General features: G+C 40.2%; 8 protein-coding genes and 1 long non-coding RNA gene across 13 annotated transcripts; 5 read left to right on the plus strand and 4 right to left on the minus strand.

Moving 5' to 3' along the window:
* The first annotated feature begins 9,567 nt into the window (after positions 1-9,567).
* Positions 9,568-59,926, plus strand: ache (acetylcholinesterase). Of its 2 annotated transcripts, none has more exons than XM_044183505.1 (9): positions 9,568-9,828; positions 31,385-31,906; positions 32,838-33,061; positions 33,152-33,412; positions 35,663-35,885; positions 36,433-36,663; positions 40,208-40,400; positions 53,948-54,126; positions 55,274-59,926. In XM_044183505.1, exons 2-9 carry the CDS (start codon positions 31,474-31,476, stop codon positions 55,414-55,416), a joined length of 1,887 nt encoding a protein of 628 aa, XP_044039440.1. In that variant the 5' UTR covers positions 9,568-9,828; positions 31,385-31,473; the 3' UTR covers positions 55,417-59,926. The 2 variants fall into 2 exon arrangements, with proteins under 2 accessions (XP_044039440.1, XP_044039441.1); XM_044183506.1 differs by having other exon boundaries at positions 9,570-9,828; positions 55,295-59,926.
* A 7,698-nt stretch (positions 59,927-67,624) lies between these two features.
* On the plus strand, positions 67,625-89,307 carry si:dkey-6n21.12 (schwannomin-interacting protein 1). Of its 2 annotated transcripts, none has more exons than XM_044183524.1 (7): positions 67,625-67,739; positions 69,709-69,959; positions 81,417-81,541; positions 84,321-84,435; positions 84,661-84,786; positions 85,017-85,134; positions 85,306-89,307. In XM_044183524.1, exons 2-7 carry the CDS (start codon positions 69,711-69,713, stop codon positions 85,404-85,406), a joined length of 834 nt encoding a protein of 277 aa, XP_044039459.1. In that variant the 5' UTR covers positions 67,625-67,739; positions 69,709-69,710; the 3' UTR covers positions 85,407-89,307. The 2 variants fall into 2 exon arrangements, with proteins under 2 accessions (XP_044039459.1, XP_044039457.1); XM_044183522.1 differs by having other exon boundaries at positions 67,660-68,022.
* Positions 87,743-144,519, minus strand: zgc:92664 (uncharacterized protein LOC436695 homolog). 2 transcript variants are annotated; one of them, XM_044183530.1, is made up of 6 exons: positions 144,176-144,513; positions 143,346-143,440; positions 141,813-142,039; positions 140,731-140,838; positions 112,472-112,541; positions 87,743-90,989 (listed from the first exon to the last, which is right to left on the minus strand). In XM_044183530.1, the coding sequence occupies exons 1-5, from the start codon at positions 144,308-144,310 to the stop codon at positions 112,510-112,512; spliced, it is 597 nt and encodes a 198-aa protein (XP_044039465.1). In that variant the 5' UTR covers positions 144,311-144,513; the 3' UTR covers positions 87,743-90,989; positions 112,472-112,509. The 2 variants fall into 2 exon arrangements, with proteins under 2 accessions (XP_044039465.1, XP_044039464.1); XM_044183529.1 differs by lacking the exons at positions 87,743-90,989; positions 112,472-112,541 and adding an exon at positions 128,738-134,491 and having other exon boundaries at positions 144,176-144,519.
* si:dkey-6n21.13 (P2Y purinoceptor 4) lies at positions 99,678-110,227 on the plus strand. The gene is made up of 2 exons (XM_044183517.1): positions 99,678-101,661; positions 107,274-110,227. Exon 2 carries the CDS (start codon positions 107,468-107,470, stop codon positions 108,866-108,868), a length of 1,401 nt encoding a protein of 466 aa, XP_044039452.1. The 5' UTR covers positions 99,678-101,661; positions 107,274-107,467; the 3' UTR covers positions 108,869-110,227.
* On the plus strand, positions 114,200-140,724 carry LOC122869995. Its single transcript, XR_006376464.1, has 3 exons — positions 114,200-116,820; positions 123,700-123,731; positions 140,055-140,724. It is a non-coding gene; the product is annotated as an uncharacterized LOC122869995 (long non-coding RNA).
* Positions 144,520-159,494: 14,975 nt separating the features above from the next.
* alox12 (arachidonate 12-lipoxygenase) lies at positions 159,495-196,165 on the minus strand. The gene is made up of 15 exons (XM_044183504.1): positions 195,881-196,165; positions 189,627-189,773; positions 183,743-183,944; positions 182,905-182,986; positions 182,679-182,801; positions 180,880-180,986; positions 175,728-175,900; positions 175,410-175,553; positions 174,727-174,930; positions 173,398-173,484; positions 172,570-172,739; positions 171,145-171,266; positions 170,288-170,388; positions 163,659-163,829; positions 159,495-160,441 (listed from the first exon to the last, which is right to left on the minus strand). Exons 2-15 carry the CDS (start codon positions 189,771-189,773, stop codon positions 160,262-160,264), a joined length of 2,013 nt encoding a protein of 670 aa, XP_044039439.1. The 5' UTR covers positions 195,881-196,165; the 3' UTR covers positions 159,495-160,261.
* Positions 196,166-208,013: 11,848 nt separating this feature from the next.
* Positions 208,014-230,667, minus strand: pelp1 (proline, glutamate and leucine rich protein 1). The gene is made up of 19 exons (XM_044183503.1): positions 230,524-230,667; positions 230,249-230,313; positions 229,324-229,429; positions 229,060-229,209; positions 228,283-228,354; positions 228,049-228,108; positions 226,784-226,940; positions 222,339-222,471; positions 221,976-222,063; positions 221,573-221,661; positions 221,271-221,384; positions 220,723-220,873; positions 220,366-220,519; positions 220,198-220,253; positions 219,669-219,802; positions 219,203-219,305; positions 216,649-218,295; positions 210,411-210,707; positions 208,014-208,884 (listed from the first exon to the last, which is right to left on the minus strand). The coding sequence occupies exons 1-19, from the start codon at positions 230,662-230,664 to the stop codon at positions 208,795-208,797; spliced, it is 3,807 nt and encodes a 1,268-aa protein (XP_044039438.1). The 5' UTR covers positions 230,665-230,667; the 3' UTR covers positions 208,014-208,794.
* Positions 230,668-230,702: 35 nt separating this feature from the next.
* On the plus strand, positions 230,703-234,334 carry med11 (mediator complex subunit 11). Its single transcript, XM_044183531.1, has 3 exons — positions 230,703-230,980; positions 231,669-231,799; positions 232,276-234,334. Exons 1-3 carry the CDS (start codon positions 230,911-230,913, stop codon positions 232,420-232,422), a joined length of 348 nt encoding a protein of 115 aa, XP_044039466.1. The 5' UTR covers positions 230,703-230,910; the 3' UTR covers positions 232,423-234,334.
* A 1,243-nt stretch (positions 234,335-235,577) lies between these two features.
* LOC122869985 (arrestin red cell-like) lies at positions 235,578-258,667 on the minus strand. 2 transcript variants are annotated; one of them, XM_044183510.1, is made up of 14 exons: positions 258,526-258,667; positions 245,364-245,394; positions 245,197-245,257; positions 243,991-244,035; positions 243,701-243,897; positions 242,152-242,279; positions 241,731-241,866; positions 241,570-241,654; positions 241,292-241,364; positions 239,718-239,855; positions 239,486-239,569; positions 237,078-237,154; positions 236,911-236,965; positions 235,578-236,117 (listed from the first exon to the last, which is right to left on the minus strand). In XM_044183510.1, exons 1-14 carry the CDS (start codon positions 258,648-258,650, stop codon positions 236,018-236,020), a joined length of 1,335 nt encoding a protein of 444 aa, XP_044039445.1. In that variant the 5' UTR covers positions 258,651-258,667; the 3' UTR covers positions 235,578-236,017. The 2 variants fall into 2 exon arrangements, with proteins under 2 accessions (XP_044039445.1, XP_044039446.1); XM_044183511.1 differs by lacking the exon at positions 239,718-239,855.
* Between the last annotated feature and the right edge of the window lie 8,369 nt (positions 258,668-267,036).

The following is a 267,036-nucleotide window of genomic DNA, read 5'->3' on the forward strand; positions in this document are numbered from 1 at the left end:
GGCGGGGTTAAGAATGGGGACGTCATCTTTCTACATAGCTAGGTCCAATACAGTTGAAGAAATATGTTGAAAAATAGCGACAGAAAGATTGCCACAAAAATGATGTAGCCGTACAGTGTGTTGTCAACTTACAAAAATATTAAGTTATAGTAACTGCTCCTAGAAACCGCTACCACATCATCCATGTCGCTACTGATTGGTTAGGGCAAACAAGACAAAATGACCCCGGTTACAGAGAAACCCCCATTTCTGTGCATTGCCTTGTAACTTCTGTTTCATGTATTTCATATTTCAGTCTCAACATTGCCAGGTTAAGGGTTTACAGTATGTTTTTAATCAAAATCAAAAGGAATAAAATACATAGATCAAGTTTCTATTCCACAATCAACAGATAGACAAATGTATGGTTAGGCCATTTAGCAGATGGATGGATTGTTGTGTGCAGTAGTGTCAATGACAGTGAACAGTTTCTGCACTTTTAGGGCAGACCATATTGATTATGTAATTTACAACCAATGGTGCTGCAATGACTCCTTCTTAATTCTCTGAGAGCTGTTTGCCATTATGCTGAGACAGACACTGTAATGGAGAGAGACGGGGGAGAGAGGGATGGGGATAAAGAAGAGGACAGAATGAGATTAATTCAACAAGGCAGGGGGAACTGGTTGCAAATTCGTGTGTGTGTGTGTGTGTGTGTTCACAATATAAAATCTTCCTCCTCTTGGCTCCAGTTTTAACACAGGCTTAATCAGAAAATAGCAGCTCAGTGAAATCACTGGGTGCATATGTCCAATGGGTAAAAGCCAATTGGACTAGTGCACTTTTTGATGGTTTTGATGCATTTCAGTGCCTACTGATGCACACTTGTCATTGGCAACTTCTCATATTTTACTCTATGTGGCAGCAATGCAGTTTGTCAAGGGTATTAACTCAGTCATTGGTAGATGTTATGTCCAAATCACTGGGCTGCAGGTAGTCAGATTGCATTTTTGCGATTCTAAAAAAAGATTTTCTGCAAAATTAATACAGAATAAGTGTTGCATTGTATTATAGTGGGAAGTGCTTCTAATGTTTTATGATATTTGTAGACTATAACTGGGCAACTGTAAAACTGGATGGATTAATGATTGGATGGATGGAAGGATGGATGGATGGGTGGTTGGATGGATGATCACTTCATGGAGTTCTTATGACAACTATCAATCATGAGCTGTCATATCACCAGCTGCATATTTTTATAGACTTTTTAATATGGTGCTTCCGATTTTATTGCTTACTTTTTCCATTGTGGTATGTATGAAAATGTAAAAATATTGTTAATGTAAATGTCTCCTTGTTTTTGAATGCGATAACTTAATTTAATAAAATAATTTACTCAGCACTTTCATGCTCCCAAGGGGATTTGATTTTAATGACCTTGCAGCCCTCTGATAGCAAAATTGTCAGTATTAAGTTTGTTCTGTCAAACACTTTCACATGGAGGGAATTGACAATCATTGCAGCCTCCAGGGGACACCAGTATGGCATTAGACTTAGTCCTGTGCCTTTGTGTATTTGGACAAATCAATATATTTACATGTGGCATACCAATTAATAACAAATCTGAAAGGAAACACTGAAATTGAGAAAGAGAAAATGAAGAGAAGGAGAGTGAGACATGTTTGACAGAATAAAGCAGTTATGTGGAAGAGCAGTCATCTGTTGGAATCAACTGCTGGCAGTGCTGATATTTATAACTGTCTGTACCTGGCTGATGATGTCATCAACTTCAGAAAAAGAAAAAGTAGATGATTAATATAGGACTATCTCCACATTTGATTGTGTATGTGACAGTGAAGGATGTAGATCAAAGACAGGATTATTTAAAAGGGAGCTGCAGGAAATTATTATACAAAGTTAAACATAGCGTGATATGTGTCATGCCCAGAGAAGCAGCACTGTTTTGAACAGACTTTATTGGCACTTTGTACTTTGTTTTGATAAGTGCTCTATAAATAAAGTTTATTATTATTATTGGCACTGACACTCATAACAGATGTCACCTGATTTTATACCTCATGAAGATGAGACAAAATATGTGTCCTGTTCTGCTCCTGTAACAGATTCCTTACAACTGCATGACAGCATGATGTGTGTGTATGTGTGTGTTTTGTACCCTGAGGAGAGGAGAGAGGTGGGACAGGTCAGATTCAAGGCACTTAAGTTGATTAAAATCTCTCTCTGCTGCAGTACCTCATCTCCTACATGCCTTCTTTCTTCTCTTCTCCTCATCTACCCTTTCCTGTCCTCTTCTTCTTTCCCCTCCTCTCTCCTCTCCTTTTCAGAGAATGCTGCAATACACCAACCTTGTTAACCAAAGGCAAGAGGAGAATAGCCAGACTCCTTCAAGCTCACAGGGAAGGCCACATGTGAAGGTTTATTGTAATGTTATGCTGGAGACAGTAACCATTCTACTTTCCTCATCACAGTGGGTCTCTGCCTGTCAATTATTAGGCTACCCAAAGAACTGATTTCTATTTGCTGGTTTCAGTTAGCAAGCTTTTCTGTCAAACGATGATCAAATTTACTGAAGAATATTCTAAGGGTAATTCCAGTTTACACTTTAAAGCTGAACTAATAATGTTTTAGATTAACAATGGGTCAGATGACTGTGTAACATGAAAAGTGTCACTCATAGTGATGAACTCGCAGAGAATGAACCAACTCTGCAGTTCTCCTTACCTTAAGGCCTGGTCACACCAGAAAGTGGTACTGCAAAATGAATCTGCATGTCTGCGCGAAATATTCAGTTCGAGAAGCTTAGTGACGTAATGACTATACTCGTGGGGCTAGTAGGTGAACTGCTGGTGAGCTAACTGCTCACTCGCTAGAAGGCCAGGCTTGTACTAGTCAGTTACAATGGCTCCCGGAGATTCTCTCTATTTTCTACCATTCTGTTTTTACTTTCCCCTATAATTTTGTTCACCATTCAACACCATTTTGTTTTTAAAAGTGTTTGTTGTAAATAATAAAGCTCTCCAAGCTAACACTTTGCTAACTGACTGTTAGTAAGCTCATTAGCTCAGCTCAGTTGCTAACAGAACAATAAGTTCACACAGTTTATTTAAAAGACATATTTGTACCATCGACTCCTGTCCCATAACTGTGTGTAAACCAGAGGAGGTTAAATAAAAGTGACAAGACAGATAAAAAGTTAAGATAGCTTTCTCCATTTTGGATTCTCCAGCTCTCCATCCCCTTAAAGGTCAGCTCTGTTAAGACAGCTTCCTATCAGTGAATGTATGACCAGGCCTTTGGGGAGCTTTTTAGCCTCTTTCAGCTCATTGTTTTGGTTTTCCGGCCCACAACATCAGCAGTGAACCAAAACAGGGTTCACTGCTCTCATTAAGATGGTTTCCAACAGCAACAGGCAGCTGTTTTCTGGGAGCCCTAAAAACCCACTGTACACTACCTGCCCTGCACCAAACAGCAGACAGACACAGTTAGAAACTAGCTAGTGAACATAGTGAAGCATTTATTTTAAGGAGCGAGATATTTTCTCAAGGGTAGATGGAGACCAAACCAGAGCTAAAAGGAGAATAACTAGTGGACACAAACACGCAGGAGCGTCATGCAAGCCAAAATTCTAGGGGTGCACAATTAGAGCGGGGCCACGGGGGTCCTTCCCCAGAAAAACACAGTACATAGGAAGCAGCATGACATGAGACTGTGCTGACATCACATAGCAGTGTCTGCTCCATTGCTAATAAGAGCTCAGACTGAGCAGTAGTAACGCATTTTCCAACTGCTCAGTGTCCTTGAAAGATCCATCATCGCTAGCCTAAGTAGCCTACATACAACCTGTAACCACACCTAAAGTTACACACACTGATATAACTAAAGAATTGGGATTTTCATGCCTTTCGGGTCCAGTGTATAACATTTAGGAGGAGCTATTGGCAGAAATATAATATAATATTTATACATATGTTTTCATTAGTGTATTTTTATCCCATTAATGTTACTAACGCGACATCTTCTCTGTCCCATAGTTTTGTGCTTTCTCGTCTCTCTCCTCTCTCCTTTTGTCGCTTATAGCAGGTATTTCTGCATTTATGTTTGCGGGCCTCCTACTGCTCCCATGTTCCTGCTCCTGAATTGAATTGTATAATCACCTGAAAATAAGAACTGCTGTGTTTTCATTACCTTAGAATAAGCTGTTTTTATCTACAGAGGGAGCAGGTCCCCTTCCACGGACCTCGCCATGTTGCACCACCATGTTTCTACAGTAGCCCAGAACGGACAAACCAAACACTGGCTCTAGATAGGGCCGTTCATGTTTTTACAAGTGTCGCAGTCACCATAGTTTCTCCTACACACTTGGAAGGGAAGGGTGATGCGAGCGATATACAAATGGTTGCAAACTGCAATTCCATCGCTAGATGCCACTAAATCCTACACTGCCTTTAATGTCTTTTTGAAAGACTCCAAAAGGATTCCCTAACTCTCTCCAAGTTCACTTAATTACATTTCATTTTCACACGTTTGGATTGATGCTCTACTAACCACTTCAGCAGCACACCATTAAGCACAACAGAGTGCTGTATGTGCGCATACCTGCTGTTGCGAACTGATTTCATCCTGCGAGTTTTGGAAGAAACCAATACCATAGGGATTGACATAATTAGAAGAATATGTTTGACTCATAATATAAAATGATAATAACTACATATTATCAAAAATATTAGTAAAATATAAAAAAGATATTAAAAATCTGGTTGGGCACATGCTTGAATTGAAATCACACCACTGCAAACATGACTCAATGAATGCTAATGTGTCACCTGAAAGTATAAATAGGCAACTGTTTGCAACAACAACTTTAAGGTGATAATCTGTCAATGTTATGTTGTTGTTGCTTGTTCTGATGGCCTCAAGTGGCCAAAAAAATCAATTAATGCTGCTTTAAATATTGGTACCACATTGCTACAAAGAAGTCCAACAGGGCAACAAACACAAGCGGTCATACGGTCAGACAAGTTGATAATCTAAACCATTTGATTTGCAGGTCAAATTGAAAGTGAGCACCTGAAATTACCCTAATTATTCCTAATTGTCAGGGTTGTGTTAGTGTTGCTAAATGTAGTGACGTACAGTTTACCTGCATTTCCCAATAATGTGTGGTTAGCTTTTTCAAAGTCATGTAATGTTTCCAGTGGTTAGCTATTTTATTCAGCAGGGAGATGCAACCCAAGGCTACATTTCTATATTTTATTTTTCTTACTTTGTATTGCCATCATAGAGCCTACAGTATGAGCTAAAAATCATTGGGTTAAAAAATGACCTAGTGTGGGAGCACCGATGCAATGGGTTAACTTTATCTTGTACCAATTGTGGATTGTTTAAACCGAGTGTTGGGGTTAATTGTTATATTACTGTTGGGTTATTGGATAAAAACAACCCCTTGTCTTGGGTGAGTTTCTACGCATGGGTACTGGGTAAAGTTAAAGGTGCTATTGATAACATTGATAACATCCAGCCACTAGATGACGCGCTCCCCCTCCGCCCTTCCATTCCATTCCAGTGGTTGCCAGTTTGTTGCACAACCTGCATATTTCATGGTTGAGTGGAGTGAGACTCAGACTCAGTCATATCAAGTGATAAATCTTTTGTGATAGAGTAATGAATTCATTTAGCAACATATAACTATACATTAGCTATAGATTTAGGTTACTTTGTGCGGTGGTGTTTCATGTGACGTTATCTATGGTAATCTTAGGATATGGCTAGCTAGCTTTAGGTAACCCTTTTCTCCCCATCATTTAATAATTATAGGGACCCTATATTGCAACACTTACTGTAAAAGGACATTTCAATCATCCTTACACTATAAGACATTAGGTAAATATTTACATTTTAATTCAATTAAACAGTACAGTACAGTACATTGTAGGGTTGCTATTAAAACCCATAGCGCTCCACATTAGACAGACAGCTACAGTAAAAGTTGACCTTAGCTAACATTAGTGTTAGCATAGTGTTGTCCTTACATTAGTGTTTTCTTGCTGAAAACAAATCTCATAGTGGCTTATAAAAAAAACTGCCACACATCAACAATGGCTACAGGGAGAAAGGACGACTGTACATGAGTATTTTCAGAATAAAAATCTAAATATACTCATCTTAATTAATGTGAGTACCATAGCTGTTGAGCTCAATGCAGCTGGCTACATGGCTAGCTAGCCACAAGTACCTCAGTTTAGTGTCTCATAATAGGGCTAATGTTAGACTGCTATATGAGATGACACCCTCATTAACAATCGCGTTTTTGGTTTAAACACTATAATGAGCAGATTTACAGTACTTCATTTACCTTCAACATGATACATTAGTAATATATTGGGAGCCCACGTCCATTATATTCTTAAAGAAGAGCGATCATCTTTTCATAAGCAGACCAGTCCACCACTGGCCTGGACGGACCAGTGACTGGTCAGTCAACTTGCCCTACATAAACTTATGCACAATCTTGACCATTCTTTTTTATAAAATCTTTTGGGATGTCTCCCAACTGTATGGAAGTGCAATACTATATTCACCCTTTAAGCCACGCTATGGTCAAAAAAGCCTGTAGGGCGATGTGGTGTTTGCCATAGACACAAAAATTAACAGACAAGCTTCCTTTTGTTGCAACTCAAGGGAAAGTCTGTTGAAACATGATTATTATATGATTAAGCTTTCATAAAAAATGTTTTCATTTCCATATTGAAGGGGGAAGGATTGTTCACCGTGTGGATCCAAAGTTGGGGATACAAGGATGCTATTTTTAGGCAAGTGTACAGCTAAGCAGGGAAGTAAAGGGATTACATGCATCTAATTCCCTAATTGCAACGTCCCTGCAAAGCATCGAGGGGAGATTGTATGCATTAATGTCACTTTTTCCATCCAAAAACCATAAGGGCCCTGCTGCGATTAGTGCAAGGCTCTGCGAATGGCAGACTCTGCGTTGCGCTTTCTGGTACTTTTTCTGTTTTTGTTTATTTGTTTGGTTTTCAGCTCTCCCTTTCCTATTACATTCACCATGGAGGAACTTTTGAATATTTGACAATTCACTTGTCAAACTCTTTCACCGTGTTTCACACAACTGGAAACTTTTGCAGAGATCTTAGTTGGAGGAGCAGCAGCTCCCTATGGAACTTGCCGTCGATGCCAGCGGGGGGAAGTGCGCTGGAGTGCTGGTTAAACTGCGACAGCGAGTATTACAAACTGCACTCCCGTCAATACATCTGGTGAATGTCTGCTCTCTGGCCAACAATGGATGAACAGAACAAACACTTCCAGATAACTGCTGCCCTGTGCTTCACCAAAACCTGGCTTGGTGAGCCCATCCCAGATAGTACACTACATCTGCCGGGATTCCAACTCCTCCGAGTGGACCCTGCAACTGTTTCTACATAAACAAAGTAACACCGGGGTGACCAGATAACTTCCACGGAGCACAACCATCCAGACTCCCTGCTTATTGTTCTTGGGGACTGGAACTACCAAAATAAGACAGCACAGTAAGTGTCCCACCAGGAATAAAAACACACTGGACACCTATCACTCAGTCCTCCGTGCAGCTTTGGGACTCTCTGATCACTGTGTGGTTCATCTTCTCCCAACTTACAGGCAATAACTAAAATCTGCTAAGCCTGTGGTCAAGACTGTGAGGAGATGGACCAACGAGGCAAAGCTGGAATTACAGGCCAACTTTGACTACACTAATTGCGCAACGGACATCACTCATCCAAAAGAAACACTCACATCACAGGACTCAGTGAGTACAGGCCTATCACTACTGGGCAAACAGGTCAGTGGATAATGCAGTCAACACCTTGACTCCCCAGAGCCATATGCAAAGGTCAAACAGGATACATACAGATGGGAGGCTTAACACCTGGTCTGGTGTGGTCATAACAACCTGCAGCTGAACAGACTCAAAACTGTGGAGATGACAGTGGACTTTAGGAGGAGCCCCCCAACACTGCCTTCCATCACCATACTCAACAGCACTATGTCTGCTGTGGAAACTTTCAGAGATCCACAATCTCCCAAGACCTAAAGTGGGCATCCAACATTGACTCCATAATCAAAAAGGCTACTTCCTGCACCAGCTCAAGAAGTTCAACCTGCCTCAGGAGCTGTTGATCCAGTTTTACAATGCAATCATCCAGTCTGTTCTCTGTACATTCATCCCTGTCTGGTTTGGATTGGCCACAAAACAGGACAGGAAGAGACTACAAAGGACAGTCAGGACTGCAGAAAAAAATCACTGGTGCGAATCTGCCCTCCATTTAGAACTTATGCATATCCACTGTCAGGAAACGGGCAGGAAACATCACTGCAGACCCATCACACCCAGGACACAACCTGTTCCAACTTCTCCCCTCTGGTGTTACAGAACACTGTATGCCAAAATAACTAGACACAAGAACAGTTTCTTTCCACGTGCTATCACTCTGATGAACAGTTTTATCTGTCATATAGTGTCAGAAAACACAGTAACACTAAAACCTCCACTGTTCCTACAAATGATAAATTAGACCTATATATTTTATTATATTTTAAAGTTTAAATGCACACTGTTTTTTAACATGTACTTACCATCATCATCATTGTCAAATATAAATCTAGGCCTATATAAAGTAACATATTACATTAATCATTCAATATTTATTCCAGCGCTTTATTTATTTGCACTCTGCAAAAAATAAACAAAATTCTTGAAAAAGGAAAGATCATCTCAATTGACATTGACCTGGCCAATGTACCAGGCAGTCAATGGTCTGTGGACTGTGAAATGTAGCAAGATATTGAGTTTCCGAACAATATAGTGAACCTCAAGGCATAGACGATTCTATAGTGCTAACATCAAATACTAGTACATACTCTGTGTTCACATATTAACATTACGGATTGAGTTGTGTTGTTTGATAATCTGCTTACACATAATAATTGTAATATTTAAGTGAATTAATTAATAAAAAGCTGTTTTGTCTTTTGTTTTTGACATTTTGTGAGATATTCATTGATTATATGTTTGCTATTTAGAATTGTATATGAAATATTACAGCATGTTTGCATGTTGGTGAGTTGTCTTTTTTCCTTACTTTTGTTTTATTCACCAGGCTGCTTTAAGAGCTTTATTAGTTGGCCCTTTAAGCTGTTTTGTGCTCTATCTTGTATTGTTTTATTAGTTCAGTGTGCCTTGGCTGACTTTATTTCCTTCACTCTTTCTTCTGTTGGCTTAACTGTTAGAACTGTACAATGATTTTTACCACTGAGTGTTTGTATCCAGTAGTCAGTATTTAATTAAAGCCTTAACATTCATTTATAACAACTAAACTGGTGACATACTGCACTGTAGTTTTTATTTTCGACTTTTTTTCACAATCAGTGAATTGCTACAGTAGCCTATTAGCACTGGTTGTCAAACTGCGAATTTGGCACCACAGGCATTTCCATACTGTTTGACAGGAGAATCAAACATAGGCTAGGTGTTCTCGCGAGAGGAACTGTCTGTGCCATGTTTACAACCAGTATTTATTAGCACCGGTCTCCCCCTACCGTCACTGCTTTACGTTCTGGCCGAGCGAATGTTTAGTAAACGCACCACTGCTGGGAGGAGGCATTACCGACATTCATTCGTCTTTCACAGCCGGCAGAAGACACATCTCCTTCGGGAAACATTTTCACTCGCTCATAAACCCCAGTCCGGTGTCGTTTTTTTCTATTCAAGCAGAGCGAGGAAGGGAAGAAATAAGCTAACAAGTCGTCAGCTCGGGATTGCTCCGCAGGGGTAGCCAGGTAAGACAGAAACACTGGTGCCGACCGTGTATTGGCAGCTAATGTTACTCGATAACCCTTTTGACAGCTGATATAAAATTACATTGTTATTACACGATAAAATCATAGCCCAATGAATTTTAGCAGTCGGTCTGCATTTGCTTTCATTCAATTTCCATTCTTTACACCGCGAGAACTGCAAACCCATGTAGCTCGGGCAGTTTTAACAATATTTATCCCGTGCATTAACTGATGTGATGCCCTTTAATCTTTGCTAACGTTACATCAACGGTAGCCATGGTTACTAGCCATTTCTCCGGCTCCACAGAACCAATACTAAGTCAAACTGTGCCACTGTACGTGCGGTTCCCCAACATGGGCAGACCGTTACGCCAAATTCCATTTAATATACTGCCAATTTAAGGTTCCCTTGTTGCAAATCTACATAGATCGTGGAATATGGCTGGATATCAACTCTGAATCGACAGGGGTGGTGTGTTTTTTCGGCATAAATATAACCTCTGAAAAATAATTAGTTTTAGTGAAATTGTATTGTAACTTGATTGACGCTGCTCTCTATGCTATACTGCCCACAAGTTTGTAGGAATAGCAAGTGGACGTCTTGTAAAATCGCAATTAGTTATACGCGCAGGTAGGCCAATATAGCCTATGTTTTCCGACAAAGGGACATTAAATTGTCAAAATAGTTCATTTAATTGTGCGACATAGTGAAATGTTTTGTTTTTCTTTTTTCTCTGAGGTGAGTGATTGAACACTGCATGATATACAGTGAGGAAAATAAGTATTTGAACACCCTGCTATTTTGCAAGTTCTCCCACTTAGAGATTATGGAGGGGTCTGAAATTGTCATTGTAGGTGCATGTCCACTGTGAGAGACATAATCTAAAAAAAAAAATCCAGAAATCACAATGTATGATTTTTTTAACAATTTATGTGTATGATACAGCTGCAAATAAGTATTTGAACACCTGAGAAAATCAATGTTAATATTTGGTACAGTAGCCTTTGTTTGCAATTACAGAGGTCAAACGTTTCCTGTAGTTTTTCCACCAGGTTTGCACACACTGCAGGAGGGATTTTGGCCCACTCCTCCACACAGATCTTCTTTAGATCAGTCAGGTTTCTGGCCTGTCGCTGAGAAACGGAGTTTGAGCTCCCTCCAAAGATTCTCTATTGGGTTTAGGTGTGGAGACTGGCTAGGCCACGCCAGAACCTTGATATGCTTCTTATAGAGGCACTCCTTGGTTATCCTGGCTGTGTGCTTTGGGTCATTGTCATGTTGGAAGACCCAGCCTCGACCCATCTTCAGTGCTCTAACTGAGGGAAGGAGGTTGTTCCCCAAAATCTCGCAATACATGGCCCGGTCATCCTCTCCTTAAAACAGTGCAGTCGCCCTGTCCCATGTGCAGAAAAACACCCCCAAAGCATGATGCTACCACCCCCATGCTTTACAGTAGGGATGGTGTTCTTGGGATAGTACTCATCATTCTTCTTCCTCCAAACACGTTTAGTGGAATTATGACCAAAAAGTTCTATTTTGGTCTCATCTGACCACATGACTTTCTCCCATGACTCCTCTGGATCATCCAAATGGTCATTGGCAAACTTAAGACGGGCCTGGACATGTGCTGGTTTAAGCAGGGGAACCTTCCGTGCCATGCATGATTTCAAACCATGACGTCTTAGTGTATTACCAACAGTAACCTTGGAAATGGTGGTCCCAGCTCTTTTCGGGTCATTGACCAGCTCCTCCCGTGTAGTTCTGGGCTGATTTCTCACCTTTCTTAGGATCATTGAGACCCCACGAGGTGAGATCTTGCATGGAGCCCCAGTCCGAGGGAGATTGAGAATCCTGTTTAGCTTCTTCCATTTTCTAATGATTGCTCCAACAGTGGACCTATTTTCACCAAGTTGCTTGGCAATTTCCCCGTAGCCCTTTCCAGCCTTGTGGAGGTGTACAATTTTGTCTCTAGTGTCTTTGGACAGCTCTTTGGTCTTGGCCATGTTAGTAGTTGGATTCTTACTGATTATATGGGGTGGACAGGTGTCTTTATGCAGCTAACGACCTCAAACAGGTGCATAATTTAGGATAATAAATGGAGTGGAGGTGGACATTTTAAAAGCAGACTAACAGGTCTTTGAGGGTCAGAATTCTAGCTGATAGACTGGTGTTCAAATACTTATTTGCAGCTGTATCATACAAATAAATAGTTAAAAAATCATACATTGTGATTTCTGGATATTTTTTTTTTAGATTATGTCTCTCACAGTGGACATGCACCTATGATGATAATTTCAGACCCCTCCATGATTTCTAAGTGGGAGAACTTGCAAAATAGCAGGGTGTTCAAATACTTATTTTCCTCACTGTAGGTTATAACTGGAGGAGACAGTTCGGGGAAATCGATGTGTGACGCGCCTCAATGTCGAGACGCATGTGGCTGCTGTGTGTTGTTGGTGTCTTCTTTCCTCTCTATGTCTGTCTCACACACAAACATACACACAGTATTAGATGTGCATACGTTTTGGTTTAGGGGGGATCAGATTGAACCTTTCCTGTAAAAAATCTGCGTGCTATTTATAATAATGAGACCTTTCTAATACATTTCTAACAATATTATTTATTTCTAAATAGTTTATATTGTCTAACTCAACACCATTACCCAGTATTTGGCATTATTGAATGCACATTACTATAATTACATGGTATTTGATCCAATAATATTGTTGCTTGATAATGTCATTACTTTCTGGCAGAGGCATTTGTATATATGGTCAGCCTGTTTCAGCATACTGTATATTGTGACAACAATTATCTCATTACAGATGCTGTTCTGCTGATATTCTGTTTAATCTCTCAGACAGTCAAACAGCTCTGTGTGTGGTGGCAGATCAGATCTCCACCTGTGTTGCATGTTGCATAACAGTCAGTACTTTCAGGGATGTTGCATGTTGGCTGAAGTCAGTGGATACATAGCCTAAGAGAAGCTAGTTGATGATATGTTAGTGTTTTAAAACATCGTGATCCTTCTCTCTTCCTTCTCTGCTGCTGCAGTTCACTGTAGCCTGAATTATTTGCTTCTGTAAGTCATAACAGTAAATGCAGTTTTGGCAGCTGGCAGTGCACATTGCTTATCTGCATTCTCAATGGAGTAACTGCCAAAGTGTAATCAATGCTGCAGGTTTTACTTATTTATTAAATTTGCATGCAATTTCTGTACAAGGGATAATATCTGTAAGTGAATTCTGACTGCATTTTTGATCTCTGGGGAATAGTTCCACATCGTTGTTCTGTGGTACGCTGCTTTGCTAGTTTGACATGTTTAGAGGATTAAAGGATAAGGCTGGTGTGATTCTATATTTTTCTTATTGTCAACAAATCCTTCAAAAAGACCAAAACCAACAATGTATTAGTCCGTCTCTCAACACTCTCTGACTTCCCTACCCTGTCTGTGACACTCAGCCCCAAGCCCATTGGTTCTTACTGAAGATGTAATTCTTTAAGAATGGTTCAGTATATAGTTTCATTTTTAAAAAGTCTCAGTAATTTCTTAAAATAGCTGGTGACTCTAGTTTTTAGCAAACGTTGCTCAAACAGGAGGACATAGCGCATTTGTTGAGGACTATTTTCAGTGGCGGATTAGTCCACATTTGGTGCTCTAGTAAGTATTTCTGGCAGCAATATGGTGTATATAGGATTGAGTCAAAATAGACTAGGCTACGGTGTGTGTGTTCTTGTTATTGCTTAATAGCCTTTTTTTCTTTTGTAACAGTGTGGCTCATTGATGTGCTCTGTGGTAAATGTCTTCATAAGTACACTCAGTTCCTATTCTTATAGGTTCATAATTTTTCAAGTCAGGACAAAAGTCAGGTGCCCATGTGAACATTGAAACAGGTTTTACTTGCTGTAATCATTCCTCCCGTTCATACTGGGCATTAAAAGATCCCCCACTTCCCTTCCTAATGCACTTTCATGCATTAGTGTGGGCACACAATCCACAGTCCTTGTTCCATGCAAAAATTCATTCCATTAAGTCCAAATTTTATCTGAAGGTTAAAACAGGCTTTAGCAGTCTGAGTTAGTCAAATCAAGTAGATATCTTCCAAAGGTACAGTCTTTTTAGTACAACATTCCCTCTTTGTGTTTAAACAGACAGTGTTTCACTGTTGGGCTTCAGTGGAAGGATAGTTGAAACTTAACTTAAGTGAAGAAAAAATGGCATGTATCTTTTCCTCTGTTGCTGCTTTTATTAGTGAAGCATCAAGCTGCTGCCTGTGTTGCTGTTCTCTCTTTGTTAGAATCTTTTCACATCTGCTGCGTTTTGCATCAGATCAGGTCTCTTTTTTTTGGAAAATGTATTCATGTACATAGGGTAGGTTTCCCACAAGTCTTAGTCAAGTTTTGGAATGGGTCTAAAAAGACCTGTGGAGACTCGAACCTGTGTAGACTCGAGAAAGACGTATGGAGACTCAACAGAATCAGAATCAGAAATACTTTCCCAGAGGGGAAACTCTTTTGTTACAGCTGCTCACTGTCACGTCAATGCTCACAGGAATAGAAGTACTAAGCAACTCAAAATATAATACAGCTAAAATAAATTAAGAATAAAGTGGATATAAGTATAATAGCTAAAATAAGCTAAAATAAGTGTAAGTACAAAAAGTGGATTTACAGTCAAGTTAAGTGTAGCAGATTAACCAGATTATTAGAGGTGGATATTGCACAGCAGTAATATAAGTATGAATAAATATTAATAAATATGGAATATTAAACTGAAAATAGAGTATATTGCACAGGAGTATTAAACAGAGTATGTTGCACAAAATGTCAGTGATGCAGTGATGTTAGAGAGAGGAGTTAAAGATGGCCACAGTGTGGTAGTTTTGGTGTTATCACTTCCTGTTTTATTTTGGTAGTATTCTTCTTCCCTTGCGTGTCTTGTGTTTTTACTTCCTGTCTGTATTTTCCCTCCAGTTTTGATTGTTGGTCCTCCCTTGATTGTTTGCACCTGTGTCTCGTTGTCTCACCTCCCCTAGGGTATTTAGTCTTGGTCTTTTCTTTGTTCTGGGTTGGATCATTGTTGTACATATGGTGTTGTTCCTGCCGAGCCTTGTCGCTAAGTGGTGTTGGATTCTTTGTTCTCCTGTGAACCTTGTTTGGATTTTGGATTTTTGGATTTTGGCTTTTGTCTGCTCATTACCTGTCTGCTCACCTCTGCCTGTTCTTGCCTGCATTCCACCCAACAATAAACACGGTAGTCATCTGGCTACTTCACCCTGAGACCGCTTCCTTGTCATCTGCTTTTGGGTCCACATACTTCTCTATTTAGCACCTCGCCCTAGACACACAGGCAGGAATGACTTCCTGTGGTGCATTTTGGGGGGATGAGTCTTTCGCTGAAGCTACCAAGCTGTCCGACACACAGTGCTGCAGATGCACATGCTGTGGTCTGCCATTCAGGTAGTCAACAATCCAGGACACAAGGGGGGCATTCACCTGCATCGCTGCCAAATCACAAATCACAGGGCTCTGTTCGTAATTATGTTCTGAACGATATGACATGTACAGAGTCATATATCTATATCAAGCTATACAAGGCTTTGGCTACACAGACAATACTTGTTAGAAGAATCAATTTGTTGTTGTTAATTCTGGTGTTCAGGGGATTTGTTGGCAATAAGAAAAATGAAGAATATAACCAGACTTATCCTGGCCATGTCCATTGGAATGAATGAATATGCTTAAATGCAGCACCAACCAACCCTAATCCTCTTTTATGTTTGTTGTGATTTATTTAATCTCAACTTTTTAAACTTTACAAAAAACTTAAACTCATCTACACACCTGGAGAGAGGATTACCTACATTTCAGTAACCTAGTAGTTTTCTTTACATGCAATACATTTTCTCATTTATTGTATATCATCATGTATCTGATATAACATATTGAATTCTGCTGCCTCTTCTACAGAGTGAGAGTGCCGTACATTTAGGATAAAAAAATTAACAAGTTGTCAAAGTGAAGTTGTGGCTGTCATTTAGTCAATATTGAGCTCACTGTTGAGCCCAATCATGGTAAGTAAGTGTGATTGCTGATTTATTGAAGAGAAAGATTGGGCTATAGCGATAGACTCGCTGGCCTAAGCTGATACCATGTAAAAACTTAGTATTTAGCATTTTATAGTTTTCACTATACTACTGCAGGGGCAGTGTTTGATGTGCAGTTTGACTTGTAACCTGTGGGTGGGTTAAGTGTTAGGACAGAAAACAGTTAACAGTTTCATATGGGAGGGGAATGAAAAAGACTCTGAAAGACACTGTTTATACTATATATGGGCTGATTCTCCACATTAACATTCTGTCATCATTTAGAACTGGAAGGCCTTTAAATCATAAAAGGATGTTAGATTTACGCTGTCAACCAGCACTGTCTGGGGTGGAACCATCGTGTGACATCAAAACCATGATGCGACACGTCAGTAAGAGTAATGATTTGGAACATCATTAGAACTCTGCATGGTACTGTATATCAGACTAGTTATTAGCAGTGAAAAGACAGTATCTGTGGTTAGTATTGGGATATCTGTTGTTCATAAACTGCAATAAAGGTCAGGAGTATTTTGCTGCTATACAAATTGAACACTGATGACTCATTGCTCAACATCTACAGCATAAAGTACGAATTACAGAAATATCGTGAGTTTACTAAAGGAATATTTTAAAATATTTCAGTGATGTTGAAAATTAGACAAAATAATTTAAGATATGTTGAGGTCACTATCTGTGAAGTCACTAAACCATACCAGATATTTGTTAAATCTTTATAGGAATGCAATATGTTGAACTGTGATACGGTTAATGACATCAGTAGTTTACATGTCAAATCCATGTAGCTCAGACATTTAGAGGTTTGCTCTCATATTCTAGTCTATTCTAGTCTATCCCATTCTAAGCCCTACTCAGTATCTTCCTATCACGGTATGTTTGTGTGTGTGTGTGTGTGTGTGTGAATGTTTATGTCCTGTAATTTTCAGTGTTGTGTGAAACATTAGATGCCAAACTGCAAAATGGAAAATTCTAGTAATTCCCCTGATGTGTTAGACTCTGTGTTAGAGCAGGTTTTGACTGTTCCACCTTTTTTGCACATGTCAGTTAGAATGAGCTTAAGTGACTTGTAGTAAGAATATTTGTATTCATGGCAGGAATGCAAATAATTGCAAATAATCATAGCACTTAAGGTTGGGCAGTTTGAATAATGAAATCTTAAATCTTCTATCATGGTATATGTAATGTTATATTACAATATTGATATAGTACATTTTCTGGAAATTCAATGTATGACAGTTTATAGATAAATGGGAATGTATGGAAGCGTATACAGGACTATATTCAAATGATAATGTAAACTTGAAAATAAAAATGTAATTCCATAATAGCATTATAATTTTACACATGTATGTGTTATTTGAGTAAAAATGAAAATGCAATAATCCAGTTTTCATTTTCACACACTTGTATGGGTGTTCTATGACTATATTAAAATGAAAATGGAAAAGCTGTTTGACATTTAATTTTCAAAGTTGGATTACTGTACAAAAACACAACTTTATAACTGTATGTCACAAATGACACAAGAGAATGTTTCATAGTTTTGCTTGACTTCAATGATGATTAAAATAGTTGCTGATTAATTTTCTGTTGATCAATTAATCAACCAATAATTTCTGCTCTAATTTTATTATTGCTCCTCTAATGGTCTCATTAAAATGTCACTTTGTTTTTGTATGTTGTTTTGTGTGTAATATTATCTCTGTCCCTAAGGTAACCTTAATTACTAATTGTTGTATTTACCATCAGCTGCTGTTATCCTGCACGTTGGAGGATTCCATCTGTGCACTGCATAATGACCACCAGGATGGTCAAAACCATTTGATTCTTACCATTGTTCTTGTTTTTGCCTGTTCTCCTACACAATCCAGTCTTTCCTCCATCTCTGTAAGAGTGCCACAGTTAGCAGTGTCCGAATTAAATTTTTGACTCACCGGCCAAGGGGACTGGTAGATGAAAAAATCCACCTGCCAAGCATGGTTTTTACCCGTCAAAATTTATTAATTGCCTTTTTGTGTCACATATACATTGGTTTCAGTACATTTCAGTGAGATAATAAGGTACTGTGTTGAATACAAACTTATAGAAGAGGCCAGAGCAAAATTTGAAGCAAAATAATTGATCAATTCAAGTTCAATGCAATTCAATAAGTCTTGATCTAAAATTTCTACCTACTGAAGTATTTGCTATTAAATGTACTTAAGGATCAAACATAAAAGTAATGGGTCAAACATAGGACTTTCACACAGAAGACCGGGGTTCATTCCCGTGTGAAAACAATATAATCAACGTTGATTTTTTTTACGGAAGTAGTTATGCTAAAGTCACCTGAAATATTTCTCACCAAGCTTTATTTTGAAAGTCTAACTGTTGCATATTTATTATTGCTGCCTTGTCCACGGAATGAACGTGTTGAAAATGTGACTCTACCGTGCCTAGACGAGGCAAAACGTGACACTGCCATGTGGACCGTGTGTGTGTGTGTGTGTGTGTATGTATGTGTGTCAAACTCCATCACAGACAGCAGAGGACAGAAGCGGTGTGACCGTAAGTGACACTAAAACAGGGTAGAGACTCTCAGCATAGTTTGTTATTACATGACTATTTTGGTGCAAATATTTACCCGCATTTGGCGCTTGGTGGGTGTTAATTTCGGACCCTGACAGTCAGTAATAATTTGATCACCTGGACCTTTTAACTCTCACATTTTGCTGTTAAGTTTTGCCTTGGAGCTTATTTTATATTTCCCATGTGATTTGAACATTGTTTCTATATACAGATATTATTTGACCACATGCACGTCTTCAGTGGCTCTCTAACAAAGCTACATCTGGCTGATCAAAGATCTGTATTTACATGTTTTTTCTGAAATCCATACATTTAACACATTTTCAGTATACTATTTCTAGAAAAGGTTTTCAAATTCATTGATACATATATAGCAGTATAGTGTCTTCCACGCACTGATATTGACTTCTCTGTCCACTGTTTTATCCTGAGAGACATATGACTTGTACCCGCCCCCAGTGAAACCAATCCTCCTGTGAACTTCATACACAAATTCCTCAGTCTAATTTGAGAAGTGACACACTTTCTCCCGCCCAGTCCCAGGCCCCTCCACTCAGTGTCCTCACCCACTGGAGCGCCTCCTCTTCCCACCCCCTCTCTGTCTATTTTGTATTATTCTATTCCTTTTTCCCTTGTTGAATAACAGTCGGTTGCAGTGACTGTATGCAGCTTCCTGAAGTCTTGTCATCACAGTGAGGTTGCTTGTACAGAGACCAAAAATAAACAAACTGTTGTTTTTACATTTCTGTTTGTGTAAAGATGAAATTGTATTTAGTGTTTGTGTACAGATGGATGTAACAGCTGACATGGGGTAGGTCACCAGTCAGTCACAGGGACAACAAGGCATATTGCTTGTAAATATGACAAGCGATGGACTATTTTAAATTGGATGAGACCGTGTCTACGGCATGGGGATGATTTATGCACTTCTTTTAGTATTGTTTCCCTTATATCCTCAGAAAAAGGGATGTCAGAGTCTTGACAATTTTATATTCTTAACTTAAGCTTGTTATGGTGGGTATTCCAAGACTGTGGAACTGTTTACTGTTAGATATCAACATATGTATCCTCCTACTTTAAAACTTCTCACTATTTGGCACAAATTACCTTCTCACTCCAGGCAAACCACACTGCAATTTTTTGGGAAGAGGACTGAGCATCTGTCGGTAGTTATTTAATACCATCTGAGTTCTGCTTTTCAATCTGTCAAACTCAGGTATAGCATGAAGGTGTTCTAAATAACATGTTTTTAAAATTCTGTACATATATAATGAACAAGCCTTCAGACTGCTCATCACCAATTTCATCCTTCCCTCTCCTCACCACTCCTTTTCCAGCATTCTTAAGGCATTCAGACCAAACGCGAATAATTTGTGTGAATAAATCGCACATCATTAACGTCATAACGTATTTTACGTTGATTGATGGTGCCAGTGTGTGTGGAGTTGCCAGTTTAAACCTACAGTTTTGCACTTTAATATGTTAACCTTTGTTTACATTTTGTTTTGTGCTATATTATACAATGACATATAGTTTGTCAAAATAAAATGAACTCAACTTAAATGGTCAGTTTGATTTTTGGGGAAATTAATTGTTTAGATTAACCGATTAATCGGTAAAATAGTCGATAGATTAATTGATAGAAAAATAGTCAGAGGCAGCCCTAGTTTCTTTTGAGCCATTTAGAGGTGGATTTGCTCCTGAGTGTTGTATTGCTGCATGACCCAATTTCTCTTGAGCTTCAGATCACGGACTGAAGACCTGACATTCTCCCTGAGGATTTTCTGGTAGAGATCAGAATTTGTGGTTCTATCAATTATGGCAAGTGTCCCATGTCTAGAAGCAGCAAAGCATCCCCACACCATTACACTATCATCATAAGGTTTACTGTTTTTGCCCAGTCTTTTTTCTTATGGTGGAATCATGAACCTTGGCCTTTTCTGAGGCAAGTAATACAATGTCCTAACTGTCCGACTATCGCGTGGCATCTTTGTTCACACTGAATCCATTAAATATGCACGTCTATACCTATCAGCTGTGTGCTTGTGGTCAGCCTGGAGATGTTAACCACTCAAGTAAAAGATGGGTGGGTACTTGCTAACTAGTTACATTAGTTAAATTAGGACATTCCGATAGAAAACAATACAATTTAACTGATTTTGTCGATAACGTTCGCTCGCGCCGCGTTCAGTTCGGACACGGTGTGAAGCCTGCAGCTCCTTTAGAGGCTTTTGTGACTTCCCTGATGAGTTGTCCATGAGCTTGTTACAGGTTTTCTCCATCTGGAGATAATGGCTCTCACTGTGGTTCGCTGGACTAACAAGCGATTCTGCTATTCTGCTCTTTTTTTATTTTCACACGTAGAGCTGATCTGTATAATAACCTCATGCATTTAGAACTTTTTGTGTTTCTGCCATGGATGTATAAAGAGAACTGGATACAGCGTTGGAGGCGGTGCCCCATTCATTTCTATGAAAGCTGCTCAGTGGCGCATGAAGCCAAAAAACTTCGGCTTCCCGGTATGAAATTACCCAGATCTTCCACATCTTGCGGCACACAGAGCAAGTGTACTAGAGACTCTGCCGGGCAAGCCAGCTAACTTCCGGTTTAGCCCTCTGCTAACTTGAATAGGGATAAAATGGTTTAATCGTGCAGCTTTTCTAGACTTTCCAAATGTAAATGTTGTAAATTTCAGGGTATGTTTCAGGTACTTATGTGGACATATCCTGGAAGTTTTGTGACGATTGGACAAACATTGCCTGATTTATAGTCTAATTTGTGTTATGCCACGCCCAGTTTTTTGCATTTGTAACACCCCCTAGTGGCCAATTTGAATGACACTTTCAGGGTATGTTTCAGGAACTTATGTGGACATATCCTGTTGCCGGTAGGTGGCGCAATCACTACAACCCCTAGTTGGCATGTAGATGTCCTCAGGCCGGGACTCGTATCAAACGTGAAATTTTGGGCATTTTGCTCTGCAAAAATTTGAAGTCATTTGATCAGTTCTCTAGGAGGAGTTTGTTAATGTACGGAGCCTGTAAATTTTCAATATTTCATCAGGCTGGTACACTTATGAAATGTAAAGTTTGGGGTAGATTTGAACATGTACATGTACATGAACTTATGTGGACGTATCCTGGAAGTTTTGTGATGACTGGCCCAACAGTTGTTGACTTTTGTCTATTTATCTATATTTACACCCCTTTTGAAGTTCATTGGTCAATATCTTGAAAACTAAATAAGATATTAACAAGCAACTTTATGCAACTTTTGATCAGCTTGATAAGGTCCGATAGTGATCCACCGAAAATTTGCTAGCAATCAGACCCATGGTCATTCCAGCTCACGGGAATTTGATCCGAAGCAGCTGACAACTAATAAAAACAATAATAATAATAATTATTATAAGAAGAATTAACTGGCACAAACATAAAAGTTTTTCAGCCCGTTCGGAGCTTGAACCCCCAATTAAAGCTACAAGCAGCGATGATCGGACCCTCTCCCCTTCACACACATCACGGTGTGCTGCAGCAGCAGCATCCTTGCCGGATGTCGGCTGTTTGACCCTGCTCTGAATTGTGATGTATTTGGTCACTGCACGTAGGAGTTAAATATCACTTCCTGTGTCCACTATGTGGCGCTAGACTTGTGTCACGTTGAAGGATATCATGCGTAGACCACACCACGAAGAGTTTGTACAAATTGGATCATCTTTGCCATGGAAGGCTTACTTCCTGTTGCCACTAGGTGGCGCTATGACTTTACGTCTTTATTGGCCTGTAGATGTGATCAGGGTGGGACTCTTATGAAACGTGAAATTAGAGGCAGATTGGACAGTGTAAAGTGAAGTTACAGCAACTTCCTGTTTAAGTATTACTTTCACACTAATAACGCTTGCTGGATATCGTGTAAACCACACCATGTTAATTTGATGTAAATCTGATGATGTTTGTCACAGAAGACTGACTTCCTGTTGCCAGTAGGTGGCGCTATGAAAATATAACTAAATATTGTCATATACATGGTGTGAAAAAGTGTTTGCCCCCTTCCTGATTTCAAACTAATTTAAATATTAGTCAAAGATAACACAAGTAAACACAAAATGCAGTTTTTAAATGAAGGTTGTTATTATTAAGTGAAAACAAAATCCAAACCTACATGGCCCTGTGTGAAAAAGTGATTGCCCTCCCTGTTAAAACATAACTTAACTGTGGTTTATCACACTTGAGTTCAATTTCTCTAGCCACACCCAGGCCTGATTACTGCCACACCTGTTCTCAATCAAGAAATCACTTAAATAGGACCTGCCAAAGTGAAGTAGACCAAAAGGTCTTTAAAAGCTGACTAATATTTAAATTAGTTTGATGATCTGAAACATTTAAGTATGCCAAACATGCAAAAAACATAAAAAATCAGGAAGGGGGCAAATACTTTTTCACACCAATGTAGATTCAGGGCGGGACTCTTATCAAGTTTGGTTCAGATGGGACCATATACAGTTACAACCAGTTCCTGTTTCATGGCGAAACATCGAAATGCGCTGCCCCTTAACAGCCACATCGTTCGACAAAAACTCAAGCTTTTGATAACTTTTCATCTGCAACCTGTTTTATGTATGCTGACTAAGTTTGAAGTTGATCAGATTAACGGTCTAGGACGAGTTTGTTAAAGTATAACCCCTATAAATCGCAAAAAGAATATGAAAATGAATAAAAAATGGCCGACTTCCTGTTGGTATCACAGCCTGTCATGTCAGCCGGTAACCACATACACATCGCACTCCCTCATCTGAGTAATAATCCAAAACACCTGTCACCTATCACACACCTGCATCTAATCAGCACTCCACTCCCCTATAAAACACCATCCATTTCCTCAGTCTGTGTCCGGTCTCGTTCAGAAAAGGACAGATATCAGTACCCAGCCTAAACGGCAGTATGGACTCATACCTCGCTTCATCAAGACGCCTTCTTGGCTCCTGAACTCCCAATCCCATCTCTGTGTATGTTCAGTCTCTCGTGTACATCTCCACCGCCACAGATCTCCAGTCTTCTGTGGATGTCTCGGCAGTCCCTACGCTCCAGTTCGGCTAACCAAGGGACGGTATTGTTAGCATTCCCTCGTTGTTAACCTTGTGTTCTAATAAAGCATCCTGTCTTATTCTGGTGTCTCCGGCCTGCTCTGTCCGTAACAGTTGGGTTTAGACCATGGTACTGAGGCTTTTTTGTTTGTCTTGGTATCTTACATCTGCCTCCCAAATTTCAAACATGTACATCAAACTGCAAGGAGGGGCTTAATTTTTGAAGGCTGACTTCCTGTTGTCAGTAGGTGGCGCTATGACTATAACTCAGTTTGGGGATGAAGATGTGTTCAGGCCTGGACTCTTATCCAGCATGTGAAATTAAGGGCAGCTGGGACAATGTAAAGTGAAGTTAAAACAGCTTTCTGTGTCATGGCGAAGAATCAAAATTAGCTGCGCCTCCACGCCTAGGCTATTTGCTGAAAAATTGCAAAAAATTACCACTAAATTCAAAATTGTCGACTTCCTGTTGGGTTTACAGTATGGGTCCAAGAGCCTTTTTTATGTCTGGACATGATACATGTGAACTGCTAGCGATTCATTTTGTCACACCCATGCGCAAGACCTATATCACGTGTACATTTTCACCACTCCTGAATTTGTTTGAGTTTTCAAGCACCTTTAGCCCCTCAAAAATGCGATTATGTGGAGGAATAATAATGATAATTCTTTGCATCCCAATAGGGTCCTCGCAGTGGTCGCTGCTCGGGTGGATTTAATTGTCACTTTCTGTGTCCGCTCTGTGGTGCTCTAGAACATACACTGATTATATGTTATGTTCCAGTGTCAAGTGTACACCACACCCTGAAAATATGTAAATCAAATGATTGTCACGCATGGCTTACTTCCTGTTGCCGGTAGGTGGCGCAATCACTACAACCCCTAGTTGGCATGTTGATGCCCTCTTATCAAACGTGAAATTTTGGGCATTTTGCTCTGCAAAAATTTGAAGTCATTTGATCAGTTCTCTAGGAGGAGTTTGTTAATGTACAGAGCCTGTACATTTTCAATATTGGCCTGTAGATTTCTTCAGGCTGGTCACTTATCAAATGTAAAGTTTGGGGTAGATTTGAACATGTACACTCAAGTTACAACAACTTCCTGTGTCATGGCGAAACGTCAACATTCAACGCCAAACGCACAAGCTTCATAATATAGCACTGTCAATACCTTAAGGCCTTTCTGCCCAAAATTGATGTGGATGAAGTCAACCTGCTAGGAGGAGTACATCCAAGTATAAAACATGTAATTCCCCGTTGTCAGTAAGTGGTGCTATAACTATAACTATTTTGACATGTAGATGTCGTCAGGGTGGGACTGTTATCAAATGTGAAGTTTGGAGAAGATTTGACCATGTACAGTTAAGTTACAGCAACTTCCTGTTTCTTTGCGAAACATCAAAATTCGATGCCACACGAACTTTTCATCCCAAAGGTCTTTAGATGGCACTGCCACAAAGTTGATCCGACGAATTCTCTAGGAGTTTGTTAAAGTACAGAGCCTATAAATGGCGAAAATGGCCTAAAAGTGCAGATTCAATTAAAAATGGCTGACTTCTTGTTGGGTTTAGGGTATGGCTCTAAGAGACCTTTTTGTGTGTCTTGGGATGATACATCTGCAACCCAAATTTCATACAAGTCCCAAGTCACTGCAGTCCCAGTCACAGGTGGAGATCAGCACAAAGATTGGAAAACATTCCATTCAAAGACAATAGTGTGGAATTTTTTTTTAGCACATTTTAGGATTTTGCAACAAAAGCATCACCTAGTGGCCGATTGGCAGTACATTTTGCACAAAGTCTTGGTGGGGGAGGGGAAACTTCTGGTTTTGTGTTAATCTGACGGAGCTATGTGGCGATATGACATCACTTCCTCATTTGACTGCAACCCACAGGAAGTTTTTGCTTCATAACTAGTGCATTTTTGGAGTATCACAATTATTTTAATAACTTTTCATCATGAGCATCCATATATTATATGTGCACAGTTTCGTGCAGATCTGACTTACGGCCTAGGAGGAGTTTGAAAAAGGTTGCCTGATTTTGCAACAACACCACCACCTGCCCTGTTAAGGTAAAGTTACTTTCTTGAAATAAGGTGTCACCCTATAAGTAAACAGTTCCAGGTGGTCAACATTACCAGTAGAAATATGCAAAAATTGAGACAGTATATTATGAGTTTATGATGAGTTTGTAACTAAGGACAATCTACATTGTCCAGCCTCCCTGGATGAAATAATGTTCTTCTTAACATAGGCCATAGCCTCGTCCGGATCAGTAAACTCCATGTCTTCCCCTTTGTACGTGACTCGAAGTTGAGCTGGAAACAATATTCCATACTGAACACCCTGTCGGCTGCAGAGAAGCTTCCTGACATCAGTGAATGCAGCCGGGGCTTTGGCCACACTTGCAGTGTAGTCCGCAAAGATGGTGACTGGTTCTGCTGCTTCTTAAAACGAAGTAGACCCTGAGTGTGGGTGCAGTGCAATACCTCGACACAGTCTTGGTCGTGGTGTAGTTTAGCAATGATGGCAGAAGGTTTTCTGTCCAGCTTTTTTGGACCTAGACTTCGATGTGAGGAGTCGACCAGCGGCTCTTGGTCCAGCTGTAGCACCTCAGTTAGCAGTTTTAAAACTGAGGTTGTGGAGCTGGACCCGGGTGTTTCGGAAACACAGAGTATTCTTATGTTACATCTCATTCTTCCTTCCATATCCTCGCACTTCTCTTTTAGTTCCGCCTTTTCTGCCTTCAGATTGCTCACTGTGTTTTGTAGATTAGCCACTTCATCTGACCATGTTGATAGCCCCCCCCTCCAATTGTTTGATCACTTGTTCGATCTCTGAGTTGAGCGCTGCTGTGTTGTTTAGTATTTCGGTTTTCATCACTTGCAGTTCACTCCTGAGAACTGAGGTCCGGTGGGGGTGGGGTCATTTGACCTGGGCTCTTGGCAGTACTCTGGTCCAAGGAGACGTTGGGCCTTGTATTAGAGGGTCCAGTGTATTTATATTTCCGCAAATTCGTTGCCATCTGCGCACTTCAACTGACCTATTTCACTTTTAGATTATGTTCGAAAATGGTTCACTGTTGTATAAGATGGGATGCACTATACAAATCTCAAATTAAAATAGAAGCTAAGCAGGAGCTCACATTAAAAACACCCTACTCCATTGCGGACAAGCCACACACCCCCAACATTAAGCATTTTCTACAGATCTTTTTCATGTAAGATTAATTCATAAGACCCTTATTGGCATGGGAAACAGACGTTAACATTGCCAAAGCAAGTGTGAAATAAAAACATATACATAAACAGAAGAAATGTGCTATTAAAATATATACAGTTAAGTAAGATAAGATAATAATACTAATAAAAATGAGAGATTTGCAGTTAAAAAATACAAATACAAATAAGTGAAAACTATGTGTGTATGTATGAGTGTGTGTGTGTGTGTGTGTCTAAGTCATTTACTATCCCTCAGGTTGTGGCATGTTGATACATATTGGGCAGCAAGATATGCCCTGTCTCTGTCTCCTAGGTGTATTTTTAATTTTGAGAGGTCATTTAGCTCTTTGAAGTCTGAGATTACAGAGTTGTAAATGTTCCTTATTTCATTTAATGTTTTACATTGTAGGAGGAAGTGCATCTGTGCATTCTGCTTTCTTTTGGTTGTCATGATTTTTTTGTATCTTTCTTTTTCAATTGGCAGTGTATGGTCACGCTCATGAACACTTAATCCGTGTCAGTTTTTTAATCTGTCCACCATACATGACCTTACTGCAATGAACTCTCACAAACACAGTTTTGTACCTCATTTTGTGTTTGCTTATTAATGTGCAACAATGCCTGGAGACAGTTGTCTCCCACCTGTCAGTTTGGAGGTTGCTGTTTATGTTTTGCAATGCATGGTTGTCATAGTGACAGGATTAGCTTGGCGTGCTGTAAGGGATAGGGAGCAGCTGTGTGTGTGTGTGTGTGTGTGTGTGTGTGTATCAATACTATTTCTGAACGCACTCCCTCTTAGTTGTATAGAGAATCTACTTTGGTGATACCTACCTTTCTCTGTCCCTCACACACACATACAAACAAACATACTATGATACTATCATCGATAGACTCTTGACAGTGAAAAGCTAAAGAGGAAATTAATTCTCTTTCTCCTTTTTGCTGACAGTTACACAGAGACCTCTCAAATGCTTATGTAAAACAATCAACCCTGGCCACGTGATCATATTGTCTTATCTAAACAAATGGCTCACAATATTAACATTACTGTACATCCACAGCAAACATTATCCAGCTGATATATTCACTCCAACGAGGAATATGTATTAGTCACAAATGCCAAGTCAAATCTTTGAAGTTGAATCTGATTCAACTGTGAAGTCTTCATAATGGGTCAGACTTGGCAACAATAATTTCACAGCCCACGGCTGTTTCTTTAATTTACTTTTTATTACAAGAACAGCAGAGTGCTGCACTTTCCTGCTGGGCTCAGCAACACACAGACTGACATCTACATTGATTTGTCCTTCTCTTGAGAGTAGTACTGAAACAATCGGTTGATTGATCATAATGTCATTTATCAAATAAATACACCAGCCATTCTGTTTGCAGCTTCCCCAGTGTGAGGATTTGCTGCTTTTCTTTGTTTTATTTCATTGTAAACTGAATATCCTTGGGTTTTGGAAACTGAGATGAGTTTTTTTTCCTGACATTTTACTGACTAAATGAATTATGGATCATTTGAAGAAATAATCAAATGAGTACCAGTCCAAAGGGCCAACCTTGTGGACCACATGCTGTCCCTGTGTTCCTGCTCGACAACTGCTACTACAGTTGTTATTATTAGTCTTATTACTATTATTATCATTATGGCTGCTCACCCTGAGTCTGGTTCTGCCCGAGGTTTCTGCCTCTTAAAGGAAGTTTTTCCTTGCCACTGTTGCCAAGTGCTTGCTCATGGTGGGATTTGTTGGGTCTCTGTAAATAATAAGAAGACTATGGTCTAGACCTACTCTTTAGGGAAAGTGCAATGAGATAACATCTGTTATGAATTGGCGCTAAATAAATAAAATTGAATTGAAAGGCTAAAGCATAATGCTGAATGATTACTGCGCCATCAATCCCACAATCAGAAATCACAATATTTTAAAACTGTTTATTTCATTCTACTGCAAAATGTTGAAATCCAAATATAGAAGATGTATTTTGGAGCACATTCTGAGCCAACAAAAGGCAGGACGCAAAATATTAGACCTATTGTGTATGGTAATAATTTGCAACACTGAACTGGAGAAAAGAATTATGTTTTCTTTTTGGTTTTCTTGCTTAACTTTTTGCACATTAAACGTTCTTTTTCCACCTTCTGTTCGAGACACAGCTGTTGACTCTCACCCAATGTGAGTCACTGTTTTACCATCTTCCTCTGGCTAGTCACCTATCAACAAAAAGAAAATAATAAAAATAGAAATGAAAAAGTTGGTTATAAAAATCCCTTCCCCCATTCTTCCCCAAGCACCCCAAAACTATAATTTTAATGCAGTTGTCGTATGGGGTCCAGTATGTGGACCATACAGCCATTTCTATTTGTTATAGTGTACCATGCTCCTGGTACACTATAACAAATAGAAATGGCTGTCGTGTTTTCCAGATTTGGTGTGAAAGACTAAGAACAAGGCTTTTGAATGAGTTATATTTTAGTTTATGCTTAGGGTTGATTAATAGGCTTGAGTCGAAGATGGCTGCAACTCCACCTCCTCGGCCGGTGCCTCGAGGAATGTGAGTATTAATATGACTGGGCGGAGTGGATTCATTTAGGCTAACATATTCTGTTATTCAATATGAAACTCATCAAAATTATATTAAATCGTTCACTAGTACAGCTTTAGATGACAGAGATCTGATGCTTAAGAGTCCACATTTAATTCTCCTCATGGTCTGAACTCTGGTTTTGGTCCACTAATAAACTCCACCAGATTTCTAGAGATGAGAACTGCTCCATCCAAAGTGGGATGAATGCTGTGTCTCCTAATCAGACCAGGTCTTCCCCAGAAAGTCTGCCGTTATCTAATACCTGCTTGATATTTTGTCATTATGTATGACAACAAGAACTTTATGAGAGTTAGTTGGTGAACCAAATACAATTTCCTTCATTTTCTTTGTGTTAAAAGAGTAATATCAGGACTCCAGACTAACTTTTTTCACTAGTAGCACTGGTGCTCCAAACTGAAAATTTTAGGTGCACCAGGAAAAAATTTATGAGCACCACTTAAATTGACATGCAACTCCCTGGGACGCTAAGCAAAATTCTGCAAAGGGGTCCTCCTACCTGACCCATGAGCCGTGTAAAACATTTGTCTTGTTGTAAAATTATGTGCGCCTAGAGTACCATCACGCCCATTTATTAGCTGGATTGGTCACTACAGAGGTTGCTGCTGGAAAGTTTCGTTTCGTGCACGCGCATATCAACGGGTATCTTTTGTGAGCTGCAGTTTATATACACTGTTTCCCGTTGGCATTTATCAAACATAATAAATAGTATATTGTATGTATTTCACTCTCGCTTTTGTCAGGTACAAAGTCACAGAACACAGCCCTGGAAGTGGCTGGCAAGCAAACAAGACACAGACAGACCAATACATGCACTGCCCAGCTAACATTAGCAAGACAGACAGACTAGAGAGAGATGCACTGCAAGCTAGCACATCAACTTAAAGTTACTGTTATTTGCTGACATCAAACTTGGAGAGGAGAGAACACAAGTTTACCCGATTGCTGTTCCTACAATTCACTCTCATTGTTTTTTTTTTTTCTCTTTTCGTGACCAGAAGGATAGTTTTGCTTCTTCCTCTCATCGAAGTTGTAAACACTGACACCTGCTTTGACATGATTACTCAACTTGCGTAGTGAGCGTGTAGGGCCATATACACACACACACCGATTCTCGCTCCCTCCTGGTTTTTCACATTACATACAATGATGATTTTAAAAAGCAGAACAAAACAAAAAAAACGGGGGGCATATTTGCAAGTTGCGCTTTTGCTCCTAGTTATAAAATTTTGTAGCACTGTCTCCAAAAATGGTCGCAAAATGCGACTAAATGGTCGCGGTCTGGTGCCCTGATTATTATCACTCCCCTCGACCACACCATGTTGGTGCAGCCCAGGGTTGACTGAGTTACTTAACAGAGATATTACAGCTGTATCATTTAGGGATGCGCTGTTATATCAGCTAAACATCGATATCAGCCGATATTCACCTTGTTGACTGCTATCAGCCTATCGGCAAACCCTGACTAATGGCTAGATAGAGATGAAATTTGCTACAGATTTTCATGGACTCCAGAGAATGATTTTGTTGATCCTCTTGAATTTTTTTTAGCACCACTGTCCAGCCAATTTCCACTTGCACAGAAGAAATACATTATCCAAAACTAATTGGCAGATTTACATTCAAATTTTCTGATTGATTCATGCATCTAAGAGGACGGACCCCTTTGAATGACCCCAAGACAAAGTCTAAAGATGTGGTTTGAATCTAAATGAAAAAGATTTGACGTGGGGTTTAAGGTATGTGACTAATATTACACATGAAAAAAATAATAATTTGGATTTGAGTTGTCTGCCTGCCTGAACAGATCTTTGAATCTAACTTGATGACAATTCCAGACTTCCTACTTCTTCTGTCATCCTTTCTCATTCCTCATCTGATTTCTCCCTCCCTCTTTCAGTCTGTTCTCCATCACTCTCCTTTATTGTAATCACATTACTCTCTCTCTCTCTCTCTCTCTCTCGTAAAGGTGAGGGGAAGCAGAGCAGACCCTGCCCTCCCTGATTGGAGAGGGAATCACGACCACAGCTCCAGCCACATACCCTCGTTGCCTCCGTCATGCAGACCTCCGTCCTTCTCCTCCTTTTCCCAGTCCTCCTCCTGTCTCTCCTCATCACCACCTGCTCCTCCCAGAGTGAGGCAGACCTCATCGTTCAGACACGTACTGGTCGAGTCCGCGGCATCCGCCTGCCGTTGCTGGACCGAGGCTACGTCACCGCTTTCCTGGGCATCCCCTTTGCTGAGCCGCCAGTAGGGAAGCGGCGTTTCCGTCATGCTGAGCCCAAGCGTCCATGGACAGGGGTGTATGAGGCCAACGCATACCCCAACGCCTGCTACCAGTTTGTTGACACGTCGTTCCCTGGCTTCCAGGGCAGCGAGATGTGGAACCCCAACAGAGAGATGAGTGAGGACTGCCTGTACCTCAATATCTGGGTACCCTCCTCACCCAGACCACACAATCTCACCGTCATGATGTGGATCTACGGCGGAGGTACTTGGCCACGACTTATTCAGAATGACTCAAAATATAAATAGGTTAGACATGACTTTTCAGTGAGAACATTGGGTCAGCAGTGGATAGCAAACAACAGAAACAAAGCTCCTTTTAGTAGAAATTAAAACTACCGTTTGAACGTGAATAAGTATATGATCGTTAATCATCTGTTTGAATTCAAAATTCACACTGTATAAGCGCACCAGGTTGTGCCTTGTTTTTCAGCAGGGGGCATAAAAGATTGCCAATTTTGACATCTGTTAAATATATGTCCACTATGCCCACTTCTCCACTCTTTGTAAGTAGACAATTTGGAAGTAGTCATTTTCACTCTATACAGAGAAGGCATTGGATTGAGTGGAGTCACAGTACCTGTTTAGATTGCTTGAACTCTTTGGATTTTGACCCAAAATCATTTCACAACAGTCTCATTTGCATTGCAGTGCTAGACAAGGCTGCCTTCTCTAGCCACTATTATTTGTCAGTGCGATCGAGCCAGTGGCCATGGTAATTAGCAGTAAGCTAATTTTAAAAAAGAAACAATAAATAGAGGTGTTACAGAGCACAAGGTTTTATTTTATGCAGATGACATGCTTCCTTATAGTGTATATTAGAACCTGCATCATCTTGGCCAACGATTTTGCAACTACTGGAGAGATTTGGCCAAATTTCAGGTTATAAAGATAACATACAGGAAAGTGAGCTAATGCAACCTAGACTATGACAGTGTTTCTTAGTCTGATACCTTTTCAACCATTTCTTTATAAATTTAAAAATATTGGAGTATGGATAACGCTACACATTAAACATCTCAAACTGTATATGTATCCTAATCACCCCAGTGTTTTTAGACAGCAAAGCTTCAGTCTATTGTGGGACATTATGATACAATGGGTTAATACTATACTGTGATATTTAACATTTCCAGGGTTCTACAGTGGTTCTTCTTCTCTGGACGTGTATGATGGCCGTTACCTAGCTCATAGTGAGATGGTCATTGTGGTTTCCATGAATTACCGGATCGGTGCCTTCGGCTTCCTCGCCCTACATGGCTCCTCTGAGGCTCCTGGCAATATGGGTCTGCTGGACCAGAGGATGGCGCTGCAGTGGGTACAAGACAATATCCATTTCTTTGGTGGAAACCCCAAACAGGTTAGTTTCTCACTGTCTACACAAAGCATCAAGCGCAAGCAAATTTTTATCCTGATCTTTCTATTTGCTCTCTTTTTACCCAATAAACAGGTGACTATCTTTGGTGAGAGTGCTGGTGGTGCCTCAGTAGGATTCCACCTCTTGTCTCCAGACAGCCGGCCTACCTTCACCAGGGCCATCCTCCAGAGCGGGGTCCCCAACTGTCCCTGGGCCTCGGTCAGCCCCGCTGAGGCCCGCAGACGTGCCATGCTGCTGGGCAAACTGGTTGGCTGCAACGGAGGCAACGACACTGAGCTGGTTGACTGTCTGCGCAGTAAAACTCCACAGGAGCTCATCGACCAGGAGTGGCAGGTAATGCAGACTCAGTCAGTAAACAGTCAGTGAAGTTTACTTCATTCTCTTTTAGGCCGTGACACACAGACGCAGTTTCAGAAGGGAATGCAGTTGGGGATGAGTTCCCCAAAGAATTTTCTGTTTTTAACAATCTCTTTCACACATCCCATTACAAGATCCATAGTCAGTAGTTTTATATTTTTTACCCATCTAGATCCCTGCAGATGGTAGTTTTACCCAAGTTGCTTTAGTTTGACCAGTTGTGGGCTAAAATAAAATTTAGTATAGTAGTAATCTATGTAGTAGTTTTGTGAAGCTATACATTAAAAACTGTTAGGGCACGGTCACACAAGAAGGTCTGGTTCCTGAATCGAACCAATGCGAGGATAATACATTGTTTACATTTTTTAACTGGTCCAGTTTGCGTTCACAAAGGCAAAACTCAAATGGTCCAGAATTTACAAACAAAAGCCATGTGGTGGAAATGTCTTTTGATTATTGGTCATACACAGTGCGAGTAAAAAGACAACGAACCCCTCCAAATGTCTACCTGCATATCGTACATCATGGAGTACCGTCAGGTTCTGTTGATGTTGATCTGGAGCCCATATCAGCAGACTTTAGAGGACCGCTCACATGAACGTCTCCTAAGACAGCGGGTATTAAATAATTTAATAATGCAGGCATTTGAAATGTCTTATCACAGAGGATGGCTGGTTCTGATGAGATCCTACCACAACTTGTTTGCATTTGCCATGCAAAGTAGACCAGTGAAGTAAGTGGGCCACAATTGCAAACATGCAAAAATCACAAGTTTTGTCATTTTGGTAGCAAATGTGCTACTAGTTCACCGGTCACCAAAACAGGGATAGAAAACGTTTTTTAACCAATAAAATGACGCATACAATGGTAAGCTTCCTGTGATTGGTTCGAATGGTGTTCACACCAGAAATGAATCGCTCCAGAGTTTACTTGACAGCAGTCCAAGACCACCCCTTTGAAGCGGACCGGAGAGCAATTGTTTGGTCTGCACCAATTCAATTCAATTTTCAATTCAGTTTTATTTATATAGTACCAATTCATAACAGAAGTTATCTCATTGCACTTTTCCTATAGATCAGGTCTAGACCATACTCTTTATAATATTATTTACAGAGACCCAAATCCCACCAGAGTTTGAGTCTGGCGTTCACACCGACCCAAGCGAACCGCACCAAGGTGGTAAACACTCCAGGGTTCGGTTCAACCGGACTAGACTGGTGTGAACCTGCCCTTAAAAACACATCAATGAGCCACACCGTTGCACTAGGTGACGTGTTCCTTCATAACCATCATTACACACTGAGTCAAAATATACTAGAGCACCAAATGTGGATTAATCTGCCTTTGGAAATAGTCCCCATCAATAATTTCCTTTTGTTTGAGTAATGTAAGTAAAAACTACAGTGTCCAGCTGCTTTAGGAAATTACTTAGCCTTTCTTAAAAATGAAAGTATACATTTGTGAGCCATTCTGAAAGATTTACGTCTTAAGTAGGAACGAATGGGCTTTGGGCTGAGTGCCATAGACAGGGTAGGGAAGTCATAAAGAGTAGTAGAGACGGAATAACACATTCTTGGTTTGGGTCTTTTTAGAAAAATATAGAATAAAACCAGACTAATTGTTTAAATTCTACATCACTCTAACCTGTGGTTCATGAGATTGGACTTTCAAAAAATACAAAACAGCAGAAAAATATTTAGGTTCAATGCCATGTCAACTTTTTATTTTCTCATGGTATATGTTGTCTTATCACCCACCCCTAGACCTAGATAAAATGGACAATTACATCACAAGGAAACAATGAATTGTGGAAATCTGATCTGATAGAACTTGAATCTAGTTCTGTTGACTTCTAAATCACGTTTGTTGCAGTGTGGAAAATTCAATAATATGGCAGCATTCAAATGCATTCCTGCTTTTTCACGAAGCATTGTATCATGACATGATTTAAGACCCATGGCACGTAGCAGATGTGCTGTGGTGTAGCACGTCTACCAGACCACACAGCATAGAATATGAGATAAGTGAATTGGAGTGCTGGCCTGGATGCAGGGGTCTTATTCACTAGGTTTCTTATGCTAAGTTTAAGTGGATTCAGTTACATTGACATTTAATTTTCCATTTTTAGTCACGTAACATCTGGTCTGTTATGTGTTTGCATGTAATTTCACAGCCACTCAGATCAATTCAGTTGTACATTTGAACTTGTCATCCTGTTCTGATCAGGTCCTACCGTGGTCAGCCCTCTTCCGGTTTTCATTTGTCCCTGTTGTGGATGGTGAGGTTCTGCCTGACACTCCCGAGGCCATGCTCAACTCAGGCAACTTGAAAGACACTCAGATCCTGCTTGGGGTCAACCAGGACGAAGGCTCCTACTTCTTGCTGTATGGAGCACCGGGCTTCAGCAAGGACAACGAGAGCCTCATCTCCAGAGAGGACTTCTTGGAAGGTGAAGCTCCCTCAGCTGGAGAAAACGGATACAGAAACAAAGAATACCACAAAATTCTGTTCATGAAAAGGCTCTACTAAAATTTGACTCTAAAGGTTGAAGTAGAATTTGTGGTGGTGTTTTCCATGTGTGAGTTATTGATCCATATAATAAGTATGTGTGCAGTTGCAGTTCTGACTTGTTCAGTTATATAGTAAAATTAGTCTTGTGGAAAAAAAATATTGCGTGCATGTTTTTACCTAAGTACTGTAATTAATATGGTTAGATTTAAATATAAATAGGCTAGCTTTATATGAAACAATAACATTCACCACAAAACAGAAAGTGAAGCAATAGTTTTTAAACTGTTTATATAATTGCAGAAACTGACTGATTCTTCATAATCATTCTGTTAATGTGACTAATCAGAGTGATTTGTAGAAATCAGCACTATCAAATTAAACCAAAACAATTACAGCCATGATTCTACTTTACCACATCACAGCCACAGTTATACCTCTAAAACAATTAAAAATGCACCTAAAAACTTTAAACTTCACTCTGCCAGGTGTCAAGCTGAGTGTACCACATGCTAACGATATTGGCCTGGAGGCAGTGGTGCTGCAGTATACTGACTGGATGGATGAGAATAATGGGGTGAAGAACCGTGACGCCATGGACGACATCGTGGGCGACCACAACGTCATCTGCCCGCTGGCCCACTTTGCTCGCTCATACGCCCAGCACAATGCCGTCAAGGCTAACATGGGAGGAGCCAGTTCCGGGGGAAACTCACAAGGTAAGATATGCGAGTTGTAGTACACAGTTGTCACCAGTAGAGGAGTGTGGTTTTACTGTACAGCCTTATGGTGGAGAAATTGTGAAACCTGCAAACTACTTCTGGTACAGTTTAATTAAATTAAATTCAATTCAATTCAGTTTTATTTATATAGCACCAATTCATAAAAGAAGTTATCTCATTGCACTTTTCTATAGAGCAGGTCTAGACTGTACTCTTTATAACCCAACAAATCCCACCATAAGCAAGCACTTGGCGACAGTGACAAGAAAAAACTTTTAACAGGCAGAAACCTTGGGCAAAACCAGACTCAATGGTGAGAAGGGGGGGGATGCAAATTCCACCTAGAATTTTAAAATAGTAACAATGTAATGGTAATGTTAATATTAATAAAATAATAATAATAGGAATGATAGTCATATGAATAATAATGACAATAATAGTAACAAAGCTAATAACCACAACTGTAGTAGTAGTTGTCGAGCAGGAACACCAGGGCAGCAGGTGGCCCACAACCACAGAACCAGTCTCTGCAGCTCTTAGGTAGAAACACCTGCTGAAAGCGACAGAAGAAGAGTGGAGAGAGACCAGAAAGCACAAAACTACAGGAGAGGGAAGATGTAGAGTTAGTAACATGCAGGAATGGGATAAAAATGCATACAGATGGAGATGGAGAGGAGGAGAGAGGAAAGAGGTGCATCATGGGATGTCTCCTGACCCCAAAACTATAATTTTAATGCAGTTGTCATATGGGGTCCAGTATGTGGACCCAAATGCAGACGACCAGGAAGCGGTATGAGGATGAGGTAGCCGGATGACTACAGTGTTTATTGTGGTGATGTAGCGTACAGGCAGACAGACCGGTAGGCAGACAGGCTAAGTGGTAGTGGTACTGGTAGTTGCTTCCGTAGTTACATGTCTTAACCAACACAAATTTTCTAAGTTGTGACGTAAAAATGATAAATGAAAGTTGTGGGAGTTTGAGCAAGGTTAAGAGAAATTTTTAAGAAGATTTTACAACTCTTCTCCACTCTGCGTGTCACCCATTCTGACTCTGAACATTCCGTCCCACACACACCCATAAATCTGAAACACTTTTTAAAAAGCATAAAACGTGAACTGAGATTTTGTGAAAATCATGCTAGCTATCAAAAAGCCCATGTATCCCAATAAACTGGCAAGTCTTGTGACCAGTTTAAACTTTTAAACGTTTTTCTGCGTAAGTATGGTGAAGTTATATGGCCCCAAAGAGGGGTGGGTTTGAGCTCAGTTCACGCAGATTTCCTACTGTTTTCTATCAGGAAATTTTGCACCGGCTAGTTTCTAGGCAAAAACATGTTAGGGAGCTCTGTGATTGGTAGTTCCTGTATAATTATGTAGATGGCCTTGCTTATACGACTAAACATTGCAGAATGATGTTAAAACTAACCTGTCACATTTGACCTGTAAGAGGGAGGGTTCTTTTATCAATACAATATTGGATATTGAGATTGGATGATAGTGTACATGTCATATTTGGTTTTGTCCATGTATGCATCTTTGCTTGCAGAAGCTGATTAAACAACCAAAACAAACTTGTCAGTCTCAGCATTTTAAGCATCAGATTGCTTGCTTATGCTTTCAAATGTGATAAATGTGGAGTGGACACAGTATAGTGTGGGTGGTTTTGTTTGTGATTTTTGCTTGCACTGGAGGGAAGATTGAAGGCCTCAGTCCAATGGTCACAGTTCACCACTGGTTATATGCAGAGGTGGAACTAACGAATTACAAGTACTCATGTTACTGTAATTGAGTAGCTTATTCGTGTACTTGTACTTTTTTGAGTATCTTTCAAAGTCAGTAATTTTACTTTTACTTAAGTACGTTTTAAATGAAGTAAAGTAGTTCACTACATTTGTACATCCATCTGTTACTGAGTCATTTTTTTATTTTTGCTTTAAAATGATCAACAGGAAAAAAATGACTTGGATCAGACACCAATCAAATGCATTGCATCAAAAAATGGCCAATCAGATCAAAATGTCATGCATCGCACCAAAACAGCAGTGCCTGTTGATTTTTCAAGGAGTCTGATCCAAAGAAGGAAAGCTCCAGTTACACATCAAAATAAGTTGTTGTATACAACTTACTAAATATCTCTGGGACATTGCATGTTAGAGACTTACTTTTTTTTTGCCCAGAAGCTAACTGTTGTGCCTTCCCAAGGAGGGCTCCGGTGCGATCATATCCCTTTCAGAAGCTTTGTAATCCAGCCTTGAACTGCAGTGTCTTTTTGGGGACTTTGTAAAATAGATCCACAATGATAAATCCGACAGTGAATGTCTTCTGTGATTATTTATCAATGTTTCCGTGTTGAAAACAGTTATTATTGTTGTTAGCTGTCTACTGGCAGCCACAATGCCTTGGGTTGAGTCTGTCGACCAATCAGAGGCTGTGTTACTGACTTGTCGACCAATCAGAGGCTGTGTCTCTGACTGGCCTTGTGTGGATGCTCTGATCTCCTTTTAATTCTAACTGGGAGCTGAGGGCTACAGATTACACAATAAGCATGAAATGCATGTCTAAGGTAACATTGGCAAAATGTGTTTATTAGAAAAATCAATGGGGGAAAGTAACTAACTTTTCCTTTGAGTACTTTTTAAGTTAGCTACTTTTTGTTTTTACTTGAGTAATTTTTTACACAAATACTTTTACTTGAGTACAGTTTCAGTCACGTAGCAGTAATTCTACTTGAGTAGGATATTTCAGTACTCTTTACACTTCTGGTTATGTGTTTATGTTTCTGTTGAATTGAATAATGGAACTACACTAATTTTAACAGGAACGCTCTACTGCAGGTTATATTTTCTTAATGGTAAGAGCTATTCAGCTAGGAATTATATTTAAAGATTCCTCCAGACATTTTAAGACATATAAGACATATTTACTTTGAATAATAATTTGTGATATGATTTCTTTCCACAAAAAACGTTCAGTGACCTCGTTAAAAATTCTTAAAATTACATATCCTCCTTCTCCCTCATTGAAAAATCCAGAATCTATGAATATGCAGATATTTTTCATTTCAATAGTTAAACTGCTGTACACATGATGTATCCTACTTAACTGAAAAGTCCATTCTCAGTTTATGTGCACTGGAGGCTTCAAGTTTCCACATCACACTTGTGTAAGTTGCATATTGAACGACTGAACCATCACTGGCTTTCAAACTAGTTGTGATGTTACAAAATCCTGCTTGTACATACTTTACACGTCTTAAACTCAGATTTAAGGTAAATGTGAAAACAAACTTCAATTATGTTATATATCTTATTATAAAGGCCCACTTTACACTAATTGTACACTGTGCAGATGTAATATTAAGAAGAATAAACAAAAATATAATTGAAATATATCTGATTGGACTCAATATTTGGCAGATACTCAACATCAATTTATATAAGTTATCAAGAAGTGACTCTCTGCATGTAGAGACTGATTTATCCACCAAACAAAACATTTTACCAAAATAACCACTAATCCTTTTCTCCTCCTGCTCCTCAAGGAGGGGTCTACCTCTACCTGTTTGACCACCGAGCCTCCAACCTGGCCTGGCCGGAGTGGATGGGTGTGATCCACGGCTACGAGATTGAGTTTGTCTTCGGCCTGCCACTGGAGAAGAGACTCAACTACACCTTAGAAGAGGAGAAACTGAGCCGACGCATGATGAGATACTGGGCCAACTTTGCACGAACTGGGTGAGACATCACAGACTAGAAAGAATTAATCTGCTATGTACTTACATACTATACTGAGCAGCAAAGAGTACACCAGAGAGGACAGAACAGTCCATCTTCATTAGGTTGCTTAGCTACAGCGTAGATGAGGTGGTCAGGTACAGACCAGACCTGAAGTTACATAGTCTGTTTACTGCAAAGCAAACCTCCATGCATACAAACAAATTTACCACCACTCCTTCTGAGTTTTGGAAGTAGCAATCCAAGTTAAGAAGTCCAAAGGATTTTTTCCTCAGTAAAATCATCCACTTACTTCTGGGGAATCCTATGGTATTCCCAGCCTGATGGGAAAGTGATAGGACAACAATGATGAACTGACTCAATATTTTGTACAGAAATTGATCATGTCCAGATGATGTATACTAATATACAGTAGTATACATATACTAGTATACTAACAAATTTTAATTTGTCCAATACTTTGGTTTATGACTAAATACCTGCAAAACTATTGACATTTCCTCTCAGCCTCAGCTGTACTTTGGGTTTTTTGGGCTAATTACCAAACTAAGATGATGAACACATATGTCTGCTAAACATCAGCATGTTAACGTTGCCATTGTGGACATGTTAATAATAATAATCTTTATTTATAGAACACTTCAAAATCCATGTTACAAAGTGCTTCACAAAGGCAGATATATACTAATAACTTAAGTGGTCCTCTTAAGTAAAACAAATTTAAATTTGTCAAATACTTAGGTTTATGACTAAATACCTGCAAAACTAATGACATTCCCCTCAGCCTCAGCTGTACTTTGGGTTTTTTGGGCTAATTACCATCAGCATGTTAACATTGCCATTGTGGACATGTTATAATAATAATCTTTATTTATAGAATAGAATAAAATCCATGTTAGTGCTTCACAAAGGCAGCAAAATATAACACTCAAGTCATAAAAACTTCTGGTACAAAGAGGTCAGAGATATAGCAGGGAGAGAGGCCATGAAGTGCCTTAAAAGTAATCAGTAAAATCTTAAAATCTATTCTAAAACATACTGGGAGTCATTGTAAAGATGCTAAAACAGGAGTTATGTGATCACATCTCTTGGTTCTGGTAAAAAGTCTGGCAGCTGAGTTCTGTACAATCTGGAGCCAATTAATAGATTTTTGGTTAAGGCAAGTAAAAAGGCTGCAGTAATCCAGGCGTGATGAGATGAAGGCATGTAAAATGGTCTCTGTGTCTTTAAAAGTTAAGATAGAAATATTTCAAAAATACGATCTAAGATGATAAAAACACGATTGCACAAGCTTTGTGGTGTGCTGCTCAAAAGTAAACTTATTATCAAACCAGACGCCAATATTCATTGCAACAGGCTTAATGTGATCCAATAGAGAACCAGCAGATGGCAGAATTTGTTTTGCCATGTGTTCAGATCTGATGACAGTCATCTCAGTTTTGTTTGAGTTCAGCTGAAGGAAATTTTTTGACATCACAGAGGCAGTTAAGTGTACTCAGCATTCCAGGGTCTGTGGATTTAACGGGCAGGTACATCTGTGTATCATCAGCATAAGAATGAAGAGACACCATGTCTATGAATAATGTGCCTAAGGGGAAGCATGTATAAAGAAAAGGAAATTGGTCTCAAAACCAATCCCTGAGGCACACCATATGTAAAATGAAGAGACATAGAACCTCCTATTTGACAGGTAAGATGAAAACCATTCTAAAGCTGTACCAGATATCCCCACCCAGTGCCTCAGTCTGTCTAACAGGATGCTGTGGTCGATGTCAAAGGCTGCACTTAGGTTCAGGAGTACAAGGACTGAGCACATGCCGTCATCAACAGCCATTCTTAGTGCTGTGATACTTCCAGAAACCAGTCTGAAAGTTTTTGAAAATGTTATTATTTTCCAGTGCATAGAGCAATTGTTTTGACACTATTTTTTCAAAAAAAACTTCAATATAATAATAGGTAACTTGGAAATTGGTCTATAGTTTTGAGGGAGCGAGCGATCCAGCCCAGGTTTTTTAGCAGTAGGTTCACACAAGCAGAAATACAAACAGACAAGGAACTGTTAAAAACAGAAAGCAAACAGGGCCCAACAGATTGCATTACTTTTAGTTAAAACTTTGTTGGTATTACATCAAGAGGGCTGGAAGACACTCTCATATGCGATACTGTTTCTAAAAGATTAGACAAGGTAACGGGATAAAACTGTCATAAGGCGAGGTACTATATGGAGGTATGTGGACCCAAAAGCAGATGACAAGGAAGCAGTCTCAGGGTGAAGTAGCCGGATGACTATAGAGTTTATTATGGGGTGGAATGCAGGCATGTACAGGTAGAGGTGAAAGCAGGGGAGTGAGTCCAAGGTGGAAAACACAGTTCACAAAGGAGCAGCCAAAATCCAAAATCACAAATCCAAAATCACAAACAGGGTCCATGGGAGAACAAAGAATCCAATACAAACTTACAGTCAAGGCTTAGCAGGAACAACACCATGTGTACAACGATGATCCGACACAGAACAAAGAACAGACCAAGACTAAATACCCTAGGGGAGGTGAGACAACGAGACACAGGTGCAAACAATAAAGGGAGGGCCAACAATCAAAACTGGAGGGAAAACACAGACAGGAAGTAAAAACACAAGACACACAAGGGAAGAAGAATACTACCAAAATAAAACAGGAAGTGATACACCAAAACTACCACAAAAACTGGTTAAAACTATCTTGTTGCGCGTGAAGGACATCAGAGTAAGTGGCATTTGGGGTAATAGAGGCTCTAATTGACTCCACTTTATCAGTAAAATGAGATAAAAACAATTCACAATCAGCATCACTTTCAGCTGGGGCACAAGGAGGGGCTTGATTTACCAGCTGATCGACAGTCTTAAATAAAAATCTAGGGTTATGTTGATGGGTAGAAATAAGTTCTGAAAAATAGTGTGTTCTCGCATCCTTAACAATATTATTATAGTGTAACAACTCGTTCATAATATTGTAGTGTACTTGGAGACCGTATATTTTCCTCTGCTTTCCTACATTCCCTTTTACAGCTGCGAATATTGTTGTTTATCCAAGGCTACTTTCTTGCTGAGGACTTAAGAGGTGCAATTAGATTTAGTGAAGACAGGCAGATGGAATTGATATGGTCGGCCATATATAATATCATATATTGGTGTGGGAATAATCAGACAGGCTTTGACTATCAAACAAGGTGCAGAACTTTGAGACGCTTTGCTCATTAAAAATGTGAGTGCACGATAGCAGGTTAAGACGGTATGAATAACTGGTGATTCACAGTTAAAAACTATACATTTGTGCTCAGATAAAGTCATAGTGATTCTACAGAGGATATTTTTACACCCAGGGTAAATAGCAGGTCCAATGTATGACCATGGGTATGGTTTGTCTGCACACATACTGTTTAAAGTTAAAAGAAGTAGCAATGTTTAAAAAATCAGTCACATAAACATTAGTGGAGTCATCAACATGGATATTAAAATTGCCACAAAGAACAACTCATAATGTCATAATGTAAAACAAGAGTGGATAAAAAATCAGGGAGTTCTGCTAAAAAATGTTGGTTTGGGGTGGCGAAAAAAGACTGTACTTCTATAGTGCCTTTCTAGTCTTCCAACCACTCAAAGCACTTCACACACTACATATCACATTCACACACTGATGGCAGATGCTAACTGCTCATCAGTCCAAAGAAATTTACTAATCATTGACACACATTCACACATCGAAGGCACAGCCCAAAGTGTCTAGCCCAAAGACACTTCGACACGAATACAGGAATATCAAAACTATGTATAACAGCGCTAGGAGGAGACGGCTTTGTATGCCAGTGGGTGGAGCTGGTGCTAGTGCTCCACCCACTGGCGTACAAAGCCGTCTGCTATATCTCTGACCTCTTTGTACCGAGCGAGATGGAGAATGTCAGAGGCAATGAGAAAGAGTTCATTTCAATGACCGGTGGTGTGTCCGTGTCCAGGTGTGCTGTAGTTAGCAATAGCATTATAAGTATAGTCTCACAAATCCGCTAGCATGACTATAGACTCTCAGTCTGCCCTGGGGTCTCCTCCCAGCTGGAGATCCCTAAATACTTTAAAACGTACCTTTAAAAGAGGCAAAGTGAACCTAGGAAGGGAAAACTTCAGCATTTAATCAGTCATCTGCTGAGTCCAGTCAGACAGATCCTGACAGCCAACAGCTCATCTTTTGTGAATAAATTATTTAGATCAGATACATTTCGCAAACACGTTTCAGTACTTAAAACAGCTAGTTTTTCCACATATTTTGTGCATATCAAAATGTTAGTTCCGTTCTGCAAATTTAAGCATTTCTGTAAATACATTAGTTCAGTCTCTCCACAACTTGGAGAGAATAATTTACGTTTTTTAATCTAATTATGTCTAGACAGTGGTAGTGTTGTCTGTCTTACAGGGCTCCAGACTAACTTTTTCCACTAGTAGAACAGGTGTTCCAAACTGAAAATTTTAGGAGCACCACTTAAATCGATAAGCAACTCCCTAGGGCCCTAAGCAAAATTCTGCAATAGGGCCCTCCTACCTGACCTGTGAGCCATGTAAACCATTTGCCATTGCCACACAGTCACACCTGACACCCCAGTGCTCCCACTTCAATCCTCCCTCCTTTAAAACAGTTTGCTTTATCTGTCGATCTAAGAATAAGTAGACCTATACAATACAGAATGAGGTATAAACAAACAATATTTATTGAATAGAACATGTTCTATATAATCTTAAGATAAGTGAATATTAACATTTACATAAATAAGAAATTGTCGAAAATATAAAATGTAGAAAATAATAAAATATAACACTGTGCTTTGGCTCTGCTGCCTGGTAATTATTCCAGTCAATCAATTAATTTTAAATTCAATAGTTAATCAATAGTCAGTGTCAATCCATTGCTTTCCATCTTGTATTAGTCCAGAGTTGTAACTAAACCATGACTGAGAGACTAGATAATCATTGTCTTGTTTTAAAATTGTGTGCGCCTAGAGTAAACACTGACATTCGCTTTGACATGAGGAGAAGGCAGGGCCCTATGCAACTTGCGTAGTGAGAATATAAGGCCATCCACACACACACACCAATTTTTTGCTCCCTCCTGGTGTTTCACATTATATATCGATGATGATTTTAAAAAGCAAAACAAAACACAACAAAAAAACAGGGGGCATATTTGCAAGTCGCACTGGTGCTCTTAGTTAATTATTATTTTAAAATTCTAGGTGGAATTTGCATTGTGCTCCCCCCCCCAACTCTGTTTAGATTAAAGGTCTTGAAGAAAGTAGATGTTCCTTATTTCATTGAATGTTGTACATTGTAGGAGGAAGTGCATCTCTGTCTCAACCTCACCTGTCGAACAGTGACCACATCACACACCACCCTTCTCTCTCTCCTCCTCTCTCTCTCTCTCTCTCGCTCTCCCTCTCAACCCAACCGGCAGTGGCGGATTGCGCTTTGAGTCTGGTTCTGCTCGAGGTATCTGCCTCTTAAAGGAAGTTTTTCCTTGCCACTGTCGCCAAGTAAAAAGAGAACGGTCCAGACCTGCTCTATTGGAAAAGTGCAACGAGATAACTTATGTTATGAACTGGCGCTATATAAATAAAATTGAATTGAATAGGCTAAACCACATATTTTTTCTGTGATAAAGAGTTGGTGTCGAATAAAATATATGAATTCCCATTTAGATAAGTAAAATTAGTGTGGTTCCTTTAATACCAATTAAATGTTCCAGTCTCTATAATAGGATGTGATGGTCAAGGGTGTCGAATGCAGCACTAAGCTCTAACAAGAAAAAGACAGAGATAAGCCCTTTGTTTGATGCAGTTAGAAGGTCATTTGTAATTTTCTCCAGTGCTGTCTCTGTGCTATGATGCACTCTAAATCCTGACTGAAACTCCTCAAATAAACTGCTAACATGCTAACTAAGGGTAAAACGTCTTTAAGCAGCCTAGTTGGGATGGGGTCCAAGAGACAGGTTGATGGCTTAGATGAAGAAATCGTTGCAGTTAGTTGGTGAAGATCAATGGGAGAAAAGCAGCCTAAATATATATCAGGTTTTACTGCTGTTTCTAAGGTTCCTGTATTTAAGATGAATCGGTACCGGCTGAGGGCAGGAGGTTTGTCTCTAATAATTAGAATTTTATCATTAAAGAAGCTCATGAAGTCGTTACTACTGAGGACTATAGAAATTCATGGCTCAATAGAGCTGTGACGCTCTGTCAGCCTGGCTATAGTGCTGAAAAGAAACCTGGGGTTGTTCTTATTTTCCTCTATTAATGATGAGTAATAGGCTGCTCTGGCATTTCGAAGGGCCTTCCTATATGTTTTAAGACTATCTTGCCAGACTAAACGAGATTCTTCCAGTTTTCATTTCAAGTTGATGTTTGCTTTAATTTGTGAGTTATACCATGGAGCTGACATTCCTTGTTTTATTATCTTCTTTTTTAGAAGTGCAATAGAGCATCATTCTTAGTGAGCCTACAGCACTATCAACAAGATGATAAATTTGGGAGGGACTTAAGTTAGCATAGGAGTTCTCTGTTATATTGAGACATGGTATTAAAGTCCAGTAATAGGAATTCAAAAGTTATTAAATAATGGTCCAATCAAAAAGGATTCTGTAGAAAGACTATTAAAAAGAACAAGGTCATGGGTTTGGTTAAAACAGTGAGTGGGTTTATTTACACTGACAGAAGCCAATCTCTAAAATTGAGATAAACGCAGTACTAAGGCTACTTATTATTATCGATGTCCACATGAATATTAAAATACCTACAATAATTACTTTATCTGTTTTAAGGACTAAACTTGATAAAATCTCTATGAGCTATGAGTGCTCAAGCAGAGCTAGTGTACATATTACATGTACCATTATCACTAAAGGAGGCAGAGTAATAGCTCAACATTTGACACACCGAGCAAGAGAGAGCAGGAGCGAGCAGGAGAGTGAGAGGTAGAGAGTGAGCTAGCTGCTAATCTAAAGTATGGTAGCTTGCAAAACTGAATAGCGTGTAAACAACTGTGGGATTAGCAAGAAAGTTGCTAAAAGAAGGAGAGAGCTATGAGTGCTCAAGCAGAACTAGTGTACATTTAAATGTATAGCAGATAGTTAGTCACTGTAATGAAGAATCTAACAAAATTAACTGGGTTGAACAAGAGCAGCAAAAATACGCTACCAGCACATCAGCACGTCACACTTACTGATTTGAAGCGCTGACAGGGGCAAGATGTTCCCAAAGGCTTTAGGTTGTGTGCAGGATTGAGACCGCTGTGCAGCGGAAGATGCAGGCCTGTCTGCCTGTGATTTAGGCTCTGTCGCTTAGGAACCCAGGTCACGCTCCTAGGTGATTCCTTGAAGGGAAAGTCCCAGTGAAGCTCTTTTTGTCAGAAGTTTTGGGCGTTTCGCGCTGAAACTTCTATTCCTTTGTCCTAAGGGACATGGTGTGGTGTGGAACTAAAATGGCATCTTCTCTCATTTTCTGACTCTAGTGATTTTAATTTAAGTTGTATGCACAAAATTCACATACTCTCAAACCATCACTATGGCCAAAAAATAGTAATTCAAGACATAAAATAGTATAGTGTTCATATAAACATTCAGAAAAGCAGAGTTTAACTGACACTTGTTTTAGCAGATCATTCAACCAGTTTCTAGAGATTCTTGACTACTTTAACTGTCAAACATACATCTGTACAACACTACTAAGTGGCATAAGGTTAAACAACATAGTTTGCTTTACATAATACAGTATAATAGCTACAATATTACCCAGATTTACCATCAGAATCAGAAATACTTTATTGATCCCGAGGGGAAACTCATTTGTTACAGCAGCTCGCCTTTACGTCAGTGCACACAGGAATAGAAGTACTAGCAAAAAATATAATACACTATAATACAGGTCAGAAAATAAATAAGTAATAAAAAAGTACCAAGTGGGTATAAGTATAAAATAAAATAAAATAAGTGTGAAGTACCAAGTGGGTTTACCGGTTGATGATAATAATACGGTATAAGGTAATAGTGCATGAACTGTCAAGTTAAGTGTAGCTTATTAAGGTTATAAAGAGACGAAGGAAATTGCACAGCAGTAACAGAGGTATGAGTAATATCAATATCAATAAATAGGGAATTTTAAACTAAAATATTGCACAGGAGAATTACACAGAATATTGCACAATTATGTCAAGTATTGCAGAGATGTAATGATCAATGTCCAGTTTAATGACTTAGGGTCATACAGACTACACTTAGAGGGAGGAGTTGAAGAGTTTGATGGCCACAAGCAAGAATGACTTCCTGTGGCGCTCTATGGTACTTTTTGGGGGGATGAGGTACTGAAGGTACTCCTTTGCTTGACCAGCACGTCATGGAGTGGGTGGAAAACACTGTCCAAGATGGCATGTAGTTTGGCCAGCATCCTCCTCTCTGACACCACCGCCAGAGAGTCCAGCTCCACCCCCACAATGTCACTGGCCTTACGGATCAGTTTGTTGAGTCTGTTAGTGTCCCCTACCCTCAGCCTGCTGCCCCAGCATGCAACAGAATACAGGATAGCACTGGCCACCACAGACTCGTAAAACATCTTCAGCATTGTCCGGCAGATGTTGAAGGACCTCAGCCTCCTCAGAAAATAGAGCCGGCTCTGGCCCTTCCTGTACAGAGCTTGAGTATTCTTAGCCCAGTCCAGTTTATTGTCCACACTGACTCCCAGGTACTTGTATTCCTCTACCATATCCACACTGACCACCTGGATGGAAACCGGGGTCACTGGTGCCTTGGCCCTTCGTAGATCCACAACCAGCTCTTTAGACTTTGTCGCATTGAGCTGCAGATGGTTCTGCTCACACCACGAGACAAATCTGTCTGGATCTGACCATAGACCACAGCTGTTCCAGCACCAGTCTCTCCAGGGTCTTCATTATGTGGGAGGTCAGTGCCACCGGTCTGTAGTCCTTGAGCCACTGGGACGCGGTGTCTTCGGCACAGGAACGAGGCAAGATGTCTTCCACAGAACAGGGACCCTTTGAAGACTCAGGCTCAGGTTGAAGACATGTTGAAGGACTCCACATAGCTGGGGGGCACAGGCTTTTAGCACCCCGGGGCTAACTCCATCGGGGCCTGCAGCCTTGTTTGAGTGGCGTTTCATCAGCTGTTCTCTCACCTGGTCAGCAGTCAGGCACACAGCAGAGGTTACAGTCGGGGGAGGGGGGGAGTCATTAGTAGTGTGAAGAGGGCCGTTTGCCCGATAGCCACTTGAGGGGGGAGTAGGAATCTCCCAGGAAGATTGGGGAGGGGGGAGCAGTGGACACAGAGGAGACTTAGGGCCGACAGCAGCTAAGTTATAGGGGGGATGAGCAGGGCCGACAGCAGCTGAGTTAGAGGGGGAATGAGCAGGGCCGACAGCAGCTGAGTTAGAGGGGGGATGAGCAGGAGCCGGTGTGTTGAATCTGTTAAAGAACAGATTAAGTTCGTTGGCCCTGTCCATGCTGCCTTCAACTCCTCTGCTGCCAGTTGGTCTGAAGCCAGTGATGCTCTTCATGCCGCTCCAGCTTCCTCCTGTACTTCTCCTTGGCCTACCTGATCTTCACCTTCAGGTCGGCCTGGATAGCCCTCACCTCCTCCATATTACCATCAGTAAAGGACCTCCTCTTGGCATTCAGGATGTCTTTGATGTCCTTTGTTACCCACGGTTTGTTATTTGGATAACAATGGACCATCTTAGTTGGGATATTGCAGTCCACACAGAAGCTAATGTAGCCAGTGATGCACTCAGTGAGCCCATCAATGTCCCGCCCCGTCACTTTCGCTCCAGATCATTCCAAGGTAAACTACATTGTGGGACTGTTAAGGGACAGAGCATTAGCCTGGGCAGAAGCCACACATGCTCGGGCAACCCCTATCATCGTTTTCCTTGGCCAAGTTTTTGGAGAGAATGAGAAAAGTGTTTGATCATCATCAGATGGCAGTGGAAACGCGGGGAAGCAGCTTTTGCGGATCCGACAGGGGGATCGCAGTGTGGCAGACTATTTTGTGGAGTTTTACACCCTGGCCGCGGATTTGGGCTGGAATGAGGACGCGCTCGGGAGGAGCCCATCAGTTTAGACGCGTTGGTGTCGCTGTGTATTCGAATGGACAATCGCATACGCGAGCGGCGCCAGGAGCGCACCAACCGTCCAAACACCCATCCTTCACGCAACGTGGCTACCACAACGCGCCTCAGAACAGGATCGCCTAGTCTGACCGCAGCTCCAGATCCGCAGACCCCAACCACCTCTGAGGGGGAACCGATGCAACTAGGCCGGACCCATCTGACGTCAGCCGAGTGACGCTGCAGACGCGCTGCGGGGGAGCGTTTGTACTGCGGTGACAAGGGCCACTTCCTGGCAAAGTGTTCCCGGGAGACCAAAAGATTAGGCTTACCAGTCGCAATGGGGGTTCTGCTGAGCCACGACAACCCCCGTAACCAGGGCCCGCCTAGACTACAGATCCCGGCAACACTCTACAACCAAAGCGGGTCTCTCCCCTTATTGGCTCTCATCGATTCCGGAGCAGAGGGGAATTTTCTGGACACCGAGTTGGCTCGACAGGCGGGCCTCCTCACGGAGGCTCTGGACGTTCCACGCAACGCGGAGGCATTGGATGGCAGTATTCTGGCTCAAGTCACCCACTGTACGGTTCCGGTATCCCTGGTGCTTTCAGGAAACCACAGAGAAAAGATCCAATTCCAACTCATCTCGTCCCACAACACACGACTAGCCCTATGCTTCCCCTGGTTACATCGCCACAATTCACACATTGATTGGGCCAAGGGAAGTATCATGGGTTGGAGTCCATTCTGTCTCTCCACCTGTCACTCGATCACCTCCAGAGGTCAGCACTCCACCACTCAGCTCGGACCCCCCGGACCTGTCTCTGATTCCTAAGGAGTATCATGACCTCAGCGAAGTGTTCAGCAAGGATCTAGCTCTGTCCTTACCACCGCATCGCCCTTATGACTGCACCATCAACCTCTCCCCAGGAGCCCCGCTCCCATCTACCCGATTATACAACCTTTCACAACCTTTCTTTTTCGTAACTAAGAAGGACAAGTCACTACGTTCCTGCATTGACTACCGAGGCCTCAATCAGATCACCATTAAAAATAAATACCCGTTGCCACTGATTAACTCCACTTTTGAACCTCTTCAGGAGGCTACAGTCTTCACTAAGCTGGATCTCCGGAACGCATATCACTTGGTGCGTATTAGAGAGGGGGACGAGTGGAAGACAGCTTGGGTGGAACACCCCCTTGGGTCACTTTGAATATTTGGTGATGCCTTTCGGACTAACGAACGCCCCGGCTGTCTTCCAGGCACTTGTAAACGACGTGCTAAGGGATTTTCTGAAACGTTTTGTCTTCGTTTACCTAGACAACATCCTCATCTTTTCTCCGGACCAAACCAGCCATGTTCTCCATGTCCGACAGGTACTACAAAGGCTGCTGGAGAAGTGGCTATTCGTCAAAGCGGAGAAGTGCGAGTTTCATGTCAGCTCGGTGAGTTTCCTTGGCTACATCATTGAGATTGGGCAGATGAGGACCAATCCAGCCAAGACTCAAGCGGTAGCGGAGTGGCCTACACCCACTACCCGGAAGCAGCTACAGCGGTTCTTGGGATTTGCTAATTTTTATCGGAGGTTCATTCGGGATTACAGTCGGGTGGCAGCTCCCCTTACGAAACTCACCATTCTCAACTCTGCATTTGGGTTCAGAAATCGGGCTTACGACATTAACTTACTTTTACTAAGCACGTTTCATTATAACAAATGTTCATTCAGCTCAGCAAATACAAATAAAGGCCTTTTCATTTATTTAAATACACAGGTGTGATACCTTAATACATATTTGCTTGATTTTTGGTATAGCCCCCCCTGGAGAAAAATGCACCATCCGCCACTGGTCAGTGCACTGATAAGATCTCTTACGTTGTTCGCACAAGATTAAAATACATCTTTTTGGACTTCCAAAAGATTGTGACTGGACTCATCTCATAGAGGTCATGTCTGGGGTAGAATTTTTATTTTGTTAAACTATTTATAAATTCATTACTAAGTTTGAACGTAAAGTCCTTCCTAAGTTCTTAGTAACTGTTGATTTACTTATTCAGGTTACAGCATTAAAACTTCAGAAATGTCTTAGCTAGTAAAGACTTTAGCAGTGTGTAAATTGGTTGCCAGGAAACATCTATAGCGCTGTCCAATCGAGAGCAATCAGCTATGTGTCACAGGAAGTCACTGTAGCATCACAAGCTAGCATAACTTCCAAAAATTACAGTTTTAGAAGCACAAAAGATATATCTTTTGTAAATGTAGGTATTTGCTTTATTTATGTCTGCATACATGAAGATATGTGTTTCAGAGTAAGTAGTACTCAAAAGTTTAGAATGAGTGGTTATGCTAATCTAACTGGCATCATTTACATATTAGTCAAATGTTATCGGCATAAGTTTTTGTAATTTGTGGCATGTTGAGTTATTTTTGTGAAATGTAATTTAAAATCTTGAAGATTAACATCATTACTAACCAGCATTTGTCAAATTTCAGGTTAGATATGTTGACCGTATTCCATATTACTCTTCACTTTAAACAGGTCATATATTAGCAAGCTAATGTTAGTTTTGTTGATTTGTTCAGTTAGCTACACAACATTTAAATCTGACAATTACTGGGTGTAAATATTTAGTAACAACTAATCTCTATGTAAGAAGTGCGGTTTTAATTTAGTCATGTCTAAGTTATGAACAACTGGTGCAGCAAGCGTCACATTTTCGATTGAACTGTATGGGTTTGCTCTGCGCCATGCCATGCTTGTACATTTGTTGTGATAGCCCGGTTAATGATTCAGGTTAGATTACGTAATTCAATTCAATTCAATTTTATTTATATAGTGCTAATTCATAACAGAAGTTATCTCATTGCACTTTCCTTTTTTCTTTCCTATAGAGCAGGCCTAGACTGTACTCTTTATAATATTAATTAGAGACTCAACAAATCCCACCATGAACAAGCATTTGGCGACAGTCGCAGGAAAAAACTTCCTTTAAGAGGCAGAAACCTTGGACTGAACCAGACTCAATGGTGGGCGGCCATCTGCCGCTGCTTAGAGACAGGGGGGGGGCACAATTCACCACCTAGAATTTTTTTTTTTTTTAAATAGTAGAATAGTAATTGTAGTGTTAATATTAATAAATTAGTAATGATAGCAAGGACAGCTATAGGAAAAATAATGTCAGTATTAGTAACAGAGCCAATAACAATAACTGTAGTAGCAGTTGTCAAGCAGGAACACGGGGGAAGCAGGTTGCCCACAACCACAGATCCAGTCTCTGCAGCTCCGGAGGCAGAAATACCTGCTGAAAGCGACAGAAGGAGAGAGGAGAGAAGCGAGAAAGCACAAAACTACGGGAGAGAGAAGATGTTGAGTTACTAACTTCTGTGTCTGTTTTACCTCCCTGTCATCCTCCTCCCTTACAGAAATCCCAATGTGAACCATGACGGGCTGGTGGACAGCAAGAAGCGCTGGCCTCTGTTCACTGTCAGTGAGCAGAAACATGTTGGACTCAACACTGAACCACTGAAGGTCCACAAAGGTCTAAGGAACCAGATGTGTGCTTTCTGGAACCGCTTCCTGCCACGCCTCCTCAACATCACTGGTAAACACTACCTCTAAACACTGCTTCTACTCAACACATGACATCTGTAGTGAATACAGGTCTTCACTAGTCATTGTCCTCCCAATTAAACTTATGGCACAGTTATACCAGAAAGCAACACAACATTGAAGTCTAAAATAAATAGCACAAACAAAGGCCAGATAAAAAATAATTAGATGGGGTCAAATTACTTTTACTATAACGTATAGCTTTTTTTTAACTTTGAAAACACACATACAGCAAAGTGCAGACACAACTGTTGCACAACTCCTCTCCAGTACACCATACTTTATTCACCAAACATTTTTGACTATTTGCCTTCATCAGGGTGGTGTCTGAAGTTGTTTCCAGTTTCCTAATATACACTCTGTATCCACTTTTAGTGGTTCTCCTTTATCCTCATTCCTCTTCAGGAAGCGTGTGTGTGTGTGTGAGTGATTGAGTTTATGTTTGTGTGTGTTGAACACACCATTTTTTGAAGTATAAGGATAAAGGTGGATAAAGTGCAACATTTAATTAAAAGCCTAGGAGGAAAGGGAGAGATTATGATATATAATATAAAACTGGGGAAATTAGGAATGAAGGTCTGTCTCTAATATAATCCTGGTTCAAATAAAGGTAATACTGTAAGGTAGTACTGGTAAACTGATTTGTTGTCTAGATGATTTAATTACCACTGAGCCTTCTGGCTGTACCAGCTAGTAATGGGCCACCACATACCGAATACCTTTATTTGCCAACAAAAAGAAAAGGATGAAGGCCTTACCTGAAACCCTGGCACTCAACAGGACGGTCCTCTTGGTTCTTGGGTCGCCAACTGTGCAGTTCAGTGTTGGTTTCAGTTCATTTAAGCTAACAAAGAGATGCAGACAGAAACTAAACCACAATACTTAAGGGATGAGGGTTATCATTCATTGCCTGTAACGGTCAAAAAGTTGCTCTTTGCTATCCTTTGTACTCTCAGGTGTTTATATCTCTTCTCTCCTTCCTGGTGTCTGCCCTCAGACTAGCTCATATTACATAAGATCAAAACACAAAGGACAACCTGTGACCATGACATAAGGACAACAGGACAGCATTAATGTAAAGCCCTACAACAACTTGAATATGGCGTAAAGCTCAATTGTTAACCACTCTTTCTGCTCAGTCTCTGTGTTTCTTCTCTCAGACAACATAGACGAGGCAGAGCGTCAATGGAAGGTGGAGTTCCATCGCTGGTCCTCCTACATGATGCACTGGAAGAGCCAGTTTGACCACTACAGCAAGCAAGAGCGCTGCACTGACCTCTGAGAGCTTCGGCAGAGAGATGAGAGAATGACGGGGAGGGGGGAGGCAGAGAGAACAAGCTATGGCCATTTTCCTCCATAGCCCCTCAGTGAAGTCTAACTTCATTCAACTTTTTTTATGTTATGTTTTCTGTTTCACTACACACACAAACACAGTCACTGTTGATCTTTATTTATATTATTTATACTATTTATTTATGTGTTATTTTTCTGAATTTGTGTGTGTGTGTCTGTGGAAATTAAGGGCTATGGAGGGAACTTGTCATTAATATGGAGGAATATTAGAAATGTCAAAGATGTCTCATTACCTCGGGTGTGTGTGTGTGTGCGTGCGTGCGTGTGTGTGTGTGTGCGTGTGTATGTGTGTGTGGCCTGAAAGCCCCCAGTTTAACTCAAATCTTGACAGGCCCATGACACTGCATCACTGCTCGTTTACTGTTGACTCACTCACTTGATCTCATAAACTCATCTTTTGTTTTCTGAGGATTCCTTCTTTCTAACATATCAGGGTTTTGTTTTTTGGACTCAACAATACTGTTTATTTCTGTCTAACATTTCTGTTGAAGGCATTTAGTCTTGTTCTTGTTCATTACTACTGTTATGACCACTATTCCCATTACCTGTCATGTTCTGCTTCACTTTGTCTTGTGTATTTCTCATGTGGTAAAGCCATAAGCTGGGTTACATTCAAGTGTTTACATTACTTTTCAAAAGTTCATTTTAAATCAGCTTGATAGTTGGAACAGCAAATGTCTACTGATAATATAAAAACTAATAAAATAAAATAAAAACAAACAATCCCTGCAAATGCATCACAAATCCAAAGGGAAAGTGACTGAATGACTTTAAAAGATTGTAAAATACTGGAAAGGACAGTACAGAGCACTATCTGAGCATCATACATGGAGATAAAATTAAGTCAGAAACAGCTCCACCCCCGAGTTAAAGTGACGCTGTGTAACTTGCTGCCACAAGTGATAATTGGTGAATGTTAAAATGTAGTTTAACAGTAGTACAACTGAGATGTGTCATAAAGTCAGTGAACTGACTCAGTGATGTCAATTATATGAAGGCAATACATCTTTTAAGTAGGGCTGAAAATTATTTGGTCAATAAAACACCAGAAAACAGTGAAAAATACCCATCACAATATCCAAGAATACAAGGTGACGTCAGAAGATGTCTTGTTTCGTCTGATTACCAGTCTAAAACCCCCAAATATTCTATTTACTTTAAGAAACGCCATTTGAGAACATTGAACTATCAAGTTTTGGAATTTTTGCTTGAAAATTGACTTCAACAATTAATTGATTATCAAAATAGTTGCCAGTTAATTTTCATTTAATCGACTAATTGATTAATCAACTAATCATTGCAGCTGTAATCTTAGATCTGCTAACATTAGCTACCGTAAGCTAGTTGTCATACCAGACCAAGTAAGACTGCAGCTGCAAAAACACCTGAATGTGTTGAAATACTAAATTATATTGGAATACACCAAATATAATACAATATCCACCTGTAATACTATTTCTTTGTTACATTATCAGTAAGTAAATTATTACAGGTTTAGTATATATTTGTATTATATTTTGACAAATTCATACATTGCAGTGAGAGTGAATAAGTTGCTAACGGGAAAGATAATGGTCGTCGGACTAAAGGGATACCTTGAATTCTTGCAACTTTCTCTACAGACTTCAAAAAAACCATCTTGGCTTTTCTAGTACAACAGAAAATGTCAACATAATCAAGGTAACCCTTTATATTTAAAGGGATACCTTAATTATATATAGTATAATGTCTGTACATTCTTGTGTGTTTGTGTGTACGTCTTTCAATCTGAACCTTTTGGTGAGATCTAAGAAGCAGAAGCAGGGTCACAGCTAAAATTGGGGGGGAGGGGAACCTCATTTCACAGCTGAGATGTATTTCATTGTGTGTGTGTGTGTGTGTGTGCGTGCGTGCGTGCGTGCGTGCGTGCGTGCGTGCGTGCGTGCGTGCGTGCGTGCGTGCGTGCGCACCTCCCTCTCTGTTCATTCCAGTCCTCACTGCTTTATCTCTCTGTCCTGTTGTATATCTTTTCAGTGCTTTTTTTCCTCTTCCATCTCTATCTCCTCTCTCCCTGTTTCTCTTCCCTGCTTTCCATGTCTCTGCCTTCCTCTTCTTAAGCTTCCTCTCCACTCCGGCTGTCATCTTCATCTTCATATCTAATCAACCTCCACCCACCCTCCTGTCTTTTTGTCTGTCTTTTCTACTCTCTTCCTTTCATCCTTCACTCCCTCCTCTTCCTTCCTCTTCTCACTCATGCATCAGACATCCTTTTCTCCACTCTTATATCCTTTCTGTATCCCCCTCTCGTATATCTCTTTCTCCTTCCACCTCCACTCCTTCTAACTTTTCTCTTCTTCTTCATCTCTCTCATTTCTTTTTCCTTCCTCATCAATCTCTCAGTTGCATCACTCTTCCCCTTCCTCCCCCTCATGCTCTCTGTCCCTGCCCCCTCTCCCATCTCTCTCTGTCCTCCTGCTTTCTCGTTAGTCTAATGGAGGCAGAGTAATTCACTCAGCAGCAGGATAATGTGACAGAGCGCTGGCTCAGCCTCTGGCTGCGAACAGGAAACAAAGGATGAACGGATGGATAGAAAATGGAGGTGGAAAGGTAGAAGGATGAGGCAAGGAGAAAGGGACAGGGGAGGAGGAGAGAGATGAGATAGACGAGGCAGAAGGAGAGGTGGAGATGTGATGGAAATATGAAAAGACAGTCAGAGAAATACATCATTATGTAACTCTTGCCACTAGAAAAACTGTGGGTATGTGAGTTGCAGCTTACTCATGTGGCACTGATAACGTAAAGAATTCTTAAAATGTAATAATAACTATAATATCCTGCTCAGATCTGGGTTTCAGGGTAGAACCAGGCTTTTACGGGGCACCACCCAGGATTTGATTGCCTCCACTCCACCCCAAAATATAGCTGCACAGGATTACATAACAATTATATTTTTTACCCCAAAAAACATTGGCTTAAGGTTACATCTTTTACACATAGACTTGACTTGTATTTATATAGACAGGCTTTTTGTCAACATATTTGTAACAGAATTCACTCATACTTGCAAAGAGAAATTGAAGAAAAATGCTAAGAAAAATTCTTTATTATTTAGATTATATTTTATGTGCATATCTTATGTGCACTAGGTAAGACCCATATGTTGTAAGCATAAGTTAATATGTTGTGAGAACAAGATATTAAGATAGATATTAGTGTATTTCATAAGATATTATATATTACACATATGGATCTTGTGCGCACAAGATAATAACTCGTGAAATAAATTACGTTGATTCCACACGATAATAACTGTGCAAAAGTTCAACAAGATACAAGATAATTCACTTCACAATTTCTTATGTTGTAGGAAAATTCATGTACTGTGTGCAAAGTTATTTTCTTGTGAGAGCAAGATCCATATGTTGTATGGTCTAAAAAAGTAATTAATAATAGTAATTAATTAATAATACTTGTCTGCTCAAGATATCATCTAGTGTGTTAAAGATAAAAATATATATATATGAATTATAGGACTTTCTTGTACTTGTGTTCGTCATTTGTCTGTCTATGTGTGTCTACCACCCTTAATATCACTGTGTGTGTGTGTGTGTGTGTGTGTGTGTGTGTGTGTGTGTGTGTGTGTGTGTGTGTGTGTGTGTAATGCATCACTGTACCTGTCTGTCAACTTCTTTGCCATTTTTATTTGAACACTGGAAGGGAACTGATTCAGCGCTCTGATTGACTGATGGCAGTCCCAGCCAAGCATCTCTGTTGGCATGTAAAGCTCCTATTTATGGATCAGAGTAGTGTAGTCTAGCTTGAAAAAGAACTAAATATGAATAAAGGATTGTACCTGATGTCTAAAATACCAGTGAAGAATGCATGTATGACTGGCTATGTGAGTGACAGCTCTCCCAGCCCCTCTCATCCAATGGGAGACCCCACTTAAGCCCCACCTCCTTCCCTTGCCCTCCTATCAAATCCTTGTGCATGTCCTGAAGTCGACCCTGTCCCCAGTATATTCTACCAATCTTGGACTATTATTTTCTGTAAAATTTGTACTTTTGAACAAAACTATTATTAATATAAGTAATATATCTCTCATGTTAGGTACATTTAATGTTAGCAATAACATGAATACATCAGTAAAGGAATATATTTGATATTTAAATGCAGTGAAAATATAAGGTGATAAAATAACATTGATGATGGATAGAGGTTGTATTTTAAAAGCAATATTATAAACTAAAAACGAATGCCATAAATATTTTTCTTGTCCTATTTTTCTGTTTGATTAAATTTGTTTCAGTTCTCTGCCTCATCATTGTTTGCTCCAGTCACTAGTAGCCTACTGTAAGTGTTAAAGGCTTCTGTAGCTTCCCAGTATGTCTCTGTGTATCATGAATGCTGACTTGGTTAAGCTATAGCAACAGAAATAAAGACACCCTGCTGCTTCTGTCCACCTCCAGCTTTTATTGAGTCTCAGCATGCACCATCAGCTGTTTGATCCAGACCAGCATACAAACACTCAGAGGTTCATGATTTTACATCCCATAGACACACTGCTTTGGATACATTTCTATATATTCTCGAATTTTGGGCTCAAACTGTCATGTAGCATGCAAAATAAAAATATCTCTCTCAAATTAGGTGATACACCATTATTATGTGTTCATCATTGAATTGTACTCATTGATTGAATTGTGGTCATTTTATCAAGATAAAAACAATTAGCAAATGCCAGCTTACTTAATTCAGTTTAAAAAGAAGAAGTGAGACCAATCACACAGTTGTTCCATCATCATAAACCGCAGAGTTTCAATAATTGAGCACTCAAAGTTCCACCATTCACCCCCCCTTTATCGGATTTGAACAAAACTCTGTATGTATATTCATGAGATAGCATGGGATGTCTACAGTAAGTCTAATCAGGATTTCTCAAAGGCATCTTGAGTTATGGGCAAATATGTAATAGGCCATGTCCACTCTCACCAATCAATATGAAACTTCAGATTTTGGTTAATACTTGCCCCCAGAGCATGCGCACCAAATTTGGTGAAATTCTGTCCACCGGGTTTTGAGGTACAGTTTTTTGGCATTTGTGGTGCCCTCTATGGGTTGAACTCAGAATGCTTTGGCACGCCTATTCCCAAACACAGTCTGAAGATATCTCCCGAGATTTATGATGATTGGACAAATCGTTAATGAGTTATGGTCAATTTCATGCTGTTTTTTGACCGATCTTACTCATTTATAATAGAAACATGTATATTACTCCTGCAATGCTGTAAAACAAAAATATTTGGTGTTGATAGAAGTCAACACTTCAAAAAGTTCTATTCACTTTACTGTTTTTCACATTATGCAAATAATGTGGTGGACTACAATGGACGGACTACAATAATGGTCCCAGAGGCTTTCTTGTAGAGCACATTGAGCTTGACTTGTGTGAGAAATTTCAAGTCAATTGGAGTCACTGTGTGAGGGGCATGGCCTTTCCAAAATTCTTCTAGCTCGTTCCATCTCACAGCAATTTAGCTGCGGCATAAGATAAATAATAATAATAATAATAAACAGGCACAAACTCAGTAGGGTTCTACCGCTTTGCTGTTTGAACCCTAATGATATCAAATGCAACAGTCAGTACTTGAAATGATGGGGAGTTAGAACGACTTGACTTGAAAACTTTTCAACTAGGGCACATGAAAGGAAAATGAGAAAAAAGCTCACATTTTCAGAGTTAATGTAAGAAGTGTTGTCCTTCACTCACTAACAGTGGTTTCATGTTGCCACCCAATGTCCTTTTTATGTACCTAGAGCAAGTTAAAATTGTCATACTGAATGTAATTCTATGTCACAGATCATTTTGCTCTCTGCCATCTAGTTTACTCACAGTCACTGTCATAATACCAAATATCAACTGCTTTGGGCCTACAAATCCAATTTTTAGGTACATAGCACAGAATGGCTCAAAAATAATATATGACTTATCAGTCTGACGGTGTAGTCCCTCATTCGCCCAGGAGTGTTCTATCGTTGAAAGGGTTTCAGTCGTAGTCATCAGTCAAAACAGTGTCCAGATGACTACGACTGAAACTTATCAGTCTGTGTTACCACCCTAAACTACCTTCCCCAGTCAATAATGTGGTTATAAATTCTCCTGTTCGATCATTAAATAACTGCATCGAAGATCTGATATTGAGTCTCTTTCTCTCCCATCCTGTCCCATCTGGTGTAATCCTGTTCTCACAGCAAGAGAAATAACACTGTATAATGAACTTTGTGGCATTCAGACAGTCGGACAGATTTTTGATGAAAATAGGTTTTCTTTCCAATTACTTCAAAATCAGACTGTTGTTTCATAGTATATAGATATGCAAGGACAGTGCTAGCCCTGCCTCCTGTTGAATGGGATGACACTTTAAAGAGAGTTCATACTCTTCTGAACAGCAAGCATGGGAACTTATAAGCACATCCTTATCTGCCTCTAAAGACAACAATTTGGAAGTCAGGCTAACAGCTCATATAAATGTGTTAGATACAGACATACAGTTTTTATTCAAGGTGTATGTTACCCCAGTCATACTACTAAAATAAATAACGAGACTGGTGGTAAGAGAGGAACATTGTTTTATCTACTATGTGAATCCAGTCCTGCTGTTAAAATATTTTGGTCAGAGATTTTACAGATCTTTTTGTCTCTTCCTGTCTGTCCCATAGTGTGCCTGCTCTGTCATTAGGTGGATGGCAATTATGATGTGACTGATAAACTCTGGACACTGGGTTGTTTATCAACTAAAAGAACCATTCCTCTAAGTTGGAAAGAACGTAAACCAGCCTGTTTTTCAGAAGACACATGATTAAGAACAATGTGTAGACCTGCTAAAAGAGGGACCATAACAATAGTGTTATGTATGTAGTGATTAATGGCCAAGTGTTATTCAGCATGGTGAACACGAGCCTACGCTCTAAGCCTTGGTATGACAGTCTGTACCATTGAACTGTTTTTTTCCTCCAAGTAAATCATAGTTGAGAAGAATCCAGGTGTCCTCTCGGTGTGCGTGTCGAAATTGTTTGCACATAGACATATAAGGGAGCAGCATAATATAAACATTAAATCTGAGATTGTAAACATGAAAACGTGTATTTGTAGGAATGTCTAACTTAAAAGACACTATATCATTATAAAGCTCATAACGCCTTTTCTTTTTTTTCCCATAACTTTAGCTGGCCAAATTATGGCCAAATGTCACATTCACAAATGTAAATTTCAGTTTTCTTATTTCTCTAAAAGTTAGGAGTTTTATTTATTTTAAGGAAAATTAATATTGCTACAATCTCACCCTCATTTAAATAAATCTGAGGCCATTCTTTTTAAATCTCAAATAAAGCTGGGAAAAGATCCTGAATTTGTAGTAAATGTGGGTCATAAGTAACTGCAGCAAATCTACTGTCAATTATTTAGGTTGTATTTTGGTTAATCATTTGTCAGCGGAGGCCATGGCACTGAAAGCACATGGAAAATTTTGTCTTGTGGTTAAGTTCAACGCCTCTTTGACTCTGCTGCCACCTGCTGGTACATCAGATCTCAACTCATCAAAAACAAGCCTCAGATTGATTCTAATGTGTTATTAAATGTTGAATCTAAATGACCTCTTTGCACACATTTATTTATACATTTGTTACTGTAGAAAGACAAACTCTTCAAATTAAATTAGTTTCAAAATTAGATTAAAAGGAATTTGTCTAATTAAGACAGAACCAGACTCAATGGTGGGTGGCAATCCGCAGCTGCCGAGTTAGGTTTTGAGAGATAGAGCAAGAGAGAGAGCGAGAGGGAGAGAGGTTTTTGAGAGCGAGACAGAGAAAGAGGTTTTAAGACAGAGGTTTAGAGGGGGTGGGGGAGAGGGAAGCACAATGCAAATACCACCTAGAATATTAAAATAGTAATAATGTAATGGTAGTGGTAATATTAATATTAATAAACTAGTAATAATAGGAATGACAGTCATAAGAATAATAATAATAGTAACAGAGCCAATAACAACAACTGTAGTAGCAGTTGTCGAGCAGGAACATGGGAGCAGCAGGTGGCCCACAACCACAGATCCAGTCTCTGCAGCTCCGGAGGTAGAAATACCTGCTGAAAGCAACAGAAGGAGAGAGGAGAGAGACGAGAAAGCACAAAACTACGGGAGAGAGAAGATGTTGTGTTAATAACATGCAGTAATGAGATAAAAATGCATACAGATGGAGAGGGAGAGAAGGAGAGAGGTAAGAGGTGCATCATGGGAAGTCTCCCGGCAGTCTAGGCCTATAGCAGCATAACTAAGGGATGGTTCAGGACTGAGATCTAACAAGACAAGTACAGAGACAAGTCCATTGTCTGATACAATTAAAAGGTCATTAGTAATTTTCACCAGTGCTGTCTCTGTGTTATGATGCACTCTAAACCGTGACTGAAAATCCTCAAATAAACTATTGTTATTTAGAAAGTCACACAACTGATTGGCGACTGCTTTCTCAAGGATCTTAGAAAGATCCGAGAGGATCTGAGAGAGAAAAGAAAGGTTAGACATAGGTCTATAGTTGGCTAAAACCCCAGGATCAAGAGTGGGCTTTTTGAGAAGCAGTTTAATTAAAGCTACTTTAAAGGATTGTGGTACATAGTGTCAGCGTGTTCGTTTATTTACAAAAGAAAAGTCTGGAGAGAAGCTATTCCTTATTTTGGCATTTATTAAAGCATTGGAGGATCAAAAGCATCTTGTACAAGGATCTTTTCTATTCAGAAAACCACAGTCAGCAAGCTGTTAATCTGTAGCCATCATCCTAAAAAAGAATGCTATTCTTAACATTACACAGAGTTTTAAATGAGAATGTACAGCTATCTGATAGGTTTCTACAGAGGTGGGGAGGAGCTGTGGTTTAGACTTAGCTCTCCCTTCGGTGGTGCACAGGCTGGTCCCAGCCTCTTGGTACACGATTCCACCCTTCGTGTGGAGACAGCGCCCTAGTGGAGGAATCCTACACTTCCTCTGTTTGTAAGTTGCTAAAGTCTCTGCTTCCTTCCCCAGAACTGATACTTTTCCTCTCATGGTCATTACAATACATACTGTCTTCATTACATGATGTTCTTTCTGATATGCCTGTTTCTTTGTATAAATGTAAGCCTGTTTGCAACAGCTAATCAACTTTTCCCTGCAGTCAGCAAGTCTGCAGGACAACACTTTGAATTGTTAAGCCTCATGCCCTCTGTGTGTGTATGTGTGTACAAAAGTTTCAACATGGTATTAATATAATAGGCAAGCAACCTTCATTTAAATTATTAATTCTCACAATTATCCACCCGCGTATCCTCACGTAAACCTCCATGGATCAAAAATTCATAAAAGAAAGAGTCATAATTGACCTTGTTTGCAGTTTGAGGTGTTCTGTCAACAGTTTTACAGAAGTCTCTTTTCGCGGCTAATGGTGGCCTATGGGAAAAATGCTTTTTGGGCAGCAGGGGAATTTTTCAATGCAATACCAAGAGTGGCCACTGGACAAAAACAATCACTGGCTCTAGATAGGGCCTTTCAAGTTTTTCACGAGTTTTGTGGTCACCGTAGTTTCTCCTACACACTTGGAACGCAAGTGGTATTCAGTTGGTTGCAATTTGCAACTTCACCACTAGATGCCACTAAATACTACACACTGGTCCTTTAAAATATGTTATGAACTACCATATTTCATTTGTGTTCCTCATGACCAGTAGCTTGAGGAAAGAAGCTGCTTTGGTGTTTGGTGCAACTTTCCCCTAAGATAAAGGTATGTAATCAAAATATGATTAGATATTGCATGCTAAGGCAAGCTTACTGAACGACACTAAAATACAACAGAAGAAAAGAGCAATTAGCAAACACATGTGCTCTGACTCAAAGTGAACTGACTCCATTCCTGGATAATACTTGAATAACACATACTGTAAATGACTGTGTATTAATGACTATTATGTGAGTTGTTAATGTTTTTTGAATGCTGTTGGTTTCAAGTTGCAACTAGAAGGGCTAATCAGTTTAATGGTATCTTTATACATTTTTCTTTAGGTAGAAGACAAGTCATCTCAGGATGAGCGGCAATGAAGTGTCACAGCCTGGCCAGGCTAGCCCATCATCTGCCACATCTGCAGAAGAAGAAGCCACACCAGTGCTCAAATGTGCATTGCTGGATGGGAAAAACTTCCAAATAGTGAAGCAGATCCCAAACAGAAAGGTAATTCTGACAAAATAAAGTAATTTGAAGACCACAAAAAGGAATTTCCCAGTGGGGAAAGAAAAAAAAAAACTAGGACCACATACAAACAAACTAATCTCTTTGAATGCGTTCCAGTGACACAAAATACAATTGACTCACTCGTCACATCCTTTGTCACTAAAGGCATATATCTGTTCGCCACTGTTGAGCAAAAAGAATTTATAGACTTGGTACACTTTGCCAAGGTACTTAAGTTATGTCCAGGAGGACACTTAGAATCGATAAAGACTTTAATAATAAAGCAGCAAATTGAAAGGAGAGTCTTAAGTGCATACAACATGTTTGCGCCACTGCAAGAAAACCAAACAAATTAAATAGGAGTCACTGTACATTGGATACAAACAGATACGCTAGAATGTAAATCAGTTGCTCTTGCTTGCAGACAGTCTCCTGTGTGAAAGTCATGTGTTTGTTTGGCCCATCCATCACCCCACCAACTCAACAGGCGGACTTTCTCGCTCTTTATGTCGCTTGTTATACTACTTCCCCTGACTTCCCTTAAGGCTTTCTAGCAGTCCTGTGCGTCCCATACAAATGCTAAAGGGTACCTTGTGCATCTGTATACAATGCCCATTGCCCAGAAGTATTTTCTTCACTCCTCAATTCCCATGTTAAGGTATTCTTTCAATGATATCCTCAACATTTCTCAAAACTAAAAACACAAAAGTGTCCTTGATAATTCAACAATAAGGTTAATGTTAAGGTTATCAGGGTTTTTTTTTGTCAGTATTGGATAGTGGAAGGCTGGGCTACATTACCCGTGATAGTTAGCCACCGCTGCAAGAGGTATTCAGCTCACCGCTAAACCTGAAGTCTGGTGGAAAATGTTTAAATTAATTAATAAAGTACTTATTATGAATTTACTGTCATAATCAGCCAGACATAGTGTGCCACTTAGGTTTTTACATAAGCGTTTTTGGCATGAAACGCTTCCTGACCCAGGGGAAAACTTTTTTCTCTTCCCATTCACTGTTTTTAACCTCGTGGGTTATCCTTAATCTTATGTGCGAGATTTGATGGTTGACTGTCTTCCTCCTAAATTAGGCTGCTAAATCTACACTTAAATTATGCCCCAACAGTTTTTATCTGATCTCAAATGTAAACACAAATTTAAAAACACACAACATGGCATCAGTGGGTGGTTAGGGGTGTGGAGGGTGTGGTTAGGGGTGTGGAGGACACAGGGGAATGCCCCCCTTGGGGCATTCCTTATTTGCATCACTTTAGCACTTTAGTTTAGCAAATCTTACTGTAAATAATTAGAAGTCTTTTACTTTCCATGGTTTTGTAGCCTATATCATTAATTCAACCGTAAGCATCAAATATGACCAGTTTGTATTTGGTCTCCATTTTCCAAACAGAATATAGGCTACCAATGTGCATGAATAAGTAAATAATACATATTTTTCTTTACTTGGGGTAGGTTCATTATTATATCACATGCAGTAGAAAAATTATAAAATTGGAAACAAGTATTTAGTACCGAAAAATCACATTGGGGTATTTTGCAGTGAAAATCTGATCCTGATAGCTGGAGCCTCTACTCATACTCCATGTTACATTGAATTCAACTTTGTTAATTGCAACAGTATGTTACATTGTATTCAACATTGTAATATAGTAATTGGGGTAGTTAGCTATCGGAAGAGTCTTTTTCATCGTTACCCCCGTCTAAAAACTAAACAAAGAAATGCCTCTGTGTCTGTCTGGTAGAATAGCTAGTACTGGCAAATAGGTCACGGACTCAAATATCATTAAATGTTAAAGCTACCTTGTACTAAGCAGGTTTATAAACAAGGATCAGGGTCAGTTAGTTGAAAACACCTTTCTAGCATTCAAGCAGCGTTACCTAGCTGTTAAGAAGGCATTTATTTTGAAGGCAGCGACAGGAAGTTCCAGAGTTGAATTGCCAACTTGTTTGTGTGGCGTGAAATTCCTCAAGTTGGAGACTTTTGTTCGTAGCCTATGTTTGGACCAAAAGTGAGTGGATATCTGGCATCATAATAGCCAAAAAGATAAAGCCGCCAAGACACAATTTAAGAGTGCAGTGCAGGCTTAGACGAATGATAGTTTAACGGCTCTTGTGGACATATTTTCCGCTTTTTTTGGCTGGTTGAGTAAGAAGGTAGAAGTAAGTAGGAAGGGAAGGGAAAAGATAACTAGGAGGAGCTGAGGAAGGAGCTGAGCTAACTATGTGGCAAACGTTCAACTATTTCTCTGACAGCGAGAGCCTTAGAGCTGTGTTTATATTTCGAAGAAAGTGGTAAGTCACTTTTTTTTAACCACTAATGCCAGTTTGGTGTGATACATTGTATATGTGGTTAGACATTTTCGCCAAAAATGTCCAGGTCCAAAGCTGTGAAATACACGCTGGCTGGTCTAACTTTGAGTTTAGGCAGGGCGGTATCCAGGACTTAAAAAATACTGAGGGAATGAGTCCAAGTATATAAGATATTTCATGAATTTTCATATTTAGGGCTGGATATTGTTTGAATTAAATGTTATTGTTTGAATTCAATGTATCGGATATTGTTTTTGATATAGTAGCTTCTAGTGCAATACAATACATACCTTTTAGTACCGATACCAAAACAATACTTTTATTGATACCGCACCATAATAATATGTTTCTTTTAAGCTGTGTTTTTTATTTAGCGGAAGTTCTTGAATGTTAAACGTTGTCTAAACACAAGCAGTTGTACAGGAACTTTATCTAAATGAAATAGGCTATTGTATAAAACTGGCAAAATTTTGATTTAAATCAGGAACTCTGATAGGAATATGCAAACAACATTATAAATCTGACCAGACATTCAGCTTTCTGTTGATCGAATTTTCAATGTATTTGGTGTTGCAGACAACTTTCAGTCAGTAGGCTACATAAAAAGTATTGAGGTTTGATACCCAGCCTTAATTATATTTTCTCTAAGTTTTATATCAGTACATGAAGGTCTAGATGCAGTTTTAAAGCTAGCCCCAGTGTGTGTCTATGTTTTACCAATATATTCAAGTCACAGACCTCAGCATTGGTACTTTTGAAAAAATAAATATGCAAGGAAATCTTTGAAAAATAAAGAAGGTGGTTTAACAAAATTTACTGCCACTCTGACGGTATTTCCAGACATTAAGAACCATCTGGATTTGAAAAAAAAAAATCCTGTCTTCTGTGTTAAAATATATTGTTAACCTGTTTCCCAAGATGAGTTTCCCACTCTTTCCTAATCCAAACAAAAATGGCAGCCAAAAATGACATGCATGTACAATGTGAACCAAAATTAGAGCGTTATTATCAGTTATATTTGTCTATATTGATGTTACTTTCTGTCATACAACAAGGAAATACAGTATGACATTTCCAGCAACCTGGATTAGAAATAGTCACAACTTGGGAAACAGGTTAGAAATATTTTTTTTTTATTGTGCAGCAGACAGAATATCTTTTCATCCTGATGGTTAGAGGGTCAGAACAGCACTAAGTGTTGTTATGGATATATATTTTCAGCAAAACAAATGGTTAGCTTTGTGAATGTAATAGTAATACATGAAAGGCACATTCAAAGCCTTCATCACATTGGCAGAAATAAAACTCGAGTGGTGAAATACTGAATCCTTTCATATATTTTTTTCACTATCCTAAAAGTAATCACATTTAAATGTGTTCAGTCTGAAAATACGGGGATCAGTCCATAAAATGTAGAATGTAAACTCCCCCCAGGTTGCTAAAAACACCAAATTTCCAGAAAAAATACCTAGGTCATGACCTCATTGTCTTTAACTGTGGCTACAGTCCTGATTTTAGGCAACCAGCTAACATCTAGTTCTCTTTTAATTCCTATTTTGACATCATTACAACATTTTACAGTCCAAGCATTGGACATCATGTTATGGTCTCTGTCCCAGACACTTGTTGAAGATTTTAACCTTTATCCTGCTGCTTCCACCCTTGTAGAGATGGAGGGAGCGAAGGAGAGACAGAGGCAGCAGCGAGAGGAGAAGGAAAGTAATGAGGCAGAAGACGACAGGAGGAGTGATGACGATGCTGACAATGAAGAGGAGGAGCATGAAGGTTCGGAGAGTGCGGCGCTGGTGTGGCAGGAAGGCTATGGCGAGGACAATCTGGGTCTTCCTATCATGCACTGGGAGGCACTGAGCCTGCGCATTGCTGAGCTGGAGAAGCAAGAAAAAGAGAAGAAAGCAAAGGTCAGAGGTCATAGACTAGGATATATATATATATATATATATATATATATATATACACACGTTCGTGATCACAAGCTGAAGTGAACTTGGGTTCTGCAGCAGAACAATGATCCAAAACGCACAGCAAGTCCACCTCTTTGTTTATCTTCAATCTCTATTTACTACACCACCAACAGTACACAATACCAGTATTCAAACAAACTTTGAAGTTCATTTTCAGTCTCTGCAAGGAGGACTATATCATCTGTGTATAGAAGAGTGCCAAGCGTAAAGTCACCCAATCTGACACCAATAGCTGCTTGGTTAATTTCTAGTACTAGATTGTTAATATGATAGATGGATAGAGATAGATAGATGGCAAACAGTGTGGGAGAGACCACATTCCCCTGTTTAACACCAAATGGGGGTGGAAACCAACCTGTTCTATAGTCATTGACCTTCACACATGCAACCGGAGTTTGGTAAAGAACTTTTAAGGCATTATAAAATTTACCATCTATACCAGATTTGAGTAATTTTTTAGTAATTTTAGTAGAAACTGAGGCCTCCCTTCATGTATTCTAGTATGAACTAGAGTAGATAAAGAAAATATGTGGTCAAAACAGGCTCTGTTCTTTTGAAAGCCCTTTTGTTCATCTACCAACATACCAAATATTTGCAAATAACAATACAGTCATTAAGAATACCAGAATAGAGTTTATAAACACAACTGAGATGATTTATCACCTTATAATTCAACTCTAGGATCATCATTTTGAGACTTATGGATTGGTTTTATTATAAATGTATGCCAAACAGAGGGACCCAAGCTGTACTCAAAGCAAATAGAGAGAAGATAAAACTGGAAATAAACAGGGTAGTTTCAACAGTTCATTGGACACGTTATCAATTATGGACATTTTTTGGCCTCTTTATTCAAGTGGAAATGCATTTTGCATTTGACAATTCAGTGTGCAATTTGAAAATGCATTTTGCAATTGGCAGTTCAATATGCGAAGTGCAATGCAATCCTCAATTCAGTTTCAAATCTTATTATTAAAAATTAAAATGAAAGCTCAATGAACTGCATTTCATATTGCAATGGTTTTCAATTGCCATGGCAATTCATTTTGCAATTGGCAATTCAATGTGCCAGCGAAACAGCTCCCCCAGTCTATTGCATTTACATTTACTAGTCACCATGAGTTTTTGGTGTCAAAATTCAAATGAAAATGCAATCTGTCAGTCCTCTCATCAAGGTGGGTCTTCAGTTAGGACGTCACTTCCTCATTCAGTGATTTGGTAACAGCCAGCACTTCACTTCGACCATGCCAACACTGTTCTTCTTGATGGGTAAGTTGCTTTCTACCTCAGACTAGATATACAAGTACAGTCCATTTACCATATATTCAACCTAGAGTTCAAACATTAGTTTATTACAGCAGGGCTGTTGTTGGCATTTTGTGTTTATCTACATCCTCATGCTGAGGTATTACAAGCTAATGCTAACTAGGCCTGGGTAAAGTTATTAGCTTGCTAAGCTAATGCTAGCAAAGTAAGCTAGCTTTAGCTAAGTTTACTGCTAGTTGCTCACTAATTTACAATGCTAGCGACAACAGCCATGGTTCTGTGGTAAACACACAAGCATTTCAATCCCTAATCAACCTAACTTTCATAAACAGCATAAGCCTTTTCCAAGTTTGTATCTCTGCAGAACGGAGACTTTGAGAGGGCGTGGTAACTGTCAGTCATTTTTTAATTTGGCCAATTTGTTTCTGGCTTCCAGCATTACCTAAAAAGCCTTAATTTTCCCAGCATCATGTCATAGTTCTGTGAGACAATGGGGTTTGAGCATGCATAGTAGGGTTCCGTCGTATGAAATTGTATGAAGAGATACCCTACTCTCCTTTTCAGGGCTATACGCCACTCAGGGGAGCCTGTAGCCTAACGTTACTGTAATATAGCCTGTCAAAAACCATAGGTGATACACTTTCGTGATGTTGATGCATTTTTATTCCTCACCACATAAACAAGTTCCATAAGTAAGTAAGTCCACAGAGCGTAAAAAAAAACTAATGGTATTCGACAATGTAAACAGCACATTAATTATGCTACACTACAATACCACAGCTGGCACGTGTTCTTTGGAGAAAGGTTAGGCCATGGCGCTGCCTCCTCCCTTAGTCCTGCATAGCTAATGCTACTAGTCACTAACATGCTTATTATATTTTCACAATGATAATGGCTTAGGGATGATCCAACTGACCAACCGGCCTCCACACCCAGTAAGCGGAAAAAGAAGGCCACTTGATTCCAGTCCCTGGGATGTCCAGTGTTGTTGGTTCACTTTCACCACACTGGTGAGTATTATATACAATATTCCAACTAGCTTTCTGCATTAACATAACACAAAGATTCTCAACAAGTAAAAGAAGTGAAGAAGTGTCAAAGGAAGCTTGTAGATTCATATTTTTTTGCACGTTTACTGATATACATTTACAGTGGTGTGAAAAAGTGTTTGCCCCCTTCCTGGTTTCTTATTTTTTTTTGCATGTTTGTCACACTCAGATCATCAAACAAATTTAAATATTAGTCAACGATAACACAAGTAAACACAAAATGCAGTTTTTAAATGAAGGTTATTATTATTAAGGGAAAACAAAAGCCAAACCTACATGACCCTGTGTGAAATAGTGATTGCTCCCTAAACCTAGTAACTGGTTGGGCCACCCTTAGCAGCAACAACTGCAATCAAGCGTTTGCAATAACTTGCAATGAGTCTTTTACAGCACTGTGGAGGAATTTTGGCCCACTCATCTTTGCAGAATTGTTGTAATTCAGCCACATTGGAGGGTTTTTGAGCATGAACTGCCTTTTTAAGGTCATGCCACAGCATCTCAATCGGATTCAGGTGAGGACTTTGACTAGGCCACTCCAAAGTCTTCATTTTGTTCTTCTTCAGCCATTCAGAGGTGGACTTGCTGGTGTGTTTTGGATCATTGTCCTGCTGCAGAACCCAAGTTCGTTTTAGCTTGAGGTCACGAACAGATGGCCGGACATTCTCCTTCAGGAGTTTTTGGTAGACAGCAGAAGTCATGGTTCCATTTATCACAGCAAGTCTTCCAGGTCCTGAAGCAGCAAAACAGCCCCAGACCATCACACTACCACCACCATATTTTACTGTTGGTATGATGTTCTTTTTCTGAAATGCGGTGTTACTTTTACGCCAGATGTAATGGGACACACACCTTCCAAAAAGATTATTTTCCCAAAAGTCTTGGCGATCATCAAGATGTTTTCTGGCAAAAATGAGACAAGCCTTAATGTTCTTTTTGCTCAGCAGTGATTTTCGTCTTGGAACTCTGCCCAGTCTCTTTCTTATGGTGGAGTCATGAACACTGACCTTAACTGAGGCAAGTGAGGGCTGCAGTTCTTTGGATGCTGTGGGATCTTTTGTGACCTCTTAGATGAGTCGTCGCTGCGCTCTTGGGGTAATTCTTGTCGGCCGGCCACTCCTGGGAAGGTTCACCACTGTTCCATGTTTTCGCCATTTGTGGATAATGGTCAGTCCACAGAGTATTTTCCCAAAAGTCTTGCGAACTTGGGTTCTGCAGCAGGACAATGATCCAAAACACACCAGTATGTCCACCTCTGAATGGCTGAAGAAGAACAAAATGAAGACTTTGGAGTGGCCTAGTCAAAGTCCTGACCTGAATCCTATTGAGATGCTGTGGCATGACCTTAAAAAAAGCAGTTCATGCTCAAAAACCCTCCAATGTGGCTGAATTACAACAATTCTGCAAAGATGAGCGGGCCAAAATTCCTCCACAGCACTGTAAAAGACTCATTGCAAGTTATCACATGGGACACACACCTTCCAAAAAGATTATTTTCCCAAAAGTCTTGGGGATCATCAAGATGTTTTCTGGCAAAAATGAGACGAGCCTTAATGTTCTTTTTGCTCAGCAGTGGTTTTCGTCTTGGAACTCATTTTTGCCCAGTCTCTTTCTTATGGTGGAGTCATGAACACTGACTTTCACTGAGGCAAGTGCTCTTGGGGTAATTTTGGTCGGCTGGCGACTCCTGGGAAGGTTCACCACTGTTCCATGTTTTCGCCATTTGTGGATAATGGATCTCACTGTGGTTCGCTGGAGTCCCAAAGCTTTAGAAATGGCTTTATTTTTCCAGACTGATAGATCTCAATTACTTTCTTTCTCATTTGTTCCTGAATTTCATTAGGTCTCGGCATGATGTCTAGCTTTTGAAGATCTTTTTGTCTACTTCACTTTGTCAGGCAGTTCCTATTTAAGTGATTTCTTGATTGAGAACAGGTGTGGCAGTAATCAGGCCTGGGTGTGGCTAGAGAAGTTGAACTCAGGTGTGATAAACCACAGTTAAGTTATATTTTAACAGGTGGGGCAATCACTTTTTCACACAGGTCCATGTAGGTTTGGATTTTGTTTTCCCTTAATAATAACAACCTTCATTTAAAAACTGCATTTTGTGTTTACTTGTGTTATCGTTGACTAATATTTAAATGTGTTTGATGATCTGAAACATTTAAGTGTAAAAAAAAATGAGAAATCAGGAAGGGGGCAAACACTTTTTCACACCACTGTAGTTGGTTAATCCAATCAGTTCAGTATCATTCATTGTGCATATGAAGGAAAATGGAGTGAGATGAAACTTGGGAGATGTCTCTATAAAAGGCATTTAGCAATATATGTTGATTGCAATCAGAAATAATGCAATGGTGTTGAAAATTGTTTCTGTGAATTCACACTATTCACGGTGGGTAACTTAATATTAACTTGGTGCATTAACCTTTAACAGTGACAGTGAAATACAAAATTGGGTTTCATTTACCATAATGAAAAGCTACAACTATTGTGTTAGTGTGTTATCTTAACATGTTCATTCCAGGAACAGCAGATGGAAATTAATGTGAGCCTTTTGTCTAAATCTGTCAAGTTTACACCATATTACACTGGTACTGATTGATAGCGTCGCGATCATCAGAGATTTATTGGAATGATTAAATGTTGATTCTTTTCCCTCCCAGAGAAATGTATTCTTCTGACAGCTGGGATCATGCTGCACCCACACAATACCACACAAGTGAGTACTATTTTTTTCCCTCTGATTATCATAAGGCACTATAGCAGATATTTTGGACGATATAATTCTATTCAGTATTTCTGAAACAGGAGAATACTGCAGTCATTAACATATGGTAGCTAGCTAGTCAGGGTTTTCCATCTTTTACTTTTTGTTACTATCCTATATCAGTCACTATTGCAATGTATTTTCCATCCACAGCCTAAGTCTGGATCACTCGTCCAGCTTGGGGCTTAAGACAGCTGTGGAGACCATGAGGACCAACCTTGGTGTGGTTGTTCTGAGGTGAAGAACCTTCTCTGACCAGTCCCTACCAGTAAGAGTAGTACCAGATGTCCTCCTCATCCAGTGCAGTTGAATGACCTGAGGAGGTCACCAGCATCCATCTTGGACCTGCATCACCTGCATGTCATCACTGCCCTCCTCACTGCATTACCTGCTTCACCCAGCGATGCAGGTGGAACAGTTGCTGCCAGTCAAGGGGAAGATACAGTAGACAAGGCCCGCAGGTTTGTGAACAGTGTTATTGTTTACTTCATTGTTTAAGTGGCAGCTTTGTACATCACCATCACCATAAGGTTTGGCACTCCTGGGCAATTTTTGTGTGATCCCTACAGTAAACACTATTTTTACACAGTATTGCTAAGTGCCTTAAAGCCCAACTCTAAGAACGATGAAGTGTCAATGCCTGACATTTTCTCCATTGTTGAAGTCGACATTTACAGGATATCTTTGTTTTGTTAAGCCCATCACCTGGCCAAGACTATCATCATTTATGTGATGGCTGATAGATTTAATATATGTTTTTATTGAAAATAACACTTGTAGCCATATCAGTGTTCAGCTTTACCATCAGTGCTCTTCCTCATATCTTCTCTCTTTGCATCCCAGTATCCAGTACTTACATGGACTGCAGCACTGGCTTTTTAAACTACGCATTACATATATAAGTAATGTTACTATTTCTATACTATGTGTACTATTTATTGATGCTTATTGCTATTTGTGATGTAGCACTGAAAGTCTACTACCTCATTTCAGTATGTACATTTATCTTAGGATAATTAAGCTCACGTTGACCTTGGTCCACCTCTGTGTATAGATAGATCCTAAAATATTTTTACTGCTATTTTTAATGTGCAATAAAGTAATTTATTAAATTGTTGCTCTAAGTCAGTTGATTTCTCTTATGGTACAATTCCAGAACTAAGTTTAATATCAATATGTACAATAATGAAATTACAGGAAGACATTAATGGCATTTGTCAGAATGTAGATTATTCATTAAATGTATTCAATGTCATTTTATACTTCTTGCATACATAATAACTTATACACAAATATTATTTATACACAAATGTTAATATTATAAGTTGTCCCTTAACATTAACAACCAATGGTCAGAAGAGAAATATAAAGTTTGGTTTTCTGACTTGTGATATACATATCAAATATACTGAACCACAAAACAGTTCACCAAAGTCCAGTGATGTTGAGAGGTTTTCAATGTAGTGAGTCCCCGCAACCCACTCAAAAAAAATGTGTGTTTTTTGACAAATTGTAGTGTTAAACTCCTGTTTAGGGATGGGTATCATTAGGATTTTAGCGATACTACTCTTATCAATACTCATTCATTATTAAATAATTGCTTTTAAAAAAAGATATTTAAAAAAAGAATAAATTCAGAACAGGATTAGAATTTAATATTTTAAATATAACTAAATGGGTTAGGTTTATAATGGGTTATATCAACTCCATAATATCTCACTGGAAACAAATCAAAAATGTTAATACAGCAATTCATATTCCTGACATCAAAATACTAAGTGAAGTTTAGAATGAATGAAGAACTATCAATCCCTCCTCCTGTCCTGTCCTTCATCTGCTGCTGCTGTCATTCACTGCCGGTAAGTTACCGCTGGTAGAAGGAGGAGGGGCTGGTTTGTCTCAGCCAGCAGCTAAGTTTCTTAAATTTTAAGATACGTGACAAACAAAGATAAACATACAAACAGCTTTCATTTAAGCTTGTTTGTAACAATTCGGTATTAGCCGAGCTAGCGCGCTGTACTTGTATTAACATAGCGACGATGTATTAACATAGTGACGATGAACGAGCATAGCAGTTGTCAGCTTGTGTAATCTCCACCGCCTCTCTGCTCTGCTGTTCGCTGACTCCGTGTGTGTGTGTGTCGGGGGGGTGTCACAGAAGTTATCTCATTGCACTTTTCCTATAGAGCAGGTCTAGACTGTACTCTTTATAATATTAAGAGGGCAGAAACCTTGAACAGAACCAGGCTCAATGGTGGGCGGCCATCCGCCAATGTTGTGTTAGGTTTTGAGAGAGAGAGAATGTAAATGTATTATTATTTTTTTTAAAATAGTAGAATGGTAATTGTAGTGTTGATATTAATAAATTAGTAATAATAGGAATGACAGCTATAGGAAAAATAATCAGCAATAGTCAGCATCAGTAACAGAGCCAATAACAACAACTGTAGTAGCAGTTGTCGAGCAGGAACACGGGGGCAGCAGGTGGACCACAACCACAGATCCAGTCTCTGCAGCTCCGGAGGCAGAAATACCTGCTGAAAGCGACAGAGAGAGAGAGGAGAGAAACGTCTTAAGCCTACTCTTAAATGTGGAGATGCTGTCTGCCTCCCGAACCCAAACTGGGATCTGATTCCACAGGAGAGGAGCTTGATAACTGAAGTCTCTGGCTCCCATTTTACTTTTGAAGGCTCTAGGAACTGCAAGTAACCCTGCATCCTGGGAGCGTGGTGTTCTAGTCAGGTAATAAGGTATTATGAGATATTTAAGATACGATGGTGCCTGACCATTAAGAGCTTTGTAGAATTTTAAATTCTATTCTGGATTTTATAGGGAACCAGTGCAGAGAAGCTAATATTAGAGAGATATGATCTCTTTTCCTAGTTTTTGTCAGTACACGTGCCACAGCATTCTGGATCAACTAGAGAGTCTTAAGGGACTTATTCGGGCAGCCGGATAATAAGGAATTGCAGTAGTCCAGCCTAGAAGTTACAAATGCATGCACTAAATTTTCGGCATCATTTTGAAACAGGATGTGCCTGATTTTTGCAATATTTCGTAGGTGAAAAAAGGCAGTCCTTGAAGTTTGTTTCATGTGGGAGTTAAAGGATAAATCCTGATCAAAGATAACTCTGAGGTTCCTTACGGTGGTGCTGGAGGCCAGGGCAATGCCATCTAGAGTAACTTTAACTTTAGATAATGTGTCTTGGAGGTGTTTGGGACCAAGTACAATAACTTCAGTTTTGTCAGAGTTTAACATCAGAAAGTTGCAGCTCATCCAGGTCTTTATGTCCTTAAGGCATGCTTGAAGTTTAGTTAACTGGTTAGTTTCATCTAGGTTGATAAATAGATATAATTGGGTATCATCTGCATAGGAATGAAAGTTTATAGAGTGCTTCCTAATAATACTGAATAAAATTGGTCCAAGCACAGAACCTTGTGGAACTCCGTGACTAACTTTGGCGTGCACGGAGGACTCACCATTAACATGTACAAACTGAGATCGATCTGATAAATAAGATTTAAACCAGCTTAGTGCGGTTCCTTTAATGCCAATTACATGTTCCAGTCTCTGTAATAGGATGTGATGGTCAATGGTGTCAGAGTACAGAGACAAGTCCATTGTCTGATGCAATTAAAAGGTCATTTGTAATTTTCACCAGTGCTGTCTCTGTGCTATGATTCACTCTAAACCCTGACTGAAAATCCTCAAATAAACTATTGTTATTTAGAAAGTCACACAACTGATTGGCGACTGCTTTCTCAAGGATCTTAGAAAGAAATGGAAGGTTAGATATAGGTCTATAGTTGGCTAAAACTCCAGGATCAAGAGTGGGCTTTTTAAGAAGCGGTTTAATTACAGCTACTTTAAAGGATTGTGGTACATAGCCTGTTAATTTTACTGCGTCCTTTCGGATTTTAATGCGACAGAGACGTGGGACGTGTACCTAGCAACGTCACTGGAAGTCTCCTGTTACATTTAACAAGGTATGTGGCAAAACCAGGTAAGAGTAGTCCGCTTATAGAAAATGTACTAATTTCTGCTTAATCTCACTGTTTATTCCTAAATTAGTCAACCTGATGACATTCCCAATGGCTCATATTTGTTACATTATTCAACTAAATATAATTTCTATGTAGTTATTAATAAAACTTTTAAAGTTAAATATACTGACAAAGGATATTTACACAGGATGTTATCATTTAAAGAGTAAAGATTTGGATGGAAACAACAGTACACATCTATTACAGGAGATATTCCCAGGTGAACATCTAGTTCGCTAGTTCCAGATGTTTCCTAATCTATGTAAAAATATGCAATGACTTTCTCGCATCAGTTATAGCACAAAAAGAAGATCCTATACAGGAAAGAAATTGAACCTATAACTACATTGGATAGACATTTTAATGTTTCACATAAGATGCTACTGTAAACAGTGGATCTGTCTTTACATCAGTGTTTCTACAGTAGCCCAGAATGGACAAACCATTCACTGGCTCTATATTGGGCCCTCATCACTGTAAGTACCTGATAGTGATGAGGGAGGTGCAGCCAGAAAACAATATGCCTTAATACTGATTACTGGGCCATCATGGAAAAAGAAGGACAGTTTTAGGTGAAACTAGGCAGGATAAACAGCAGAAACTCAGGAAGACTCCTTCCTGAGGGCAGGGCTTAATTAACACAGATTAGCTTAAATTTCTGAGTTCTCAGACCATTTTTCACAATTGAGAATGACTTCTGGATGGGAGCCAAAACGTCTTGATTCTGAAAACAGTGTCCAGATGACTACGATTGAAACCTTTTCTACAATCAATGGCAAAGACAGAGGATCCATTTTCCAATACCGTATCCGCTGGGATGTTTTTAACTCTTTTTTGGGGTGGGGCCCAAATTGTGTTCCAAAATAAACTGAAACTGAAATTCACTCCTACATAAGTTATGCGGATACATCTTGGCTGTATCTATATTCCTCTATATACCAGCTGTATTCTTGAACTACTTGTTAGTAGAGCTAGACTGAGAAATTATCCAGGTCAATATATCGGCCGATATCAGCTTACTGCAGATCTGTATATGTGGGCCGATAATCAACAAGAAATTGCAGTATATTCATATTGCACATGCAGTGCGTCCATGTCCAAATTTCACGTTTACTACATGTACATCACATGTATCACTTGTATAACAAAATAACCCAAAGTTCTTAAACCATCAGTGTAATATACAGTCTTAATTTAGCAACATCGTGTTCAAAGAATAAATAAACAAGACTAGAGCATTCAATGCCAACTGTTGGTCCTTGACAGTTTTCGATTCTCAATTTACGTCAAAAAGTACTGAGGTTTAATACCCAGCATTGCATCAAACTCCTAAATGTTTCTTTCTAAAGTCATGTATTTGTCAGTGTATCATTGTCAACTGTTTTAGAATTTACTGAGTAGAGCCCGACCAAAAATCAGCACGATTTTAGCTTATCACAGATATCCTTTAGCATGTATGTTCTAAGTAACAAGAAATTGTTTGTTTATTAATTATTATTATTGTTTAAATTTGATTAATTATAAATTAAATTAAATTTAAAAAAATATATAAAAAATATATACAAATTAAAGATTACATAGAATTTGTAATTTAAGTCAATCACAATTAGATAGGTAGATTGATTTTATTAACAAATGTTTAGATATTTTATAAATTGTCTCACAAATTTCATATATGCAGCAAAGTAAAATACTGACATGTTTTTTGACTGAACAAGTCTTCATCCTTTTGATGGGGTTATTCTTGATTCTTATTAAGTAAACCGTCATCAAAACATGCATTGTTCATTGTTGTATTTTTACAAAACACTGACACAATGAAGGACATCACCTGCAGCACATTACTGACTGTGAGCAGTTCTTAATGACTTAGGAGTTCTCTGGACCTCTAACTTCTCTCAGACTACGAGTTATTTTGGCACTAAAATATGCTTTGTGAATTAGCAGAAATAATTGATCAAACTAAATACATCCATTATCCATCAGTAGATAGAAATCGTCTCTGAACATGACGAGTCTTGGGTGTTGATGTTCTATCTTATACCACATTCAGACCAACACAGTGACGTGGGTCAAACCCTTATCATGACCCAGTTTATCAGTTAAAATATGACCCACTGTCTTCTTAGAATAAAGCTATACTAACCTCAGCTGACCAGTCAACAGGCTATTACAGTACAGTCATTCTAAAGAAATTACAGAAGCAAATAGCAATCCCACCAATGAAAAAAAATACATACTATAACACACGTTTGGTGTGGTTTTCAGAGTGGAGTTTCTCTGGAGCAAGGCAGAGCTCCAGTCAGCTGGACAGAGGAGAAAGGGAGGACAGCAGAGAGCTGGGAGGATGGCGACGACGCCTGCAACAGCCACATGCTGGCACTCACCTCCCGGTACGTACACATGCACACACGTCTCTCACTTCTTATGAGACTGCTATTACTAATGAACATGGTGTCATGTGTGTGATGTCATTTGGATTTGGTGTGTTTCATCTCTTAGCCCAACATATCCATATCTGATTGTAGAGGTTTTGTCAGTGTATTAGAGGAAGAATACCAAGAAAATCTAAATCTAGATTTGAATGGTAACTCTAGAACAAGAGGACTAACAGTATCTTGATAGTCCTGTTGTTTTAGATTGCTTGGAGCCCCTACAAGCTGCAGTTTACATAAAGCCCCATAGTATGAAAGTGTTGGATTGATATACAGTTTATGGGTGGAATGCAATGCTTCGTTGGCCATGTATTTTAGTTTCAGGAGTCTTAATTTACCCAAATACATAGCAAATTAGTCCTACTGAACATAGCTTGCACAATGTTTGAACCCTCAACCCTCTTGATAGGTCAAAGCCAGTGGTGGAAAGTAACTAAGTATGTGTTCCATTTCCTGCTACTTTATACTTCTACTGCACTACATTTCAGAAGGAAGTATTGTACTTCTTGCTCCACATTTATCTGACATCTACTGTATAGTTACTAGTTGTCTTGCAGATTAATATTTTACATACAAAACATAAACCCACTTTGTAATATATAATGTATTGTTGTAGATCAAACTACCCAGCTGTATATAAAGTAGCCTAGGTAAAATGCGCTCTACCTCGAACACATACATAATAATATGTATGCATGGTGCTGGTTAGCAGTTTCGTCTCACAGCAAGAAGGTTCAGAACTGGCTTCCTGGGTCCTCTCTCGCTGTTTGAATGTTATTCATGTGTCTGCCCCGGTTTTACTCAAGTTAAGGATCTGCAGCCTGTTGCAGCAGCTGTGTGTAAGTTCAAACGTAGCCTGGTTTGAACATAGTGGGGGAGTTACGCTATAACTGTTACTTGCATAGATTATTACAGTGTATGAAATATTTATGAGTTACACTAAGTTGTGAAGAATTAGGAAGCAATGAAATATCTTTTTAAAGAGGAATATGAGAAATTATTTGCAATTAAATGACATTAACGTCAAAATTAACATTAGTTCATCACCACTTACCATTGTATGCCAATTGCCATTGTGTAGCCTTAGGCTACTACCCCGTACACGCTATACATTTTTAAATTACAAATTTTTGTTAAGCAGTAGGCTACTTACCAATTTGTAGACTTTTGCTGATTGTCAAAAAACCCAATGTTAAAGTGAGGTCTCGTCCGTTATTTGAATATACGAGGGCAGAACATTGATTTTTATGATGCGTTCACTTGAAATGGGAATTGGCCCAAGCAATTAGTAAAATTGTCTTTGAATCATTAAGTAATGAGGTGTTATTTGACTTTCAAAAAAGTGTTGTATGTTAACTCATTCACACTTGATAACATACAACAGTTTATGAAGCAATGTTGACTTCACGCTCAAACTTACAATCAGCAGGTACAACAAACTTCTGAATACTTACTCCACCTTTGGTCAAAGCCAGTCAGATTCTGTCTTGCAACCAGCTGTGATTCTTTCAACAGATGAAATTCTCACCAGGATAAACTGCACATTCATATGAAAGCCCAGCATTGTAGGCCATCTAGTGTTTGTTGTGAGAGACCAAACATTGAACAAAATCAAAGGAAAGTAATTTCCCTACAGTTTTTAGGGATAAATAAATAATTAGAGATAGGCGGATGATACTGAATCTCTGAAGCTTGTTTCATACCTGTCAAACTCACTTTTTGACATTCAACACAGTGGACACTGGGCCTAAACTACACCATAAGATACATTCATATTTCGTGTCGACAAAAATATTTTATATCTAGGCTTTTTGGACAATGCCCTTCATTATTAACATATTGCCATACATAGTAGTCGCGCACATCCAAATATCGTGTCAGGCAGGTGCTCAACCAATATAAGACAGGAATGAAAACATGAAAAAGGGTTTGCACACTGTAGCTCCCTTAAGTGCAATTTATTGGCACATCCACTAGTGACATTTCGAGCTAATGCTCTTCTTCAGACTGTAACATATTGCACAATAACATCTATATTTAATGCAGCAAGTTTGAACAAAAGTATTTAAGAAATAATGCGCAGGCTTCTTGGACTTTGATTGCACACATATGAAATTAAAACAATTAAAATCAGTGAGGTGTTGTAGTTCTTTGGCCCCACTCTTGAAGGGCTGCTATAAGTTTTGCAAGCCTTCAGATATCACTGTGCTGCGTTTGAAGGCCCAAAGCTTCGAAACTTTTTTGGGCACAAATAGAAAGACAGCGTCAAAGCTTTGTAAAACTTCATCCACCCATCACTGCAAATACGTCCTATATATTATCAAATAATGTCTTGGTCTAAGGCTGGCAGTTCACTACAATCAAAACTGGTTTCTTGTCACAGGAAAAATGGCAGCTGTGACCAAAAACATACTAGGCTTTAATCCTCACATTGTGCGCAGGCCTCCAGTCAGAACTTCGGCTGTCTGGTTCATGTCCCCAATGTACTGTCACCTGCAACTGTTTAACAAAGTCATATGATTAGTTGCACTTCTTTCGTGTGGGCTTGGGGCACATCTAACCAGAGCCTTTTTTTTTACACTTTTTCCCCTGTGAGCTAATGTTTGGTAATTGTGACTGGATAGCTGTGAATGTCATTTTCCCACCACACACCATTCAATCAGTCAGACACGTCCCTAAATGACCATCAGTATAAATCCACCACATGAAGTCTGTTTGACTGTTCTGTATCCTCCAGTCTGCAGACACAAATGAATCTTCAGCTCTGCTTCATCAACAACAGTGAAAGTGAGGAGGAGGAGGAAGAGGAGAAGGAGGGAGAGACCAGCAAGAAGCAAAGCAGAAACACACAGGTAAACTACCCCTAACACAAGTTCCTGACAACAGAATACAACAGTATAGATTAGATAAGATGAAACTGAGAAAATCTGTGGTGTAACTGGATGATTGCAGCAGAAATTAGTAAAAGGAAGTAAATAAGAGTAAGAAGTATCAACAGAGTCACACCCTCCTCTTGTTATTTCATTTATATCTTCTCCATGTTCTTCCCACACTGTTGCTCATCCCTGCTGATGAAGAGAGGGACTGTTCAGGTCCATAAGAATCCTCAGCTTCCTGCCAAGCCGGAGAAACCAAAATCCAGAGGCATTAGGAATACTCTGAGAAATCTTCGAGACAGGCTGAGAACAGACCACAAAATACTAGTGAGACCTACATATCTCATCTTAGTGATGCAGCACTTTTTTTGTCTTTTACTCCCAAATAGTTTATCACAGCACTCCCCCTCTCTTCTCCTCTCCTCTCTTCTTTTCTCCTATCATCTCTTCTCCTCTCATGCTCCTTTCATCATCTCACTCTTATCCTCCTCTCGTCCTCTCCTCATCTTCCTCTGTCCTCTCCTCTCCACCTCTTTTCTCCTATCCTCTCCTCTCAGACTGCAGCTCATAGTGATACTGTTGTCCAGAGAAGACATTTGGAGCGCAGTGATTTACAAAACTTGAGTATTAAGGACTTGAATGCTCTTTGTACATCTCTCAGCCAGGCCATACAAGGTACTCACCTACACACAGTAATTAAACTGCATCTAGTTGCATTCTTAACTGCAGCCCTAATCATTATGTTAAAAAAGCATTGTCTTTATTTCTCAGATGCACCACACCTCTAAAGTGCTACTTTTGATTTAAAATTGCATTTTGAACTTATTTGTCATCTGTTCACGTCAGACCTGAGTTCACAGCTGGTGAGTCGCCTCCAGGTCCGAGACCAGCTGAGGACAGAGCAGGACGCCATGCTGCTGGAGGTTCAGGATCTGACATCACTGTGAACCTGCCGATCACTCCCAGCTGAAGTTCACCTGTCGACCAGTCACACAAACATTTGAACAAGTGACCTCTATAACCATCTCAGTCAGTCCCTCCTGTTGTTGGTCTGACCAGCCAATCACTGTGAAGAGTGTCACTTCCTGAAAGGACCTGAACATTCAGTCGCATAGCATTTTTTAATGTTGTTGTCTGTGTTGTATATTTATAATGCAAACTTTGTCTCACTAAAGGACAGTGTCCACCAGCAGTGGTTTTGAACTTGCATGTGACAGAACCAGCTTTGTCCAGCAGGCATGGTCATAGTGTCAGAGGCATATGGTACGGTCAGCAACTGAAAATGAGCTGGACACAACATCCAGGTAGTGGATGGTGGCCTTAAATGAACACGCTGACATTTGTATGGAAATATGCTCTTTTGCCTTCTTGCTGGGAATCAGATTAGATGATAAAGTTTCATCTCCCCTGTGTCCACAGCAGATAAAGGTCTGGGTCATAAAATACAGCTTAGCACCAACACTGGAAGCAAGGGAAAATTTACAGTGTATAGTTCCCACCTTAATACACCATCCTAAAAGCTGTTCCATGCTGGGTCCAAACCAAAACTCAGATGCAATAAAGCTAAAAATTTGTGAATACATTTTGCACACTAAAAATGCACATCAAGGGATGCCCCGGTAGCTCACCTGGTAGAGTGCGTACCACATATCAAGACTGAGTTCTTAATGCAGCGCCCTGGGTTCGATTCTGCCCCGGGCCCTTTGCTGCCTGTCATTCCTCTCTCTCCCCTGCCTTTCCTGTCTCTCTCTACTGTAATGTCAAAATATAGCAAAAAGCCTAAAAAAAAAAAAAAAAAAAAATGCACATGGAGTCTGATCAAAATTGAAATTTTTTTGAGTGTTCTATCTAATTTCTTCTCATGTATCTGGTCAGCAACAGAGTCTCTATGTTTCAGCAGTAAAGATGATATTTTGCTTTTCATGTTTCTTAAAAGAAAAATAATGTTTTGGGTTCAGCCAATCTTGATGAGGTGACAAGAGGATGGCAAGTTTGAGGTTGGATCATAACGTTTTTGCTGTTTACGGAGCCACTCAATCTTTATTGCATATGATTTGTAAGAAAGAATAGAAACAGAAGATTTTAACTACCTGCTTGTTTTCACACAAACATGTCACATGTAAATTCAGATTTTGTGTGTAATTATCCTTACTTGGTGAGTAGCTTGCTGGTTGAAAGATACAATTTGAGTTGTTGGAAGCTGCATATTTTTACTTTTGACAGAACTAGAATAGCAGTTTGCCCTTGCTTCCAGTTGATGGTAAGGCAGGATAAAAAGTGATCAGACCAATCAAATCTTTGGATTATTTTGGGCACATAGAAATGACACTGATACTGATCTCATTTGAGGGTTTGATGGCAAACCAACATGTTTCCCAGAATGAACATTGAATGTTTTCATCCAGTGTTGATGAAAGTTAGCTTCATTTTCCAGATCGGCCTCTCTCCCTTAAAGGTACCCTGTGGAGTTTTTGAGCACTAATAGCGCTGTGGAGCCATGATGATCAGCAGGTTCCTGTTTTGTCTGTACCTGTACCCACAAGCATATGGGCAGCGTGATAAATATTCCTGCTGATAGTTTCACACTACTCCCCTGAGTGACAGTTTGTGGCAGTGACAAGAATCCTAGCAATGAGCCAACAAAAGCAAAAAAGAGAAGACTGATAGCTAGTAAGCTTAAATATGGATGTAAACTATACAATTTTATTTTTTAAAGCTGGTATTGCACATGTTTCATGTAAAATAAAGTGTGTTCAATATATTTGTTAGACCTTAAGGTGTGTTTTGGATTGTAGCACTGAATGAAAACAGAAACGCAGTTTGTTTACAAGAAAACTCTACAGGGTACCTTGAAGAAATGGATGTGGGTATTCTACAGATGATGGTGAGAAAAGAGTGGCTATTGAAACACAGAAATATATTAGAAATTAAACCAAAATTGTTGTTTTGTGCCAGTTCACGACTCAAATTTTGGGTCCAACATACTATGGTTAATATCTAACATTCCTAACTTCATTAAAATTTAGCAGTTTTTAAAAATCCCTTTTCTAGTTAGTATGTGTCAGTCTTAAACTGGCTGTTATTATTGACACCCCAAAACATCCAATGTCCCTACAGGCTAATGATGAAGTGGAATGGAACATACACACAAATAATATAATTTTTAAATGAAATTTCACCACCAAACTATAACTATGTAAAACTATGTTATTTGTGCTTGGCAGCTTGTTCAGCTGTCTCCCTGAAAATAGTACTAATTTTGCTTGTTCCACAATTTGTGGAGCTTAACACCAAATTTAAAAAATGGCAAAGTAGAAGCAATTTGAAAGATTGAATAATGCTGAATTTACCATGTGAACCATTATAGCACAGTTAATTTCACCCCCCTCAGAGGATTTTTACCTGGCATTTATTAGAGATCGGCAGTTATTTGAATACCAGGTTTCATTTCTGAATTTACAGCATACATTTAGCACATACAGGATACCAATATTGTGGACCAAGTGGCATGTATTTCCAGTTTTCCTAAGGGCCTTGACACATATGGTCAGCTTAGTGTGTCAGGCTCTTGGAGACAGAAATTAATTAACCTAATTCCTGTCTCCTACTAGTATTCAGTGTTGACATTATTATAATTCAACCATTACCACAGTCTATCCCTAACCTTAAAGATTAACTCTTTCATGCTGTTATTGCACCCAATAGTGCCTCCACATCCCAACATTTTCATCCTTTGATTGTGGTTTCTACTTTAGTTCAAAATGAGTATGGGCTGTTATCCAAGATAACTTCATTAAAGATTAAACAAACCTCCATTAGAAGTAACAAGTTAGCTGGATGAGAATTAACAGGATCATTTAATTTGGTTAACATCAACATCATGTTAATATCTATTTGTTAAAATATATGTACAAGAACGGTATCCTGACAAACTCCTTGTTTTATTTACATACTAATGCAAAGAAATCTTTATTAGTAGAAAAACATTAATAATTTTGCAAAAACTTTCAATCAATTTGAGATTGGTCCATACTTTGTGGTGGTGGGTTGACCTTTTTTTTTTTTTTTTTTTTTTTTTTTTTACATTTGGTAACAGATTGTGCCTTTAAATGAATATTAGTCCAGTCAGTGATGTCAGTTTCAGAGATTCAGGCTGATGTGCTGTGTATTGGTCAGTGGATGAATAAATTGTCACCTGCCTGTCACTCAGTCACACTGTATGCATTGCATGGTTGTCCTTGTGTGTGTTTCTGTTTACGGTTAACTTGTATGTTTTCTGTTGTAAAATTAGTAAAATGAGGAAATTTGTAGTTTGTTACAGAGCAAGATATTTTAACAGTTGCGTGCCAGAATTCATGATATTAATATTGAGGATGATACAGAAATATTTTGATGACCCTCTGATCTTTTGTCTGCCGCCACTGTCACAGTCAAGTCAAAATTTTGAAATATCAAAATGTAACAGGCTGTGAAACTTAACAGTGATGCTTGAAAAGGGGTGAACCCTTCTGTTTTAGGCTTATTCTTAAATGCCACTGTCTGGCTTGACAAACTACATTTTCATCAGTACTTCTGGCTCTGCAAGTAGCTAAATTGTTCATTTGTTCTGTGATTCATCATGATTAGAATTTAATTTAGATTTAGGGGACGAGTTGACATCATTTTTTCTGACTTGGGCTACAACTAGGTTTATTTAAATAGCAAGAGCTGTGTAGCCTACCTGTTTATTTTTGGATTAAAGGTACAATTAACAGATTATTGAGATAATGAGAGCTGACATTCAAGATACATAGCCTGTTTTGTTATAAATTCAAATGATAATACAATAAATAACATTTGTGTATGGCACTTGCTTAGGCTACTTGGTGCTTTATTGGATTGAATAAGGGAACACAGTGGGACTACAATTACAACATCCAATAATTAAAGATATTTAAATAAAACTGCCCGTGCACTCTCTCTGCTACTTGGGGGATGGAGAAGGTGGATGCATTTTGGTCATTTTGCAAATGGGGGGGTGGCATCCCCCCTCAAATCGCCTACTGAGTATAGTGGTTTTTTATCTGGACTTGGTGCATTGTGGTCTAGATGTGAAAAAAGCAGTGAGATCTCCCTTTTTTGCATTTTCACAAATAGAATTTGCCTACTTGAGCATTAACGTTAAGCCTATGGGTCTGTTCGAAACTGCAGACTTTTCATACAAAGTATGATGTAAAATTTAGTATAAAGTGCGTTCCAACTGCATAGTATGTGGATTTTGTGTACGCGAGAAATACCGGGATGTATACTAGATTAGCAAGAATTTACAAGAGCAATGTGACGTCAGCATGTGCGCTTACTGGACATACTCAACTGCCCCAAAATTAATTGCGTCTCTTCAGACTGTGCAATGGCGGTAAAATAATTACGAATGATAGAGTGAACATGAAACAGAAGCTACCCAGGACATTACGATAACAGTTAACAACAAGAAAAATGCGGGAGCTCACATATAAGGAACAGGGTAATTTATTTATCATCATACAACACAAGGTTTTACAACGAAATTAAGTTAGTAGTCCCTTCATGCTACACACATACAATATATATATGTATTATATCCTACAGTTATTTACATATATACATACACGTATACGCCCAGGAAATAATCCAGTGCATTTTTTTAATTTGCGTCTGGGGGAATGCAAAGACAGCAGCAATAAGATAGTGAATATAATAATATGGTTATTATCTTCACATAAAATGTTCGACTTCTGGGATGTTGATGTAGCACGTCTCTGCAAAGATGTGGGCACAACAGTCTCAGATTTCCTGTTGCTTGGTCAGCCATTTCGTCCAGACCGGACATTACCCAGGAGCAGCCTTAAGTCCAAACTGGGCCAGCTTGGCTCCTATCCCGGCTCCCCCTTTCCTCCCGGGGCGATCACACAGCATGGTGTCTGGTCCAGTTGAGCTGGCTGGGTGGATCGTCTCAAGGTCTGCTGCTCTTTAATCCAAACCCTGAATTCCTTTTCCGATGAATAGGTATCATGTGTTTCAGCAATAAGCCGGAAAAAAACAAGTTAACAGATAAAAATGTAGCAGAGTTTGAAGCAGCCGGCCTACAGGCCGCAGCATCTACATGCGCAGCCGTTGCCATAGTCAAAATCTCCTCATCTAGTCTGAACAATTTTTGCTTAGCCCTTTAAATCAAATCCAATCAGTGTCACGGACACGCCAGGCTCCACGGTCACCCAATCACAACGCACTCCCTCACCAAAGTACTAACCACTTGCACACACCTGCTCTCTATCACACACACCTGCTTTCCATCAGCATCTCATCACCACTAGTATAAAGGCACACTACTCACGTCAGCCAGTTGTCTGGTCTTGTTAATACTAAGGACTCTTCCCATAGATGAAAGCTGCCTGTTGGATTACTTCCCTTTCCTACACCAGTGTACGCTTCACCTCCAGTGTTCCCTCGTCCAGTCGTGAGTTTCCTTTCTCCAGGGTGTGTGGCTCCGGTTCCCGATCTCCAACCCCATTCTACAAAGGACAGTATAAGTACTCCACTGGTTCTGATATACTGCTCCACCACTCATCATTTACCTGCATACTGTGTGCTCATTGCTGTGACCAATAAAACAAGATCTGCCCCCTTTCTCAGTGTCTCCTGCCCCTTCGGTCCGTAACAATCAGACATCATTCAATGATGTTTCAGCAATAAAGCTGAAAAAAATAATTTAAAACAAAAATGTAGCAAGTTTGAAGGAGCTACCAGCCGCTGCATCTATATTGTATGTGTAGCACATAATGCACTGTAGAAAAAAAACTATTTAACACTAAAATATTTAATAATTTTAATTTGCCTTAAAATTATGCTGGAAAATATTAAATTTAGTGGGACAGGTTACGTTGAATTACATTTGTGATAAATAATTTTCATGCAGTGGTAGCTGGGTAATGTGATCAATACAGTCATGTGATGCAGAGAAGACGTATTGCTTGAGTATGTCAGTGTAAACAGTAATGGCATACTTAATCGTTAATTATGTACAGTTATCTAATCGATCTTGCTCTTCAGTGATGCTTCAATATATGCCTTGTTGTGTTTGCTCACTGTAATGTATTCTGGCTCTGAATGTGTATCATTGATGCCGACAGCCTTTACCTATACATAGCAAATCTCCATATAGCCTACATGTAGTATATACAGTTATCAAATTAAATGCCTATTGCATATTTTATGCCTTTCTAATTATCATGCCTGTTATGTCTATGCTTCTTTTCTTTGACTTATAGACACCTTAGTGTGTTGTCGGAGGGCAGGAGTCGTCAACTTGATCACTGCTCCTTCAGCGCTTATAAGGCTGCACAACATATGGTCGACAACCATGTCAACGGTCATGCTTCAGTGACTCAGAGGTTCTATTTATTTCTTTGTTTAATGAATATATTTGATGAATATACATTTTTTTATTTGCCCTATTTTTTCACAATTAGAGCACAATGTATTTCATTTAATTTTATAGCGGCAACAATAATCAACAGAACACAGTTTCTGAAGCACCTCACATACCATCAGCACCCAGAGGCCCCTCAAGATGGTAAATGGACTGCATTTATATAGTGCCTTTCTAGTCTTCCAACCACTCAAAGTGCTTTACACTACATGTCAATATTCATCCATTCACACATACATTTATACTGTGTATAAAGGTTGCCATGCAAGGTGCCAACTGCTCATCAGAAAGAATAACTAATGCACATTCACATACACTCACACACCAATAGCACAGCCTTTGGGAGCAATTTGGGGTTCAGTATCTTGCCCAAGGACACTTCGACATGCGGGCTGGGGGAGCTGGCCATCAAACCGTCAATCTTCTGATTAGTTGACGACCCGCTCTTCCTCTTAGCCACAGCTGCCCCAAGTCAAGAGCACCCAGTGGCCCCTAAAGAATGAGGAGAGGAGCGCCGGTAGCAAGAAATCAGAGAAATAAAACATTATTTTTTCACAGCTGTTACGTTCTAAAGCACAAATAAATACGCCCACACCCCCACACACCGCTACCCAATCCTGCGGCTAATCGCCGCAATGCCTGAATACGGCCTTATTATTCTGCCCACATGCAGACAACACAACAGTGACTTTGACATAGGAGGCCTTGACAATGGTCGAGAATAAATGGTTTGGTGAGGAGCACAAGGCCAGTCTCATACATACATGTTGGTCGACCATCCACAAAATTTCACATTTCAGTGTACAAGCCCAAGGTGTCTTATTACAGTAGGCTTGGAAGGGTTGTGAGTCAGAATATAATAGCAAGCAAAACAGCTGGCATTGTTCTTGTTCAAAAGCAAGGCAATCTTGCACACATAAAGCAATTGAGAAATGGCACCTCTTTGTTACAAAAAGGCAACTGTTTAGGAGGGTGAAAACAACAGAACTAGAGGGAACCCTTCCACCACAGCACACCACAGAACAGGGAGCAAGTGGAAGAGGAAAATTATCTACTAACTGATTAAGGAGTTGCATGGACGGTGAACTACCTCATTGCAAATAAAAAACTACCTGCTGAATTCCCCCCGTCTGTCATAGAGCAGTCAAGAGATGCAAAGGTATTGAATGGCTTTCTGAAGCACATGAACCCAAAAGAGGCCAAATGCAAGGAGTGTGAATACATACTCAGTGACCCTCTACTGATTACTGCAAAAGGAGGATTCTGATGAACACAGGTTTAGTTGAAGGTCAGTAATATCACAGTTCTTTCATTGATTTTAGCTTCTAACATACTCTAGTACATGATTCCCATACAATGAATAATAGAAAAAAAATGTTCTACTAGTCTCAAAAAGCATGCATACAATATTTACCACCTTTGGTCGAATTTTCTTTTTAGGGATATCAACCTACAGAAGTCATGCCTGAACTGCAGCATGATCTACAGGTGCCAATAGTGCGAGGATGGTGTCCACAACTTTGATGACCACATAATCCTGTCTCTGCGCTTATGCCTAACGATAAGGAATGCATTACAGGTGAGAAAATATAATTTTGAAAATATGTTGTGCTAACTGAAATACTTAGGCTACTATAAAGTTAAAATTAGAGCTCTCAATTAATGTTTTCTTCTTAATACCCTACTCACCCTCTCATGTGTTATTAGGTGACATAGTCACATAGTCACCTAATAACACAGCTGTCCAGGTGCATACAAACTGATTTGTTCAAGCAAGTGCAAACATTTAAAGAAGCACACACAAAAATCAGCCGAGCAGTATAGGTTAAAGAAGAGACTGGCCCAGCTTGTCAACAGTCTGCTCAGCAGCTCAGACCACCCATTATACAATAACGCAATGTTAACCAGCAAACGCCAGACAAGAAACGTGTGAATTTGATGATATACCATTACTGACTTATAAAAAGACAACACAAATAACCCCACCAAATGTCAAAATAAATAGCTAGGTTATTAAATGTCATTCTATCAGATATTTTGAATTTTTGAATTCTTACTAACATTGGATTGCACCTGCTTCTCGTAATTTTTCCAGACATATACTGCTGTCAGTAGAGTGATAGTGACTATTGAGGCAACAGAGAGGGTGTCCTTTCCCAACAAGTAGAGGGTTCTTCAGGCTTATCTCCATTGAGGCCCTTACTGAACATGATTACATGTATGTTTGTTTGTCATGTGGATGCAATCCAACGTTTTCAGAATCAAGACGTTTCGGCTCCCATCCGGAAGTCATTCACAATTGTGAAGACTTCCGAAACGTCTTGATTCTGAAAACAGTGTCCAGATGACTACGACTGAAACCTTTTCTACGATCTTCTCTCTACTAAGAATCTTCACCTCACTGTCTTCAAATGTGCGGTTTGTAGCTTTTAAATGCAAATGCACGGCGCTCTGTAATCCTGAGTTAGCGTGTCGTCTGTGCTGATAAAGTCTTTTGTGAAGTGGCTGTTTGGTTTCGCCTATGTACCGTTCTTTGCAGTTTTCCTCACTGCACTGAATGGAGTAGACAACATTGCTCTGTTTTTGTGTGGGTAACTTGTCCTTAGGGTGAACGAGTTTCTGTCTTAAAGTGTTGCCTGGTTTAAAGAAGACAGGAACATCGTGCTGTCTAAGCATGGGAGCCGAAACGTCTCGGATGGGAGCCGAAACGTCTTGATTCTGAAAACAGCGTCCAGATGACTACGACTGAAACCTTTTCTACGATAGAACACTCCTGGACTACACCGTCTTATGCAATCCAACTGTCGTTGTGACAAAAAAGGTGTATTCAATATACCAGGTGAGTTTGATAAGCTGTTATTTCACATCATTTATATACTTAGTGCTTGCATAGTAGCTCTTCTCTCTGAATTACAGTGAGCTGAACATTTTGCTAACCATGCCTTCGAATAACACAGTAGGTGAAAAAGTTATACTGTGTGTGGTAGCGTTGGCTCACAGAACATCTGATGTTGTATATGCAATGACGCAGGTGGGGTGGAGACTTGTGATTTAACAGTGGGCATATTCTGTCTCAACTTTTATTAGACACATTGGAGCTTTTGATAGTAGCATGCGCTCATGTTTTTTATAACGTAGGTATTTAACCACAAACTGCTGTTTTAAAAGTCAGTGAAATCCAGAGCCCACCCCAAGATTTTGATGGTCATGTGGACATAAACAAATTCTGGGATGCTGTTGTCACAGAAATGATCAGTCGGGGTTTAATTCTATGTAAGTCATGACAAAATACAGATCATACTTTGAGAACAACAATCTTATATAAAATATATTAATATGTAAAATTAAGTGAAAGTGGTTTCATAAACACTACTTATCAAAATTGTTTCCAAAGGTGGTCGGAAGAACCCTTTTGTTGTGATCCAGAACTACCACCACTGGTCACCATGGATTGGCTCACAAACTAGACGGTCAAATGTAGTCCTGAACACTGAATTTGCAAAAATCCAAACACCTGAAATGTCAAATGACAGGTAAAGAGCAGCTATCTGATGAGCTTCTAAACCTGAAGGTGAATTCTGATAGTGAAATTGCATTGCAAAATGCACCTCCATATCCCTACAGTGGACTACATCACAGCCACAGAAACAGCCATTAGGAAGAACAAGATGACAAAAGCAGAGGCGGCAGACCTGAGGCTATGTGTCACAGCAACGCTAAAGAGTGTCAAGCCGCCTCCTTCTAACATTACATCCGAAGAGAGGAGGGCACTCTCAGCACTGCAGAAGGATCACAGCATAAACATTCTACCAGCGGACAAGGGCCGCAGCACTGTGATTCTGAACACAGACGATTTAGGAAACCAAGGTCAACAACCTTCTTGAAGACACAACCACATATCAAAAACTTAAAAGAGATCCAACTAATGGCTACAAGAAGAAGGTTATAGACTGTCTACAGAAGCTTGAGAAGGAGGAGGTGATAGACAGGCCTCTGTACTACAGACTATACCCTGGGGACCCCATTCCTTGTATCTATGGCCTTCCCAAAATTCACAAAGAGAATGTTCCACTCAGACCCATCGTGTGTAGCAGAGATTCCATCACATACAACGTAGCCAAACATTTGACTACAATCTTGGCTCCGTTGGTGGGGAACACAGAATATCATGTGGAAAACACACAGAAATTTGTGGACAAAGTGAAACATCTCCAGTTGGACCCAGATGACGTAATGGTTTCGTATGATGTTGTGTCCTTGTTCACCTGCATCCCAACCTCAGAAGCAGTGACAGTGGTGAGGAGAAGACTGTAGGAGGACTCCACCTTGCAGGAAAGGACCAAGCTTACACCTGAACACATCTGCAAACTATTAGACATCTGTCTTAACACAACCTACTTCCAATTCCGGGGACACTTCTACAGACAGATTCACGGCTGTGCTATGGGCTCTCCGGTCTCTCCCATCGTGGCCAACCTGTACATGGAACAGTTTGAGAAGAAGGCATTGTCCTCGTTCCCGGGCACACCACCAAGTCATTGGTACCACTACGTGGATGACACCTTTGTGAAGATCAAGAAACAAGACTTGGAAGCATTGTCAGAGCATATCAATACTGTGGACCCCAACATCAAGTTCACACGAGAGGATGCCAAAGAGAACCGCCTGGCCTTTCTTGATTGTTCTACTCTCAGAGGAGAGGACGGAAAGCTCCAGATAGAAGTGTACAGGAAACCAACACATACGGATCAATACTTGCTCTTTGACTCACACCATCCATTACAGCACAAGCTGGGTGTAATCCGGACATTACAACATAGAGCCCAAGAAGTGCCCACCGGCTCAGAGGGTAAGAAGAAAGAGGAAATGCATGTTCAGAATGCTCTCTCAGCTTGTGGGTATCCTACTTGGGCTCTCAACTAAGTTAAAAGAGCCAAAAAACAGGACAAAAGGGAAACTGAACCAAGAAGGAATGGTGTCTCCATCCCTTATGTATCTGGACTGTCTGAAAAACTACAAAGGATCTTTAGACAGCACGATGTTCCTGTTTTATTTAAACCAGGCAACACTTTAAGACAGAAACTCGTTCATCCTAAGGACAAGATGCCCACACAAAAACAGAGCAATGTAGTTTACTCTATTCAATGCAGTGAGGAAAACTGCAAAGAACGATATGTAGGTGAGACTAAACAGCCACTTCACAAAAGACTTTATCAGCACAGACGACACGCTAACTCTGGATTGCAGAGCGCCGTGCATTTGCATCTAAAAGCTACAAACCGCACATTTGAAGACAGTGAGGTGAAGATTCTAAGTAGAAAAAAATGAAAAAATGAATGTCTTGTGTGAAGCCATTTATGAGGAGTTGTTAAACCTTGTTTTTGTCTGCTGCGTTGTCTCTGCTTTCTTTACAGGAGCTGGTATAACTTAATGTACAAAGCACATTCAGCTTGTCAGTATGTCTATATGGTATAGTAGGTCTATACCATATAGTTGGTTCTGGTTTAAGTAAAATGTTACACAAGATACAGTACAATAGCATTATAAATCAGGATAGGTGGTAACTGTGTATATATATGCTCAATTAAATCATGTATCATTTATTTTGCATGCAATGTTTATATTCCAAATGTAGCGGTGTAATATGTTTTTATAGGCTGCAGTGTTCATAACTTAGTACTTCAGGCAGTATTGATGTTTGTGAATGTGCTGCACAGCTTCCGCCACCAGGTGGTGCCTTTGAAGTCAGTCTAGCAAGTTTTCAAGCAGAAGTAGTAGAAAAGGAACAATTATTTTTCTGTTGTTGTTCATTGCAACAGTATCAGTAGCTTTTATAAACGCTTGAGATGTATAGCATAAATAACTATCTGAATGCTTTATATAATATTTCTTACAATCTTCACAAATGTAACTACGTTTGTATTCAACGTGTGCTTTTGTTCAGGATTGTCAACCTCAGATGGCCCAACAAAAAAAAAACCCCGAAACAACTACAGTGAGGGGAAATATTACCTCTTAAAGGTGCTATTGATAACATTGATAACATTCAGCCACTAGATGACATACTCCACCTTCCATTCCATTCCAGTGGTTGCCAGTTCGTTGCACAATCTGCTTTCATGGTCGAGTGGTATAAGACTCAGACAGACTCAGTCATGTCGAGTGATGAAATCTTTCGTGGCATACTGTAAAAAATTTAAGGATTAATGAGGCTCCTTTTAGGGTTCCTCAGTTTGCACACATTAGCTAACACTACAGGAATAGTAATGCTACATAGAGACTGTATTTCCTGTGTAAACTCCATATCAGTTATCACACCAATTTAATGTCAATTTAAAACACTTGACCTTTATGTTTTACTGTTAAAGTGTTAGCAGTAGGGAGAGACATATAGCTAATGTTACCTACCTCAAAGGACCAGAGCAGAGTCTTAGTTGGTCCAACGTTGCCAGTTAAATTTGATCGAGGAAGGTCAAGGGACACTCGGAGATTCCAGTGTTGAATACGGAGAACTTAAAGGTGCTATTGATAACATTGATAACATCCAGCCACTAGATGACGCACTCCCCCTCCCCTCTTCCATTACATTCCAGTGGTTGCCAGTTCGTTGCACAACCTGCATATTTCATGGTCGAGTGGAGTGAGACTCAGACTCAGTCATATCAAGTGATGAATCTTTTGTGATGAGTGATGAATTCATTTTGCAACATATAACTATACATTAGCTATAGATTTAGGTTACTTTGTGCGGTGGTGTTTCATGTGACGTTATCTATGGTAATCTTAGGATATGGCTAGCTAGCTTTAGGTAACCCTTTTCTCCCCATTCATTTATTAATTATAGGGGTCCTATATAAGAAATACTTACTGTAAAATGACAGTCATCCTTACACTATAAGACATTAGGTAAATATTAACATTTTAATCCAATCAAAGAGTACAGTACAGTACATTGTAGGGCTGCTATTTAAACCCACAGTGCTCCACATTAGACAGACAGCTAAACATTGCCATTAGCTAGCGTTAGTGTTAGTGTTAGCGTAATGTTGACCTAACATTAGTCAAAGTGTTTTCTTGCTGAAAACAAATCTTATAGCAGATTATAAAAAAACAGCAGAGCGCCACACAACAACAATGGCTACAGGGAGAAAGGGCAACTGTATGATAATGTAAGTATTTTCAGATTTTTATATTAACGTGAGTACCGTAGCTGTTGAGCTCAAGGCAGCTGGCTACATGGCTAGCTAGCCACAAGTACCTCAGCGTGTGTCTTATAATAGGGCTAACATTAGACTACTATATGAGATGACACCCTCAATAACAGTCACGTTTTGGGTCTAAACACATATAATGAGCAGATTTACAGTAGTTCTGAACTTTAATTTACCTTCGACATGCCACATTGGTAATATATTGGGATCCCACGTCCACTCCGTCCGTAAAGAAGAGCGACCGTCTTTTCATCAGAATCAGAATCCGAAATACTTTATTGATCCCCGAGGGGAAACGCTTTCATTACAGCTGCTCACTATCACGTCAATGCACACAGGAATAGAAGTACTAATAGAATAGTAATAGAAATAATAATAAAATAAGTCTGCAACGAGACAATTATTTCTAGTAAGAAATAAGAAATGTGCAAATCAAAATATAATACACTATAATACAGCTAAGATAAATTAAGTACAAAAGTGGATTTACAGGTTCAGAATCAGAATCAGAAATACTTTATTGATCCCCGAGGGGAAACTCTTTTGTTACAGCAGCTCACTGTCACGTCAGTGCACACAGACCCACTCCAGTGGGAGACATTGTCCAAGAGCAACGGCAACAGGCAGCATGCACATTGGCGCATGCGCACTTTGTTGAAAGATTCCGCCACAATCAACTTGCCCTGCATTAACTTATACTGGACCCAGGCCATCAGTTATGTCGGACCCTGGCGCACTTCTAAATCCCCTCTGATACTCATCTTTATTATAACGGTACATTGTTTGAGGGAACTAGTTAGGTAACTGGATGCAACAGTCCATATTGCTAACGTAGCTCCTAACTAACAAAGCAGGAATCAAACGTCAGGCATCTCACACAGAGATAAACAAAACATTAATTTTGGACCCGTCAAATCTTTTTAAATGATTAATTCCCAATCATATTTTTTTTTAGGAAAAGTGATTCCACACCTTTCTAAAAGCTCTGGGGATGTATTCATGTCTACACGAAAATGTTATCAATAAAAGCTTTAATATAGCCTACACTCAGTAGCCTAGCTGCGCCCTACTTAACTTCAAGTCTCCAACAAGCATGGCTATGCGATTCAGGCATAGGCTAATTGGTTTATGACTGACATTTAGATATCTGATACTGTATCAGGCTATAATATCATCTGATCTAATTCATATTTATTTTTGTTATTTTGAATCCAGAGTGAGGCAGCAAAACTTGCAGTGTGTGCCTAGCTATTTCACTTATGCAGTTACAGTGGTACTGTTCATGAGCTGGTCAGCTGGTTACTGGTCAATAGAGTAAGAACACATCATGCACACAACCTTCTGAACTTCAATTTACCAATTTGTTTTCTTTTGGAACAATTGTCTTCAACAGGACTGGACATTTAACTCTGCATGATGTAATTGGTTAATATGACGGACAGTCAGATCTGATTTCATATCAGGTTACAACATCATCTGATCTAATATATTGTTATTTTTAGGTTTTTACTTGTAATTCGGGGTTCAGTGAAAAATATTGCAGAGCCCTTCAGCAGCCACAGAGCCTGTGCCCGGTTCAGTCATTTAGTGGCTGTCATGACTGTTTATTTAGAAGCTACCTGAAGGTTTTTTTGTAATTTTGGAGAGTTTCTGCCTCTGCCAACTTTGTCTTGAAGCTGGAATGTGGGGGGAAAAAAAGCCTGACGTTCAGATGTTGTCGGCCTAGTTAACGATACTGTATGTTTTTCATTAAAGAGTGGCTTTGTGGCTTTGTTTGGGTAGCGAGAGAACGAGAGGCAGAGCTTGAAAGTGGGTGTCTCATGCCAAAAATAATAGGTTATTAACTGGAGAACACAATTTTTTTGTTCTCCATGATACCTCCCAGGCTCCATAAGTTACAGTAGTATTTTTAAAGAATAATCTTTACTCAAGGACAACTTACTAGTTTTCTGCAGAGCTAGAACGATCCTTCACACTCAACAAAGTTTTGGGAGGCAAGTTGGGGATTTGGGGTCACTACTGGGCACCACAACAAAACCAGGGAGTGTGTACTTGAGGATAACTTAGTGTAGATGGACTGAATATCATCAGTGAACTGCCTCAGAAGTACATAAATGTACATGTATTGGTGGTATCCATTCATCTGTGTTCTCAGACTCAGCTCAACAGGTGAGAAGTGAGTCACACGCACAAAGGTGAAGCAGAGAAGAAGAATTGGATGACACACAGTGAGGAACAGAGGGAGGGACTGAATTACCATAGAAACTGGTCAGACTGTTCAGAGAAGAAGCAGAAAAAGGTGAAAGCTGAAGTGGTCCAACTGTCAAGGTCACCGATCACCCAAACTGCTATCACACTGATCTCTGATTATAGCTGATGTTTGCTGAGCTTTTTAAATAACCAGGAAAAGGTGTATTTTGAAGCTGCTGACATAGCTGCTCTGCAGTCAAAGCCTTTTGGATGTTTTCGTATTTCCTTGTGATTATTCTGATGGGCTACAGATAGAACAGGAGCCATATGGAGTAAAAGTCATCGCTGGCACAGGTAAGCTCTTTGTCTAACAGCAGATTGCAGTGATGCAGGTATTTATGAGTTCGATGCTGTTCCCTTTACACAAACAATAAACTCCTAATGCATATTTTAAGACTTCACAGTGGTTATTTTTGGTCCAGAGTGTTTGCTAAAGCAGAAAAACAGTTCAATTTAAAATATGAACTTAATTTCAAGAATTTATTTTGTAACTATATGAATTTGTACTATATGAATTCAGAGTCAGATGAAACATCAGGCTGGAGTTTGAGTATCCTAGGTTTTTTCAGAAGCGATTAGCTGCTCCTGGAGAACAACCTCTTTTGATATGGCCTCCAGAAAAGAAAAATGTGCACTTCTAGTGATAGGATCTTTAACAAAACAGTGACATTGATTTTGTTAAAACAGGGTGTCTGTATGTCCTTAAAAAGGACAAATATTCAATTCAGTTTTACAAATACCAGGCCCTAAAAGTCTAACCTTTATGTTGAATCTAATACACTTCTACACTTGTTCTGAAAGGGCCTTCTGTCTTGATAAACTGACCAACCTACTTTACCTTTAACAAAGTCCCATACAAAATAATTGTCACTATGTCACTACTAACAATGATTGAGCTAAATGTTCAAGAACAAGTATAGTGTCATAAATGTGAGTGTTTGCAAGTTTTAGCTCCTTCATGCTGACAATTTGTGATGTAAAGTCTACATAATTTGTAGTAAATGTGTTGCTAATATTTAAGTATATATTTCATTTAATATTTATTTAATATTTTATTTTTGTATGGTATAAAAATCTATTAGCACTCTCTTGAAACATGCTTGAGTTTTATAATCCATCACATCAAATCTGCATTCATTTTTGTAAATCAGTGCGTTTACATGCACTTAAGTAACTTGGTTAGAGTTGGCTTTTTACAGTAGCAAACCCAGTTTCCCAGCTAGATTTCTCCTGAAGAAAGCTTATACATGTATAGATGTAACCAGGTGTGTAATCTGCTTTTGCATGTGAGCATGTGCATGACAAAGACTTCACACTGGGAAAATATCACTGTGACAGCAGAACGGCAAGGTGAAAGATCATTACACATAGCGATGCATATTTGTATTGAAAATAATTTAATTCAAAGTCAGAAGAAAATTTAAAGTAGTCTCTATCAGTCTAAGAATAAGTAGGTTTCCACAGCTGACTATTTTTAAAATTCAAACATATTCATGGTATAATCGATAATTTTTCACAATATAAGGTAACGCTTTAGATTATAGCCTAAGCAGCATAATTACTCCAGAGTTAATCCTTGTAATCAGTGTAATCTTTTGTACTGACAGTGTACCAGTACCAGTACAGTACGTACCAATACATATAAGTAGGTACTGGGGAACAAGATGTGAAGTTATGGAATTCAGGATCTTACAAAGAACTTATACTGTAGTTTTTAACCAGCTATTCTATTATTACAGGTATGTATGACCTACTGAGCAATAATCTGTACGTTTGGGAGGAACTAGAGAGAATTTATACTGTAGTTATTATTTAACTACTGGATACCTATTCTATTACTATTAGAGGATATAGTATGACCATAAAACTGAGCAAAAATCTGGACGTTTCAGGGAAGATGAAGTGATTACTTCTGCATCACTTCATAAATCTGATGTGATTTTATGTCAAAGTCTACTTAAAATAACTATGGGGTACATCTGTGCGTTTACTTCGGAACAAAGGTCTGTCATAGATACACAAAGGTCTGTCATAGATACAGCTGTCGTTCACCTCACCAGCAAACTTCATTACTGGAGGCTCGTTTATGGCTTCGTGGCTCCACCTGCCATCAGCGGAGAGAATTCACCCACCCTAGATGTCACTCATTTGTGTTTCAGTGTAACCATAATTTAGTTGTTGTTTAGTTGTCATAAGTTGTTAAAATGTTGAAAGTCTTCTCCCTTGCAATTGTGTTCGACCAGCATTACAGCTCCTCAAGGTGCAAGCTTACCTTTTTTCAGCACGGCCTACTTTCATCCCAGGAAATAAATACAAATATAGCAAGATAAAACACAAGGTATGAAACACAAGGCATATACATGATTCATATTCTCTTCTGACAGCAAACTGTGCAGTAAATTTAGATTGTAACTACAGAATACAAAACATGGAAAAACAGAGTAAGTTAAATATGCAGTGGTAGTTCTCCCCTTAGTGCTTTAGATTACAGCCTGCATACCTTGTAGTTACCCTGTAACTAAATGCAACGTCAGTTCCTCCCTTGTTACATATAGTTACAGGGTAACTACAGGGTATGCAGACTGTAATCTGAAGCACTGTTAGTTCTCCTCTTGTTACATTCAGTTACAGGGTAACTACAGGGTAATAAAGCAGGCAATAAAGCACTGTTAGTGCTAACTCACTCACAGGTTTGATGAGTGGCAGGGCTGGGACTTGAAACTGGGTCTTGCAGGAAGGACTGAGGTCTATCCTTAAGCCTTCAAGTCAGATGGAGATTTTGAACATGAACCTAACCCAGACTATATGGCCACAACAACCACCAAACTAATTCCTGAATCAGTATGCCTGTGCACCAAAGGACAAAGGTGACAGATTTTACTGATAATTAGTGTTTTTTTCAGTGCTTGTTAATGAATTCAAATACGGGTCAAATTTGACCTGCAAGCACTAAGGGTGCAACATAATAGGAGGGTTAAGTACTCCAAAATTATAAGTTTGGAGTACTTATAGTTTGTCTGTTTGTTGGTAATAAGGTCATTTTGAAAAACATCACATCATGAAGTGATGCAGAAGTCATCACTCCCTGAAATGTCCAGATTTTTGCTAAGTTTTATGGTCATACTGTACCCTGTAATTGTAATAAAATAAGTACCCAGTAGTTAAATAATAACTACAGAATAAATTATCTCTTAATTCCTCTCAAACGTCCAGGTTATTGCTCAGTATGTCATACATACCCTGTAATAATAGAATAGGTACCCAGTTAGTTAAAAAATAACTACAGTATAAGTTCTTTGTAAGATCCTGAATTGTAACCCCCTTATTCCATAAGTAACATTATTGTTAAAGTAACATTATCGTTAAGAGGTAACGCAGTGCAGACTTTTCAAATCAATCTCCATTTTGACTGCATTATCATATGATAATGTAACACTGACAAAAACGGATGCAGACTTGATGTTCACTGCAACAGGTTACACAACTCAAGCAACATTCACAAGTCTGCTAGTTGATTTTTTCCAAAAATCTAAATGTATGCATGTATGCCATGCATTCAAAAATAGTCAGCTTTTGTTTGTTAAGGAGCTAAAACTTTAAAAGGGTTGTTACACTACCAGATGCAAATGATTGTCTGAATGGTTTAGTATATTAATAGGATATTATTTCATTAACCATTAACAGTTGAATCTGTTACACACCAGAAAGCTGGTCTAAAGTGTTATACTTTGTTCTTGTTTTTAGCTCTGAATCATTAAACTTCAGCATATTGATGAGACTGCTGCAGGTTGTAAGATCATGTTTAGGTTATAGGACATTGACCTTTTACATCTTATTTGTGTTGTCCTGTTAAAATGTCATGTTACTGGTTGACACATTACCCTCATTTACTTGAACTATACTGTATAGTGAAGTGGTGGTATAACCTGCGGATCGCCTACACAAACACACACAGTTGCACCACAGTTGCTGATCCTAATATGCAGGGGTACAGCTGATGGTGAGGCTTTCAACTGAGAGCTGAAATGTCGCCTGATTGAATCCTGTTTATTTGAAAAGTGTTGACTTTAATGATGCTGTAGCCCATCTATATGTGACATAATATTAGATTACATTTTAGGATTATGAAGACAGCACTGAGGAGTTATAGTATATAGAGTGGTCAGTAGAGTGGTAACAAGACCAATGTACAGAGGGGTGCATGGAGACACCTAGGGGAAGTGTGGTTACTTATTGCTGAGTTAATGGGGTGAGAAGAAGAACTGAATCAGCAGCATACCCTTGTACACAGGAAGGCAAACAAGCACTAAGAATCAGCAGCATACAACAGGAGGTCAAACAGATTGTGCAAAGCCTAGTCAACAGTCAAAGAGGAGGGGAAGGTGGGGTGGTGGGAAGTATACCTATTTCCATTCCTCCCCCTCAATATGAGCCAAGACAACAAACATAAAATGTTTTTTCAGGAGGACAGAGGCTATACTTTGATTGGTTCTTTGAGCTAAATACTAACGTCATCATGCTGTCATACTCACAATGTTGACATGCTCATGTTTATGAGGTAATATTTACCATGTTCGCTATCTTAGTTTAGCGTGAGAGCATTAGAACGTTAGCTACATAGTACTGAACACAAAATATAGCTGAAGCTGAAGTACTGGCCAATTTAAATTTTGACCTGATGGTGATGACACTAGAGGGAACGATAAGGGACTACCAGTCTTTAGGATTCATTCATCCCGTTCCCATGTTTCCCATCGCTTAGCAGTAAAACTGGAAAAAAAATTGAGGAATCTCTTTTTAACAGGGTTGTGTTAAAAAGAGAAAGTGTTCTGAGCAGAGTGGTGAGTATGACACGACTCTGTTGTTGATAGAATTAGTTCTGTGGAAATAAATTATACTGAAATGATAGACAACAGGTGAACATGGAGTAAGGGTTGAGTTTGGATTAACAGCAAATTAAAACAGAAGTAGATCAGGGAGACCTCTTACTGAAAAATATTTCAGGGAGCAATGTGAAATAAAGGTCTGTCTCTGATATACGCCCCTGTTTAATAAATGCCTGGTTATCTCCGCATTTGAGGTGAATAAAGGTCCTGACCAAGTCCCAGCAGCCATTCAGGTAACTGAGAACTATCTGGCATTGAGCAGCAGTACTTACAAATCTCCAGTTAGTTAGGCTTTATTTACTCAGGCTGTTTCATTGAGATCAATATCTCTTTTGCAAGACAGACCTGAGAAGAAATTACAGTACAATCACAAATATTAAAAATATCAGAAGGTAGAACATTCTCAGAGGAATAAATGTCTTTAACTTTGTTTTGCAGTTCATTTGAGTAGAAATGTGCATAATATCATAAACCTTTCCCTCTTTCCCAGTTCTGAATTCGCATGCAGAACTTTTAAAGCTAACAGGTGATTCTTAAAATCTTAAAATCCACTCTAAAATCAACCTATGTAGAGATGCTTAACTCCAAAACACAAAATGTTTTTGGAGTTTTGAACAAGCTTTGTGTAACCTGGAGAAGGTCTGGTTGGTTGGTGGTAGACCCAATGGCATACAAAATGGTATCATCAGCATAAAAATGGACATTGGAGTTCTCAGTTGGAAAATAAACATTATTTATGTATAAACTAAATAGCAATATTAGCAAAATAGCGCTAATATTGATCTTTTATCAACCATTTATAGACTTGATTTGAAATCATTGGCTCTACCACAATGATTTGATTTGAACCAGCTGTAAGCAGAATCATCAAAACCAATGGAAAGCAACCACTGATATGGTTATTTTTTACAGCCAGTAAAATATTACTGATTGCACTATTAAGCTGAGATATAGTCTATCAGATGAAGTGAGATCCTAAATGACTAGAGATGGATGACTAATTTATCTCTTTATCTCTAGGTGAACACCCACTCATGGATCTGACCATCTGATATCATCTGAAAATCTACTGTACAGGATCATACAAAATACCAATACCATAAAATGGTACAGAGTACAAGGATGACAGAGAAGAAGCTTGACAGAATCCCAAACGTACAAGCCACAGCCTTGTTCAACTTCTCCCTCACATGAAAATCAATTAATCACTCACAATGTCATCCAGAGATGGAGTTCCTCCTAGCTCCTTCTCGCCTTCTCCCTCCACCACACCTCTATCTCCATCTTGCAGCATTGACGAGTCCTACAAGTATATCTTCCTCCCCATCTGTTACTCTTTCACGTTCATCTTCAGCATTTCCCTTAACTCTGTCATCCTCTACCGTTCCTTCCACCGGACCAAGCGCTGGAATGCTTCACTGATCTACATGGTCAACCTGGCCTCTACAGACTTTATGTACGGCCTGTCACTGCCATTCCTTGTGGCTAGTTACATCATGCGTGACCGCTGGGTCTTCGGGGACTTCATGTGCCGCCTGGTCCGTTTTCTCTTCTACTTTAACCTCTACTGTTCCATCTTCTTCCTCACTTGCATCTCTGTCCACAGGTACCTCGGTATCTGCCACCCAATGAAAGTCATCACACTGGAGACCAAGAAGGCTGTCAAGTGCACTTGTGTGCTGGTTTGGATTGTAGTCTTTGCTTTGACCTGCCCTATCTTCCGGTTTGCTCAGACTGGTCATGTGACAAGATTTGCAGGGCTTGGGGGCAATGTAAGCAGTATTGACAACCCAAGCCATGAGTTTTCACTGATAAAGGGTAATGCCATCTATGGTAACTTGGGAGGGGTCATTGAGGAGTACCAGAACTGTTGGGATGATGCAATAGATAAGGAGTTTCCTGATTACATACCCTATGGCATCATACTCCATTTGCTGGGCTTTTTTGTGCCTTTTTCCATAATTGCTTGGTGTTACTCTCACGTTGTTCTGACCATATTTAAGACTCTGCATTCTCAGCCCTCGTCCCGCAGAGGTCAAAAAGAGGGAGGACATGAAGGAATGGATCGAAGAGAGAGAAGTAGCCCTGCAATAGTTGGAAGAGGAAGAAGAGGAAGCAATGGACTGTCAAGGGCACTGGGAAGAGATGAAGGAATTTCCATTTCTCTTGGTGCACACTCCCCTTATGCCAATCGCAGACGTAAATCTATCAAGACCATCATTACCATCACCCTTCTCTTTGCTCTGTGTTTCTTCCCCTTTCATGTTACTAGAACCATCTTCCTCCTGCTGAAAGTGGCCAAGGGAGTCCCCTGTCACACCATGACCATGGTCTCCATGTGCTATAAGATCACGAGGCCTCTGGCGTCATTCAACGCATGGCTCAACGCCCTCCTTTACTTCCTGACTAAAGACAAGGGGGGAGCTAACTGCTGCCAGGTGGTGAACACCACCACCCAACAACATGGTGGGCTTCTATTACCACTGAGGATGAAGGGAAAAGGAGACGCAGAGGATGGAGGGATGGAAAATGGGATTGACAATGAGGAGAATATAGCATTTCACAACAGTCCGTCATACATGAATAGAGCAAATGTCAGATATATAGTTGAATGAATAATTTCATGAGGAATGAAAGAATGAATTTTAGATGCACTGTAGGTTGTCTTTTTCTGGAAAACAAAATATTATATATTATATAATATAAGCACTGTAGCAAAAGCAACTAAAGTCATACTTTGAAAGTTGCACTAGTGGGTAGATGCAACATGAATGCAAATGTGATAAATGTGTGATAATCTGTTTTGTTTCACAGGGTGTATAAAAGTGCTACACTGGTATCACTGATTTTCTTTTAAGTCCAGATTATGCTTGAAACGAAGTTGTTCATACGACGCGTCATCCAACCATATCTAAAGGCAAAAAATGGTTCTACCTGTTCCAAACAGTTGCACTTGAAAAGCCTGTTGTCATAGAGAGGGGCGAGACACAATGGTCATTCAAATGGGAATACTTTTTTCAGGCAGTCTCTCCATGGGGGCATTAATGGGGTTGCACTCCACTGTATACACAACAAGTGACAAAAGAAGTTGAGAGAGATGTTCAAACCCTGCATACTTTCACACCTTTGCGCACCTTTCCAATTGCTGTTGTAAAGTGGGTGTGTATGTCAGCTTGCCGGTTTCAGAAAATTGCAAATATTGTTGCATTTGGAAAGGCTTCAGACACTGTTAAACAATCAGACAAGCAGTATTGGGCAAATGACTTGGAAACTGTCATCAATTACTCATTCCACATTATCATTCAAAAAGTAATGTCATTACTTTACAGATTACTCAGCAGCAAAAGTAATGCGTTACATTACTCATTAATTTTGTTACTCGGCCCAGCTCCAGACTCAAAGGTGCCTTTGAACAACTCCAAAGTAGTAAGTAGTAAGTAAGAATTGTAGGTTACAGCTTAACAGTGTGTTGCTGAAGTGGATAATAGAGCATCAATCCCCTTTTCAAACATGTGAAAAAGAAATGCAATTAGGAAGTGAACTTGGAAAGAGTTAGGGATTCCTTTTGGAGTCTTGCAGACAGACGGCATGAAAATCCTACACTGGGCTGTTATTGGGTAAAGCAGACAAGATTTTTTTTCAAGAAAAGTGGTCTAAATAAATATACAGTATTTACCCTAATATAAAGTGGGAGATTACTGAACTACAAAAACCAGTGATGTTGATAGGTTTTCAATGTAGTGAGTCCCCAGGACCCACAGGTGGTCATTTGAGTGGGTCCCCAATAAAATTAGTGTTTTTTGACTAATTGTAGTGTTGTGTAGGGATGGGTATCATTAAGATTATATATCGATATTACTACTCTTACTAATCTATACTTATTGGTTCTTTTTCATTACTAAATAATTGTTTTTAAAAAAATATATTCCTTTAAAAGAGAAAGAGAGAATAAATTCAGAAAAGTATTAGAATATAATATTTTGAATCTTACTAAATGTTTCTAGAGCAGAAACCATCCTAGAAAAGGTTTCAGTCGTAGCCATCTGGACACTGTTTTCAGAATCAAGACGTTTCGGCTCCCATCCAGAAGTCATTCTCAATTGTGAAAAAAATTGGACGGGAAGTGCCTGATTAGCATGTGATAGGCGTGACCAAGATGATAATACACTCTGATAGACTTTGGGCAGATTAAATCTCAGACCACCATTTCTGTTCAAAGAGGGGTTCTCTTTTTTCACAAAAATGGCTTCCTTGACGCCCCGTTCAAACCAACTCTTCTCTCTACTTAGAATCTTCACCTCGCTGTCTTCAAATAATTTCCAGTTCCCGTCCAATTTTTTTCATAATTGAGAACGACTTCTGGATGGGAGCCGAAACGTCTTGATTCTGAAAACAGTGTCCAGATGGCTACGACTGAAACCTTTTCTACGGTAGAACACTCCTGGACGAATGAGGGACTACACCGTCCTAGAGCAGAAAGAGTAATGTTTACAACAGCAAAGTCACTATATAAACTCAATAATATTTAACTGAAAACAAATCTAATATGTCAATAAAATAAATCATATTCCTGACATCAAAATACAGAGTGAAGTTTAGGAAGAATGAAAAACTCAGACATGAGTCAGTATCAGTCCTTCCTCCTGTCCTCTGTCCGCCTCCCTCTGCTGTTGATGTGATTCACTGCAGGTAAGTTACCGCCGGTAGATGGAGGAGGGGCTGGTTTGTCTCAGCCAGCACTAAGTTTACAAGAATTTGCCAAATTGTATATATTTTATACATGGCAAACTAAGCCAAACAGTAAGACTACATACAGACAGCTTTGTTTTAGCTTGTAACAATTTGCTATTAGCCGAGCTAGCACACTGCTCGTGTAAAATATATCACTGGTGGATCAGACTGTAAACAGAACAGATTTAATTAAAATATCGCTGTGTACATGACATGTTTATGCTTGTTGAACAGGTGTAAGTATTGCTTTTTACTCTCTGAGGTTTTATTGCATTTACTTACAGTAACAAGTGTAGTTGTCAACTCGAGTAATCTCCACTGCCTCTCTGCTGTTCTGACTGCACTCCGTGTGTGTTTGTGTGCATGTGTGTGTCTGCACACTCGCACAGAAACACGCACTAGCATTGTCAGGGAAAAAATAAGGTGCGTCCCCTGGACACGTCACGTGATGCTGGCAGATCATCGAACAGCGTCTGAAACACCCTCCCCTCACACCTTTCCGACATCAGAATTAGTTGGACTGTGTCAAACAATTCCTGTAACTTCCTGAAACCGACAATCCAACATTCATGTCTACTTTACACAGCGATTGGCCAGGTGTGTGGTTACTTTTCATGTGTACAAACAAGTGCATGAATACCTTCAAAGAGAGACTGTCTGAAAAGTGTTATCCCTGACTTCAAATTTGGCCATTCAGAATAACTACAAACACTTTTGCCTTTAGACATGTTCAGACGAATGAACTAGTGTGTTTGAAGCATGTGGGACCCTTAAGTCTACTGTCAATATTTCACCACCTCTGCAACACAGCCAGTATCCATCTTTTTTAATTTATCAGATAATTTAATTTTGATTCATACATAAATTTCTTCCAGACTTGACTGTTTTTTGTAATTTTCTTTTGCATAGCCTTTCCCAGTTGTCTGTCAAAAGCCTGCAACTTGTTCACAACACTGTTGCTAGAATCCTAACCAGAACATTTGATCCCATTACTCCAACTTTAATCTCTCTCCACTGCCAATGCCAGAGCAGATGTCAAAATACTCACCCTGGCTAACACTTGGCTGCCTCTCAGATATCATTACACCATATAAACCTGTGCATGTCTGGATGACTTTTCAGAATGTATGAAAAGTAATCCTATTTCAGAGCCTTTTCCTTCTACAGTCCTTAACTTTGAAAAAGTTGCCCCACCTACATTAGAATAGCTTCTTTTATGGACTCAAAACCCACATGTTGTCCTTGTCCTTGACCCACAGCATTTTATTTGGCTGGTTCAAGACATGTTTGTAAGTCTCATCCTGCGCTTGGCCATTGTTAATCTATATTGGTTTAATTATTAATTATCTATTAAAGCAGCTTACAGTATAAGTACTTATACTAATATTGTTTTTTTTTTGTAAATATGATACACCTTAGTGTGATAATTCACTCAAATAAATCTTGACTTGACTTAAACTGAAGTGCTGGACAAATGGAAATATTACCTGTTAGTGTCACGAAAAGTCAGGGATCACCAAAGTCTTTAGGATTCAGCCTTTTGAGTACCAGGAATGTCTGTAAAAAGTGAAGAAACAGAAAACAAGACATTGTGATTTTAGGAACTGTTAGGCATCTCAAAATGGTCCTTCTCAGATTGGCTCTTGGATGTTTTGGTGACTAACAGGCAAGCTACAACATTTCAGACAGCTTTGAGATGACTGCCAGTGTGAAGTGAAAATCTGTAGAAAATGTGATCACTGAGTGTTATGTCTTAATGGCCCAGCACTCAGAGGATATTTTGGTTGGTCAGCGCCTACCAACAAGCAGGCTGAAATAGCAGCAAACACCAAGTCTGCAAATTACTTGATCTGGATGTCTGAGGAACACCAGAGTACCCAGTGGAAACCTACATGAACAAGGCAGGTGCAAGGCAGAGGTCTGAATCCAGACCCTAGTGTTACTGTGAGATGACGGTGCTAACCACAGATCCACTGTGGTGCCTTTTGGAAGCTTGTCATTTATTCTTACTCTCACTCTAACTACCCTGTTATATCCCTTTGCAATCACAACAACTGAAAAGAAGAGCATACAAATGTAGTAGATTTGTGTTCAGTTACCAAACTGAACCACCCTTGACCTGATACATCAAACCAATGGTATGGATTGATGATGCTTTTTGGGAGAGTTTCAGAACCCTGAGGAATCGTAGAAAAGGTTTCAGTCGTAGTCATCTGGACACTGTTTTCAGAATCAAGACGTTTCGGCTCCCATCCGGAAGTCATTCTCAATTGTGAAAAAATTGGACGGGAACTGGAAATTTAAGCTAATCTGAGTTACATAAGCCCTGCCCTCAGGAGGGAATCTGCCTGAGTATCTGTTAATAGCTAGTTTCACCTGAAACTGACCTGATAGTTTCAAGATGGCCCAGTGATCAGTAATCAGGCCTGGTTTATCCTACTTGGGCTATCAACAAAGTTAAAAGAGCCAAAAAACAGGACAAAAGTGTAACTGAACCGAGAAGGAACGGTGTCTCCATCCCTTATGTATCTGGACTGTCTGAAAAACTACAAAGGATCTTTAGACAGCACGATGTTCCTGTCTTCTTTAAACCAGGCAACACTTTAAAACAGAAACTCGTTCACCCTAAGGACAAGTTACCCACACAAAAACAGAGCAATGTTGTCTACTCCATTCAGTGCAGTGAGGAAAACTGCAAAGAACGGTACATAGGCGAAACCAAACAGCCACTTCACAAAATACTTTATCAGCACAGACGACACGCTAACTCGGGATTACAGAGCGCCGTGCATTTGCATTTAAAAGCTACAAACCGCACATTTGAAGACAGTGAGGTGAAGATTCTGAGTAGAGAGAAGAGTTGGTTTGAACGGGGCATCAAGGAAGCCATTTTTGTGAAGAAAGAGAACCCCTCTTTGAACAGAAATGGTGGTCTGAGATTTAATCTGCCCAAAGTCTATCAGAGTGTATTATCACCTTGGTCACGCCTATCACATGCTAATCAGGTACTTAACAGTGATGAAGTAGATGCAGCCAGAGAACAATAGGCCTGATTACTGACCACTGGGCCATCTTGAAACTATCAGGTCAGTTTCAGGTGAAACTAGCTATTAACAGATACTCAGGCAGATTCCCTCCTGAGGGCAGGGCTTATGTAACTCAGATTAGCTTAAATTTCCAGTTCCCGTCCAATTTTTTCACAATTGAGAATGACTTCCGGATGGGAGCCGAAACGTCTTGATTCTGAAAACAGTGTCCAGATGACTACGACTGAAACCTTTTCTACGATAGAACACTCCTGGACGAATGAGGGACTACACGGCCTAACCCTGAGGAACATATTATCTAATGCTTAAGAACAAAAAAGTCCCTCAAGAACTTTCTAGCTTGTTCTCTGTGCACACTGCCAGCAACCAGCTGTTACAGGAATGCTCACTATGCATGTACATTCTGCTGAAGCTCATTATTCTCTTACTGGAACCAGTTAGATCATGGGTGAATTCTGAATTAGCCACTGTGTTCTTTTTTGCTTGTTTCTAATCATGTCACCATATGGTGGTAGTATCAAAAGAGTTACTGTGGCAGACTGCATCTGATGACGGCACTGACCAATTCAGAGCGAATCCAGGCATACGTTTTTACAGAGTGCCAAAGATAAACTAGAAGAGCAGCAATGTCAAGATACTTTCCACTGGGCTGTGGAATGCTAACTAACCAAGCACATGGTTTTCTGAATTCATGAAAGAGGATTTCACAAAGTTGTCCACAGACAACCAAAGAACCCTTAAGATTTTGATTGTGAATAGGATCACAAATCCTGCTTTAAAATGTATCATAAACTGTTGACAGAGCAACACATCCTTAAGCCCAAACCTATGAAAGTGCAGGCTTATTTACAGTTAGCTGGATGATGACCAAGATATTAGTAACAGATAATGAAATAGTTCTATCATGTAGTATAGTGTACAAGTGTATGGTGCAGTAATGTGTAAACCATCTGTTCTTTTTTCCTTATATTATGAATTATTATACTTGTACTTTATACATACTATACTATAGTAAACCTTGTATGCTGTGGCAATAGTGTACTTAATTATTGTCATGCAAATATAGCAAATAACTTAACGTCACATACTATACATCACTATGTCTGGCATGCACAGCAAAGGATGAAAATTCAAAATTTATTCTGGGTAAGATTTGCTCCTGAAGATGAATGTTTAGTTCATTCCCTTAGGTCTGAAAGGATTGATTACTTCTCACCTGAGTTGTGAGAGAAATTGAACAGATGATGGCTGCAGGGATTTCCCCAAGGGGAACTTTTAGTATACTACATACTGACTGTTAGTATACTACATACTGACTGTTAGTATACTACATACTGACTGTTAGTATACTACATACTGACTGTTAGTATACTACATACTGACTGTTTGGTCAAAAATTGCCAACACAGGGACTACTGTTTCTAATGGTTTCAGCCATATCTCGAGCCTTCCTCTGTGGATAGGCTTGCACTACCAATGTACAGCATATTACCATTGCTATCATCGTTTATATTTAGACTTAGAGTATAGTTCTAGTTTTTAGTTTAGTCTCTGTTTTAGATTTTAGTCATTTATGATTTTGTTGTTTTTTTGTATTATGTTTACCTCTTCTTATCTGTCATGCACCATCCACCACTTATAATGACTGTTGTTATATCATAATGCATAATGAAGGTTCAGAGCAACTCTTATAATAAATTATGCATGCAGTGCATGCATAGTGCTCGTATCTGTAATACATTGGGTTCCAAATAAAGTGTTAACCAGGGTTTTTCCTGTGTTATGAGGGGTTAAATCTGCTCATATGTGTACGTCTGATTGTGCATTGTGTCTTTACTATCTAAACGCTCTAATGCTGAATAAGAATATCCACCACTTATGACGTGTACTTGTCATAAATGTTTGTTTTGTATAAATCTCCCATTTACCATTATTCATTTTGCACTTGTGTTTTTGGCGCCCTCTGCTGGTGCATAGTTGGTGAAGGGAGGGTTCTGAGTATTTTGGCAGATGTGGGGCATTCAGAAACCTGTGCAAAGTAAAAAAGGAAATTGTGGAAATCAGGTAAATATTTTGCCACTGACTACATTAACTTATAACTTATGAATGCATAATCATGTTTAGGGGTGTGTGGTCATATTTGATTAATAAAATAGAATTAACATTGTACAATATATGTCAGCCTATAAGTCTACTTTCTTTATATCTTTATTGCTTTTAATTTTGTAACATGTACATTAAAAATAAGACGTATAAGGATGAAACAAAACAACAGGAAGGCTGCTGGTTAGTAAAAAAAATCATATCTATAAAAGCCGCGCGCGCTCACGCACACACTCACAGAGTAAAGCGAGACACTGCTCTTTCTCAGACCGGTTAGAAATTCAAAACACAACCGCCTCGCACAATCTCCCGTCCTGCACCGCGTCTAGAAAAGCCTCTGTGGTCATTTTAATTTAACATAAAAAAATAAATAAAAATCACTTGAGCGATATTATTCAAAAGTAACGACAGGGATCGATTGTACTGGTCAACAGGCACATTTTGATACAGGTGAAATATTGCTGCGCGCGTGTTTGAATTTCTATTTATTTTTTCTGTGTGTGACGGCTGTGTGGGGAGCTGAGGAGCAGAGCGGTTGGCGCCACTTTCAAATTTTTCACTGACACAGAATGAGAGTCCGGCTTCAAATACATTTACACACCACTTAATTTCTCATTTTTATAATTACTGTAAGACGAGGAATATACTAACAACAGTTCTCTTTTGGACAGTGTTTTCATCGGAAGGTAAGCAAATCAGTCATTTAATATTTATACTTTTTTTAAAAAAAAATTATAGGTGAGATAGTTATTTATGTTTTTACTATGGTTAAATTAATATACTTGTTGGCTTTTATAGTTCTAGGGAAAGAAAGGGAACTGCTTCTCAGTGAATTTGGTTTCACTGTTGTGTAACCTGCTTAGTAGGCTATAATGAACTGCTGTTTGAAACAAAGGCTGTTTCGCATTGCAAACAAAGCTTTATAGGGCTCCTTTGTCGGACCGCTGCTGCTTTATCCTTTTCTACATTGAGGCAGGTCGGTTAAAAACTTCTAAGCCGTTTCTCTATATAGGCTAATGTTAACATTGGAGGAATTGTTTTATATTTCTCTACAAAAGAGTTTTAAGAAATAACTGAGTAAGTTTAGGAAGCGGACACTCCCCTAGTCACAGCCCCCTCCCCAAAGACCCCAGCCCACTCCGGCCGTTCACTCCGACCAAAGTTAATCATCGAAATTGCACTTATTATTACACCGTATTAAAACGAAACAGCTAGTTCTTCTTGAAACTGAATTTTGAGACAAACCTAGCTTAATCCAGTTTAAATTATGTACAATAAAGAACTCGGGCGAACTCGTCGGTTTACTACGAAAACCCACTGACTCAGCAGTTTACTGAAGGCTCGCCCTGTCTGTCATCCTGCCATTACATTGTTAGCAGACTGGCAGCAGTTCGACATGTTTCCACAGCTCGTTAGAGATAGGCTACAATGTTACAGGTGCAGTTATTAAAATATAAGTTAATGACTTTTATCCTGCTGATAATTTCGCTAATAACCCACTACGCGTCTTTATTAGATAGTTGTACGTTATTAACATTATAAATGGAACTAAACTGTTACAGTTGATTCTCTGTTAAATTTGGCGTTAAACTAGTAAAACCCTTTCATAAATTAGTATAAAAAAGATCCACACTACAAACATGCTAGAATATTAATAAATGCTTTGACTAGTCATATATGTAATGACTAGCCTAACCATATACAGTGCAGGCAGTTCTAAAAGTAATACAGGCACCCAGAATCTTCCCATATGGATTAAATTGGAAAAATAGTGGTCTGTGGAGTAATATGTGCCTGTTTTGAGGGGAGTCTGATATGTGAATGCTCTAGGAAGTCCACATATTCCTCCATCTCCCTCCCACTGCTCAGTAATAATTTAGTTAAGACTGGTTGTTAGCATCTAATATGCAGTCTCACTTTTGGATAAACTGTACAAATGCTACCATCTCAGCCCTACATTTGAGTCGACTCATTGAGTGTAGATAATCATAAAGCCTAATGTCTGCCCATTTTTTGTGAATTATCTAGTGAGATGTAAAGTGTAAGTCAAGTAGTCAACTGAACCTCGACATGTCTTATTATAAGGTACTGTATTTCTGAGAATGTACATGTATTCTGAGATAAATATAGTTTAATATTACTAAAACAGGTGCTCACATAAAAGTAAAGTGAAATGTCTTTTCAAGTGCTGCACCAATTGAGTATCTTCATTGTTGGATAACATGTTGATTACTGTTTAATACAAAGTCAAAACATATTCCAAATGCCCATCACAGTAGCCAATAGTGATGTCTTCAAATAGCTTAATTAGACTGAACAATCCAAAATCCCCAAACACTATCATCATTTCATGTCTACTAACTAAATTATTAATGCTGGCTACAGTGCTACATACTGGTCATCATATACAAAGAGGTGATAAAGAGTAGGCATTAAAATTAATTAACAACAAAAGGACTGATTGAGAGGATTCCTCCAATTCTTTTACTAGATTCAAAAGAACTGTCTGCACTGAATATGAGACTAGAGTGTTGAGAGTGAAATTTAACACTCAAATAGTCCAGAACTTCAGAGTGCTGAAACACTCTGTCCATTCCAAAATATGACATTTCCTATTTTTTTATTTTATGTTACACACAAATATATTAATAAACTTAAATGTGCCATTAGTTTACCCACATATTAGGATGTTAACTGCACGTAACTTTCAGAGACATTTTAAGGAAAAAATCTACTGAGCTGGTTAGGGCTGAAACTACATATATTTTTCATTATCAACTAATTTGTCAATTATTTTTGGATTATTTGGATATTTAGTCTCTAAAATGTCAAAAAAAAAAAAGTGAAAAATTCCCATCCCAGTTTCCCAGAGCTCAGGGTGACGTGTTCAGATTACTTGTTTCGTCCAACCACTCCAAAGATATTCAGTTTACAATGATATAAAACAGGGAAAAGCAGCAAATCTTCACATTTCAACCTGATGATGTTTGACATTTTTTGTTTGATGTATTACTTAAACAATGAATCGATTTAAAAATTGTTAACCAATTAATTTTAAACTTTAAGGACTAGAGCAGTTTAAACTTAAATGCTGCACAAAATGAAAGCTGGGTATTGATATTGAAATTCTTTGATACTAGTGCCAATGCCTGATTTTGATACATATGCCCAAAATTATACCTTTTTCAATGACTTACTTTGTTGAGTAAACACCTGTTTTTCTACCAAAACCTTTTTTTCTTTTTCATTTGACGAAATAGGCGCAACTTATCAACTGTATCAGTCTTTAATATATTATATACAAGAATTTTACCTACATAAAACTACAAAATAAAATTAATGAAGATGAAGTAAACAAGTCTGAGAATTTGACCAGGGTATTCAGTTCAAACTGTTTGTGATTAGAACAAATTTATGGTCAAAATTCAGGTGGTGCTCAAAAAGTTTTGAGATTCCACATAGAAATTTTAAGAAACCATGCATAGTACTAGCCAGTTTTTATGCCATGCCTTACAGTATTATCACCCTGGAAAGATGGGATGGTGTTAGTCTGGAGCCTGGTGGTCATTATTACACCCTGCATAAGTGAGATAATTTCTAGTGAATAGAAGCTTCACTGAGGAAACTAGTGTTAACCTGAGTAATGCTGGAGGATTCAGTCAATTTTGTGTCTGGCTGAGGATTTTTTTCAAGAATTCAACCAACACACTGAGGGCAGAGCCGTGGTACTTTTTAAAAATGTTTTTATGTTTTCTTTTTCTGTGTGTGTGTGTGTGTGTGTGTGTGTGTACGCATGCATGCGTAACACAAAGGTGGTGGGCAGGGCCTCGGCGTCCTGGTAAAGCAGTGTAGTTTGAGAGCAGCACTTTCAGCAGTCTAAGGGCCGGCCTCCTTCCCGCAGACTCCCATCTCATGACCAAATTACATGAGAGATTACAGGAGAGTCAGGCAAACACTGAGCCCAGTCATCAGTGCAATTAACATCATATTTCTGCATTAATGCCAGTCCACCTGTGTCTCTGTTCAGCCCTTTCCATCTGTGTCTCGGTGTATAAAAGTCAGCCTGTTGGAACTCACTTCCCTGATGTCTTTGCTGTGGTTTATGGTTTTTATTTTGCAACTTTACCCATGAAAGCAGACATCTTAAACCGTGTGTATGAAAGCATAGAGCGCTTCCTCTCACAGCCACACTTTCTTCATTTTGTTTCCCTCCCTCTCCACCCTCTCTGTCTCCTCAGCTTTTTCTTTCAGTCTGACAGTCGAGCAGCTTGGCAGGCTTACAGCTCAGCACTCGGCGCAGCGAAGCAGCCCCCTCGCCTCCCACAAATTAAGTTTTTTAATCATGAACGGTAGCCCTGTCAGACCCCTCCTTTCACACCTGTCTTGCACACACCCACGGGTGTGACCTGATTTTTTTTTCCCAGATTTTTTGGCGCCCCCAAAAATGTTGATTTGTATTGTAGAAAGTGATGGCCAGGGAAAAAGGCTGCAGCCCTGTAGGTTTTAACTGAGCCTCCTCACTGTCTCAGTGTGCGTAGCTGGGGCTCCAGCGAGGCAGCAAGCAGCACTGAGGAGGACTGGGACACTCACATAGCTAGGAGGTGAAGATGTGAAGGGCCAGGAAGGAAGGATGGGGGGGGCACTCAGTTTTTGGGGGGCAAATTTTTGGGACTAGGACCAGAAACCCTCCAACCCAATCAATCCCCCCCTCCCCCTCCCCCGACACTCCCCCTCTTACAAGGAACAGAAGCAGGAGCAACCAGAAACCCCTAACAGGCCTTTTTACTGCTCTCTCCCTGTCACTTTAGTAGACTGGGTATATTATCATTGATATGTTTGTTGTAGTGATGTTTTTAGGCCTGCTGTTTATCCTGGTTTCATTTTTATTTTATCATTTATTTGCCATCCTGTACCGTAAATGCAGAACGTGTGGGTCTCTCTCTGTGTGTGAGCATGTCTGTGTTGTTTCTTTTTATTTATTTATTTCTTTTTATTATTATTATTTGAGCACTAGTTATGTGTACTAGTCTGTGGCCTTTTGGTAAGAGCATCCACACAAACTGAGAGGAGAGAAAGTGAGGGGGACTTGTGTGCAGATAACTATCAGTGTTCTTAATTGGTCAGTAGTTAGGGCTAGTTAATCCTTCCATCATTTGGGTTATGATCTCAGCAGCAGACGGTAAGTGAATTTTTTTTCTCTGAAGCATTTAAAATGGCCTCTGTTGCTTGAATGGAGAGAGCAGCAGGCCACAGAGAAGAGCTTTTCTCAGCTTTGCGTTGCTTCTCTCTCTTTCTTACTTTCCCTCCAGCACAATTTTAGTTGCACTCTTTTTTTTCCTTCTTTCCCTCACCCCCTCTGTCTACCTCTCTCTCTCTGTTTCATGTTGTTTTTTTTTTCTTTGAATGAGGCTGGGAGTTAGGATCTGAATCTAATGCTTTTCTGTTGCTGCTCTCCCTGCTGACATGACCTCTTGTTTCAAATCCAATCATCTTCCATCAGCAGAGCTCTTTCTGATTGACTGTGTGGTGGTCGTATGGCTCTAAATTGCTTCATGTGGGATTCTCAGCATGGGTTATACTGCTTTTCCACTTCATCACATTCATATTTGTCTTAAATGTTGACCTCACTTTTTAAATCCTAATCTAATTTTTTTGAAAGTGTATTTGCTTTTCTAATATTTAATTTGTGGCAGAGCATTTGATATATATGAGCATTTTTGCCACTTAAATCAAGCTTTTATGAAAGTAAAAATCTTAAGTACAAAAGTCGGGTGTGGTGCTTACAGGCCATGATTCCCTCCTCTCTCCTACCCTCAAACTTTATTTAAGCTTTACAGATAGAAAGTGACAGCACAACTCTTGGTTTGCAGTTACACCACAAATATATACTGTATACTGTATATATTGTATCTTATCTAAACAATAGTCATTTAACTGATTAGTCAATTGACATTGAAAATTAATCAGAAACAATTGTGATAATTGATTAGTCATTTTTAAGGGGAAAATGGCAAAAATGATCTGGTTCCAGCTTCTCAAATGTGAGAATTTGCTGCTTTTTCACTGCATTGTACACTGAATATGTTTAGATTTTGGACTTCATTATTTTATGACAAAAATCAGCAGATTATCAAGATTTATCATGCAAAAATGTCAAACATTTTTGACTGTTCTGACTCTGAAAATTGTGAATGACAATTTTCGCTATTTTCTGACACTTTGTAGAATAAACGTTTAATCAAAAAAGTTTTTTAAAACTCATTTGTAGTAATGATGTCTGAGACATAAATATGTCAACCGTATAAATATGTAAATAAAACATTTGTTTTATCCCCTTAAATTTTTATTTTTGAGACCAGATTTATGATAATAGTGGCTTTTTAAAGATTTTTTGCATTATTGGAATGAAGTGACTTGATTTGTCAGGTATTTAATTCACTAAATTAGCCAAAAAATGGACTCGGTCCTCTGGGTATTTTATCCATTAACAATTTCTCAATTGATTTTCCAGAATGTGTACCATATCACAATATATGTCAATATTGCAATATAAAATTACAAATAGCCTGACACAGGATTTTACCCATATCTCCAACCCCTAACTGGTAAATTATTCTGAATGTTCTACATTTTAAAGACCACAGTTTTATTACTCTTGTTTACACATCTGTGTACCAGAGCTGAACAGAGTCCACTTTGATGACAATGTAAAACAGCTCAAGCTACTACTCATTTAACTACTAACACTTATTGTAGTCATTGAGTCTGACATTGTTTCTATTAGAACCTTTTTCATGTTGTTTGGTTGGAATCATAGTGGAACACTTTCATTCTGCTCATCTAGCTCAGGTCTGGTTGCTTTGGCTGCTTTCCTTTGGTTATGTGGCATTAATATGGCTGCTCAGTGTGATGGAATCAGTTAGCGTCACAACTAACAACACTTGTAAAATCTGATAAATTTATAGACTTTCTTGTGTTTTCTTGATTTTGATTATTTTATACTGATCCAAAATGGTGTCAATTTGTCCAGTGTGAAATTTTGCTGTTTTTTCTCTGTTTCAAATCCTTGTTAATTGAATTGAATGATCAAAATAATCAAGCAATTTAAAGACCTCACTTTGATGGACACTTGAATTCTTGACATTTTATAGACTAAATTATTAATCAGTTAAAAACAGCAATCAATCGATGTCTGTATAAAATAATAGTTGCGGCTGTAGCTTTCTGTGATGGCATTGTGTTCAGCAATTTTTGCATGTTGTTAAATAAAATATAACGCAAGTAGTTTAGGATAATTCCTTCAATCTGACTTGTTGGATCCTTCTCCAGCAACACTTTGTCTTTTCTTATCCTCTGGTCTGATACATATAATAGACTGAGTTCTATCTAAGTGAAAAAAGTTGTGTGTAGGGATGGAGATCCTCTGAGCTGGACCAATAAACAATAATGTTTAATGTTACTGTATGTGGCATGAGTCTGGATTATTTCCCAAGGGCCACATCAGCAACACATGACCTACCAAAGGCCCCCACCCCCTCCCACTAACTCATCTTTTCCTTTTCCAGTGTTTAATATGTGACCCTCTGCAAGCCTGCAGGTAAGATGCTGTTCAGTTGATCACACATTCCATCTTTATCTTTTTTCCTATAGCTGCAAACTTCATCTGCTCCACTTTTTAATTTAGTCTGTTTCACGTTGCTCATTTTGGGTTATTTAAATAGCAGTAGGCCTATATGTAGATGTTCTTTACCAGGCCGACATGTATTAAGTTTTAACAGCAGAAATCGAAATTTCTTTTCTCTTTAGGGTTCTTGTATGCGCAGTAGAGTTTTGGAAATTAAAACATAGTTTAGCCACATCAGATGTGTCAGATTGAAAAGTAATGTAAGAATATTGTTTTACCCTCCAAATATAAAACAACACATTTAGTAGTGTTTTCTATGCATAGAAGTCTCTATCAAGTCATCTTTTTAAACTGAAGTCCTCAAAAATAGAATTTTCTTGAATTAAAAAAATCTGCCAGTGAGGTATAATTATTTCATTAATGGAGCTGTTTCTAATTTACATCAAATTTTGGGAAATCATCTTCAGTATCTTGAAGGCAGAATGAGGTAGATCATTGCACTAGTGTCAATAAATATAACACTTGATTCTTATAACAAGCTGATCTGTGTTGTTAACTAGTCAAATAAATCATTGGTAGATTTTTTTTTAAACTTGTGCATTTTTGCAGTGTGGACATATAACATATCTTCCTCTATAGACACATCAGCATCAGTAGCAAAGATGTTGAGAAACTGTTTTTGAGCCTTTCAGTTGTTTCTTGACTATTTCTGCTGTTTATTTCTGGTGTTCTTGTATTTCGATCAGCATGGTGATTTTTACTTTTACTTTTTTCCAGTGTTCTAAACAGCTGGCCCTTTAACACAGGCAGAATTTAGTGATATTTCATACTCATAAATGGAGCTAATTTAATATGTGTAGTTTTCTGTGGTACTTCATTTGTTTTGTTTTCAGTATATTTTCAGCGTAAATAAGAGTATCTTCAAAAAAGTAACATAACAGGGATTCTATAATATGTGAAAAAATAAACAAGCAGGTTAATCTACGTTTTTTGTTCACCAAACATTTATACACAGTAAGGAAAAAAAACAAAAGGGAAAAGAAAGTGAGAATAGGATATTCCACGTATATAACAAATTTAGTTTTCGTATAATTCTGAACATAAATGCAGATTTTATTCCATTTTTCTACAGTAATTCTTAAAGCAGATAAGCAGTGTTTCTCATGTACTCTAATTCTAGTCCTTCCTCTTTTTTCTTCCTCTTCCTCCATTTTGTCCTCTTCAACTATTTTGTTTGTGTTAAATTTCCTTTACACATGATACAGAACATCAAGACTATGTATGTCAATATTCTTTTACTCATTTACAACCGATTGTTACTCTTGGCTGAAGTGAACTGCTAAAAGAGAACCCCCTTTTTAAGCAATGTATTATGCATGTATTATACATTTACATTAAGATATTAAGACATGCTCTATGTAAATTAAACAGATTAGTAATTAATAGCTACCTAAATTAACATGGGAAGATTAGTTTAAAAAAACACTCCCCCAGAGTGTGTGCAGTCTGTGGCAGTAAATCTGAATCATGCTCACTGTGTCCAGGGTGCGCTCTAGCAGCACATCATGTTTTGCAGATATGTGCTGAATCACTCCAAATCATTATGTGCTGCCACCGTGAGCCCTGGGATTCCCAACAACACACTGGGAACAGCTCCCGATCAAACTTCAGGTGTTGTACACTTGTGACTGCAGTAACTCCTGTTACTACCTCTTGTCTTTTTAAAGGTCAGAGGTGGCACATGTCCTCTATCCATGTGAATATGTGTGTGTGCATGTGTGGGTTTTCTGCTCTGTGTGAGCAGCTTCATCTGCATCACTGTGGTCCTATTCACACCTGGCATCAACATGCGTTCTGGGCGATCCGATCGCAAGTGGACAGCTCAAAGTACAAGTGCAATGCACCCAAGACGCATTGAGGATGCATTGAGATCCGATTGCTCAGACCACATTCGGAGGTGATCTGGGACACATATGGCTACATTCTTTTAACAGTGTGTACGCAAATGTGTCCTGGGCAACAGTGAAGGACCGCCTACTCAACTGAGGTCCTCTGCATAAGCAGAAGTAAGTACTCATCTGCGCACCAACGTGGCATATTAAAATGCCCAACAAGAATTAGAAGCCACAACAACAGGCAAAATGGATTCTCGTGGATGGAGTACACACGAAACACGCTGTCTCTGCCTCAACTCTCTGTGATTTACATAGTTTCCTGATGCACAGATAGCGCTTACCAGTCTATGGCGGTTACTTTAGCAACAAGTAAAGCTAACTGCTGCTAAGTGCCGTTAGCTCAGTTAGCCGTGCAGCTAGCGGTCCTATTAACACTAGCTGACTCTGCCTGCACTGGGAGCTCAGAGCACCAGGGGAGTGTTGGTGTTTACGCCGCTAGCACAGGAGCTTTGGACTGCTGCGATGAGGAATAAAGCTCATAAAGCCTTTATTTAAGCTTTAAAGTTAATAGAATCACCAGCTGCATGGCTAACTGAGCTAACTAGCTAATAGCAGCTACACTTAGCAGCAGTTAGCTGTTACTTTAGCAACAAGTCCATCAGGAAACTCCGTAAATCACTGAGAGTTGAGGCAGAGCAGCCAGAAAAAAAAAACAGAAAATGTTTTCTCCATAAAATATGATCTAGTTTCACCAAAATCAGTGAATAAAGTTGTGTTTTTGTACAGTAATCAGTGAGGCCTGGCCACCAGAAACACTCCGCTCCTGCGGCGTCAATCATTCTTCCAACCTAATTTTCTCATTTGTGGTCTGATAAACAGTAAATTCATCAAAATCAGGTTAAAAACAACAATGCATTTGGTCTTTGCAAACGGAAATGATGTACGTGTTTATTTGCATATAGAGCAGTGAAGTGAGATCCAATCACAAGTGGTCATTCGAGACGCATGTGGAGAAGCATTTTTGTGTGAACTGACGAATTTGGAACTGTCCACTTGTGATCGGATTACCCAAGACGCATGTTAATGCCACGTATAAACAGGGCCTCTGTCCTTTGACACATCAGTTAAGGCCTGGGTATGGAACATTAGGACTCTTTGAGTATCGTCCAAATTCTCTGACAAGTTTGGTTTATTTTGTTCTGAAGCTTTTGTAGAAAAACATGTTATACCGATCACAAATTCAGATAGTGTTTTAGTGTATGTTTTCAGCCCTGTGTCATCCAGAGTGTGATAACTTTGTGATCCTTTATGCATCACACAGTTCCTGTCACAGTGACAAAGAATGTCCTAACAAGGCATTTAATTTTTTCTGACAACAAACAACACACTCTGCCAAGTGTGCTCAGATCACTCCACCAGTTCCCAGTTACAGGTTTTTTCTATGAGTGTCAGTTTCATAAAAAACAGCTGTCCTGATTATGACTAAACACCACACTGACTCGAAGTGTCTGCAGTCACTGAAGGAGTGTTGGCAGAGCATGTTTAACAACCTTTGCTTCATTTAGTTGTTTTTCAGCAGGTGGATGTGTCAAAGACACCCTGTAAGATGTTGACTCACTGTCACCGTGAGTGGAGATTCTGCAAATGCCAAACGAGGAAATCTGTTCCCTTCAGTCAACCCTAAACGTTTTATAAATGCACCTAAAGTTACAGTTTAACTTCATCCATTCACACATGGCTAGTAACATTTCTTCAGAAACAGCCTGTTTTGGCTAAAATAAATGAAAATGATGATGAATTATCCAGATTAAATACTGAAAAACCGTGCCACCCTACTAAACATTAAAAGTGAAAGTGTACTTTATGTGTCTATGAATTTGTTTACTTTGTTTTTCTGATCATGTGACTTTAGATTAGTGGAGCCATTAGTTGACACTTCAGCTCGTTCACACACAGAATTTTGTTGAAATGAATAGCTACATCTATTTTTGTTGGTTCAAGCATGATGGAGACTTGTACGTGTTACAAATATTATAACACATTTATGTATCACATTTATGGTCACACATTCTACACATGCTATTTACAAAATTATTTTCTTCACTTTATGTATGAATATTTGTGGAACTGTTGACTTGACTTTTTTTTTTAATAAAAGCAAGAATAATCTTGACCTAAACATTAACCTACCCTTAATGAAAATAATTTTGCCTAACCAATCCTAAAAAACAAAACCAAAGCTCAACCAAACCAATCGGCTCTGTGGCTATTTTGTTATTGACAAATAGAAATTCATGCTATTGTTACAGAGAATAGTCTCATCACTTTTCACAGGATATGATTTGTGGAAAGAAATATAGCTGTAGTGGACATTTTACAGACAACACAGTCAACAGACTAGTAGAAGTACATGATTCTGGATATTCTTTGATTTTTCTTTGTGTGTGTTGAGGCTAGCAATCAGTGTGTCTAGCTGTAGCAGCACATCATTACTGGTAGTTCTCCTCTCTGCACTGCCAGTATATGTGCTGCTCCTGTCAGACACACACTCCTCTTCAACACCATCTTCCTCCAACAAATAAGAAAATGGATTTATACCTTTTATACTTTTCTTGTAACCTATGAAAACATATGTACAGTCTCATTTATAGATGTCTGGATGTTGACTGTTACACTGACTAAATAAAAGCCCAATATTTGAAAAAACAAAATTTCTACTCCTTTCATGTTTTATACACTTCTATATACTAAACTAATAAAGATACATGAAACAGAGCCAGTTGTGGCCAATTGCCAAAGCCACTGTCACTTGGAATTTCAGGATAATTTTTCCTAACTTTGGAAAAAGAAAGCATCTAATACTGTTTCCTTAGTTACTATAATGTTACACTCACAAATAACAGACTACAGATTAAATGGAGACTGAAAATCAGCAAAAAGGAAACATCTCAAACTCGACTAAGGAGATGACTTCACTTGATTTCAAAGTAAGGAGGGAATATGATTGTGTTGTTATTTTGGTCTCCAGCAATAAAATGTAGTTTGATAATAAAGTGGAAGCAAGACTAAAGACTAAATCATCAGTACAATCTACAAATCAGTTTTATTAAATAGCATGTTGATCTTTTACACAAACTTCCTCCTTCTATAGCCTCTATTAAACTAGTGATCCACTTCAATGTGGATCTTTTTGTTTTACGGCGGTTGGCATCCACTTTATTGGTGCATTACCGCCACCCAATGTGGATCTGAACATCTTTAAAGGACAACACCAGTGTGTTGGCACTATACATTCCTGCTGAACTTTTTCCAAGGAATAACATAGCATTTTAGATTATTACATGTGATTTTCCTACCTTCTACATGGCCATTGGTTTCATTTAATTTCAGTACACTATCAAATTTAATTCAGACTTGAAATGTGTTTGAGATGGATAGTTTATCACAGTGAGCATGGTATGTGGTGATATAAGAATATTGTCTATAAATTCTCATTTAAACATACTCAGGTTCACAAATCTTATGTCTAAATTAACATTTTACTAAAATCTCAGCAGAGTTTTCTTTTTGAAAAAAAATTAAATCAAGATCTACTTAGAAGCTTTAATAGGGCTTTCAACCACATCTCAAGGTCTTCATCAGTGGATGTAATTTGCTCAATTGTCATTGAGCTCTACAGGATAGTTTTAGCAAAACGTAACGCAAAAAGTATTTGCCAAAATGGGTTAGATATGAGTAACTTTTTACGACTTTTTCCTACATCCAGCTTTCAATGCAATGCAGTCCATTCTAACTGTACTTATGAATCACCATCTCATGATAACTTGACAACAATAAAAGCAGACATGATGATGGATTGGCAAGTGTCTTCATGTTGACTTTCATATTGTACTGACATGAATAAAATCCAGATGCTGCCTCAAAAGTGAAAAATCACATTAGAAAATATAAAACAGCATGCTTTGAAAATTGCTCTGCTGTAATGTCAAATATACAGTGGTGTGAAAAGTATTTGCCCCCTTCCTGATTTCTTTTTTTTTTTTTTTTTTTTTGCATGTTTGTCACACTTAAATGTTTCAGATCACCAAACACATTTAAATATTAGTCAGAGATAACACAAGTAAACACAAAATGCAGTTTTTAAATGAAGGTTGTTATTATTAAGGGAAAGCAAAATCCAAACCTACATGGCCCTGTGTGAAAAAGTGATTGCCCCACCTGTTAAAACATAACTGTGGTTTATCACACCTGAGTTCAATTTCTCTAGCCACACCCACGCCTGATTACTGCCACACCTGTTCTCAATCAAGAAATCACTTAAATAAGACCTGCCTGACCGAGTGAAGTAGACGGAACGCGTTATCCAGTTATGCATCCACGTACAGAGCGACATAACTGCAAGTAGAAGCGGAAATGGAGTCAGAGGAGGAATCAGAGCGCGAAACTAGAAACAAGGATTCGAGAGGATTTGAAAATAAAAAGAAAAGGAAGAAGAGTAACTCAAGTGAAACCGGTCAGAAAGAGGAAAAGTATCTTGTTGGGATGATAGCTGTGACACAAACAGACGGCATTTTCAAGAATCCACATGAGGTCGGAAAGTTTGTAGGAGGAAAGCTCGGAGATGTCAGATCGGTCAGGATAACAAGAAGTGGGATGGTTATCATTGAATGTGTGTCAAAGCGTCAGAGATAAAGCCCTGAAGATTCATGCATTTGGAGATTATAGCAGTGTGGACTGCTTCCCACTCGGACCAGAAGTAAAGAAGAAGGGAGTAGTAAGCGGCGTGCCACTGTCGGTGGAGGCCGAGTCATTTCGGGAGGTTGAAAGTGTGTGTGAGGCAAGAAGGATGACAAGATTCAGAAATGGGGAGGAGGAGGACAGTAACTCAGTGTGTTTGACTTTTGAAGGGGAATTACCAGAGAGAGTGTACCTAGATTATGTGTGCTACAGGGTGAGGCCGTATGAGAGAGCGCCTCTCAGATGTTTCTGCTGTCAGGAATATGGACATGTTGCTGCAGTATGTAAAGGGGGCAGAAGATGCGGGAGATGTGGGAAGGACAATTGGAGAAGTGTAAAGTGGAGAAAAAGCAAGCTAGGTGCCTGCACTGCGAGGGAAACCACCATACGGGATCAGCACAATGTCCAAAAAGAATTAAGGAAATGAAAATGAATAAGATCAGAGCGGAAAAGGGATTGTCATATGCGGAAGCTGTTAAGAGTATGGAGAGAAACGGTGAAAGGGTGGTAGTTCAAAAGGAAAAGGAGAAGAAAGGAAATGGAGATGAGCAAAACATCAGTATGGACAAGAAGCGATTTCTGGCATTTATTGCCATGGTTATAAACTGTGCGGCTGAAATGAAGGGGAAGTCAGAAAGGATTAAGATGGTGCTGGATGCGGCAAGAAGATTCTGAATGTTGTGGACATATCTGGAGAGGATCTGGATGTTACACTGAAGGAAGGAGTTGCACCAACTCAGACAATGGGGTCTGGGTTACAGAATTGACTATGGCATGGGATCACATTGGGTGGACACTGTTAAAAGTTTAAACTGTGCAATTAGGGACGCCAACCGCCATAAAACACAACAGAAGAAGAAGAAGAAGAGTGAAGTAGACCAAAAGATCTTTAAAAGCTAGGCATCATGCCGAGATCCAAAGAAATTCTGGAACAAATGAGAAAGAAAGTAATTGAGATCTATCAGTCTGGAAAAGGTTATAAAGCCATTTCTAAAGCTTTGGGACTCCAGCGAACCACAGTGAGAGCCGTTATCCACAAATGGCGAAAACATGGAACAGTGGTGAACCTTCCCAGGAGTGGCCGGCCGACAAAAATTACCCCAAGAGTGCAGTGATGACTCATCCGAGAGGTCACAAAAGACCCCACAACAACATCCAAAGAACTGCGGGCCTCACTTGCCTCAGTTAAGGTCAGTGTTCACGACTCCACCATAAGAAAAAGACTGGGCAAAAATGGTTTGCATATGGCAGAGTTCCAAGACGAAAACCACTGCTGAGCAAAAAGAACATTAATGCTCGTCTCATTTTTGCCAGAAAACATCTTGATGATCCCCAAGACTTTTGGGAATATACTCTGTGGACTGACGAGACAAAAGTTGAACTTTTTGGAAGGTGTGTGTCCCATTACATCTGGCGTAAAAGTAACACCGCATTTCAGAAAAAGAACATCATACCAACAGTAAAATGTGGTGGTGGTAGTGTGATGGTCTGGGGCTGATTTGCTGCTTCAAGACCTGGAAGACTTGCTGTGATAAATGGAGCCATGAATTCTGCTGTCTACTAAAAACTCCTGAAGGAGAATGTTCGACCATCTGTTCGTGACCTCAAGCTGAAGCGAACTTGGGTTCTGCAGCAGGACAATGATCCAAAACACACCAGCAAGTCCACCTCTGAATGGCTGAAGAAGAACAAAATGAAGACTTTGGAGCGGCCTAGTCAAAGTCCTGATCTGAATCCTATTGAGATGCTGTGGCATGACCTTAAAAAGGCAGTTCATGCTCAAAAACCCTCCAATGTGGCTGAACAATTCTGCAAAGATGAGTGGGCCAAAATTCCTCCACAGCGCTGTAAAAGACTCATTGCAAGTTATCGCAAACGCTTGATTGCAGTTGTTGCTGCTAAGGGTGGCCCAACCAGTTATTAGGTTTAGGGGGCAATCACTTTTTCACACAGGGCCATGTAGGTTTGGATTTAGTTTTTTTGTTTCCCTTAATAATAACAACCTGCATTTTGTGTTTACTTGTGTTATCTTTAAATAATATTTAAATTAGTTTGATGATCTGAAACATTTAAGTGTGACAAACATGCAAAAAAAAAAGAAATCAGGAAAGGGGGAAAACACTTTTTCACACCACTTTACATGATGTTGTTAAATGCTACAATAGTCAAAAACAGAGCCAACAGTTTGTATATACAATATTGACAGAAGAAACAAACACTTCACTTTTTTATGGCATTTCAACTTCCATAATTACGTTTTCTATACAAGTCTGGTATAAATACAAATATAATATGGATTATTGCTATAGGACCTCCACATGGAAATATAGTAGGATAAGAACTAGTCTTAAATTTGACTTTACTTTCAGACAGACAGATTTATATCTTGATACGTAACCAGTGAGTATTTCCCAATAGTATTTATGAACATTATGGTTATTGCATGGTTACGTAGTTATTCCTAAGTACAGAAGCCAAAAGTAGTAGTAATGTTGATAACAGCAAGACTCCTGAAAGTCACTGTAATAGTTTGCCAAGAAATAGTTCCAGCACAAATTTCCCATTGAAACCATTAATTCTAACATTTCTGTTTGTGTAAAAAGAGGAACATATTAGGAACAACATGATAACCAGTGAGCTTCAGAGGTGTTGGTAGGTGTATTTTTGAACTTTGGACAGACCCAGGCTACCCGTTTCCATTCTTTATGCTAAGCTAGGCTAACTGCCTCTGTACTTTAAGCACAGACATGAGCTTGATATTGAGCTCATCTAACTCCCAGAAAGGAAGTGAATAAGCCTATTTTCCAAAACTGTTACAAATATAATGCTTGACAAACCTTTAATTTGAGCATGAGAGAAAAAAAAACTCAAGGTCAAGGTTACTAGCTTTTTCCAAAGCCTTCACCCACATCTCCTAGTCTTTATTAGCAGATGAAGTTTGCTGATGAAATCTTTTATGACAACTGGGCAAACTTAATCCGCTGATGAAGACTTTGGGATGTGGTTGAAAGGTCAGAAAAAAGCTAGTAAGTAACCTTGAATTATGGGTGTTTTTAAGAAACATTTTTTTACTTAAATATATACCTCAAAATGACAGGCTTCCACACTTACTGTCGACTCAAATGTGTTTCTGCCTTTTTGATATCTCAGTCTTAAAAAATGCACTATCACCACAAAAACATATTTTCTGTCATAATTTGAAAAAAATTATCTTTGCCCTTAAACATTATTAGCAACTACTCGTTAGTTATTATTTAGTTTCACCTTAATTGGAACGAAAAGAGCCGAGTGTATGATCTGACCGTGTGTTCTTGTAACCTCTAACACACTTTTACTAGCAAGTTAAGAGGAAAGAAGGAATTTAGACAATTCACATTGAAAATACTGTAACTAACCATACTAACCCTAACCCTACTGGAACCAGTTACTCAGACATGAATTCAAAATGTCTTTGTTGTTCTAAATACTCGAATAACTACTCTAATATGTTTTCCAAAACTGAGGCTTGTGTCAACATCTGCTAACAACAATAATTAGCAAGACAGAATTGAACATGAAATACATTAAAATACTGTACTCCATTACCATTTACATTTTCAGACAAATTTCTGCTTTCTAATCCCTGTCCCTTGCAATACGGGTGCGTCTGGATGGGGAAACAAAAACAGCAATGTCGATGCAGCTGACTTTCTCTGCTGCATTGTGTTTGTATTCCTGGAAACAGAAAGTATGAATCTTAGAATAGCTTCCTCACTGCATAAAGTCTGTCTTTTAAATTTTTAGGAATTTCTTGACATTCCTATGAAGCAAAAGTCAATGAGGAGGAGAAAAAATGCTCTGAAATAAAAATGATGAGATGCGTTGTATTGGATAGGAATCCTGCATGACACACCACAATATTCAATACTACTATATTTACTCTAATGTGGGTGGTCAGCATCATCTGGGTCAAAGGATAAGTCCAGTTTATTACTACTTGGGTCTTATTATCATGGTTTTGTCCATCATTTCTATGAAATCCACAGGAAGTAAAAGGTCAACGGGAGAGCAGAGGAAGGTCACTGGGATTCATGATGAGGCTTGAGTCCAGGTTCAGGTTATCTATGAAGATACAAAAAAACAGCATTTGTACAGCTCCATTAAAGGAGAAGAGTTATTCTATTTTTTTTATTATTGTCAACAAATCCCATTAAAAGAGCAAAACTAACAAATATATAGTTTCTTCTTTTTTTTTTAAAGGCTCAGTAATTTCCTTAAACAGCTAGCCACTGTTGTTTTTAACAAACATTACTCAAACAAGAAGAAATAGTGCATTTGTTGAGGACTATTTTCAGCAGTGGATTAATCCATATTTGGTGCTCTAATGAATACTTGGGGCAGCGGGACAGTGTATGTGGGATTGAGTCAAAATGTGTTGAGTCAGTGTGTGTGTTCATGGTAATGAAGGAACATGTCACCCAGTGAAACAGTGTGGCTCATTGATGTGTTTTTAATAGTTTTTGGGCAACAATGGAGTGGAATGGAATGGCACAGAGGAATAAGATATATCAGGCTTTGGATACACACACAATACTTGTTAGTAGGATACATTCGTTGTTGGTTTGGCTCTGCTCATGTTTTCCTTTAACACGTAGTCATTGGCCTATGTGTAATAAATGAATTATACTGTATGTTATAGAAAACATAAACATGCACAGACCATTAGAATTAAAGCCACTAAGTCTAAAATTTTTATGAGACTATAGCATCTTTCATCAGTGCTGATACAACACCTGTGTTTCAGTACTGATACAAACACCATATTTTATTTCAGAACCTTTGATAACAGGGTCATTCCGTGTCTAATCAGACAGAGTTTTTGTTTACATTTTAGTTTTTGTTAAAACCTTATGTATATGCTATTTGAGACAAAAAAATATTTTGGCTGAATTTTGAGAATTGCAGTTTTTTTGCCACTAGGAATGTTGTCATTTTCCCCCCTAAAAAAAACGTCTTAAGCGGGAAGCCCTAGACATTTCGGGAACCCCAAAGTATTTACTGTACATATGGACGTTTCCATAGCGTTTCCAGCAAGTCTTCACTCCAACGGACTTCCCCCTCTCCATACCTGCTCGCCTGTCTGTTCTGGCTATAATCCTAATAAACCTCCATCTTTCTCCCTATCGGTGTCTCCTGCCTCTCTGTCCGTAACAGAAGGTCGGACCCATACTGAAGGACTACAACTATCACTCCCTTAGTTGCTCTGTCACCTCCAGTTACGCCATGCCCAGGGCCAGACCGGCGCCCTTCTTTAGTTCGGAGGCGGATAGCAACAGCGTCCTGTGGCTTTATCCATTGCCGCTAGATAAGCAGCCCACAGTGCTTCGCCTTCGTCCTCCAGAGGGTCCCTGCCTTCACCTCTGGCCTCCAAAGGGTCCCCGCCTTTGCCACCAGCCTCCAGAGGGGTCCCCGCCTTCGCCTCCGGCCTCCAGAGGGGTTCCGCCTTCGCTGCCAGCCTCCAGAGGCATTCCGCCTTCACCACTGGCCTCCAGAGGATCTCCACATTTGCCACCGGCCTCCAGAGGGTCCCCGCCTTCGCCGAGGCTCCCAGCTCCACACCTGTCCAGTCCCCGGATCGTCCGTCCAAGGCTCCCAGCTCCACACCTGTCCAGGCCTCAGGTTGTCTGTCCGAGGCTCCCAATTCCACACCTGTCCAGGCCCGGGCCATCCACCCAAGGTTCCCAGCTCCGCACATGCCCAACCCCCGGGCAGCCCAGCACTCACCTCAGTCAGTTGTCTGACCTTGTTAATCTAAGGACTCCATATGCTATTCTTTATCACCCCTACATTCTTCTCCAGCGATCTCCCCCTTCAGCAATCTACCACTCCAGCGATCTTCCTCTCCAGCGATCTTCATGCCAGCGAGTCTTCACTCCAACAGACTTCCCCCTCAACTTCTGGCAAATTTGTTAGCAAGCCACATTGGCTTAGCCTGGATGGAAGCCAATTTTTCTCACAAAAAGTTTTCAGTTTGCAGTAATAAATGAATGAGCCTGGCTTCCAAGCTAACGTTGGCTGGGTTAATGTGTTAGCTAAGTTCCTAGCTTCAAAGCTTATGAGTGAAACATGCAGGGCTTGACAATTAACATTATAACTTGTCTGGGACAAGTAAACTGCAAAACCATTTTATTCACCGCATGAGTTTTCCTGCTTTATTCTGGTCGGTGTTTACATCCGTCCCAACACCTGGCTGATCAGATAACTTCCATGGAGCAGAAACATCCAGACTCCCTGCTCATTGTTCTTGGGGACTTTAACCAAACCTCAGCCACAAACTGCCAAAAATACAGACAGCACTTTAAGTGTCCCACCAGAGATAAAAACACACTGGACCATTGCTATACCATTTTAAAAGGACACCTTTAATGCATGCAGCTTTGGGACTCTATAATTACTGTCTGGTTTATCTTCTCCCAACTTAGTAACTAGCAGTAACTAAAATCTGATAAGCCTGTGGTCAAGACTGTGACGACATGGACCGACGAGGTAAAGCTGGAATTACAGGTCTCCTTTGACTGCAGTGATTGGGGTGTTTTTGAGGCTGCGACCTAATCTCTATAAACAGATATCAACGTATGAATGCAGGATCTGAAGGCAAGGGACAAGATTTTTGGAAGCATTCTGGTTTCCATTTGTAGTTCAAGTAGTATTGACCAATCACATTTGAATGGGCTTTGGTTGCATGCAAGGTAAACAGTCCTTGTGGAGAGCATATAGCCGGAACACATTGGCAGAAATGCAATCTCGGAACTCATCAGCTCTTGTAACCCACGTGTCCGCATTATACCAGAGAACGTCTCTCTCTCTCACTGTGTGTTGTCAGTATACCGTATGGGAGGGGTAAAGCGAAGGGAGATTGTCCACAAGTTAATTGATCGCGGATGGCGCCTCTCAGGCGGATAAAACTGGCCCCCATCTTAACAGAGATCTTCAACAGATCATTGGAGCTGTGTGAAGTCCCCTCCAGCTTCACACTCAACAATCATCCCAGTCCCAAGAAACCTTCTATCTCAGGACTCAGTGACTACAGGCCTGTCGCCCTGACATGGGTGGTCATGAAATCCTTCGAGGAACAGGTTGGCTTACCTGAAGAGAATTGCAGGCCCCCTGCTGGACCCCCTGCAGTTTGCCTACCGGGCAAACAAGTCAGTGGATGATGCAGTCAACATGGGACTGCACTACATCCTGAAACACCTCGACTCCCCAGAGACATATGACACAAACCTCCTGACAGACCAGAGGCAGCAGGTGAGGCTGGACAAAATCACATCCAGCACCTAAACAATCAACACTGGCACCCCCAGGGATGTGTGCTCTCCCACTGCTCTTCTCCCTCTACACCAACAACTGCATCTCAGGAGACTTGTCTGTTAAACTTGTGAATTTTGTAGACGACACAATGGTCATCGGCCTCATCTGGGACGGTGATGAGTCTGTACACAGACATGAGGTCGAACAGCTGGCCCTCTTGTGCGGTCATAACAACCTGGAGCTGAACATGCTGTGGAGTCTGTATTTGGTCCTGAAATGGAATAATCTAGCTCTAGAGCTATAGTCATAGTTTACAGTGCCCATTTCTGATGCTGCGTATCAGTCAGGTAAAAGCTGCAATTCAGTCAGGCAAGAACTTTACCAGGCACTAGGAATCTTCATTACTTTCAACCCATTTCCAGGATGAAGGTCATGGCACATCAGTTCTTCTATGCAACAACTCAAATAGAAGAATCAATCACAGTTGAAGACAATATCCTCATCTTTGAAGAAATCAAAGGCTATGTCACAGTTCAATATGCCAGAGACTGGTAGCTTGGTATGGTGGTGTTTGTTGATCTGAAGCAGAATCAGGTAGAAATTAACTTCTACATCATTTACTTCCCCCCAAGACATCCTGATCAAGTCGTGGTGGATCAGTTGAGCCATACACAGCAACAGGTCCAAATGAGATGAGCATCAGCCCTTCAAAATAAAAAGTAAAGATCTTCACACCTTCACATAACTTTGCACTACACATTTTTGCTGACCTGGGCTTCCTTATTATGTAATTTCATTTTAATGTTCTGTTTTTTCAGTCATGTGATGATAAACAAATGGGAAAACTGAAGTAACATTTGAGGTGAAACAGAAAATCATAGGCAACATTAAGGATTCATGTTTTAGACTGACCTACCCACCATATAGTCAGAAGTCTGCTGCCAACTGATGAATTTTTGCAAATTAAGGTTTAAGGACAAAAAAAAATAATCACCTAATATTTACATTTATTTATTTTGTACTAGGGATGTTTATAATTAACTGTTTAACCATTAACCAACAATAAGAATTTTGACCAATTAATATCAGTTAAACCAAAAAAAAATATTAAAATGTTTAATTTTTAAAAAGTTATTTAAAAAAAGTTTGTTGCATGGTAAAAGAAAAATCAGCTATACCTCTATATATCTATTGATGATGAAGATGAGCCTGGTGCTGGCGCAACTGGGGGAGATGATGAGACAATTGCCGCTGGAGCTACGGGAGGAGATGATGAGACAGTGGTGTCTGCTGTCTAGGCTGCAGTCATATGACGCTGTCAGGGCTTCGCCATGATGTTGTTCCTGGGAAGCGACTACAGCATCCCTCAACAAGCTAATGACGCAGAGGCAGAGGTGGACACCTATATGATAGACAATCCCTCCTCATTGGACACTTATCCTCTTGACTGGTGGAAAGGTAATCAGACATGCTTCCCGAGGATCTCCACTATAGCGAGGTGCTATCTCTGTGTTCCTGGGACAGTACCATCTGAGCGAGTATTCTCCGCCGCGGGTCTCACAGTTAACAGACTAATCCCACAGCATGTCGACATGTTGCTATTTCTGAATAAAAAACAGTAAACAAGTTGTCCGCTATGCTGAACACCGAGGTAGGCCTGGCCTGTGTATTTTATTTTAGGCCTATTTGAGATCTGAAAAATGTGACTGCAAGATTGGATTTTGTTAACCTGTTGGCTATTTTTGATTATTAATTAGCCTATTACAAAGTCTGGCTACTATTTGCTATTTATGTTAATAATTTATAAAATATATTCCTACACAGGAGATCTAGGCTATTATGCCTACTAAAGGTTCTATACAGCGGCATCGGCGCTGGAGGATTTAATGTGTGTTTTCGTTTTGTTAATCTGTTTTTGTTCATTAGAAAGTCTGGCTACCATTTGCTATTTACTTAAATATTTATATAAGTTATATATTTTTCGTGTAGGCCTATTGTCTATTTTATTCAGTTCACAGCGCTGCAGGGTATCCTAGCCTATGATGTGTGAATCCTTGTGTTCTGTTGTTGTTTATGCTGCTATTGCACATGTAAAAATAAACCTTAATGAAAAAATAATAATTTTGTATTGGTAATTTATAATGGGTTACAGACATTTGTCTATTCTAAATAGTACATTTTAATCTTGTCTGTTACCGGTTAATGATCGGTTAACAAGGGTCGGCTATCGGTCAGAAAAAAAATTCATAAATTAGTATCCCTATTTTGAACCAAACGTATTGAAATTGTGGATAACCTTGTTTGTAGACTTTCCAATAAGCAGAGAACCACACTGTTATGTTTATTTTTGAAGTCAATATCTGTCTCTTTACAGTAGGTCGGTGTCCAATATGGGTCAACTCTGAGGGCCCCTGTCTCCTGAATGGTTGGTCATTCTGGTTAGTTGAACTGCTTTCTAACACTTTCTCATATAGGTTAACATGTATGAAAAAATGTGTTTGAATCAAAAGGGGTGAGGTCAGAAAGTGATTTCTGATGGAATGCCCCTGGGATCCCCAATCTCCCAGGACCTAAAGTGGGAATCCAACATTGACTTCATAATCACAATGGCCCAGCAGAGGATGTACAAGTTCAACCTGCATCAGGAGCTGCTGATCCAGTTCTAGTCTACAATCATCCAGTCTGTTCTCTGTACATCCATCACTGTCTGGTTTGGATTGGCCACCAATATTTATTTCTTTGCACTATTTGTTTACAATTTATAGAAACACTTGACTTATATAAAGACATTGTATGTTGTTGGTCATTGTTGCTTTTTATTTATATATAAATCTACTTTTTCACCATCTTTGTTCACCTTTGTTGTCCTTGTTTTTAGCTGTATGTCTCTTTCAGTGTCCTGTAAATTGCTCTTGGAACTGTATGCAAGTAAACTGACAGCAACTAAAAAACAGAGTCAGATTCCTTCTATGTGTACACATACTTGGCCAATAAAACTGATTCTGAAATCAACCCCTCTGTGTGTTTTAGTAGTTGTTCGTGAACTTCACCTTGATCAAAGTTGTTGAGTTTTTTGGAGTTGGATCCATCACCCAGTCCCTCGATGTCCACAAGATCACTGTTAACATCTAAGTCATTCAGAGCACTGAGGGTCACATCTACACACACACACAAAATATGTAGATTTGTAGGCATTGTAAAAAAATGTTCATCAAAAACACCAGTTGCTCTAAAATTATTACTGAACAAAACAATTTAAATAATGTATACTAGACAGACTTGATGGCTTCAAAAAATAACAAAAACTGTTATGATGTATGGTTGTAGATTCATACCAAAAGGTTCTATGTAAAAGTTAATATTCTGACATGGTTAATTTGTTACCAAATGTAGGTTACTTAAGCAAGAAAACACAAGTGGCTATAACATGATGTTGGCACTGATATTCTGTTAGTTGATGATTTAAATAATAAAAAAGAAAAAACAGTCCCCTTTTGTGTGTTACTGCTATTTTACAACAGTGTCATTACTGAAACAGCTACTGAGACAAATCATGCAACAAATTGAATGATTTGATTACTGCTAAAAAGAAAAACACAATCCATAAAATCAATTCCACAGATAAATGAAGATGGAGTAAAAAAAAGTATGTGGATTCTATAATGAACAACAGTGAAGTTGTCTAGTGGCAGTAAATGTACAGTGTAGGTCACAGTTTGCCCATGAATAAATGCTGCAGCTCCTCAATACCCAAGCCGTTCCTGTGTCTTACCTCGAATGTGATATGTAGTGTGTGAAGTGCTTTGAGTGGTCAGAAGACTAGAAAAGCGCTATATAAGTACAGTCCATTTACCATATTTCCTTCCAAGTCCAGTACCTGTTGAAGAGTTTTTTTGGATGTGCATACCTCTCTTCTTAGTAATCTTAATAATTAAAATATATAAAAAACTGAGTGGGATATTCAAAGTGATATTCTGTCTCAATATTAGGTTCTCAATATTTTTTTTTAATTATAGGATGGACATGAACAATATTTCAATATGGAATATTCACAACAGAATACCTTTATGTTGTAGAGATGTGTATGACACGTGGTAAAGGCTGCTGGATCCATTTAGTTTTCCTAACTCACCTGCAGTCTTCTGTTTCTTCAGGGGGGGCTGGCTGGAGGGGGAACCCTGTAGTCCTGATGCCACAACAACCTGAGTTGTGGGCACAGAGATGACGGCTGGAGTGCCTTGTGTTGCCATGGCAACAGTAGTGGTGGCTTTCTTGATGACCTTCTTAGACCCATCAGAGGAGGCGGGCAGAGCTCCGTCTTCATACAGCTTCCTCTTCACTGTGCTCTTCATCTGACCACTGGGGGAACATGGGAACTAAAGTGACTTTAGTATTTATATCAGGTTAACAGGAGCATCCACATACACTAAACTAGCCTACACACATTCACAGACCTATTTGTACTGCATACACAGACATGAAACTGATCCCAATTTTTTTATCTGACTCAAAGTAATATGGCCAAAAACTGCATCCCCAGCAATAGTATCACTTCTTCAACTCCTGAAAGTGCATTCTTTCACTGCCATCTGATTGTAACTGTAATACTGTATGGCTGATCCCTGTTCATTATGTGGAATAAAATAAAACCAACTGACTAACTATCTGAGCTCCATTGAGCCATTTGCTTGATGGACGGGAGGGCCTCATCAACCAAGTGCCTCCAAAAAACTTCCACACACTTGTAGTTGTAGTCTTAATAGGCACTTGCAGTGTAACACTTACCAGAAATACACTTCAAGTAGTGACTACTCGCAAGTACCATAAGAGTAGATGTTTGACCAGCACCATTAAGCTTCTGTTTTTGTTTGATCGCAAAGATTTGATGTTATTATTTTCTTTATTTTATACTATGAAGGTTTACATTTTCTGTGGTTGAAGACAACTTTTATCAGCCAAAGAAGCTAAATAAATTAATTCCAAATCTTCCTGATACAATACAGAACATTAGCTTTTAATAACAAGAAGGACGTGAAGATATGTACAGACTGATGTTTGTCTAATAATCTAATGGATCATATAGCTAATGCTGCTATATTGATATTGTTTTTGCTACATGTACCACATGTTCATTTGCACTACCAGACTATTTATTTATACATATACTGCATCATTTGCACTCCTATACTGCATCATTTGCATATTTTCATAATACTGCTCTATCCTGCATTTATGCACACACTTGTTTATTACACTTCTGGTTAGACCTAAACTGCATTTCGTTACCTTGTACTTGTACATGTGTAATGACAATAAAGTTGAATCTAATCTAATCTAATCTGACAGATCAATGAACAAACTTTATGTCTTGTATTCAGAAATTTTGCTTTTCCACTCCTGTGTGTGTGATAGTGTTTGTGATTATATCCTGGTGATGCTGCTGGAAACTGTCTGAGTTGACAGCAGCTTTGTGTCAAACTCCCAGATTGCGGAATTTATTTCAAACAAGCCCACTGCCCTGCAATAAAAAGGGTCTGTCTGAAACATTACACCTGCAAACTTCTCTGTTCAAATGGTTGTTCCCTATTAATGTGTATGAGTGTTTGTGTGTATGTGTGTGTGTGTGTGTGTGTGTGTGTGGTGGTGGTGGTGGTGGGGGGGTTACCCTGCAAGACTGGAGTCTGCCACTGGATGAAGCTGCATGGTGAGCTCTCCTAGTTTGGTGAAGGCAGCACCAGCTGCAGAGAAGATCTCACCAACCTGTGGAACACACACTAACATAAAACTGGACTCTGCAACATTGACGGGTGCCAGTTTCACTTTTGCACACACTGTTTGCAGAGAAATGTACGACTCAAATAATAAGTGAAATTGGAAATGTAGTTCGAGTGAAAGTGGAATGGATCATTCAACCGGCAGTGGACACCATCACATGATCACAGGCAGTGTGTGAGATTCACTACATGACCAAAAGTATGTAGACACTTGAACAATCCAGCCATATGCAACAGTTGATCATGGTTTCAGTCTTTCCACTAGATGATGAACCTGACTGAGGGGGTTTGTTCCCATTCAGCCACAAGGGCATTAAAGAGGTCCAACACTGATGTTGGGTGATGAGCTCAGGCTCACAGTCTGCATTCCAGTTCATCCAAAAAGTGTTGAATGGAGATGAGGTCAAAGCCAGGTGTTTATGGACCATTGTGCATAGAGTGAATGAAGAAGCTTTATGAAAATTATGACATGACAAGACACGACCAATTAGAATATATCAGAGTTGTTCAGTAGAATATGTGATCTAGAAGCGTTTCCATATCTATCTCTTAACACTGAGGTTAATTCACTGATATTCTGCGTTGCTCCCGCGAGCAGCAGCGGGAAGCACACTGAAGGGCTCGTGCGTTTGCGTACAATAGGGTAACGTTACTATTCAGACTAGGCAAAACTTAATTCTGCGGCGGCAAACTACATCTCACTAGTTTATGTGTAACTTACTTTAGTGGAAGCTGAGGTCATTTTGCTGATCTCTGTAGTACCATAGACTGTATTTAGTCTATGAGTAGGACTCGATGATACCTTCAAATGGACGGAAAAAACTGCTAAGATGCTAACAGTGTAGCTAGGTAGCATTTGGTGCTCCTCCTAATGTAGCAGAGCAGCTAGAAATCTGCTCTTCCACCGCTTTTAGTGTCGGTGCCTGGAAAAGTCGAACATTTGAACAGACTGATGCATAGTGCTATCAATGTTTTATCTACAGTGAATTATATTACCACTGGGGACAGACAGGTCAGATCACGCAATGAATGCAACGAGAAGGCTGGTGCTGCCTTCAATGTCTCCTGGTAATCTCTACATTCAGTAATACAATTTATTGTGCCCGTTTGAGAGATTAACGTCCACATAACAATATAATGCGATAGTGGGCGGACGAAGCCTTATAAAGTGTTGGGGTTTCTTTTTTTATATTTATTTAGAATAATTACACACTCAAAATAGAGACAGTAACATTTATACACGTATACAAAAAAGAAGGAATCCTAGTGACAATGAACGAAATTATAACATTACACAAATAAAGCATAAGGATACTGCAAGGAGCTGTTTGTATGTTTCAACCAATAATCTTATAGGTTTTAAAAAGGCTTTGGTTCTTTATTTGAGTTTCTGCACTAAGATTTAAAGTTTAGGGGAAGTGAACTCAGCACAAAGCACAGTGACATCTGGTGGTTTTCAGAAATTCTAGCAGCCATTCAAGTTTCGATCCATATGTGCAATAAAAATTTGAGTATATGTGTTGTTATTTTAGTCTGTTATATTATACTATCTTATACCATGAGATACCTATACCATCATGATGATTTTGATCTTTGACTACATGGTCACACAATAAAACATTAAGACATGGAACATTAGAAACAACATGTAAAACGACCTACAAGCTCTTCACCAATAGTATCAGTTGATATGAGTGGGAGCAAGCAAAAAAGCACTACTCTCTCCTGTTGTGCACCATTTTTGTAGGGCCATGGTATATTCACATAGCAGACTATATGAAATTTTAGTCTGCTTCACTTACCACATCGCTCTTTTGTAAAAGGTCCGCAAAGACCAAATCACCAATGTATTTAAAAAGGCCGTAATCACAAATAAAGGGGAAAAAACAAAGGAAATCAATTTTGGAATTCAACCTTCTCGTAAAGAGCTATCCCAACAGACTTTCATGGTTATAGACCATGTTGAAAATGGTGCTAATATAGCCTTGATTCACATAAGGATGAGGTGCATTTGTCTTTGTCTTTTCCTTCAATTCAATTTATTTATATAGCGCCAATTCATAACAGAAGTTATCTCATTGCACTTTTCCTATAGAGCAGGTCTAGACCGTACTTTTTATAATATTATTTACAGAGACCCAACAAATCCCACCAAGAGCAAACACTTTGGCGACAGTGCAAGGAAAAACTTCCTTTTAATAGGCATAATAATTGTTGAGAGAGAGAGAGAGTGCATACAGTAGCACAATGCAAATTCCACATAAAATTTTAAAATAATAATAATGTAATGGTAGTGGTAATATTAACATTAATAAAATAATAATAGTAATAATTTATTCTAGAGAGTACGGTCTAGACCTGCTCACTTAGGAAAAGTGCAATGAGATAACTTCTGTTATGAATTGGCGCTACATAAATAAAATTGAATTTAATTGAATGATAGGAATAATAATGATAATAATAGTAATAAGACGAATAATAATACATTTAGTAATGAGAGAAACTCTGGGGTTTCTGTTTTAGAGACCGAGATCAGATTAACCCTAAATCAATTACTATGGCAATCAATTAATCCACCATTACTTTCCACCAGTCCCCTCTAAAATTAAAGATGCATTCATTTTTATTTTGACCTTATTTTCTTACACACAAATATGAATCCTTTTTTGTCCTTATGGCCTGTATATAAAAAGACACATTTATTTCAAGTATTCTTTATTACCTTCAAATACACGGACAAATTAATTCATTTTTGTCTTTATTTTCTTCAGATAAGAAGATAAATTCAGTTTTCAATGTTCTTTGTCCTACAAATAAAAAGTGAAAATGCTTTAATATTATAATATTTATGTGTATATTTAAATAATAAACTGACATCATCCACCTTCAGGCACCAATCCACCTTTAATTGGTGTTTGAGTAATTGGATTTCAAGTTGTATTTTTATTATTTGGACTTTAATGTGATCTTTTTGAAGATCACATTTTGCAATTTGCTTTGCCAAATGAACCCTGTACAGCTCCTTGACAGGAAGCTAGGGAGAGACAAAAATGACATACTTGTAAGTTCGAAGTATTTCTATAGTCCAATCATTTCATTTGGACACATGGGCAATGACAACGGCAAACATCTTAATGTGCTCAATTGTGCTGTGGAGGTCAATGGACCCTCCTCCTCACTGTAGTAGCCAGGCTCTGCTCTGTTATAGGACAAGAACATGCAACTTTTCATGTGGGACAAAGCAATCAGAAATGGTCATAAATGACATTCAATAAGTATACCTCTGTAGGCCTAATTGTATCCTCCATAGCAGTGGCAGTAAAGAGAGATGCGTCGTCAGCCCATTTTGATTATGCACTAAGATAGTATTGTGTAGCAATACCATTACCACGTAAGCAAGCTAAAGTTAGCCAGCCTGCTGCAACCAAGCCATGCTGAATTAGCTGATGTTATCCACTTAAGTCAGTATTTTGTTGTTATGTTATGTTAGCTAGCAATTTGTCCACGTTAGCAAGCAATCTAACATACTTCTTCTTTTTCTTTCGGCTGTTCCCTTTCAGGGGTCGCCACAGCGAATCATGTGCCTCCATCTAACCCTGTCCTCTGCATCCTCTTCACTCACACCAATTAACTTCATGTCCTCTCTCACTACATCCATAAATCTCCTCTTTGGTCTTCCTCTAGACCTCCTGCCTGGCAGCTCCACCCTCAGCATCCTTCTACCAATATATTCACAGTCTCTCCTCTGAACATGTCCAAACCACCTCGATCTGGCCTCTCTGACTTTATCTCCGAAACATGTAACATGAGCTGTCCCTCTGATGTCCTCGTTCCTGATCCTGTCCATCCTCGTCACTCCCAAAGAGAACCTCAACATCTTAAGCTCTGTTACCTCCAGCTCTGCCTCTTGTCTTTTCTTCAGTGCCACTGTCTCTAAGCTGTACAACATCACTGGTCTCACCACCGTCTTGAACACCTTTCCTTTCATTCTTGCTGATACTCTTTTATCACACAACACACCTGCTTGCACTCGCCTCTTCACCTCTTTTCCACAGTCTCCATTGCTCTGAACCGTTGACCCTAAGTACTTAAAGTCCTGCACCTTCTTCACCTCTGCTCCCTGTAACTTCACCGTTCCACCTGGGTCCCTCTCATTGACACACATGTATTCTGTCTGCGGCTAAGCTTCATTCCTCTGTTTTCCAGAGCAGACCTCCATCTCTCTAGATTTTCCTCCACCTGCTCCCTGCTCACACTACGAATCACAATGTCATCCGCAAACATCATAGTCCATGGAGATTCCTCTCTAACCTGTCAGCCTGTCCATCACCAGAGCAAACAAGAAGGGGCTCAGAGCCGATCTTTGATGCAGAACCACCTCCACCTTGAACTCCTCTGTCACACCTACAGCACACCACACCACGGTCTTACAGCTCTCATACATGTCCTGCACCACTCTAACATACTTCTCTGCCACTCCAGACTTCCTCATACAATCCCACAGCTCCTCTCTCGGCACCCTGTCATCCTTCCCACCTCTATCTCTTTGTCTGGCCAACCTGTACAAATCCACCTCTAACCACCCTAACCCCTTTTAGTGTCCAACCTAGCATACAAGTCCTCATATGCTCTTTGTTTGGCCTTTGCCACCTCTACCTTCACCTTACGCTGCATCTCCCTGTACGCCTGTACTTCCTCGTTCCACCACCAAGTCTCCTTGTCCGCTTTCCTCTTTCCAGATGACACACCGAGTACCCTCCTACCTGTCTCCCTGATCACATTAGCTGTAGTGGTCCAGTCATCTGGGAGCACTTCCTGACCATCCAGAGTCTGTCTCAGCTCCTCCCTGAAAACTACATGACATTCTTCCTTTTTCAACTTCCACCACTTCGTCCTCTGCTCTGCCTTTGTCCTCTTCATCTTCCTCACCACCAGAGTCATTTTACACACTACCATCCTGTGTTGTCTGGCTACACTCTCCCCTACCACTACTTTACAGTCACTGGTCTCTTTCAGATTACAACGTCTACACAAGATGTAGTCCACCTGAGTGGTTCTACCTCCACTCTTATATGTCACCCTATGTTCCTGCCTCTTCTGGAAGAAAGTGTTCACTACAGCCATTTCCATCCTCTTTGCAAAGTCTACCACCATCTGTCCTTCTGCGTTCCTGTCCTGAAGACCAAACCTGCCCATCACATTCTCATCACCTCTGTTCCCTTCACCTACATGCCCATTGAAATCTGCACCAATCACCACTCTCTCACCTCTGGGGATGCTCTGCATCACTTCATCTAACTCACTCCAGAATTTCTCCTTCTCTTCTAACTCATTTCCTACCTGTGGGGCATAACCACTCACAACATTGAACATCACCCCTTCAATTTCCAGCTTCAGACTCATCAACCTGTCTGATACTCTTTTCACCTCTAGAACATTCCTCACAAACTCCTTGTTCAGGATAACTCCTACTCCGTTTCTCTTCCTATCTGACCCATGGTAGAGCAACTTGAACCCTGCTCCTAAGCTTCTAGCCTTGCTACCTTTCCACCTGGTCTCATGGACACACAGTATGTCCACCTTCCTTCTCTGCATCATGTCAATCAACTCTCTAGCCTTCCCTGTCATAGTCCCAACATTCAAAGTCCCTACTGTCAGTCCTACATTCATAGCTTTCCTCCTCTCTCCTCTGCCTACGAACACACCTTCCTCCTCTCCTTCTTCGTCTTTGAGCAATCTAACATTAGCGAGCCAAAACCACAATATATTTCACTTGCTTTGCAGTAACATTAGCTTTTACTTTGGACTTCGTGTTGGACCACAAGTGTGGTGGGTGCCAGACTCCATTTCTAAGCTAACATTAGCTAGTGTTGGCACTGGAGAGGAGGAGAAGAGAAGGCACTCAGGAATGCACATAAACATCACATCCTTTGGATTTTCCTGGAAAACCCATCACTAGTCCTTTACATAGAAATAAGTCCACAGGCTGTTTCACGTCAGCAACCAAGAAAGTCAGGGAAGGTCTAATTTTTTAAGTTACGTTACAATCCGTTCACACATTGGCAATACAAAGTGATTAATACAGTGGGGCAAAAAAGTATTTAGTCAGCCACCAATTGTGCAAGTTCTCCCACTTAAGATGAGAGAGGCCTATAATTTTCATCATAGGTACACTTCAACTATGAGAGTTAGAATGGGGGGACACATGTGATTTTTAATGAATTTATTTGCAAATCATGGTGGAAAATAAGTATTTTGTCAATAACAAAAGTTCATCTCAATACTTTGTTATATACCAATGAAATGAAAGAATGAAATGAGCAATGAAAGAGCTCAAACGTTTTCTGTAAGTCTTCACAAGGTTTTCACACACTGTTGCTGGTACTTTGGCCCATTCCTCCATGCAGATCTCCTCTAGAGCAGTGATGTTTTGGGGCTGTCGCTGGGTAATGCGGACTTTCAACTCCCTCCAAAGATTTTCTATGGGGTTGAGATCCGGAGACTGGCTAGGCCACTCCAGGACCTTGAAATGCTTCTTACGAAGCCACTCCTTCGTTGCCCGGGCGGTGTGTTTGGGATCATCGTCATGCTGAAAGACCCAGCCACGTATCATCTTCAATGCCCTTGCTGATGGGAGGTTTTTACTCAAAATCTCACGATACATGGCCCCATTCATTCTTTCCTTTACACAGATCAGTCACCCTGGTCCCTTTGCAGAAAAACAGCCCCAAAGCATGATGTTTCCACCCCCATGCTTCACAGTAAGTATGGTGTACTTTGGATGCAACTCAGCATTTTTTCTCCTCCAAACACGACAAGTTGTTGACCAAATAGTTCTATTTTGGTTTCATCTGACATTCTCCCAATCCTCTTCTGGATCATCCAAATGCTCTGTAGCAAACTTCAGACGGGCCTGGACATGTACTGGCTTAAGCAGGGGGACACGTCTGGCGCTGCAGGATTTGAGTCCCTGGCGGCGTAGTGTGTTACTGATGGTAACCTTTGTTACTTTGGTCCCAGCTCTCTGCAGGTCATTCACTAGGTCCCCCCGTGTGGTTCTGGGATTTTTGCTCACCGTTCTTGTGATCATTTTGACCCCACGGGGTGAGATCTTGTGTGGAGCCCCAGATCCAGGGAGATTATCAGTGGTCTTGTATGTCTTCCATTTTCTAATACTTACTCCCAGTTGATTTCTTCACACCAAGCTGCTTACCTATTGCAGATTCAGTCTTCCCAGCCTGGTGCAGGTCTACCATTTTGTTTCTTGTGTCCTTTGACAGCTCTTTGGTCTTGGCCATAGTGGAGTTTGGAGTGTGACGGTTGTGGACAGGTGTCTTTTATACTGATAACGAGTTCAAACAGGTGCCATTAATACAGGTAACGAGTGAAGGACAGAGGAGCCTCTTAAAGAAGAAGTTACAGGTCTGTGAGAGCCAGAAATCTTGCTTGTTTGTAGGTGACCAAATACTTATTTTACCGAGGAATTTACCAATTAATTCATTAAAAATCCTATAATGTGATTTCCTGGATTCTTTCCCCCCATTGTGGACTCTCATAGTTGAAGTGTACCTATGATGAAAATTACAGGCCTCTCTCATCTATTTAAGTGGGAGAACTTGCACAATTGGTGGCTGACTAAATACTTTTTTGCCCCCCTGTACATGTAAATTGCTTCACATTCTTACATATGGTACCTTTAAGTCCTGTTGTTACAGACTCACCAGGTTTCCCCATCAACCAACCTCAGTGCGCCCATCACCAGAATACTGATTACACACACCTGCTCCCCATCAGCACTCAATCACACCTGGACAAAAGCACACCACTCACCCCAGTCAGTTGTGGGATCTCACTCAAGACTAGAAGGACTCCTCTCGACGACAATGTCTACTAACTGTGATTTGATTTCAGCGTGTTCCCTTTTCTTCGTGCCGTCACTCCATCGTGGTTCTACTCCATCTGGCTCCCGTGTGTTCCCACTCCAGCCTGTGTCTCCTTCCATTCCACTTCAGTGTGTATCCTCTTCAACGGGTGCTTCACTCCTGTGTGGTTTCATTACTAACCAACCCACCATCACATACAGATCCGTAAGCAAAAGGACAGTATCTGTGTTCATTCCAACCATCCTCATTACCATCCATTATATGCAACCGTAGTTTACTCTGCTGTTGTTTCAAATAAATCAACATCTGTCTTCATATCGATGTCTCCCGACTATCTGTTCGTAACACCTGTCTAAGCTATGGCCAGCTTTATAATCAATAGTTAGAAGAGTTATAGTCCGCCAATTATCTATTAATAAAGTATCTTTATTCGGTTTTGGGATAAGGGAAATAATACCTTGTTTCATAGTTGTACTCATCTCTCTCTGATCAATACAATCTCTGTACATAATATAAATGTAAATAAAATAAAGGGTTTTGAATAAGGTCCCAAAAATTAACAATAAGATTCAACTGAAAGACCATCAATACCTGGCGGTTTTCCTTTTTCCACTGAGAAAACAGCTGTTGTAATTTCATTTATTGTCAATAGCAGAAATATGTTTTCTTATCTTACTGATAAAACTTTTACAGAAACAGTAATTGGATTCAGACGTATACAAATTACCTTAATTATTAGGACAAAACAAAGTTGGAAATTAATTTTGGGTCTGTGCACTGCGTTCCATTAATGTTAAGCGCAGCTAGTAACTTTCTTTTGCTATTTCTTTTTGCAAGAGCCAAAAAGTAGGTAGAATTTGTTTCCTTGTCCTCTAACCATTTGGCTCTAGATCATTTAGCTCTAGATCATAAATGAATCTTCTCAATAGAAATGTTAGTCTTAGATAAGAGGACATTTATTCTGTTAAATAAGTTAGACTCTGTTTTACTTTTAAGGGCTTTTAACTCTAACTTTTCTTTATAGCAACAAATCTAATCATGTACTTAAAGTACTCCCATTGTTATTTATATTCACAATTTGTATTATCAATAAATATTTCATTAACTAACTCATTAAAGTAGTTGTCCTTCAGCATTATTGAATTTCCAGTAGCCTCTTAATTTTGGAGTGTCCTGTAAGCCACATAACTTGCTAGAATACCTAGAATAATTTGCTTATGATCTGACAAAGGAACAAAAGAATGAAAGACATCTTTACAAGACAAAGAGCAGATGATGGGATCAAAAAAAGGTCAACCCTGGATCTAAAGGATACGTTCCTATTAGACCGAGTAAAATCTTGTATATCAGGATTTTAAAAGCGCCATTTATCAGTCAGAGTTAGTTCAGTCAGAACATAGTTGTAAAATAAGATTATTTCTTTGAATTGAATTTCTGGAGAAAACCTGTCTATCGCATCATCAGCACATTCATTAAAGTCACAACATAAAATTAAATAAGAGTCTGAATATTTCTACAAGAGCTCATTTAGTTAAGAAATTATCTGGCAAAAAAGTACCTTGTTGAGGGCATGACAGTTGTGACCATAAATATTACACATGAAAATCTGTGTTAAATGAAAATTGAATTATCCTGCTTAAGTGTGATTGCAATCCATCTGCCATCATTTGAAGGAACCACCTCTAGAATATCCCCTTTAAATATATGTAGGAAAATTGAGGCAGAGTGGTTTGTACCATGACTACAGTGAATTCCCCACTGCCCCTTTCAAAACTTTATATCCAACTCAGATGAATGTGTTTCCTGAAGAAGTATTAGGTCGGCCTCCCAAAATTACAAACTGTTTTAGTCTCCTTTGAAAGAGGGAGTGACAGACAACCAGTAGGATATGGTGAACAAATACAGTGACTGAAGAGAAATCCAGTATATGGTACCATATAATCGTTTAACTTGGTATTGTTAAAACAACAAAATAACTTAAGGGTAAACCTTAACATAACAGTTTGTATGTAACTGATGCCTTTTTCAATTTAGTTATTTAATCAAAATTATAGGCTATTGTTCAACTTGGAAATAACACCTATGGTTAAGAAAAGTTGCAATACAAGCTATGAACAACGAAAGGATTTAGAGAACATATTATTCATGTTGGTCACTATATTATTGATAAGACCATTCACTTCATTTGTCTTTGGAAAACAAACAAAAAAAGTATTCTGATGTATAGCATCATAAAGACGATATAACATAACTCAGCATTCTTTACTAGGTGTTTGTTGATGCAGTGGACGGCCCATTAAAGGTGAAAAGTCTTCCCTGTGCTTCCATGGTGTGAAAGCTGGAGCAGGAACGGTTAACACTCTGCTTAAGTTACCTCATTAAGTATATCATATGATTATAAAAAATATTTTAAATACTAGTCATAGTGATAAACTACTCTTTTTAGCTTTTTACTGTGAAAGCTTTTTCAATAACAATAGCTTAACATTTGCTGTATGACATGTTGGCTCAGTGCATAGCATGACTGTCTTGCAACTCTAAGGTTGCAGGTTTGATCCCATGTGCTGGCATTACTAGTCTTGGTAGATTTTCACTATTGACCTTCACAGTGGCACTGAAGTAACATTAAAAAATGATATTTTTGAATTATGTTGTCTTTAATAAAATGAAACTTGAAACAAAAGTTCTCCATGAGAATGTGCATGACATATTGAAGCATGACACCAATACCTTCACCTTGTGGCCTTTAGTAGAACACCGCCATACTACCTATTAACTGCCATATCTCTTTAATGTAATATTCCATGGTAACCAAATTCAGCAAAGTTGTTCAAATGGGGATGCTGAAGAAGTCTGGCAGCAGCTTCTTTGACTTTTTGACTTACTTTGTCATTAATTGTCCAGTTAACATCAGCAAAAGCTTCACATCACATTTGGAAATTGAATTAAAATGTGTTGAAACAGGTCATCTGTGGATCCATTCATTTCCATGTTTTAGACAGTTGACTTTATTACTAAAATGTTTTAATTGTATAAAATTAGAAACTTATAATGTCACAAGAAATAATTACAAGCAAATTACCCAGCTAAATCATATGAACTCAATCAGTCAAATTTTATTTATATGGCATCTTTCATATAGGTTATAATTCAAACTGCTTCACATATGACTGACAAGTCAATAATAAGACAGGACAAACAATTGAGACTAATATAATACAGGAATATTGACATTTATGCACATATGGGAAAAAAATAAGGCAGAAATATTCAGTATCTTGCAGTATTTTATGCTGTATGCACATTTTCCTTTTTGCCCAGTGTTGGATCAAAAATCACCAAAATATTTGACAATACTCCTGAAAAGAGCAGAATGATGTGTGATTTGTGACCAGAATTTTTTTCAACGTTTTGATTGTTGTAAGCGTGAAAGTTTAAACAGACAAAAATACCCCGTTCTGGCACACGTGATATCATTGCCTCAACTGGCAAGGTGTGCGTGTGCAACGGCGCAGTCAAGAAGTCACCACTCCTGGGTCCATTGTTCCAATCGTCATGCTTGCCAACAATGTGGCAATTCATGCATTGTGTGTTTTCAAGTGCTCATTATTAAATGTGAGTGTGCGTGCTTTAATATTATTGTTTATTATTTAGATTGAGTTTCAAATTCATCTTTTCCTCTCCAGGCACAGTGTATCTACATAGCCCAGTGGATTAAGATCTTGTTAGTTTTAGGTTAGGGGTTTGAACCCTGTGGCTGGCAATGTGTTGTTAATTAACATATTAACTTACACATTCTCTCTTACTTTAAACACTCATGTTCTGAAAAACCTCCTTCCACTAATAATTCTCATTTTTTTGACATAACAGCTTAAGTTTAGACAAATACATTTTTTAATCAACAAAATGTGAATTTGTGCTCTCCTCTGCTAGCTCTGTGCTTAAGTCCTGATACAGGTCAGCTTTCCATGTCGGATAGCAAAGTTCTGGGTTAGATACTGCCTCTGGGCAGTCTGCCATATATTATTGCAATTAAAGTTGTTTTACACTGTATGTTTATCATATACCATCATTAAATTAAACTCCCTCACTCTTTAATATCAGTATTTAGCATTCAGATTGATATGCTATTTAAAAAATAGTCATGTTATACTGTCAGCTGTCAGTGTATCTCAATAGTACAGTGGTTTAAGATATTGCCACGTGTTCCCCTGTCAGATTCTGAGGTTGTTTGTTTGAATCCTATGAAGGGCATGTTAACCAAATTCAGTAAAGCTGTACAAATGGCAATGCTGAAGAATTTTATATAATCTTACCTGTAGGTGGCACTAAAGGATTTGAAAGATTGCTGCTATAGCAGGTGGACCTAATCGTTTCCAGCTCTCACATGCAATTTCTCCAGAAATTGCCCTTTCTAGTCCTTTATGTGTCTTTTGGATTGCTTCTACTCACACATTTTTGTAGATAGACATTATTCCAGATTTCACATATAAAGCATATGTGTGTTGTGTGCGCTATTACTTTTCTTTTTGATATCTGTTACAGTTAATGGGAGTGCGCATATGTTCATCAAAATCTCAAATACTGTACACACTAAACTCATCATACTTCATGCCCCATGGAGATGTATGTATGCATGTATTCAATAGCGCCACCATGTGGCCGGTTATTAAGTATTTTACTTTTTGGCTAATAACTCATGAACTGTGAGGCATAGCAAAAAAAAAACTTTTCCACAGTGTGTTCCTTGGATAATGCCAATTTGAGTGATATAGGCCACTCCCATTTGCACCTATAAAAATGTTTCCGTCATGTTGGATTTTGTCAAATTTTTTTAAATATCAGATTTGTGTTCCTATATGTCAAACAATGAATCTGCAGTGACATTCATTGTCTTACTGTAATTAGTACTATATGCACAACATTTTCCTTTTTGCTCAGTGTTGGATCAAACGTCACCAAAATATTTGACAATACACCCGAAACCAGCAGAATGATGTGTGATTTTTTTCAGAATTTTCTCACCAACATTTAGACTGTTGTAAGCGTTTTATATTTTAACAGACAAAAATACCCCAGTCTGGCACATGTGATGTCATTGCCTCAGGTTGTAAGGTTTGTGAGCCATATTGCTATAGTGAATAGTGAACAGTCCAGTGGATTAAGCTCCTGCCATTTCTATGCACCTTTTAGATCCAAAGGTGGTGCGTTTGAACCCTGTTAAGGGTTTGTTTTAACTGTTAAGTCACCTCAAACCTTCAGGTTTCATTCACAACCAAATTTGGTACAGAGCATCTCTGGACCAAAGTACAAAGTAAGTACTTTTTCAGATTTTTGATATTCCATACGGTTTTCCTATAACAGTCCCTAAAAGTTTGCTCAAATGCTGTCGGCAGGGCTTATATTACAAAAAAATGTCATATCTCCTGAGCACACACACTGTGCTACTGCAACCAAATTTGGTGGACATGTGTAAACATCATGTCTGAGTGACCACGACAAATTTGGTGCCATTTGGCCAATAGGTGGCGCTGTAGTAGCAGCATAAAATTAAATTGCCATAATGCTCCTGTTTGGCCCCTGCCATTTTGTTCCCTCAAAATGTGAGAAGGCACATGACAAAGCATGTCCTCAATGGCTCACAGTGTAAGTCACCTCACCTGAGGATACAAGGGTCCTGGGTGATCAAGTCCTTGCCTACTTTTCAAGCTTTTCAAGCTCTCTTCTTCTCTAAAATTGTGCATTGTGCTCGGACCCCTTCAATTGCCGCTTGCATCTATATTTTAGAATATTTGTTTGCCTCTGATTGCATTGATTTATTTGATTTCATCCCTTAATTTTTAATATTTATATACAATTTTTTGTTGTTATCAGCTCTCCTGTATTGTGTTGTGTGTTTGTTTGTGCCTGGTGTAATTTGTAATTTTTTGTTGTTGAATATAGTTGAATAAAGCTGAAAAAAATGACATCACTGTCTAGTTCTATTTTAGCTCTCAGAAACATCACTGGAGTTCGAGTTTGGCTCACAATAAAAAAATTACATCACTAATATATCTGCGTTACTTAAAATGTGTTAAATAGTGATCTTTAGAGGTGTTGGTAAGTGTATTCTTGAACTTAGAACAGAGCCAGGCTAGCTGTTTCCCTTTGCTTCCAGTCTTTATGCTAAGCTAGGCATAAATGCTAAGCTAGGCTACCCATGTACTTAACACACAGAGATTGATACTGATCTTCTCATCTCACTGAAAGATTAGATAATCATTGGAACTACTTTCTTCTGCAGGAATAGTCCCTATGTGGGTGTTCAGACTGAAAACAGTCATGCTTTCAAATAAATGTAATGGGCTGCATTGATGTGAATGTGGGTTTTAGGTAGCATTGAGAAATAACAATCCGCAAAGTTAGTTTGAGTAAAAGATCCATGAGTCTGAAGGATTATCTAATGCTAAAACACTGCACAGCCATTTCTAAAATTATGAGGTCTCACATCAGTAATTTTGTCTTTGGTCACAACGATTGCAAGGTAAATAGTAGAAATACAGCGTTCACTTTACAAAATAATTTTTTAAGAATGTGTAATTGCATGTTTTTTGATTGACCAACACAGTGCCTTGTTGGATGATGATGTGTTTTGGTCCAGCAAAAGTTGAGTCAGGTTCAACTTTTATTGCCATACGACCCTGCAACATTCAAATGAATGACACGGCTGTTTTTTCACGCAGTGCTGTTGGTCTGAACACAACCTTAGACTGAATGTAAAGCTCTACTAACTTACCCTACAGGCTTCAGTAAATTACACCACACAGTATGAAAGCTAGTAATCATTTTTCTCAGAGAATTGCCAATAATGGGGCTAAAATGTCAATCCCCTAATAAAACTTTGTTAGTTTGGACATTAAAGCACACACAGTATTATCAGCAGTTAAGAAAAGAGCATGTGTGAAAGTAGTGTAATCATGCTAATTATTTTAATCCATCCTTAATCATTGTAATATTAAATGATTAAAGGATGGACTAACATAATGTTTGCTACAGTCTTTTGATGTGTACTCATATGATGTTGTTGACCTATTGTTCTTTAGGATTACCTGGTGCACTACTAACACTTGCTGGACTGACGAGCTCCGAGCAGAACTCAGCAGGAGGCCGTGTTTGGATGCTCACCTGTTCTCTGATCACTGACTTCTGTCTCAGGGTTTAAAATTCCTAATCAGAAGCTACAGGGAGGAGACTGAACATTGTGTGCGAGCAGATCAATGTTCTGCACCTTCATGTAATTAATGTCTGATCACAAGTGCTGAAATTATTTGATTCTGGTAGTTAAACTACCCACTGGAACTCAAATAGTTGTGTTATAATAGTTGTTAAAACATTAAAAGGTTGTAAATTATTTTGTCTTGACTTTCATACCTACTTTACTGTACAAGATAATGTATTTCCACCTGTGTTAGGAATGTTCAATTTGATTTATTTATATAGCGCCAATTCATGACAGAAGTTATCTCATTGCACTTTTCCTATAAAGCAGGTCTAGACCGTACTCTTTATAATATTATTTAGGCCCTTCCACTGCCAGTTGGGTTGGGTTGGGGGGGGGTCACAATGTCATTAGATGAAGTCTATCCAATATGTCAGTCCATCAGAGTCATGAGCAGAGTGTCTTACACTCAGGTGCTGCTCTTATGTCTGCTTCACTTTTTTTAAGACTGCTGAAACCATCATTAGAACATGACGGAAAGCATCACAGTGACAGTGATCTGTCTGGCATTGTTACCTGATGGTTCACTGAAGCTACATTCTCTAGCTTTCTACCAGTGGGATCCAAGAGTTTGCTGTTGCACTGCAGGCATTTCAAACATTAAAAAGTACATGGATAACCGAGTTAGCTTGATTAGATTGTTTATTTAACACAAGCCTGGATTTTTCACTTATTTTAAGCTGCCTTATAGTTTATCTTAATCATTATTTTATCTTACTTTCAAACCTGCAAAAGTGCAGTTTATTTACAGTTAGCTTGATCATGACCAAGACTTCTTGAGCTTTTCAACACATCAAGATCTGTTGCTGTAATTACCACAATTTAAGTTTCTCAATAAAGTGTTAAATACCTATACATGAAAATATTGGCTATATAATATACTAAAGAGTGCACTGACAAAAAGAACCAGTCCAAGTTTACTCAACATATGTACTAGCTTTCAGCCACATCTCACGGTCTTCACCAGTTGATGGAGGTTGCTCAGTTATAATGCGCCTTCAGTCAAATGATAACCGGTGGTTGCATATGGAGGGAGATAACCACTGTCTCTGTTCAAAGATGGTTTCCAGTGTTAGGTGTGAATGTCCTCCTTGATCTTTCTCCGGCTGTCCAATGACTCCTGGTCGATGACTTTTGACTCCTTCCCAGTTGACCACCTGTTATCATGTTTTCAGAGACTGAAGCAATTCTATGTCTACAGCATTTCACTCAAAGGTATATTTCATACTTCAATTATGCTTGCAATTTGGTAAAAAATGCTGTGATAGACATCTAATGCTTGGCTAACATTGAAAGCATTAAATAAACTTTAAACATATTGGTTCCAATGCACATACACTTTTTCCAACCATATTCAGTGGACACTGGCCATGGTGTTGATGTGGCTGTGACACAACCAAACTGCTTCTGGTGGAAATTCGATTTACACTCCTTTACTCAACACAGACACATTGCCTGTTCTATAAAAACATGTCATACAAATCATAAATTGTCTAATGCATGTCTTGCAGAACATTTTTCATACAAATAAAAAACTGTTTTCCTATACTTAGATTTTCTTGTGTATTATGTCAAAGTGAAAACAAATCTCAGAGGTGTTAGGTATGCACCATACTACCACATACCATACAGAGAGAATCCTGCATGGAGTAGTCTCTCTTTCTTTCTATATAGTGATGCTGTTTTCTATGCGGCTAGGCAGGAGGAAAAGGTACTGAAGCTCCAGTCCTTTATTCTGACTCAGGATGTGGCCCTCAATCTCTTTCAGCTCTGTTCTGAACCTGTCAATCAGCTCCTGGGCCCGCCCCTCAGTGAAGTGCTCTTCTGGGTATTGGCCCAAAGGAATCTAGGAAGAAGAAAACAGGAAGCTGCTGAAGAAAGAGGAACTAATGTGGGTTGTGTAACAAGATCAACTATGGGAAAACTGAAATGTTTTATCAAACATTTTCAATGAAATGGTAAATGGACTGTACTTATATAGCGCCTTTCTAGTCTTTCTGACTACTCAAAGTGCTTCATCCTGAAATGAACAGAATGAAAATACAACACACACAGCTACAGCTACTGTGTTAACAGTTACCATCAGTTTACTGCCTTTAGCAGCCTGTTTCCTGTTGATACAAAAATGAACCAAAGGAGTCAGACACCTCTACTGTTTTCCACTCTTGTGCTATATAGTTTTCTTTTTAAAGTCTTTCTCCACTAAAATGTTTGGCTTATTGTTATTTCACTTAAATGTTTGACCTTCACTGTTTATAATGATATATGGGCAGAGTTTGACACTAGAAGACTGATTTCACATTCATCTGCTGCACTTTAAATCTCTCAATTTATTGAACTTGTGAAAAAATAATTCACAGCAGAGTAATTTTATGTTTTAAAACAGGTCAAGAGATGATCTTTCAAGTGTTCTTAAACCTTTTCTCTTTCAGTACTTTTTGCTGTGTTTCTTATTTCTATTATTGTATGCTTACTTATCTGCTGTGTCCTTTGCTATTTGGTTAATTGCTTGATTTTCCAACAAGTATCAAATTATCCTTAAAAATCTAAATACTACTGCTGTAATTTCTATACCTTAATGCTGTAATCCACACCAAGGATGTCTCTCGCAAATTAATTTTGATCAATGTATGAAAATAACTCCAAACATTAGAAGAAACAATTAAAGACAACCAAAACCCCCTTGATTTCCCAATTACTTTGGAAGAATTGACTACACCGTCAGTCTCTCCAGCCAAGACTAGCATGTGGTCCAGACAGTATTAAAAACAAAATGCAGCACCCCAGAGATGCAGGTTGCAGTGTTGAAGTTGTTCAGTATCATACTACAGTCAGATATTTTCCCGATATCTGGTGCAAAGGGCTCATTTCCCCCGATTCATAACAGTGGGGACGAACCAGATCCTGGTCACTACTGTGGCATCTGGGTCAGTAGTTGTCTAGGTAAACTAGTCTGTAGTATTCTAAATAAAAGAATACTAGATTTCCTTGATGAAAACGCCATCTTGAATAAAAATCAAATTGGCTTCCTCCCAAAACACCGCACCACCGACCATGTATACACCCTTCACACTTTAACAAACATGAATACCTAACAAACAAAAAAAAAGGGTAAGAGATTTTTGCTTGTTTTATTAACTTCAAGAAACCTTGACTCTATTTGGTATGGAGGGCTCTATTACAGACTTTTACATTGTGGGAGTGTATGATCTGGTAAAAGCAATGTATTTGTCCAATTTTTACAGCACATCTATTTTCCAAACAAACTGAATCCTTCACCTAGAGAAGAGGTAGTCATCAGGGTTGAAACTTAAGTCCGGTGTGTAAATAAATTAACTTGCTGTACAGTTGGATCAGTGTGCTGCTCCCGGCCTCTCCCTCCTAGATAGAGAGGTAAAGTCTCTGTTTTATGCTGATGACCTTGTTCTACTGTCTTCTACTGAACAAGGACTACAGCAACAGCTGGACAGTTGAAAAGTATCATCAGAACTGGGCCCTGGCAGTAAATAAGAAAACTAATGTCATGATTTTTTGAAAAATGCCCCAGCTGTCAGGAGAACAAATACCAGTTTACCATAATAATCATAATTGAACTAGTATGAGTTATACCTACCTTGGTATAACCATAACAGCATCAGGGAGTTTCAACATGGCAGTGAATGCACGAAGAAGCTCAAAGAGCTCTAAATGCAATTAAGAGAAAGTTGTATAGTTTTCAAATTCCAATTAAAATTTGTCTTAAAATATTTGATAATGTCATCCAGCCCATTGTGTTATATGGTAGTGAAGTATGGGGTCCACTCAGTCATCATAGCTGTACCCGTTGGGACAAACATCCAACAGAATCTTTACATGCAGAATTCTGCAGATGCATTTTACATGTACACAGAAAAAAAATGCATGTAGAGAATTAGGCAGATACCCACGGATAACATTCAAAAGAGCGCTGAGATTTTTTTAATCACCTAAAATCCCTAGACTCCCTCCATTCCAAAGCCCTTCAAACCCAAGAACTGAGCCCAGAAGAGTCCCCTATGTCAGTGCTTAGACTCCCTGCCCCCCTCAGACACACTTTGACCAGTCTCACAACAGCACTGCTTTCCAAACACCAGAGTAAACCAAATTATAAAGCAATGTAAAGAAACCTACAACAAGACAACATTAGAAAGAAGAAACTAAAAGCAAAAGTAGATTAGAATGTTATCTGGCCCTAAAAAGAGATTATGAATTGGCAGAATCTCTCTCTACTGTCAGAGATAGAAAGCAGAGACAGATCCTAACCAAGTACAGGCTCAATGACCACAAACTGGCAATCGAAAAAAGGAAGACACAAAAAATCATGGCAACCAAGAGAAAACAGAATATGTATAATAATCTCAGATTTCAGAGAGCTAAATGACCTCTCAAAATTAATACTCCTAAGAGAAGGCGACAGGGCTTGCTTGCTGCTCAGTATATAACATGCCACAACCTGAGGGACAGTGAATGACCCACACACACACTTTATATTTAATTTATGTGCATTACCTGTCTACATCCTGTTCTTGCCTACATTACTGCACAACCTGTCTATTGTATTTCTATATTTAAAAGTTCTTATGTCTTAGATTCTCTTTTAGTTATGAGTTATTTTATTCATTTTGTATGTGCATTGCTGGAGGGCGCCTGAGAACAAAGGATTTCATTGTTAATGACTCTTCGCTGTAATTGTGCATATGACAAATAAAGAACTTGAACCAAGGCTGGATCACCAACCAGGCAAAGTGTGCAACTGCCCCAGGGCCCCGGAAGCCTTAGGTTCGTTGTGTCTGGTTTGTGGTAATTTGATTAATTGTACATTTGTTTGTTAATGAAAACTGAATTACAATCAACTGAAATTACAACATTTGGCATTACTAGTTAAACTTAAGACCCAGTCAAAATCTAGATTATTATTTATGATGTTTTTGCACCTCATTTTTGCCCTAGAGCCCCCATTTGGCCACGATCTCACATTAATCTCATTTTTCCCTCCTCGCTCAATGTATAATCTATTACCATATAAACCAGACAGATGGACTCACTGCATCTGATTGTGCTCTCCCCAGATGCCATGTGATAGCCATCTGCACACAGGACTGACTGACATCAGGAAGGGTGGCCATGATCATCTCCATGGTAACAGCATCCTTGTTTGTTGGTGGGGGTTGTCTCATGGTGCAGGGGGTGTTGGGGACCCAGGCACACCAGTCAAACTAGAAAAACATCAGAGAAGGAATAAGTTAAAGCCCCCTTCGACACTTCAAAGGGGTGTACTATAAAGCCAGATTAGGGGCTTAGCCAGCTATGTTGAGCCCAGAGTTTTCAGTGTCACGAAGGTGGCTCTTTAATCTGGCTAGATCACCATAATAATTTATGCTGAACACATAACCTCCTCCAGAGCAAGTTATGTTCAGAGTTTTAAAACTGCTGTAAAAAGCATCGCCCTATCACTAATTCTTTTCCCGACAGATTCTCAGCTGAGGGAATATGTTATATGGCTGAAAAAGTTGTGTGCATAGACTATGACAATAATGCCACCGAACGAAGTCATGCTGTTACAGTCAGCCTATTGCAAACTGTATGCATCGTGTTGTCATGGGAACCTACATGCATTCAGTTGGTGATGCAGAAAATCTGTAATATTAACACACTAACAAATGTTACACAGCAGAACAATACATAAAGAATGATGAAGGCTCATCAACTATAGACCACTTTGGATTATATTTTTTATTTAGTCCTGATCAGCTGCCAGGCCATTTTACACTAATACAGCTAATAGAATACTGGTTAGAAAATGTATTAGTCTATTGGTATTTATCATAGATAAGATTCAGTCAATACAAGTCATTTCACTTTGATTTGGCCAAAACCTAAAGTGATTTCCACGTGTTCTTCATTATGGGGCAGTGTAAGACCTAAATGCACTTCTTGAGTAGCCTATGTTTAAATCTGCTGTATCAAGTTAATAATAATAATTTTAGAGCTCTGCTTGTGCAGCAGCTACATTAGTGCACTCTGAATGCCTCTCATTTATTTCTGTGTGGCAGGGTTGTAGTACTCGAGATCGGTCTTGAGACGGTCTCAAGACCATTTTTTCAGGATCTCGGTCTCATCGACCACATTTCTTTATTCGTTCTTGTCTCGGTCTCAGGAGTTTATTTCAGGACCAGTCAAGACCACAACTGCGGGGATATCACTGAATTGCCTGTGCATTGTCGTATTTGTTAACATTACTGTGATTGGATGTGAAACTTCTTGCTTCAAATGCAATCAATAACTTGACTCATTTATACCTTGAAATTTTTGTTATTGTTAACAGCTGTCACCCCTCCCCTCTTCACACATTATCCAAGAAAGTCAATGCAGGAGACATGGGAAGAAGCTGTGGCTGTCTGGGAGGAGATGTCAGCCATAAAGAAAGGTCAGCTGAGTGTAAGTGATGCCAGCTAGCTAGTTAGCCGGCAAGCAATCTGCCCCAAAACTCTTCAGAAATCTCTTCACCCCTCACCCAAAGAGATTTAGCGAATATTAGTTACCCACCATAAAACTTCAATTAAAAGCTGAGCCCCAGTTAGATGTTGAACCATTTTAGTAACTGGGTGTGGCACCATGTTTTGACAAATAAACACAGGTCTCAAGTAGACGCCAGGTCTGTTTTTTTTATATAAGTTCTTTGGACGTATAAAACCTCTTAAAGCCCACCGGTGTCACGGATGCGCCAGACTCCACCATCTGTTAATCATCCACACCTGCTCCCTATGACACTCCTGCTCCCCATCGTTTGAAACAAGGACTCCCCATGCTACTCTGCATAACCCCTAGCTCCCTTTCTAGCTATCTCCCTCTCCAGCGATCTCCCCCTCCAGCGATCTCCACACCTCCCTCCAACAGACTCCCCCATCTCCATACCTGCACACCTGTCCTCTCTGGCTGAAACCTAATAAACAACTATCCGTCTCCATATCGGTGTCCCCTGCCTGTCTGTCCGTAACAACTGGGTCGCCTGCTAGTTCGAAGCTGCTTAGATTGCGTATACAAATAAGTGTTTAAACTTTTGTCAATATGGACATGCTACACATTGTTAAATCGGTTAGTTTCTTCACAATTCATACAGTTCATTTTATGGAAACCATGAGCACCAAAGTATAATTCAAATTTACCAGTCTACATGGTAAAATAAAACAAAATGCTGACTCCCTACCTTTTGAAGCTGTCAAAATATATATATATATATATATATATATATATATATATATATATATATATATATATATATATATATAGCTTTAGTCCGTAATGGTCCACCTATCAAAAGAATCAAAAATGTTTTTTCGTAAAAAAATAAATCCAAGTTGAAATAACTATGGTAACCTTTGGCTTGCATCCTTTCTTAGGTAGGCTACCCGTATTTTGATATGGGTCTCTCTATGCATCGGAGCTAGATCAAAAGAATGATTCGTAATTGATGTTATTTGATAGCCTAATTTTATATACAAGTAATTTTCATAATGCTTTAAATAAACAATTTTACGGTAGTTCCCATCTTTTCTGAGCAAGAGTTATGTGAAAGGAATTAAAGCAATAGTTCGGGTAGTCTGAAGTGGGGTTGTATGAGGTACTCATCCATAGTGTATTAGCTACAGTAGACGGCAGTCAGCTTGCCCCCAGTTTGGAGATGCAGACAGCAGTATGGTCACAACGGCAGGGAAGCAGAGCAATGCCAAAGCAGTGCCAAAGAAAAAGGCTCACTGACAGCAATGTAAAGCAGTGAAAATATTTTTAATCTAGCCCACAAACTGATGTTTGAGATGGCTAAAATACGTTTTTCTGCTGCTCCGTCCACAGCAGTGCATTGCTCTGCTTCCCTGCCCGGGACTCTTGTCTGCTTTTCCAAACTGGGCGAGCTGACTGCATACACTGACTATGGATAATCAGAATCAGAAATACTTTATTGATCCCCGAGGGGAAACTCGTTTGTTACAGCTGCTCACTATCACATCAATGCACACAGGAACAGAAGTACTAAGCAAATCAAAATATAATACACTATAATACAGGTAAGATAAATTAAGTACAAAGTGGATATAAGTATAAAAGCTAAAATAAGTGTGTAAGTACCAAAATGGATTTAGAGGTTGATAGTTGATAAGTATGCACAGTATAATGATACAATGTAATAATATAAGTAATAAGTATAGTGCAATAATGAGTACTGTCAAGTTAAGTGTAGCTTATTAATATGATTATGAGACGGTGGATACTGCACAGCAGTAATAGAAGTATGAATAAATATCAATAAATAGGGAATTTTAAACTGAAAACAGAGTATATTGCACAGCAGTATTATACAGAGAATATTGCACAATTATTTCAAGTATTGCAGTGATGTTAATGGTCCAATGTCCAGTTTAGTGACTTAAGGTCATATAGACCGACACTTAGAGGGAGGAGTTAAAGAGTTTGATGGCCACAGGCAGGAATGACTTCCTGTGGCGCTCTGTGGTGCATTTTGGGGCGATGAGTCTTTCGCTGAACTCCTTTGTTTGACCAGCACATCATGGAGTGGGTGGCCTTACAGATTAGTTTGTTGAGCCTGTTAGCGTCCGCTACCCTCAACCTGCTGCCCCAGCATGCAACAGCATACAGGATAGCACTGGCCACCACAGACTCATAAAACATCCTCAGCATTGTCCGGCAGATGTAGAGGCGGCTCTGGCCCTTCCTGTAAACAGCTTGAGTGTTCTTAGCACAGTCGAGTTTATTGTCCTTGTGTACATCCAGGTACTCCTCTACAATGTTCACACTGACCCCCTGGATGGAAACAGGGGTCACTGGTGCCTTGGCTCTTCGTAGGTCCAGAACCAGCTCCTTAGACTTTGTCGCATTGAGCTGCAGATGGTTCTGCTCACACCATGAGACAAAGTTACCCACCACAGCCCTGTACTCAGTCTCATCATGACCGCTGATACATCCCACCACTGCAGAGTCATCAGAAAACTTCTGAAGGTGGCAGGACTTGGTAGGACTGTGGTAGCTGAAGTCTGTGGTGTAGATGGTGAAGAGGAAGGGAGAGAGGACAGTCCCCTGAGGGGCCCCAGTGTTGCTGACCATGCTGTTCAACACAGAGTGCTGTAGACGCACATGCTACCTGACTGCCAGTCAGGTAGTCAACAATCCAGGACACGAGAGGGGAATCCACCTGCATCGCTGCCAGCTTCTCCCCAAGCAGGGCTGGCCGGATGGTGTTGAAAGCACTGGAGAAGTCAAAAAACATCATCCTCACCATGCTTGCCAGCTTGTCCGGGTGGGTGTAGATGCGGTTCAGCAGGAAGATAATGGCATCCTCAACTCCCAGCCGGGGCTGGTAGGTGAACTGAAGGGGGTCCAGGAGGGGTCTGACCATAGGCCGCAGCTGTTCCAGCACTAGTCTCTCCTCCAGGGTCTTCATTATGTGGGAGGTCAAGGACTCAAAGGAGTCTGAGGGCCGACAGCAGCTAGGTTAGAGGGGGGATGAGCAGGAGCCGGTGTGTTGAATCTGTTAAAGAACAGATTAGGTTTGTTGGCCCTGTCCAAGCTGCCTTCAACTCCTCTGCTGCCAGTCGGTCTGAAGCCAGTGATGTTCTTCATGCTGCTCCAGACCACTCTCATGTTGTTCTGCTGGAGTTTCCACTGTAAAGGCCCTCCTCTTGGCATTCAGGATGTCCTTGATGTCCTTTGTTACCCACGGTTAACAATTGCAGTCCACACAGAAGTTGTCTGCATCCTTAACGTTAGCATACAGCAGGTCCAGTGTCCTCTCCTCTCTAGTAGGACAACTCACATACTGGATGAAATTAGTCAGTGTTGGTGAAACACTGACATGGTTGAAGTCACCCAAGATTAATATGAGTGTACTCGGGTGTTGAGTCTGTAGTTGTGCTATGGCGGTGTGAATGGCGTTGCACGCCGATGCCGGGTTAGCAGAGGGGGGGGATGTAAACAGTCACAACAATGGCATGTGAGAATTCACGTGGCAGGTAAGATGGCCAGAGTCCCACAGCTAACAGTTCAATGTCCGGGCTACAGATACTCTGCTTGATAGTAACATGACCAGGATTACACCATCTGTTATTGACCAGAACAGCAAGCCCGCTGCCTTTCCGCTTACCACTCACGGTGTGATCCCTGTCGGCCCGAACAGTCTGAAAGCCGTCAATGGAAACGTTATGATATCCTGGTGTAGCCATGTCTCTGAGAAGCACATCAAACTACACTCATGGAACTCCATCTGACTCCAGGCTTACGCCGTTAGCTCATCCATTTTATTCGCCAGTGATCTCACGTTGCCCATGATGAGAGAGGGCAGACACGGCTTAAATCTCTTGTTCTTAAGTCTCTTTTGTCTGGACCCCTCTCTCTTCTCTCGCCGCTTCATTCCACCTCTGCATCCTCGGTGTGTCCTCCTCCAGATCTCAGTGGGGATATCGGTTGTCCTGGGCACCATGGCGATCGGCTTCAGCGCGATCAGCTGTTCCCTGCTGTAAACAATGCGGCCAAACAGCTGTTCTGCAGCGGTGCCCTGACCGAATAGCAGGAGAAACTTCACGGCGAAAAAAAATACCAAAACACTATCTACTCTCATTTTCATAAAGAGCGTAGTTTAAATTATACTTACACACAAGTTACTCAAGTTTTGAAGAAAAAGGAAAGCTAGAAGTTGGAAAAAGTAAGACGACGAGACGGAGCAACGGCAACAGGCAGCATGCACGTTGGCATGCTCCAAAATGTACTTAAAAATACCCAAATTATCCCTAAAGGCCTGTCCCAAATATAGGCAGGTTGAGTTCAGTGATTGGAGCAAATAAAAGCCTGGGCTATTAATTGAAATTTTATGGTTTGTATATACACTATGTTTGGCACTAGTTTCAGTTGTTTGCCAGCTCTTTGGCACCTAGGTAGGTGCACAAGTTACCTAATTTAGTTAACATATTGAGGGATGTAACACTAGCTAATGCAGTGTTAATTTTATGAGAAATTGAGGGGACAGGTGACAAATTGTTGTTCCTAAGTTACATTTTTGCTATATCTTGACTCTGTCTCGCCCTGCCTTAGTCCTGACTTGGTCTCATCTCAAAGTCTGGGTCTTGAGACACTCTGATCTTGGTCATGACTTGGTCTCGGTTTAGGTGGTCTCGACTACAACAGTGCTGTGTGGTAATTTTTTTAAAATCTTAAAATCTTTAAACCAGCATTCCTCTATTGCAACAACAGTTTTTAATAGGCCTATTCCTCATAGCTCTCCATTATAACTACAAGAGGAACACGCTTGACAGAAGTAGGTAGCACGCGATCAGTATAATCCAGGCGGCGATTAATTTTCCCTCAAAACACATTTACTGTTGCTAATGAGTTAGCATATGTTTTTTCTAGGAGACAAAGTTGGTCCATTTTGTGCACAAGAAGAGTCAAATGATGCTCAAATGCCCTCTTTTATGGGAACACACACAGAGCCTCAAGCCGAAAGCCTGGGTTAACAAATTAAGTTGATAACCATCGTTGTGATGCCCGTTCTCTGATTAGGTCTTTAGGGTTTGTTGAGCCAGCTCATGCAAAGAAAGCCTGGCTATGTTGAACTTGCTTCGTAGTACACCCCCCCAGGTCATCTTAGACCTGACAGCATCTTTAACACCTGTCCGTTGTTAGTAGCAGCATGCTGGGCTGTACTGATGAAGATGGCCACTGACAGCAGGGTGGAGAGTTCATCTCGGGTGCTGAGCTTACTGGGCAGACCTGTACATAAAATCAATCAATTATTAGATGCAGATTTCTTATGCCTCTAGCAGTACTTTATGAGTAAATCCTCTAATGTTTGTAAAAATGTGTCATAATTTCCAGACTGGTATCCTTCTTCTAAAATAGCTTCAATTTTCTATTCAGTATTTTTTCCTGCTTAATGGCAGCATCCTAAGAGTGGCAATGTCAGTCAGTCCATGCATCCATCTAGGCAAAACTTTGGTCCAGAGCAAGAGATCAACAATTACCTGGCTACTACTGATTCTGGTGACCCTTAACCATTTTTTAGTGCCTTCAGGCCAAAATTTCAACATATACACAGCAATAGGTTCATATAGTTTTGTATGCAAGTTGGAGCAACATTCACCTTTTTATTGACATTTTGTCGTTTCATTTAAATCTGATCTCAAATGCAAATTTTTGAGTGCCTTAATTTTCTCATGAAATATGGTCCATGAGCCACTGTTTAGTATCAACATTTGATGTTTAAAAAATTAACTTTGTTTTCACTGCTGTGCCAAAAGCATGCTAAACTAACACCAACCCTATGGTATACTGTATATTGACCCATCACATTTGCATACAGTTAAAGCATTTGGTAAAAGAGTCCCAATCCAATATTTAAGTTTTTTCATAATACACAGCTGCATAGTGGGTATACCCCCAGTAGAATAAAGGTCTATGTGCCCTATGTGCCTTTTTAACCTAGATGTTAACTATTAAGGATAAAAATTCAGGATATTAATAACTGACCAAAGTTGGGGAGCTCGGTGAAGCCTTCTTGTGATACATCTCTGATCCAGGCTTGGAGCTCCAGGTCCTCCTGCACATCATGGTCTGACTGGTAGTACAGGCTTACCATACCTGAGACAAAACTGAAGGAAGAGGTATAGTTAAAATTATGACTCATAAGAAGCAGAAATACATCTGGCCTTTAGTGGTGTCCTCAAATTACAGAATTATTCCCTCAAATGAATAGCATTGAGTGAACTTATGTGCTGGATTTGAACTTGACTTTTGAAACACCAAAAATGACAGTGTTGCAGACCGTACAGCACATCACTTTGCCCGACATACAGAAATCCAGAAGCATATTATCCAGACCAACACACCTGGTAATGAGGCTGCAATCTCTCAGTATGTTTACTGATCTGGGATAGAATGCAGAATCTAGATCTTATCATGTTATTATTCCAACATCTCCTTTGATAAAAAAACTTATGTAAACAGTTTTTGAAATCTCAGTCTTCCAACCATCTCACTTGAGTAGGTGAAGGCTCTAAATGCCCTAATTACAAAAGTGGAATCGGGTAAGTGTCTACATTTGGGGGGTTACTGAGCATCTAATGTAATGCTACTTAAGCCAAACAAAGGTTTGGCTATCTGAGATTACAGCCCATTATCACTTCTAAATGACTACCATTCAACAAGTGTGAATGGACTCTCTAGACATCCAAAGGATGTATTAAGATATAAGATCCAGTTATTTCAGTTATTACAGATCATATCTGCTCCACTCAGTTTCCCACATTTCAAAGCACCCATCAGGGTTGCCCCTTTGTACCACTGTTTGATATCACAATTGAACAACTTGCACTGGAGATCCGCTGACACTGATGATAGAACAGTATTTAGCTTACCCTAAGACTTCAATTACACATTGACAAATGAGGCAAAAGTAAATTTTGCTTTTGACATTTGATATTTTAATTTCTTATTCCAGGTATAAATTACCTGGAGTCACCCTGCATTGATGCTTTTAAATACCAACTGATGATTTATTTTTCTTCTCATATCAATGAGCATGCAAACATTTTCAAGGCAGAGTCCTGAAAGGTGATTTTTTTTTATCTTGTGCACCCACACAAAAATTCAGAGCTTCACTCAATTTTTACTTTAATTTATATTTTATTTATTCATTGTTATCTTCCCCTTTTTATGTGTTTTTTAATTATAAAACTTTTTTTCCCTGTAATGTGTGGTTGTGCAGGGGTTGAGTTTTGTTGTTGGGGTTGGGTGGAGGGGGAAATGAGGTGACCTGTAAAATTAGCATTATGTTTGCTTGCTTTTGCTTTTCACCATTAAAACAAATCTCCCAGATCCCTTGGTCTTTCTCAGAGTAAACAGACCTAGCAGCTGTGGTGTCCTGCTAGTATGAGCATGGTATGTGTTATCTACCTGTGTATGGCCTCCCACAGCATCAGACTGTGTTCTCTGTAGAAATAGTTTGGAAGCTGGGAAACTCCTCTGTCAGTGAAGTCGTTGCAGGGCTGGAGGGAGCGATAAGTCAGCACCTTGTATTCCCTCTGAGCCAAAATCAACAGGCCTTCACCACCTGTAGACACAACCTACACGCAAACATAACCATCAACACAATTATTGGCACCATCATTATCAGATTGTTTAACACAGCAAGTTAGTTTGTTTTCTTTTATACACAAGAGATTAAAAATGTGACTAATGAGGTAGAGAGCATGGTAAAATTAAATTTATATAGTGCCAATTATAAGTTCTCATTGGCACCGTTCATATAGAGCAGGTCTAGACCGCACTCTTTATAATATTTACAGAGACCCAACAATTCCCATCATGAGCAAGCACTTGGCAAAAGAAAGAGCAAAAGAAAGAAAATGGTAAATGCTACTACATATCGCATTCACACACTGATGGCAGAACTGCTCATCAGTACAAAGAAACTAATTAATCATTCACACACTGATGGCAGAACTGCTCATCAGTACAAAGAAACTAATTAATCATTCACACACACGCTCACACCAAAGGCACAGCCCTCGGGAGCAATTTGGGGTTCAGTATCTTGCCCAAGGACACTTCAACATGTGGACTGAGAGAAGCCGGGATCGAACCGCCGACCTTCCGATTGGTGGACGACCCGCTCTACCACTAAGCAACAGCTGCCCCCTATCAAAGCAAGCCCACATCAAATAACGTCATAGTTCTACATTTCAAAAATCCAGTCAAATGTACTGTTTCAGAGTGACACACCCGCTTGAAGATGCCATTGGCAGAGATGAGCTGAGTGCGCCCCCTACAGTTGATCTCTAGAGTGTAGCGCAGATGAGGGGCCAGGAGCTGCAGTAGGATGACAGAAAACTGTTCAGGGTACAACTTTATTACCTACAGCTTGTCAATTTACCATCAAACCAAAATACCATAAGTTCTCAAATAAAAGTCAAATCCTCAAATAGCACAAAATTAAACAAATGGATAACATGGTAAATTCCTCACCAATAATTAGTACAAAAGTAGAGTCATGTCGCTATTGCTTTTTAACACAAACACTGTTTCATTCACTTATTTCCAGTTGCCCCCACTGTGCCATTTTTGATTGTTGTTACGCTACCATCAATTATTAACACTTGCTTTAACATGTACATATGATAGATAGCTATTTTTTCATTTTATGTATATAACGTACAATAGTTCTGTTTATTTTTACCTATATCATTCAGCTTAGTACAGTGAACAACTTAAAACCAGAGTCAAATTCTTGGTTTTATGTACACATACCTGGCCAGTAAAGCTGATTCTGATTAGCACTTCCTGCAGATGTTTCAAATTAAAAGCTTGCCAGTAAAGGAAGGGATTATGTCCACTGAGCCACTGTAAGTCTTTTAATATGAAACTGAAAAGAAAATATTTTACTGCTGAGTTTAGGAATAAATTATTTTGTGTACAGGATGAAGGCATCTGTCGGCCTGTGCTACTCCTGTGTATCCATGATTGATGTATCCATTGTGTAGAAGGCACTCTGCCCCTCCCAACCAGGGAAGTTGCCCAAGTTACCGATGCACATAGTGGCAAGATGGCTTCCCCTCTGCTATAATCTTAGTACACGAAAAAATTCACTTTGACTGCAAGAAATGTGTTGTGATTAAACCACACAATGTAATAATGAAACAACTATTTTGTGAAGTATCTACAGCTAAAAAGAATCAAATGAGAATGAATGTGCATAGGATGCCATTTAAAAAAGGGAATTGCAGATATATGCAGCAGTTAAATTTTATTTTTTTTACTGAAGATTATACTGAATTTGAGACAATAGAAGTATTGAGTTTGTCCTAACCACAGAAGAGGGGAAATTAGAAATAAAGGCCTGTCTCTAATAAGCTTGTTTCAAATAAAGGTCTGGTTCTCACTGCATTTGAAGTAAAGCCCCAGCCAGTATTTGAGAATTGGTATGTAATTGTTTCGCATTGACCATATAATGTAAACTTACAATAACTCTGTCCCCAGAATTGTATACAAACATGAATTAAATCTTCTAACTGAAAACTACAGTTCTAAATAATGACTTGTGTGGATGTTTACCTTATATATAGGGTGTACAGCAGGTAGCTGTCTCAGAGTAGCCACACAAAACACCTCTATCACCAGGTGAGTCCTGAGCAGGTGAGACAGCAGCTGGAATACCTGGAACTCAGAGGTACGCACCCACATCTTAGCCAATAGCCAGGCCAGGGGTGGGTCTTTGGGCAGGAATATGGGCGTGTCAAGGCCTGGAGTCTGTTCTAGCTGAGGACAAGGAGGGGAAATTAATACAGGCAATCCTTTTTGTTTTGTTTCCACTGTAGTGTAGTACCTGCAACCTCAGATAAAAAATAAATTTCAACTATGCAGCCTCTTGTCATTCTGTACTTGCAGGTTCTTATTGAATTTCCAAGATTCTCATGACATTTTTCAGGTTTACATTCACACTTATGTTTTCATTAAATATTTTAAGATTTTTATAAAATGTTCTCAGGATTACATTCAGTATTTTAGAAATATTTCTCAAATTTACATTCAGTATTCTTAGGTTTTTACAGATACTTAATTGCTAGACTTTGCTGTTTCCTGTTACTAACTGCTGCTGCAACAATACGGTTTCTTTACAGGTACTAATCAAGTTTTATTAAATATAATCTGTACCTGTGTGATTGTGTGCATGCACATCAGTGACATGTTGAGTTAATTTAGAATTTTAGTACAAGTCTATGGGCATGAATCTATACCTGTATAGCAATAGGTATGAGTCCTTCATCTGGGTGTTGGTACAGGAGACAGAGTGGCGCAGCGACGTATTGAGGTTTACCCCTGATTGTGTTGGTGGGAATCCCATCCATGATGGCATAGTCCAACAAGTAGATATTCCCTGCCTGGATGGGAGAGAAGCAAAATATTAAGAAGAATGTGGACAGAGGAAGCTGGAAGGAGCAACGTCTATGATATGAATGAACAATTTTGAGACATAAATTACACAATTCTACAGTTGTTAAATTTGTGGTCTCACATTAAAGCCTGTATAGACAGATGTTTATACATTACTCCACCTTTAGTTCTTTGTCCAGGTTGGTCCTGGGAACCATGGAGCTCTGCACCATATCTGGTGTGACAGGGAAGTTCTCTGGCAGCTTCTTGCACCTCCGGATCATCCTTGGGTTACAGCCATTCATACACTGGTAGCCAAAGAACCATTCCTCCTTCCAATGCTCCATACAGTACTCTGAGTCAAACACACACATACTGGGTGAATAATCAACTCCATGTTTCTGTCTTTGAAAGATAAGTGTATAAACTACTGTACTTTATAATATTATAAAAAGTACGGTCTAGACCTGCTCTATAGGAAAAGTGCAATGCACTTCTGTTATGAATTGGCGCTATGTAAATAAAAATTGAATTGAATACTTGCTAGTCAAGTGTAAGAAGCCGGTTATATTAACAAAGATAACAGCTATTTTGTTAGCACTGAACAACTACAACTATTCCCATGAAGCTTTGATACGTCTATATCCATGACTCATTACAGCTAATCATTCACACACACTCACACACCAAAGGCACAGCCTTCAGGTTCAGTATCTTGCCCAAGGAAACTTCAACACTCCGGGCTGGGTGAAGCCAAGATCGAACCACCGATCTTCCGATTAGTGGACAATCCACTCTGAGCTCTCAATCTCTAAGCCACAGCCGCCCCATATATACAAATATTTAAAATTAGAATAGAATATAAATAATATATACAGTTACTTATATACATATATTATAGAAACATAGTGGTATGGTAATGTGCAAAACCAGCATAACAGAAAGTTCCATGTCATTTATTTATGATGGAGGATGCTGAGGATGAGGTGGAGTTGAGGAGTCTTACAGCCTGAAGAAAGAAGCTGCACTGTAGTCTGGTGGTATGACAGTGGATACTTCTGTATTGCTTGTTAGACAGCAGCATGATGAACAGGCTGTGGTGGATATTGTCTTTTAATATCCTTTGGGCTCTGCGCAGGCACCTCATTTTTGAGAGCATTAACCATAACGTCCTTATAGCTAAGCTCTCCAGGTTTAACTTCTCCCCTAATGCACTTAACCTTATGAAAGCATACCTGGCAGACAGAGCCCAATGTGTGAGGGTATACCATCAACACTCATAGCACATAGCACAACTACAGACTCAACACCTGAGTGCACTCATATTGATCTCGGGTGACTTCAACCATGTCAGTGTTTCAACAACACTGACTAATTTCACCCAGTATGTGAATTGTCCTACTAGAGAGGAGAGGACACTGGATCTGCTGTATGCTAACGTTAAGGACGCATACAGCTCCCCCACCCCCGGGTAGGTCAGACCACAACCTGGTTCACCTCAAACCCTGCTATGTGCCTATGGTTAAAAGGCAGCCTGCGACCAGAAGGACAATGAGAAGATGGTCGGGGGAGGCCTATGAGACATTGCAGGAATGTTTTGAAGTGACAAACTGGGATGCACTCTGTGAGCTTCATGGAGAGGACATTGATGGGCTCACTTAATCTGTTCTTTAACAGATTCGACACACACCGGCTCCTGCTCATCCCCCCTCTAACCCAGCTACTGTCGGCCCTCAAACTCCTCTGAGTATTCTGCTCCCCCCTCCCCCGCCTGTAACCTCTGCTGTGTGCCTGACTACTGACCAGGTGAGAGGAAAGCTGATGAAACTCCACTCAACCAAGACATCTTGCCTCGTTCCTGTGCCGAAGACGCCGCATCCCAGTGGCTCTAAGGACTACAGACTGGTGGCACTGACCTCCCACATAATGAAGACTCTGGAGAGACTAGTGCTGGAACAGCTGCGGCCTATGGTCTGGACCCCCTTCAGTTCGCCTACCAGCCCCGGCTGGGAATTGAGGTTGCCATTATCTTCCTGCTGAACCGCATCCACACCCACCTGGACAAGCCGGCAAGCATGGTGAGGATCATGTTTTCAACACCATCCGGCCAGCCCTGCTTGGGTGAGAAGCTGGCAGCGGTGCAGGTGGATGCCCCCCTCATGTCCTGGATTGTGGACTACCTGACTGGCAGACCACAGCATGTGCACCTGCAGCACTGTGTGTCGGACAGCGTGGTCAGCAACACTGGGGCCCCTCAGGGGACTGTCCTCTCTCCCTTCCTCTTCACCATCTACACCACGGACTTCAGCTACCACACAGAGTCCTGCCACCTTCAGAAGTTTTCTGATGACTCTGCTGTGGTGGGATGTATCAGCGGTGGTGATGAATCTGAGTACAGGGCTGTGGTAGGTAACTTTGTCTCATGGTGTGAGCAGAACCATTTGCAGCTCAATGCGACAAAGTCTAAGGAGCTGGTTGTGGATCTACGAAGGGCCAAGACATCAGTGACCCCGGTTTCCAACCAGGGGGTCATTGTGGACATTGTAGAGGAGTACAAGTATCTGGAAGTACACATGGACAATAAACTGGACTGTGCTAAGAACACTCAAGCTGTTTAGAGGAAGGGTCAGAGCCGCCTCTATTTTCTGAGGAGGCTGATGTCCTTCAACATCTGCCGGACAATGCTGAAGATGTTTTATGAGTCTGTGGTGGCCGGTGCTATCCTGTATGCTGTTGCATGCTGGGGCAGCAGGTTGAGGGTAGCGGACGCTAACAGACTCAACAAACTAATCCGTAAGGCCAGTGACATTGTGGGGGTGGAGCTGGACTCCCTGGCGGTGGTGTCAGTGAGGAGGATGCTGGCCAAACTACATGCCATCTTGGACAGTGTCTCCCACCCACTCCATGACGTGTTGGTCAAACAAAGGAGTACCTTCAGAGGAAGAGTCATCCCCCCAAAAAGCACCACAGAGCGCCACAGAAAGTCATTTCTGCCTGTGGCCATCAAACTCTTCAACTCCTCCCTCTAAGTGTAGTCTGTATGACCTTAAGTCATTAAACTGGACATTGATCATTACATCTTTGCAATACTTGACATAATTGTGCAATATCCTGTGTTAATACTCCCGTGCAATATACTCTTTTCAGTTTAAAATTCCCTATTTTTTTATATTGATATGTATTCATACCTCTATTACTGTTGTGCAATATCCTCCGTCTCATTATAAATAAGCTACACTTAACTTGGCAGTTCATGCACTACTATTTTATACCATATTATTATCATCAAACAGTAAACCCACTTTGTACTTCACACTTATTTTATTTTATACTTATGCCCACTTGGTACTTAATTTATTTTCTGACCTGTATTATAGTGTATTATATATTTTTTTTTGCTTATTACTTCTATTCCTGCGTGCACTGACGTGATAGTGAGCTGCTGTAGCAAAAGAGTTTCCCCTCGGGGATCAATAAAGTATTTCTGATTCTGATTTAGCAAGTCATTTACAAGTGTCCCACAAGAGTCTATTCTAGGCCCACTCTTGTTATGTCTGTACACAGATGAACTAACATCGGTTTGCTCTGATGTTAATATCCAGATGTACGCTGATGATACGGTTGTCTATGTAAATGGAAAAAACAAAGATGAAGCTGCATCAAAACTGTCTGATGTAATAGTACAAGTTTCCAAGTGTTCTTCACAAAAAGACCAATCTCAACACCGGATCCAGAAATCACAGTCTCTGGAAAAAAAAAACTACAGCTCGTGTCTGAGTTTAAATACCTTGGCATAACTGTTGACTCAAATCTGTCTTTCACGTCACAGGTAAATAAAGTTGCAAGAAATGTTAGACTCAAACTGGGCAATTTCAAATTCACAAGGAACTGCATGTCCACTAATGTAGCCAAAATGTTCATGAACACAATGAACCTCCCACACATCGCTGTTGGGAGACACGTCATTAAAACCGCACTAAAGCAAATAGAATACCTGTACAAACAAACAATAAAAAACCCTAGACAAGAAGCCACTAGGATACCATCATTGCATCATTTGCATATTTTGAAAAAGCACAATTTACTAAGCTGGGAAAACATGATTAAACACACAGTAGACTGTGTCTCAACTTCAAGGTATTACACAATATGGCTCCTCCACCACTCCGTACTTACATCACATTAAAAACCAGCTTAACTACTAGAGCAACAACTAAAGGAGAGTCTTACCCCTAGAAAAAGTAGTTTTGGCCTGAAATCTGAAACTGTGCCAACTACCATTCCTTCTCCATAATATTAAGAGACTGGTTGATTAGAAATCAAACTTGTGAACACTAGAACAGTGATGTGTTTTTCTGTTGTTTGTTGTCTTATTTGTCATTATTATGTTTAGTGTAAGAGCTGCTTCTGCTCATCATAGTCTCTGTACATAATATCCACACTTCACCAAGCCATAATATGATATTTTTTTATTGTACTTTAATGCAATTGTTGATTCTGTGTGTCATAAGAGCTGTCTCTCTTGTCTCTTTCTAGTGCAGGCTCTGTTTGTATCTGTATATTTTTCACTGCTTTTATCGCTGATTGTATTTTCTATGCTTTTATTCTTAACATCTTGCTTTCAACTATTGCCTGCCCGGGGAATACAGATGAAAATTAGCATTTCTGGCTAACTGGCATATTCTCCGCTACTTAATAGCACTTCACCTCTGGCAATGTGTAAACTTGATGAAGGTGGCGGCATCTGGAGGCAACACCTCGAATCTACACATACACACCTTCAAGGGCACCACAAGAGTGACACTGCCAAAATGTGCCCTGCAGCGCTACAGATATTGAGCATCATTGACAAATAACTTTTCTTGTAAAATGTCCGTTGTAATCGGTAACACCAGTGTTGTCACAGGTTAAGCCAGTGGGAAAATTTCCTCACCGTGGCATCCCTACTTGTTACTCGTGTTTTCTATGTTGTGATTTGATTTTAATGTAGCATGGAAAATTCATGTCACAATGAAAAACAATTAATTCAGTTATTAAAGACAAAAAACAAAATAATTGTCCTTTTAACATATGTTTTTCACGTAATTATTACACGGTAAATGCATACATATAAAACAGTTATATCTAACAATAAGTATTGTATTTAACTTTATTTCTTTGATTTGTTTTTATTTACATTTTAAATCTTCCATATAATTCATGTGTACATAAAAGGACTATGTATTAGTGTATATTAAAAATGTTCCTTCTCTTGTGTATTAGAAATGTAAGCGTGAAACTGCCCAGCCAGTCATTTTCCCCATCAGGTTTTGTGTGTAGTGTGTATTTACCCACCAGCAATGGGGCTTCGCAGCTTCCAGAAGATCCGTTTGAAATCATCCAGGTCATTCCAGGACTTCCCAAACCTGATGGCCAGCTTCTTCAGAGACAACTCCAGCAAGCTGATAAGAAGGAAGCATGGATGTGTTGATGTTCATCACCTTGTTGGGCTACAGATATGATTTTACAGTACATTGCAGGGACTTAACTCTGGGGACCAACAAGCCAGCCTCCACAAGTTTATCCATTTTAGTATTAAGACTTCTAAATGTCAGAGCATTTGCTAAAAATGCTGCTTTCCTTTGACTTAGCTCAGCACATTACAGTGCCCACACACATTAAAGGACATACTCTTGATCTGGTGATCTCTTATGGCCTTAATATAGCCATATAGCCATATAGACATAGCCAAGTCAAGTTGCTGAAATTGCCATATCTGATCATAGCTGCCTATTAACACTATTTTACCCACTCTTAAATACAGTACGTGTAAAGGTGTGTGGGTTAGTGAGGAGGAACGAGAAAGAAAAGCACACAGAGCAAGGCACAAGAGATTTCAAATGCTGTGGTAAAGCACAATAGTTTTCCCTTTATCACACAGGAACCCAGCAGCCAACTTTCATTCAACATCCATTTCAAGGGCCAAGCGGAAGATCTCAGGCGGATGGCCCGGGGGCTGGACAGAAGAGCAGAGCAAGTCAGGGGGGCGCCCAAGATGCAGGGCTCAAGGGCTGAGTAGGTCCGAGTGATGACCAGACGTACGGAGCAACTCATGAGGTCCACGACAAAAGCGAAACCCCTCCAGAGGCTGAAACCATCTGGAAGCCGGCGGCGAAGGCGGAACCCACGTGGAGGCCGGCGGTGTGGCTGGAGAACAAGATGACTCCAGTGACGGAGAGACTGGCAGAGGAGTCGGCAGAACCAGTGATGCCAGGGAGCCAGGAGCCTGCCACTCCTGCAGGTGGATCAGGAGAGTGCTGCGGCGATCCAGCAGAAGCAGGACGTGGCACAGAGAGTTTGGTGAAGACGAGCAGCAGTGCGGAACAACATCGGTGGGAGCCATGCTTCCTTCTGGGGGGTTTCCCAGAAGGTGTCAAGACAGGAACGGGCTGAGGTGCAAGCTGGTAAGCAGGCTGAGACGCAGACTGGAGGCTAGCATGCAGGAGATAGGCAGGCCGAGGTGCAGACTGTTCAGTTCCAAGGACTCAAAAAAAACTTGCTGAAGCAGCCTTTAGTGCCTATGCCCCAAAACTATGGAACACATCACTATTGCATATCCAACAATCAGATTCTGTGAGTGACTTTAAGAAACAGGTCAAAACGTACCTTTTTACTCTGGCCTTCTCTTAGATCAAGAACCTTGTCTTAACCAGACTCTTTTACCCAGATTATTTATGCTACTGTTGTATTTGATTCTGACTTGATCTTGATTCATTGGTTATATCCTTTTATTGTCCTTGGTTTTTGCCATGGATCTCGGTCTTCTAATATTTTATTATATCTTTCATCTTATCTTTATGTTTATTTATCATATCTTTTTTTTTACTAAAACAAAAGCATATTGAGGTACATGAAGCAATAAAACATGCAAAGTCATTACTTTGCATGTTTTATTGCTTCATGTACCTCAATATGCTTTTGTTTTTCTTTGTGAAGCACTTTCAGCTGTGTTTTATGTATGTATATAAATAAAATGTATTATTATTATATATTATTATTATTAAATGTATTATAAGACTGGGCTCGGGTATCAAGAAGCAATTCCAAATGTATTTAATTATGTGTGTATGTGTGTGTGTGCATGCACCACCTACGCATAGTGTAAGGAATGTTCAAAGTCGCTCCTCTTCTCATTGTCAAAGCGGACGTCTTGAGGTAAATCTGCCTCTGTTTTAGCGTCGATACATCTGGGAATGCCTGGAGCCCACGTCACCCATCTCAAAGTCAGAAAGTATGATACAAATATTAATATATAAATATCTGTAACACATCCACTCTGTGAAGTGAAACTGCATCTTTGTGTTGTTATGTGTGCTGGACCTGTAAGTTGCCTGTCTCTCCTGCAGCTCTGTCTTCCTGTGTGCCAGCAGCTGAGGTAAGGAGTCATCCCTCGCTGTCTTCGCTACAGAGGCAGGAAAAGAAGAGAGACAGGAAAGTACATCGTTCAGACCTACAGGGGCTCATGCTCACTGCCCCACAGTTTTGGGTGAGAGGGCTCACAGAGAGAAGGGGTGTAGGTGAAGGGCCCTTTCCCACAAATTGAGAATGTTATGGCTGCTTAAAGGAAAATGTGGGTGCAGGTGTAGGTCATGTCACAAAACATAGGTGAGGGTATTAATTTAAAATTATAAATATTTCAGCTTTGTTTTATTTCCTTTGAGCCATAAAGTTAGAATTTTATTTAACACAAGTCTTCCTCTTATAGAGGAAATATCAGGGGAAGCCTAAGTATCTGTAAACAAATTTCATGCAAATAGAAATGGAAAGCAGTCATAGCATCCCCAGCATGTTCCAAGATTAGGATTAGTAACATTTTCATACTAAAATGGATACTAAGTTTGCACTGTGCCTGAATACATCTCAGCACAGACTGGTTCATATCAAGGCTGGTTCATAACAGGTTCAGGTGGACAAAAGATTAGAAAACAGCTGAAAGAATGATTCGTCCACACACCAGGATTTGCATGTCACTGGCTTGATGCTTGGCTATCAAGAGAAATTTAAATGGAACCCTGTGCTCCACTGATGCAATGCAAAAGCTGCTGCTTAGGATAAATAGTCTGCCACTGACCAGCTCTACTGGATCAATTTGGAGTTGGCCTTGCTCAAAGGCACCTCAACACTACTTTTACAGCTGAAGGCCTAGAATATTTCCTACCTGTGCCCTCTCTTATCTCCACCTTTGAGTCTCCTATAAGCCAACGGTAACAAGGGAAAGTCAGCACTTTTTCTCCACCTGGAGGCTCCACTGTGACGTAGCGACAGAACCAGTTATCTTCCACCCAGTACCTCTGTTTCTCCACTCTGACCAGTAGCAGAGAGCCTAAAGGTGAAGGGCTGGTCACCTTGTACTGATCCACCTGACAGAGATGGAGGGATGGAGAAAGAGAAAGAAGAAAGAAAATAAATAATAATCACAAGCTTTAAAAGCAGTCATACATGCAAACATAGAGAAACACTACTGCATTCAGTCTAATACTGAAACATTCAAACAATAAACAAAATGCCTGTGTGTCAAATATACAGTGGTGTTTCAGATCATCAAACAAATTTAAATATTAGTCAAAGATAACACAAGTAAACACAAAATGCAGTTTTTAAATGACGGTTGTTATTATTAAGGGAACACAAAATCCAAACCTACATGGCCCGGTGTGAAAAAGTGATTGCCCCACCTGTTAAAATATAACTTAACTGTGGTTTATCACACCTGAGTTCAATTTCTCTAGCCACACCCAGGCCTGATTACTGCCACACCTGTTCTCAAATCAAGAAATCACTTAAATAGGACCTGCCTGACCGAGTGAAGTAGACCAAAAGATCTTCAAAAGCTAGACATCCTGCCGAGATCCAAAGAAATTCAGGAACAAATGAGAAAGAAAGTAATTGAGATCTATCAGTCTGGAAAAGGTAATAAAGCCATTTCTAAAGCTTTGGGACTCCAGCGAACCACAGTGAGAGCCATTATCCACAAATGACGAAAACATGGAACAGTGGTGAACCTTCCCAGGAGTAGCCGGCCAATCAAAATTACCTCAATTGCACAGCGACGACTCATCCAAGAGGTCACAAAAGACCCCACAACAACATCCAACAACTGCGGGCCTCACTTGACTCAGGTCAACTTAAGGTCAGTGTTCATGACTCCACCACAAGAAAGAGACTGGGCAAAAATGGCCTTGGTGGCAGAGTTCCAAGACAAAAACCACTGCTGAGCAAAAAGAACATTAAGGCTCGTCTTATTTTTGCCAGAAAACATCTTGATGATCCCCAAGACTTTTGGGAAAATATTCTGTGGACTGACGAGACAAAAGTTGAACTTTTTGGAAGGTGTGTGTCTCATTACATCTGGCGTAAAAGTAACACCGCACTGCAGAAAAAGAACATCATACCAACAGTAAAATATGGTGATGGTAGTGTGATGGTCTGGGGCTGTTTTGCTGCTTCAGGACGTGGAAGACTTGCTGTGATAAATGGAATCATGAATTCTGCTGTCTACCAAAAACTCCTGAAGGAGAATGTCCGGCCATCTGTTTGTGACCTCGAGCTGAAGTGAACTTGGGTTCTGCAACAGGACAATGATCCAAAACACACCAGCAAGTCCACCTCTGAATGGCTGAAGAAGAACAAAATGAAGACTTTGGAGTGGCCTAGTCAAAGTCCTGACTTGAATCCTTTTGAGATGCTGTGGCATGACCTTAAAAAGGCAGTTCATGCTCGAAATGCTCCCATGTGGCTGAGTTACAACAATTCTGCAAAGATGAGCAGGCCAAAATTCCTCCACAGCGCTGTAAAAGACTCATTTCAAGTTATCGCAAATGCTTGATTGCAGTTGTTGCTGCTAAGGGTGGCCCAACCAGTTATTAGGTTTAGGGGGCAATCACTATTTCACACAGGGCCATGTAGGTTTGGATTTTGTTTTCCCTTAATAATAACAACCTTCATTTAAAAACTGCATTTTGTGTTTACTTGTGTTATCTTTGACTAATATTTAAATTAGTTTGATGATCTGAAACATTTAAGTGTGACAAACGCAAAATGCAAAAAAATAAGAAATCAGGAAGGGGGCAAACACTTTCACACCACTGTTCCTATAACCACTCTAGTCTTAATAATTGTGTTTTGAGTATGAACATAAAATTAAATAAGTGGGGGGAAAACAGATTATCATCAAAAAGCACTGACAAAACAACTTCTGTCCCTCCTCTATCCTCTGACCATCGTCCATTGGATCTTGTCTTCCTGCTCCTTCTGGAGGATCCCAAGTTGTTCCCAGACCAGATGGGATATTGTATGTAATCCCTCCAGTGTTTTCTGGGTTTGCCCTGGTAGGTCTTCACATTTGGTCATGCCAAGAAAACCCTGGAAAAGGTCTAGGATGCATCCTGATCACATGCCCGAACCACCTCAAATGGCTCCTTTTGACATGAAGGAGCAACGGTTCTACTCTGAGCTCCTTCCCGAAGGACAGCCACCTTGTTTAGGAAACTAATTTTGTATCTCATTTATCATCGTCATTACCCAAAGCTCATGACCAAAGGTGAGGGTTGGCAAATTGACCTGTAAATCAAGAACTTTGCCTTCAGAATGAGCTTATCTTCATTATGACAGTCTGGTTCAATGCCTGCATTACTGCTGCCGCTGTACCAGTCCACCTGTCGATCTCACATTCCATCTTACCCTCACTCAATAAGACCCTGAGACTTTTTTGACAGGAGTGCTAAAGAACAAGAATTCCGGTCCTGAAAAGTAGTTTGATCCATGTCAGGATATACAATATATTGTGGGTGTCATGGAAATAGTGTCTCCACTATAAATACCAACAGTGTACAGTGGGGCAGCCACCAATTGTGCAAGTTCTCCCACTTAAAAAGATGAGAGAGGCCTGTAATTTTCATCATAGGTACACTTCAACTATGAGAGTCAGAATGGGGAATCCAGGAAATCACATTTTCACAGTCTGATTTTTAAAGAATTTATTTGCAAATCATGGTGGAAAATAAGTATTTTATTTCAGCTTTGTTTTATTTCCTTTGAGCCATAAAGTTAGAATTTTATTTAACACAAGTCTTCCTCTTATAGAGGAAATATCAGGGGAAGCCTAAGTATCTGTAAACAAATTTCATGCAAATAGAAATGGAAAGCAGTCATAGCATCCCCAGCATTCCAGCCTTACAGCCCCATTTACACTTAGCATTAACATGTGATCTGTATCTAGATAACGATATCTGATCCACGGGCCTTTGCATATACGGCTGGCATTAATAAGTGTTATTTCTATTCTGCTCACATTGTGATTGGATCTCAATGTGCAAATTAGGTAGGGCTGGCGGACTTGTCAACAAACTGCATGCTCCAGGTTAAGGGAAGCAATGCCATTGACAGGCATCATTAATTCTTGCATCACATTTTGTGAAGGACGACTTACTTGCTCCTTGTAGTTTATTGCTAGGGTTAGGGTTAAGTGTAGCTTGAGATAACAGGAAGAGGCATAGGCATACATGACATTTCAACTTGCTGTGCGGATATTTATCTTAAGAATGTAGTCACGCTGTGCAGATTGCAATTACACCTGGTTGAGAGCCGAAAACAATGTGAGTAAGACCATGCCCAGATGTGGTCTGGCCAATCCCATCACATTCAGATCACAGTGCATTCTGTTGCATTTACACCTGTACTAACATGTGGTTTTACAAATTCAGATAGGACATCCAGATACAGATCACATGTTAATGTCAGGTGTAAATAGGGTAACAGAGCAGGAAATTTCATTTATCATCGTCATTACCCAAAGCTCATGACCAAAGGTGAGGGTTGGCAAATTGACCTGTAAATCAAGAACTTTGCCTTCAGAATGAGCTTATCTTCATTATGACAGTCTGGTTCAATGCCTGCATTACTGCTGCCGCTGTACCAGTCCACCTGTTGATCTCACATTCCATCTTACCCTCACTCAATAAGACCCTGAGACTTTTTTGACAGGAGTGCTAAAGAACAAGAATTCCGGTCCTGAAAAGTAGTTTGATCCATGTCAGGATATACAATATATTGTGGGTGTCATGGAAATAGTGTCTCCACTATAAATACCAACAGTGTACAGTGGGGCAAAAAAGTATTTAGTCAGCCACCAATTGTGCAAGTTCTCCCACTTAAAAAGATGAGAGAGGCCTGTAATTTTCATCATAGGTACACTACAAGTATGAGAGTCAGAATGGGGAGAATCCAGGAAATCACATTTTCACAGTCTGATTTTTAAAGAATTTATTTGCAAATCATGGTGGAAAATAAGTATTTTCTCAATGACAAAAGTTCATCTCAATACTTTGTTATATACCCTCTGTTGGCAATGACAGAGCTCAAACGTTTTCTGTAAGTCTTCACAAGGTTTTCACACACTGTTGCTGGTATTTTGGCCCATTCCTCCATGCAGATCTCCTCTAGAGCAGTGATGTTTTGGGGCTATCGCTGGGCAACGCGGACGTTCAACTCCCTCCAAAGATTTTCTATGGGGTTGAGAGCCGGAGACTGGCTAGGCCACTCCAGGACCTTGAAATGCTTCTTACGAAGCCACTCCTTCGTTGCCCGGGTGGTGTGTTTGGGATTACTGTCATGCTGAAAGACCCAGCCACGTTTCATCTTAATGCCCTTGCTGATGGAAGGAGGTTTTCACTCAATCTCACGATACATGGCCCCATTCATTCTTTCCTTTACACGGATCAGTCACCCTGGTCTCTTTGCAGAAAAACAGCCCCAAAGCATGATGTTTCCACTCCCATGCTTCACAGTAGGTATGGTGTTCTTTGGATGCAACTCAGCATTCTTTCTCCTCCAAACACAACAAGTTGAGTTTTTACCAAATAATTCTATTTTGGTTTCATCTGACCATATGACATTCTCCCAATCCTCTTCTGGATCATCCAAATGCTCTCTAGCAAACTTCAGACGGGCCTGGACATGTACTGGCTTAAGCAGGGGGACACGTCTTGCACTGTAGGATTTGAGTCCCTGGCGGCGCAGTGTGTTACTGATGGTAGCCTTTGTTACTTTGGTCCCAGCTCTCTGAAGGTCATTCACTAGGTCCCCCCATGTGGTTCTGGGATTTTTGCTCACCGTTCTTGTGACCATTTTGACCCCACGGGGTGAGATCTTGTGTGGAGCCCCAGATCAAGGGAGATTATCAGTGGTCTTGTATGTCTTCCATTTTCTAATACTTGCTCCCACAGTTGATTTCTTCACACCAAGCTGCTTACCTATTGCAGATTCAGTCTTCCCAGCCTGGTGCAGGTCTACCATTTTGTTTCGACAGCTCTTTGGTCTTGGCCATAGTGGAGTTTGGAGTGTGACGGTTGTGGACAGGTGTCTTTTATACTGATAACGAGTTCAAACAGGTGCCATTAATACAGGTAACGAGTGGAGGACAGAGGAGCCTCTTCAAGAAGAAGTTACAGTTCTGTGAGAGCCAGAAATCTTGCTTGTTTGTAGGTGACCAAATACTTATTTTACCGAGGAATTTACCAATTAATTCATTAAAAATCAGACAATCTGATTTCCTGGATTCTTTCCCGCCATTGTGACTCTCATAGTTGAACCTATGATGAAAATTACAGGCCTCTCTCATCTTTTTAAGTGGGAGAACTTGCACAATTGGTGGCTGACTAAATACTTTTTTGCCCCACTGTATTTCTTGTAAGAGGGTTTTCTGCCAAGCTTGGCAAGCTACAAAGTGATTACAAGGTGGATGGTGCATGGCCCTGCATGAGGGTGTCAAATAATGCTACAATGACCAAATCAGATCCAGAGGGGAAAGGCTTTGTATTTCATTATTGCATATGTCTTCAGATGGGATATTCAATTTAACAAATAGTGGATGCTCCACTGGTAGACATTAGAGGTGGAAATTTTTAATCAAGTTCCTGATTTTAATTGTTTCATTCTGTCAGGTCAAAGATTCGTTGTCAGACTATGTAGTTCACCTCACTTTTCAAAGGCACATCAGTACACTTATCAGTAAGTGATCACATCTCTTTTCCACACACACTTACTGCTCCTCGACAGAAGTCCAGTCCAGGGTTGTCCAGCAGTGTCCGTTCACTCTCCCCTTTCTCTCCCACTAGGGTCACAAAGATGTAGTTGTTGGTGCCTGAATACTCTGATGTACCAGTTGCTACTGTTACATTGTAGACTTCCATCTATGGAAATTAACACACACACAACATGCTATTAACCAAGGGTTCAATTGACAACTTGTGGTTATTTGAAGGCCACTACAGATGCTCGTGGACTGAAGCTGTCGATGGGTAACATTTTGTTGCGTATTGGTTTACACTGATCAGCACTGATGACACTCCATTTGAAAGCCTATGTTTTATATTCTAAGTAGTGGGTTCACCTGCCTCAACCACACCCATTGCTAAATCAAGCCTAAGACCATGCAATCTCATTTGACAAATGTTTGCAGTACAATAGGTTATACTGAAGACCTCAGTGACTTTCAACATGGCACTGTCATATTTCCAATGAGTCATCCTGCCACCCTGAGTCTGAGGTTTCTGCCTCTTAAAGGAAGTTTTTCCTTGCCACTGTTGCCAAGTGCTTGCTCATGGTGGGATTTGTTGGGTCTCTGTAAATGATATTATATAATATATTAAGAGTACGGTCTAGACATGCTCTCTAGGAAAAGTGCAATGAGATAACTTCTGTTATGAATTGGTGCTATATAAATAAAATTAAATTGAATTGCATACATCCTGCTAGCTGTTCCGTTTGGTGGAGGAGGAATTGTGGTCTGGTTCTGTTTTTCCTGGTTACCATATAATAAAAGACAACAGTGTGCTTTCAGCATTGTGTCAACAGTTTAGGTTTGGTTCTTTCCTGTTTCAACATGACATTCCCCTGTGCACAAAGCTAGCTCCATACAGAAATGTTTTTCCCAGTTTGGTGTGGAGAGATGAGATAAGATAAGATACACTTTATTGTCCCCAAGGGTAAATTTGACTTGGGCAATAGTGCTACACAGTCAACTTAAGTACAATATTTAGCCAACAAAACAGTACAGTGGTACAACAAATAATAAATTACATACAACAAAAAATAAAGAAGATATGTAAAATATTGCACATGCCTTGTGAGGTAAAAGATATAAATACACAGACATTATAAAACTGAGGAATTAATTCATAAAAACCATAAAACCATAACACATAATGCATAGAACAGTGGGTCCTTACTAATGAGACACTACATAAATAAGGATTGAGCTGCTTGTTTGTTGAGAGGTGTTATGGAAGTTGGGAGGAAAGAAAGCTTTAAGCAGTTGTTTTTACATTTACGGCTCTATAACGTCTACCTGAAGGTAATAATTCATATTATATATAGAATGTGTAAAGAGTCCTTCAGAATTCTGTGCGCATGTCTGTCAGTTCTCTCATAGATAGCGTGAAGGGACGACTGTTCGTTCTTCCATGTCACTTTCATTGCCGTTTTCACCATGTTGTCAATTCTCGATTGTAATTGGACTGTAAGGGTGCCATACCATACCCTTCCAGCACAGCATTCTAGATCGATGCCCACACCGAGCCCTGACCTCAACCCCGTCCAACACCTTTGGGATGAACTGGAATACCAACTAAGAGCCAGGCAGCCAGCTGGTTATCAACTGACACTGTGTTCTAACTCTTAGTTTACCAATTCAGCTATGAGCTATGCGCGGGTTCACATGGCTAAGATGTTTTCTGAAACAAGCAACCAATCACAAGATCAGCATGTCAAGAGTGCAGCATCAGTAGTTAGATAATCATGTTAATCTCTGAGGAAGCCCAAATATTTCTACATTGAAAGTTTAGTTTAGATGATACTACTCTTTATTCAGAAATAGCCCCATGAACTTGTACTTTTTACAGTTTAAGCTATTGCATATAAGCTATTACATTGTCCAGCATTTCATAGAAATCAAACTCTTCATCAAAAATGAATAAACTGTAGTTGTCACATATTCTGTGAGGGCACTGACATGCTGATGTGAGTATTATTTCCTGGTAATAATTTGAATATCATTTCAAGAGTAAGCAAATGTGTAAACCACACCAATGCAAATGAGCTGATGAAACACCAGATAAGTGGTCTGAAACAGCAGATGTGAAAGCCCTGTGGCAGGACGTGACCTGCTGTTAGCATCATGAGACATGATGTGGCTGAATGTCATGTCCATGTGTTCACATTACTGTAGCACATATAGTAGCTTTTGTTATGACATATCTTGCTATAGGTATATGGTGTAGTTAGGTATTATTCACAAAGTTAAATATCTTTTTAAATTAGGGCTAGATGGATAAATGTTGCTTTTACCCTTGTATTCATAGAAAGGATATGGTGCACTTTGATAGTTCTTAAGGAATTGTTTAATTCATTCTTCTCCAAGCCCTGATCTCATGAGGACAGAGAAAAATAATACTGATGTGAATTTGTCTGTGAAAGTATTGACAGACCGTGCAAACAGTTAAATAAACCAAGAGCATGGATTCATTGACCAAATTAATAAACTGTAAGGGGGAAAACAATTGGAGGAGCACTCATTTTAGACTTTTAATATGGGCTTTAGAATAAAAGTGGTGCGTTAGATAGTGTTAATGTAATGTCATTGCTTACTTATACCCAGTGAGTGAAAGCACAGATTAAAAAACTGTCACAAAAAAGAATACTATTACATATCTTCTCCTGTATGTTGCATATAATAAAGTGACCATCAGCCAATCAGAGCTGTGTATCAATTAGACACTATGCAAGTCTTATTTGATTGTTGGTGCACAATTTATCTCTGTCTGTGAGGATAAAGTTCAGGCAAGGTGATTTATTTTGAGATATAACTTGTTAGGCACATGTTTGTATTTGGTAAACGTCTTATTTTGTACATATGTGTGTGTGTGTGTGTGTCTGTGTGTGTGTGTATATATATATATATATATATATATATTAATAATGTATTATAGGGGTCTAGAGTGTAATAATATAATGTTATGTTTATATTTGCTATTATTCTTTGTGCTATAATACAGGTCACTCATTATTATCATTTATGACAAGCAATAATGCCGTAGGGCAGTAGATAGTAGTTTGGAGTAGATTTGGAAAAGTTGAAGACTGCAACTTGATTGAAACAGGGTTTTGACCATGTGGTATATAGTGTATTCAATTCAATTTTATTTTTTTTTACATAGCACCAATTCATCAATTATTATATTATTTACAGACCCAACAATTCCTACCATGAGCAAGCACTTGGCGACAGTGGCAGTGAAAAACTCTGTTTTAACAGGCAGAAACCTCAAGCAGAACCCAATGGGTGGGCGGCCATCTGCCTCGACCGGTTGGGTTGGGGGGTGTGTGTGTGTGTGTAACGTTGTGTAAATAGCAGTATTAATTTCGTTAATGAAAACTATGATGAAAAATGTTTGTCAACGACCTTTTTTCCTTGACGAAGACGAAACTATGACGAGCTAAAAATAGATCTTTGATAATAAAAACAATTACAAAATGTATGTTTTCTTTTCGCTGACAAGACAAGACTAAAATGTTAGTGGTGGCCTATTGGACATTTACAAAATGCATGTTTTTTTGCTGAACTGTGCGTCTAGTCTGTCTGTCAAAATATAAACAATGCATCCCTGTCACTGATTGATGTGTGGTGCCGATTGATGTGACGTGTGCAGATGCTGTCCCAAACTGACAGTGAGTTAATGACAACCACATCGGAATAAAAGAATAGCTCTATGGACACGCTTTATTTATAATTCAGCAGAAAGGAAAACACAATGCACTGTAGTAACAGAAGACATTGAGAAGCCCTGCGGCTACAAATTAGGTGGGAAGAATACAACCAACCAGAAGACACTCGCTAACTATAAGTCCTAATGTTAACTAAGCATATAAATTTGCTAACATTAAGTCAGTGTTAGTGGGCAGTCAGCTAAGTCAACTTGTGGCAAATTCGTAGCAAGCCACATTGGCTTAGTCTGGCTGGAAGCAAGTTTTTCTCACAAAATGAACCTGGCTTCCATGCTAACATTGAATGGGTTAATGTGTTAGCTAACATCAGTTTGCTAGCTTCAAAGCTTTGTGAGTGAAACATGCAGGGCTTGTCAATTAACGTTATAACTTGTCCGGGACAAGTACTCAGTTTTAGCAATCCGTTTGCGTGGTTTATTCGTCTGTGAGTACGGTTTATTAATTTGTATGCACGGATTGCCAAACTGAGCACACAGTCAATTTGTATGCACATGTTATTAATCTGTTCAATAAATTTAGAAATCCTTGAGCATGGATTTTCCCACATTCTTTTTTTCCACCATACGACCCCTGATGGGCTCCATTTTTATCTTATTTTTATCTTATTCTACATAAGTATGCATAAACTAATTTATGTTCCACTATTTTAATTACCACTATTTAATATCACTATTTATCAGAATCAGAATCAGAAATACTATTAATACAACTAATTTTGTTACAGTAGCTCACTATCACTTCAGTGGACACAGGAATAGAAGTACTAAGCAAAAAATATAATACACTATAATACAGGTCAGAAAATAAATTAGTGGGTATAAGTATAAAATTAAAATAAGTGTGAAGTACAAAGTGGGTTTACCGGTTGAATAATACAGTATAAAGTACGGTATAAAGTAATAGTGCATAGTAATAGTGAACTGTTAAGTTAAGTGTAGCTTATTAAGATTATAATGAGACAGAGGATTTTGCACAGCAGTAATAGATGTATGTATAAATATCAGTAAATAGGGAATTTTAAACTGAAGAGTATATTGCACAGCAGCATTAATACAGAAAATGGTATCAGTAAAAAAGTTTTAGTGTCCCAGTGTGGAGGAAATGTGGAGGAAATGTCCATTCATAACACCTGCAGAAGGCATTTCCATTCATTACTGTGTCTTGTTTGTCTGTGTACTTTGAACCAACATGTAAGCTCTACACCAACACATTATGTTTAATCAAATAAATGCTGCAAATAACCAGAACATTGTACCCAACTTTGTTGGTTAATAATACAATCAAGTACACACTGTGTCCTAATGTTGACACAAATTTACTTTGGATTTTGGAATTTGTGTTGTTTGCTTTGTGTCAAATTTTGTCAATTGGTGTTAATGTTCCAAAGTAACAGTTTGAGATCTGTCATATTGCTGTGAAATGTTGCTGTGCCGAGTTTGATATGTTTCTGGTCTGCATTGGTTGTAGAAGTAGCACTTTGACATTGAAAGTTCAATCTTAACCTTGTAAACAGTGGCCGACAAAGCACTTTCACCACAATGTTAGTTGTTCAGTTGGAGCTTTCAATCGTGTCGATCGTCCCCAGCAGATGGAGAATGCCCAACAATTTTACAGTTCCATGAGAGAACAGCTACTACAGTAAGTAGACCTTGTGGTGAGATTGTTTTGTCAACTCGTATTTTGAAGTTAAAATTTTCTGTATATTCTTATTACTTTTTAATGCTGAAGAACAACAAGCACAAACGTTTCAGCCTTCCTCAGTTAGTGGATTCAGTGGTCAAGTTTCCATCGAAATGTAGTGCAAATTTTTACTGAATTTTCAGAAAATTGTCAAAAGAAAATTTGAATTAATGCTTGTTTCCATCCACTACTGTTATGAATATCAGGAGATGAGTGCATCGAGATAAACAGTTGGTTGCGCAAATTCTCCAGCTGGTGCCATTAAACTATTGCAGAAGAAGAGGCCACAATGAGATAAGCCAAAGCTCAAAAGATGGAAAACCATGTAGAAAACATGATGGAAATATGACATTTCTGTTTGTTTCATTTATTAATGGCAGGAAGGTTATAGTATCGTCATCGCTCCACACAGATCTAAAGATCTCATCACCTTGAGTGATGTTTAAGTCACATGCTTCATGTACGTCATTATTTCTTTATTTTATAAAAAAAGAAATTTAACAATACACCAACTTTTCCACCTCAGCCAAGCGTCAAAACTATTTTGTAATATTTTGCCTTTTTTTTTCTTTGGATTTCCAGCATTTATTTCTATGTGCAAAGTGACAATGCGCATGAAAATACACACTTTGATTGTCACTGTCAAACTTCTTTTAAAAATATACGCCCACATAAGTTGAGCGTTACTTAACTTTTTAACGTTAAGTTTAAGTGTCGCAGCACATGAGCATTAGAGCTTATCCAAAATAAATAATCAAAGTCAGCTACAGCATACATGATAGTATTTAGCCTCCCTGGGGTGTCAGAAGCCAAGAAATAGCAGAAAAACACTCACCTTAGTCCAGAAATGTGTTCACAACTGATTATCAGTTTCCTCCTCTTCTTTTCCTGTAGATTTCCTTTGGCTCTGTTTGTATTATGACACCCTCTTTTTTTCCTCTCCTCCCGTGTCCTATTTCTTTTCTCTTTCTCTCTTTTAAAAGTCCTCACAGATTTGTACGTTCAACAATTACTTGGTCAGCATGGCAGTTTCTTTAACACGCTGACTCCCCTCACTCTTACTTCACAGCTCTACTTGTGAGAGATAAAGTCTGTCACAATCCCCATCAATCAGTCCTTTGTATAGTCTCATCTTGCTCTTCAGCACACACACACACACACACACACACACACGGAGGGGGGGCAGAGAGGGGAGTTGTAAAAGGGAAGTTGGGTCAATATCAGGGCTGCATTGTGTCAGCTAACAGCAGCAGCTGTAAAAACTTCCCATTCAAAAACAGAATTTAAAGTTTAGAGAAGAGAAGTTTAGTGATACACCAAGTTTAAGGAAGAGTGTCTGATATAGCCACTAATTCAATTCAATTTTATTTATATAGTGCAAATTCATAACAGAAGTTATCTCATTGCACTTTTCCTATAGAACATACATATAATTTTAGAGAGAGAGAGAGAGAGAGAGAGAGTGAGAGAAGGGGGTGGGGGAGAGGGAAGCACAATGCAAATACCAACCAGAATTTTAAAATAGTAATAATGTAATGGTAGTGGTAATATTAATATTAATAAGTTAATACCTGCTGAAAGCGACAGAAGGAGAGAGGAGAGAAACAAGAAAGAACAAAACTATGGGAGAGAAATCCTTCAACCTACTAGCTATTAATGGTCATTTTGGTTATAAATGAATTATTAATCAGAGTTCCAAATTGATAGTTTAGTTTATTTTATGAGACTGAATCAATTAATTAGCTACCCTTTTCCTTTATCCAAGGGTGTTGCCCTGAGGACTTTATTAATTTAAGTTATTATTTATGATTATCTTTGATAATTTTGATTGCCAAATTTAATTGATTGCACCTACACAATTTGGTGTCCCCTTTAACCATTGCTTTCAACTTAACGCTCCAGCCATCATCTCTGCCTGCCTGATTCCCGCCTACATGAACCCCTACCTGCAGGGGTTATATTTTGTTGGAGTTGGAAGCTGATTTGTACATGAATTAAAATACAACTGTTGACCACCTATGTTTTATAAAAATATATATCACAAGCTTGTTACATAATAATAAGCCCATGTTACGTTCAAACTGGACTGATGTTGACAGGCAGCAGTTGTCCACCTACACAGTGCAACACATCACCACTTTCTGTGTAGACAGGAAGTTAAAAGACAACATAACGGAGTCAAAGCTCTCCCTTGTTGAAACGCATAAGGTCAATAGCCTAGCTTAGAACAGAGAATGGAAACATGTGGGAACAGCTAGCCTGGCCCCATAAAAAATATACCCTCCAACATTTCAAAAACTATTCGTATTTCGTAATTTTCTACTTTTTATCATTGTTTATGAAGGGGTGTGAGCATCTTCAAATACTGAACTATAATAAAATATCTCTCTAGCATTCTTAAATAGAAGTTAAGTACACAAGTCATATTTTACTCAAAACAGCATGAACTGTTGATCATACCAATAAAGCAGTTACATTTGGTAATATGGGAAGTCTGGGTATGCATCATCTCATCCTCTGGATGTTGATGATGTAACCAGCCCTGAAACACAGCTGTGTTGTAACCCTAAAGACTGATTTAAGGATGTACATGTCTACGGGAGTGTTATGAATATTTTGTTGACAATGTGAAAGTTTGAACAAAGTGAATGTATATGGGCTTGTTGCTTTGTCTTCCCATCTCTCATAGTGTGTAAAATACCATTACATGAAGACCAGAGATGTATTTTTGTGTTTGGTTGGGCTCATAAAGGGGATTCTCCTTGATGGATGCTGCCAGTGAGGGGAGATAGAAATGGGAATCATGTACTCTCTTTGTCACGGATACGCCAGGCTCCACACTCACCCAGGCATGGCGCACTCCCTCACCTGAGTTCTAATCACACACCTCTTCCCAATCGCACACCTGAGCCCTATCTGCATCACATCACCACCAGTATAAAGACATCCCACTCACCTCAGTCAGTTGTCCGGTCTCATTTATACAAGGACTAACTTTCCTGCAGAACAAGACTTCGTTTGGACTCCAACCTGTACCCGTGTGTGATTCTTCTCCCGGGTTCCTGTCTCCTTACCCGTGTTCCCTTCACTCCAGTGTGTGAGATTCCAGCTCCCAAACTCCAATCACAGCCTCACACGGTATCAGCACTCCTGTGCGCCACATCCTTTCATCCACTGTTTGCCTCATTGCTGTGTCGTGAATAAACTATCTCTGTCTCCACCTCAGTGTCTCCAGCCTGTCTGTCCATAACACTCTTTTCCTAGTATTTTTAAAAAGCCTGGAGGCAGCAATTTGAGTAAGATGGAGAAAGGATTGAGTTTTGGCTGAGACCTGGATGAAAAATGCTTTATTTTAAATGAGAGGAGATCTGTGGATGTTTAAAAGGTCTTATATCAGATGAGTTCTTCAACTGAAAGAAGAATGATTGAATCATCACAGTCCCTTGTTTTTGAGTTAAATATCCTTTATATAAAATGACAGATGGCTATGATGTGACTAGAAAGGGAGGGTGCCTGAATAAAGGTTATCTCAAATTTGGATTGTTAAGTTGTAAAAAGTTCTGTGCCGTATAGCTCTTAATAAAAAGCAGTGTATGGTGTTACCAGGTTTTAGGGGGTAAAACAGCTAGACAGATAAATATCATGTCTATGAATTATGTGCCCTAGCATGTATATGCTATGAACTCATGGTGTTATCTCATTGCACTTTTCCTGTAGAGCAGGTCTAGACCATACTCTTTATTATATTATTTACAGAGACCCAACAAATCCCACCATGAGCAAGCACTTGGCGACAGTGGCAAGAAAAATCTTCCTTTTAAGAGGCAGAAACCTTGAGCAGAACCAGACTCAATGGTGCCGTGTTAGGTTTTGAGAGAGAGAGAGAGAGAGAGAGAGAAAGAAAGAAAGAAAGAGAGAGAGAGAGACAGGGAGAAGGGGAGTGGCAGAGAGGGAAGCACAATGCAAATTCCACCTAGAATTTTAAAATAGTAATGATGTAATTGTAGTGTTAATATTAATATTAATAAAGTAATAATAATAGGACTGATAGTCATATGAATAATAATGACAATAATAGTAACAAAGCCAATGGCAACAACTGTATTAGCAGTTGTCAAGCAGGAACACAGGGGCAGCAGGTGGCCCACAACCAAAGATCCAGACTCTGCAGCTCCGGAGGTAGAAATGCCTGCTGAAAGCAACAGAAGGAGTGAGGAGATATCGAGTTAGTAACATGCAGTAATAGGATAAAAATGCATACAGATGGAGAGGGAGAGGAGGAAAGAGGTGCATTATGGGAAGTCTCCCAGCAATCTAAGCCTATAGCAGCATAACTAAGAGATGGTTCAGGACTCACCCAAGCAAAGCCCTAACTATAAGCTTTGTCAAAGAGGAAAGTCTTAAGCCTACTCTTAAATGTGGAAATGGTGTCTGCCTCCCGAACCCAAACTGGGATCCAATTCCACAGGCGAGGAGCTTGATAACTGAAGTCTCTGGCTCCCATTCTACTTTTGGAGACTCTAGGAACCACAAGTAACCCTGCATTCTGGGAGTGCAGTGTTCTAGTCGGGTAATAAGGTATTACGAGCTCTTTAAGATACGATGGTGCCTAACCATTATTAGCTTTGTAGATGAGGTGAAGGATTTTAAATTCTATTCTGGATTTTACAGGGAGCCAGTGCAGAGAAGCTAATATTGGAGAAATATGATCTCTTTTCCTAGTTCTTGTCAGTACACGTGCCGCAGCATTCTGGATCAACTGGAGAGTCTTAAGGGACTTATTAGGGCAGCCTGATAATAAGGAATTGCAATAATCCAGCCTAGAAGTAACAAATGCATGCACTAGTTTTTCGGCATCATTTTGAGACAGGACGTGCCTGATTTTTGCAATGTTACCTAGGTGAATGAAGGCAGTCCTTGAAGTTTGTTTCATGTGGGAGTGAAAGGGTAAATCCTGATCAAAGGTAACTCCAAGATTCCTTACGGTGGTGCTGGAGGCCAGGGCAATGCCATCTAGAGTAACTATATCTTTAGATAATGTGTCTCGGAGGGGTTTGGGGCGAAGTACAATAACTTCAGTTTTGTCAGAGTTTAACATCAGAAAATTGCAGGTCATACAGGTTTTTAATGTCATTAAGGCATGCTTGAAGTTTATCTTTTCTGGTTAGTTTCATTTGGCTTGACCGATAGATATAATTGGGCATCATCCGCATAACAATGAAAGTTTATGGAGTGTTTCCTAATAATATTGCCTAAAGGAAGCATATATAAGGTGAATAGAATCAGGCCAAGCACAGAACCTTGTGGAACTCTGTGACTTACTTAGGCATGCACGGAGGACTCACCGTTAACATGTACAAACTGAGATCGATCTGATAGATAGGATTTAAATCAGCTTAGTGCGGTTCCTTTAATGTCAATTGAATGTTCACGTCTCTGTAATAGGATGTGATGGTCAATGGTGTCGAGGGCAGCACTAAGATCAGCAGTGTTGTTGAGTGGATATGTAAATGTTTAGTGTTGTCTGGTGTAAAATAAAGATAAGTGCAACTAAACCAATCAAACAAAAGAAAACATGTGGTGCATGGGGGAGAGCCAGCGATGTAGTGAGAAAGGGGAAGAATAGGGACAGCTGATCCTAAATGCATTCTGGATGGAATAGCCAGGAGCACCCAATTGCACTAATACAATTTCCACCTACCAGGACCTGAAGGAAGACAAAATTCAATCTAATTAAATTTACATAGCGCAGTGCAAAGACCACGTAGAATTATTTTTTTTCAAATAGCAGAATAGTAATTGTAGTGTTAATATTAATAAATTAGTAATTAGTAATAATAGGAATGACAGCTATAGGAATAATAATGTCAGCATCAGTAACAGAGCCAATAACAACAACTGTAGTAGCAGTTGTCGAGCAGGAACACGGGGGCAGCAGGTGGCCCACAACCACAGATCCAGTCAGAGAGGAGAGAAACGAGAAAGCACAAAACTACGGGAGAGAGAAGATGCTGAGTTAGTAACATGCAGTAACAAAACACAAGCAGCAGCCCAGGGCAAGACACAAACCTACAGGCCATGGCAGAGCCAGAGGGCCGTCACTACCGTTATTGTTCATATAAGAAATTAACTGGTTGGAAAATGCTTTTTCTAAATAAAAATGGAAGTTTTGAAATATGCCTGGAAGTATTTACAACCAATAGGTCAAAAAAGGGATTTTTCAGCAGAGGTTCAAGTATGCTTAAAACTAGATGGGAATGTACCAGTGGACAAAAAACAGTTGAAGCTGGAAAGAATATGAGGCACAATGGTGTGAAAGATAGATTTTGCATGAGGTTTTTATGACAGCAATGTTTCACTAAAACCTATCGCCAAAGAAGAACATTGAGAATGGACTATTCTGCAAAACCTTGGATTAAGTTCTATTCTGCACATCTGTACATGGCAACCATGGTATGCTTAAGGTTAGGGAAAGATTGTGGTTAGGATTAATAAAGAGGAACATTTTAACTGGTCTGTGACAGGACATGAACAAATCAAATGTGCTACACATCCATCTACAACCCTGACCTCTACACTCTTTTTGCATTACATACGGGACACACTACTTTCCTGCATTGCTACTAAACATTGACATTATACATAAATCATGAATCACACATTTGTTCAGTGTGGACATAATTCCTTGATAGTGGTTTGTTGTTTATTTTCTAATATTGACAATATTTTTTCAAAGGAACTGGCTCAGAGCAGATGTATAGTACTACTGAAGGACATTAGATTTGAAGCTGCTTAGTACTGCTGATGAAATGATTAAGAAACACACCTCATCTGGCTAGGTAGGCTCTAGGGAACTGAGTAAGAGGACTGATCACTAAGCAAATTGTCCAAAATAAAACCCTGACCTAAAGGAGTTGTCACAGACACGCCAGGCTCCACCTCATCTCAACCACACCGTTCCTCCTCATCAGAATACTAATCACCAGCACCTGTCACCCATCACACACCTGCACATAATCAGCCACTCTACTCCCTACATAACCCAGCTCCTCACCTCAGTCAGGGTCCGGTCTCGTTCGCTAGAAGGATAGAGCTACACTTCCTACCTTCAAGTTTACCACGGACTCTACTACGCCGCTAATCATCGTTTCCAGTCTTCCTAGAGCTGCAAAACCTTCACTCGACTCCAGGCTCCTGTGGACAACAGTGTTCACCCGGCTCCGGAGTGTCTTCCGTCACCAGTGTGGTGAATCCTGTTCCCGTCGCCTCGTGGGCAGCTATCCAGCACCTGCGCTTCACAATCATCAGTGATCCAAGGGACGGTATCTACTCTGCTCTCCTCAGATCTCGTATTATCCCTGTTATCAATAAACCTTCGAAATCCCCTTACCTGTGTCTCCGGGTTGGTCTGTTCCGTAACAGGAGTGCAATAATGAATATCTTTGTTTCATGGTGTTACAAAAGGTTTCCATTAGACGTTTGAGAGGAAGAAGTGATTTGTGACGATTGTGATTTGTGAAGTTGTTTCTACCTTCTTTGAGTTTTTCACATTTTATTTTAAATTGCAATTAACTTTTTGAAATATTTTAAAAAGCTAGGTCCTCAAGAGCTGACAAACTCAATCAGGCATCCAGAAAAGCCTGGCAGAACTGTAGAGCTGAGTGGAGATGAGAGCAAATATAGGTAGGATGGGGTGAAAAGGAGTGTTGAAAAATAACAGCTTTGTGACCTGAAGAATGGGGAATCTAGAGAGGTAGTGTTGGCGTTTTAGCTGATCTTAGGTTGTGTGATACTCAGTATGGGGGCATCATTCAGTTTGATGATTCTGAACTGGGCCTTTAGGAATGCTCACTTTGTGTTTTTAAGTTTTTAAATCCTTGTCCTATCAGTGCCTATCATGAGAGCATGTGACAAGCGAGAACATAGCCTTTAGCTCATGTTTTCTGTCTTGGAATGTAATGCCTAGTGGCTCAACACTTGTCCTTACATGCCAGGACACAATGTACTCATCATGTAAGATGCTCACACCATGTTTGTAGTAGGGATGTCCCGAGCCGATCCTAAGGATCAGTATCAGGGCTGATCCAGGCATATTTTAATGCTCGGTATCGGCAAAAAAAAAAAAAAAACCCAAAGTCCAACCCTTTCTTTAGTGAAGTTTAGGTTACTGTGTTTTGTCCACCTCAGCCTGCTAAAGCTGTAGCACTGCTCTTTTTAATGACAGCTGGGCTTAACACTGCGAGGATTTTGCTCCGTATGCAACTGAAAAATAGCATGCGAATGTGAAAATTTATTTGGTGGCACCTGTGATTGCTTCTGTTCTGACACTCGGTTTGGCATAATACATGCTAAGCTCCGATGGTAACAAAGCAGTCATCTCTCCTCTCTTATAAGCAAAGAGCAATGTGCAAAACATTTTTAGCTGGCACTGACCATCACTTTCACTATTTAAAATGACAAACGTTGCCAGTGGCAGGTCATATCAGCTGTCACAATGTTAATTCCATTGATAACTTGATTGCAGGCCAAAATGCTGTTGTCTGGTATGTGTGCTCTCTGCAAGCCTGTGTCTGTACTCTGCTAAACATTGTTTGTGAGGTAAAAGAAGCATCATTCTGTAACACCACTGTACAACTGCGAGTGGACTGAGTGTTTCTGTAGTTCCCACAACACCAGGAGAGTGATACATCTTCTCTCTAGCTACAACGGTGTGTCCAGAAAGTGCTATGATTGATGATGATTGGCTATCTGCCCAGTCAGAGGCAGGAGCTAGTTTGTTTGACGAGTATTTTTGAATGTGCATTCTGCTTTGTATGCAGCCTACCTTTGGAAGAACAATTTTGAGGACTCAAAGAATAAAGTGGTTCGATCCTGGCTTCCCCCAGCCCTTAGTTGAAGTCTTCTTGGGCAAGACACTGAACCTAAATTGCTGTGCCTTCGGTGTGTGAATGATTAGTTACTTTGATAAGCAGTTCTAACGTGGGTGTGTGAATGTGATATGTGGTTTAAGTAGCCAGAAAGACGCTATATAAGTACAGTACCTTTAACCTTATATTACATCTGTATGGTGCCAGGCTGTGTTGTGATTGGTAGGTCGATACAGGAATAAAGAAACTCTAAGATACTGTAATTCTAGTAATTAAATTGGATATGAGAAATGGTAAATTAATGCTATTCTGACGTGTGCATGTGCGTGCGCACATACTTCACGCCACCCCTGCATAAGTCAGTGCCCAACTTGGGCCACCCCAATCAAAAAAGTCTGGGCACGCCACAGTCTAGTTAATTGCATTCTTCCAGTTAAACTTTAAATCATATAATATCAAAAATTGAAGCTTGTCAACTAGTCAAATAGTTTTGAATCAGGACCTTCAGTATATGGATCAAGTAGCTTGTGAAAAATAAAGTGGGCCAAATTTAGATGGCTTTCAGCTGTTATTTCAGTGCGTCCCATAAAAATTTAATCAACACGTAGATAAAGTAGCGGATTGGACTCAGTATTGGCAGATACTCAATATTAAGACAATCTCTAATTGATTGGGACATCCCTAGTTTTTAGACATTTTTACAGACATTGGCAACGATCACAGCTTGAATCCTTCCTGGTATCTTTGCTCATCTGAATTTTAGCTGTTTCTTCCACTCTTTTTTTCAGATCCCATCCAGCTGTGATGTTCAGGCATCTACAGATTTTCAATATAGTAATAGCAAGTTTATTATATAGCACATTTCGTACACATTGACAATTCAGTGTGCTTTACATGAATAAAAGCAAAAAGGAACATCCATGTATAAAACTAAAAGAAAGTACAAAGCACATTAAACAGTATTAAAAAGATAAGTAATATACTAAGTAATACTGTGTGTTTATATCTTTTGGATAACCAAACAAAGAGCCATAGAGCAAAAGCCTGCCAGTAGAGCTCAGCTGTAAGGCCGAGACGTCACTTCCCTACCGGGAGGAACTAGAGGTCTATTTCAGGGTTAAAGTGCGTTAGGAATAAAGTGCAAGTTTTAGAGCTCAATCATAGACACGTGAAAAGAGAAATGTTTTTAACCTGGATTTAAAAATTGCTACATTTGGGGCACATCTAAGATCTTCTGTTTGTTCCAATGCATATAGCATAACAGCTAAATGCTGCTTCACAATGTTTAGTTTGGACTACTTGGTTTCTATTCTTTAAGCATATCAGAGACATATTCTGGCCCTAAGCCATTAACAGTGATTTATAGACTAGTAGCAGCACTTTAAAATCTATTCTGTGTGCAATGTGGTCGGAAGCCTGATTGATTGAAATTTTTCAAAATGACCACTTGAGTTAAAAACAATTGCTGAGTTGATTAAAAACAACATTCTCAATGATCTTAGCTATAAAAGATTTGAGACAGGTCTATAGTTGTATAACACAGAGGTATCCAGAGTCCTCTTTTTTAATAGAGGCTTAATGGCAGCCATTTTTAGTGACTTTGGGAAAGTGCCTTAGAGCAGTGAGCCATCAGTTTTTACAGAGTTAAAAATAGTTTTTAAAAAGTCAGACAGCAGTGTGTCATGCTAATGATTTATGCCGCCAAACTGTTTCCTCTAGGGTTGTTTGGTCAATAGTATTAAATTGTTATATTGTTAGACTGACCATCAACGCCACACAGTCAAATAGTTTAGATTTTTTCACTGAAGCAAGCAAGCATGGAAAGAAGTTCTGTTTGAAGTTTGGTTGGGGGGGGGGTTTAAGCTTATCAACCATGGCAAATAGAGTGTGGGTATTATTGGTAATTTTGATGTTCCTGTTAATCGTCTTTGAAAAATGGAACTGTCTAGCCCTGCATTAAGTAATAGCTAAAACTACAAAGGCTTTGTTTATATAGATCATAGTGGATTTGAAGTTTAGTTTTTCCTCCACTTACGTTCAGCTTTCCTGCATTCTCTTTTCAGGGCTTTTATCATACTGTTTGGTGCAACAATATCCATGACATTCAAATTTTTCAGGTTAAAGTTATCCATCAACTGTCTCTGCATTCATGGTTGGTGACATAGTTATTGTCTCCATAAACTGAGCACTAGTACTCAGATATGTTTAACAGATTAAACCTTCACTGCACAACACGAGACTAATAGCCGACAATTTAGCTTTAAATATTACAATTACACAGAAAATTAGGATTTTCTACAAAATGTGGTTTTTGTGGTCAAAACTAAGAGCCAAACAGCTCTTTGATCAGGCGACAGCCCATCATGCCCTGAGTCTTGCAGTCGTTGGAGAACAGCTGCGGACGCCTCGATCACGTGAGGTTATCGTTGCCCACGTGTGTATGACGTCAGAGCAAGTCGAGATCAAGTCAGACATAAATCTAACCAGCATGCATTGTGCGGCTATCGCCAGTGATAGATTCTAAGCAGGCCTGGCTCATCTCAAACGAATCTATTGAAAGTATACAGTGAGTGTGTCGCGTTGAAGATGATTCACACTGTGTTGTTATGACGATCAGCTACGAATCCCGCCTACAGAGGTGTAGTGCTTGTATTTGTTTAAGCACCAGAGCGCACCTATGACGCGTGTGCATGCGTGCATGGTTAACTATTAACCGCCCAGGACTCTGAGTCTCTGGGGACGACAAAGACGCAGCGGGTTCAGGCGGGGCGTCGAGCAGTAGAGGAACGAGGAGCAAGAGAGAGGTTGGGCATCAGTCAGTGTCCACCTGGTGCCAGGACTAAAACCCAGCAAGAAAAGCACCTTGGTACCCTTACCGTGTCTTGTTTGCGAGTTGCCAAGTTTTGATGGTATCAGCTGTAGAGATGTCTGCATTTTTTCAATATAGTGGGACTATATGGCACTCGGCTTGTGACTCAACAGCAATGTTTCTTTCCAGAAACCATGACCCGGTTACTCAAGATAATCCAAAGATTTGTTGTGAGCAGTTTCATGTAGGAACTATTTTCTTTCTACCGATAGTTCCTACATGAAACTGCTCACAACAAGGTGTTGCACAGATGTTGACTATGTATTTTGTCTATGTCTTTTATGAGTCCTCAAACTTTTCATTAACATATGTATAGGCCTTGTTTTGTACTGAACTGAGTAACAGTTTGAATCAGTAGCAGAACATTCTACTGACCTGAAGACAGTCAGAATCCGCACTAACATCTCGTCATTATTAATGGTGCAATTCAACGATGATCCTTAGCTTAGAGAAAAAAAAATACTTTACCGAACTACATAGTCCGTGACTATGAATGTTTTAGAGCTGACTCAATGAAACAATCAGCAAATTGATTCTTAACTACTACTGACACTCCACAGCGGTATTGGCAAAATGTTTTGTGGACTGATGAAACTAAGATTGAACTATTTGGAAAAAAACACACAGCGCTACATCTGGCGTATCATTATGAAAACATCATCCCAACTGTAAGGTATGGTGGAGGAAACATCAGGATTTGGGCCTGCTTTGCTGCATCAGGGCCTGGCCAGCTTGCAATCATTGAGGGGAAGATGAATTCTGTACGTCAGCTGAAACTGTGTAGAAGGTGGGTGATGCAACAGGACAACGACCCAAAACACCGGAGCAAGTCCACGACAGAATGGCTTCAGAAAAACAATATCCGCCTTTTGGAGTGGCCAAGTCAGAGCCCAGACCTCAACCCAATAGAGATGCTATGGATTGCCTTGAAGAGGGCCATACACATGAGACGTCCAAAGAATATGACAGAGCTAAAGCAGTTCTGCTGGGAAGAATGGGCTAAAATTCCTCCTCAAAGATGTGCAGCTACAAGAAGCGCCTGGCTGAGGTTATTGCTGCCATGGGGGGGGTGTGTCAACCAGTTATTAATTCTAAGGGCTCACTTACTTTTTCCACTGCCATTTTGAATGTTGAATGACTGTTCAATAAAGACGTGAAAGATCAGAATTTTTGTGTAATTATTTTTAGACACATTATGTTTGTCAATACCCTTGACTTAGATGAAGATCAGATCACATTTTATGACCAATTTATTCAGAAAACCATGAAATTCCAAAAGGTTCACATACTTGTCCTTGCCACTGTATGTGTCTCTGAGATTTCTGCCTTCACAATAGTACTATGGAGGGGAATGGAATTTTGTTTGTGCTGGTTACAATGGATAATCGAGAGACGTCACTGGGTGATCTCATATCTCATGTAATGTGGGTGAACCAACTGTTTGGGTGAGAAACCAGAATTATTGTTGTAATGATTAAATCTAAGGGGGGAAAATCTAATGTAGCTCAGTCATGTTTTTTTTTTTTTGTTTTTTTCTTATAACAAAGCATATGACAATGATGACAAAACAAAGAGCATAAAAGATGCATATAAATCCAAGTTAAGCATTTCGTAATACATTTCATAGAGCTTCACCTCCCTGCTGGGCAGCTGTACTTGGGACTATAGAAAATGTACTGCTTCTTTTAGCTCATGTAAAACTAGTTCTTGCGAATTACAAGCTGGGTGATGTGACACAGTAAGAAGTCTGACTTCTCTTCCCCCAAATATTCCCACACCCCATATTGTGTAGCTTGAAGTCTGTAATATTGTTAAAAAAGGAAACTGGACGCCAAATTATATCAGTATGATCTGAACATTGTGAAGAATGACTGGAAGATGTACAGAATGATAAGGGAGTTCTTGTATGAGGTAACTAAACCTTGGAAATGTCACTAATGATACAGTATCCTAGCAGTATCTGCTGTATCCATAGTAACTTCAATCACATCAGTTCAGCTTGGCAAATGTTTATCAGTGGTTTGAACCAGAGGTACCATCTTCATCATCAGGTGGACAGGCGACAAAATCAGCCAACATGGAGGCCATGGCTTCATCATCCAGCTGAGGGACAGACAGAGAAAGACAACTGCTGAAACATGCTGTGTGATCTGCCATTAGAAATGTGTCTGATACTGATGAAGGGAAAATCTATTCAGACTGACAGATGGTTTATGGGAAATGTTTCTACAATGATACTTAAAAGCCACTATGTGCAGAATTTTTATGACTGTAATCATTCATATTATTCTGATGGTTTAAGTTGTATTTTCAGATGATGTGGGTGGGGTAGCCTTTTTTTTTTTTTTTTTTCTTATATAAATTGTACCCCTGGGGGGATGCCAAAGTTAGAAAGTTTCTACAAATAATGGCTTTAAAAGATACCCCAGTCTCAAAATTGTGAATCCATAACCAAATATGTGTTGGTGTGATATACATTGCATCAGTAATTGTTTATCGCTTCCATGTAAGATGGAATTCTGCCTCTTCTGAGTTATACGCAAACATCTTTGCGAACCGATGTAGAAAAGGATGTTATGGGTAACTGTAGGTCACAGAAGCTCACAGAGTAGCCACCTCCCAAATCACAACAACACTGCGCATCCAGCACACTGGTTGATTCAACGTTCTCTTGGGAAGTTTTCTCTATTTTTTCTTTGAGTCTGGCCATACATTTCAGCAGAGTACTGCCACAGTGATCTTCTATAAACTACGGTTTAATACAAGTACAGTAAGTACAGTAGGTCCAAGCTGAAGCAGGTCTATAAATGATGATGAATGATAAAAACGCACAGTTCGAACGATAATTTACCGTTCGCCTTAGTTTTCTCTTCCAAATAAGTTTGACTAACCTTGGGGTTTTTTTCTGCATCAGTGTTTCATCACACAAAAACAAAATTTCAAAACAGCAATTGCTCTTCCCTGGGTGTGACAGTAAATTAATCAAATCTGCTTTAATAGGGAAAATAGAAATTTCCTTTTAAAAAGGACTGCTTCATTTAAATCAAGTAAATATTAATTCATTATTCCTTTATTATTGAACACTGTCTTTATATTCCCTAATATTAATACCAAATTACAGTTTTTATAATGAGTAATTATTAGAAATTATTCTGAAATTATAGACCTGTAAAATAAAGTGTTACCTTGAGGGCTCATCTGGCTAGGACATAGTTTATGGCTGTGAGATTCCTATATCTTACCTTTACACTGAGCGCCATAATTCATGTTGCAACTTAAGATGTGGATTTGTAAGAGTGTGGGGCTGTGATTTTGTTCTTATTTCCACTGTCTTCTTAATTTTATTTGCCTCTAACTAAAACATCTACATTATCCTGGAGTCTATACTAACATGAGAAAAGTCAGAATAACCTGGTGATTTTTAGCAGTTATTTGAGGTTATGTGTAACTTCACATGCTTTGCACAGTATATCAACAGTTTACATACTGTACATATAGATTTCTAAGTCTGCAAAAAGCATGATTCCAAATTAAGTCTCCTGTTCCTTTATTGTTTGTCTTGCATGATAAACCCTATATAAATTTGAGCTAGGAAACAAGTAAATCCAAAATCAGCCATGAATTTTTACCTTTTTCTTCTCAGTGCTTTGCCCCGCCTCTTCCTCCCTGTGTGCCTCCTCTCTCTTCCTCTTCACACCTTTCCCCTCCTCTCCATCACTCTCTTCCCGTCCTCCTCCTTCTGTGTCCTGCTGCTCTGGTTTTCTGTTTTCTGTTTTCTCAGCATCTGTCTCCTCTTGCGCTTTTGTATTGGGGCCTGTTGAGGTTTCAGGATCTGCTGCTGCTGAGTCTGCTAGCTGTTCCTCCTGATGACTGGATGGCTGGTTATCACTCACACTGGCTTCCTGTGCAGGTTGAGCTCCTGACTCCTATTGAGTTGAAGAGAGTCAGCTTTAGGTGGATAGCTCAGTTGTAACAACAATGTAACAATAGCAGCTTCATTTATCTACTATTGGTGGAACAATAACACGGATAATGGAGGAGGGCATAGAAATACGTAGAAGCACCCTGTTGTATAAAGAAATATTCCTGACCTCCAGAGACATTTTGGGACCCCAGAGTCAGGCAAGAAGATCCATATTAAGTTAATCCCTCTCTCTATATTGCTGTCCCAGAATGGTTTCTGAGAGAGCAACCAGAAAATCTGTCTACACACCCTGTGGATTTTTCTTGTAAATATGTTTGAATGTTTACATTCTCTATTTTTCAGCAGAAAACTGTATCTGTTAGTTTGCCTGAGCAGTCAAAGGAGGGAAATAAGGAGAAGCATTAATCCATGGTGACATTCAGCATGAAGCATTTTATTTTATGTAGCACCGTGCACAACAAATGTTCAAACACCTTCCATCCATGACTTACACACACAGACTGACTCCCTTATATAAGGTATCTTCTCAAATTATTGGCTGGCACATACCATTTACCAAGTTACTTCACAGATATTCACACACATAAATATACAATATTTACATAAAACAATTACCAAAATATATACAAACTTTATAAATATTTACACACCAAATATAAACCTAATAAATACCAGGATGAGGAGTACCTCATCTTTATGTCCAGGAGTTGCGGCTCATGAACAGCAGTGGACACCTCTCCCCCTTCGTCTCCTGCAGAAGCACTGCTCCAAAGCAGACACCAGAGGCATCTGACTGCAGCGTAAACGGTCGAGAGAAGTCAGGACTTTGGAGAACAGACTTACTTGTGATGGCGCTCTTGAGATCTTTGAAGGCTCTGTCACGCTCTTCATTCCATCTCACTTTGTTTGGGGCTGAGGCCTTGGTGAGGACAGCTGCCCTCTCAGAAAAGTGGGGGATAAACTTGCTATACCACCCCACCAGGCCCATAAAGGAACGCACCTTCTTCTTGGTGGTGGACACAGGATACAAGTGGATGGCACCCACCTTCCCCACTAGAGGCTTGAAGAGCCCCTGTCCTACATCTTGGTCCAGGTACTTCACCTGTTTCTGTGCAAAAGTAAACTTGCGTAGATTGATGGTAAGTCCAGCTGTCTTGATCAGGTGGAGTACCCGTCGAAGGTGAGCAACATGTTCCTTCCAGGTCTGCCAAATGGCATCACCTTGGACTGAAAAATGCCATAGGTTGTTCTGAACGCTGTCAGCTCCTTGGTCTCAGGTGCCAAGGCCAGCTGCCAGTACCCCTTGCTGAGGTCTAGCCCCACTACATCCATTCTGTCAATTGGTGTGTCAATGACCACGAACGGCTGAAGCTGGGAATGGGCTACTCCCCTAGGTGAAGTTAGCTGACATGTTTCACATGAAGCACAAAAATCCTTTTCCCTCCTTCTCTGAGCTCTGGTTGCTTGATTGGAGCTGCCTCCAACTCAGCCTGGTAAAAAAGGTAACTCATCAAAGGGTATTTCTTGCCTTCTGAGCCCTAGTTGTAACCATGTTACATGCTGTAACTGCAAGTTGGGTGTCTAGCTGCTGCTGCTCAACCCCTGAACTGGTGCCTCAACAATGCCCTCTACATGTCCCTCACTGGTGACCTGGTTATTACCTCTTACTTGCTGTATAAAGTCTAGCAGTGTGGGGATATCATTAACAAGGATAACCGGATATGGTAGTCTGGGCACTAAAGCTATTGGCAGGAGGTAAGTCTGACCACCTAGAGTAAGATAAACCTCAGATGTGGGGTACACTTTTCATCATCATAAACACAACTAATGTTGGAAGTGGTCTCACTCCTATGCTGGACAGAACAACTGACTGAAAACTGCCAGAGTCTAAGAGGGCCTCCTTACACTGACCATTCACTGACACTGCTACAGTGTGTGCTTCTTCCTGAACAGGGACTTGGTGAGTGGGTCTGGGAACTGAACACAAGAGAAGGCTTACTCTGTCTGGTTGCAGGGCATGTGTACTGAGTGTGACCTATCTCATTACACTGATACTAGTACTGGAATGAGGTCTAACCTGGCCTTTCGACCCGATTGGACTCCGGTGAAGTAGCTGTCACGGCGGAAGATGGTTCTTCTGCTCCCGGTTCTGGCTGACAGGAAAACCTCTGCAAGCCAGGTGGTGTCTTCTGCAGACTTGGGGTCACATTCACAGATCCACACCTCCAGCTCTGGACCCACAGAACCCTCAAAAACGGCTCCAGAATCAACAGCTCAGACATGTCTTTCACAGTGGAGCTCTCCGGTTTGACCCATTTGTTAAACATGTCCATCAAACGAACATACAGTTCATGTGGGGTTTCACCCTGATCAATGTCCAGTGAATGAAACCTTCTTCTCTAGGTATGGCTGTGATCTCATATTTAGCTAGAATAACTTCTTTGACCTTTTCATAGTCTTCAGAATTGGAAATGTCCATGAGAACATAGGCACTATGTGCCTTACCTGTGAGCAGAAAGACAAGTTGAATTGCCCACTGGCCAATGGCAGACCATGGCCATTCTTTCAAATGTTGTCAGATAGTGCTTGACGTCATCAGGAGAGAGTGGTATCAACTTTGGGTCTGTGGATGCATGGCGCCCTCTGTGGTGGTGGTGGTGGCAGCTAATTTTGCTGGCTGGCCATCACCCCCGGCTCCTTCGCCTTGTTCTGTGGGTGTGTTTGTTTGTGTGTGTGTCCTCCTCTCCCCTTTCTCCAGACTCCACCCTTCCCTCTCATTACCTGTGGCTCACACCTGAGTCCACTTCCAATCACGAGTGGGAACTTAAAAGCCTGGGGAGAACTGCTGATGGATGCCAGTGGGCCTGATGGCAGCAGCCTCTGTGTGTGTGTTTCGTTCACACAACTGTTTTCCTCTCCCTCCTTTTAAAAACCCGGAGATATAAATTAATTTGTTACTCCCCTCATCCCTTTGGCCTTTTCAGGGACGTAACAGTAGCACCGTGCACAACAAATTTCCCCAACACCTTCAAGCATCATCAGCCCAGCGTCCCTGCTGTGAAACACAACTCTAGCAAACTGCAATATACAAACAATAAATACAAAACAAGTACAAACCACAACGTAAGTATTCAGCCCCCTTTACTCTGATACCCCTAAATAAAATCCAGTGCAACCAATTGCCTTCAGAAGTCACCTAATTAGTAAATAGAGTCCACCTGTGTGTAATCTAATCTCAGTATAAATACTGCTGTTCTGTGAAGGCCTCAGAGGTTTGTTAGAGAATATTAATGAACAAATAGAACATCAGTGAATAAACAGCACCATGAAGCCCAAGGAACACACCAGACAGGTCAGGGATAAAGTTGTGGTGAAGTTTAAAGCAGGGTTAGGTTTTAAAAAACAATATCCCAAGTTTTGAACAACTCACGGAGCACTGTTCAATCCATCATCCGAAAATGGAAAGGGGAACTCAACTGCAAACCTACCAAGAAACGGCCGTCCACCTAAACTTACAAGCCGGGCAAGGAGAGCATTGATCAGAGAAATAGCCAAGAGGCCCATGGTCACTCTGGAGGAGCTGCAGAGATCCATAGCTCATGTGGGAGAATCTGTCCACAGTACAACTATTAGTCGTGCACTCCACAAATCCGGCCTTTATGGAAGAGTGGCTAAAAGAAAACCATTGTTGAAAAAAAGCCATAAGGAGTCCCGTTTGCGGTGTGCCAAAAGCCATGTGGGGGACACAGCAAACGTGGAAGAAGGTGCTGTGGTCAGATGAGACCAAAATTTAAGTTTTTGGCCTAAACGCAAGACACTATGTGTGGCGGAAAACTAACACTAGACATCACCCTGAACACACCATCCCCAACGTGAAACATGGGGGTGGCAGCATCATGCTGTGGGGATGCTTTTCTTCAGCCGGGACAGGGAAGCTGGTCAGAGTTGATGGGAAGATGGATGGAGCCAAATACAGGGCAATCTTGGAAGAAAACCTGTCAGCAAAAGACTTGAGACTGGGGCGGAGGTTCACCTTCCAGCAGGACAATGACCCTAAACATACAGCCAGAGCTACAATGGAATGGTTTAGATCAAAGCATATTCATGTGTTAGAATGGCTCAGTCAAAGTCCAGACCTAAATTCCATCGAGAATCTGTGGCAAGACGCTCTCCATCCAATCTGACTGTGCTTTGCAAAGAAGAATGAGCAAAGATTTCAGTCTCTAGATGTGCAAAGCTGGTAGAGAGATACCCCAAAAGACTTGCAGCTGTATTTGCAGCAAAAGGTGGTTCTACAAAGTATTGACTCTGGGGGGCTGAATACTTTTGCACACCACACTTTTCAGAGTTTTATTTGTAAAAAGCTTTGATAACCATGTATAATTTTCCTTCCCCTTCACAATTATGCACTACTTTGTGTTGGTCTATCACATTGAAATGCCAATGAAATACATTTACGTTTGTGGTGGTAACGTAAAATGTGGAAAAGTTCAAGGGGTATGAATACTTTTGCAAGCCACTGCATACTGCTGTGTCATATCAAGAATATTTGGGTGGCATATTCAAGTGTGGGTTTTAAGTTGATTGGTGAAAGAAATTTCTATGACAAAATACAATTTACAGTAATGTAATGGACAATATTTTAGGTAGTATCGTTGAGTTATGTGGTATTTGCTACTCATCCTCATTATTCTTTACCACTCTCAAGGTGTGTGGAATACACATCATGGATGGTAAACTAACGAAAGAATACCCATACCTAGTATTACATATGGTATATGAACATCATGTAAGCTTTCATTTTCCTGAAGTTTTATTGCCTCCATGACATTTAAAATTTTGCAAGAGATTCTAAAAATCCTTTAGTTTGGCTGATTGTAATATTCTCAACATGATGAAACTATTCATAAAGTCAGTCTAACATTTGATCGTGTGGTCAGTTACAGTTGACTAATGTATGTTAATTTGCCACCATAGGATAGTCGTTATATAACGGGCCACAACTTAACCACGCATGTGCACTCCAGTACAAAGAGCTCTCTCTCCCTCACTCACTCACTCTCTCTCAAATAGGCCCCACAGCAGGTCATCTGCCAACTGGAAAGTAGGTGGTTCGATCCCAGCCTACATGTAGAAGTGTCCTTGGGCAAGACACCGAACCCCAAAATGCTCCCGTGGGTTGTGCCATCGGTGTGTGACTGATTTAGTTTCTTTGTTCTGATGAGCAGTTGGCACCTGCCATCAGTGTATGAATGTGTGTGAGAATGGGGTAAATGTGATATGTAGTGTGAAGCGCTTTGAGTGGTCAGAAGACTAGAAAGGCGCTATACAAATACAGTCCATTTACCACGATTCAATCACAACCCACTGTTTCTCAGTGTAACTTTTTCTCTGAGTAATGTGCCTTTGTTACAACTGCTCCACTTTCTTCAGAAGATACTGTGAAAAGTAACAGCGTGATTTCCATTAAATCCATCATGGATACCAGTGTCCTTGATTATTCTGATAACCTTCTACCCTTTTATCTAACACCACCCTCCATTGTTCCCCCTCTTTCCATCATACCAACCTATGTTCTGTTTTTCTCTCTTCCATTCTTTCCCTCTTCCTTCCCAATTTCCCTCCGCAGTTACCTGTCAAACTACTTGTAACAGGTCTACTTCTACTAAGTGAACTTTCAACTAAATTCAGTCACTGTTTATATTTCACATTGGATCCACAGACCACACGTTAACTTACATTTAAACTGAAACTTCTTTCAGTACATTTTAGCTCATTTCCGTGCTTATACATCAACTGCCTTTGTTTACACTTCAACTAATTTTAGGGCTTTTCTTAATTTCTTTCATCCTTCCACCCTTTGTGTATTTCAGAGGACTTGAACACTCTTAAGTGAGTCAGTATGTTTCAAAGGTGACATTTTAAAGCTAAGTGGTAAGTACCTGTTGATTCTGATTGGTTGTGGATTCTTCTGAGGCGGCTGTCAGCTCAATTTCATTGGCTCCTTGCTCCCACGAGCTCACCTCTTCCTGCAGCCCTCCTTCTCCCTCTCCGCCTCCTGCTGCTCCCCCTCCCTCCTCCTCGGTCTCCTCCCTCTCCTCCAGTGCTCCTCCGGTGACACACAGGATCTGTGGCATGGTGGGGTCGTCCATCCTTTCACTTTCGTCCTCCTCTCCCTCACCCTCCCGTGCCTCCTCTAGGACTCCGATGCTTTCCACCTCTTGTACCTTCATCCTGTCCTCTCCGAAAACAACTCTGTTGGTCTGGATTTCCTCTATCCCTCCTTCTTCTGCTTCTGCCTTCACACTGAATCCAGCCATCCCTCCTTTATCCACCACTGCTCGGAGCACCTTCCCCTCTTCTATGCCCGTCTCTCCAGCCTTGTCCTCTGCTCCCTCCAGTGGAGGTATATCCCCATCCTCCTCCTCCTCCTCTTCCTCCTCCAACTCTTCCCCCTCTTCTTCATCATAATCCTCATATTCCTCCCCATCATAAAACTCTTCCTCAGCAAAATCGCTCACTTCCTCCTCCTCGTCCTCCTCATCCATCCCTTCCTCCTCCTCCTCCAGCTCTTCATCATCCTCCATGTCCTCCTCTTCTTCCTCCTCCTCGTCAGTGCTGTTGATGTTAATGACACCGGAGTCTTCGTTCCTGGTCGCCGGTGGTTGGTGCTGGTGGAGGTGCCGTCCCTGCTGGCTCAGCTGATTCTGCAGCTGGTGCATCTGGAGTGGTAGACCCATGGGGCCAGGCTGTCCCGGTGTGGAGGCCTGCATCAGCATCTGCTGGAGCTGTGGTCTGCCAGGCAACGAGTCCCCCAGAATGCCAGGTGGAGCTGTGAGTGTGCTGGAGTTCAAAGGTGGAACCAGGGAGACCACAGAGGTGCCGGAAGGAGGAAAGGAGTTGATAGGGGTGGTGGAGGTGGTGGAGGTGGTGAGTAGGGGGGAGGAGGTGGCAAGGTCATTGGGGAGCGAAATCCCATCTATTGTGGTTGTTGTTGCTGTGGTGGGGACCACGGTGACAGATTCTCCTCCTGGTAGTGTGACTGTAGCGCTCCCTGGTGTAGCAGAGGCCATGTTCTGAGAGTTTGCTGGTGCTGCCATCTCATCTTGCTGGTTCTCCATGTTGAGCATCCCCGGAGGAACGATGACCACACTGTCGTCTGAGTCACTGGCCAGAGAGATCTCCACATCCTCCGCTTCCTCTCTGTCATAGCGGACAAACACGGGTCTCTGCCCCTCTGGAGGGCCCAGCCCAGCAGGGTCCTGCTGGTGGGACAGGATCATGTCTCCTGGGGTGGGGGCCTGGCCCGGCAGTCCTGGAACCAGGGAGAGGTGGTTCTCAAGAGAACCCAGCAGGGAAGCGGGGCCCAGGCCGAGGGAGTGGCGGGAGGGAAAGGGAGGACCAGGGGCGGGGCCTCCTAGGAGGGTTGGCAAAGTGAGTCCGGGGGTAGGTCCCTGGGAGGAAGGGAGGACTGGGGCGGTGGGGGTGGGTTTCAGGGTGAGGGGTGGTAAGGGGAGGGCGAGGGAGGGAGTGCGGGGGTGGAGGAGGGAGTTACAGATGGTCTGAGCCTCAGTACAGAATGTAGAGACCTCAGAGGGGGGACAAGCACAGAGAGTGATTAAAAACTGTGAAATGACACATGTAAACATAGTACATGATTTTACTGTGGTGTTTTTTTGCCTCATCCCACACCTCTGTGTGTGTTACAGTAGCATAGACCATGGACACAAAAAGAGAAGATGTGTTCAAGTTCAACCCTGGCTCTGTAAATGATAAATAAACAAAATGGCTCAGACCGGGCCACACAACATTATTCCAGCCATGAATTGTGTGTCAGGTAACGTTAAATGACTTGCCCACAGACATTCAGCTGACTTTCTAGTTTGCCAAGATGTGCTGTTGTTGTGATGTTAGCTATAGCAGCAGGAGAGTTGTTAGTATCACTGTCTGGATCTGCTGTGCTGGCTCTGGGAAACCGTCTCGTTCTCTCTGGCTCTTAGCTTCACAGCAGTAACTGTAGCGACAGTTTGCTAACCCACAACCTAGCCAACGTTACTTATATTACTGTGCTGTGTCATTGTTCGCTCTATATCATGGTATTTGTCATGGTATTGGATTTCTCCAGAATCGCATACCCCACCTTTAACTGGTTACTTGAAGGAGATAGTATTGTTGCTATGGTTACCTGCAGTTTAAATATGCCTCTTTTACAAATTTATGTTCAGCACAACAGCACTGTTAAAAATAAAAGCTTTTTAACCTGAACAGCACAATTCTACCGTTTACCTTACGATGCCGCAACTAAAGATAAAGTGATTGTCACTGCGAAAGTTTCCAGTTGTAAAATCCTGTCTAATAGTATTATTAAACTGCTGTGCATAGTTCTGGTATCTGAAAATTGAAACTCATTGATCCGTTCCTCAACCAGCCAACACACTTGTACTGCTCAGCAGTGTCTCCCTCCTATACTCTTAGTCTCTCCCTCAGAGCAGTCACCTTGAGGTTGCGGTCGGTGTGTCCATTACTGAGGATGGACACAGCACAGGTCAAAGGTGGAGGCCAACAGGGTGATGGGACCAGGACCAGAGCCAGCAATAACCTGAAAATCCACATGAACAAAACTGATATGAACCCATCTACACTGTACTGCATAACAGGTAACAGTCTTCACCTGAACTCAATCCAAATGATCATGTACTGAAAATCCAATGCATAGGTACTTTAATTTGTCCAAAATGTTGGTCCTTTACATTGGCAGACAGTGTATGAAAAGGGCTATTATTCACCCAATAAAGATATTAACACTAAAAATGACAGCTGAAAGTCAGCACTTTAACTTTAATAATTTAATAACTTCATATAGCATATTTCATACACAAAATGCAGCTAAAATGCTTGACATTAAAAGTAATCAAAAATACTGCATCTGTAAATCCATCTTTGATGTGAATGAAGGTAGTACCTATATAGCTCTCGTCGGGTGAGGGCACTGCTGTACTGCCCACTGACGGCCCCTGCAGATTCACATGAAGTGCTGTTGCTGGACTGTTGCTGCTGTAGACGCACACACAGCGGCAGCACTACGTCATGGAGACGCTGTGAGAAAATCAAAACAGAGCATAAAAATACAGAATGACTGTTTGCCATTGAAAAAGAGAAAGAGGTGTTCATACAGCAATACGGTTACATGATGAAGACAGAAGGGAGAACCATCAATGTCATCTTGGCTAAGAACACTATGTCTACAGGAAACCACAGAAAAAGTGCAGTTTGTTAGTGTTCAGGTTCTTATTCCAATCAGTTACTACAACGGCTGAATGAACTGGTTAGTTCTTCCGCTGCTGTGTTTTCAGTGACATTAGCTGCTGTACTGTTTAGTAGTAGCAGTTAGTTTAGCAGTTACAGTGAAACTCTGCATATTCTGAATATTAAGTGTTTGTCATGTTTTCAGCTGCATTACCATGCAACAACAATGTAACACTGACATTTACCTTGTGTATATCATCCTTCAGCAGTGTACCACTGGTCAGTATGATTTGTCTCAGTGCTGTGAAGAAAAAAAATCTGTGTGATTACACCAAACTTACAGAAGACCAGCAGACGAATAAAACTCAGAAGACTATAATAAAGGATGTAATTAAACTGAGGCAGCATCTCACCCCTGAGGGCTGAAAGGCAAGTATCCTGATTAGCCAGAAGGTCTCCTTTCCTCTGGAGTAACGGTCCAACTGCGTCTGCTATAACCAATGGTTTTGTCCTCCGTGGGCCCGGCTTCCCTCCAGGAACCACATCTGATGACAGACCCGCCCGGAGCTGAAGGACAACACAGAGGGACAGAGGGTGAGCTGGAGACAACACTTACATGCTGCTGCATTGACATATGACAAACAGTAGACACCTGCTCCAGCAAACTACTGGTTCCCCTAAGGTTCAAAAAGCAAATCTATAAAAATAGGCAATTTTAAATGCATGGTGCTTAAATACATTCAAACTAACTACACAGAACTTGAACTAACCTTGACAGACTCCGCCCCTGGTGTGATGTCACTGAGCAGGTGGCTAAACAGGAGCTCTGAGTGGCCAGGGCTTCCCTGAAGGATGCTAGTAGAGGCTCCAGCCACCTGGACCCACAGCTCTAAGGTTCTGTACACTGATACCCGCACTGAGCTGTGGGATGAAGAATAGACACACAAAACAAATGCTTCAGCTGCCAAGTCAAAATCTGACATTACCACATCATCCACAGCACTGCTGCTAAATAAACCCCTACCTTCCCATACCCCGCTGGTTTCTAATACAAGCTAGGCCATTTTGCTCAAAGTTGTTTGAATTGTAATAGACCGAAAGAACTTTAGCCATCTTCCAGACCTTAGCCCCTTAACGAACCAGTTTGTATCCTGTGTATCACCCAGAGAAAAATGTATTAAATCAATAAAAACACACTAGTGAGGAACTTTATCTTGTTATTACCTCATTATTACATAGATAACAAGAGGAATGTTATTGCTTTACTTGTCATCTTTAATGCTATGGTATGATAAGTATCTGATAGTCCTGCAGTTACCTGTAGGCTCTCTGTTGTCCCAGACTGGCTTCAGGTAGAGGTGTCCAGGCAGATAAGGTTTGAGAAAACAGCCTCTGTAGCACAGCAGCGTACTGAACCATGCTGCTACGTACACTGTAATATACACACACAGTACAGACACAGTGTCAGCACCACACAACCATCAACACAATGTTTAAACTGTTATGTAGTTGCTGATATCTTCAGAATTACTGATTTATGATATACATGTCTATGAACTCAAAAACAAAAAACAGTGTGTGTGTGTGCACGTGTGTGGGTATGTGCACGTCAGTACTCACGCTGTGATAAGAGCTGATAAGACTTCCAGTGTGTTGGTGTGTACGATGGGCAAGACCAGTAACCTCACACTTCCATCTCCTGTTAAATTCTGACACACACACACACACACACACAGTCAACTAAAAACATGGATTAGGATCAGTTTTGTTTGTTTGAATGTGTTTCAAAAATGTTGATTTTATGCTTGGTTTTGCTGCTTATACATCTTGAAATCACAAGATGTATGTCCCAGATGTGATTTCAAAAATGGCAAGTTCAAGCTCAAGTTGGAGGTAGTTTCAAGTTTGTTGTTTTATTAATGCATTTAGTGCTACAGTACATATTAAAACATCTGAGTCTTACCTCCCCAGACCCTATTGTGAAATACTGTGTGTGTGTGTGTGTGTGTGTTTGCGGGCTCACTATGCTCTTGGCGCTGACAGCGAGGGCTCGGCACACCAGGTTGAGTATTGGTCTGACAGGCAGACGGACAGCTGAGCCTGGATCCACTCTGATGGACAGAGATAAGTAAGTATAATCATGTAACTGGAAATGTCTTCTTAACAAACCTGCTATCACTGCTGTTTTTGAGTCTCTCTCTCTCTCTCTCTCTCTCATATATTATAAAGAGTATGGTCTGTTAAGAATTGACGCTATATAAATAAAATTGAATTGAAAATTGAATTAGAAACCACTATGAAAATGAGAAAGATATTTTGTGATTTGGGTGAACTGACCCTTTAAAAAGGTGGATTTTTCCATTGAAGTTTTGTGTGTGCGTTGTACCTGAGTGTGTGTTTCAGTGCCAGGCAGACAGCTGTGTATCTGTGCTGGACCTGCAGCAGCAGCAGGGGATCTGATTGATCAAGATGAGGAAAGGCCAGCTCTACCCCTGGACCTTCATATTGCACCGTTCCATCTGTCACAGCAAACAGCAAGAGCTTTTTAATAAGCTGCATCATCAGAGTACAAAACACATGTAAAAAGATCATGCTGAAACTCATTCCAACCAACCAACATGTTACGACATGGACTTTAGACAGCATCTTCAACTAGTAAAGCTAGAAAACCATCTCCATATGGTCTAATGACCGATTTACTTGGTAGCAGATATTTGCATTTCATCTACCAATATTTATGTCAGGTGTGTAAAAGAACAGATCTATATTCAGTGCAAACATTGCCCTTGTAGCCACTGTGACTGCTCTGTATGACGGATCCCCCCAGGGCTGTGTGCTCAGCCCTCTGCTGTTCACGCTGTACAACCATGACTGCAATCACAGACATGGAGAGAACTCTGTTGTGAAGTTTGTGGACAACACTACCATCAGCGACCAGACTACAAACAACACTGAGAATTCATATATCGCTAGGAAATCAACAATCTTGCCCAGTGGTGCACAGAGAACAACCTATTGCTGAATGCCAGCAAAACTAAGGAGCTGATCGTTGATTTTAGGAAAAAGGAGGCAAAGACATACACTCTTGTTTGCATCAGTGGAGCTGAGGTGGAGCAAGTGAACAGTTTTAGGTTCCTGGGAATCAGCATCACAGAGAACCTGTCATGGTCATCACACATCTCAGTGGGGACATCGGTTGTCCTGGGCGCATGCCACTCGGGTTCAGCGCGATCACCAGGAAACAGGTGATTGCGCTGAAGCCGAGCGGCATGGCGCCCAGGACAACCGATGTCCCCACTGAGATCTGGAGGAGGACACACCGAGGATGCAGAGGTGGAACGAAGCGGCGAGGGAAGAGAGAGGGGTACAGACAAAAGAGACTTAAGAACAAGAGATTTAAGCCGTGTCTGCCTTATCTCGTCATGGGCAACGTGAGATTGCTGGCGAATAAAATGGATGGGCTAAGACGGAGTTCCGTGAGTGTAGTTTGATGTGCTTCTCAGAGACATGGCTACAACAGGATATCCTGGATCATAACGTTTCCATCAACGGCTTTCAGACTGTTCAGGCTGACAGGGATCACACCGGGAGCGGTAAGCGGAAAGGAGGTGGGCTTGCTGTTCTGGTTAACAACAGATGGTGTAACCCTGGTCACGTTTCAATCAAGCAGAGTATCTGTAGCCCGGACATTGAACTGACAACACTGACCAATTTCACCCAGTATGTGAATTGTCCTACTAGAGAGGAGAGGACACTGGACCTGGACGTTAAGGACGCATACAGCCCCCCCCCCCCAAGGAGAAGTACAGGAGGAAGCTGGAGCGGAAAGAGAGAGGTCTGGAGCGGCATGAAGAGCATCAATGGCTTCAGACCAACTGGCAGCAGAGGAGTTGAAGGCAGCTTGGACAGGGCCAACGAACTTAATCTGGTCTTTAACAGATTCGACACACCGGCTCCTGCTCATCCCCCCTCTAACTCAGCTGCTGTCGGCCCTCAAACTCCTCCGAGTACTCTGCTCCCCCTCCCCATCAGGCTAAAAATCCCCCCTCCCCTCCGCTGTGTCCCTGACTACTGACCAGGTGACAGGACAGCTGATGAAACTCCACTCAAAAAGGCTGCAGGCCCTGATGGAGTTAGCCCCGGGATGCTAAAAGCCTGTGCTGAGTCTTCAAAGGGTCCCTGTTCTGTGGAAGACATCTTGCCTCGTTCCTGTGCCGAAGATGCCGCGTCCCAGTGGCTCCAAGGACTACAGACTGGTGGCACTGACCTCCCACATAATGAAGACCCTGGAGAGACTAGTGCTGGAACAGCTGCAGCCCATGGTCAGACCCCTCCTGGACCCCCTTCAGTTCGCCTACCAGCCCCAGCTGGGAGTTGAGGACGCCATCATCTTCCTGCTGAACCACATCCACACCCACCTGGACAAGCTGGCAAGCACGATGAGGATCATGTTTTTTGACTTCTCCTGCTTTCAACACCAGCCGGCCAGCCCTGCTGGGGGAGAAGCTGGCAGCGATGCAGGTGGATGCCCCCCTCGTGTCCTGGATTGCGAACTACCTGACTGGCAGACCACAGCATGTGCACCTGCAGCACTGTGTGTCGGACAGCGTGGTCAGCAACACTGGGGCCCCTCAGGGGACTGTCCTCTCTCCCTTCCTCGTCACCATCTACACCACGGACTTCAGCTACCACACAGAGTCCTGCCTTCAGAAGGTTTCTGAGGACTCTGCTGTGATGGAATGTATCAGCGGTGGTGATGAGTCTGAGTACAGGGCTGTGGTGGGGAACTTTGTCTCATGGTGTGAGCAGAACCATCTGCAGCTCAATGCGACAAAGTCAAAGGAACTGGTTGTGGATCTACGAAGGGCCAAGGCACCAGTGACCCCGGTTTCCATCCAGGGGGTCAGTGTGGACATTGTAGAGGAGTACAAGTACCTGGGAGTACACATGGACAATAAACTGGACTGGGCTAAAAACACTCAAGCTGTTTACAGGAAGGGCCAGAGCCGCCTCTATTTTCTGAGGAGGGTGAGGTCCTTCAACATCTGCCGGACAATGCTGAAGATGTTTTATGAGTCTGTGGTGGTCAGTGCTATCCTGTATGCTGTTGCAGCAGGTTGAGGGTAAACTGATCCGTAAGGCCAGTGACATTGTGGGGGTGGAGCTGGACTCTCTGGCGGTGGTGTCAGAGAAGAGGATGCTGGCCAAACTACATGCCATCTTGGACAGTGTCTCCCACCCACTCCATGACGTGCTGGTCAAACAAAGGAGCACCTTGAGCGAAAGACTCATCCCCCCAAAAAGCACCACAGAGTGCCACAGGAAGTCATTCCTGCCTGTGGCCATCGAACTCTTCAACTCCTCCCTCTAAGTGTCAGTCTGTATGACCCTAAGTCATTAATCTGGACATTGATCATTACATCTCTGCAATACTTGAGATAATTGTGCAATATCCTGTGTTAATACTCCTGTGCAATATACCCTTTTCAATTTAAAATTTCCTATTTATTGATATTTATTCATACCTCTATTACTGCTGTGCAGTATCCTCCATCTCATTATAAATAAGCTACACTTAACTTGACAGTTCATGCACTATCTCGGGGATCAATAAAGTATTTCTGATTCTGATCTGCACACTGGTCAAGAAAGCTTGAAAACGACTATTTCTTAAGGAAACTTAAGGCAAAATTCCTGTGCCAAGTTCTTGTTAACTTTTATAGAGGTGCAATAGAAAGCATCCTGACTGGAACACATCACAAACTGACATGGGATGTGCACGGCCCAGGACAGGAGGGCTCTGCAGCAGGTGATTAAAACCGCTCAGAAGGTCATTGCTACCCATCTACCGAGCATCAGTGACATCGGTGAGGTGAGGTGCCTGCACTGAGCCCAAAGGATACTAAAAGGCAATAGCCACCCCAGCCACAGCCTGTTCACCGTGTTGCCATCTGGAAAGCGATACAGAAGTATCCGCTGTCGTACCACCAGACTACAGAGCAGCTTCTTTCCTCAGGCTGAGACTCCTCAACTCCACCTCATCCTCCGCATTCCACCATAAATAAATGACATGGAACTTTCTGTTATGCTGGTTTTGCACATTACCATACCACTACCTTTGTATACTATATGTATGTAAGTAACTGTATATATTGTTTTTATTTTTATTCTAATTTTAAATATTTGTATATATGTTGTGTTGTAGAATGACAAATGTACCTTGAACCTTGAAAGGGAATGCTAGAGAACCTAAACACAGCTACAAAGGGGATACAATTAATGCAGGACACTGACTGAATGTGCAACACTGCCATCAAGTGTTGCAGCAGTGCCACCATCACCCAAGAGGTAAACCTTACCAAGAGCTATAAATCATTTGGTACACTGTAGGCACGAGAGAGGATAATTCACATTTTACATTGCTTGAGCTACAGACGGCTTTAAGAGAGAACTAAAATGCAAAGAAATCATAATTCCAATTAAGTGAGACATGTAATAGGTTTTAGTTTAAAACATTTTCAGGAGTTATTTGCTAACTGGATAGTTCCTACATTACTGTGTTCTCCATGGCTTATTGAGGGTTACTCTCATCTATGAAAATGATTTGATTATCAGTTCTTTGACATTTGGGTTTAAAAAATAAAAAGTAAAGGGCCACTCCACCATTTACATATCAAAGTCAATGTACAAGTCATGGTTAGGTCATATAAGTCCTGCTTAGCTTGTGAAAACAGTTGTATATTGTCTTTGTCTTTATGTCAGCAATTCTGAAAGACAAATTGAACCCTGGCTCTACAGAGAAATTCAACCATTACTGATAGAAAAGTGTACCTGTTTCTGAACCATGGTAGATCTGAGCCAGCAGGCAATTGGCTGAGGCTAGTAGACAGTGAATCTGATTGGTCCAGCCCTCAGCTCTGCCAGCACCCACCCCTCTGTCCAAGAGGCCACCCAGGCAAGGCAGGCAACCATAACACTGACAGGCCATCTGACAGAATGAGACAGAGCGAGATGAAAAAAAGCCTGCAGCTTGACTTTCGATGTTCTGCTTCACTTACTGAGTTTGCTCTGCACATGTAGTATATAAATCTGGTCCAGTGTAAATGAAAAACAAAAAACTATACCTAAATGACATTCCTAGATAATTCAGAAGTAATTTGGGAAGAAATCTAACTTAGTAATTACTTTGTAGGGTAAGAGGAGATTATTTCTCCAATATTAGATTCTCTGCACTGGCTCCCTGTAAAATCCAGAATAGAATTTAAAATCCTTCTCCTCACTACAAAGCTCTTAATGGTCAGGCAGCATCATATCTTAAAGATCTCATAATACCTTATTATCCGACTAGAACACTGCTCTCCCAGAATGCAGGGTTACTTGTGGTTCATAGAGTCTCCAAAGGTAGAATGGGAGCCAGAGCCTTCAGTTATCAAGCTCCTCTCCTGTGGAATCAGGTCCCAGTTTGGGTTCGGGAGGCAGACACCATCTCTACATTTAAGAGTAGGCTTAAGACTTTCCTCTTTGATAAAGCTTATAGTTAGGGCTGGCTTGGGTGAGTCCTGAACCATCCCTTAGTTATGCTGCTATAGGTCTAGACTGCCGGGAGACTTCCCATGATGCACCTCTTTCCTTTCTCCTCCTCTCCATCTGTATGCATTTTTATCCCATTACTGCATGTTACTAACTCTACATCTTCTCTCTCCCGTAGTTCTGTGCCTTCTCGTTTCTCTCCTCTCTCCTTCTGTCGCTTTCAGCAGGTATTTCTGCCTCCAGAGCTGCAGAGACTGGATCTGTGGTTGTGGGCCACCTGCTGCCCCTGTTATTGGCTCTGTTACTAATACGGTCATTATTTTTCCTATAGCTGTCATTCCTATTCTTATTCTTATTCTTCTTATTATTATTATTATTTTAATACTAACCACTACAATCACATTACTACTATTTTAAAAAAATCTAGGTGCTATTTGCATTGTGCCTCTCTCTCCCTCCTTTGTGTGCAAGATTTAGGAAAAAAAGATAAAAATTATATAGATATTTATCAAGACATATTATAAAAGTCCTACGTTACGTTCACCTCAACAGTGAGAATCACAAACCTCTTGCGTTTTCTTGTTTGTACTGTCTATTTTGGAGAGGAAATAGGCTCCCAGTTTGTCCTGAAAGAAAAGAGACAGGTTAGGTTTTTCAGTTTTTTTTCATCAAATGACTTAAGTGAAATATACATGATCCAAATGTTATTTATAACTAACATAAGCCAAAGTTTCTAAGTCGAGAAACAACTTTTTCACTCGTGTCTTTTTTTGTTTCATCTGTCCATCAGTTTATCTTACCCTGAGGGATCCACAGGCTCTGGGGTAGTAGGTCATACAGGCTGTCATTCCCTCCATAGCTGCCAGCTCACACTGAGATCACAGGAGTAACAAAGAAAATGTAGCTGCTAGCAAGGGTTCAACTGGTTAGTATTAGGGCTGCAACAACTGTCCATTCTTTTCAGTGTTAATCAATCTCTTGACTACTTTTTTTAATTAATCTAGTAGTTGTTTAGTCATTTAAATGTCAGACATTGGAAAAAAAATGCCCATCACAATTTCCCAGAGCCCAAGGGGACATTTTTAAAATACTTAATTTGTCTAATGAACAGTGTGAAACCCACAATTTACTATGATATATAAAAAGAAACTCAGTAAAATATCACATTTGAGAAACTGGACCCAGTGGCTTGTTTCTGACTTTGGCACCCCCAGCGGTGGCATAAAAAAAAAAAAAAAAAAAAGACACTGTAGCAGACAACTGCTCCACCAAGGTTCCAACCCAAAGACACTAAGATGAATGGGCTGAAAGTAGCACATGGGCCACAACAGTTTTCACCAGGTGTGTCTCATTTTTCTACAAATCAAAACTTCTAATAATTTGGAGGACACTATAACCACATAAAACTTCTACACATAAAAGTAAGTTTCTGCTAATCAACTAACTGAATTAACATCTCTTTTAAAATTGTGTTCTTGATGTGCCATTTTGTAATGTCGCCCTTCAGTCATGATTATGAGGCCCCGGCCAACTTGAATCTTCTTCATTACTCAAAAGGTCCTGCCCTGTCCACTCACCTCTGTCTTAAGGCCCAGCAGAGATGTAAGGATGCCCAGGATGGAGTTGAGGCCGACCTCCCTGGCCAGCTCTGCTAGCTGGGACGAGTACTGCAGCACGTCCTTCAGAATGTTCACCGCAAGCTGGATGGTCTGAACTGGAGCCTGAGACTACAGGATGGCATCCACATATACAGAGGAGAGGGGATGGGGAAGAGAAATCAGAATAGAGTTGACACTGACAGTTTTGTGTGTTTGTGTGTGCAAGGTATGTATGTATCATACCTGTATGACCTGCTGCAGGGAGCGCAGCCAGGAGAGGCAGTGTTGCTGGAACAGATCACTGGAGCTGTCCTTAACCAGCATGGAGAGCAGACAAAGCCCCTCAAACCTACACACACATTGTTGTCATTTCATAATAGACATGAAAAGGGCGAGGGGCAATTGGGTATGTATAAACAATTATTTACACCGCAAGCAATTTTGAAACAACAGAAATGTTTTTAACAATGTTAATATAATGTAAGCTTGATTTTGGTTTTGATCATATTCAGGATACACGATTCTAAAAATATCCATGTTTCTGTTTATTAGGGTTCTTTGGGTTTGTATTACTTCTGGTAAGTTGTAGTTGCACATATTTCCACTGGCTCTTCAACTGGCGGAATCTGAAATGTATCAATGGAATTTGTCTCTGGCGTGTTAATGTACAGATTTTGCAGTACATTGTGTAGATCCAGACTTATCTTTGATTTCTCTACAAAATGTAATTTTCGATAAGCAAGCACCTGAACAGATAGTGATGAGCATCATGGATAAGTTGCTTACATGCCACAGTACATTTTTTTAAATTATATCAGCACTAGTATCTAAAATGTTGATGATGCCCAGACCTATTTATGAATGACAATGCACCAAACTATACAGAATGGCCCCATTAAAAAATTGTAGCAGATTTATGGTGGGAGGTTTTGCTAAAAGGCCCTGTAGCAATTGTGTATATTTTAAAAGTGTAAAAAAATCAGTTCGTGCTACTATTTTGCTTCCTTAACAAGCCACATGTTATTTTCGATGTTCTTTTGTGAAAAGTAAATTGCGCATTTTTGCCATTTGATACAGAAGGCAACTTTATCAGAGATAGGCAACACTGAAGATAACATAATATAATGGCGAAATACACAAAAATAACAAGAAACACTTATTTTCTCACCTGGTCTTGCTCGAGCCCAGTTTGGCATTGCTGAGACCTACGAGACCCCCGACGGCACTCCCGCCCTATAGAGATAAACACATGTGTTAACTAACAGTGAAGGCAAAACATATTTAACAACCACATGAACACCTCAGTCTCAGTCCTACTGTTTCTCCAGATGTCAGCTCAATGGACAACAATGCTTGTAGCAGCTGCAGCACAGCGACAGCAGGGAAACAGGTAACTAGCTACCAAGCTTCCACGCTAACGTGCGTCTCCGAGCCGGGCTCTACCTGTGTCGGAAACACGCCATGTTCTCTGTAGTTGGCCACCAGAGCAGGTAAATACTCTGGACGCTGCTCTTTCAGAACCGATACCAAACCCTCTGTTAGTCGCATAGCAGATGGGCCACGCAGCCAACCCAATGTAGCCATCTTGCCTCTCCGCCAAGCGAACGTCACTAGTGTGCGACTAGGTGACGTCGATTTAACGATATTGAACTCTTTGTTGTTGTGTAGCTTCAGCCTTCATGCTTCATCTTGTAGCGGTGGATTGAGTCGAGCAGATTCAGATTTACTCCTGTCTACACAGACCTGAGTTGTCTTGATTACACTGTGTGTTAATGTTCAGTAGAATTTGTTCTTGGAGAGCTGTTGACTTTAGCTATTTCCTGCCTACTCATGGCTAACGAGCGGCTCAGAGCTCTGGAGGAGGTGGAGAAGGAGATAGCGATGATCCTGCAGTGTGCCGGTAAGGAGAGATTTCACTGAACAGCACAACGACTGTACTGCTGTGGTTGTTCTATAACAGCCCTAAGAATCTGTATCAGACAGGGCCCAATAATTGGGGGGCCCAACAAGCGGAATCTGTGCTCTGTGTTAATTGGCAGGATTTTATTCCTCTCATGTAACGTTAATCATGACTTTTATGTTTAAAACGTAACCAAGGCAGGATTACCAACTGGGCAATTGCCCGGGCCCAAGGACCCCAAAAGTCCAGGTTCACTGCATGTCAGTTGCTTTTTGGACATTTGACTTTTGACTGCAAATTTGTTTGAAAAGTTTTACCATTAAACTACAATATCAACAAAGACAGGGCCTGCATTATTAAGCAACAGACAGAAAATCTGATGGCCAGGTGGCATTTCAGCATAGGACCACTAGTTGGTTTCTGGGTTGGTTTCATGTTTGTGTTAGAGGAGGGGAGGGGGCATCGGTAGGTAGGTTAATCTGGTCATGGACTTGACCATTACCCGAAAAACATGTTTCTTAAATCTGCACTATTCAATATTTTTTATATGATCAATGGATCAATTGACTCTAGGTAATGTGATCATCAGACTAGCTGATGTGTCTACATATATATATATATATATATAGAGAGAGAGAGAGATGTCTGGTCATAAAACTCATATGTTGTTGTATGCTTTCCCCGGCAGGTAATATAGTTCTGGAACTCTCCAAAGACAAACACAATGCCAGCCTCCTGGACAGACAGCTGGTCCAATTCCAGAGCTCCGTCAACCGAGTGGAGAGCGAACTGAGCGCCCAGATTCGTTACCTCACACAGGTCAAACAAAGTAGTAGTATCTTTTTATTCGTGCATTATAACCCTGGAGACCACTGCTACTACAACATAGCTTTATTGTCTCAAGTATTGTTTTTACAGTTTTTATATTTATCATATTTAGTAGTTTTTACAGTTAAATATATAAATATAAATATCAGTTTGAAAGCTGATAAGAAACAAAACCGTAACTTTAAACTGAAAAGTAGACTGTATGTAATAAAATTAAATTGTAGGTTTTGCTTTTCAGGTAATTTTTAAAAAATTTAAGTTATTTTTATTTTCTTGCAATTATATTTATTTTTTTGATAATTTAAAGAAATTGCTTAGTATTACTGAAACAAATATAATCTCATAGTGGGATTCCTATAGACAATAAGCGCAGTATTGTCCAATACTACAGTAAATATGTAATCAGTCAAAGTGCATCATATTGTGAGCAGCAGAATAAAGCCGTAATTCCCCTGTCTTTTCCCCAGGTAGCTACTGGTCAACCTCATGAAGGTTCCACTTATTCAACCAGGAAGGACTGTCAGATGGCACTGAACAGAGCCGAGTATGCCAAGGTCAAATTGGGAGAACTGGGACGGACCTGTGAAGTCATGCTGGAGCAGCAGCAGACATGAGAGCAGAGAGGGAAGCTGGCTGTCTGATGGAACAGTGACCACTGGGCTTACAGCAACATTTCACTCTGATACCTGATGTGACTGTAACTGCCCTCATTCTCCACTTCTACCAACAGCCTTAAAATCTTTTCATAGATACTTTTTATTGTTATTACAAATACTGAAAGATCACAAGAAACACAAAGAAAAAGTCAAAAGAATTATTTTTGTTATATACAAGAACTCAGATTTTCTAAGTAGAGAATGTTGCACTTCTTGGTATATTTTGTTGTTTGGTGGTCCATTTTTCCTATTTATGTGCATAGCAGGCCATATGTAGACCTTGTTAAGAAACTTCTAATGCATCCTAAAGAAATTTTATACCAAATGTTTCAGCATTATCAGTACTTGTCAGGCTCTGGATTCTCTGGAGCTGTGATCATACAGGGAGAAATCCAGCAGAAATAAAGCAGAGGTACAATTTTCTCCACCAATAGAACCTCAGCTGTATGGAATATTATTAGTGACAAAAATACCGAGTGACAAAGGTCAAGAATTGAGAGTGAACAGGGACAAACTCTTAAGCTTTGAGCACAAGTACCCTGATTTGGTTTGTACTTACTCTGAAATGCGCTCTCAGTATTTCCTTCAGCTTCAGTTTTGTCATATTCTGCACACTTGAGAATGTTAGAAGTTACTTACCAACAGTTTTAATTTATAAGGAGTCTAAAAGACCTGCCCATATCTTGCTATTAGCATCATATATTTTGCACTGTTAAAAGTCTTTTGGACAGCTGTTAAGGCTGATGGAGCACAATGAAAAGTAACTCTGGACTGTCCAGGATTGTCATAATGTGTATCACAGTCCTGGAAGACCATTTCAATCAGTCAGCAACTCCTAAAATTTGTTACAGGAAGAATGTTGAAAACACTAACTCACTGGATGGTATACAATCTTCTTAACAAGTTAAAAGGCAGTGCTAGGGTGCATAGTAACAAAGTCAAATGTGATTTACTCTGACCAAGAAAGGTCTCCTCCATTAAAGGCAGCACAACACATGTAAGATCAAAGATGTAGTGCACTTATTGCTGCCACTGGTGGCCAGAAGTAGCCTGATAATCAGACTGAATTGCCATTTTGTTTCATTTCATTAATTTATTCATTCATTACATTGTTTAAATCAATGAAAAATTGGATACAGGGCAGCGATATAGAGGTATTGGGTTGGAAGATATATTGAGGAGACAACCATTTTATTCAGTAGTGTATATAGCTTCCAGTCACCAGTGGCTGCACTGAGCATATTGCAGCCGAGCAGCAATCCATTTGGTAAAGAACTCCTGCGCCATATTTGGTTTTACATTGTTTGTTTTGGCTTTAATAGATGAGACCTCTCTCAGTCTGGGTAATTTGTCGTTGTTGTTACTTTGTACCCTATCTATAGTTTTTTGCCACCATAAAAGTCACTAAGAAGATTACCTACCATACAGTGAGTTTCTATTTTCAATTGACCTCCTGTAATGAATTCTATGAGCCGCTCAGTGTCTGAAATGTCCATGTTCCAGGAAATGGCTATCCAGGACCTTGATACACTGCATGGCAGTCCTAGATCAGGGCTAAGTGGAAAGAAGCCTGACGTTAAGAGGATGGGGTTTAACAGGAAGACGCTTCACAGTGCAGTGAAAGTAAACCTCGGTTACGTACACTAAACTACCCCCATTAACTCTCAAAATGTAATTATATTTGTCCTGCACACTTAAGGATGTACCATGCATCTTACAATTCACTAAACCTTGTAATTTCAAAAGCTTTTGTCCTGTTTTACATCAGTTCAAGATCACATCACACTCCATTTGACAGGTGGAAGCCCTGTAACAACTTTTGTTATGTTTTAAGCAACAAATAAAGACATTTTTTAGTTAAAACACTTGATTATTGTACATTTTATTTCATTTTACTGAGTGAGAAAATAACATAAATCTGATAGAGTAGATCTTGTAATATGTTTGCTTAACTAAGTTGTTTTAAAATTACCATGTAGCATTTTGAGTATTTTATAAATCTCAGGTTTGATTAGAATGATAATAGCTCTAGAGCTTACACTTAAATAGCTAATATTTAGAACTCCATGGAAAAAGGAGAAAAATGTATTCAAGATTTATTCATAATCTAATATCATCTTCATAGATAGAAAAACACGAGAGCTTGTTTAGAGACACTGACGAACACTGACTGTGACACAGGAAAGACTTTGTGCCAAGTGGAGACACTGTAGGATATAATATCTTTTTCACTGTAATTGTCAGCTCAAATTAGATGTGTGGGGACCAAGACAAAAAGATACTGTTAAAGAAGTCGAGTGAATTTATGTTTGATTGTATAGCACTTACATGTTAAATGATGTAGACAGAATAATCCATGTACACCAATGGCTCTGGTCCTCCAGCTAACAGTTTTTGTATACACACTATGGCCCTACACTGTGTCCCAAATCCATACTACTGAAGGATTACAGGAGATTGTAGCCCTAATGATGAATTGGCAGGCTCTGCATAGATTGGTTACAATTCTTAAATTTAACTAAATTTAAGGGATCTTTATCAAAAATGTTTGTTAAAATTATCAGATTTTTAAAAAAACATGAATATTGGTATTGCTATCTAAAATCCAGTATCAGTCAGGGTCTAGTCTAGACAGTTGACTCTGGACAAAAGTGGTGAACCAATCAACACACTGTGTTTTGTTCCTCTGTCAACAATTTCTTTTTACAGTGCCCATTAATACCACACTTCAAACTGCATATTCAAAATATGGTCAGAGTATATTGTATGCAATTGGGACACAGGGATAATATCTTGTATACACATTAGGATTTTGTCTAGATCCAGAAGAGACAGATTGCACTGTGCACCTAGCATGAAAATGTCTCAAATAAGTGAAAATCTATTTATCTTCCCTCCCTTTCACTTGGTTTACAATTTTGGACCTGGAAAAACACACTAATTACATAGAGCTATCTATCACTGAATAATAGTGTATTTTGTATAGGTGCACTAAAGAAAAGCTGATCTCACACAGGAAGACCAAAGCCAGAACTCCTGGCTGTTCAACAGAAAAATCCGTATGTGTTCCATACAACTTAAGATATGGAAAAATACAAAAAATAACTACTAAATTAAAATAATACCTGTTTATTCATTTAACACTGCCCTCTAGCTTGTTCTGCTCCAGATATAAACATGCGTTAAATTTATTTCATTATAAAGAGGTTAAGGGCAAATCAATAGAAAGCAGTAAAAGTTAGAGGTTCCTCTGTTATTGCTAATGTTATTCACTGATACCTGAATACAACAACTGACCTATCATCAATATAATGATAGGTCTATATATGTAAGACAGCAAACAGCAGATTTCTTAGTTTGTTGACTGCTCCTTAAGATGAGACGTATAGTAGTCCATACAGAGTAAATAGTACAATTAAAGCATGTGGCAAGACTTAGGAGGTTGTCCTCACAAGTCTGGCTGTCTGTTCATCTTCTTCTTCTTGGGTTCTGGGGTTGAGTTGCGTGTAACCTTCGACTCAGACAAGTAACTCTGCTGGTGAAGGAGGAGCAGCTAACTGAAGGGTTTATCCTCATCCTTGTCATCCTTCATCCCTGTTAACCGCAGGCGAGCAAAGTCTTCAAACACAAAGTCGTCAACCTGAGAAGAAGTACTAAAAAGAGAAATAATGTCATCACCTATGTGGATAAAAACAACACATTACTACAGAAACAGTTTCAGTAAAGATGAACTAAGTTGGTTCAGAGTGTTTATATTGACAACAAGTCTTCTTCCCTGCCTTTCCTGGTGTGTTGCTATGCTTTGCCACCAACTGTCAATCAGCATGAAACCACTGGTGTTGTCCGCATGCTTGTTTGCAAACAACAAAGTGGGGACCCACTCATAAAAACATTGCTCCATAGTGTTACTAGTGGTCCAAAACTCAACTCAACTTAATCTTTATTTATTTTATTTTTTTAAATGTTTTAAATAAATGTTTTCCCTTTGCAACAAGAAAAGATCTTGTTTAGACCACATTTCCATCTCTATTAGATTAAGATGGCACCCTAAATATGCATGCATGCTATCTACCATTCATCTCTGCCTTTTATTTTGAATGTTGGATCATAAACTCATCACTGTAATGTATACATGTTAACTGGATGGACCTCACTGACTATATGGAAAAAGATTCATATATGCACTTTTTCATCTTTAAAGCCATTCTTGGTAAATCTAACATTTTGTTTATCTCACTATAGAACATGTGTAACCACTGATCAAAAATAGCATCACCTGGTTCCATTTGCCGCTCTCTAATACAGTGACATGTGACATTTCTCTAATCTAGTAAATAATGTTGCTATATGATAAGAGGACTCAAATCACAATTGAAGAGACACTCTTGAGTCTTGGAGTGAAAAATGTGGTGAAAAAATCGTTTAAATCTCATCTCACAAACTTACTGCATGTCAAACTCTATGAGGTTTGTATCCACAGGAGCATCAGCCTTTGGAGCAACTACAAACAAGAACACATTCAGTAATTAAATTACAATCTAATCCTCCCAGCTCACACAGCTCCACTGTGAGCTGTTATGAAGTGTGTATGTGTGTGTGTGCCTGTATCCTACCTGACTGTGGTTGGGAGCTGGGCTGGTCTGTAGGTTTGGGATGCATCAGGACAAAAGGAAGTTCCACTGCTACATCCCTACACACACACACACACACACACACGTACACACACACACTCAATACACTAATTCCAATACATTCTTCTTCTTCCTTGTCAAAATCTGGCGTCTTAAATGACTCACAATGCAACTGACCCTTCGACAGTTCGCTCAGAGATTCTGGTGTGTTATGCTAGTAGCAGCTAATAGAGATGAGGAGGGGAGAGAACCCCATCCCCTCTGCATCACCTGTATAGGTGTTAAGCATGCCCAGGCACTCGCGGACTCTGAGTCCTGTGAGCACTGTTGCGCCATGCCGGTGAGGATTCTGGAGCGCCGCTTGCGAGTGTCGGCGGCCTCAAAAGCCAATCCTTGCCTTTCTGACACTGCAACGAGACCCAGGGATATGAGGGAAAGACAGCTACGGCTAGCTCTTGCTGGGGGGATATGGTGGAGGACCCCGATGCGGAATTTCCCCCTCTGTTCAGCTGTTTAGATGATGTGAACTTGGACCTCCTCGGTGATGAGACTGATGAGGATGATCAAGATGCCATTCTTCCCCCCGCTCAGATGGCGCGGCCCAGCAGCTCCCTCGGTGGGCAAGCGCAGCCTTCCCCTGTCCCCCGTGAAGTCGACCTGCACGAGGTGTGTAAATGGGCCAGGTTGGCTATTGACTGGCCTTTATCTCTAGATACCTTCCTTCTCGTCAGGTCTCCGCTAGGCAGCTTATGCCCGCCGTTCCCGCGTGCATAAAGGACATGAGCCACCTTTTACATAAGGGCTCTCCAAATCTGGCTATTTGGGATGACATATCCGTCGTTTCGGACCTTATCCTCCGTGTGTCTAGACAGCTAGCAGTTCAGGGCTATGGTCGTGTCATGGGCCTGGATGTGGCAGGGGAGAGATCACTGTGGCTAAATCTCTCCAGCCTGCCAGACCAGGATAAGCAGGTCATAATGGATTCCCCATTTGACCCATCACAGGCTAAGGGCTTGTATGGGGAGGCGGTTACCTCCATGCAGCAGGCTATTGACCTGAGGAAGAAGCAGGAGGAGGCCTTCGATCTCTGCCTTCCCTGCAAGACAACACCTCGCCCACCACCGCCAACCTGCCTGGGTTTTGGGGCTGTGGCGGTGAAAGGGTGCGGCGAGACCATTAATGGCCCCAGAATCCAGTCACCTGAGCAGCCAGCGACCCACCAGCATGGTTCCCAGGGCCAGGCCCAGCCAGGCATAAAACCAAGGGTGCAGTGTATGATTCAAGAGAAAACCAGAAAGTGCAGTGTAGACTGTCGCCGCAAGAGGGCACAGCTGCTCAGGTCCCTGTCAAGGCAAAGCAATGGCACGCATGCACAGTTCACCCCTGGGTGTTTACAACAATTGCCTAGGGTTACAGGCAAGTTTGCAGTGAAACCACAGAGTTTCAATGGTGTGGTGTTTTCATAGGCCACAGGGGAAGCCGCAAAGGCTTGGAGAGCCTTTTATTAAATTCAAGTGGCTTTATTGGCATGACTGCATACAACGTTGCCAAAGCATATTAACACAAACTATACATTATATTTATCATAATAAACATAAATAAACAATTTTCTAAAACAATAATCCTGACTCCTAAAACCTGACAAGCTGAGTCACAGCAACGCTTGATTCCAGCTGAGATACCTGCTGCAACTTTTCTCTGCAGCATTCTAAAACGGTTTTGTCTAGTCATGAACTTTAAAGTCTTCATTAAACATCTTTAAAAAGGTGGGCTATGCAATTCTGGAGAAATCCAATACCATGACAAATACCATGATATAGAGCAAACAACGACACAGCAAGTAATGTATCTAACGTTAGCTAGGTTGTAGGTTAGCTTAGCTAGGTTGTGGGTTAGCAAACTGTCCCTACAGTTCCTGAGAAGCTAAAAGCCAGAGGATGAGGCGGTTTCCCAGAGCCAGCAAACCAGCCAGCAAACGTGTATTGGATTAGAATCGCATACCCCACCTTTAATGAGTCTATGAATAAATGGAAATGTGAAATCCCAAAACATGGGACATTTACCAGGTTTAATTTGCTGGAATAGCACAAAACAATGTCAGACCAAACTCCATTCAAAATCTGCTAAATCAATTCTGCCCTATTGAATGCCAAAAGCTAGGCTATATTAACTTGTCTGAAAATACAGGCCTATAGATGCATTATAAATATAAAGAAACATTTATTTTGTAGACTAATTAGAAATAAAACAACCAATTCAAAGTCAGATAGTATAAAAATCTGCACCGAGAAGTGTGAGCTGGCCCCAAACAGGTTGAGAACCACTGCCATAGTGAGATACCTCACTTTTCAGAGAACCGGGGTTACCCTCGTAACCAAAGGTTCACCTACCCTCCACGAGACACTACCAGTTTGACTTTGACTCTGTAGGAAACCAGGATGCCCATCATCTCCTTGTTGGTCCCTTCTTTTACTCTGCAACACACACAGGGTACATGCAAACAGGAATGAGAAAAACATTGAATGTACATGTTCGTCAATATACATATCCATGAGTTTGTGTGCTTGTTTGGATAAAAAGTAAACCCTTTTCTGTCAGATGCATGTGTGTATGTTTGTGTACATGGTGCTGGAGGCCAGGTTAGTGTCTTCATGCTTTAGTTTTCCATCCAGGGCCAGGCCTCTCTTTTCCCTGTTTACACCCAGCATAGGGGTCAGAGTGTAGACCTGGCAGAAGGTGGCGCTGGGAGAAACCTGGTCACTGAGGTTGGGGGTAGGGGTAAACGTCCGGGAGAGAGGAGCAAAATAGGAAAGGAAATGGGAAAGTTAAAGAGTGATCCATTAGTTCTTTCTGTAGCTACATACTGAACACTTGCAGTAAGTTATAAAAACAAATGAGCAGGAAAGTTCATTCTTGACTACAAAAGTCTGCACTAAAAGCCCACGTGGGATATAATATATTTCGATACTTCGAGAAGCTGGTAAGATATGTTGGTAGTTTTTAAAATTAATGCTCAATTGTGTCTGCATTTGCATATAAAATATTGTCATCTGCATACAAATGCAATTGATAATTATTAACATGCTGGCCTAGGTTATTAATATAGATTGTAAAGATAACAGGGCCTAAAATTGATCCCCGTGGAATGTTGTTATGTTGAGAAGTGCTAAGAGTGCCAATATACCTTAGGGCTAGATGACCAGGTCAATATATTGATATTAGATTCTTGCAGATATATTAGAAGTGGTGTATATGTCGGCTGATAAGCAAAAAAAAGAAATGCCAAACCAGGCTTGGGGTAATTTAGAAAATGTGTTACCATTACACAGTTTGTCCACCAGAGAGCACTGACAAGTTGATTTTTACACTGTAAAATGTCCTGCATAGTGTGTATCTTGGTTAGCCTGGAATTGCCACACTAATTTGCAAATTTCAGTTCAGTTCAGAACCTCTCAGTTCATTTTCGATTTCCAAGGGGCGTTATCAACGGGTGCAGACCAAAATGCGTCTGGACGCAATTGGATAGATCTACAACCAATCACAGCAATGAAACGTGTGATGTGCACTGAGCAACAAAGGCAAGTTGGGGCGGTGCTTGGTCCATTTTCAAGCAGGAAAAAAATGGCGGCCTGGTCACAAACTTTCTTAAATTATAGCTAAGCAGTACACTAAAATGTGTTTCTGAAAACATTTGAAATAGGCAATGCAGTAACAGAATCTTGATTCATATTTGATCAGCGTTGCCTAGTTTAACAGTTTTATCTGAGTTTTGTGAGCCTGGACGCAGGTCCAGACCTACAACCAATCGGAGCAATGAAACACGTGACGTGTGACTTTTCAAATCTGGACTGGTGACGTTCCCAGGCTATATCTTAATCACAATTCTTAACAAAAAAATAAAAGCAAATCTAAGGGATCCGTATCAAGATTGTTTGTTTATGTTATGTATTTATGTTTTAAGAAATTATTTATTACTGTTGCTGGATTTTTTAAACTCTCAAATATTGATATCTGTATCTGCCTCAAAAATCCAGTTTCAGTTGGGCTATACCCATAATTCTTGTAGATGTACAATATCACCCACATTATTATATATCTTCATGGTGTCCAACCCTAGAAAATACATCTTCAAGGGAATAAACAATGGAATGAAGCATAGGTGAAGAGGAGGATAACAGTAAAGAAGAAGAACTCACTCTTCTTCAACCTGGGCAACTGGACACTTATACTGAGCCGTGGAGAACAGACAGATATCAGCATACTGATGAACTGAGACAAGGAGAGGAGAATTATTTTAGTACTTCCTTTAGCCCTAATCTGCCTTCCAAGTCAGTTCTGAGTCAGATTACTGTAGATTCAAGATGCAATACTTGACTTTAATAGTAGCACCCAATAACAATAAAAGTGGTGCAAAATTTAAGAAGTAATAATAATTGAAACAAGAGTGTGAGTGTGTAAGAGCAGGTGGAGTTACCAGATATCTTCACCCTCTTGACAGTCTTAGTGGAGTTGTTGGTGACCTGGACATTGACACTGATGGGCTCACCATGGTAGTACAGCTAGAGAGAGACAGATACTTAGCAGTGTGTGTATCCCAGTCATCAAATAGCACATCAAAGTGTGTGAGTATGTTACCTCCTTATCCAGTGAGGCCTCAAGGTGTAGAGATCTATCTGACATCAGGAAGCTGCGACTGGTCTCCACCATCGGCTGTGGACCTGGCTTCTCTGGGGCGTATTGAACCTTCCTGATCACCAGATGCACCGAGTTCCTACATACACAGCAGGTTCATATACATGTACATTTACGGAGGTAACATGTCTACACCCTCCACAGGCCAACAGCACAGTTAGCAGTGACAGGGACTGCAGTAAAGCAAAAAGTGGCCATTCCAAACTGGTGCAAAATATTAGCTATTGGCAGCTGGTTTCATTCATCATGCAAAAGGAGAAACTGCTCAGTGCCAAGTCTCTAATGTTCCATAGAGAACCACCACTGAATATCTGTCTAGGAGTGTTAGTTAGGTTGTAGTCTCAGGTGTCTGAATGTGTTGAACCTTTGGTGGATCTTCTCCTCCACAGTCTTGGCACAGAATGCTCGAAGCTCATAGTCCACACCACATGCTTTCCCAGTGTCCTCTGGGCCTGGCTGGAGGGTCACTGAGCAAGGCAGGTTCTGGGGGATCTGACACATCCAAAACACACAAAGTGAAATCCAAATGACAGCTCTAGGTGCATAGTCATACAGAACACAGTGCATTTACTGTATGTGAAATGAGTAAGAGGACTGAAGATTTTTAGTGCTTCACTTAATCTCACTTACTTTGCTTCACAGAATGCAAAATGGGTAAGAGCAGGTATGTGGACTGTTTCATACTTCAGTACCTTTCACTTCACATAACAGAATGTGACAAAGGTAACAGTAAGTATGTGCTCTGTTTAGTAATATTATGGAAATTAAACAGGACACATACCAACACTTACCCACTTCACTTCACATAGTGTTAAATGGGTAAGTATGTGCACTGTTAATCAGAATCAGAAATACTTTATTGATCCCCGAAGGGAAAGTCTTTGTTACAGTAATAGAGAACTCTGATATATTAAACAGGGCGTGTTCACAGAATGTGAAATGGGTAAAAGTAGGTATGTGAATTGACTAGTGTTAAAATACACTATAATACAGAAGAATGCACATAGTCTTATCCACTTCACTTCAAGTCACTTATTTACACATCACTTCACAGAATGTGAGCTAAATGAGAGTAGGTATGTGTGCTTTTTAGTATTGTTGTACACTAAAATACTTTAGTATTGTAGTGTAGAACTATTTATAGTGCACATACCCACTCATGTCCACTTCACTTCACTTGACAGAATATGAAATGGGTAATAGTAAGTATCTGAGCTGATTAGTATTAAACACTACACTAAACGCACTAAACACTTCATATTCTATGAAGATGAGTATGTGATTTTGCCTACAAACAGGATTTTTTTGGTCAAAATATCTTAAAAGATCTTTTTCAAAATAACACAAGGATCTCAAAAGAAGCCTACAATTTATAACTGGTAAGGTCACAACACTGATTAACTTCAGGGAAATCCTTCAGAGGATTCTCTGTCTTAATGATGCCACTCTCATGGATTCTTTCAATGATTTTTTCCCACCAGGCCTATTGCTGACTATCGCTTTTTATATACAGTTTTACTTTTTATATATGATTTATTTCACCAGAGTAACACCAATTGCAACTTTTAAAATCTTGTTCTTTTCACTTTTCATGTCATCTGTGCAAACTGACTGCCACAACATTATGTCTTTCTGAAGAAGTCCAATTGACTGCAACATCAGTAGAGTTATTATTGGTCATGTGAGATGAAGGGCTGGGTATGCTGGTCTATGGTAGTTTCAGGATGGAACTGAGATTGAGGTTGTGTTCATGTTTTCTTGCCAGTAGAATTAAGAAAACCTTAGCCTCTATAATTAACGAGTCACAATCTGTCTTATGTCAAACAGGCATATTGCAAAATATTAGATTGGTTCTAGATTTATTATCCTGAATTTATTAATGAAAATAGCTTTATTATAATAAGAAGTCTTACAGTGAAGTTGAAGGGGTAGGCATGCTGACCCAGCTTCTTTAGCAGCCTCTCCTGCAGGTGGCTCAGAGGCTTCTTTCTCTCCTGCAGAGGAGGGATGGCCTGGACGGTGCTGACGTATAGATCCTTCCGGAAGGAAAGGCCCAGGACATCAATGTCCTCCCGACCGTAACAAAACGCACAGGTCAGAGTCACAAACACTGAGGATGGATGAAGACATGGATGGTCAATCGGTCATTCAGTCAGTATATCAGTCAGTCTGTTACTTTGTGTCTATCTTCACGTTTTCTTACCTTTTCGATCTTTCAGATACTCTGGGTCTACAAGAAGCATTCCGTCTAGAGAACACACACACACATTTACAGTTGATCAAACCCAAATCAAAACATTGTGTGTATAGTTGTGTATATGTCTATGTATATGATAAATATTATTCAGACTAGCTACAACTAAAACAGTATTTTACTTAAAGAAACACTAACATGTTGGGCGAAAATGCATTCCTAAACCAAACACATTATAAAGCACCAACAAGGTCTGTCTCATTTCAGGCTCCCTCAAATGCAGTCGAGAAATGCAGCCTTGTTTTGCTTAAATTTACACACAACCTGTGTGTTCTTTGCAGCCCTCAGCATCCCATAATCTAGTCATAAATTAAGTAAAATGTCACAGCTCTTAATATACACCCTAAATCATGAAACTTGTTAGTTTGAGGGCATCTTACTGACAATAAACCTGTAAATTTCTGATTTTCAAAATTAAAAAGGGACCTTTTTTGCCAAAAACTGCAGTTCATCGAACTTGAGGCTGGCTCCAAAAGCGAGTTAATCCCCATAGAGCTCCATGTTAAAATGCCCAAATTTACAGCAGAAATAAACATGTTTACAGCCTGGTACAAAAAACTGTTTTGGTGTCTATAGCTAATTTTCCCATTCATGACAACTGTGAGGGGGGTGAATTTTTTTTATAACTCACCCGTTTAAATTATATGAAGGCTTAAAGTTATGCATGAGGACGTGGCCGCTTTGAGTGACAGGTGGGTGCCCTATCAGGTGGCTTGCCGCTAGGTGGTTCCGCAACCAGGCTTCATTTGGCCTGCCTCAGCTCCACCTCTTTGCCCATTTTTGGATTAGTCGCAGTCAGAGACTGCCAAGATGGCGACTGCCGGAGCAGCTGGAAGCTGCCCTCTTTGTGCTTCAACAGCTTTTCAGAAACCTATGGGTGACGTCATGGACACAACATCCATGTTTTTTAGAGTCTATGCCCTGAACAGAATCAGATTTGGATCAGCAGTGGAATGAATTTTATTGGTGCATTGAAAAGTTCCTCCCACTTCAGTCAGTCTCTGTCTGGATTAGACTATGAGTGTTCCTCAAGGATTCAAGGATTTTAAATCTTTAAAGGTCATGTCTTCTACCTCTGTATTTGTGTGTGTGTGTGTGTGTGTGTGTGTGTGTGTGTGTGTGTGTGTGTGTGTGTGTGTGTGTGTTTAAACTCACCTACTGGATCTATGTGGTTTAAGTGATCAACAAAGTCTCGCTTCCCTAGATAAACTGTGAGCTGGGGAAAGAAAGAAAATGGAGTGATTAGGATAATCCACAGCAGGAGATGTTTGAGAGAGACAGAAACAATGATAAGAACCCATCCTCACACACACATATCCTACCTTGCAGTTGGGACTGGACTTCTTAAAGACTCTATAGACAGAGGGAGAGAGCATATTTTGTTAACAGAGTATGTGAAACTCAGATTTGGGATTAATTTATTAATGGGTTGAAGCAGGCTGCAGGGAGTACACACCCTGATCTGAAACGTGTGCGCACCTTTAGTTACACAAATTCAATGCAGTGTTGTGTTTGAAAATGTCCCCAGACATTATTCAAGCAATGCAAGCACTGAGCTATATACTGTCGCATGCAACAACAGGATCACATCTTTGATTCTGGCTTATGTTTGGTCTTTCAGATCTCAAAGCAGCCTAGTTTGAACCCTCTTTTGCTGTATCGTCCCTTTAAAGACATTTTCATTGGCTTGTCATCCATGTTCACATTACATAAATGTGCACAGCCTTGTGACTTTTCATATGGTCAGGTGCATTTATCTATCCATCCATTTTCCATCTATGAACGGAGACAGGGGAATTGATACGACCACCTGTATGTGACCTACGTATAGAACTTTTGCCAAAAGTTCTATACGTAGGTCACATAATGACATCTGAGCAAGTTCCATTCTCTCAAGAAGACCATGGAATACAATCAAAAATTTTGAAAACAGGTAGTAAGTGAACCTTCAGTTTAGAAATATTCTAACAGATATGTGTTCCTGAGTTAAAGAATGAACCTCCACACTCAAACATACAAGTCATTCACAATTGAGAATGACTTCCGGATGGGAGCCGAAACGTCTTGATTCTGAAAACAGTGTCCAGATGACTACGACTGAAACCTTTTCTACGATAAAGACTCTCCAGTTGATCCAGAATGCTGAGTCATGTATGCTGACAAGAACTAGGAAAAGAGATCATATTTCTCCAATATTAGCTTCTCCTTTTCTACAATGGAACATTCCTGGACGAATAATAATAAAGACAGATTGATCATATCCGGTAAAGAAGTGCTAACTAAGGGTAAAACCTCTTTAAGCAGCCTAGTCTAAGAGGGGTGTCTAAGAGACAGGTTGATGGCTTAGATGAAGTTAATTGAGGAAGGTCGATAGCAAATAAGTCAAAATATATATCAGGTTTTACAGTTGTTTCTAAGGTTGTTTGAAGATAAATCTGTACCGGTTGATGGCAGGACGTGATGAATTGTTTCTCTAATAGTTAAAAATTTTATCATTAAAGAAGCTCATGAAGTCGTTACTACCGAGGGCTATAGGAATACATGGCTCAATAGAGCTGTGATTCTCTGTTAGCCTGGCTGCAGTGCTGAAAAGAAACCTGGGGTTGTTTTCATTTTCCTCTATTAATGATGAGTAGTAGGCTGCTCTGCTCTGTTTTAAGACTATCTTGCCAGAGTAAACAAGATTCTTCCAGACTGTTGGAACGCCATTTCCTTTCAAGTTTTTGCAATGTTTGCTTTTATTTGCGGATTTAGGGGTTATACCATGGAGCTAACCTTCTTTGTTTTATTATCTTCTTTTTTAGCGGGCCGATAGAATCGAGTGCTGTTCGCAGTGAGTCTGCAGCACTATCAACAAGATGGTCCATTTGGGAGGGACTGAAATTAGCATAGGAGTCCTCTGTTATATTGAGACATAGCACTGAATTAACTGCAGATGGGATTGCTTCCTTAAATTTAGCTACTAACACTAACAGATAGACATCTAGAGTAGGAGTTTTTGCCTAATGGCGTGTAGTCCAGTAATAGGAGCTCAAAAGTTATTAAATAAAGGTCTAATAATGAAGGATTCTGTGGACAGACTATTAAATGTTCAATTTCAATGCCATTTACCAGAACAAGGTCGAGGGTGTGGTTAAAACAGTCAGTGGGTTTATGTACACTCTGACAAAAGCCAATCAAATCTAATAATGAGATAAATGCAGTACGAAGTCATTTTCAACATCCACATGAATATTGAAATCACCTACAATAACCACTTTATCTGTTTTAACGACTAAACTTGTTAAAAACTCTGAGAATTCAGATAAAAATTCAGAATAAGGACCAGGATAACAAATACACTACAACAAATAGAATTGGCTGTCGTGTTTTCCAGGTCGGGTGTGAAAGACTAAGAACAAGGCTTTCAAATGAGTTATAATTTAGTTTAGGTTTAGGGTTGAGTAATAGGCTTGAGTTGAAGATGGCTGCGACTCCACCTCCTCGGCCGGTGCCTCGAGGAATGTGAGTATTACTATGACTGGGTGGAGTGGATTCATTTAGACTAACATATTCTTCATGACCCAGCCAGGTTTCAGTAAGACAAAATAAGTCAGTATGATACTCTGATATTAAATCGTTCACTAGTACAGCTTTAGATGACAGATCTGATGTTTAAGAGTCCACATTTATTTCTCCTATTTTGTTGTGCTATTTCAGCATTTTTGTTTAGGTTTTTATGTATAACTCCTCTTCTTCTTCTTCTGTTAACTTTTGGTTTTATTAATTTAAGTTGTCGGGGGGGCAGACACGTCACTAAGGAGATTTGGGTGGGTAACTGCTCTGGAAGTGCAGAGAAGCATGTAGGACAATGGTTTTGGTCCACTAATAAACTCTAGATATCTAGATATGCTCCATCCAAAGTGGGATGAATGCTGTCTCTTCTAATCAGACCAGGTCTTCCCCAAAAAGTCAGCCAATTATCTAAAAAGCCCACATCGTTTGCTGGACACCACCTCAACAGCCAGTGGCAGCATGAAGCCATGCGGCTAAACATGTCATCACTGGTCAGGTTTGGCAGGGGCCCAGAGAAAACTACGGAGTCCGACATTGACTTTGCATATGTACACACTGACTCAACATTAAGTTTAGTGACCTCCGATTGGTGTAATCGGGAGTCGTTACCACCGACGTGAATAACAATCTTTCTGTATTTACATTTATCCTTAGCCAGCAGTTTTAAATAGGATTCAACATCGCCCACTCAGGAATACATTTGACTATGGTCGCTGGTGTCTCTAACTTCATGTTTCTCAAAATAGAGTTGGTTTCTCAGCAGGTGTGTCGCTGAGTGGGGAGAACTTGTTAGAAACATGAACAGGTTGGTGGTGAGCCGTGGGCTTCTGCTTAGGGCTGTGCTTCCTTCGGACAGTCACCCAGCCTCCCTGGTTTAACGGCTAACAGGAGCTACCTCTGGTCGGTCCGCACCGGCTACTGGGGGCTGGCTAACTACAGCAGCTAACGATTGAGTTTCCATGGTGCGGAACTGCGTTTCCAATTCACTAAGCCTCGCCTCCAATGCTACAAATAAGCAACATTTATTATATGTACCATTATCACTAAAGGAAGCAGAGGAATAGATAAACATTTGACACACCGAGCAGGAGAGGGAGAGAGAGAGAAGCCATTGCTAGCTGCAAACTAAAGAACAGTAGCTTGTGTGTAGTATACTGAATAGTGTGTAAACTGTAGAATTAGCGAGAAAGTCGTTATAAGAAGGAGAGCGCTATGAGTGCTTGAGCAGAACTAGTGTACATTTAAATGTATAGCAGATAGTTAGTCACTATAATAAAGAATCAAACAAAATTTACTGTAATGAGCTAGAGCAGTAAAAATACACTACTAGTAACACACAAACATGAGCTAGAGCTTATCGCAGCTTTTGTGGTTCTGATCACAAGTGGACAGCTCTAAGTACAGGTGTGAATTCACCCAAGACGCTTTGCGGACTCATTGAGATCCGATCACTTTGTCAACATGACAGCACACCCAGAGTTGACAGCAGTTGGGGATCACCTTAGCTGTGAAATTCCTCGATTGTAAAATGCTGATTTTTTTTAGCCTCATGCTGACCTAAACTAGAGCCTATATTGGCTTGCCAATCAGCTGATATTAGTTTATCATAGAGATATTGGTATCTGCTTTTATGTTGGCCAATAACTAAGAAGTGACGTCAGTGCACTAATATCAAAAACATGTTTGCAGTAGTTTAGTGTCTCCATTTCATAGTTTGTCCACCAGAGAGAAATGACAATTAGATTTTTACACTGTATAATGTCCCACTCTGTATGTATCTTTATCACAATTCTTTAAGAACCACATTGATAAACATGTTTGATTATGTTATGTGTTTATGTTAAAGGGACAGTTCACCCCAAAATCAAAAATACATATTTTTCCTCTTACCTGTAGTGCTATTTATCTATCTAGATTGTTTTGGTGTGAGTTGCCAAAATAGTTCCTCCATGAAACTTCTCACAACAGATCTGTGGATTACCTTGAGTAACCAGGTCATGATTTCTGGAAAGAAACATTGCTGTTGAGTTTTTCAAATGTATCATTTTGGCGCTTTGAGCACCACAAGGCGACTGCCATATAGTCCCATTATATTAAAAAATGCAGCCATCTCTACGGCCGATATCTCCAAAACAAACAAATGTCCAACCAAACTGTTGCCAGTCAAGTTGCATTATGGGTAATGTAGACCAAAAGCCAGTATTGGTCAGGCTTTAACCTAAACCTTTTAAGTTTTTTTTACAGTGGAGATGCTGAAAGTAAAAAGGGGTTTGACATATAACAAAATGGTGCCGTTTGGTGTGCGTCCTAAACACTAGGCCACCAGGATGCCCCTACACCTCCCCATTTCTAACCTAAAACATGAACAAACTGCACACTCTAGTCAATACTGCTAACATTGCCACCACTATACATGTGCTAAAAACTACAAATAGTTCACTAACGCTGAAGATCTGAGGCCTTCGACTGCATATGTTGGTCACATGACCATTACAGCGACAAATATTTGTCCATGTAGCACTGCCTGTGTTTCAGAGTAAACAAGGGAGACTTAAAGGCCTTGTTAGTCAGTGTCTAGAATAGACAACAACAAGTTGTGCGTAGGAACTGTGGATCTCCAATCCACACCAATAGCACTGTATAATCCATAAAATAAGCCATATTTCCTGTCTTTCACACACACTGCAGCACTAAACCAATCCTTGAGTTTAGTGTAAACAAAAAGTGAGCAGCAGTGATGGCTGACAGCACAATGAACTGTAGGAGCGGAAAGTCATCATAGACCCAACTAAATCTGTACTGGAGTTTCACAGAGTGTCACAAAACTGATCCTGGATGCCATTTTCTCTAATCAGTCTCTGTATGTGTAACAGAACAGAGCAGATTGTATGTTGTTTGTGGCCTGTCTATGACCATGTGTGAGGGATACATCAATCATTAAAATGGAAAATTGCAATAGCACTTAACAAAGAACAACAGCATAAAAAAATGTTTTTAAAGAAACACACTCAAGGGCCTATTCCAAACTAAATTTAAGGACATCTCCATCCTCTGATTCTCTTACAGTGTTAGATATCATCAATCTGTGTTGTAAGGCAAAGAAATATTATTTGTATAGAACTATTCAAACATAAAGGCAATTCAATGTGCTTTACATAATACAAGAAACAACTGATAATAACTGCCCCATATTAAAACATAGACTCATAGCCTACTGGTGAAAGCTGGACGGAGGTGGGTCTTTTGAAATGCTGCAGTGGTGGCAGCAGTATCAGCAAGTGACAGAATAGCTTACAGGTGAGTGGTGTGACTTAAAGTGTAACTTCACCCCCAAATTCTGCTAGCTCCCTCCATCCCAGCATATTTAAAAAATGCAGCAGAGGACTGCAGGACAAACACTTTAGTTGGCATGGCCTCGTGTGTGCAGCGGGAGGTAAGGAGACACTAACCAGAATGAGCGACAGACAGCTAACCGGCCACGAGCAGCTGCTGTCAGACTCTCCGTGTCCACGCTGGAAGCACACTGGAGCAAAATTGAAAAATACTAAGTAGAAGGTTAGCAAAAACTAGCATAAACTCTTGTGAATGGTGCATCTAGAGCTGCATATATTTGAAAATGAGCTCTGTTTCACAGACTCCCACTCAAAGGCTGGGGGATATGGGCTGGCCACATCTGATTAGAGGGCATTAACACTTTTTTTATATAAATGTCATTATGTAAATGAGTCCCAAACGCTCGACTTTATGTAAGCATTGGCCTTGCAAGGTTCAGGGTGATTTAAAACAGTAGATGGCGTGTTGAGCCATTTTCAATGCATGAAATGCAAATTTTCATAAATTTGGTAAGAATGTCAACAATATCAACAGCATTGATGTGTTTCATCACAGTACAGTCATACAATTTAATTTACAGCTCAAAAAACACGTTCAAGTGGGCAGTTGCCAGCACCACTTAGTTAAATGATATCCTGCTTTCACACTTCTGATTGCTATTTTTAGTTCCAATATGTGCAATAACTTGATTAATATTTGGGCAATGAGATTTATGTTGAAGGATTGTTTTTCTTTTATGTTACCAATACACCTGAGAAAATTAGATGGCAGCGTGTGTAGACACGGCAGCCACTAGCTCCTTTTTTCATCTTTAACACGGAAGCACATACTACCTATGACAGACTAACACTCATTAACATCAGAAAAGGAAGCACAGGGATTGCATTAAGTGGACCTTGAGACGATCACTGCCCACAACATCTATCATCCAGGTATTTTTATTGTAGCTGGCAATTTTAACCAAACAGACCTCTGAACTGTTTTACCAAAATTTCACCAGCATGTCCTCACCCCCAGCAGGGGAAACAATACCTTGGACCACGTTTACACAAACATTCCTGGCAGCTGCAAAGCCCTCCCCTGCCCCCACTTCAGACAATCAGACCACATTTCTCTGCTTCTCCTGCAAACTTACTCCCAGCTGATTAAACGGTTCAAACCATCAGAAAAAAGCACTTGAAGTATGGACAGATGAAGCTACAGCAGCTCTACAGGACTGTTTGGAGTGCACAGACCAGAACCACACTAATCTAGCACATGTCAGCAAATGTGTTCATGATGTGGTGATCACAGACAATAAAATCATTCCCCAATCAGAAAGCCTGGATGAATGGAGAGGTGAGAGCCCAATACAGGGCCAAAAAAGCTGCCTTTCAGTCAAGTGACAATGAAGCATACAACACCGCTAGAGTTAGACTGAAAGCTGACATCAAGGAGTCAAAGTGGGAGAGACTGGAGAATGACCTTGACACCAACAACAAGGACATGTGGCAGGCAATCCAAACCATCACAGGCTACAAAAGCAGGAGTGTCTCCATCATGTGCAGGGCCACATTGCCAGATGAGCTTAACACCTTCTATGCTCACTTTGATCTCCTAAACAAACACTCAGCTACCAAGTCTGCCCCACCTTCAGAGGACCAGCCACTCTCAGTATCCACAGCGGACGTGTGAAGAACCATGGTGAGAGTATATGTGAGTAAAGCTACTGGGCCTGATAACATCCCTGGCTGTGAACTAAGAACATGTGCCTACCAGCTAGCCACTGTCATTACTGGCATTTTTAACATATCACGGTCACAGGAGAGTGTTCCCACCTGCTTCAAGACAGCCACCATTGTCCCTGTACCTAAAAGGTCTGCAGTGTCTAGTAGGGCTGCAGTTATCGATTATTTTAGTAATTGAGTATTCTACTGAATATTCCATCGGTTAATCGAGTAATCAGATAAGAAATACTTTTGCTTAATTAAAGAGCAATAGTAAATATGCAAAAGAGAAAATAAGACAGGTCTCTTAAAATGAACAACTAAGTTTCAGAACTACAAGTTTTAACCTAACTACAGCTCAGGCATAAAGCAAGCTTTTACTGTCTTCTTTGTGGCATTTGTATGAGGCAAAAACGAGTGGACATGAACTGTGACTATCATAATAATAAATAACATGAATGAAGCTCAGGCTTTCACAAATTGACTCTAGCATTTTATTTTCTGTGGTTAATATCTTGAACAAAACCTCGCTAACTTAGGGACATCATAACTAGCCACCACATTGACTTATGTTGTTAACTAGCCATTACATATAGCCATAATTAACGTAGCCTACATTCTTTACTACATATATATTGTCGGGTCCGCTCTGTGGACTGGATGCATAGACTGTAACATTATGCTTAAATAATCATAATCATCCATGCGAAACGCAGTGTGCTGTATGTAGTTATATGGATCAAATGAAGCTTCGAATGGATAATTTTTAGTAATCGAGTAACTCGAGTCACTTGAGGAATTGTTTCAGTCTTAGTGTCTAAAAGGCTTTTCACACTGCAAGGATAACCCTTTTTCACACACACATTGTTAACCCAGGGTTAACCTAAGCCCAGGGCTATAATTCACACTGCACTTCTACTAGCCCTGGGTTAAATGTCCGGTGACTAATGCTTACATTCTAGAATGATGCATGACTACTCTGTTTACTTTAGCCCTGTTTCACACTGGCACCTTTTAGCCCTGTTTTTAGTAAATTTTAAGGCTTTTCACACTGCACTTAGCCCCAGGCTAAGAAAGCTTTCACTCACTCCAAATGAGACTAAAAGCCAGTCAAAAGTAAAGCAGAAAAAAAGAGCAAAGTGTCTGCGCTGAAGCTAAACAGGAAGAGGGTGACATGTATTCCAGGAAATGTGTCCAGTGTATGCCAGTAATGTGTATGCCAGGAATTATTTTGTGACCAAGTGTTATGATTAATCAGCCAACCTTTGGAGTCCATGTGTACGACCACAACACCACAAAATTAAAACATTATTGTAAAAAAGATTGTTGTAAATGTACTGGCCTACAAGCAGAGCTGTTGTCAAGACCATTCAGGCCAAGTCAGCATCTGCAGTTTTAAGAACGTTAGCATGTCCCTGTGCAGGAATGTGCTGCCTTTTACATTCTGAGGAAAGAAAACAGACAAAATACACATCCTGATCATCAACAAAAATGTCCTTTACTTCCTTAACGCAGGACATGTGATCCCCTTCCTGTCAACCCTTTATCCTAAAGTCAAAAAACATCTAATCATAATAAAACCTTTCAGTGAAAACTCTTCCATCAACTCATCAGGCTATGGAGCTACTGGATGCCTTTCTAGTCTTTCCAACTACTTAAAGCGCTTCACACTACATATCACATTCACCCCGTTCATACACTGATGGCAGTTTCTCATCAGTTCAAAGAAACTAACTCATTCACACACACACACACACACACACACACACACACACACACACACACACACACACACACACACCGAAGGCACCTCATTTGGGGTTTAGTGTCTTGCCCAAGGACACTACAACATGTGAGGCTGGGAGAAGCCGACAGGATATATCCCTGCTAAACTAACCTACAATGTCATTTAAATGTTGTTCACACTCTTAAACTCTACAGTTTCATAAAATGAACTGCTGTAAACTGACTGTTATAGCCACAATTGGATTTAAATGAAAACCAAATAACCAAATGTTAGAAATTTGAGGTTTGGAAATGTTCCAACAGCCACTCAGACTTTGATTGTGACAATGTCAGCTAAGTACTTTTGTTGTGTAGTTGAGTGGAGTAGAAAACAATGTTGTGTTTCTGTTTCCCAAGCAAATCTAAATTAACATGAGTGGTTGTCTCCAGTCTGTCTCTCCCAGAGGTCAGAGGACATTTGCTTAAAACTGAGCCTTTCTCCTGTAATAATAATAAAATGTAATCATTTCTTCTGACGTTTCTTCTAGGGAGGTGCTCTTTATTTCAGGTGAGGCGGGTGCCACTACTATAATTGTTAGTAGTGAAACCCTGTTATAGTCTCACTAATAGTGTATGGGCAGGCTCTGCAATTGCAGAGACATCATCTGTAACAAAAAAGAAAAATATATTCTACACCCTTTTATAAGCTCAGCAGCGAACCTCAGCTGCTCCATTTCTGAATTTGGATTTTCAGACAAAACAAAATCTCTTGGCTTTATTTCTAATGCCAAAAATTTCCCATTTTTTACACTACACAAGAAATAATCAAAATCCAACCCTTCCCTATTTTAGACACCTATTTTAGAGTATTCCTCTAGTGCCAACCTTAATACAAGTCAACTATTATCAACATCTATGTGCTAAAGATGTCAAAAACTAATGGCAAAATTCCATGTAATTCAAAAAGAAATATTCAAGGTTACCAGGTGATTTAAAGTCTGCTTTAAAACAACTTAAAACAATAGTCAGGTGCCCATATGAACATTGATTGCTGTACTCTAATATCAGAGTATCATATTGACTTATTTTGTCTTACTGAAACCTGGCTGGGGCATGAAGAATATGTTAGTCTAAATGAATCCACCCGCCCAGTCATAGTAATACTCACATTCCTCGAGGTACTGGCCGAGGAGGTGGAGTTGCAGCCATCTTCGACTCAAGCCTATTACTCAACCCTAAACCTAAACTAAATTATAACTCATTTGAAAGCCTTGTTCTTAGTCTTTCACACCCGACCTGGAAAACACGACAGCCAGTTCTATTTGTTGTAGTGTATTTGTTATCCTGGTCCTTATTCTGAATTTTTATCTGAATTCTCAGAGTTTTTAACAAGTTTAGTCCTTAAAACAGATTAAGTAATTATTGTAGGTGATTTCAATATTCATGTGGATGTTGAAAATGATAGCCTTAGTACTGCATTTATCTCATTATTAGATTCAATTGGCTTTTGTCAGAGTGTACATGAAGCCACTCACTGTTTTAACCACACCCTCGACCTTGTTCTGGTATATGGTATTGAAATTGAACATTTAATAGTCTTTCCACAGAATCCTTCTTTATCGGACCATTATTTAATAACTTATGGACTGCTATTGCTGGACTACATACCATTAGGCAAAAATTCTTACTCTAGATGTCTATCTGTTAGTGCTGTGGCTAGACAGAGAATCATAGCTCTATTGAACCATGGATTCCAATAGCTCTCAGTAGTAACAACTTCATGAACTTCTTTAATGATAAAATTTTAACTATTAGAGAAAAAATTCATCAAGTCCTGCCTTTAACCGGTGCCGACTTGTCTTCAAACACAGGAACCTTGGAAACAGCTGTAGAGCATGATGTGTGTTTTGGCTGCTTTGCTCCTGTCAACCGATTAATTCATCTAAGCCATCAACCTGTCTCCTAGACCCCATTCCAACTAGGCTGCTTAAAGACGTTTTACCCTTAGTTAGCACTGCGTTACTGGATATGATCAATCTGTCTTTATTAACAGGCTATGTACCACAATCCTTTAAAGTAGCTGTAATTAAACCGCTTCTTAAAAAGCCCACTCTTGATCCAGGGGTTTTAGCCAACTATAGACCTATATCTAACCTTCCCTTTCTTTCTAAGATCCTTGAGAAAGCAGTTGCCAATCAGTTGTGTGACTTTCTAAATAACAATAGTTTATTTGAGGATTTTCAGTCACGGTTTAGAGTGCATCATAGCACAGAGACAGCACTGGTGAAAATTACAAATGACCTTTTAATTGCATCAGACAATGGACTTGTCTCTGTCTTGTTAGATCATAGTGCTGTGTTCGACACCATTGAACATCGCATCCTATTACAGAGACTGGAACATGTAATTGGCATTACAGGAACCGCACTAAGCTGGTTTAAATCCTATCTATCAGATCAATCTCAGTTTGTACATGTTAACGGTGAGTCCTCCGTGGACGCCAAAGTTAGTCATGGAGTTCCACAACATTCTGTGCTTGGACCGATTCCATTCACCTTATATATGCTTCCTCTAGGCAATATTATTAGGAAACACTCCATAAACTTTCATTGCTATGCAGATGATTCCCAATTATATCTATCGATCAAGCCAGATGAAATTAACCAGTTAACTAAACTTGGACCTGGATGACCTGCAACTTTCTGATGTTAAACTCTGACAAAACTGAAGTTATTGTACTTGGTCCCAAACACCTCCAAGACACATTATCTAAAGATATAGTTACTCTAGATGGCATTGCCCTGACCTCCAGCACCACCGTAAGGAACCTCAGAGTTATCTTTGATCAGGATTTATCCTTTAACTCCCAAACAAACTTCAAGGACTGCCCTTTTCACCTACATAACATTGCTTTTAGGCTGGACTACTGCAATTCCTTACTATCCGGCTGCCCGAATAAGTCCCTTATAAGTCCTCTCCACATTTAAGACTAGGCTTAAGACTTTCCTCTTTGATAAAGCTTATAGTTAGGGCTGGCTTGGGTGAGTCCTGAACCATCCCTTAGATCCCTTAGTCCCTAACACGGCAGCGGCGGATGGCCGCCCACCATTGAGTCTGGTTCTGTCCAACGTTTCTGCCTCTTAAAGGAAGTTTTTCCTTGCCACTGTCGCCAAGTGCTTGCTCATGGTGGGATTTGTTGGGTCTCTGTCATTAATATTATAAAGAGTATGGTCTAGACCTGCTCTATAAGTGCAATGAGATAACTTCTGTTATGAATTGGTGTTATATAAATAAAATTGAATTGAATTGAATTACTCATTCCTCTTGTTCATACTGGCCATTAAAACATCCCTTCATAATACATTTTCAGTGTAACGGAGGACAAAATCTTCAGTCCTCATCTTAAAACAAAAATGTATTATCTGAAGCTAATACAGTATGAGGCTTCAGATAAATCAAGTGATATCTTCCAAAGTTGTCTTTTTAGTATAAAATTTTCACTTTGTGTTTCCCTGTTGAGCCGCAATGGAGAGAAGGTAACAAAAAGAGAGAATTTTGTACTAAAACGACTAACTTTGGAAGATATCCACTTGATTTGTCTAACTTAGACAAATACTACTACTTAGGCTGAAGCTTCATATTAGCTTCAGATAAACTTTTGAATATATTTTTGGAGGGAAGGAGGGCTGTAGATTTTGTCCTCCATCACTTTGGGAACATGAGGAAGTTACGCCAGACTCCCAAAATGTATACATTTTATGGTAATTTGACGCCGTCTACAGTCAAATGTAACAGCTGCATAGCCTACAAGACTAGACTTTTTTGGCCTCCACTCAACAATTCGACATTACAATCAATCGATATTTATTGAAAGAGAATTTCAAATTTCAGTCCTCAAAAGTCCACTGCGGAGAACGAGTCATGTGAATCAGTTTAGATTCTGTTTAAATTCAGCTGCACTGCTATGAGTTTGTCAAATGTAGACCCTACAGATGGAATAATTAGGCTATTATATACATATATCATTTATTCCAGTGGTTTATTTGGATACAGGCTACTTTCGGCGACAAACAACAGAGGTTTAAATAGCCGGTTTTCAACGGAGCTTGGATAGTTCTCTTTTACTCCTCACGAGTTAACGAAACCAACTGGATGATTATCTTACCTGGTACCCGCTTTGTCCCCCATCTCTTCAGTCCTGTGTGGACAGTAGCCTATTTCTAAGATATGCTGGTCTGTGTCTGTGTTGGTCTCGGTTGTCCGCTGATGCTGCCAGCTTTTAGGGATCATTCCGCCTGTTTCCGCACCTAAGGTACAAAAACCACGCCTACATAATATGTCAGAGACCACAATCACACAAACAACTTTAATACTACTACATTAGTAACAGTAATAATAAACAGTGGTGGCTCCAGTACATTTATGAATATACTGAGGTACTTTTACTTACACCCAGTGGTGGAAGAAGTACTCAGATCCTTTACTTAAGTAAAAGTATCAATTATACAACACTGTAAAACTACTCCATCACAACAAAAAGTCCTGCATCTAAAATCCTATTTAATCAAAAGTATATAAGTATTATCAGTTTCATGTCATCTGCAGAAAAGGTAGTGGTTGTACAGTAAAATGTCCCATATGACAGGTATATTATTATATTGTATTGTTGTAGCTGCTCAATTTGGAGCTAGTTTTAGCTACTTTATACAGTGATGTTTCTCAGCCTAGGGGCCCCTCCAAAGGGTCACCAAATAAATCCAAGGGGTCCTAAAATGATTAATGGGAGAGGAAAGAAGAAAAAACAAAGTTCTGATGCACAAATCTCTAGTAATTTTTAATTCATTCTTTAATCTTTGATTTTTTTTTTTAATTGGATAGTTTTACCAGTTATTTAAATTAAACCATCTACAAGGGTTGGTGGAATAACTAATAGACATGTGAGACACAGAGCCTAATGTAGAAACTGTTTTTTTGTAAGGGGTCACAAGCCAAAATGGCTGGGAATCACTGGTATAATCTTCAACAATGTATTTTATAAACTCATCATTTGTTGTTGGGGTTTTTTTTGTCTGTTAAATCTAATCTATAACTAGTAACTATAGCTGCAAAACAAATGTCTAGTGGAGTAAAAAGTACTAATAATTTCCCTTTGAAATAAGTAGAAGTATAAAAGTAGCTAAAATGAATTGCTCGAGTAAAGTATCTCAAAATTGTACTTATGTACAGTACATGAAGAAAAGTACTTTAAAAGTTACTTTCCACCACTTCAACATTATCGTTTATTGTATATTATGTTATTTATGTCGAGCACAGTACTGGAGGGGGCAATAAAGCATTTCACTGTACAATGTAGAGATATGTTGAGTGTGTGATAAATAAACTTGAACTTGCTTACACCACAACAGGGCCCATTTTCTTTAAGGACTATGATTATCCACAGAAAATTTCATGGCAATCCATCCATTAGTTAATAATTTATCAATAATAATTATGTCTGGGGGTAACTCCAGGCCAACAGGTACAAGGAGTGGGTGAGAAGAATACCACCCTGACCTATTACCAAACTCCCTTACATGGCTGAACTGTCAGAACATCTAGCCAGAGTCTTCAAGTAACAAGGAGTCAGCACTTACACAAACCATTCAGCACCTTAAAAGAGCACTCTACTGATTTAGACATAACATGGTCAATGCAGCAGAACCAGAGTTATCGCCTTTTTTATTCTACACATTCTTCTTCGTTGTCAAAACTTGGCATCTACATTACCCACAATCCAACTCAACCACAGATTCATACAATTCCAAGCAAAATTTATCATCTGTGTCTCCATATAAATTTAAAAATCAATGACGAAAGTGAAATTAACCTTACTGACATCTTTTTTTCTGATGTAGCATCTTGCAAAATCACTGTAGCTCCTTTTCTTAGCAATCTTTAGAAAAAAATATTCATTGCAATGGAGTTTAGTAGGTTAGTAGTTCCTGCAATAAGAGCCTTACCAGATAAATGGTAAGTGTCCTGAGGGTGGCGCTAGAGGAAAATCCATGGGCTTATTAAAGTGAAGTCTAAAGGGGTTGACTCTGGTGGCATGAAAGTCCTCTATAAATTTCATAGCAGCCTGCCCATTAGATTATAGTGGTGGTTGCCAATCTTTTTTTCTGTCATGTCCCATCAGAGCATCTTGTTTTTTATTTGTTTTTTGTTCCCAAGTGAATATAATTCAAAGATATTTTTCACAGCAGACATTTTGACTTGTTATAGCAGGAACCAGCAGGTGGAACTAGTTACATTAATAGTGGCTCCAGCAATGAAAGATATTATGCCACGCTCATGTCATATGGGATGGATGGGAGACAGGAAAAATTCTTATGTTAATGACTTGCAAGTGTTCACTTCATCAATTGCTTTAAAATATTGTGCATTGACAATATAACAACATATCCATTAAATTTGGGTTTAACTGCACTGAAAGGCAGTCTTTGGCTGATGTGAGGTGTCCATATTTGTTTTGTTTTCAGGCACTTCCGTATTAGTAAGTGCAAAGTCAGATATATCAGAGCTTTCAGAAAAAATCTGAGTATCCCAGTCACAATTATGACTTGGAAGTTGAAGTGAACTCTATCTACAAGTCAAAAATTACAGTGATATGGCATGAATGCAGTATTATTTACCTGTGTTTAACTGCTATGAAAAGGTCTATTCAGCTGTAGCTTCTCTCCATATTTCTCCCCCTGGTCATGTGTGTGTCAGGATTATCAAGAGCAAATTTCACAAAAATCAAGGTATCTACCTGGGTAACCGCAAAATGGGTTACAGTGTAATCCATCTGGGCAATTGCGCACTGTCAGTGTACATCCACTAAAAGTGCTTGTTTTTTCCACTGATAGGTTCAGATTGGTGTTTTAAGTGTATGACAACATTATGGAAAAGAGCCTACAGAGATAGACCTTTTTGTTAAAGAATAAGATCCTTTTTGTTTAACCAGAAACAGCCATTATATCGCTCTCCTCAAAGCCACCAGACTCCATTGACTAATTCAGTAATTTAACCTTGGAGATTATTGTAAAACACACTTCAATCAAACTCAACAGAGACAAAATACCAAAACCTTGGTTTGTCTTTTCACTGTTCCAACAGTCACCAACGCTGGTTTGGACGCTGGTAAACACATGGTAAATATCGGGAGATATTATGTTAGAAATGTACAGTATGGCATATGTTGGGCAATTAGCATAATTGGCCTAATCACTTATATGGACAATATTTCAGCAACTGCTTGGCTGAATCGGACAATGTTGGAGTGGTTTGGGGGGTTATTGAGGATGCTGAAACCATTTCTGACATTTCAAAATTCTAAATGGCCTTTTAAACCAGAAGTGCCCGAAGTTTTAGTCAATTTAGAAGTTTTAGAGGACGCTGAATCGATTGGCAGATAACTTGTTTGGAATTTGGAATAATAACTCAGTTATAAATTATAGAATATAAACCCATGCGGGGGTGCCCCTCGGGACGCCCCGGCCGCTCCCCTCCTTGAACCGCCACCTTAACGTGGTGGAGGGGTTTGAGTACCCGAATGACCCTGGGAGCTATGTTGCCTGGGGCTGTATGCCCCTGGTAGGGTCACCCATGGCAAACAGGTCCAGGGTGACGGGTCAGACCAAGAGCGGTTCAGAAGACCCTTATGGATTATTTAAAATCAAGGCCAGTTACGTCGCCCGGATTGGCGCTACCGGGCCCCACCCTGGAGCCAGGCCTGGGGTGGGTGCCCGACGGCGGCGCCTGGTGGCCGGGCCTTTCCCCACGGGGCCCGGCGGGCACAGCCCGAAGGAGCGGCGTGGGGCCGTCCTCCCGTGGACCCACCACCCGCAGGGAGGATCCGTAAGGGGCGGTGCAGAGAGATCTGGGCGGCGGTCGAAGGCAGGGGCTTCGGCGACCAGATCTCCGGACACAGAAACTGGCTCTAGGGACATGGAATGTCACTTCGCTGGGGGGGGAGGAGCTGAGCTTGTGCGGGAGGTTGAGCGTTACCGGCTAGATATAGTCAGCCTCGCCTCCACGCACAGCCTGGGCTCTGGAACCCGTCTCCTCGAGAGGGCTGGACGCTCCATTTCTCTGGCGTTGCCGGCGGGGAGAGGCGGCGGGCTGGTGTGGGCCTGCTCATAGCCCCACAGCTCAGCCGTCACGTGTTGGAGTTTACCCCAGTGAACGAGAGGTCGCGTCCCTCCGCCTCCGGGTGGGGACAGGTCTCTCACTGTTGTGGCGGCCTACGGGCCGAACAGCAGTGCAGAGTACCAGGCCTTCTTGGAGTCCCTGGGAGGGGTACTAGACAGTGCACCACCCGGGACTCCGTTGTTCTACTGGGGACTTCAACGCCCACGTGGGCAACGACAGTGACACCTGGAGAGGGGTAATCGGAAGGAACGGCCCCTGATCTGAACCCGAGCGGTGTTCAGTTGTTGGACTTCTGTGCTGGTTACAGTTTGTCCATAACTAACACCATGTTCAAGCACAAGGGTGTCCATCAGTGCACGTGGCACCAGGACACCTAGGCCGGAGGTCGATGATCGACTTTGTTGTCGTATCATCTGACCTCCGGCCGTGTGTCTTGGACACTCGGGTGAAGAGAGGGGCGGAGCTGTCAACCGATCACCACCTGGTGGTGAGTTGGATCCGCTGGCGGGGAGGAAGCCGGACAGACTTGGCAGGCCCAAGCGTATCGTGAGGGTCTGCTGGGAACGCGTCTGGCGGAGCCCTCTGTCAGCAGGGTCTACAACTCACACCTCCGGGAGAGCTTCTCCCAGATCCCGGGAGGTTGGGGACATTGAGTCCGAGTGGACCATGTTTTCCACCTCCATTGTCGATCGGCGCGGCTCGTAGCTGTGGTCGCAAGGTTTCTGGTGCCTGTCGCGCGGCAATCCCCGAACACGGTGGTGGGCGCCGGAAGTAAGGGATGCCGTCAGGCTGAAGAAGGAGTCCTATCGGGCCTTGTTGGCTCGTGGGACTCCCGAGGCAGCTGACAGGTACCGGCAGGCTAAGCGTGCTGCAGCCCGTGCGGTCACAGAGGCAAAAACTCAGGACTGGGAGAGGTTCGGAGAGGCCATGGAGGAGGACTATCGGTCGGCCTCAAAGAAATTCTGGCAAACCGTCCGACGGCTCAGGAGGGGGAAGCAGTTCTTCACCAACACCTTGTGCGGTGCGGGTGGAGAGCTGTTGACCTCGACTGGGGATGTTGTCGGACGGTGGAAGGAATACTTTGAGGATCTCCTCAATCCCGCTGTCACGTCTTCCGAAGAGGAAGCGGAGGCTGGGGACCCGGAGGCGGACTCATCCATCACCCTGGCCGAAGTCACTGAGGTTGTTGGCAAGCTCCTTGGTGGCAAGGCTTCGGGGTGGATGAGATCCGTCCTGAGTATCTTAAGTCTCTGGATGTTGTGGGACTGTCTTGGCTGACACGTCTCTGCAACATCGCGTGGCGGTCTGGGACAGTGCCTCTGGACTGGCAGACCGGGGTGGTGGTCCCTCTGTATAAGAAGGGGGACCGGAGGGTGTGTTCCAATCACAGAGGATCACACTTCTCAGCCTCCCGGTAAGGTCTATTCCAGGGTACTGGAGAGGAGAATTCGTCCGATAGTCGAACCTTGGATTCAGGAGGAGCAGAGTGGTTTTCGTCCCGGTCGTGGAACACTGGACCAGCTCTATACTCTCCATCGGGTGCTCGAGGGTTCATGGGAGTTTGCCCAACCAGTCCACATGTGCTTTGTGGATCTGGAGAAGGCGATCGACCGTGTGCCCCGGGCGCTTTGTGGGGAGTGCTCTGGGAGTATGGGGTCCGGGGCCCTTTGCTAAGGGCTGTCCGGTCCCTGTATAACCGGAGCAGGAGCTGTGTTCGCATTGCCGGCAGTAAGTCAGACCTGTTCCCGGTGCATGTTGGACTCCGCCAGGGCTGCCCTTTGTCACCGGTTCTGTTCATAATTTATATGGACAGAATTTCTAGGCGCAGTCAGGGGCGGTGGGTGTCCGGTTTGGGAACCACAGGATCTCATCTCTGCTGTTTGCAGATGATGTCGTTCTGATGGCTTCTTCAAACCAGGACCTGCAGCATGCACTGGGACGGTTTGCAGCCGAGTGTGAAGCAGCTGGGATGAGAATCAGCTCTTCCAAATCTGAGGCCATGGTTCTTGACCGGAAAAAGGTGGTTTGCTCTCTTCGGCGTGGGTGGGAGTCCTTGCCCCAAGTGGAGGAGTTTAAGTATCTCGGGGTCTTGTTCACGAGTGAGGGACGGATGGGCGTGAGATTGACAGGCGGATCGGTGCAGCGTCTGCAGTGATGCGGGCGCTGTATCGGACCGTTGTGGTAAAGAAGGAGCTGAGTCGAAAGACAAAGCTCTCGATTTACCGGTCAATCTACGCTCCTGCCCTCACCTATGGTCATGAGCTTTGGGTAGTGACCGAAAAGGACAAGATCGCGGATACAAGCGGCCGAAATGGGCTTCCTCCGCCCGAGTGGCTGGGCGCTCCCTTAGAGATAGGGTGAGGAGCTCAGTCACACGGGGAGCTCGAGTAGAGCCGCTGCTCCTCCACGTCGAGAGGAGCCAGCTGAGGTGGCTAGGGCATCTGATCCGGATGCCTCCTGGACGCCTCCCTCGGGAGGTGTTCTGGGCATGTCCCACCGGGGCGGCCCCGGGAAGACCCAGGACACGCTGGAGGGACTATGTCTCTCGGCTGGCCTGGGAACGCCTCGGGATCCCCCCGGAGGAGCTGGAGGAAGTGTCTGGGGCGAAGGAAGTCTGGGAGTCCCTGCTTAGACTGCTGCCCCCGCGACCCGGCCCCGGATAAGCGGAAGAAGATGGATGGATGGATGGATGGAGGATATTTTTTTAACACAATTATCCAAATGATGCAGAACATGTACATTTGAATTCACAGACCATTACACTCTGAGGTGACTCACAATTGAGTATTGGAGGTAACAAAGTCAAGTATCATACCAAACTAGAATGAAATATATATATATATATATATATATATATATATATACATATCCACATACAAAAAGCTGTGTTTCGTCCTATTAAGCATATAAATAACCTCAAAATTGACTCAGAATTAATCAAAATAAGCCCACTGGGAGTTGAAATATGGCCACTTCTGGTTTAAACAGACATTTTGAATTTTGAAAATTCTGAAATTAATTCAGCATCCTCAATAACCCCCCAAACCACTCCAATATTGTCCAAATCGGCCAAGCTTTTGCTGAAATATTGTCTATATAGCTGATTATGCATATTGCCCAACATATGCCCAATATTAGAATAAATGGTAAATGGACTGTACTTGTACAGTGCCTTGCTACTCGTGTGACCTTCACACACTACAAATTGCATTCACCCCATTCACACACTGATGGCATCATCAGTAGAAAGAAACTAATTAATCATTCACACACTGAAGTCACATCCCTCGGGAGCAAGGTGGGCTGAGGGAAGCCGGGATCGAACTACCGACCCTCAGATTGGTGAACGACCCGCTCTACCACTAATTTTACAGAAGTCTCTTTTATGATTGTGGCATGGATGACGTCTTATCATACGTCCATGTATGAGCCAGGTAAGCAATTCGTATTAGAATGAATAGACGCCATCTTTGGATGGGGTATCCAGTCTTATTATACATCCATGGTGTAGACTGTCCACGACGAAAATCAGGGTGCCAGAAACGGAAAGACTGGCAGAAAAGGGCTGAAAGGGAGAACATAGGCCGACAATTTGTTACCCAATATTTCTCCAAAAAAAGTGCCCATAAAAACCTACACAGCCATGTTAGTATTTTGTCTAATATCCTGGCTTAATGTCGAAGCCAGTCGCAAGCCAGCTACAGTACAATAACATCACTCTGGTGGTTTGATTTTGCTTAAACACACTCTATAGATCAACATTATCCACTTTTACATCATCAATATTATACACTTACAACATTTTTACAGTCGTTACATTTTGTTTATTTAGCCGAAATTTAATCAGTACACTTTAATCAATAATCAGATCTGCCCTGGTCATGCAGATGCAACTCCAGCTAACCCACCATCAGTCCTCCCTAGTCCTACCCAACTCTCAGTTGAAGGAGAAGAAGGTGAGCAATATTTTGTTGATAGTAGCTAGCTACTTTTACCCAGAGCAATCTATGGAGCTAAAAGTTAAACCCTCCTCTACTTCTCCCACAGCAGAGATCATCATCATTATCACAAAATAATAATAATGTATTTAAGGCAGCACTTTTATTTTTAACCCCAAGTGAGATTTTCCCTGACTGGATAATCACATTCCTGTCAATGCATTGCAGCAGGCTACTCAACCAAATAGTCAGGTTGACAATGGCATCAAATTACAAATAGTATGTTATATATATTACTATATTATAGTATACCATATACAAAATTATATTATTAGTAAGCATATGTACTATGTGCAGAGCTGCTCAGTGTTCTAAGTCAGTCATCAGAAAATGTTGGTAATCATGTAATTGTGATGTTGTTAACAAGATAAATGTATTATTAATATTTCAGGTCGTCAAATGGGTTTTGCATGTGTGGTTTGTTACAGCAATGTAGCCTTCATGGGTGATCTATGGGGGCCCAATATTATATTGTTTCATGGGCTCCAAAATCGCACATGTATGCT

This window comes from Siniperca chuatsi, linkage group LG22 (genome assembly GCF_020085105.1).
Source record: "Siniperca chuatsi isolate FFG_IHB_CAS linkage group LG22, ASM2008510v1, whole genome shotgun sequence".
Classification (NCBI taxonomy): domain Eukaryota; kingdom Metazoa; phylum Chordata; class Actinopteri; order Centrarchiformes; family Sinipercidae; genus Siniperca; species Siniperca chuatsi.

Excerpts from the sequence above, each read along its gene's own strand:
- ache (XM_044183505.1), top strand. The coding sequence starts at position 31,474 with ATGCAGACCTCCGTCCTTCTCCTCCTTTTCCCAGTCCTCCTCCTGTCT. Across the intron at positions 33,413-35,662 it reads TCATCGACCAGGAGTGGCAG|GTCCTACCGTGGTCAGCCCT; the intron begins GTAATGCAGACT and ends TGTTCTGATCAG. Across the intron at positions 35,886-36,432 it reads CAGAGAGGACTTCTTGGAAG|GTGTCAAGCTGAGTGTACCA; the intron begins GTGAAGCTCCCT and ends TCACTCTGCCAG.
- si:dkey-6n21.12 (XM_044183524.1), top strand. The coding sequence starts at position 69,711 with ATGGAGGGAGCGAAGGAGAGACAGAGGCAGCAGCGAGAGGAGAAGGAA. Across the intron at positions 81,542-84,320 it reads ATGCTGGCACTCACCTCCCG|TCTGCAGACACAAATGAATC; the intron begins GTACGTACACAT and ends TGTATCCTCCAG. Across the intron at positions 84,787-85,016 it reads GAACAGACCACAAAATACTA|ACTGCAGCTCATAGTGATAC; the intron begins GTGAGACCTACA and ends CTCTCCTCTCAG.
- si:dkey-6n21.13 (XM_044183517.1), top strand. The coding sequence starts at position 107,468 with ATGTCATCCAGAGATGGAGTTCCTCCTAGCTCCTTCTCGCCTTCTCCC.
- zgc:92664 (XM_044183529.1), bottom strand. The coding sequence starts at position 144,310 with ATGCTACCTAGCTACACTGTTAGCATCTTAGCAGTTTTTTCCGTCCAT. Across the intron at positions 142,040-143,345 it reads GCAGACTCCAGTCTTGCAGG|TGGTCAGATGAAGAGCACAG; the intron begins GTAACCCCCCCA and ends ATGTTCCCCCAG. Across the intron at positions 140,839-141,812 it reads GAAGAAACAGAAGACTGCAG|ATGTGACCCTCAGTGCTCTG; the intron begins GTGAGTTAGGAA and ends GTGTGTGTGTAG.
- alox12 (XM_044183504.1), bottom strand. The coding sequence starts at position 189,773 with ATGGAAGTCTACAATGTAACAGTAGCAACTGGTACATCAGAGTATTCA. Across the intron at positions 175,554-175,727 it reads ACCTGGACAAAGAACTAAAG|GCAGGGAATATCTACTTGTT; the intron begins GTGGAGTAATGT and ends TCTCCCATCCAG. Across the intron at positions 160,442-163,658 it reads GGAGAGCACAATCAGATGCA|ATTCCTTTGGGCCAATACCC; the intron begins GTGAGTCCATCT and ends TCTTCTTCCTAG.
- pelp1 (XM_044183503.1), bottom strand. The coding sequence starts at position 230,664 with ATGGCTACATTGGGTTGGCTGCGTGGCCCATCTGCTATGCGACTAACA. Across the intron at positions 222,472-226,783 it reads CTACCATGGTTCAGAAACAG|ATGGAACGGTGCAATATGAA; the intron begins GTACACTTTTCT and ends TTGCTGTGACAG. Across the intron at positions 219,306-219,668 it reads ACCCGACGAGAGCTATATAG|GTTATTGCTGGCTCTGGTCC; the intron begins GTACTACCTTCA and ends GTGGATTTTCAG.
- med11 (XM_044183531.1), top strand. The coding sequence starts at position 230,911 with ATGGCTAACGAGCGGCTCAGAGCTCTGGAGGAGGTGGAGAAGGAGATA. Across the intron at positions 230,981-231,668 it reads GATGATCCTGCAGTGTGCCG|GTAATATAGTTCTGGAACTC; the intron begins GTAAGGAGAGAT and ends TTTCCCCGGCAG. Across the intron at positions 231,800-232,275 it reads AGATTCGTTACCTCACACAG|GTAGCTACTGGTCAACCTCA; the intron begins GTCAAACAAAGT and ends TCTTTTCCCCAG.
- LOC122869985 (XM_044183510.1), bottom strand. The coding sequence starts at position 258,650 with ATGATCCCTAAAAGCTGGCAGCATCAGCGGACAACCGAGACCAACACA. Across the intron at positions 241,867-242,151 it reads GAGGAGAAGATCCACCAAAG|GAACTCGGTGCATCTGGTGA; the intron begins GTTCAACACATT and ends CTGTGTATGTAG. Across the intron at positions 239,570-239,717 it reads AACCTGGCCTCCAGCACCAT|AGTAAAAGAAGGGACCAACA; the intron begins GTACACAAACAT and ends TGTGTGTTGCAG.